Raw genomic sequence first — 288,358 nt, forward strand, 5'->3', positions numbered from 1 at the left:
TTACGAAATGGGCAAGTGCTATATCTACGAGAAGACTGACACAGTGTGGTGAAAAGTGGGACATACTTACCAGATTTCACCGTCATTTTACACTCATTATTAATGCTATTATCACTGGGTTGACAGTACATTATTAGTTAAGTAGTCTAAAAACAACACATATGTTTAATTTGTGTAATTCCTTGTTTCGTGATTTACTTTCGTGTTTAAATTTGATGTCTGTTTGTGCCACCCTTTTGTTTTTTTGTTCACTTGCACCATCAATAAACGATTCCGACGCGGTGAAACGACTGCTCTTTTGGAGTTATGACGGATGCTGCAGATGACCTGCTGCTCTACTGTAAAATGCATACAAGGCAAGCCCGTGCAGGGATGTCCAAGAAACCCCATCGACGAGACAAAACTCGAGGCGTGAACGTGGCAGCCATTTTACATCATCAAGAGTGAATGACTGAAGCCGGACCAGTGCCGGGAGTTTTACACTTTTCTCTCTTTTTCAGTATCACATTTATCTTCCTAAATAATCAGCACCATACACGTTGGTGTGCCAGCGGCAGGTAGGGCGAATGCTTGTAATTGATAACGTTATTGTTGCTTAATTGAGTGCTAAAAAAGTGTGAATCGTGCGGTGCTGTTTCAAACAATGTGGAAACTGGTGGTGGTTGGGAACGAGTTCTCCAGACCGGCTTTTTGAAAATGGACTCTTCCTATGTGGCGGCACGTTGACAGACCACGCATTTAGCAGGCTAATCCTCTAGCTTCCAAGGCCACGTTGGATCTAATTGTATTTAAAAAGCTACGCTTTGTCAATTGGCTAAGTCCTCATCGACAAATGACGTTGTAACAATGGCCTCACTGAAATTCCGTTCGAATTAGCATGCTAGCATAGGCTAACCCATTTTGACAGATCACGAAAATGACATGCTCATTGTCATTGTATGCTAACAGCACTTAGCTGGCAAAGGCCGGTTATATTGGTAAGAAGTGGCGATCATCCCTTAGTACTTTACTAACACATGTGTGTATTGCATACTTAAAGAATAACTATAGCTGTGTTCATAGTAAATGCACACAAGCGCCTCATGTTATTGTCCCGATTAATGCCCCTAGCTTGATTGCTGAAACATTAGCCATGCAAACTAGCCCGCTCGCTAGTTAGCTTCAACGTGTGCGAGTCGGTCCCTCCCCGCTAAACCTAACCCAAACCTAACATTATGGTAGAAGTTTGAGGGGAGACTGCGGGGGTAATTCATTTCCATAAAACCGATAACGTGAATAGGTTAAAAATTTAAGATCCATTTGTAAATGGGTTTCACTCGTGCATTTGGCGTAGTAGAAAGGTTTTTGCCACGGAGAAAGCACGTGCCTACCGATACGAGATTGATTAGCAGTCAGTATAGCACATCGACTGGACAATATGAGCTTCTGTTAATGTTAGGCCAAAACATAAGATTGCCGTCCACGTTTTCGCTGAGTCTGCCGTTGCCGGATAGACATTGTGACCAGTGAGCAGGTAGATTGCTGCTGTTAGTACCCCAAAATCTATCCACACAAAGGAATGAGAGGCAGTGTTTGGGTTGGTCATTAACACGATTATTGGAGTGTTTGTGTTCAGTGTAACAATAGTTGAAGGTATAAACAAAATGCTAAAGTATGCATAGTTGTTCATTGGTCAGTCACCGGAAACCGGGGTTCACTCTCTCTGATGGAACACGTGTATCAGCTATCTGTCCTGTGCTGAAGTCAGTAGTGAGAAGGTAAGCTAACATGTAATTTAGAGACCGTAGCAGGCAGGAGAAGACTGAGATTCGGGCGTTAGCGCGTAAACTTGGCTCCGTTTGCTCAACTTTTTTTTTTTTTTTTTTAGCTCAGAACAAACCAGAATGAAAATACTGCCACATGGCCACGAACCTCGTAGTTAAACCTTTTCCCCCTTCTTTTTTTTTATTATACATATGTAATATGCAGCTGAGGTGAATTCTTTGGTGAAGTCTTTGGTATGTGCTTGTCCTGAACCCAATGTATTGCACACAGTGTCACGCTGCCTATATCAGGCTTTTGAGCTTCTAGTTCAAGCTGAGTGCTAAGTCAAGATAGTGAAAAGTCTCCAGACTGGGAAGGAGCACATGACCATGATAATTGGTTCGGCACATGTCAGCATCTCCTTTGTTAAAATTGGGTTTTATTAGTATGAAAGTTGCACTCCAGCAAACATTACAATTGGTGAAGTGATTTTTCCCCCAAATGATTTTCCTGACAAGTCTGAGACTTCACACTCTTTTGAGCACATCACAATTGTTGCCCTTGACCCAGGATTAATTTGGCTCATTGCATTTACACAGATTTCTGGAGACATGGCCACAGAACATATTAATGGAAATGGTCCAGAAGAACCAATGGACACCTCTGCAGTTACCCATTCTGAGCACTTCCAGACTTTATTAGAAGCTGGTTTACCACAGAAAGTTGCTGAAAAACTAGATGAAATTTACCTAGCAGGTAAGGCACCATGAATACTCTTGCATATTCAGTATGCAAATTTTTATGTTTAGCAATTTCTTGCATGTATTGTCATTTTATCACATTTTTGAATGGGGGAATTGGGATCCCGAAGCAACTTTTTGTGGTTTCCTACCAAAATGGGTACTGCAGTGCTACAGAATTTTAAATTACACATTACCAGAGTGTGTAAATGATTGCAGCATTTGCATTCCCAACATGGTTGCATGAACACTGGTGTCAGGGCGAATGAATTCTCTCCCTCTCTCTCTCTGGGAGTCTTTTGATGAGCCTATTCAGTATTGCTATTAATTTCTGTGAGGTTTCTCTGCATCCCATAAAATTATAGCAGAGCAGTGACTAAATGGGACACTAGCTACAGCTTAAATAACTGTTGATTTTTAGTAGAAGATCAAATGGGGATGAACTGTAATGACAAATTTTTTTGGGGGGGGGGGGGGGGGGGGGTCATTTTAGGACTTGTTTGGTTGGCCACATCTAGAAAAAGTACTGGTCTGGCCTTTTCAGCCAGATGGAACTGAGGCAGAAACAATGGCAGCAGCTGTCTGGTATATGGCTGCCTGGGACAGGTGACGGCCTCTCCATAAAGGAGAATGTAGACTGGCTCATTAGAAACTCCCAGCCACAGTATAGAGGGGCATGAGCATATCGAGTTGCACTGTCACATCTGTTGTGATTAGTTCTGCAAAAATTTGCTGGTTGAGGAGTAAAGTACAGCCCGACTACTGAATACGGCTCTATTAGATTATGCTTGTCCCACTCCTCACTCCTAATTGTACAAGTCATTATTCATTCATTATATTGGTTTCACAAAATAATCCCTGTTTAAATACTTCATTTAGGTCCTTGCACTTTTGTCAATTATGTATCATTTTTGTAATTTTTTCCCCCCCTTATTAGTAGCTCACTATTTGTGTGTGTGTGTGTGTGTGTCGTTCAACCTGCAGGTTTGGTGTCACACAGTGATTTAGATGATCGAGCGATTGAGGCTCTGAAAGAATTCAACGAGGAAGGTGCTCTCCAAGTCCTTTTGCAATTCAAGGACAGCGACCTCTCACATGTTCAGGTATGCATGCGGTGCTGCTGCTGGTGCTATTTACATAATTTTGAATACCTCAATGCAAAGCCACAATCAGAGTGCTAGTGTAATGAAATAACAGTATTATGTTGAAATGTGCAACTACACTATAGGTCTTAATTGTCATTAAGCTTCCTGTTCCTTCTGCCTGCTCATATATATTGAAGGGTAAATTTCATATATTAATATTTGACAGTGAAATTGATAATTTTTTTAGTTACTGTTTGATCCCATTTAAATTGTTTGTCTTTCAGAACAAAAGTGCCTTTCTTTGTGGCGTGATGAAGACGTACAGACAGAGAGAGAAACAAGGGACCAAAGTGTCAGACACCAACAAAGGACCAGATGAAGCCAAAATCAAAGTGAGAACTGATGGTTCATTTAAAAATCACTCTAAAACTGATTTCATGCTTCGTTCGACACTATTGAATAATGAATGTTTTTTGGGCCCAAAAAATGCAATAATTCTGTCTCTGCTCCACCTCTTTTTCTTTTTTCCCTTATTTTTTTTTTAATTGTTAGGCTTTGCTGGAGAGGACTGGCTACACACTTGATGTGACAACAGGACAGAGGAAGTACGGTGGTCCCCCACCAGAGTCTGCCCATTCAGGGGCACAACCCACCATTGGTACCGAGGTATGAAACAATCACTTATCCCTTTATTTAGCCATTTAATATGCTGCACCTTTATATATTAGTGTGTTCTGAGATTAATTGTATGAGGTGCAGTAATTTATTTTATGGTGTCCAAATGATGAAACTATTCACTGCTGTAGTAACTTTGGTTACACTGATAGTTTACCGCTAAGACCTGACTGGATACCATTTACCACAATGTTAGTACCCTTTGTACCACGCATCTTAAATGAGTACTTTGATCTCACGCGCTACACCTCCTTTTCCTGTCAACCTGGCAGATTTTTGTAGGAAAAATCCCCAGAGATCTTTTTGAGGATGAACTGGTTCCACTGTTTGAGAAAGCTGGGCCCATATGGGACTTGCGCCTGATGATGGATCCCCTAAGTGGCCTGAACAGAGGCTATGCCTTTGTCACTTTCTGCACTAAAGAAGCTGCACAGCAGGCTGTCAAATTGGTAGGTCTACTGTAATACTCTAATTATGACCAGAAAATGAGTTATTCTATGGCTTTGTTTTAACAAAGGGGACTTTTCAAATGAAGAATAAAGGAATATATTTATGCAGCATGCATGTGCCTCATGTTTGTCAATGGCGACTAATTATCTTAAAGCATCACCACCAGTTGCAATAAGCTCTCCTAACTAGACTTGACTGTCTCCTATTATTTATATATTTTTTCCTCTTATACTCCTGCGTCTTTTTGCAGTGCAACAACAATGAAATTCGACCAGGAAAACACATTGGAGTGTGCATCTCTGTGGCCAATAATAGACTGTTTGTTGGCTCCATCCCCAAGAGTAAAACGAAAGAGCAGATTGTTGAAGAATTTGCGAAAGTAACAGGTGAGTCAAACTGTTTTTTAACCTTTCCCATCCATTAACCATCTTGGAAAGGGTTTCGCTTTGCTTGTATATTTGATTGGATACACCTTGCACATTTGCAGGTGTAGCTTGTCCAGTAGGTATTTTTAAAACTTTTTTTTTTTTGGTCCAAATGATGATCTTATGACTGTACTTGAGTGATTCACATTACTCTGATGGTTTACCGCTAAGATCTGACTGGACACAAACTGCAGAAAACGTCGTTTTTCAAATTTTATTTCTCTAATTTTGATCATTTCATGTTTTGAATCAAGCATTTATGGCTTTAGGTTTATGCTTTCCATAGAACATTTGACTTAACTGCTTCTTTGTCTACACTTCTCTCTCCTGTTTCTTCTCTCTACAGAGGGTCTAAATGATGTCATATTGTACCACCAGCCAGATGACAAGAAAAAGAATCGAGGTTTTTGCTTCCTTGAGTATGAAGATCACAAGACGGCAGCTCAGGCCCGGCGCCGACTAATGAGTGGCAAGGTCAAAGTTTGGGGAAATTTGGTCACAGTGGAGTGGGCTGATCCCATTGAGGACCCAGACCCAGAGGTCATGGCCAAGGTAAGGCACAGGACGAAAAGTCCTCAGCAATGTAACCTTGAGTGTATTTGCACGCACAACCTCTTTCAACTTGTGCATTTGTTTGGATTTGCACTGCATTTCTGCATGGGGAATAAACAAAACATGCTTCTCTACCCAGGTCAAGGTGCTGTTTGTGAGAAACTTGGCGAGCACTGTTACAGAGGAGATACTTGAAAAGACCTTTAGCCAACACGGCAAGCTGGAGCGAGTGAAGAAGTTGAAAGACTACGCCTTCATACACTTTGAGGAACGAGAAAGTGCTGTGAAGGTATGAGGGGAAACTGTCTCAGAATCAGACTGTTTGTACTTAACCCGTTGGGATTTTTGTGTATGAATGGTATTTCACTATTGTCTCGATTTCACGTCATAGGCTTTGACTGATCTTAATGGCAAAGACCTCGAAGGAGAGCACATTGAAATTGTCTTTGCCAAGCCACCTGACCAGAAGAGGAAAGAGCGTAAAGCCCAGAGACAAGCCGCTAAAACACAAATGTAAGCAAGAACTTTGTAATTGCAACTAGGTTTGTGTTGTGTGTAATTAATCCAACAACCTTTTTAGCCAAAACTGTCAAATTTAAAATTATGTTATATGGCATGATGGCTTCCTGATGAGAACTCTGTATCCCCTCTCAGGTATGATGATTACTATTATTACGGTCCCCCCCACATGCCACCACCAACAAGAGGCAGAGGACGAGGCGGTAGAGGAGGTTATTCTTATCCGCCTGATTATTATGGATATGAAGACTATTACGATTACTATGGATATAATTACCACAACTACCGGGGCGGCTACGATGACCCGTACTATGGCTATGAGGACTTCCAAGCATCTGGGAGAGGAAGAGGAGCAAGAGGAGTCCGTGGTGGTGCCAATCAGACCAGGGGCCGTGGTGCTATCACCCCAAGGGGTCGAGTGGGCTTCTCCCAACGAGGAGGCCTTGGAACAATCAGAGGTTAATGACTTTTTCCTGTGTGACCACCCACCCCACCTCCACATTTTTACTTTGTGCTTTTTATTTTCAAATTTAAAAATACATTTAAGCTCGGTTTGCTGTAAGCAAGTATTCTGACATTGGGTCAGAAATTAAAGCACAAAGTTAAGAGCAGTGGCGTGAATGAAACGACTGATGGATAGAAAATGAAAGCAGCTATAGTTGTGAAAAGTTAAGGGCGATTATCTTCAAATGAACTTGGCCATATTCTAAGGCTCCAGTTTTCTGGTGGGATCTTTGAGTCAGCTTGTTTGCCAGCAGAGAGGGTCATTCATAGCATTTTTAAGGCCAGCTGATGCCCACATAAGTGGCAAGACCACTGGTGTGAATGTCGGATGTCTGCTCTAATTGTCTGATTTATGGCAAATGTGTGCAACATTGGTTTCCTGTGCTAATTTCATCTTTCTTTCTTATTGGTCCAGCAGGGAAACGGGGCCGAGGGCGGTCCTGACCTGTCACAGTGGATACTGACTTGATATGTGGGGTTACACCGTAAGCTGCAATGGATGTCGAAACAACAAGCATGAGAAAAAGGTCCAATGATATTCCAGCCTTACAGAAGAAGCATCTCCCCTCCTCTATATTTTAACTCACTTTAGCCCTTTTCAGACATGGGTTAATGCATAACTATAATCTCTTTAGTGGTGTCATTCTGCCAATCAGACATGGGTCACTTTTACATTAATATTCATCATGGCATCATTCAGATATGCCTACGATAATGCATGCAAAAGAATTGTTACTTTATGGCAACAAATTCTGTCAGCATCAACTCAAAATGTAACCACGTTTTTGAACGCTTGCGCTCTCTGCGCTGTTAAGGTTTTCCATGCAGAGTAGGAGATGCATCTCTTATGGATCGTGAAGAAATGTCTTAATATTTGGAAACCAAACAGATAAGAGGGCATAGGGCAAGTTTTGCTCTTGAACACTTTCTTTTGTGAGCCGAGCAGTTTAGAGCAGGGGTGCCCAATCCCGGTCCTCGAGAGCTACCGTCATGCAGCTTTTAGATGCATCCTTGTTCCCACACACCCGAATCAAATGAATGGCTTGTTATCAGGACTTTGCCAAACACGATGGCATGCTGAAGAGGTAATCAAACCATTTGATTCAGCTGTGTTGGAGTAGGGATGCATCTAAAAGCTGCAGGATAGTAGCTCTCGAGGACTGGGATTGGGCAGCCCTGGTTTAGAGCGTCAACATGAACTGTCTATCTTGGGTGTGCCCATCCGTTAATGTTACTGTGTACAGTTCAACCTTATGCTGTGTTTAAAGACTTGTTACTAGGTCCAACCTAGTAAGCTTACCAATGCAACTTTCATGGAAAAGTGACCTGGGTGCTCATGCAAATGAAGCCACCATGTTCAGATTATTGGAGAGTAGTGCATGTCTGAAAAGGGCTCATTTTTTGTTTTTGTTTTGAAGCTGCCACCTTATAAAATGACTGGAGGAGTCTGAATACTTGCCACAGCCTCTTTGCTGAGTCCCTGTTCCTAGACGGGGACCTATGAATTGCCCTTACAATCTACCCCTTCCCTGTCCCTGAACATGCCATTTTAATTTTTTTTTTTAAATTAATGACGAAATTGCACTTTTTAAGTTCTTAGGTTTGAAGTGGCTCAAAGGAGCTTGATGCTATTGTATATTTTTGTGCTAATCGGAATTTTTATTGTCGGAATATCCATGTTAATCTTAATTGTTTGATCTGGATGTTTGAAAGAGAACATTTGCAGGGTTTTAGGGTGTACCCACCTGGCATGGATAAGTCAGGCATTCCAGGAAAGTGGTTCTTTTCAGAACTTGTCTTTAAAGGGTTGGTTGACTACCTCAGTACAGAGGACTAAACTACCCGGCCTGTACTGTAAATAGGGAAACTATATCGATGAAAGCAGGGCTTGTTTTCATACAAAATATGCACAAGAGCTGCAGCGCAAAAACGATGTACTTAATGTAATATAGTCATTTTAGCTGCAGCTCTGCAGACTGCAAACAGTCACACCGGGCATGCAAAACAATCTCATATGATGAGTCTGAACAAGCCCTGCTTTTATCTTATTTTGAACTGAATTAGCTGCCTTGCTTATTCAGAGTATGTAGTTACTGGTTGTATAGTTTTTCGGAAAATGTTACTTTTGTAAAGGCTTCAAGATCACGGGCATCCAACTGCCTTTGATTAAAAAAACAATAAAAAAAACAAAAACAAAAATAAAGCCCTGCAGTGTCCCTTTTGTGCCACTGTATTCTTCCAGTGGGTTTGTTTTTATATCAATACAACACATTTTCAGACAGCATCGGAATAATGTAAGAGCCTAATCCAATCCTTCCTCTTATAAGATCGTGTTAATCTCGAATGATCCCTCCCCAGTACAGCAACTATGTAGAAGATCTCTGGAGTTAATCTTATTGGATGACTGACTTGCCATATTGCCCAGCCAGTGAGCATGTGTGCCTAACATTAGCTGCTATGATTTGGTGAGGGATCATGGTCTCACAGTGGTAGAAGGGATACTGCAGTGAACGATTTCTACTTCCAGGTATAGCATAAAGGAAACTGCTCTTCAATCCCAGTTTTCTATACAGTTAACTCCCTCAGTAAAATCATAACAACCACCTTTTGAGAAAAAAAAATGTTAGCAGTTTTAAACTATTGTTGGTGGCCAACAACGTTTTTTGCATTCCTGCAAATAAATTGTTTTATACTGTAAAATGGAGGTGAGTGTAACTTATTTTTGTAATAAAGTTTTTGATTTTTATCTGTGTCTTACTCTTTTGATTAAAACAAAAGCCTTCATGAGGTGCAAGGACTTTATTAACTGGAGGCAGTCGATCATTTTGGATTTTGGTATTTTAAATTTCATGTAAAAAGATTTGCATTAAAGTTTCATGTTAAAATGCAAGATTTTGAATAAATATTTTCCTAAACGGGTTGACGAGCGCAGTGGGGGTGTGTAATAGACAAGATCTAATATGCTACAGTTTATGTATCTTTTTCATCTTTATATATATATATATGTATGTTTTGTGTGTGTATAATAGTGTATATGATTTATAAGGCTTATATTATTAGATTCATAGGACAGGCATACATGCACAGTATTGGTGCCTTTGAATAAATTAAACAGTATTTATTGCATTGAGTCGTCAAATGTAACAATACTGCGTTAGTATAGTTACTATTACAGTAATCTACAGCCTGATGTTAAAAGCTCTAAACGCCTTTGTGTCAGTTAACTGAAAGTAGGTCATCGCGAGTGATGGAGCTACTGTAGGAGGGCTATTTGCCGGTTAACCCAATTTAAGTCCACGTTAAAAAACGCAATTTCCCATGTTCCCTTGTGCAGTTTCTTCGATCAAAGTACGACTGTAAGCTGTTTACCACGCACACAAATCAATGGTGCTTCGCTTCGAGTCCGTTAAATGTGACAATAATATAAATAATGGCCGCTCCAGTGAGCACTACTCCGCTCCGGGACTCGTCTCCTTGATCCGGGCACCTTGGCGTGGGTTTCATTTCAAGGGGAATATGTGGGGGACACGTCCGTTACCTCAGAGCTAAACTACAGGAGCCAGTAGCAGCTACTGCTGCTGGGAGCGCAGCGGAGGTGACATCACACGTCTCCAGCGCTGACAACCGAGGCACCAACCACCGCCGCTGCTGCTGCTCCTCAATGGACAGCTATGCCCGTGACAGGACCGCGGCCATTAACCAAAACGGCAACCTATCAGAGTTTTAGGACGGTCCACGCACGAATGATGCTGTGTAACTGCCACTAATCCTGCTGTGGCTCACAGCTGTGCGCGGCTCTGCTCTCTGCGCTCATCCTGCACACAGGCAACCTGCTTATGTATTTATTTTGTTTTTGCAAATTCATTATGGTGTCGCGCCTGAACTACAGTGAAAAATGGCCCATATCGTCCGCCGTACACTTACAGTAAGTGCTTGAGTCGATATGTTAAAATCAGTGCAACCTGATACGTATGTTAAGCGGAATAGATAGATTTAAAAAAAATAAAATACTGTGACTTTGAGTAAGGAGCTCTTGCTTCCTGCTACACGCCCTTATTTATTTGTAGCCTGCAGCCACTTCGTAATGCGACCTTTATTTATTTACAGTAATATGCAGTAGGCTGGATGCTGACAGACAAAGATGGGATGCATCCGGGCTTATCTGCAGAAATTAAGACGCAGGGTAAAGGTGGACCGGCTCAGAGAGCTTGGTCGACAATATCCAGTGTTCTGCTTCCTTCTGCTGGTCCTGCTTCTCTCCACTGTGCTTTTGAACAGGTAACTAGTTCACTCTACATAGGCAAACCTGCAGCCCACTCAATTTCACTTCATAGCTTACCATGTTTTTATTCATTTATACCTCACACCTCCTTTTTACTACAGATATATTCACATTATAATGGTGTTTTGGTCGTTCCTGGCTGGAGTCGTCACTTTCTACTGCTCCCTGGGGCCTGAGTCTCTGCTGCCTAACATCTTAGTCTCCATTAAACCAAGAATCAAGGTCTGTTAGAATTTAACTGAACAAATTAGGAGGATACAGCCTCCACACTCTGAGTGCCACAACTGATAGAAATATATGTAATGTCTATCACTTGTTGGAAGCATGCCATTGCTTACTTATACATTGATGATGATGAATAAAAAGGCACAAAAGCAAGCAGCAGTTCATAATCTTTGCTGTTGACTTTATCTTGTAGTCGTACCAGCAGGAGCTGTTTCCGCTGGGCCACAGCTGTGCTGTTTGTGGAAAAATCAAGTGCAAAAGGCACAGGTGAGTGACGTGGTTATGCTGTTGTGCAACGGTCGTAGACTGGACAGAAGCTGACTTGTGTTTTATTGAAACCTTATAACTATTTCAGCAGCAGTTATATATTTAGCATAATAAATGCTTAATGCCTGATGTTGTTTACAGATTATCTGTGACCAAGTCCATATCACTGTGTTACTACGTATGCTATACATATATATATATAACCTCATTACTGGGTTGACAACAATAAGTTACCTACTTATTAGGTCATGGGAGATTTAGCAATGCCATCTAGTGGCCAGACTGGATTCTTCTGTCTTCCTCTGCTGATGATACTGAATTTTTTCTATTTCATTCCTTTTTAAAAAAAAATTTCGTTCATATTTATAGACCGACTCTGTTACTGGAAAACTATCAGCCATGGCTTGACCTGAAAATTCCTTCTAAAGTGGATGCCTCACTCTCAGAGGTAATAGACATATTTGTTACACACGTCATTATTCTTAAATAAACATTAAATTAATCTATCAAATTATGGCACAATAAAATCTATTGTTTTTATTTTAGATTCTAGAGCTTGTTCTGGAAAATTTTGTATATCCTTGGTATAGGTAAGAGTTTCTTGTATCCTTCCTCCGAAGTTCAAACTGTGTTGTGTCCTGTGAAGTGAGGGGACAGATTTCTTTTTCCTTTCAGAGACATCACAGACGACGAGGCGTTTGTCGACGAGCTGAGAGTGACCTTGCGTTTCTTTGCAGCCGTGCTGGTTCGTCGGACTCAGAAGGTGAAACTTAGACTCTATAAAGACAAAAAACTTTTTAAACTGGTCTTCATCATTTTTAAATAAACTTGTCTCTCTCTCTTAGGTGGATGTGGCATCTCTCATCACAAAAAAGCTCCTTAAAGTTTCCATGAAGCACATTGAAATTATTAGCAAAGCAAGGCAGAAGGGTATGGCAGATATAATCACACAGAGCAGTTTGTTTTTTATTTCTTTTATCATAAAAATGTTTTTTGGTTTCTTTTCAGTAAAAAACATAGAGTATCTTCAACAAGCTGCCCTGGAGGAATATGGTCCTGATCTCCACGTGGCTCTTCGCAGTCGCAGAGATGAACTTCTCTACCTCAGGAAGCTGACTGAGATACTGTTCCCTTACATCCTGCCGCCCAAGGCCACAGACTGCAGGTAACTGACTGCTCTGGAAGTAAAGCCCATGCACTGCAACCATAAATTTATCCAATTAAGTCACAACAGGAATGCACAGCATGATTCTTTATTGCTTCATTCTCTTACTTCCTGCTTCTGTATCTCGTCATTCTCTCAGATCTCTTACACTCCTGATAAGAGAGGTTTTGGCTGGTTCTGTCTTCCTTCCTTCGATGGACTACTTGGCTGATCCTGTGAGTGTAGAATAGAAATCCAAAGCTGTTTTTTCCCTTGAACGTGTCTTTGTCTTTGCCAGTCTAACAGGATATTTCTTTTATAGTCCTTTAACCAGTGCTAATGTGCAGTATTATGAGAATGCAAATAAAAGACAAATCAAAACATTACTTACAGCGCTACACTTGAGTTTGAAACTTACTGACTGCTTTTTTGTGTGGTTTTTTTTTTAATTCAGGACACAGCGAATCATTTAATTTTGATATTCATTGACAACTCACCTGTAAGTATATACTGGACTGTAACTGGCTGTCATTTACACTCACCAGTCACTCTGTTTGGTTCACCTTTCTAGTAACAAGTCAGGTCGATCTTTTGCTTTCTGAACTCAAATTTTTGTGGCATAAAGCAGGTTTGTTGGCTGGGTTATTAAAGATGGACATGGTCAGCAGCAGTACTCAGTGTGTGTCAAGAAAATATCCCCACACCATTACACCAGCACCACCTGTCTGAGTTATTGGTATAAGGCAGGATGCATCCATGCTTTCATGCTCTTTACATTAAATTCTGACCCTTCCCTTTAAGTGTCGCAGCAGAAATTCAGACTCAGACCAGATAATGTCTTTTGAATCTCCTGTTGTCCAATTTTGGTGAATCTTTGTGTGGTCCTCTGTTGCTGTAGCCCATCTGATTCAGTGTTCAACATGTTGTGCATTCAGAGATGCTGTTTTGGATACCCTGGTTATAATGAGTGGTTATTTGAGTTACTGTCGCCCTCCTATCCTGTCTGCTCAAAGCAGCCAGAAGTCTGGCCACTGTCTTCTGACCTGTGACGTCCACAAGGCATTTTCATGTAGAGAACTGCTGCTCATGGGATATTTTCTCTTTTTCAGACCATTTTCTTGAGATGGATGTGTGGAGTAAATCCCAGTAGATCAGCAGTTTCTGAAATACTCAGCCCAGCCTGTATTAGCACTAGCAACCATGCCACATAGAAATCCACTTAAATCTCCTTTCTTCTCCGTTCTGATTCTTCTTCCGAACTGGCATAGGCATACCTAACAGAATGAAGGGTGAGTGTATCTTCTGTGAATTTTAAACGTGTATTTAATTTTTCCCGACTTGTTCACTCCAGCCTGAAGAAGCCACAGAGCCCACTTCAACACTGGTTCCTTTCCTACAAAAGTACTCTGATACTCGCAGCAAAAAGCCCTCAGTAAGTGTTTGCTTTCATCTAGGAGAGTGAAGTAATTCATTAAAAACCTACAAAAATTCAACTGCAAGCCGTCTTTGAAACAAAAGCCATCTGGCATTAAGCAAAAACCTAGTGACAATGTGTAGCTGGTATATGGGACAGCGTAAGCCTAATAGAAGCAGGAGGAATATAGCAGGCAATGCTTTATAGAGTATATTAATCCATTTTTTCCTGCCTTTGTATCAGGTGCTAAAGCTGGAGTTGAAGGAAATTCGAGAACAGCAAGACCTTCTCTTTCGCTTTATGAACTTCCTAAAGCAAGAAGGCGCTGTCCATGTCCTCCAATTCTGTCTCGCAGTTGGCAAGTATTCAGTTTTTTCTCTAAATTGTTAGTAGTTGTTAATCGTTGTTGTTACCTTAATTACTCAGTTCTGTCAGTCAACAGCTTTTCATCACCCCATCTGAAATTATCAGGAAAAATTACCACTCATGGGTGGCAGAGTTAACCTATCACTGTGACGTATTGATGTCTGACTCTCTTAACTTCTCAGAGGAGTTCAACGACAGGATTCTGTGCCCTGAGCTGTTGGATTCAGAGAAGATGATGCTCCATAAGGAAGTGAAGAAGATCTACGAGACCTATTGCTTGGACGAGAGTGTTGACAAAATCCGCTTTGACCCCTTTATAGTGGAAGAAATACGCAACAGTATGTGACAGGAGTCATTATTGAAGTTAAAGTGTCTTAAACATCCTAGGTGTGCCTTAATGAGTATGCATGCTGTGTAGTATTCTAACTCGCTTGTGTGTTTTTGTTGAACGTCCTAGTTGCTGAGGGTCCTTATGGGGAGGTGGTGAAACTGCAGACCATGAGGTGCTTGTTTGAAGCCTACGAGCACGTCCTCTCTCTTCTGGAGAATGTTTTCACCCCCATGTTCTGCCACAGCGATGAGGTTAGCACCCACACCTCAATAGAAACCACTAAGCCTATTGTCACCCAGCTTGATTTCCAGATTTAAGCATTTTCCTGTCTAAATTATGGGTCTTTAAGTTGAGACTGAATGATCATTCCTTAAATTTAGTATTTTTATTGTCTCAGATGTACCAAAACTATATCTGTAAAATGCTTAAACTCAAACTCAACTGGAATTTGTTGACTCAGACCCATTTTTCCATCCCCCCAGCTACCAACCGCTATCGGCCCTGTCATCAATATCAGACGCGCAACCGGCCAATGAGCCGGCGCTGGCATTATGCCAAACTGCCAAGCTGAATTTCACCCCTCAGAAGCAATTTCATTGAATTCAGCTGGGTGGACCAGAGCTCAGCCATTGTTCAGAGCAGGCCATAGCCCTGTGTGAATAGTGTCTGGATAACAATGCGAGGTTATTTTCTACTTAGTTGCCACCCCTGTTCTTGCTCCCAAATAAACTGGGCATCAGTGGTTATTATTGTTTAGGCATTAAGAGGTCAATAGATATGGCATGTTCCTTGAGTTTAGCTTGCATACTGTACCAGATTTTCCATATGTGTTGTTTGATTCCCGTGACCTTTTTTCCACAGTACTTTCGGCAGCTTCTCAGAGGGGCCGAGTCCCCTGCCAGAAATTCCAAAATGAGCAGGTAGGTTTCACTTTATGTTTGTGTGTAACAGCATAAAAGTTTAGCATAATGATGCACAGGTGGACTTTCAGAAAATATAGAAACAGAAAACAGCGCAAACACAAATTCACTGTTAACTAAGATTTTAGACACACAGTAAATTTCTGTGTTTTCTTCCACGTCCAGTTTTCCTGGTTTCCCTATTAAACGTACATAAATCCCTGTCCCTGGATATGCTATGAGCCAGCTGCGTCACACATAAACATAACTGTAACCAAGCTGTATAGAAGCAACCCATTTTCTTGTAATGCAAGTTATATTAGACCACTGCAGTATAGCTGTAACTGAGCTGAAGCCATGGATCGACTGTCATGTTTTCTATCGCGGGGTGTGGTGTGTACGTGGCCACGCGGCCCAGCCACTAACTCCTTGTGCATATTGTTCCAGAAATAGCGTCAGTTTGGATGACATTCGGTGAGTACAAGTCATCAGTGTGCTGATCAGAACAGTGGCTGGCTGAGTAGTGCTGCACGCAAGATTCCAAAAGACACTTCATACTTAAGATTAAAGATGTGCTGCCTTTTTTTTTTAACAGAATCACTGTGCCCTGCCTGGGCCCGAGCCGTCAAGGAGGGCTTCAGTTTCATAAGCACTAGCTGATACTGCGATAATGATATATAATCTTTTAGCACTCATCTCATTTCACCCCTAAATACATGTTTTATTTGGTGAGTGTGCTGTAGCTGCAAAAAGAGAGAACACTGAGTAAACTGACCTTTATGAGCTAATCATAGCATGTGTCACCAGTAAGCCTATGAGCAGATAAAGCTAATAAAAGCATTATATCCAAAATGAGAGAATTAAAATGAAGGAAAACTCATTTTCTGTTTCATTTCCAACACCTGAAAGCAAACTTGTTATAAAGGCAGTTTCCAAAGCAGCATAAATTACGCCACTCAAAATGATAGCTGGGATAGCATATAATTGCTTTCGCAGCCCACAATCACATGTGACCAGTTTCGAGGCTAACCTTCCTCCATACCTGCGATTAAGAAACCTTCTCCACCTCTGCCCGTTTGTCTGCCCATTACGCCCATCTGTGTATTTCCACCATCGTGCCTGTGTCTGTGACCGTATGTCCACTCTGATTCTGTGACCACCATACTGCCTGCCCTGGTATGATCCACGATCCGCTCCCTCCTCTTGCCCGTGGGGATGTGACCCTGTTCTGCTTATAGCTCCTGGGACTGGAGCCCCGAGTCCCCGTCCTCACTGTTCACCGCCTCTGGCAGCTCTTCACCTGCATCTTGTAACTCCCTCCATGCCCAGTCCACGTTCACAAACTTCCCATATGGCTCGCTATCCCACCGCCACTCATCACCCAAGTAAGTCAGGGTCCATCTGTCTGTCACAGGTCGCTCAGTGTGATGTCATGCTATCCAGTTTCACACCCATGTGACCCCAGTCCCAGCCGGACGCCTGCATGGTGGGGTCTATGCACGGGATCCTGTTTTAATTTGTCGTTTTGTTTCCTCCAGTCTTGTTTTTGACACCGCAGCCACTTTTTCTGTGCTCGGCTTCTTGTGTAGTAGGCGTATCTCTGTGCGTCATGTGGTGATTTTTATTTTACGTGAGCAAACCGGCACTCACACAGAGCAACTGTGATGTTGTGTGCTTTATATCATCATCAGCATTTTTTACACCCTGAAAATATCCCCTCCAAGCTTCACATCTGTTCACCACTGCTCAGTGCTTTGTTGTGTGTGTGTGTGTGTGTGTTTTTTGTGGCTCTGCAGCGCTTTACCAATAACGCAGGCATTTTATTGTGTTGATTATTGTTGACTGTGAAGTTAAACGTTCTCATTGGTTTGGCTAGATTAGCTTTTACCTCCCATGATACAGATACAGTAAGCTGCTTCTTCTTCCCTACAGTCCCTGCTCTGTCACCTCTCTGAAGCTGCATGCGCTTTGCTGAAGCCAAGCGCATCTCCTCCTTTGCTCCGTGTTTAATAGCCTCCTTGTTTGAACTGCAGGAGTACGTCTAAGAGGGGCGAGTCCTTTGGGATTAGCCGCATTGGCAGTAAGATCAAAGGAGTGTTCAAGAGCACAACGATGGAAGGAGCCATGCTGCCATCCTATGGGCTGGTAGAGGGGGAGGATGATATGGTAAGGCACATCTAAAAGTGTCCTAAACATTCATTATAAGATGATGATAGTGTATAAAATAATGCTCACGTGGTGATAGTTGCTTTTTAGGGTTAAACTGCATGTCAAATTTAAAGCAGCGTGTCAAATTTATTAGAAGTAACTGCAAACAGAGTCTTCAAGTCATATTGAGGGTCTCCTGAAGTGATTCCCACATGGGGGCGCTGGTGAGTAAAGAAAACAAAGCCACAGAGTCTATTAATTCTACCTTATGGGCAAATCTTCAAGGTTTTCAGTGCAATTTGCAGACTCTGCCGAGTTTGACAAAGCTTGTTTTTTGCTGATCTCTTCAGGCATAATAAAATATCTGTCTATTTTTCCAATATTTAAATCCAACATTTGGGTTCTGGCGTTTTCTGAGGTGGAGTCCATGAATTTGCCTGTTTTACAGTAGATAGTGTTGATTTTAAAGAGCAAGAGTTTCCCTGTGAAACCACAAAGATGACCTGCGAAAATGACTAAATATCCACCTTAAATGAAAGAAATTTAAAAAAAAGAGTGTCAGATGAATGAAAATCCGCTAGTTTAAGAGCTTTTGTAAATTTATATTGATGTGACTTCAAACACAGTCTGTTACAGCACTTTACTGTCTTCACTCTGTTAATTCCTTGTTCGGCATTTATTGTAAAGGGATATCCTGTGTATACGTTGCACTTCCCTTACTTGTGGTCAGGTCTCAGTCACCTTTTTTTTGTTTAGTTGTCCCTGATCTTCGCATTTGCTGTTCAATTTAATAGTAATTTTGATAGGAGTAGATTATATGGTTAAGGTAAAAAAAAAACATACACAAAGTCAGGCCTCTACCTTTGTGTGTTTTGCAGCATAAAAGTGGTCGTGTTGTTCATCTATCGTGTACTCTGCAAAGCCTTGACCTCAACCACTCTCACTTCCTTCTATTCAAGGTGGAGGAAGCCATGATGGTGCTGGAAGATGACCCCCCTATGGAGGCGGCCTCCACCCCGAGCACCCCGCGAAACCTCTCAGCCTGGAACATCACAATCCCGTACATTGATTTCTACGATGACGACGTAAAGAGGGAGCGCATTCCAGTGTTTTGTATTGATGTAGAGCGCAATGACCGGAAGGCAGGTGAGGCTGTGCGGACCTTCATTAAAGCGTACTTGTAAATAATCTGTAATACTATTAGGTAACCATTAACTAGTGTGACGAGCTGTTTTGGTTTGGGGTCATTAATTAAACCTTGTTGTTTTACTCTCTGCAGTCGGACATGAGACTGAGCACTGGTCTGTGTACAGGAGATATTTGGAGTTCTATGTCCTAGAGTCAAAGCTCACCGAGTTTCATGGTAGGTTTTCTACATAATGCTAATTTAGAGCAGCTGTGCACTGCTCTGTTTTTCATTCAAGGCCATCAGGAAGGAATTTTCCCATGAAAATGACGTCGTCGACTCCACAGAAAAATCCCAGATTATTACTTCCAAGTAAACTTACATTTTAGAAGCGAAGAACATTGAATGGGCCTGTTGCCTTATTTGGGGACTTGGAAACTACACGGCTGTTATGTTCCAGTTAAAGAGAGACACATTTTTAACACTTGTCTTTGTGAAATCTTACACCATTTGCAGGCTCATTTCCAGATGCGCAGCTGCCCTCAAAGAGAATAATTGGTCCCAAGAATTACGAATTTCTGACATCGAAGAGGGAGGAATTTCAGGAATATCTTCAGGTAGATATCTGCGCTTCTCTTGGCCTTTTCTTCTGAATTGCACTAGGCACGATACTCAGTCATGTGAAAAAGAAAGTTTTCAAAGGACTCCATGAAGTGCTGTGAAACACTGAGTACAGCCTTACTGCTTCCATAGAAATTATGATGCTAATAATAGTCCAATCAAATGCACTTGATGAAAGGATCATGCAAGTGTGACCATCTCTGATGTTGAAATGCAAATGCTTTTTTAATGAGGTAGCATTTAGATAGGTGTAATATATACTGTACCTAGGCAATATAACAGGTTTTGATCAGCTACAATAATCACTTTTAAAAGTTTCATGCTTTAAGTAATTACTGTGTAGCTACACTTTTAACATTTTGCTATATAATTTCTTTATATAATCGTACTATGATGATTGTAGTGTATGTATATATTTATGTCTACATGTACCCAACCCTAATAATCATAAACATAATATACAAAAATGTGCATCCTATTGTTAATTTTAATAGCAAAACCTGACATTTAGCACTATGCATTTAGTTTATGCATTTTCTGCAAAATATATATTGGAACCTGATGACTTTCTAGTATTAATTAAAAGAATATTCTCCTAATATAAGATGTTTGGAGTAAATATAGTAAAATTGATGAATATAACCTGGGGGCATCAAGTGTAATTTTAAAACGAACCTCAAATAAATAAAAAAAAAATACAGAAAATGTTTACTTCAACTTATTGCTGCTAGAGGTGATTCTAAAAGTTGCTGAATCATGGTTTGTACTGTGAAAACGTCTTCAAATAACTAAATAATAAAAACTAAGAAAATGACTTTGAGGGGAGGCGGTTGGTGAGAAGGTTACGAACAAATTAGCTTGAAATACGTACGCACACACACACACATTGTTGAAAGGTTTTTGGGTGTAGTTTTCTGTGCGTATGCGTTTATCAAGAATACTTCAAATTAGGTTTCAGAAAAAAAGAAACATTTAAAGTCATCTTAATCAGTCTTAGTCAGTGGTTGAGTCACTTCTTGTAAAGAGAGAAAAATATCTTTGTCGTTGCTTCATTTGGTGATTCTAAGAGCAGCTTTTCAAAAACACAGAGGAAAAAACTGAATAAAACACAATTCAGTCTCTGCAGTTGCTGCCAAGGTCCTTAAACACTTCAAGGAATAAAATTTGAGTCTTAACTGTTGAACATTTATAGAGAAAAATGACAAAACTCGGCAAGGAAAGATTTTTAAATGGTCCCCACCTGGAGGACCATCAGTACAGAATCACAAGAGACAACACAAAAAGCAGTAAAAGTGTTCACTGTGATGGATTAATTACCTTGAAATAAGTTTTTTCAAGGCACACCAAGAGGCTGCTTTGAAAGCTTGGGAATTAATTTAAAAAGTTGCAATGTTCTGTGGAAAGTAGTAAGCACTAATCCAAACTTGGTTGGGAGGCTTTATAAGAAGAAAAACCCACATAAAGCTCTTGAAAATCCACAGTCTGCTTTGTTCTAAAAACGAGTAAAGCACTTGTATCTGCTTACATTTGATCATACACAATAAATCTGCAGTCCTGTGATTGATTTTCAGCTACAGAACAAATCTGTGTTTTCATTATCTGTTTACTTTGCAGAAACTCCTGCAGCACCCAGAGCTGAGCAACAGCCAGCTACTGGCCGACTTCCTGTCTCCTCATAGCATGGAGTCTCAGTTCCTGGACAAGATGTTACCTGACGTGAACCTCGGTACAGTATGAGGCACATTCTCTCTGACCTGGCTGCAGAGAATGTGACAGACGCTTTGTTTAAACAAATGTGCAAAATAGATGATGTTTAAACAGCCTGTGGAAATGTTTGATCAGGCTGACCTTGGGTTGGATGAGAAGAGATGTGTCTGGAAAAGAGGCACAACGTGACAGAAGCATACATCACTGAGATAAGGTTTTTTATTTTTCACAGGTAAAATCATTAAGTCGGTCCCCAGCAAACTGATAAAAGAGGTGAGAAATGCATTTATTCTGGGACACAATATGTAGGATGTGCTTTGTGTCTCATCTTTCACAATACAGATGTTTTTAAATGTCAGCTTTGTGTTTTTGAAACCATAACTACCCAATATACATTTTGCACGTGTGCTTTTTTTTATGGCAGAAAGGGCAGCACCTGGAACCTTTCATCCAGTCCTTCTTCAATTCCTGTGAATCTCCCAAACCCAAACCCAGCCGACCTGAGCTCACTATCCTGAGTCCCACCTCAGAGAATGACAAAAAGGTTGGCAAGTGAGGCTTTATAGCTTTTTGACTGTCTGCATTGTTTAAAAGAGTAGCCTGAGGAGAATCCTGAGTACTGGTAGAGTCCTCCCTAAGGCTCAGTTGCAATTAATTGTTCCTGTTACAACTGTCTGATCAAAAGTCCACAAGGCAGCTGAGCTTTACAGATATACAGTGGGGAAATAATTAGATTATTAGAGCCTCTGCTGAATTGGTGAGTTTGCTCACTTACAAAGAAACAAATCAGTCTCTAATTATTATGGTAATTTCTTTTTAATGGAGCGAGACAGAAAATTGATCAAAAATCCAGAAAAAAACATAGTGCATAACAGTTATGAACTGATTTGCATGTCGTTGAGTGGAGAAAGTATTTGATCCCCTACAACCTAAACAGAATTTTGCCTCCCAGAGATTGGCTGCCTGCTCTTGTGGCACACAGATTAAAATCAATTGTCGAGACTTCTGATCTCAACTTATGTATATAAAGCACAAATGCCAACCGAATGGATTTCCATCACAATGGGCAAGACATAAAAAGGCTGTCAAAGGATGTCAAGGACAAGATTGTCAACTTGCATAAGGCTGAAATGAGCTACAAGACCATCAGCAGGAAGCTTGGTGGAAGGAAGTGGCAACTGCCGGTGCGATTGTTCAGAATAAAAATAAAAAGACCATCAATCACCCTCGGTCTGGAGCTCCATGAAAGATCTTGCCTCATTATGTGAGGATCATGAGAGTGGTGGTAGATCAGTCCCAACCTACATGGGAGGAGCTTGTTAATGAAGGCAGTAGGGACCACAGTCAACAAAAACAACATTGGTAGCACACTACGCCGTAATGGATTGAAATCTTGTAGTTCTTGCAAGGTCCCCCCACTCAAGAAGTTACAAGCCTGTCTTAAGTTTCCAGTGAACATTAAAATGATTCAGAAGAGTGTTGGGAGAAAGTGCTGTTGGAAGATAAAACCAAAATCAAGCTCTTTGGCATCAACTGTGTTTGGAGGAAGAGAAATGCTGAGTATGACCTAAAGCCTCCACCATATTCCCCACAGTCAAGCATGGAGTGTAAACATTATACTTTGGGGCTGTTTTCCTGCTAAGGGTACAGGATGTCTTCACCGCACTGAGGGTCCAATGAACGTGGCCACGCTTGGACAAGAACCTGCTTCCCGCAACCTGAACACTGAAGATGGGTCGTCGTCATCTTCTAGCAACACAGTGACCCAAGACATACCAGCAAGGCGCCAAAAGAGCAGCTAAAGAAGAAGCACATTAGGGTCATGGAGTGGCTTAGCTGGTCTGTAGACTTTAGTCTTATAGAAAATCCATAGAGGGAGCTGAAGCTTTGAGTTGCCAAGCAGCAGCCAATAAAAGTGAAGGATTTAGAATTTCTGTAAAGATGAGTGGGCCAAAGTCCCTCCTGAGATGTGTGCAAACCTGGTGCCAACTACAAGCAACTTCTTATTACCCCTGTAGCAAACTTACAAATTGAGCAGGGGATTAAATAATCCCCTAAATAAAGTTTTTAAAGCAAAGACAGTGATTTTTATCGACTATTGATGGAACTGTCTATGCTGATATTTTGTTTCCTCTAGTGTTTATTAGATTCCTCTGTCTTGAATTAAAAGGAAGTTTAATGGGATTAAAATCAGCCAATGGTGATTCTAGTATTACAGACACAATAGAATAAAACATCAGCACATGCGCTATTTTTGCAACAAATTTTGTGAAGTAGCACTTCACAAAATTTAAATGAGGTCTGACATTGCCAAGAAAGGCCTCGGGCATTTAATCTGAGAACTTGCCAGTGGCTGAACTGATGAGATCATAACAGCTTTTTGCAAGTGGTGCTTAAACAAACACGTCCACTTAACTTAACATAAAATCTGAATATATTCCTAAAAGAATAGGGACGTTACATATTTACTTTGCCAGAGTTTTGTGAGTCACTCATAACTGGAAATGCTCTCAGATAGAGACAGTGGGTGTTTGAAAGAGCTTCAGTCTTAAAATCTGACGCAAGTGTCTCACCCCCAGCTCTTCAATGACCTCTTCAAAAACAATGCCAACCGATCAGAGATGACAGAGAAGAGACACAATCAGAACTACTTCATGGAAATGATCACCATTGAAGGGGTCTATGACTACTTGATGTATGTTGGTAAGTAGAGGTTTGGGGTTTTTTTTGCAGTCTGTTCTGCAGACACAATTTATGATGTTTCCTTTCCATGCTTAAACATAGGATGTGGATAGATTTGTACCGGGTTGAAATGTTATTGGAAAGTGTTTCAGAAAGGACTTGTTTTGCGAGGTAAAATACTAAAGTGAAATACTCCACATGTGCCATTTGTGGATCTGCTGTGAAACCACTTCTGGGTTGTGCCACAGCAGAGATACCCTCTCTCGGCGTCTCCCTGAAGGCACAGGGACATTTCCAAACCAGCTGAGAGACACAATATCCACCTCAACTACTTCCATTTGATGCAGAGAAGCAGCGTCTCTACTCTGACTCCCTCTTGAATGACTGAGCTCCTCTTCTTATCTCTCCTCGCTTCCTTCAGAGGAAGCCCATTTCCACCGCTTGTCTTATTCTTTCATCCGTCTTGGTCTGTGTAGCTGACAGACGCTAGAACCATGAAACATATGGCTGAAAGTGCATGCTGCTAAAAAAGAAATATTAGGTCAAATAATTGAAAAATGTCCACAGTGTTAAGTTTACACCAAATGAGAAACCATAAGGTCGGCAAATAGGGGATGAGGAAAGAGAGATTGTAAAACACACAGTTTACACTGATAGGGCATAACGATGACCACTGACAGGTGACGTCAATTACAGTGAGTGAACATTTTGTCCTGGAAGTCGATGTGTTAGAAGCAGGAAAAATGGGCAAGCGTAAGGATTTGAGAAAGTTTGACAAGGGCCAGAATGTGATGGCTAGACAGCTGGGTCGGAGCATCTCCAAAACTGCAGCTCGTGGTGTGTTCCTGGTCTGAATCGCTCAATACTTATCAAAAGCAGTGAAGGAAGGAACAGTAGTGAGTCAGCAACAGGGTCATGGCTCATTGGCTCATTGATGGGGAGCAAAGATGAACTACTGTAGCTGGAATTGCAGAAACAGTTACTGCTGGTTGTGATAGAAATGTGTAAGAACACGCAGAGTATTGCAGTTTGTTGTGTATGCATCTGCATAGCTGCAGACCAGTCAGGGAGCCCATGCTGACCCCTGTACAGTGCTGAAAGTGCCAACAATGGGCATGTGAGGATCAGAACTGGACCATGGAGTAAGAAGAAGACGGCGTGGTCTGACGAATTACATTTTCTGTCACATCACGTGCATGTGTGAAGCTTCTCTGGGGAACACCGGACACCAGGATGCACTATGGCAAGAAGGCAAGTATAAACTCGCAGAAGCAGTGTGGTGCTTTGGGCAGTGTTCTGCTGAGAGACCTTGGGTCCTGCCATTGCTGTGGATATTACTTTGACATGTGTGGAAACTGTATTCCCTGACGGCTGTGAAAAATGTATAGTATAGAAGTTTGAGGTGATGAATTGGCCTCTAAATTCCCCAGATGTAAGTCCAGTTGAGCATCTGTGGGATGTGCTCCAGTCCATGGAGGCTTCACCTCGCAGCTTATAGGACTTGTTGGTACGAGCGTCTATGCTTTGATTGTTTAAGTGCTGCGAGCAACACAATATCAGACAGATGGTCATAATGCTGTACCTGACTGGTGTATATTAAAAAGATAGGTCATGTAGGTGATCAGTGCTCTCTCTCTTCTTCTTGATTTTTAGGCAGAGTCGTCTTTCGTGTCCCTGATTGGTTGCACCACCTGCTAATGGGTGGCAGGATCCTGTTCAAGAACACACTGGAGGCCTACACAGATTATTATCTTCAGTACAAACTCAACCAAGTGGTCCAGGAGCACCGGCTAGTCTCGCTCATCACCCTGCTTAGAGGTACACGGCCAAGGAACCGAAGAGAGTCTGCGTGTTTGTGAGAATCTCGAACTTTAAACAAACAAACTAAGTGAGGTTGATAGGTTTGTAGCTTAAACCTATTCGCTGGAACGTTGAAGACAATGTAATTACACAGCAAAGCAAGACACGAGTAGGCAAAGTTCTTCATGTTTCTCGTGCACGGGAGAGAACCGGACAAACGCCGTTCCTTCGCTTGACCCCAGTTGCTCTCGTCCGCTCTCCCGTAACACTGCTCTTTTATTGAGGTTACATGAATATACATAGGTTCATTAACATATGACGTCTACATACAAAGAGTACCTTGCCTGTGCGTTGTGTGTGTGTGTGTGTGGGGGGGGGTCAGAGTGTGACCCCATAAATGACTTCCCTAAACCGGCTGGTCTGGAAGTCCAGCAGTTCATCTAAACAAAAGGCACGTAGACTAAAACAGATATAGATACGTTTATCCTGCCATAAAACAATAAGAGCAGGTATGCCCTCTCCCATGCTCCCAGAATGTGGGTGTGAATGCCAGAACACTCTGGAATGCACACAAAGCCTTTGCAGACTATTAAGGATCACACATCCTATCACTACACAATCGATTATACACCTCTAAGCATATATGGTTAAATATTTCTAAGCATAAATGACAATAAACAATACAATCTAACAGAGGTGAAATCATGCAGTGAATCTTTGCCCTCATAGACTCAGTTTTCTGTGAAAGCAGCCCGCCTCGCCCCGCCCAAGACAAGCAGAGGAGAGCAAAGAAGACGTTCGAGGAGATGATGAGCTATATTCCAGGTATTTATTTAGTTCTTCCAAGTCGCCTTTTGTAATTTATGGACCACTTGTAGTCGGCATCTAAACCTACAAGACAAGTGGTGAGTTTTAAATTGCCGCCTGGGGGCTTGTCCTTGATTTATCTTCAGACTTTCTGGGGAAATGTATCGGAGAAGAGGCCAAGTATGAAGGAGTGCGTCTCCTCTTTGATGGACTACAGCAGCCAGTGCTCAACAAACAGGTACAAGGACAGACACGCGCAAACAGCGAGGACACACTCGGTGCTTTCTCAGAATGTTTGCACTTCGCTGATAGGAAACGTGATAGGACATGAAAAAAAAGCTGTGCTAGTATATGACAGATGGGTATATGAATGAAATTGACTTGGGGTACCTCTGAATGTAACATTCGCACCTTATAATAGGTACGCAATGTAACATGCAGTTTGCTGAAACACAGTTTCCTCTGCCGTTCTGCATATTGGTTGTGTTTCCATCTTTATTTAAACACGACTGACCTTAATGCTTCTCATCTTGTTCCTACCTTTTTTGCTTTGCCTTCCTCAGCTGACATATGTGCTGCTGGACATCGTCATTCAGGAACTTTTTCCAGAGCTAAACAAGGTAAACACATATTAATTTTTGTTCACCCACCCATCTATAGGCTCTTATCCTCCGCAGAATGGAGAGTGAATATATCCTGACACCCAAAAAACCCCAAATACCAAAAGATGAACAGAAAAATGAAAAAACATGCAGTCAATAACTATCAGCAATATCATTGTTAATCGTTGCATAAGTGAATGAATGAGACTGCATGATGATGTTCAATGTTAAATGAATACAAGATTAAATAACTGCATTTTTAGTGGAGAAATACACACATATCACTCGTTAATAAGTATGCCAAAGTCCTTTACCTGGATAGTCGTACAGTAATGCTTCTGCAATTGGAGTGAAGATTCGCACCAAAATCTCAAAAATTATGAGCATAATTCTGATGTTGAATTTGTTTTACCCCTATCCCCATATCTGGATTTATTTCTGTTCTTCTGCTTTTGAATATATATATATATAAAATGGTTTAATTGGATGCATTTAGGTTAGAGCAGAGGTTAGAGGGCAACAAAAGGCTTGAAACGTAAGAGGTACTAGAAAGGAACAGCTGGAGGAAAATTTAGCAACTAATGAGGTTATTTGGCAAGACCATTGGGCATAAAAAGAGCATTTAGAAGACGGAATTTCACCAGTCTGCAAAACATTGCCCCTACAAATTGTTGAATAATATCAGAATCATGTTCCTCAATATAAAACTTTGAAGGGTTTAAATATCTCATCATCTACAGTACATAATATCATCAACAGATCAGGGAATTGGGAAAAATCTCTGTGTGCAAGGGACAATGCTGAAAATCAATATAGCATCTTTGGACCCTCAGGTGGCAATGCTTTAAAAACAGGAAAGAATCTGTCATGCAAATCACAGCATGTGCTCAGGAACACTTCCAGAAATCACATGTTATCAGGCAAAGAAGAAGCCATAATAAACACTTTATGTTTTTTAAATTGTTCTTCTATATTTAATTAGGTGTGCTTTATGTGACTGCATTCCATTTTTATTCTTCCCAGTGTCCCAACTTTATGGAAATGTGATTGTACACAATCAAAGCTTTTTCACATTTTCTTTAAATCAAACACCAAACCACAGCAACACACATCTGCTTCTGAGTTAACCCTGCATTCTTGTGTTCTCAGCAGGTGCAGAAGGAGACGTCTGTGATGGCTCCATGGATGTAAAATAAACATGAGCCAACATGCTTGGCATGCCCGAGCTCATCTGACACTAGACTAAATCCAACGCATAGACCTTCATAACTGACATGTACAGTAACTGTATCTGGATACCTGCTCCCACAACAGGAGGAAAGGCAGATGGTTTCCCCTGGTGCATCTGTCATTAATTTGTAAAATAAATACATACATGAAGTATATACTAAATAAAAAGTCAGAATTTAACTGACAATTTCTTCTTTGTATTATTATTAGCAGTAGAAGCTAACAGTAAAAGACAGTGATTTAACAGTTTTGTCAGGTGTGGTGGAGGTGGAGAGGACACAAATGACCAAGGCAGGGAAATAAACAGCAAAAGGAAAGCCTTTATTGGGCTAAGGAAAAATCCATAGTACACAAAATCCAAAACCTACACTTGAGGGAAACCAGAAGTATGAATAATGAGCAGCAGACCAACAGATAGGGGATAAGCAGGCACCAGGGTGGGTAGATAATCACAAAGGACAGACAGGAGGAATAGGGAGACAAGACTTGTGGAAAGGAATATAAGGAGGGAAGGCAAAGGCACTGTCAGCTGCATTTTCCAAGTGGTCCAAACAGTGGATTTAAATTGGCACAGTTTTTAGATGGGATACCCATCCTGATGTAACCCAACTCATTTATCTGGGCTTAAGAAGAACACTAGGAATGCACTAACCTGAGGCTGGGTTTATGTCTAATCAGTCAGTTTGAAGATGGCATTTGATTGAGAGAAATGTAAAATATTGCAAGCTTAATAGCTGACTGCTAATAAAGGAGTTATCATAGCAAGCAAATACATATCACTATACTAATATTTCATTAAAGAGCACAATCATTTGCCCACTAAAGTTAAGTTTATGTTGGAATGACTACAAGATGAACAGAATGCACAATGAATAATAGATTTTCTTTTGGTATTTTCAATGTGTAAAAATAAAAGTAGGAAAAAAATCCTTAGAATTTTAAAAGCACTTTTGTAAATATGAATTTTAGATGTACTGACAAATTCATGAACTCAGTGCAGATGAATCTTTCAGCTTTGCATATATGCAGATCAAACAGGTCCTCATGACAACAAATCACTGGCTTGTTTACAAGTCCTCACAGTTTCTACACAGTAATGCATTCATGTTTGTAACCCGATGAAAACATCATTCTTTTTAAAGATGACGTGCATTCTGCCTGACCACAGTTTTTCAGGCATTTGAATAATGGTAATTAAAGAAAATCATTTGGAATAGTTGTTGCTTTGTGTGCTTTTTACTATCCACTGTTATTTTGTAAAATAATCTCATTCAGAAAATTGACCAAGCTTCATACACTCCCTCGTCTTTCAATCAGTAAGCTCTATCATTCAATATAACTTTGCTTTTTATATTTAGGTTGTTTCTTTTGGTACATTTGTGTGTCGGTTTGAGTAAACAAGACTGTCGCTCATGCTTTTTTGGGGGGTTGCTGAATCGTTGTGGGTTATAATAAGTTTCAACCTGGATGCTGGCTACCCCGAGGCTGAACCTGTAATCCTGTTGTCTTCTAGTTAGCTTTGAGGGCAGCGAGCTGAAAAGACAGTTAACCAAGTCCTGGAGCTTTTCAATTTATCACAGTTTACCAGAGTGTAAAAAGCCAATCAAAGTGTCACAGACAGACACAGACTCAGCAGCAACAAGCCAATACTGTATGAAGCAATGACAGCAGAGTTCCTGAAAGTGATGCGGCCTTCTACTGCAGGGAACACGCGCTTCATGTCAGAGATGTACTTGGAAAAAACGGTAATGTCCAAGTCACCTGCAAGAAAAGGCAAATTTTTTTTTTAAAAAATCTCAAAGTGGCATTAAATGAATCAATATTACATCATTAAAATACATAAATAACATCTTCATGATGCTCGATTCTCGATTTCAAGAGTGATTTTTGTAAAATTTAAAGAAAACTGCAGAAACATATTTAAACGATTTAAACATCCCTGCTGGAGAGAATCCCAAGAGTAAAGATCGAGAACTAAAGAGTTTACAGGTACAGCAGGCTTTGATTTGTTGTTCATTTCTGTCTCTGAATAATGGGTGGGAAAAAAAGTTAAAAAACAAAACAAAAAAAATCCAACCTCTGTGTGAAAGTTTGCCACAGTTAATATGAGTTCTTCAACCATCCTCAAAAACAATGGATTTCTATGTCCCTCAGCAGATCATCAGCTTTTCAGGCTTAGAATCATAAGTGTTAATACAAAGCGCTACGGCAAAACTGTCCAATGGTTGTTTCAGCATTTCGATAAACTGTGCCAGAGTGCCAAAAACCCTTAAAGCAATGCTGGAAATGAAAATGTCACAAGCCACATCCTGCTATTCTTTTCTTCTTTAGTGCGGCCTTGAGGATAACAAAAACTTTTCCACTATACCACTACAGAGATATTTTACTGCAACGTGTGTTGTCAAGTTTAAAAACAACTGCAGGACTTTGAGTCACAGAATAAACTCTTGAGAGCAGATGTTATATGGCTGCGTTTCCATGTGTGGTCCATATGTTGTTTTTCCCCATTTCCATGCGTTTCACAGACAAGTGCGCCACAGTTAATTCTCAGTGTCCGCTCGTAAAATGTTTCTCACTTTAGGCATTATCAGATGAATTCATCCATTTTAACATGGACAGGATGTTAGAATTTCACTTTAGACAATCCAGTTAATTCATGAAAAGCACTGTCTAGCTCCTTCCTGTGATGTTTTATTTAAAAAAACATTAATGGTCATGACTCAGGTTGCATTCCACCAGGGAGAAAAAAAGCAAGGGACAAATGACTATGAAACATTAAAGTTTGCAAACCTTTATAACAGTCTGCCAAGTCTTGGAGTGATTGCTAAATGAGCTCTTTTGTTCTATTTATATATTTAGATTATATGTATTTCTAAAGGGAGTGTGAGTATGGAGTGGACCACAGCAGCAGAAACACCTTCAAAGAAGAAGTCTAAACTTGGATGCTTCAAACACACAAGTATTCAGTCTGGCAGCGAAGAGGATATAAAAAATCAGTACCCAAATTTAGTATCACAAGTGATAGTCTCAAAACAAATGTGATGCACAAATACCGTAATTGTCGGGCTATAAGCCGCTACTTTTTGCACAAGCTTTGAACCCTGCGGCTTTTAGTCAGGTGCGGCTTTTCTATGGATTGTCCATGAGCGGATTTGTTTTGTTTGTTCCGCTGTTGTACGGCACTACGTTGCCTGGCGGAAGGATCGGAGTTCAAGAGTGGTATGTTAGTCACATGTCCATCCGCCAGGCAACGTAGTGCCGTACGAAGTAGCGCGAAAAACAAACTTCAAAGTAGCGCTACGCGTTCAGCTGGAGGCGTGGATGATGAGCGGCGATAAACTTGCAAAAAGCAAGTTATGCCCAACTCCACCACTGGATTCTGACAGCGTGGGAAAGTGTGAAAACATCCACGATCACCAACGGATTTCGAAGGGCTGGACTGCTGCCTGATGGAGAGGAGGCTCTTCAGAAGGTGTTCGACTCTGACACTGACAATGAGGATTTCTTTGGTTTTGAAAGTGACAACGAAAGAAAGGAGCTGAGAGTGGATGATGAAGCCACCCTGAGCCTGTTCGTTTCCGACACTGGAGGAGAGGACTTTGGTGGTTTTAGTGCGCAGGAAGAAGAGAAAGATGGTGGTGAATGACTGACTTTTCTTCTTGTTAAAGCCGTGTCACTGCACCTGAGCCTAAAAGGTAGTCTGAATCTATTTTTCTGGTGTGCTGTAGGTTACTGTTATGTACTACATTTGTTACTCATTTATGAAGCACAGTACATGTTTTGTACTTGTAATTACCACTACTTGTACACATACCCTAAAAGGTTATGCAAATATGTACCCATAACTTGTTTTTCAAAATATTAATAAAAGGGGTGTGTCTCCAAACAGCCATCTCTTTCCTGACAATTCGATTTGTGCATATTCTCTTACATATGATAAGTCAACATTGAAACACCTGCGGCTTTTAGTCAGGTGCGGCTAATGTATGTACAAAACAGGATTTTCCCCTGCTTTTAGCTTGTGCGGCTAATATTCAGGTGCGCTCTGTAGTCCGGGAAATACGGTAATCATTATTCGTGCATCAGTTTTAAACTCAATTGCAATATTTGCTTCCCACAGTTACACAAAAGTGATATTTAAAATGCACGCTCCTCCAATGCAATGCAAAGAAACAACAACTATGTTAAAATAAAGATATGCAGATATCCTTTGATTGTGTTTTTTTTCCAAAATACTTTGGCTTCACGATAAGAACAAAATGTATGCAAAGAGTGCGGTTATGTCAATTGCGTGGAAATACCATTATCTGCAGTTTGATGGATGCACAAAGGCGAGGGAAAAACAACAGAACAGTTGCTAACGTGACTTTTCCAACATCGAACATTAAAGCGAGCCCATAGGGCGTGTAAGCGTATCCATCCAGCTCACAAACGTGCACTGAAACTTAACACGTTTGCATTCGATTTGCCAAAGACGTGTATCCGGTAACCAAGATGAGTAACGAAGGTTTCGTGACAAAAAGATGTAATTCATTTTCCAAAATAGAAAAACTTGTGCTTTATGCAAAACAAGGAAAGGGGAACTGTAGAGGGATCTCACAGCTGCCAGGTACTTTGCTACGAGTTGATTATGATGTTAGGGATGTTAGTGTGAGGTTGACCTTTGACCTTTTGAATTGAAAATGTCATTTTTTAATGAGGTCAGTGTGATTTTTGACTAAGAGGATGCTGGTGCTGGATGCAGTAAAGGTCCTTTTAAGTGCCTGAGGTAAACTGCTTATAAATTTAGAACAAGAGTCTGCCACCCACCTGAATTATGTTTCAGTAACTCCCTCTTAATCATTGTAAAGTTATCGCCTCCACCCACCATGTATGAAGGCATGACCACGGTGTATGTCTTCTGTGGGTCTAATGGTTCATACTTGGGCACGCGGCACTCTGTGCAGAGCAATGACAGCGATGCTACACGCTGGTTCACTGGCTTGGAGAGGTCGTACTTCACATGAATGCCTGGAAATTTAAGGGAAAAATGGCATAGTGTTTACATTTATATAAAGAGACTAGTGTGTCCTTGTGGCATGCGATGCAATGACAAACTCGACCACATTCTTCACACGTTTCACTCTCTTTTTTACCACTTGTTGTTCTCTACAACTCTCGGCTGCAGCTTTCCAGCCACACGTACAAAACAACAACAACAACAACAACGTCAGGACCCAGGGGCCCGTTCTTCGTACCTCGCTAAGTAGGTTAGCCGGATTAGATTGTTGACGATTTCGCGTGATCCTGGATCAGTCGGTTCCCCGAAGCTCATCCAGGACTTGCTGTCATAGCAACAGAGCCGTAAGCGTAAACCTGCTCGGGAGCAGGTTTACTTTATGTAAACAGGATTAGATCGCGGCCACGCAGGTATGTCCGCTTCATTTATACGAAAGCAACAGCGATATTTTTCCACTGTTTCACCATAAATAAATATTATCAATGTAACTAAAGATAATGCAGCACTTGATCCTTTTATTGATGTCACACAGATACATACAGGTCATTTCCTAAAAAAGGGAAATGTACTATTAACATTCTATTACATGTATGTGATTATTACAGATGTAATTCATATTTCAGAGTAGTAATTGTAAATTACTTCGTGTAATCAAGATGAGAGACCACGGCTATAAAAGCGAAGGTGGATTTGGGAAGCCTGTCGCAGCCATGTCCTGTCCGTATACGCGACCAACCCATTGCGGAAGGTGCAAGATTGATAAGGAGAGTTTTCAGAATTCAGCGTATATTGCGGGACAGACAGGATCCTTTAGCTCAGCGCGACAGTGTGCTCATAGAGAGATATCGATATTCCCGTGAGGGTATTATTTACTTAACCAACTTGTTGACGAGGGGGTGCAGGACCACCACCTGTCTTTTTTTCCTCTGCCCTTTTCTTGGTTGCTGTTATGAACAAACTAACAGAGTATTACAGGCCAGTATTACCTTGCCAAGAGACGCAAAGCAATCTAAGAGATAAATATTACCATTCTGTAGAATACTCCTGTATTCCACTTTTACTTGTTCCCATGTTCTTGTGGGTCCTGTTGTGGCTCTAATGTGAAAGGGGATATAATATAACATATTATAATATAATATAATGCCATATGATATTGGACAATATAGTGTCATATGATAGATCTACCCTACCGCCTACTGGTGTTGGCCAGAGGGGCCGATGGCGCGATATGGCAGCCTGGCTACAACCGTAGCTGCCTCCACCAGTGTGTGAATGTGGGAGTGAATGAATAGTGGTATCGTAAAGCGCTTTGGGTGCCTTGGAAAGCGCTATATAAACCCAATCCATTATTATTATTATTATTATTAAATTACCTACGAGTTTGATTTGTCAGCAACTTTCTGCCAGCCCTCTCTCCTTGCTTTTGCAGCCTTTGCAGTGTTCTCTTGCGTTTTAATTAAACTCTGAAACTCCTGAAATCCCTCACTCATGAGTTCTTGCTCTGCTGCCGGAAAATACCGAGCACGCCCCTTGGACATTTTCGCCGACCAATCAGCGGGTTGCCGATCAATGTTTCTACTATCGATGCGTAGCCCCTTTTACGACACCCAGTGATGTCACATTCCTGCGTCCAGCTGTAGTAATCGTCAACAGCAGGTGTGTTCGGGGAACCGGATTAGCGAGCTCACGGTTAGCGCGATGATTTGATCTTGGATGTGTCATTTGATCTTGGATGTAGTAAGCGACGTACGAAGAACGGGCCCCAGTTCATTCTTCTTTCATGCAGGGGAGGCGTGATGAGCTGACTGAGCTCAGCCTCACCCCGCAGCCGCACCACGAACCACGCCCCACCACAGTCCTGTTTACTTAGAATTAGTAAAACACAAATTAAAATACTTTTGGAAGAACATCAACAGCATTTTATGTTTAGTGTAAGGCTGGAGACAGTGGGTTGTCTACTAAGATGAGACAACAAACACTACCTCAACTACCTCATAAAGCCACTGATTATTGTTTTCACACTGCACTAAATACACATGTGCATTACGGTTACTTTAGGAACTGATTCATATAACATGCTATTTAATGTCCTGTTACAAAACTAGGCACACCTGCAGCTGAGCAATGCTTTCAGTGCAACTTTTGTAAGCACATGTTAGATATGTATTTCTAACCCTTTGTTATAAAAGATTATTAAACTATTCTGTGTTAGCAGAGGAGCACAGACCTGAGACCTGAAGAAATTCTCCAGTCTTTCTTCCACTTCCATATCTGTGAACAGAGTGTTCAAATGCCTTTTTTATTGTTGAGCCTTTTATTTGGACCAAGTCACAGGTTCCTCCAAATGGTAACACGGTGAGGATCTCCTCCATTGTTATGGAGCCTAAAAGGACAACATATAAAGGTAAATAACAGCAGATTACAAAACACTTCAAGGTGAATTAAGAACTCGGCAATTCTGCACAAAGGAAAAAAAAAATCTACCATTTCTGTAGCGTTCGTCTATCGCTGTCCGTATGCCCCCACTATTCAGCATACACAAGCTTACATGATTCCACTGCTCCCCAGTTGAATGCCTCATATTGTGATACACCTGTAAATGCAAAAGAGACGTATTATATGACAGAGAAATTCTCTTTGCTTCTGGCTGTTTGTCGTCACCTTTTATCATCATAAATATCTGTTATGATCAATCACCTTCCTTAAAAATCACGCAGTCCTTTTATAACCACTAATTCACACTTAACTCATGTTAACTAAGTGAAAAATGCCTGTAACTTTTACCATGGCATCACAGATTAGGTTTCCCAGGTTACACTCCCGAAATCGGCACTCTTCAAATGACCCGTTGAGGTAGACTAAGGTTTGGCCCACATACTTAGTCGAGTATTGAGCCAAGTCTGTTTTCCACTTATTAACATCAGCAAGGATCTCCGCATCTGAAACAAAACAAAACAAAGAAGAAGAAAAAAAACACAGATCGTGACTGTTGGAGAAAAAAAATCTAGATTATTGGATTTTGAGTAAATCCCTGAGAGCAAATAGATAATCCTGGAGCTCTAATGAAGAATTTACACAAATATGGTAACATTGCATTTGTAAAGCAAGGAACAACTCCACTTTTTCAATATGAGATTGCAAATCATAGTTACAATGTCATATTGAATGACATATTGCTGCTGTAGCCATCTGCTTCAAGGTTCAACATGTCCTGCAGATCTTGGTTGTAACAAGTGGTGATTGTTACTGTTTCTGTCTCTGTAAGCCTGGCTGTACGGGAAAGGAAGCTTAGGTGGGAAAATCCCAATACATCAGCATTTTCTATAATAGTCAGCCGAGTCCATGTGCCAACCAACCCACATTCAACGTCACTTAAATCACATTTCTTTTTCACTCTGGTGCTCACTTAGAACTTCAGCAGGTCATCTTAACCATGTCTACATGTCAAAATGCACAGATTTGCATTTCTTTTTAAGTGACCTTTCTCACTGTCTCTCTTCCCCTGTTTTTCTTCTCCTTCATCTTTCTTTCTCCCTTTCCTATCCCCTAGGTATGTCTGTCCTGTTTGTAACAGCTGAAAATAAAATAAAATAAATAATAACAACAAAAGTCGATCAAATGGACCAATACGGCAAGTCATGATCCACTTGGTAAAGTAAATCCATTGGGTATCTTTGTTGGCCTTCAGACATCAATTCTGACGGCTGAAGAACCAAACAGGACAGACAAAAAAACAAAACAAAAGCAAAACAAGTCATTGGATGATTAGATATTTGTGTTAGTGAGCAGTTGTACCCAAGAAAGTGGCTGCAACATATATTCATAGATTATATAAGATATAAGGTGCTAACTAGTTTAATTTAATGAGTATAATACACTTCATTAAACAACAAGAAGTATCTTTCAAAAAGGTAAGTAATGTTAAAGTTCTTATTTGTGTGAGCACATGTAAACTTTTACTAGAAAATGGATGTGATGGGAGAGCCTGAGTCCTGTGTTGTGTTTTTGTTATTCTTTTCATACTGAGACAAATGAGCTAAAGCAGTTTTTACCTCTATGTACCACTGGATGTTCAACTGTCAGCAAAGGAATTTAACACTGAAGATTTGTTGATATTGTGATGAGTCTTGGACAATGCAATTTTGCCCCACTTTGCTGTAAGTATGTGCAAACATTTTCTACCACTCAAGGATGGGTGTGTGCATCAAAATCCAGTAATAACAAGTTACCTGGTAATGTAAACAAATATGAGATAAGAAATGATCACTAAAGTTCATGTTCTGCGTCAGGAGCAGGAATGCTTACTAAAGAGCTTACCCAGCTTTTAAAAAAGTTTTCTCTCTCTTTCAGAGTAATTTAGTCTCATTGCCGCTTCTGATTATATCCAATTTCTTTTGTGTTCACAGAGATAAAACTTTTGCCTCATTTCCCAAATCCTTAATACACTTCCAGGAACACTGAGAAATTTTAACATGATAAAATCTTATTTGGTTCAGTGAATGGTTTCGACTTTTCAAACAGTAACATGTGTACAGTGTAATCTGATATTTTAGTCTACCTTGAGGTATGCTGCTGTCCATTAGGATGGGATTTCCAACGGCTTTGATGACATTGCCAGCATCATCAAAAGTCACTTTTAAGTGTCCAAGATATTTCCCAAAGGCGTAAGCCTGGACCACTGGCACGTCTCTTCCATGGTTGGATTTTACTATAAAAGGATATGGGCCAGCTGGCACTTCGGAAGATGGGGGCGTTCCTGCAGAGAAAGAAAATGTTGTGGTTTGTAGCCTAAGTGGTTCTTTCTTTCTGTTATAGTGAGGTTAGAAGCATGCCATTCCTTTAAATTGGTTTGTTGCATGTGTGAAATGCAGTTTTTGTGTCTGGAGACAGCTGGATAAACACTATAATAAATAACAATAGAACAGGATAGAGATACCTGTGTAGAGGAACGTGTTGGTATGCCCTCCAACAACAACATCCACCCCTCTCACGCGTCTCGCTATGTCTTGATCCACAACAAAACCAGAGTGTCCCAGGGCAATGATTTTATTATAGCCCAGACTTTCCAGCTTATTTACTTGAGCTTGAAGTGACTCCACCTCATCTTTGAACTTGAGATGTTTGCCTAACACGCACAGGAAATAGGGGACGGATGGGCGCAAGCAAGCAGTGCACATTTCAAAACACTGGTGAATAAAACGTCTAAATACTGGATAACAATTTGAAAGTTGTTATTACAAGGCAAGACATCTGGTAATGTAGCTGAAAACACCAACAATCAGCGACGCTTTATAAAGAAAGAGAGTTTTATTTGAGTGATATTATCCTGATTGTGATCCAGCTTCATCCACGAACTGGAAAAACAAAGCATGGGCATTGGGCGGGACATCATTGGAACAGATTTACCTGGCCTGGATAAGAATGGCGTCTCTGCTGAGGTATAGCCAACCACAGCTACTTTCTCTGAGCCCACACTGATAACTTTGTAGGGACTGTAGTATTTATGAAGCTCTGCCAGGGTTTGGTCGGGTTTAATATTTGCACTGACCACAGAGAAATTTATATTCTGGAGAAAGGGTTGAATGAGACCCTCCACTCCATTGTCAAACTCGTGATTTCCAAAAGCCTATGTGACAAAAAAAAGAACTTCAACTACTTTATTAACTCATTAAATATAATGATTTACTAAAATTTAAAAATGAACACATAATTGACTTTTTAAAGAAACTTATCTTCGAAAAATACAAACTTGAACCACTTTAACACACAAAAAGTTTCCAAACAACATAGAAATTAAAAGAATACTTGCCATAACATCATAACCAAGTTTGTTCATAAAGTGTGCGGCTTCAGCGCCATTATAGTTGTTGAACCAGACAGTCCCTTGGAATTGGTCTCCAGCATCCAGAAACACCACGTTCGTCTCTTTTTTTCTGATCTCGGTCACTTTTGTGAACCTCCTGGCCACACCAGCGAAGCAGGGACGCTCTGCTCGACACTTTCCCGAGTCCTTGCCGGTCTCCTCGATTCGTGCATGGTTGTCATTGGTGTGGAGTATTGTCAGCTCGAAGGTCGACGCTCCGCTCCAGCAGTTTAAAACGAGGCAGAGCGAGGTCAAGAGAGCGCGCAAACTCATGATGTCTCCGTGCGTAAAAACCGCATTTGTGACCAAGAATGTATAGCACATTGAAGGAGGCGTCGGCTTAGTACAGAGGGAGGAAAAAGTCCAGGAAATTCCGACATAGAAAATTAGTGAGAGAAAGCGTTCTGTAAGTTTTATAAACTGTCGTTTTGTCTTTTGTCGTTTTATTAGACTTGAGTACTGATTAGCAGAACACAACAGCTTAGAAAGTTTGCAGTGTGTGTGTGTCTGTCCAGGTGAAACAATGTCAAGTTATCAACTTTTAAATCTATATTATCTTGTTTTTTTAACATTATCCTTGACTGGGTCAGGCTGTCACATACAGCATCTATGCAAAGACACAAGCTGCATGCTGTCATTCCAGTACACACAAGAGTAATGTTGTACATGTACAACATTACTCTTGTGTTCTGTAGTACTGACTTCAGTATGTTTTTTATCCTGTACTTTTGTACATCACATAACACAACATGACATAACTAACCACACTCTATTGTTTAAAGTGTTTTCCAGCAGTGAATGACTTCTTACATTATGCAAACTGCAAACTGTATATTCTGACCATTGAATGTCGCTCAACATGTGTCCTATATTTAAGTTTCTCATTGTACTCCAGTCCAGCCTTCAGATCATACAAAGCAGTGAAAGAAATCAGATTTCTTACATGCCCTTCACCCACCAGCTCCCCTTAGTGGACAAATAAGGACAAAAACATTTAAAAGTGATGAGTTAGAACGAACGAGCACCGTGACTCTCTATCTATCTATCTATCTATCTATCTATCTATCTATCTATCTATCTATCTATCTATCTATCTATCGCTGATAACATTTTTTTGTAATTATCATTTATTTTTTAATGACGAGCAAACTTTCAGGATCTGGATCTCAGAGTGGGCAAATACTCTTTGATGAAAGTGAGTCTTCACTGGAAATGAGCAGAGAAGTGTTTTGTTCATGCAGTCTCATGCACATTGTTCCTGAAATGTGTAGCTCCAGTTCACATATCCTGCATTTCTAGCACGTTTCTCCAAGCCTTGATTTTTAGATACTGCTGATAAGCTGATGCAATTTTAGCCATGCTTGTTCCAAACATGAACCCTGTGTCTGTCCTGCTCAATAACCTCTCGTTTTAACACTCCCCGAGGCTTCACCCGCACCAGCACTGATGTGTGCTATTAGCACTTGTCTGCCCACAGAGGATTAGGCTGCTCACCTCTTCATGCTGTCACCCCACGTCTCTTTCACCACACAAGCCTCACACATAGAGCGTGTAAGCAAACATACACACTCAAAATCAGACAGCCTATACCTCCAGGAGGCAGTAAATCCAGTAAATCTCACCTCACATACTTACATTATAAGGTCTTATTCTTCTCCACATATCTCTGAGCGGCATGCCCTTAAAAATGTTTGCAGTCTGTCTCCCAAGCTAGCCCTCCTTTCATTTTAAAATGAGGCCATCTGTGACACTGTAGTGGCATGAAAGAGAACGATGTGCATTGTGCATACTATTCTGCATCTTACTGCAGAATCTTTACCACTTCTAAATGCATCTTACCTTTCCTGCTAAAAGTATGGACTGGTTCCAGCTTTTAAAAGGGCTGATAAAACCAGTTACTGGTCAAAGTGAATTCCCTATCTAGACATTCAGTTTTTAAATGGATTTGTCTGCTTCCACTTCAGCTAAAATGAGTCTGACCACAGTAACACCAGCCTTAGCAGTCAACAGTTATCATCACCACTTAGCTCTTTTCCTGTCATATTTTCCTCCAAGGGAATAAAAAAAGTGATTTACACAGTGTATTTAGAGCTGACGTTCTTTCCTCTTTTGCCTCAGTCGCATGCTGAAATGCTTCACTTCAGCGACCTACAGAATCTGCACAGCGAGGGTCTCCTAAAAAATGGGACACATCCCTCTAAAAAGTGGCACAATCCCCTACATGGTGGCGATCACGCCTTCATATGATCATCGGATTTGGAAAGTTTGAGCTTAGCGAACCTCCAGTTGTAAATAGTACCTCTCCCAATACATTTTTAGATGGAGACCTTCGAGAGCCGATTGGCAGAGCAGAAGGCACCATATCCCATCAGACCCGACTGGAGCACGCTGCAGTGGGACGCACTCTGCCGCTCAACATGTGTCCTATATTTGAGTTTCTCATTGTACTCCAGTCCAGCCTTCAGATCATACAAAGCAGTGAAAGAAGTCATCAGATTTCACTCTTGCACACATCATTTTATTATATTATTATTTCTGCAATATTTAATTGTTTTTTCTCTAATTTATGATGCAGACTCAATCCATAAGATCATATTGTGCTGTATATATAGATGCTTTCTTTTTCCTTTGCCATGCTCTTTGGAGTAGTAGAAACTCTAATGTGATTCCAATATAACAAATAAATCTGTTACATAATCTCTAAGAATAAGAAAAATAAGTATTTTTTGTTTGTACAAATGTATAAAAATATGCATTTTATGATGAACTATCTTATGGAAATAGATTTCAGGTTACTTCAGTATTATTCATGTAGCACTTCGGTGCATATCAGGTCTTAATACAATAGCTCTTCTTTGTATGAGCTATGTATATTTACTTCAGCAGTTGGGGATTATTTAAGGCTCCAGTTTCCAAACGTGGCTGACCTAGCTGCTCAGCTTGGTCACTTCTCTTGTGTCTCATGTCATAAACACTTGGATAAGAAGGAGCAGTTCCCCGCAGCAGTAATTTTGGGTAGGTGGAGAGGGAGGGTTGACACTCACGACAACAAGGGATCTGCCCTGGTTCGGGTTTGCCCCATTTGGCCTCGGCTGCTACAGCTGTCATTAATCACGAATAAAAAGAATTGACCACAATAACTAAACGGTTGCCTCAAAAAGTGCTCTTGATGGACTTGATGGAGAAAGTGCAACTATGTAAGAGTGAAATTAAGTGTCTTTAGCAGGTCGACAGAACAGCCTGCTCTCAATTACTTTTGCAGCATTTCAATTAAAGCACTAATCTGTGTTTTCCTAATCTGTAATCTGCACTAATCTGTGTTTTCCTCCCCAACCATTCAGAGCAGTTTAGTCTTTCACACCATTGTTTTGCATTTCTGGGTGTATGTGTTGGATCACTCATTTCTGAAAGGAAATGAGGAAGGAAGCTGTTTTCAGTGAGAACAAAACAAACCCAAAAAGTACCTACCAACTAGAAAATGTTAGTTTGATAAAGTTGGTGACTTGAGATGACTTTTTTTTTAAAATAGCTGATTCCATACTCCCATAATTTCATTGTACATGTACAATGACAATAAAAAAGGCTATTCTCTCTTAAATGTACTAGTCAGCAGGAGGTTGATTTTTAAACTGGCTAGTCAGGATGTATCACCGTTCAATCAGTTAAACTGAGGTAAACCCATGAAAAAAAAAACTTCTCTCATATATTGTTTCAAACAATTTATTATGTGAGGCCTTTAGAATACTTACGCAATGCTAAAGCAGAAAATCTGGCTTAAAAAATACCCATGTATGTGTGGATGGAGCCACAGTCACCAGCCGAAAGTCAAAAACTGTGTTGCTGGCTTTCTCTGTCTCTCTCTGTGCAAGGTCATCTTTCTAAGAGAAACGTTCAGCTGTAAAGGTGTTTGTGTGACTGCAAGTTCATTGCAAGCAGCACTTTACTGAATGAACATAATAAACTTGGGTATGACACCAGGTTTGATGAATGTAGACGATGATACAATCTACCGAGTCCCTGCACAGCTTTAATTCTTTCATTATTTGTATCCATGTTGCATCTCCTTGACACAGTCATGAAGGACATCACACAGACTACACTCCTGCTGCAATAACTCAACTAGATTTTCTTTTAAATCTCTGTTGGTATAGACATTTTGTGTCACACATTTAACCACCAGCTAATTTCATTTGGGTTTTTGTCTGTTAAGGATGGCTGAGGAATAAAAAGCTTTTAAACAGTTCAACAGTCAAACTCTCTTTTATTCCCCTTTTTCTTAACAGCTGGAGTTTTGTTCAGCATAGTTACAGTGAATATTAGTTGGTCAAACTAAAGGCAAACTCAAGCTGTCCTCTCCCCCTTCCTCTTCACCCTCTACACCACAGACTTCAGCCACTGCACAGAGACCTGCCATCTTCAGAAGTTTTCTGATGACTCTGCGGTGGTTGGATGCATCAGCAGGGATGATGAGACAGAGTACCGGGCTGTGGTCGACTCCTTTGTCACGTGGTGTGAGCAGAATCATCTGCAGCTCAACGTGGCAAAGACCAAGGAACTGATCGTGGACTTCAGGAAGACCAGGAAACACTTGACCCCTGTTTCAATCCAGGGGGTCAGTGTTGACATTGTGGAGGACTATAAATACCTTGGAGTACACATTGACAATAAACTGGACTGGGCTAAAAACACCACAGCACTTTACAGGAAGGGCCAGAGTCGTCTCTATTTTTTGAGGCGACTGAGGTCCTTCAACATCTGCCAGAAAATGCTGAGGATTTTCTATGAGTCTGTGGTGGCCAGTGCGATCCTCTATGCTGTTGCATGCTGGGGGAGCAGGCTGAGGGTCGCAGATGCCAACAGACTTAATAAACTGATCCGTAAGGCCAGCAATGTTGTGGGGATGGAGCTGGACTCCCTCAAGGTGGTGTCGGAGAGGCGGATGCTGTCCAAGATAAAGACAATGTTGGATAACACCTCCCACCCACTCCATGACATGCTGGTCAGTCACAGGAGCACGTTCAGTGAGAGACTGAGATTACCGAAAAGCACCACTGAACGACACAGGAAATCATTCCTGCTTGTGGCCATCTCCCTGTACAACGCATCCACTTAACACACTGTTTGCTGCTACAACTACACATGTTTCTTTTCCAAATATTTATTTATAAGTGACTTATGTATGTATGTATGTATATATATGTATATATTGTACTATTCTTAGTTAGCGTATTGTCTGTCTTGTCTTAATGTTGGTTTAAAATGGAGCACTGTAACAAAAAATAATTTCCCCCAGGGATCAATAAAGTATTCTGATTCTGATTCTGATTCTGAAGCTAAGGTAAAGAGTTAAACTGGAGAAAAATAACTAAATAAATAACTAGGTTTCTCCATCTTAAAGATAAACAGCCATGGAAACAATTCTGCAGCCCCGCTCCAGCAGGGCTCCTGGCATCACAGCCTCAGTGGGCTTCACCACCATGACCTAAAGGATGTAGTCAGTATCCTGGCCCACTCCAGGAAATAACAATTAAGTAAATATTTGGCTATCTGTCCAGGGAGTACTTCACCTTTTGCCCAACAACAGCTGGGATAAGCTCTAGCCCTCTGGATTGGATAAGTGGAAGAAAATGTTTCTCATTTAAAAGACAATTTCAGTCTTTTGTTGTGTCTCCCTCCCCTCACCTGCAATTGGTTGTGGCAGATGGCCCCGCCCCTTCCTGAGTCTGGTTCTGCTGGAGGTTTCTTCCTGTTAAAAGGGAGTTTTTCCTTCCTGCTCTTGCCAAGTGCCTACTTTTAGGTGATAATTTGATTGTTAGGGTTTTTCTGCATTATTGTATGATGTTTACCTCACAATATAACACACCTTAAGGCAACTACGATCTATGATGGGATCTGTCACTATATAGATAAAACTGAAGTGAAATTGAATTAAATTGCAATAGGTTAACAGTGGGGAAACAAATGTTGGTATATTAAGAGAATGTACCCACTCTCTAACTGCTTAAAATCAACACATCCTTGAAAAATCTGATAAAACTCCCCCTCCTTCATACCACAATAGGCACGTCAGTCAATATAATAGAAACAGAGCTTGGCCCTGACTTATCGGAGAAATAAGAGAGCGGAACCGGCTGTTCAAACCCCCCCTAAGCTGACCGCTGGAATTGAAGCGATGGGACGAGGCGCGGCCTCCCACACCGAACGCAGCATGGTTAACACCTTGGAGACGCTTACAGCTGCCGTGAAGACTCAAACTAACACCATTGAGCGTATGATGGGATACATCAGAGAGGGGCCTGCTCACAATAACACCCTTGAGCGAAAGTTGGATAACATCGCAGAACGGCTCACTGCAGCTGTGGGGTCTCAGAACCAAAAGAATGACAACACCACGGAACAGAAGCTTGATACCATCATGGGGAGGCTCGCAGCGCTCCAACGGGAAATCGAGGCCCCAGTGTCAGAGTGCTAAATTCGCTGCTCGCATAAAGGAGAAATCAACAATATTCTACATTTGGACACCACGGCGCCAGCTGCTCAGGCCCAAGGCTGGAGCCCACCAAAACAACTCCCTGATAACGACTGTGTGATGACTATTCTTGCCATCCCATGAAGGACACCTGGATCGGCTGGAGGACTGTTTACTTAGCCTGATACAGCGAAGGACACTGTCTCAGCTGAACTATGGACACGCACACACATACATTTACACTGATAAGCACGCACTCATCCCCCTCCCTTCCAAACGCCTTCGATGCTTGTTCCTGCGGGGGAAGGCAGCGGGTCTGCGTGCCGCGCTGAAATGGTAGCATGGTGCAGGACGACTGCTGTGTTCCTTCGAATCACCCCCCACCCCCCTATCCATCCCCTGTGGCTTGTCATGTGCTCTGATGTTGTGATGTGGACATTAATGTGCTCTCTGTGCAGAGGAGTTTTTTTTGTTTCCTGTTCTCATGCTGTCCTTGTTGGAAGTTTGTTCCAGGTTAAACTGGGTAACTTTAAGCCTATCCACAATTTTGGAGCCATTACCAAAGATATTGGCTTGGTTCTTTGATGTGTTTGTTCTCCACACTGGTCTGGACCAACCTACAATGGCACAGTGTGCACCCTGGTTTGGTTATACCTCTAAGCCTCCTAATGATTTTTGATTCTGCCCATTTCTCCTGGTTCCTGCTCATTCCATCAGGTTTGTTTCCCTGCTTTGATTGATTTCCTGCCCAGAAAACTCTACCTTTTTGAACTCTCACTCCTCTCAGTATCTCTGTCTATATATATATTTAAGAAAAGTAGAACTTACAGTATACCACATGCATGTTCTATAATGATCAGCTTTAACGCACAGTGGATACTTTATCAACTGACTAAAAATAGGACTTTCAGTTCCATTGTGAGCTTATAGGTGGCTTTCTGATGTGCTGTGCTACCATGCGTTTAGAGATGAGAGGAGATAACACAAACAGAGTCATAGAAATCCCCCCATGCTGCTACTGCTGCTGCAGTCAAAGTGGGCCACAGGGAGGCTTTTAACACAGAAAAATCAACCAGGAAACAAACAATACACCGCTTTATGATTCTGGTAACATTGTTCAAATACAAGGTTTGAGTGCACCTGCTTATTTAATAGAGCATTTCCAAGTGTCCTTACATAAATCTCACAGTCAGAGCTTGCAGTCTCACCAGAGGGTTGATCCAACCTCACCTCAGCTGGTGGTAACATAGTTCTCCACATTTTTGGGTAAAAGTGAGTATGTGAAAAACACAAAAAAGCAAAAACGAGACTGCATGTTTTGTGTAAACAGTGACAACACTGGCTGGGTTGTGTCCAGTTCCTGTGCATTAGCAGTGCCAGTCAGTCATGGTCAGTGAAGGGGTACAATCATGAACTCACAGGAGGGTCTGTTTTGGACTGAGTGCTGCCTGAGATTACTCTTTACAGAGCTCAAACACAGAGGAATGCCTGCTGCTTGTCAGTGCTTGTACTGTAGGGGAATTCAAGTGTTAGACACCAGAAATCACAACGCTGTTGCAAATTAAATAAAGGCTTTCTCTAACAGATGCAGTCAGCTCTCCCTGAATAAAAAAAAAAAGAACACTAAAAGCAATTATCAGGATCACAATAATGCAAATTGCGAATTTGGTTTGAAAAGGTGTCAGAGGTGTGTTTGCATGCCTTAGGAGTAAAAAAAAACAGCGATAGGTAATGTTCAGTCTCCCCAGAACTAAACTCACATTGCTACAAGCTCATTAAGATTTTATTACAACAACAAAAAATAAATAATTATTTTTTTTCCCCGTCATACATCAGTTGTTAAAATTCCTGTAAATTCAGACAAATACACACTTTATCTCCACCTCATGACACCGTCACGGTATATGAAACTCTAAATGTAGCTCAGGTGTCTGACACAAATGCTTTTGCTCGTTCTTGACCCTTTTTTATGACATTGAAAAGATTATTTTTTATTTACATTTTTGCACACCTTCAAGGATGGTGGAAAACTTCTTGTTTTGGTATTTTTCAGGACACTCGATGTATTTGCATTGATTACTCAAGCTTAAAAAAATTTGTGTTTACCCCTGTAGAAATAGTTTATTCTGATGGGAGGTAAATCTGCATATTTAACAAGGTTAATGGCTAGTGATTTATTGCTTGCGCCGCATTAGCATTTGCATTTACTGCTTAATGCTGTAACTAGGTAACGCAGCCACTAAGTGGAGATGCTTTTTGTTTTGTTCTCTCAGCTTGCTACACGTGTGGTGCAGTGGAACAACCTACTGACCTATGAGCGCTGGTGCAAAAATACATTTTGTGAGTTTAAATACACACACAACGGCAAAACTAGAATGTTATACAGTCATCTCATATACATGATCTGTTGTGTCTCAGCAAGAACATCTTTGATTCAAGCCCCAGGCAGAGCCAGGCTTGCACTACATGCATGTTATGACGTTGGCCAAAGACTTTAGACTTGTTTTTGCTCATGTCTTAAACGGTCAGCTCTTTCCTTCCTAACTGCTTTAATTCTTCATCAGATACATTCTTCAAGGTGTTGGAAACATTCCTAAGAGATTTTGCTCTTTTGGTTTTCTGCTGTTGTAATCCACCCACTTCAGAGACTGACATGACGAGTGTTCAGAGATGCCATTAAGCATACCTTATTGTATGGAGTGGGTATTTAAGTCACTGTTAACTTCCTATCAGCTTGAAGCAGTCTGACCAGTCTCCTCTGACCTCAGGCATTAACAAACCATTTCCTCCAGAGAACTGCAGCCCACTAGACATTTTTTCTTTTTTGGACCATTCTCTGTAAACCTTAGGGCAGACTGTGTGGGAAAATCCCAGTAGATCAGCTAGACTGGCACAAATAATCATGCCGCACCTAATCATTTAGTCGCTTAATCAGTTAACTCACTGCCCTTTCCTATTCTATTGCTCAGCTTGAACTTCAGCAGGTCGTCTCATTTCTCCATGCCTAAATGCACTGAGATGCTGCCACGTGATTGGTTAGATATTTGTGTTATCTTGCAACTGAACTTTTTATTTTATAAAGTGACTGATGAGTCACTTTCTAGGCAATCATACAATCTTAGTAAGCAGAAATGGAAATTTTAGCACATGAAATACCTCCTTATTATATTAAATAAATAAGTACTTAAATATTGTTTAGAGGTTTAATTGCTAAACTTAATTCACATAAAAATGCCACTTTAATATCTGAGACATGATCAGTTGTGTTACGTCGTCTATGAGTTTTAGGGAAAAGTAGTAAAAAGAAAATGCCACAAGCTTTATTTGCACTACAATATTGGCCCAGAACTTCTCCTAACAAAACCACCTGAGAACTGCAGACGAAGGTGGTCTAATGTGAATCGGAAACCCAGCCAGCAGAACTTAAGTCAATTTCAATTAAAAGTTTCTGATGAGGAAAATGTATAATAGTGTAGAAGGGTGAATGTGACATCAGTTTGAGATGAGAAAGGAATATATAACAGCAGAGTCATTGCTTTGAGTTATTGTAGTTTCTCAGTTTGGAAACTTAACAGTGCTCTTGTGTGTGTGTGTGCGTGTGTGTGCGTGTGTGTGTGTGTGTGTGTGTGTGTGTGTGTGTGTGTGTGTGTGTGTGTGTGCGTGCGTGCGTGCGTGTGTGTGTGTGTGTGTGTGTGTTAAAGTACAGTTTATGTATTTCCAGACCTGACTGAAAAGCTCTGATATGATGCTCTAAATGAGAGCATGAAGTTCACAGCCTCACATGCAGCAGTGACTCTGTGCCAATATCAATGACAGCTACTTTCACACATCAGAAGTGTCAAAAGAGGAAGTGCTTAATGTGTGTGAACTCTTCACCCTTCATCTTGCATCCATGAATTGAAAATTAGCATCGCCACAATGTGAAAAATCAGCGTAAATACTTGATGTCACAAGTCCTCGTAAATACTAGAAAACAGTGTGCAGATACCTTTATTTATACAGTACTTTAAAAACATGGTTTTTGAAGCTATTTGATTGAGAAGCAAAATCAGGATGCTCAGAGGCTGAATAAAATAATAATTAAAAAAATGTTCTGTGGTTGAATAATTCAGCTGGTAAAAATGGAACTTCTTGGGGGGGAAAGCTGTAACCGGACATTCAAGGTCTTGTTTGTCAGCTTGGATGAGTGCCTCATCCACATGCAGTTTAAATGGTCCATCCAAGTGGGGTGCAAACAAAACAGAAGCACAGCACAACAGTGATTTGATGCTAACAGAAGCTGGCTGTAAAGTAGACAAAGTCAATTTTGCTCTTTTTGCTGGCTTTTAGCAAATCAGTCAAAAGATGATGCCATGGTCAAAACCTTGTTGGAAAAATAATGCTAATAACAAACTACAAGCTCCTTTATAGTGGTAGAAACAGGGAACTACTTGATGGCTAACACCTTGGCATCAACAGGTCTCGCATGACTTTGGCTCACAACCTTACCAAGAGATGACATGTTATGTTATTTTGCAAGATTTAGCTATTCGTAAAAACACAAAACACAAATGTGGTAAAGATGATCTTTCTAGGCACTACTATATACCAGCACGTCATCCAAAAAATCAGCACAACGTTGCAGCTCATTAATAACCATATTTAAAAGTCACTGAAATGTAGCCAGTGCATTTGGCACCAAATCCAATGATGGTATGCTTACAGTCTATAAGGACTTAATGGGACTTGGCAGTGCTCCTTTAATAGATCAGACTTCCTCTTATACTGCGGTGCACCAGCTTGGTCAATATGGTCTCCAAGGCGAGGCCATGGGTAAGAATCGGACTTACTTTAAATCTTTGTTGAATTGGATTTTGGATCATCTACATCAATATCATGTTTGATCAAAGTTGTTTTAGAAGTTGTGTCCCTAAACAAAGATGGACAACTTCAAATGTAACCAGTGCATAAAACTCCAATATGGTTGGTTAAATGAGAGCATTTTGCACACTAACTGACTTGGCGCATTGAATTATTAACATTCAATACTAATGACTTAAGATTTATTCATACTTCTAATGGTTCATTAATTACCTATAGTTGTATGCTTTACAAAGTTGGATGTTAAAAGTTGGTGTGGTGACAACAGCACATTTTGTCTTTTGTAATCCAAGATGTTTCTTTATATATATATATATATATATATATATATATATATATATATATATATATATATGTTATGGAATGCCCTTTAGGAAAATATTATATATATATATATTCCAACCAAAGTCTGAATATATAGTATGAAACTTGAATATATAGAATGAAACTTGAATATATAGAATGAAACTTGAATATATAGAATGATCTTCTGAATATATAGAATGAAACTTGAATATATAGAATGAAACTTGAATATATAGAATGATCTTTTGAATATATAGAATGATCTTCTGAATATATAGAATGAAACTTGAATATATAGAATGATCTTCTGAATATATAGAATGAAACTTGAATATATAGAATGAAACTTGAATATATAGAATGATCTTCTGAATATATAGAATGAAACTTGAATATATAGAATGAAACTTGAATATATAGAATGATCTTTTGAATATATAGAATGAAACTTGAATATATAGAATGATCTTTTGAATATATAGAATGAAACTTGAATATATAGAATGAAACTTGAATATATAGAATGATCTTCTGAATATATAGAATGAAACTTGAATATATAGAATGAAACTTGAATATATAGAATGAAACTTGAATATATAGAATGATCTTTTGAATATATAGAATGAAACTTGAATATATAGAATGAAACTTGAACATATAGAATGATCTTCTGAATATATAGAATGAAACTTGAATATATAGAATGATCTTTTGAATATATAGAATGATCTTTTGAATATATAGAATGAAGCTTGAATATATAGAATGAAACTTGAATATATAGAATGTATGAACCTCTTTTTTAGAGATGATGTGTTTCTGAATTCTCTGCCTTTACAAAATGGCATCAGCTGAACTATTTCAGTACTTTTTAGAGCTTGACAACTGTTTTGCGACAGCTGTTCAAATTGCAAATTTCCATAGTCCACTAGTTGTATCCTGTGGTTGTACAGTGTTCCAACATTTACTGACAACATTTGAGATATGGCCATCCAACTAAACCCAAAGTCTCGCATGTCAGTCAGCTGAGTAGCTGGTATGTTGTACCTAAAAGAGTTAGAAACAAAAGAAGAAATATGTTAACTTCTTTCTTATTTCTTGCATTCATTATCTTGTTTGCCATCTCTTCACTCTTTCAAGTGCCATACACATTATGAATGAATTTCTTTCCATTTTTATCACTTACCTTGACCTTCCTCTTTGAGATGTAGAATGATATAATGAGCCCATAACATGTGCTTCAGCTTCTGCTCGAAGTGTTAGCTCAGTTGACATCTCCATCAGTGATTGATAAATTCCCTCAAGAAGTGTGCATAATCTTCTCCCAGAAACATTTTGTTGAACATTATTCATGAGCACTAGAAATGTTGCAATAATGAAAACGTGTTCTTCAAGGTGACGTAGTATAAATTCAAATTATTTCTACCATTTGCAATTTGAACAGCTGTCGCAAAACAGTTGTCAAGCTCTAAAAAGTACTGAAATAGTTCAGCTGATGCCATTTTGTAAAGGCAGAGAATTCAGAAACACATCATCTCTAAAAATGAGGTTCATACATTCTATATATTCAAGTTTCATTCTATATATTCAAGTTTCATTCTATATATTCAAAAGATCATTCTATATATTCAAGTTTCATTCTATATTTTCAAAAGATCATTCTATATATTCAAGTTTCATTCTATATTTTCAAAAGATCATTCTATATATTTAAGTTTAATTCTATATTTTCAAAAGATCATTCTATATATTCAAGTTTCATTCTATATATTCAAAAGATCATTCTATATATTCAAGTTTCATTCTATATATTCAAGTTTCATTCTATATATTCAAAAGATCATTCTATATATTCAAAAGATCATTCTATATATTCAAGTTTCATTCTATATATTCAAGTTTCATTCTATATATTCAAAAGATCATTCTATATATTCAGACTTTGGTTGGAATATATATATAATATTTTCCTAAAGGGCATTCCATAATATGTATATATATATATATATATATATATATATATATATATATATATATATATATCTGGAAGGGTATGTGGCAAATGGGAAACACTGGGCACTATGACCCAGAAGGCAGTCTACTCTTCAGAGAGAGAGAGAGAGAGAGCTGTGATCGGTGGCGCTTGTTTGATGTCAGAGTCTGTATAAAATCGAGACTCGGGGTTGGCTCAGCATTCAACCACAAGGGGCCTGCAAAGGCATAGCTCTCGAGAACCTCTGCCCTACATGTGGATTATTTGTGACATCCTCCCAGATGTTGGGTTATCAGGGCGCACTGCTCAACATTTATGCACAATACTTTTTATTTGTTGCGTGCTTCCACAGTTAGGAAGTTTTCTTTTCATGGCTAAAACCCGGAGAAGTTTTCATTTCTGCGATGAATGGATACTTGCCTCCATATTTCGACATCTGCGCATTAAAATCTGATGTAAGATGAAAAAATGAAGAAGAAAAGAGTGAGTTTTTCTGTTTCCACTGTGCCACTACTCTGAACGCATGGCACGGATGAGGCAACGCTAACGACGAGAGAAAGCTCATTCAATGCCAGACATCAGAGGGTGCAAATAAAATATGATAAAAGTGACTAAAAGTTATGGAGCTCTCGGGTCAAGTCGAGCCAACTCAGCCGGTCAACACCACAAACGACAGTTTTACTACAAATTCATCCATTGTGGATGAGAGCGCAGAGAGTCTCGCCTATCAGATCAGCTTGGCTGTGATTCTCTCGATTATCACACTCGCCACCACTTTATCCAATGCCTTTGTCATCGCAACGATTTCCCAGTCGAAGAAGCTGCAAACTCCCGCAAACTTTCTGATCGCCTCTCTGGCCGTCACTGACCTGCTGGTGTCTATCCTAGTGATGCCCATCTGCGTCCTGTACACCGTGATCCACACTTGGACGCTCGGACAAATAGTTTGCGACATCTGGCTCTCCTCGGACATAACGTGTTGCACTGCGTCCATCCTCCATCTGTGCGTAATCGCTTTGGATAGGTACTGGGCCATCACTGACGCAGTGGAGTACTCTAAAAAGCGCACAACGGGAAGAGCGGCAGGGATGGTGGCCACAGCCTGGGTCATCGCCATCTCCATCTCCCTCCCGCCTCTCTTCTGGAGACAGGTGAAAGCGGATGAATTAACAAGCTGTAGCGTCAACACAGATCACATTTTCTACACCATTTACTCCACTTTTGGGGCTTTCTACATCCCAACCTTGCTCCTCATTGTCCTCTACGGACGGATATACGTGGAGGCTCGGAAAAGGATCCTGAAGCAGTCCCCGAAGAAGGTTGGGAAGAGACTAACATCGGCTCACCTGGTCTCCAACTCCCCTGGGTCCGCGGCGTCCACTAGCTCTCTGCAGTGCGGGAGACACGACGCTCCGTCCAGCGACACCGGGTCTTCAACGAGCGAGAACCAGGTGAAAGTGACGTTGTCCGATGCGGTTTTGGAGAAAAAGAGAATTTCAGCAGCAAGAGAACGAAAAGCGACGAAGACTCTGGGGATAATCCTCGGCGCTTATATTATTTGCTGGCTTCCGTTTTTCATCTACACGTTGCTGGTGGCAACATGTGACACATGTTTTAACCCCGAGTTATTTGACTTTTTCACCTGGCTGGGATATCTCAATTCCCTCATCAACCCGATCATATACACCATGTCAAACGAGGACTTCAAAAAAGCTTTTCACAAACTCACGCGCTTCAGATGTTGCAGGCTGTGAGCTGCAGCACCTCCGGTTACTGACAACTTTTGTTTATGTGTCTATTTTCTTATATGAACTTCTGAAACAAGAATCCTTCAAATAATAAGCTCTCTGTGACTCACAGGCATTATGAGGATGTGAAAATGGGACTTTTTTCATTTGAATCGGGATGGAGATGAAAAAAAAAATGCCAGTTTTATTGAACAAAAAAAGAAAAAGTGGTGAGAAATTGTTCTACATAAAAGGCATAGTTGTAAAAAATATTTCCATTATCTAAATACATTAAAAAAAAATTCTAATTCAATGAAGCCATGATGAGGAGAAATGCCAATTTAGAAAAAAGTAAAATAAAAAAAAAGAAGCTTGTTTTTATTTACAAAAGACCTGATTTAGTATTTAATACAAAGAGAAATCATTTGTGAAGATAGGCATTTTGCACATTGAGGGTGGTGGTGGGAAACTTCTAATTTTTTTGACACTGCTTCACTTTAACCTTTCACATATCAGTTAATTGATGGATTATTCTGTGTGGATTCCTATTTGGCTGGTAAAGTATGTTAATGCAGTGCATAGCACTTACTCCCATGATGCCTGACCCATTAATGTGAATAAGCAGCAGAAATCAGGAGCAACAGACATGATTTTGAATTCATAAATACCTTTTGGATAAATGACCCTGGATAATTTTTTTTGGGATTATGTGAATACCTGAAAGCAAGGTTGCCGGTTCAGTTATATGTCTATGTATGCTGAAAATAACCATAGGTTTATATTTTGATCATAGTCTTGGGCCGCTCGATGCTGTGGTTATCTTTGTTTAGAAAGGCACACCCATGCAGTTGAAAGGAAGAGTGAGAAGTCTGCTTTCCTTCTGGGGCTTTAAGAAAAGCTTCATCTGCAGCTGATATTAATGCAGCAAAGCTGATGATCACTCATAATAAATTCAATTCTGCTGAACAAACTTAATCTTGTTTAACTGTGCATGGGTGGGCCTGTTTTCTGCCACATTCAGTCTGTTTCTTCAGTATGTCCTGTTCGTGTGTCACATGGTTTCCCCATCTTATGGCCGCATAGAGTGATCTGAATTGTAGAATCTGGCTTGCAGAGCTACATAAAAAATGCTGAAGATCTGCCAGCATAAAATGAAAACAAAGTTTGTTGCTCTAGTATTTGTTCTCATTCAGAGGCGCTGTGTAATAAAGGCTTTCAAATATTTGTCTTTGAGTAAGAGCTTTAATGCAGTTCTTAGTAAAGATGAGCCATGCTGGTCCTTTCATTTGTGTTTTGCCATGTTTATATTGTGGCAGATGACTTGCAGTTTTCTCCCTGTTGTGAGGTGTTACCTTGAAATCTAATGAGAGATTAGAGTCACGGCCAGAAAACATTATGATGACATCAAAATTGAAATCCAACAACCTCTCGAGGCACTCGGAGATGTGGGAAAGCATTAAACAGCGCGGATCAATGTGGACAAGAGGGTGTCGTTTCGCATCACTTCCTCCTCATGTTTTAAGGTTGCGCTGCAGCTCGCTGCTGTTTGATCTCCTCACCATCTCCCTGCCCTTCCTCTGCCGCCTTCCTGCAGGAGAACAAGTCTTTGCTTTCATAGTTCAATAAGTCATGACAGCGAGCGCAAGTGATGCTATTCTAGTGTACTTCACGTATGCAGAAAGGGGCACTCATGTTGTCAGGACATATGGAAGCACACGCGCTGACATCTTTTGGCTTTCCATATATGAATTTTAACATGACCCATAACACTTGACAGAGGATTGCACTTGAACAGGAAGTCATTCAGAGAATTTTATACAATTTTCTAAGGCAGACGCAGGTGCGTTCAAGACTGACACAATGTAATATCTGTAATCTATATATTTAAAGACTTTGCTTGTGGTTGTGACTTTCACATTATTTATGTTTCCTAAAGGGAATCAGAGGTCTTAACTCCATGCAGAGATTTCAGCAACACGAACTAATGTTGTAATAATAAATATTCTTTATTCAGTTCTACAATAAATGCTTTTATTGAAACTATTTGACTATAAAACACATAATAAATACAAAAAGTCTCAAAATTTTGGTCAGCTAAGGATAAGACGACGAACAAATTGAATAAAATGAACTGAGAAACACTCTTTACCAGGGCTGAGCTTTGGGTTGAGCTTTGCCACAAAAATAAGAAACATTTTCGTGCTTGTTCGGGTGCAGGACAGAGGAAAATGTTGTCCCCAAAGGGAGTTTTTTAATGTTTCAACCTACAAGATCTTCATCAGACAAACATCCATCTGAACACAAATTATGCAACATTCTAAACAAAACTGAGTGCAGTGTGGATATTATGCATGACAAAACACAAATATATGCCTTACACAGGTATTATATTATAGACAATCTGCATTTAATGAAAAAGATCTTTGCAGAAAAGGTAAGATATGCTCGACTATGCATGCTATATATCATATATGAGCTTTTCTTTGTGGCATACAGTATATTTGTACTGTGCAGAGGAATTTAATTGCACACAATGGGGGTTATGCAATCAAGTACAATGTACAAGTTGAGCTTTTGGTTTTCTTGTCTGCATGAAACAATTCTTCCAATTGTCAGACCAGTGAAAAAATTTAACAAAGCATACATGCAAAGTATAAAAATTGATGCAGCGGAGCCAGAAATATCTAGCAAAGATTTCAAAAACTTGGCACTGGCACCGAGCGTAATGAGAACTGACAGCAGACAGATAAGTTGGAGATTTCAGTGTGTTATACTAGGCCCAATTCCAGTCTCCAAAGGCCTAAGCTCTAAACCCCCAAAGACTTAACTGACTTCACCTGAAAAGCGGCTGAGTGCAAGAGACTGCAAAGGCTCAAAATGCGATTCGTGGGAATGGCACAGCGCTGTGGGACGTGTCGCGTAACTTCAAAAGGACAATTCCAAAACATTTTCGTTCTGTTTTAGGTTTGAGACTTTTACACTTTCTTACTGGCCAAGGAACTTAATGACCACCTGCCATTCAGAATGGAGAAGACATACAGTAATGGGCTAATGTTGGAGTTGGTTTACTTTTTCTATTTAAACTCTATTAGACTATGGTAATTAATTCTATTTAATTCTTATTTAATTACCATTTTTTATGATTTTTGCTTTGCTCTGCTAACTCTGTATTTGACTCCATAACTTTGTGACCTGTGGCTGTTTCCCTCAGACAAAGTTGATCTGTGTGTGTGTATGTGAATAAGGGGCTCATAATGTTTGTGAGAAGCCCTCATGTACCTGATGAACTGACAACCCAAAGCCCTCTGGGTGCCCTCTGAGTGCAGATTGGACGCTCAAATGTACTGCCATGCAGCTAGCCTCAAGTAGAGATAAACAGCAGGTTACAGAAGTCTGGTACCTACAATGCCATCATGTATGTGCGTGTATGAGTGGTTCCCCCCTAAAGTCAGGATTCCTGCAGCATTTTTCACATACACATTACCTTAAACATTTTTGCTGTGTCATTGTGCAGTGTAGCACAAAGCCACATACTGTAGTGCTGAATGGAGGGACAGAATGATGCAGAGTAGAGTGGATTCATAATGCATCGCATAAATCTATCTTGCAATTGGTTGTTGATGTTTAAAAAGCTTTTTTGCATGATACATGTACCGTAGGTACAGTTGCTAAACCAGTTGCAGAGCAGCACGCATCTGTGATTAACATGCTACGACTGCATTGTGGAAGCAAATACATTAATTACACACACCCTTTTTTTCTATTTCCATTACTAATCTGCCACATATATGCCTGTAGAGAGAAGGACACCGGTGATGTAACAGCTAGTGAGGCCGAACACATGGATGATGAACCTGTAAAATATTCCTCGACTGAATCTAGTTTTGGTTAGCAGCTTTATCGTTTCACTCTTTCTGACAAAGGTTGAACGAGGTTTGAAGCATTCATCACCTGAAAAAATGGAGGCACAAAGGGCAATCTGCTATTAATAAATTATCTCTCCAAGGTGGTAATGATTGACCTTGGCAGGAAGGAAAACGAGTCACCTGTGCAAGCCATCTATGTGGTGACATGAAAAAGAAAGGAGATTGATGGTGAATAACAATTAGACGTGGGCTCTTATATTAATGTTTAGCAATCCTGATTCTGAATCACTCAGAGATGTTACAAATGTGACACTTTGTCGTTAACATGTACTCGTAAAGGTTTGCAGGAAATCAGTGTGGTTTACCTGTGAATGTGTACTTTTTGAAACGTGTCCACTGCCGTTTTGCATATTATGTTTTCTGGTTTTATGCTTTCTGGAATATTCATGTATGGTTAACCTGCTGTACTCATGCTAATTTCACAGCCACAGTAGTTTAAAATCCATCATGTCAGATTAGTTGTGAATGAAACCACCTGACAGGGCCATAAATCTGCACTCCAACATCAGTTTCTGGAGATAACAGCGAAATATCGAGTTAAATGCCCACAAACATTAAACAGATCTCAGTTCATGCGTGCATAAAGGTGTCGCTGATGCACCCCATGTTATTGCCTATGGTTATCACGTGTGTGTCAAATCACAGTCTTCATTGATGCATGTTTGCTCCGTGCTTCGTAGCATATCTGTGGCTACAAGCAGTTTACCTGTGTTACAGCATAGTGGCTTAATTTAAAGGTCCTGCAGTATTTTGCATTAAGGAGATTGGGGCGTAGTGTATTTGTAATAATGTCATCATTCTGGTGGTGTGACTGTGTTTACACTTGTAGGACTACTATCAGAGCTTAGCATATCTGTCACACTTAATATAAGCTTTTACCTGACAAGCAATACATCATCAAATTAGCCAGATAGTGACATAACAAGTTCACATACTGCTGAAGATTGGTTGCTTTATGAACCATCCATCTACACTGTGTGTGCATCACTGGTAATGGCTGCTCCGTTATCACCTAGTAACAGCGTGATCTATATTTACTTTCTCATTCTCATTTGAAAAATCTCATAATTCAAAATATTGGGTGTGTTTAAATCCTTAATAAAGAAGTTCTGGTAACTTTCTGCACAATTTAAACTTCATTAAACTCTTCTAAACTTTTACAATTTCCTAAAAAAGCTGATAAAAAAAAGCTACAGAGCTCTGACTCTGCAGAGATGATTCTTGGTTATTTGTATCATGCAGCATCGTAAATGTTCAAACACAAATCAGCTGTATAAATTTTCAGCATTAACATATTTTTCTGCAGTGGAAAATATTCTGTTTATTGTTACCAGCTTGGCTCAGGCTGGCAAATAACAAATCCGCACAGTCCAATTTGCCAACCAGTTTATATAACTAAACATGTAGTTTCACATGACAGTGTTGGGTGTCAGCGGTATATGCTGTGAATGGATGATGCTGAACAAGGGTACAAGAGACAAAATAACCTAACAAAGCAGCATGACAAAGCATCCCAGAGAGAAGGAATTGAAGAACCAGGCTTTATACCTTCCACCTCTCAGGTTCAGGCACGTCTCTGATGACCCACCATTGCTTCTGTTGGAGGAAAACAGGGAGAAGCTGTAAAGATAACAGGTGAGCTGACACCCTTTGTATTTTCTGTAATGTATTGGTGGCCCAGTGGACAAAAGCACTGGGCCACCTACACATTAGAGCTACAGGAGATGCTTGGCCATGGAAACCCATACCATGAAGCTCCTGGGTCACAGTTTCTGTACTGATGTTAACGGCAGAGGAAGTTTTGTGCTCTGCAATTACTGAGTCAGACTTTTATGCAGTATGCAACTTGGTATGGTTCTTTAAAAACCCGATACTGTGTAATAGACATTACGGTCCACAGTGTCCATTGTACTCTTTGCCTCTCCCAAGTGTGAAAAGAGGATGGAAAAGGTGCAGTACGCTGCAGTAACAGCAGAGGGAGATATTTTATTTGAAGCCAACATGAAAACAATCATTGGAAAGCGTTTAAACAGACATCATTAACTCGTGTTAGCCACCTCGCTTAATTATTTAGACAATTAAGGACCCTGGAATGCACTTTGTATGTTTTTTGCTCACTACCAACTTCTTGGCTTTATATAAATTATCTCCCCCTGCTGGTAATGCAGCTTCTGCATGCATGCCCATTTCATGTTTTGGAGCGGCAAAGCGTGAAATGGACACAGTGGACCGGTGTGCGTATTAAACATTTTGCGTAATACTGGGTTTTCCTAAACACTTCCACTTGAACAACATGAATCGAGAACACAAATTTCCACTAAGGCAGCTCATCTTTCTCTTTCTAATTCTTTAAGGCAATACAGCATTTTGAGCTCACTTTGAAAGAAACACAGATGTGAAATATAAAAGTGAGATCAGAGGTAAAATGTGACACATTTGGATGCAAACTATTACTTGATATTTAGAACCCACAGTGTCGTTTCCCAAATTTTGCTTATGCAGACAAAGGCAGTAGAATTTAGAGACATTTTAAAGATTAAAAATTTTAAAACTTATCTGACCTTGAAGAATAAATCAGAGGTCAAAAGTAATGTGATATTTAGAAACCTCATATACCATTCCCTATATGCCTGTATTCTCAGCCCAAACAATAGCAAAAACAAAAAAACAACATAGTTTTAAACAGCTCTTTATTATTATCACTTTTACCTTTATAGCAAAGTATTGACTTTAAAGGAGAGGTCAAATGTGACATAATACTTTAAAATATTTATATGGTACGTTCTATATGTTGGTAATACACATCACACTTGTAAAAATCACAATTTTTTCACCAATAAATAATTAAGTTGACGTTGGCGACGTCAGTGGACGTCAAGTCTACATCCCTAAAAAGATTTATCAGAATTTCTGTTCTGAACTGTCGTGCTTACAGACAGAAGGACACATATGTAAGCACGCAAGCACTACCAAGAACATAACCTCTTTGGCTGTGGTAATAATACCACCATACAGCTGATATCTAGGAGGGAAGAAATTTCACAAACAGAGCTGTGGCAACAGTGTCTCTGCAGAATGACCCATTCTTTCACTAATGTTTGTAAAGGCAGACTGGATGTCTGGGTGCTTGGTTCTGTACACCAGTGCAATAGGACTGCAAACACCTCGATTCAAAGATTAAGAGGTGTGGCCCAATACCTTTGTCCATATAGTGTATATAAGGCACAAAAGACAGGAATTTAGGTAGCAAGTAGCTACACCCAGCATCTCTTGTGGGGGTAATGATGAATTCTATTCATTCACAGATGTAGATCTCAACTGCTTGAATTGTTGACGTTCTATTTATGATGCTATAACGAGTTTAACTTTACGTATTAAGTGCCTTTTGATCATTCTTAGTTTTGATTTGTAAATCTGAATATTTTCCTTTCAGGATGGGCTTGGTTCACTGACATTACTCCAGACTGTGTTCTTTGTTTACCGAGGCTTTCAGGGCACACAAAGTTAAAAGTAAGAGGGGAAAGTAAACTGTCGTGTAAGACCTAAAGAACTAGCGGGAGTTAGATGTCTTGTTCTCAGCTGATATTTGTGCTGAACTTGAAATGGCCCTGCTCAGAGGTCAAGCTCACCACACTCTATTCAGTCCTCGTTAAGAGGCAGAGAGCAGAGACTGCCACAACAACAAAGATGGCAGTTCAACTTAAAAAGGTCATTTTTTATCTCTCTTTTATCACATAGTGCAAAATCCCCATTTTATTTGCATTCGTTTGCAAGGAGAGGCTTGTATAAGACTATTAACAACGCAAGTAAGTTTTTGTCTTATACTTGTTTGGCTACACAAGTCACATATTCTCCAACACCGTGATGAATACACCCATCACCCACATATGGATTTCAGTTTCACTGAGAACTTTGAAGAATATAAATGAGGGGTTCCCCTTTTCTTCTGGAGTCATTTACATATTGTCTATTAACCTTTTGATATTAAGCATGAGAAGGTGCACTGAGATGGAAACTTGAGTAGCATATTTGTAATTTTCCCTTTTCATAAGCAATAATAACGCAAAATGTCACCGGAGCTATTAGCATGAAATTTGCCTGACATAACCTAATTCAGCTCTTTTTCTGCTCGTCTGCAAACACCCCCAAGGTTGTGACACTTGAATAAGAGCATCCTCTTTACAAAAACATTTAAGTTAAGCCTCCTGCCTGTGTTAAACTATGGTTTGGTATTTAAAAGACTGAATTAAGGACCATTTATTTTAAAGTAGCTATATTAATCTTTAGTTTGCATACACTCATCATGTGCGTATATGTCATGGTAATTTGGGGCTTTTAATGATTTATTTGAACTTTTCTCTTTCTGGGGTTGAATGACTGAACAGCACACATTTTTAATTTTAAAAAACAAGAATTGAATGCACAAGTATGAAACTAGTTTCTTTAATGTATACCAGTTCAAATATATACATGCACCCCAATTAATATTTGGTTCAATGTCCCTTAGCAAGTTGCACCTTGACCAGATGCTTTTGGTAGCCATGAACTAGCCTTATTTTGGCTGGATATCTGATCACTCTTCATAGCAAAATTGGTAGAATTCATTTAAAATGGCCAAAAAGCTGATTCTGTTCATCTGGACGTAGCGTTTTGTGGGAGAAACGTTTCGTCACTCATCCAAGTGACTTCTTCAGTCTTAGCTGACTGCAGGTTTCCCCAGTCTTATAAACAGTACATTTACACAATGTCAGTTCCTTAATCATAATTATGCAAATTCTCATGACCACTGATCAACAACCACTGACCAAAACCCACTGATCTCTAACACACAGAGAGTTGGGGAATGGCTGCAATCACAGCATTGTAAGATGGTGAAAGATGTACCCTTAGGCCCCCTCCTCGATTCAGAGATGGTCTTTCCCTTTTCACGTAAATGGCCTCCCTGTCCAGGATGTGTACATCCTCATCATTGAAAGAGTGTCCACTGGCCTGTAGGTGTAAATAGACTGCAGAGTCCTGGCCTGACGAGGTAGCTCTTCTGTGTTGTGCTATTCGCTTCGCCAGAGGTTGTTTGGTTTCCCCGATGTATAAATCCTGGCAATCCGCCTGGCACTTAACAGCGTACACTATGTTACTCTGTTTGTGTCGGGGGACCCGATCCTTGGGGTGGACCAGTTTTTGGCGCAGCGTGTTTTGGGGTTTAAAAGCCACAGAGACCCGGTGTTTAGAAAAAATGTGTCTCAACTGCTCCGATACTCCTGACACGTACGGGATCACTGCAGGTTTTCGCTCGGGCAGCGGTTGTCCTTCTCTCCTGGATCGGCTGGAGCTTTCTTTAGGTGTTTTTCCCGCTTTGACAAAAGTCCAGCTGGGATAACCACATTTACTCAGGGCCTTCTTGATGTGCTGTTCTTCTGCTTCCCTGGCCGCTGTGTCTGTGGGGATGGTGTTCGCTCTGTGTTGTAGCGTCCTGATGACACCCAGTTTGTGCTCCAGTGGATGATGAGAGTCAAACCTTAGATACTGATCCGTATGTGTAGGTTTACGGTACACGTCAGCTTTTATATGTCCCCCATTCCTGATGGAAATCTCACAGTCTAAGAAGGCTAACCTGCCACTTTTCATATCCTCCCTGGTGAATTTGATGTGTCGGTCCACCGAGTTAATGTGATCCATGAACTGTGGTACGTCCTGAGATTTGATTTTCACCCAGGTGTCATCCACATATCTGAACCAATGGCTTGGTGGTGTCCCAGGGTAGGATAGCAAAGCCCTCTTTTCCACTTCTTCCATGTACAAATTGGCCACGATGGGTGAAACTGGGGAGCCCACGGCACACCCATGTTTCTGCCTGTAGAACTGACCCTTGTGTGTGAAGCAGGTGGAATGAAGACACAGTTCCAAAAGCAAACACACTTGGTCAATGCTGAGAGTGGTCCTGATGCTGAGGTTAGTGTCATCCTGTATCTCTTACGGACTACCTCCAACGCTTCTGTGACTGGGATGCAAGTGAAGAGAGATGTAACATCTCTCACCTTCTCAACAAAATCCAGGGTGTTCTGGATGTGGTGTTCAGAGCTGCCCACCAGCGGGTTGAGGATCAAAGCCAGAAACTTGGAGATGTTATAGGAGACAGAGTTGATCATGCAGACAATCGGTCTTAAAGGTGCATCCTGTTTATGTATTTCTGGTAAACCATACAGACTTGGTGTAGACTCCCCTGGGTATAGCCTGTGGTATGAGGTTCGGTCAATAGCCTCGTCTTGTTCTAACTGCTTCAGACAGTCTATCACCCTCTTCCTGTAGCCACTTCCTGGGTCTCGTTTCAGGGGCTCATAAGTATTTTCATCACTGAGTAGTGACAAAATTTTCTCATGATAGTCTTTCTGGTTTAGCAATACTGTGCACCTACCCTTGTCTGCCGGAAGGATGATAATGTTGTTGTCATCACTAAGTGATGTGAGTGCCTTCCTCTCCTCCATGGTGATGTTGGATGCTGGGGGCTTTGCATTGCTGAGACAGGCCAAAACTTTCGTCCGTAGTTGCTCTGCTTCCACTTTTTTTCTAAACACCAGGTCTCAGTGGCTTTTAAACCCCAAAACACGCTGCGCCACGCTGCGTTCATTTAAAATGGTTACTTTCCCGGCATAGGCCTGGCTTTGAATCATAATCCATAAATTTTCAATAAGGTTGAGGTTGGGGTGTTGGGAAGGCTGTTTTGGAAGTTCGATGTCAGCCTTCTTTAACAAAACCAGTTTTAATGTTCGATCCGTGTCCTCTTGGAACACTCGTATCCAAGTTTCAACTGTCTTGCAGTTTAGTTGAAGGATTTTGAGGTAGTTCTGCTTCTCCATTATTCCATCCACTTTCTGCAGGGTACCAGATCCACTGGCAGCAAACCGGCCAAAGAGCATGATGCTGCTAACACCATGCATGCGGTTGCTATAGCGTTCTTAGCTCTGAAAAGCTCATCTTTACAGCTCCAAACATACAGTCCATGGCAATTTCTTTTTTTTTTTTTCTTTTTTTTGTGTCCCTGTCCATGGCGATTTCAAATTGGCTCCACTATGGCATTCCAGCAGTTTCCATTTTCTGGTAGGATTGAGTCTTGGTGGTTCCTGGGTTGATTTTGAACATCCTAAACAATTACCTCTCATCTGAGGGTCACAGGTTGGGTCTTCTTCTAGACCTCGGCTAAGTGTGACACATCTGAATAACTTACATACAATTTTTTGAACTGGTGATCTTGGAATCTTTAGTTGTTTAGAAAGGCTCCAAGATATTTTCTCAACTTAAAATCTACAATTTTTCTGCTTATATCTCCAGGTTCAAGGTTCGATCCCTCCACATTTATTAATCAACCTTATATGTACAACCGATGCTTCTGCCTGACCCAGCTTTCCACCAGCTTCAGACCAAATAAGAGTATTCAGCCGAAGCATCCGCATGTCCAAGCTCACAGCAGCACGGGTCAACGTGGTGTTCTACTCCATCATCCCAAGGCCTCTGATGTAAAATGACCAGATCTATGGTGTGTCCTATCATAAGCATTAATTCATTTCCTCCTCGAAATGAGCCAACAGCTCATTTCAAGGAGGAAGACACAAATCCCTTGAGGATTGTGTGAGAAAATCTAACATACCAGTGTTGTGACTTCTTATGTATAAGGTGGCAGTCAAAAGTACTTTTTAATCATCGTTGGAGTGGTAGACTTAGAAATGCATCACTTCTCAATTATTTTACCGATTACTTCTAAAGTGTTGTGGTTATCATATTATCTCAACAAATTAATCATGTTCTCCAATTTGAGATATTCGAAGCAAAAAGATAAAATAGAAGGAATGATCTTGTTTTTATTCAGGAGCTACATTTTTTGTAGAGTTTTAGTAGGTTCCAGTTTTTTTTATTTCTGCTAACTGATGAATTTTGTCTATCAGGTTTAAATGAAGTCAAAACTGTGGAGACTGACCCACACCCACTTGAAACATGTGTAACATAAAGTACTACACCTTGAAATGTTATAGCTGTAAATCATGCTCCAGTGTAGGATGTGGGTGCAGTGTGTTTCCATTCATAGTTGCTTTTTTCCAGGTCAGCCTTATCTCAGAGGTCCACAAAAAACCTCTGAGGTCCACAAATTCATCTTAACTACACATTTTGAAGCTGCAGGTCCTTCCTGATTTGACGATGGCCTTCCACCGTGGAGGGAAAAAAAGATTTCACCCTAATTTCAAGTGGTTTGTGTCCAGAGGGGCAGGAAGTGGCAACATTTCCATTAGAAATTCTGATTGGAACCCCGCTGCTTCTGCTTAACATATCTCATGACTGTGATGGGTGAGTAGATAATCGATTTGAAATGTCTCAAAGAGGAGAAAGATGTGGGCCAATGGAAAAATCAAATCAAATGAAAGTAATGCTGTATTTCTTTGAAGAGCCTGAGGTTATATCTAGTACTCCCTCTTCGCTTCCTTACTGAATAATTCAGGTTATTATTCAAATCTCAGGTTGTGACATAGATTAACCAGTAAAGTCACAGCTTTGACAACCAAAAAGACACATGGCTGTGATCTAAAGATCAATGTCATCAAAGGGTTATTTTAAAAAGGTCTTTTTTTGTTACAGCACGTTGAAATAAAAACCCCTCACATGCTATGATAAACTGTTCATGCTCAGTTAGCAGTTAACATTTTGGTCAGCCCTATTTTAAGTGTGTATTCTTACTTATGTTAAAGAGATCGTGTTTCGCTACTAAGATTTCAAAGGCACTGAGAAAGATGCAGAGGATCTCCAGACAAAGCAAGAGCTCTCTAGTAAAGCTCCCCTGACAAGATTAAAAATGTCTGATCCACTTAATCTCGGAGGAGACGCGAAAACATACATAAATGAGCAGATGCGCACGGGAACAAGAGCGCGCATCACCTGTGCGGCAGTCTCGGGTTTGCTGCGTACTTCTGCACATGTCTGCTTCGATGGCCGTGAAATTCATCAGTCGCATCGGTCGCTGTATTTGATTCATGTTTTCGTCACTTTTCATGCTTAACTCTGCTGTAATCAATCCTGTCATAACAGCGCTACAGATATATGTTTTGGCCTGTGGCTGATGCAGCTTTATATTGCACGTTTATATTCTGAGGTTGATTTAGTCATGGTTTCCGTGCTGCCCGTGTCATCCTGCTGTGGGACAGAGATTTACCCTGATGGGCTGTTACTTGACCTGACCTCCTCCTTTTTTATTTTCTCTTTGGCCTTTATTGTTCTTTTGAACTCTTCCATGTAAATCTTTTTTCCCCTTCTCAATATTTTCTGCTCACTGGGAACACAGTAGACCGGATACCAGGAGCCACAGTTCCATCCTGCTTCTCAGAACACGGGGGTGTAGGCTTTCCACTTCTCTCCAACTAAGAGAGCATGAGGAAAACCTCACGGGAATCTAAACTGGCACCTCTTATGAGAAAAAAGACATGAAGAATTAATTTCTAGACTTCCACCTGTCAACAAACTCCCCCAAGAAGCCACAAGCCTTTTTAAGCTCCAATTACACGGGATATTGAAAGGGTCATTGATGATGTTCATTTTGTCACATATCACAGATAACTTAATGATTGCTAATTTGAGAGAGTGCTCCCTGGTGTATGAGCTGATTTTGTCATTGTCTCCAGTGATGGAAGTAATCAGTGTTTGAAATCATTGTCTTCTCGAATAAATTATCCTTCTGCATCATTATCATATTCTGATTGATTGGATTTGAGTTGCATTGTGATTGGATTAGCATTAGGTGAGACAAACCCAACCCAATGTAAAATCTATTCAATAAAAACTGCATCTGACCCAGCTCGTACAATGAAACTCATTTGATTTATTCATTAGTTTTCCTCATCCAAACTTTTTATTCTCCATCATTTCGATTTTGTCCATCCATCCATCCATCCATCCATCTTCATCCGCTTTATCCGGGGCCGGGTCGCGGGGGCAGCAGCATAAGCAGAGAAGCCCAGACCTCCCTCTCCCCAGCCACCTCCTCCAGCTTATCCGGGGGAATACCAAGGCATTCCCAGGCCAGCCGAGAGATATAATCTCTCCAGCGTGTCCTGGGTCTGCCCCGGGGCCTCCTCCCGGTGGGACATGCCCGGAACACCTCACCCAGGAGGTGCCCAGGAGGCATCCTTGTCAGATGCCCGAACCACCTCAGCTGGCTCCTTTCGATGTGGAGGAGCAGCAGCTCTACTCTGAGCCCCTCCCGGATGGCCGGATTTCTCACCCTATCTCTAAGGGAGAGGCCAGCCACCCTTCGGAGGAAGCTCATTTCTGCCACTTGTATCCGCGATCTCGTTCTTTCGGTCACTACCCACAGCTCGTGGCCATAGGTGAGGGTAGGGACGTAGATCGACCGGTAAATTGAGAGCTTCGCTTTTACACTCAGCTCCCTCTTCACCACGACGGACCGGTGCAGCGTCCGCATCACTGCAGCTGCCGCACCAATCCGTCTGTCGATCTCTGGCTCCCTTCTCCCATCACTCGCAAACAAGACCCCGAGATACTTGAACTCCTCCACTTGGGGCAGGAACTCATCCCCGACCCGGAGTGGGCACTTCACCCTTTTCCGGCTGAGAACCATGGCCTCAGATTTGGAGGTGCTGATCCTCATTCCCGCTGCTTCACACTCGGCTGCGAACTGTTCCAGTGCGAGCTGGAGGCCCTCACCTGATGAAGCCAACAGAACCACATCATCCGCGAAAAGCAGAGATGAGATTCTGAGGCCACCAAAGTGAAAGCCCTCCGCCACTTGGCTGTGCCTAGAAATCTTGTCCATAAAAATTATGAACAGAATCAGTGACAAAGGGCAGCCCTGGCGGAGCCCATCACCCACCGGGAACGAGTCCGACATATTGCCGGCAATGCGAACCAAGCTCTTGCAACAGTTGTATAGGAATCGAATGGCCCCCATTTCGATTTTGTTTTTAGTGTTATTGAGCAGTAAGCATACAGCGCAGCACGTCATGATGCTAAGAAGAACATAAACTAAACGTGTGTTTTCCATTTCATGGCATTAGCTGTTTTGATGTTTTAAATGTGAACCATAAATATCATTTAGGATCATGAATTCCTTCTTATTTCAGAGCAGCTGGCATAAGTGATGGATGGAGGGAATTTTACTATACTGCTACTATCTTAAATCTTAAATAAAGCAGGAGGAAGGTTTCCCAGGATCACTCTCCAGTATTCTCCTCATGTATTCTTTGTTTTTCCAGTTATTCACTGTGTATTATTTTTTTCTTGTCCAATTCTTTTTTTTTTTTTTTTTTTTTACCTGAATCGTGCTGGATTTCTTTTCCTTTCCCCTTTTGCCTCTCTGTGTGTGACCTGTGTCTGTCTGGATTAAGTATTTGGAGTTTTGACTGCCTAATGGTGCAATGCATTTTGGCCCTCCTAGGAACTGTTGCTAACATGATCAGACTGAATAAGTAAATTCCTTTGAGCCCATGAGGCCGTCAGAACAGAAGCATATTTGGTAGTCCTGGCAACCTTGCAGCTTTAACCCTGTAACACTAAGTGTGCCATATTTGATACATGAGGGGTTTTTTGAGTCTTTGTGACTTCTACATCATCATTGTGATACCTTTCCCTTCAAAAACCCAAATAAATTGCACAATACATTTATTTAAAAAAAATGTAGTAAATATTATACAAATTAAAAATCCTGTATGCAAATTAATCTCTGATTTTATCTGTATTTTGTCAGGAGGTCAGAAGGTTGCTAGAAATGTTAATGTTTTAGCAATTATTTCATTAATAATTTAGGCTTTACAGGGTTAAGGGACTTTCCATGTCCCAGCCACATGTTTACAACCTCTCGCCTCATATTCTGTTATCTTGCAATTGCATATATTGCATACGTGCATGCATGCAAAGGGGTATCTTGCAAACTGTCTGTATACCTGTATACTGTAGAAAGAAATGCTTAAATGCATTGCTGCAGGTTCCTAATCATTTTAGTATCTTCTTTCAGCATGTTTGTCCAATCTTCAAATAATACTTCTTTCTTTCTTTCTTTCTTTCTTTCTTTCTTTCTTTCTTTCTTTCTTTCTTTCTTTCTTTCTTTCTTTCTTTCTTTCTTTCTTTCTTTCTTTCTTTCTTTCTTTCTTTCTTTGGGAGTATATGTCTGTGATTTTTCCACATTGTTTTCTAAAATATTTCCTACTTTAAGTGCTTATAAAGTGGGTCATGCGTTTTTTGGTAAAAGTAGCTTGGACAATAAGAGGTTTATTTCTGAATGAATTATTTTTGTATCTGCAGAGCCTGAACACTTTTTCTTTTCATTGGCTTTAAATAGTTCAGGTTTTGAATCCTGACTGGATTGCTTAGCATAACGCCCTCTGTTGGCGGTTCAGCAATTTTGGCCACGATGGTGCACAATAACAGGAAGGGAAGAAAACTGTAGGGTACAGATTGCTTCTTTTAGTAGATATTACTGCAGACATGTATCAAAGCCCCAAAACCACAAAATATTTATTATATTAATAGATACAAGTTTATTTATATTCGTCTTTTTCTATTCTCATTTTTATACTTGACATAATTATCTATCTATCTATCTATCTATCTATCTATCTATCTATCTATCTATCTATCTATCTATCTATCTATCTATCTATCTATAATTAAATAAATAAAACATGCACTACATAGTAAATTTGACTGCTAGATCAGTTGTCTGAGTATTAATTTGTCTTACTTATTTAACTAATTAGTGTATAATTTAGTTTGTGTAATTAATAAGTTCCCTCAAGGCTGGCAAAGCCCCCACAATTCTCAGAGAAGGCAGGATTGCCTCCACATGAGGAATTAAGTACACGATTAATGTGTCAAAAAACACTTTCATATTAAAGTGTCCATTAAAGTTTCCTCTGCTTAATCTCGACCTTAGAGAGCAGAGTACAACTTTGTAGACAAACATTACTTTAATTCCCATAATTCTACTGTAAAATGCAATATAGTAAAAAGTGTCTCAAATATGTAACAACCTGTGCTGCTACTGAATACTGTGGTGGTTATCCATGAACACAACCTGACCTTTACCATTCACAGTTCTTAATATGTGTCTACATGTGTTAACAGCCTCGAAAGAAATTCACAAGTTCAGTAGAAACTACACTTACAAACCTATCTTCATAAAAGATTATTAAAGAACGTCCTCGCTTATGAACTCCAGTAGCGATTCACAGAGCTGATGATGGCACTAGCTACGATGGCACGTTCACCGCTGCCGGTCTACTAGAGTGGATCACACTGATAATCAGCCCAGAGTGGATTTTCTCAAAGAGGAATGTTACGACAAACATGACTCTAATATTAGACTGCCAGCCCCGGGGCACTCATCTTCTCTGCTCTCCAAGGGAAGGTTAAAAGCTGGAACCTCAGTTGAAGCCGATCACACAAGTTTTTAGATGATGTGTTGTAATCTTTTGGTTACTCTTGTGCAGAGAATCGTAACTGCAAACAGTTAAATCGGATAAAAATCTCTTAGATGTTTTTTCGTTTTATGTCTGTTTAGGGTCATTACTGGCAGTGAATGCAAGACCTAAATGTATAAAAGTACTGCATTAGGGAATTGTACTTTACTGAGGGGGAAATTTTCATTTTCAAAAATGAAAAAGGACACAAATTAATTACAGTACAGAATAGGTTAGATATTTGTAGCTCCATACTGTTGAGGTTAACATCTTGTGTCAGGAGAGCAGCCGAAGGTACTTTTTATTTCGTTTAGAGATTTAAAAACAGTAAAGTGTCTTTACTTTCATAGCCTTCCCCTGCCATCCAAGATTTTATGTAATACATGGAGCATCTTGGAGTTGCAACAGATTTGTCAGCTGCACATCCATGATGTAAATCTTGGGAATATTATTGGGATCTGTTGACCATGGAGGTCATCTGACTTCAGTAATTTGCTATTATGTTCAAGAAATCACTACCATCACCAGTCTGAACTGTTGTTACAAGCAGAACAGATCCTTGGTTTCATGTTGATTATGTCAAATTCCAACAGGGTTGACTGAATCTAACGAAAAAAAATAGCCTTTATTATAGCCAATGAAACATATTTAAATAAATGATAACATAAAGTGAACAAGAACTAACAAAACCAAAACTGGGAAAAACCAAAACATGAAACCTGAAAATCCTGACGCCATGAACCATGGAGACGTGAGGAGGTAAACAGAAAGCTCGACAATGGCTAATAATGGAAGTGAAAACACAGCTGACACGATACCAGAGGGGAAGCAAAACTAAACACACTAAACACGGAACACAAGACTGTCAAAATAAAACAGGAATCATACTGAGACGTAGACTGTGAAAACACACGCTTGACAATAGGACATGGAACACATGACAGATTAGGGAGCTGGAATAGAACACAAGGAGGGGAACACGGGGACAGGTAAGGGGGACGAGGCACGGGCATACACAGAGGACAAGACAGACTTACACAGGAAACAGAAAAAGACACATAAACAAGGAAGCATGGATGATAGCATTAATTAGACTGAAACCTAGCTAAACTATACTAACAGTAAGCACTAGAACTAAAAATGTCCCCAATACATCAAAAGAAATCAGAAATACAAAATAAACTCAAAATGCTAGGTCACTGACCCAGCACCCTGACAGCTGTAGCCCATCTGCTTCAATGTTTGATGTGTTATCCATTTAGAGATACTCTTCTGCATTCATTTTTGGATAATTTGAGTTGCTCTTGTCTTCTTATGATCTTGAAACAGTTTGTCCATTGTCTTCACCACTGAGATCAAGAAGGTACTCAGGCCTAGAAAAAGGATAAACCCTAGTAAACCCTGGAGATGATTGTGCAAGAAAATCCCAGCAAATCAGCAGTATCTATGTCTAATTTTATGTTGTAATGGCTAATTTATCATCAAGATTTATTTGTGAAATACCTCTTTGGCTGTTTATCCAATCAGTGTGTGGAGGATATCAACAGCAAAAGCAAAAGTAGTGTCGATGTAGTGCCATTGTAGCAAAGCATGTGCACAGAGTCTAAGACACATAGTTGATTTAAGGTGTAAGGAGCACTTCTGCCATTTACAATAATCATGGAACAGCTACAAACACATGCAAACAGCCCCTCCATTGCAGATTTTCTGGCATTTTGTTTCTCGACAGAGAACAAACTCTATATCTTAGCCAGTGTTTTAAAGTATAGACTAATCATTTTGTGTCTCCAACACTGTGAGTTTTTCAGTGTGCACCCATAGCCTAAGCACACTTTCAAGCTCGGTACTCCGGCTGCTAGGCAGTCTGGGTATCCACATCAGTGCAGTTGTCTAGTACCCATTAACAAATACTGACCAAGGATGAAGTCAAATTCTCAGCCTGAAATCTTCTTTCAGTCTCCCTCTGGACAAATGATGAATTTAACGGCAGGTGTCTTTCCTGCTGTGCCAGACTGTGGCAGTCAGCAATACCCAGGCTCTGTCCCTAATGAAATAACCCCTTCTGACAGATGGCAAGTACCACTTTCCCTCTGCTGCATAATTTAAACTGACCTCTCTAATTGGACAAGTCATCAGCCAGTGGGAGAAGGTCAAGCCTGTCTGAATCAAATCTTAGTTGAGATGGACAAAGCTTTGTTTATCTTGGGAACAATATCAAAGTAACTCATGAAAACAGAGCTGAAATACATTATTAATGTGCAAGTCTCAGCTCCAAGATTAGCTGCTTTTATGCATAAACAATGCTTCAGTTTGACAGTGTTTTGCTTTATTTTCAGTTTATTCTAATCTCATCTCAGATGTTAAAAACAATTCTTCTTAATCGTCACCTTGAACCTTGAATCTCTGACTTTACCTTTTGTGTTATCATGAAGGATTCAGGTCAGCGTCACAAACTGGAGAGACATCCTGGAACAGTCAGATTTAACAACACAATTTCTCTTTTATTTACCTTTTTGAAATAGTCTTACAGAGAAAGAAGATCAAGACATTTGATCTTCTACCTTCTATTGCATGCACATTGATGCCCTGCCTGTTAGTAGCTCTGCAAAGCCCGTGACTGCTCTCTCACCAAGCTGTTGTTGGTGGTTGGTTGGACCGTAATCATTTCACAGATAGCCATGTGTAGTGACAGTAGCTGGGAAAAAATGATGGGGAAGAAGTCGGGCTACAAACTGGATTCTTGTTCGACAGGTTTTTGGAAACATCTCTATCACGTCTGATGGATGTGAAATTGTTTTTGGACACAAGGGTCTAGGTTCTATTTTTGCCTAGAACAAGCAAAAATAAATGATTACTTTTGTTTTGAACGGTTCAGAAAAAGTCATTGTTCAGATTAGTATGTATAAAAAAGTGCCTGGATGGATTATGAATATAATGAACAGGCTTATTTATTGCAAAAGAAAGAAGGAAAGAAAAAAAATTCTAACAGCCAACAACAGCAGTTAATCCTATTCACTAAAATATGTGGGTGGGGGTGGAGACTAACAACACAGAGCCTTTCCACCCTGGCACACCAAACCAGGAAAGCCTACTCACTTCAGTGCAGTCATCACATGTCAAGGATGCTGCTTATTTCATAGCTGTTAGTGTCGCAGCATCATGGGATTGGACGCAAGAAGAACTAGTCACAGATAGCAACCAAAGAACAAAAGCACACCATAGGAAAGTGCTCTCAAGTAAATTACCGAACTGGTAATGTTCTTCTTCAGGACCTAGAGGAAAGAGTCTTAGAGGCTCAACATGCCTGTGCAGCGAGAACAACAACAAAGCACATTGTTTGTCTGGTAGCTTGGTGTGTAGGACAGAAACAAACTGCTGACCTCTCTTGACATCTATAGGACGAAGAAGAGTTGGGCAGCTTTACAGTTGCACATAGAGGCAGACAAAAACACAAAGAGGCTGGTCGTGAGTGATCAAGCCCTAGCAATTGCGGGCAGTAGTTATCTGGTCTCAGCTGGTTGGCAGATCCCCACTTTTGTTCAGCTGACAGACGAGGGTCCAGAAGGTGACTAACAGGATGAGGCCAGGGAGCCACGTGGCCCCCTCGAGGATTACAAGCAGCAAGAAGAAGGTAAAGAGATTACGCTCAAAGCAGAGCCTGCTTTTTTAACCTTGTAACTGTTGTTACACTGACAGCATGGAAGGAAACTCCTGAGCCAAAATATCATCTATTCCCAGATTCTCTTCCTTTGCCTCTCCTTCCTCCCTTGCTCCCACTGCTCGTCCATTCATGCAATCACCTCTGCAGTGTACTGGGATCCCACAGCATCCAGAAACTAACGATTGCAGAAGCTGAGTTTTGGTGCCTGCCAAGAACTCCTATGCACCGATGAGGAGACTTTTATACATTCTGCTAAAGGACTCGAGATAAGGAGATTCTGGATTTTATTGCTTTTTGCCACAGTCACTTTACAAATGATAACTTTACACTTTAGCCCATCATGCTTTTGAAGTCGGGACTATGCTTAACTTTGTGTCTGTTTACCCTCCAAGCAAGTCAAATCAAAGGTAAGAATCATCTTGTAGAATGAAGAAACTTTCTTTAAGATGCATCTGATTGATAGCTTACTAAAATTTAGAAAATAAAAGTGACTGTTCGCATTCCTTTAAGTTTGGCCAGTGACAAATTATCCTTTAATGCAAAGATCTACCTGCAAGTTTGTTTGTTTTTTTTTAGCAAATTTAGTGGTGAAATTTAGAGGAACAACAGGGTATTTCTGTTTTATGTGCATGAGACTCTGTTACCTAAATTACTCTCCCGGCAGGCTACAAAATGCCAGTTCACCCTCGGAAAGATCTTTGATTTTTAGATGTCAAGCAAATGTCAAGCAGATAGCGAACCACTCTTAAGGTCATGAATATTCAGTGTGAATTAAACTGGTCGTGACATCTAATAGGTGTTCACTGAGAAAGATAGCGAAATTTCAACAGGGATAACATTTTCATCGGCACTGGTTGTCTTGTTCAGTGTGATGTGCCCGGGTGAGCTCATTATCCTGAAGGAAACAAAAGCCATTCTGTTCCCAGTGTCGCAGGACACTAATCTTTTCTGGCTTGTAATTCTGCTGTGGGGCCTTTTTGCGGATGCACTGGGCATTAAGGCCCGTGCCAACACTCCCTCCTTTTGCCTAGGCCCTCGTGTCTGTGCATGTGCAAATGAGGCTTCAAGCAAAACCAATTCAAATGTTATGCTATGAATCTTAGGAAAAAAATGATTTGGCAGCTTAACTTGCTGAAATGTTTGGAAACTATTTTGTTCAATCAGTCTGCCTGACAGTCTCTAAACTGGAGGCTACGTTCCTCATAAAGCTACAGGTTACAATGCTAAGCATTCATTGTATTTTCTTGGTCTTATGCTACATTTGGATTAAAGAGTACTGCTTATTTCAAAGGGTTTTATTTATGTAGTGGAGTTACACATGCAACATATTGACAAATGCAAAGTAATGAACATCTGTCTAAATAAGGCTTCTTTATAACTTCCAAGTTTTTACATAGAAATAACATCAAGCATAATGAGGTTTCTCATGTGATGTCATGTGGTCGGTTTTCAGCATTAGTTTGTTATCATTTTTATCATTAACTCGGTTTTCCTGGGTCTTTTCATGTGTGTTATGAATAAATCTTCTTTTTTTCGGTACCGGTACTAGTTTTATTTTGTTGTATTTATCCGCGACACCTAAAGTGAAAATATTGTCGGGCATAAACCGGTCTGTGGCGCAAAAAAGGTTGGGGACCGATGGGCTATAGCACTAAGCCACAACTTTTACTTTGAAGGCTAGTTGTTAGCAAGAATTTGCAGACGAAGATACAGTCATTTGTGGCAATATACAAGAAACCAAAGCATCACCTTTTCTGGTTTGTGTTGCACTTCTCACTGCAGCCCAAAGACCACCCAGACAGTGTTTGCAATGTCTGTCGCTTACACTCAAACTGCGACCGCAGCAATAAGCTAGTAACCAGTCACAAGGAGGTTTATATCAGCTGGTTTGGGGAATTTTTCCCTAGTGACAGATTGTTGCCAGGCAGTCACCGATTGGTCTCTACATCTGTGTGACTGGAACAGTGACCGTCCAGCAACCAGTCAGTGATTAATCATTTTCCCCTCATGACTGATGGTTGTGGACTGGTCCCTAGGTCACTCGATCCTACAGTGATTGTCACGTGTCCCAAACGGCGGTCAAGTTAATGCCACCTGATTAGCGGTCACATGTGTGCAAAACCTAAATAGGAGACCCTATGGAAACAATCGCCACCAACATACTGTATGACTTCCAAAAAGATTATGAGACTGAAACTAGGACTCAGTCTGGGACTATGTTATAAAAGATGGACACAGCCACAGTGATGTCACCTGGATTTCCACCTTCAACTGAAGCATTGGCCTGTCACTGTCTGAGTTATTTCAAAGAAGACATGATAAGTGAGGAATTGATGAGACAGTAGAAATGTATTTTTATAAGGTGGCAGAACTAAGATGCAGATAGTGACACTGCATCCATCTTTTATGTACAGTCTAAGGTATTAATTAAATGAAGTTAACATAAATTAACACGGTGGACAAAGATAGAGTGTACACAAGCATTGCCAGCTGCTTGATTGCAACACATATTCTATCAATGTAACAGCTTTGCAATAAAAATCATTTATAATATTGCACAATAACAGTAATTCAAGTACACTGTCCACTCACTGCAAATGTTTAAACTCACTTCTTGAAACTGTCACGTATGACAATGTTTGTGATTCACAATGCACTGGTGCAACATGCAAAACAGCTCCGTGTGCTTTTATAGATATGCAAAATTTAAGTACTGAGATAGCCCACTCTCTGTATCTCCCCAGAAATATACCAGCTTCAGCTAAAAGCTCTGAGTCGAATACAATTGCAACAGTAATTACACACTCCCTATTTCTATTTGTCCGTATTCTTCATTCTCTATCCTAATCCTGAAAAGGCACAGTTTTCTGTTTGGGCTCAATGACCTCCAGACTCTGTTTTGGGGCTCATAAATCCCAGCTTATTCTCTTAAGAAGTCCTCAAAGGTTTGCCACCTGGCACGACAATGATTGCTTTCTTCTAAAATAGCTTTATTCAATGGGGTAACTGTGTTGGAGAGACTGACTGGCACACTAGCTTTTGTAATGGTGCACAATTACCTTCCTGTAATTCACCAGTGTCACTGAAGCTCGTAAAGATTATTTAATTAAACTGATCAGAAAATTAGAGCAGCTCTCATCCTCTGTGCAGCATCTCAGCGGTATAATTCATGGAAACAGGGGAATCTGTGTCATTTCTTCAATGCCTTCATTTGCAGAATTGTTCTTTTCTAACCACTGTAGCTAAATTCAATCTCTTTAAGGTTTGCTATAGATGCACACCCTTATTCGACAGTAATCCACACGCACGCATTTCTGCTCATTCATACTTGGACGTGGCCCAGCACGATCTCATCGCTTACTCTTTTAGCCACTCACCAGTCTCAGTGACGTAACGTGGGTTAAGCTGCACAAGGTCACTTCAACTTAGAAAGTCTTTCTCCATATGTCTCTGCATTTTTCCAGTCACAAACAAGCACCTCTAAGATTTAGTCTCTGGATGTCTTCATATTGAAGTAAACTTACAAGCTTGAATCAGTGTCTGCGCCTTTAAAAAATAATTAAATCACACACAGAGGCTGTCTTTGGATTAGACAGTCCTAAAATACATGTACTCTATGTGTGATTTCCTTTTCACTACAAATGCTCTTTAAAAGCAGCGGTAAAGCAAGCAGCAGTTAACATACCGTAGCACAACTAAACAGATGGCACCTTGCTGGATAAAATACCTGTCAAATTAAATTCTCTCTGGTGATAGTAAGTGCTGGCTGCCCATTTTCTGATATGACAAGATTAATAAGGGTTATTTGAAAGGGCATGACAGCATTTTAGGATTGCGTTTCCTTAAATCTGGATGGATTTTTTTGTGAGCCACCTTTTAAAATGTGGAATTCTTCATGTGAAATATATTTTGGTTGTCTCGGTCTTATTTGTAATTTTTTTAAACCCGGATGAGGCGATATTTGGGTGAGATGATATAAAGCTGGAGCATTATCAACATAGACGGTATAAAAAAATCCCATGAAGTCACATCATGAAGCCTCAGCGTTTTTGCCATTGCTGCTGCGACTGTGAAGCTGCATACTCATTGGCTACTGACATGTGATGGACAAGCTGTTAGTCACTAAACATATCCTGAATAATCCACTTATCTGACTCTTGATCACATGATGATGATAATTGAATAAAACTGATAATTGATAAATGATCATAATTTACAAGATGAGCCTAATGTTCAATTCAATATGACCTGAGCACTGAGGTCATGACTTCTATGGAACCAGAAGTCTTTTGAAGGCATTTGTGCTTTGACTTCACTTTTTAGAAGCAGAAAATATTTAAATTTTATCCTGTAACACTAGTGAAGACTGACAAACCTGTTTAGCAAGGTCTGTAATTCATTGTGATATTAAACAGGAAATTGATGGCTAATTCAAAAAACAATAATACGCTTATGCCAGATTAGTTGGATTCCCATCAGCAAGAAATAATGAACCTGTTAAAAATGCAAATAACAAAGAAACACGTTGCTGTTTAATGCAAACCATTCAGCCCAATTTATGCACAATATGTGACTCACTTTGGAGCATTTAGTACATGGAGTGCAATTTTACCTTTGTTTTGTCACCCATCAGTTGTTAATTATCCCAGCCATCCACACAAACACTTGTACTGCTGCGGGAGAAATCTCACACCAACCTGACAGTCAACAGAATTACATCCACTTATCATGAAGTGTTTGATTATTCATGTTGCGAGTAAAAACATTCTGCCTGACTTAATAACTTCTTCTTTGTGACTCTTGCAGACCTTCACGACCACAGTTTTTCTGGACTCAGGGATGTAAAGTACCGACACTTTCTGGAAGCTTCCAGGCCAATCCCACATGCAACCAATGTCAGAGCAGAGCAGGGTGGACATCGGGGAAAGAGGTCAACGAGCTTCACTACGGGTGTCAAAGTGTGTCCCCAGGAGAGTGTGAAAGCAGTCATCGGCAGCCACCGGGCCTATTACAAACTCAGAGGTGAGATGAAATGAGCAGTGTTAGACTTTAGTGTAAGCTTATACTGTACATGGAGTCTTTAAACATTTACTTTGTGCCTAATCACAGCAGAGTGTATTAGTATAACAAGCCTGTCCTGAAATATTTAGTCTATTAGAATAAGGGGCAAACAGAGATGTCCTAGCAGTTGAATGAACAGCTACCAAATTGGATGTTTTATCCAATCAAAACATTTTGTAAAGACAAGGTTTAGTCAGCTAGGTCCATAGGATTTTAAACCAGTGGATTTTAGAGCAATCGATATGTGACTGACATGTAATTCAGGAGTTTTAACAAAAGCAAATTACCTCAATTTTTAAACATAGTCCCACACATTCACCTGATACTTCTACAAGGATTCACATCATAAATAAATGTTAGTGACCTGGTTCCACTGGAAGCTGTAGATGCCTGTGCCACCATCTCTGATGGATAGTCGATGAAGTATATTTATATTTAGTCTGTCTAAAGAGTTTTTTTTCCAGGACTATGAAAGGCTAATCTGGCTTTCCTGTTCTTAAGTGTAACCAGTGGTTTGTATGTTGTTATAAATCCTCTGTATTCATGAAGGAGTCTCTTGACTGTTGATTTTGACAGTCTTGTTGAGAGTTTCTTGACTTAGTTAGATTTTGTGAAATAGTTTTTCTTAACCAAGAGAAGACTTTGGGGATCATCTACTTTAGCTATCTTCTGTGTCCAGAGCAGGCCAGCGAATTCAGTCTTTTTAAGAATATAGCAGATTTTTTTAGCCATCAGAATTGTTGTCTGAAGGCCAAGAAAGATGCCAAGCAGATTGACTTTACCAAGTGGATCATCATGGCCTTGCCATATTGGTCCATTTGATTGACCTTTATTATAATTATGTATTTATTTGATTTGATTTTCGGTTGTTACAGACAGGACAGACATGACTGGGGGATAGGACAGGGAGAAAGAATGAAAGAAAGAGAGGAAGAGAAAGAAAAATAGATGGGAGAAGAGATGGTGAGACAGGGGGAAGACAAAAAAAGAAAAACAAAAATGTAACAGATTGTTGATTGAACCACTGGTAAAGTTTTTGCAATCTCTCTGAAGAGTTTATTTTGTTTTCTCGTTGTAATGAGGGCCCCTTCACTTGCATCAACACTCTTTGGACCTCATATTTAGAGTTCCAGTGAACATTTAACAAATACAAGTTCAATACTTGAAATAAACTAATGATTTTTCAGTGTCTATTTGTTATAGAACAACAAGAAGACAGGCCGTATCAGGCCAATTTACCTTGGAGCCTCTCCCCTTATTTTAAAGCTGAAAGTCTGCACTTCAATCACATCAAATTGTTTTTTTTATTTGCAAAAGAGTTTGTTCTAAGTTCCGTCATTGCTTTGGTCGCAGACCACATTGCCACAATAGATTTAATGGTGCTATGTCTCTAAATCTTAATGAATCTCACTGAATACTCCCTCATCCATGGTATGATTTTGATATTTAAAAAAAAATCTTTAGAGTCTAGCTACACTGCAAAAATCCCTCGTCTAAGAAAGATGGGTTATCAGTGATTTAATAAGCTAAAATTGCCACCTTTGTCATTGCAATCGGTTATTTAAGTGTCCCAAAACAGCTGCAGTGGCGTATGATTTTAAAATGAGGCAGATTAATTTGTTGTATGGGAGATGCTCAAATCATTACAGAAATGATTTTATAAGAGAACAAATTTCCCATGGGCATCAAGTTATTGAACAATATGGTGCTTGTTTCAGCCGCAGATGCGGATAAAAAATAATGTTGCTTCGGGACAGCTTTCTGTTTATAATTTTAATTTTTGCAGAAATGTCACAGGCACAGAATGACTTTTGAATATACACTTTGACATTTATGAAACAACAGCTATAATACTGTTTGTTGCGGTCTCTGTTATTTCACATTAAATCTGTTTTGTGATTGAATACATCTATAAGGTACTGTTGTATGTGTGCTCATATGTAAAGCTCCATTGAAATTCCTCCCCAAAGGTCATAATAAGCCAACTGTAACCTGTAAATCATGACTAGCTCTGTATACTAACCGATGGCAGGATTAATATCAACAACCCTCTTTAGCCTGAGTTATGTAATTGTTTTCTAGCAGGAATTCACCTCCTGTCTATTTATTTTTTCTGTCCTTTTGATTTAAATCAGATCAGATGGTGTCTTTTTTGGTAGTACTTTAAAAAATTGTGATTTATCTTCAGTTTGTCAGGAAGCAATTTGGGAAGCTTTTCGGATCTTCTTGGACAGAGTGCCAAACTCAGAAGAGTACAGGGCCTGGGTTTACACCTGCCAGCATGAAAACCTCTGCATGGACGACTTGGCTCACAATTTCAGCAGCTCTCAGGAGCACCTGGACATGGTCGCCAGAGTGAGTGTGGAAGTCCACTTTCCATAACAGTACATTTGTACTCTGTGCTTGCTTGGTGTAATAGTAATGTAATAGCTGATATCATTTCGTGTGTGTGTTTGTTTTTAATTTCCAGAGAGTAGCTGAGGAAAATGAAGGGTAGGTAAACTTCCCTCTGAAATGTGAAAGTGTTTTCTGTGCGTGGAGTCATTTTTTTTAAGAATCAGCTACACTCCAGAAAGGAGAGGCTTTTCTTTTCTTTTCTTTTCTTTACTTTTCTGTAACTGTGTAAAGTGCCTAGTAATTGCCAAAAGACTGACAGTTTTTTAATATATGTTGTTTTTGCAACAGCAAATATTTTTACACTCAATTACAAACAGAAGAATGTTGCAGATTTTTTTTTAAAAATGGTGAAGGTGAAGATCCCTGAAGTTTTTTAAATAGTATTTTTCTTCCATTTTCAGAATTGAATCTGGGACTGCAGAGCCAGGAAGTGAATGTGAGTTTGACAGATAAACACCATTAAGGTTGAACCAAAACAGACTTGACTTAAGCCACAACCACACGCCGAGAGATTGGTTGGCAATCCATTGGCAACCAACAGTCGCTAGGGAAAATATGCATTTCCCGACTGGTTGGCGAGTAGTTGTGTTGTTTTGGGCGTCATAAAACATTCATAAAGATATCATGATTTAACTTATATGTTGCTTTATTGTGTCAGGCACCTGGACTCCACCTGTGATTCTCCTTCCAACTGAGGCTGATGTGGTAGGTCAACTATAACAGTTAGAACATTAACTCATTGTCAAGTTTCAGATTTTTAATTAGTAGTAAAAAAATGCCATGTGGATTTTGGTTTGCTAGGTAAAAGAGATAAACCCCAGCATGATGAAAGAAAACTATGAAGAGTATATTGTTGAGTTCAGGATCACCATCGTGGATCCGACATACAGTGAACTGCTCAGTAACCCCGAGACTGCACAGTACAATGACATCGCCCGAGACCTCAAACAAAGGGTGAGTTTAAGCATCAAGTCCCCCTCTGTATCTTACTCCTGTGATCGTCTTATTCTGTCATTAAAAACAAAAGCCCTTCTTAATGGCGGTGTTATGTAACAAGGTATTCGTGATTGCCAGCTTGTATTACATTGCAGCGTTAGGTCTAACACACACCCTGATTGATTTAACAGCTTTAAGGGTAACTGCAGGACTTAAGACTTCTAAATGAGCGTGAGCCTGGAATAGTAAGTTCTAATTATCTCTGACTAAGAAGGCCGGGATAGATTCTCACCACAGTTCAAACAGCCACTAACGCAGAATTTCGTTAAAGAAATAGGTGTAAGAGTCAGCGAAAAAATAACGTTTTATTTGGGCAGGTCTGTGAAAAACTAAAGACACTCTTACGGCTTCTACAGGAATTACGAGTGCAAGTAGAAGCTAACAGATTGCACATCTGAAACATTCAGGTGTGTGTTAGCACTGTACAATATTTTTTTGCTCGTGGAAATTGCAAAAAACAAAGCAAAAAAACACCAAAAGCTTCATCTCCATGAGATATGTGGAGATATATTTATCGCAATCTGCAGCATCACGTTCGATGAGAAACAAACACAGCATATTCTAATGTTAAATGTGAGCTTATCTCTCCAAAAGCTAAAGCTAGGCTAAAACTGGGTCATGCAACAGGAGAGTGATTCTAAGCACAGCAGTAAAACATCAACAGAATGACTGAAAAAGAAAAGAATCAAGGTGTTGTAATGGCCTCATCGAAGTTCAGATCTCAATACAATTTAAGAGAGCTGAGGATCTACGAATGCCCACAAACTTACTTAAAGTCATTACTGCTAAAGGTGGTTATTGCAGCTATTGAGTCATGAGGTAATTCAGTAGCTTGCATGAGGTACTTAGTTTTTTACAGGACTCCACAGAGTCCTAAGCTATCCTGTCAGTACCATACATGCTCTTTATCAGCTTTTTCCAACAGGTTGAAGCTGTATGAGTGTATGAAAGTCCCATTCCATTAAATAAAAATGCTGCAGATGTGTTTTGCATCATTCTAAATATGCATTTTTCTGCATGGGGCTGCAAAGAGTGTGGACAGATTTTCGAGTAAGTGTAGTGTCAGGGAGCTGTTTACCTAGTTCATGTAGCTTTCAGGGCCTAAGATCTTGGAATAATGTTAAATCTGGTGAATTGAGAAAATTGCATTAATGCTGACTTTAGTTCACTGTGGGCATTACAAAACTTCCATATATGCCTCATGATTGCAATAGTTATGCACTCCATAATGTCCAAGCTGGATTCAAAAACTCCAAGTTAAAAATTGCTCTAATTTTTTTTTAACAGTAACAACAGAAAATTCTAGGATTTCTTTCACATTTATTTTAATTATTTTAATGCTCTTTTCATTTTTTCTGCAGATGCTTCATGTGTTTGAAAAAGTTCCAGGATTCAAAGAGATACGTGTTCTGGGATTTCGGTGAGTTAAAAGAGGATTAATTAGTGTTGGAGCTATTTGTTCTTTATTTTTTATTTTTGTTCTTATTTTTGAAATTAGTTAAAGTTTGTTCGTTTACTTATATTTTGGGGTTTATTTGTCGGTTAATATTTTGTTTTAAATGATTTGTTTGTTTGTTGTTATTTTGTTAAATTAGTTAGTAAGAGCTGTAGGGCCATTTTTTCTATAAATAAAGAGACTGGTTTAGGACCAGCATGCATTGGGGTGGGCCTATGGTTTTTTACCAGAGCAGGAGAAGCAGCAGGAAGGATCTTGTTATTGCTTGCCAAGATGGATAAATAAACCAAAACTCTCAACAAAAATGTTTGGACAATGGACTTCTTTTGCCTGCGTACGAAATATTACCTCAATGCAGCAGTGGCTTGTGGACTTTAAGTTGTGGGATGTTTGATCTTTCAAAAGTAAAGGAATTGCCACTACAATTAGGTTTATCGTAAAAAAAGAAAAGAAAAAAAAAGAACATAGAAATGGAAACATTGATTACGGTAAAAACACATCCTTCTTTAGTTTTCCCTTAAAATAGATTTTATTGAAACATTTCATTGCTTATGTCTCGAGAGAAGCTATCCCTTCTCTGTTTCATCTTATCTTTTGGCTTATGCCTGAGTGAACAACTATTACCACTGTCAAAGGAGCTTGCAAAGAAAAGCGTCTGGACTTCTTTAAGTTGCTTGAAGACGTTTCACCTCTCATCCGAGAAGCTTCTTCAGTTCAGTTTCAGAACTGAAGAAGCTTCTCGGATTACCACTATTACCACTGGAGTCTGTGTGTTGTGAGGCTTTCTGACATGATTTATCTTGTTGCCCAGACTGGAGGATGTGTCTGTACGGTATGCTGTGGTCTTTAATGGAGAAACAGAGCTGAATGAGGAACCTGAGGGTTATGTCACAAACACAGGGGAAGACGTAAATGCTCCTAAACTAAAGCACATCATTGTAAAAGCGTTAAAGCAGGAGACATCACTACCACTGGACATACAGACACTAAGCTTTGAGGCTGGTAAGCAAAATATCACACATTTACCTGAATTAGATATTAAGTTTGTGTTCAACATTGAAGTATTTTAACACTTCCTTCTCAGTAACCACAGTTTATCCAGTTGCTGAGCTCAACTTGAATCCTGTTGAGACTGTAATATCCGAGGACGACACCACAGAGGCACCAACAGAGGACAACGCTCTCACCCAAAGTTTCTTCCCCACCTTGGGAGTGATTGAAACCGCATTCGAAGCTTCTACTGTCAAACCAGAAACACACACGTTTGTGCCTTTCATCCCCAACATCCTCCCAGAAGTCACTTCTGCCTTCACAGTGGAGAATCCTTTATCGGCAGCTGTAGAAGAGGAGTCCACAAACGATGCTGCAGAGGAGGCCGTTACACAAGGAGCAAAAGTGGAGACTCTCACAGAGCAGGTGGAGGAAGCGGAGACAGAGGTGGAGGAAATACCATCAGCTGAACATGAAGAAGGAGGTGAGGGTGAATCAGAGGAGGAGGTAACAAAAGGTAAGGCTTCCTCAGGTTAAATGTTTATAAAGCGGGATGTTTCAAGAAGTGAAAGCTCTATTGATTAACCCACCAGTCTGCGTAGTGGGGATTCCATTAAGAGGTATTGACAGATAACAGGAAGAACTCAACAACGTGGCCATCATTATTGGTTTTCTATATCTTGTTTCTCTTAATGGTGGTAAAGCTGTTGAAGGATGACCTGCTGTTAAGGGCTGGGCAGCTCAGATACATAAACAACATTAGTGAGGATCGAAAAACAAAAGACACCCAGGCAAGAAAAGTAGGGAAAAGGAGCTTACAGTAAATTTTCAAAATTAACAGAAAAAGGCAGGGAAACAAGAATACAGATAGTAATATATGACAAAGTTGTTCCCGGTTGTTTGTACAGAACATTCATACTTCAGAGGAAATAGGAATGTCAGTACAATTAGATGTGGTGGTTCAGTTGTGCAGATGGAGATTTTTCATGCTGAGAGGATACATTATATTAGAACCCATTACTAAGTAACAACCTGCCAGTGGTCAAGTCATTACATTCTCATGCTGTGCAGGCCAACTTAAACCAGCAACAACTTGATTTTTAAATTCCAGACGAGTTTCCAAAGAGACTCAATATATCATGTCCTCGGGCATTGAGAGAAATGTGTATATAAAATGATGCACGACACATGTGCTGTATTATTATTTAGAGGAATGAGTAGGAAAACTTACAATGCCACTTAAGTTCACTGATGTTTAAAACCCTGCCACAGCAATACAGTCAGGTTAAGTTGTGGACCTTGAGCCACTGTAAAATTTGTATTCTTTTCATTGAAGACATTGTGTTGTAGATTTGCTGCAGTGCTTCAGAACATTTTCCTGTTGCATGACACAGTTTCAGCCAAACTTTGGATGTCAGACAGATGGCCTCAGATTTGATTCCAGATTATTTTGGTAAATAAAATCCTAGTTGATATTATTTCACAATAATGTGATTTGTTCACATGCATCTTTCCAAAGCTCTTCATAACCCTTCCTAAGGATCCGTATCTGTTCAGTCTTTTTCTAATTGCGCTTTCATGTATTTTAACATTTAACATGCTAATTGAGGGCTGTGGGGTCTGAAAGACAGTTTTTAGGGGTTGTTTTTAATTTCACTGAGCATTGCATGCTCTGACTTTGGGATTAATTTGCCAGCAGCTCTTTTGAATATTTTCTACTCGGGAATAATCTTTTTCGCTTTAGAATAGTGAATTTCAAATTGTTTGAAGATTACCTTACGACACTTCCCTTATTAATGGGCAGCAACTTTTGCTTCTCTAAGATCATTGTTAATGTCTTTCCTCCTTGGCATTATCTGAAAACACACCTGAATGCACCAGACCAGCAAACATCTGGTCTACAGAGGTTGTGAAAGTTGCTGATGAACAACTAACAAAGTGCATTTGATTATCAGCACCTGGCTGCTACTTACAGCCTAATTCCTATGGAAGATGTAAGAGTGTAAGAGTGATGTGCAAACTTTCTTTTTCACATGAGTGGAGAAATTTGGTGAGATTTTGGCATTATAGTTTGTCTTTTTAGTCTCTCTACTTACAGTTAGGCTAAGCAAGGATAACAGTTTCTTTACTCTTGTTCTAAAAGATGAAATAAATATAATAATTATACGAAGAAACAACAATAAAAGAAAAGAGAGAGCTGTAAGTAACTATGGTTTAATGAAATGGAACATGGAGTGAATATTAAAATGACTGAAGTGACTTGGCTAACAGCAACAGCAGCAGATCAGGGTATTAAATAAATGTGACTGGCATGGCCTCAGACATACAGTCAAATGATCAAAGCAGGGAGATAACAAGATCTGGCTCAAACAGCATCCTATGATTCATAAGTCGCCTGCAAGTGGTGCAGCTAGACAGCTAGTTATTTTTGTCTTCTGTGCAACAAATTTATGTGGAAGTACACCACAAAAAATTATACATAATATGCTTTTTGGGGTAAACTTCAGATACTCAAAATAAAAAAAAAAATATAAGCACTGTTGCTAAAGTGTTTTTTGCATAAGATATTTAAGATGATAAGATATCCACATGGGAATAACTGCTGTAGATGAATGGTTCCACATAAAAGCTCTCCTAGAAAATTATAGTTACTAATGTAACTCAAATTCTATGATTGCTCATGCTGATCACTCCTTGTATCATCCTGGCTCTGCCTGTATTGCAGTTATGGTCATACATAACAATAAGTGTACAAGTACATTTAAATGCAAAATATCTTCTTCCTTTTCCTGCTGTATTTTACGTTCAAGAACCCAGACAAGCTGATGGGGGGAATGAGCATCCAGATCAAAAGGATGAGGACCTTTCTGTAACAACTCCAAATCTCCAGCCTAAGGAAGTTATGACTGATGCTGAGGTTTTGACTGACCTATCACTGCCTACTTACCCTATCCCAATTTTGGAGATGTCTATCACAGAAACAGCAGCACCAGTTTCCACACCATCACCACTTGAGGGCAAAGTCCAAGGCATTGAACCAGAAACAGATGTGAAGTCTTCGCCATCCCCTGAGGATGCCAATGAGTCAAGTGGAGGGCACAGTGGAGTAGCCCCGGTCTCAGTGGACCTTATTGCTGAGAGTTCAAACAGTCAAAAGAAAGGAGGACAGAGTCAGAATGGTACAGAGTTGGTGTCCAAGCCCCATGAAGTGGAAAGTGGTAGTGGAGTCGCCTCAGAGTCTGAAGAACGCCCATATGAGTCCACTGCTGCCCCAATCATTAGACAAGCCAGCACACCTCTGATGACAGCAGTGGATAAGAGCAAAGAGTTAGTGGTTTTCTTTAGCTTGAGGGTCACTAACATGATGTTTTCTGATGACCTGTTCAACAAGAGCTCTCCTGAGTATAAGACACTGGAGAATACGTTTCTTGAACTGGTAGGTACACAAGCATTTGTGCTTGATATTGTGCTTCTCCATGTTTCATTCTCATACTTGCTTTTGTAGCCCAGAGATGAAAACTCTCAGTTTCAGAAAGTGCAACCATCTTTCCAAAAAAACTGAAAGTCACTTTGTGTTAATAAAAGCACAACTGAATAATTTGCCAATCGATTAAACCCTACACGAAGAGAAATATCCAATGTTTAAATCAGGATTTGTTTTTAAAAAATGTGTTTACTTTTTATATAAAACACCTTAAAAGGGTTATTGTTCCAACTTTTTGGGAATGGGGCTTGGGAATTTCTTATTCTCTGTTTTGTTGTTCTATATTAGTGAGGAAGCACAGTGCAATAAGCCTTATCCTCACACCAGCTTTTAATCCCAAGAAGTTATTGTAATGAATTATAAAAAGTTATATTTTTCATTATTAAATGTTGTTTTCATTATTTTTGTAAAGTGAGGTAAAGCTTTAAACAATCGTCAAGGTGGTAAAATGATTCTGTTTCACTCAGACACAACACTCTGGGTCCAGAAATTCGCCAAACCCTGGAGCTTCCAGTAAATCTGGGCCTAGGAGACAGACGACTTTAGCCTCCATACCGGTATTTTTTTCCATATTGGAACTGCAATATAATTCTAATGCCTCAGAGAAAGTTAACTAACCTTTTCCAAATGCAGTAACTAAAAAATCACGACATCTCTTAACATTTCTGACAGTTCTCAATTATTCAGCTTTAAACTTAAGCTTTACTTTCAACCTTGTAGTAAATTATAGACTCTCCTGCTAGCCTGCTACAATGCATAGTTTTTATCTGTAAGTCTGATTCTGTTTAGGGGGTTTGACTTTGTGTGTTTCGCCTTAATGTTTGACTGCAGTTTTGCTTTTACTGCAAGATGTACTATGACGCAAAGTTGTTTTGCTAGTGCTTTGCTTAATGAATCATCAAATCCCAAATTTTAAATGTAGAATATGTAAAATTCAAAACCAGGCATGAGAAATTTTGTGCCGCCATGCAGACGGCTCAACAGGTTTTCTCTAAGTTGAGAATTGATACCAGTCACGGGGCATATCATGTTAAAAAGAAATAACCTTCTCATGTCTAGGTTATGTGTTCAGCATAGTTGACCATGGTGATGTTGCCAAGCTAAAAGAGAGTCACCATTGTGACACAAAAAACTCCTGTTGCATGGCCTCAGCTTACTTATCTTACCTATTAATCTTGCTTCCTGGTACAACTCTGAAGTCTAGACTCTCTTTGACTCATTGTCAGCATACTCCTGGTTTCTGCAAACAGAGGGGTGGCCATGGGTTTCTCAAAAGTTTCTCTATAAAAAACAGTAATGATTTTCTTTATTGCTCAATCTGTGTCAGGTTAGCTTAGCACAACATATCCCATTTGCCACTTGAGGTCACTGACCCCAACCAAGTAACAGAGCATCACATCACCGCTCATAAAATCAGTCTAGCTAGCTGTTTCCCCACATTTCAGCTCTTAAAGGTTGCCTGCAAACTTTAAGGATCCTACATTTTTGTGCTAAGTTAGCTAAATCAGAGAGAGTCATATAAATCTGTGCACCTATTTCTTTAAAGTACAACACTGAAAGCAAAACATCTATGTAGTTATCCGTGCTTACAAGCTTTGTGGGAAGTACTGCAAATGTGCTACTAGCTGACATTGCTTTGTTATTATTTGTGAGCCTGTGAGTTTAAATTTACGTGTAAAGTGTATACTTCTTCAGGTTTTATCTTTTAAACTGGGAAATGCAGTATGCAGTGAAAGTGTCCTGCAGTTAGCTATTCACCGCAGTCTCTGACATTTATTTTTGCATTGTCATTTATTTATTGGTATGTGTGATTTTTGCTTGTTTGGGGCCTTAAAGATTAACCCAGAGAGTGGCGGAGTAAATAGTAAATAAGTGGGCCAAGAAAATATAGTACAGATGTCACATAGCTTTGTGAATTTTGTATATGTTAGAAAGCAACCTAGCTCAGGGCAGTGTGAGTCATGGGACCTTGGTCTGCCTTAGTCATTGGTTGTGACCCGAGGTAAGAAGCTTTAATTCTAGTCAGTTCCAGCACCACACACATTATGCTATTAGTGGTTTCCATCTGCTTAGTGTGATGGCAGTAAAGTTTATATGGACATCTGCATGCATTTTGCATCATTTATTCTGAATGGGTACCTGTCCAAATATGCACACTGTATATATGTACTACTATTGGCCAAGAGAAAATGAAATAAAGCCAATCACAAGCTGGACAATGTTATGTTATTTTATTTGGATATTTGAGTGTATGACCTGCATATATTTTATTTTCCCCCCAAAAAAGAAGTGTACATTAGCTGCTGGCATGTATGTACATGAGGACGATGTCTCTTTAAACCTGCATTTGCTACAAGCATCAAAGAAAGAGGCATCACTTGACATCTCTGTTTAGTTTTGATGCTTGCCCCTAGGTATTTTTAGGCTCACTCAGAAGAGCCCTGCGTTCTGTGTTATGTAAAGACCTTCAAATCAAGAAGAAGCAGCAATACAAACTGGATTGTATGCATGCAGTCATGCCAGTGGGCATAGGGAACATGTGTATTTAAAAAATATATAAATATATATATTAAAAAAATATGCATAAAAATCCTGAAAGAATAACACAAACAACACTCCATCTCCAATCTTTAATGGTTGCCCAAACCCCAGTTTCTGCAATTCTCCTTGTTAATTAATGTATTTAGCCGTTTTCAGATGAGTGCACTGGTAAGTATTTACTATACTTAATATATTATTTTGTCAGCACCCATTAGGATTTTTCAGTCTTCCTTTAAATGGGCTTTTTAAATAAAGACAAGGCCCCAGTGTATCCAGGCGGGGTTATAAATCACTAAAACAATAACGAAGAAATGTCAAATAATGCATATGATGCAGCCCATTTAAATGGATGCAGTGTTTTCTTTGTTTTGTTCAAATATACATGAACAATTAGCCTTCATACCTTTTACCACACTCCCCCATTACTCCTGTACCTACTGGTTTGTGAAGCAACCAATAAAACTGGATATGGAGGTTGGAGGGACTTAGTTTGATACAGCAAATCAAAAAAATTAAAAACTTATGGAAGCAAAATACTTCTTGGGACTTTTGACACAGATGCAGGGATATTTCATTTGGGTTTTCCAAAGCAAGAACCAGTAGATACATGTGTAACCTCAGAGAAGCAAATGTGATTGTGTCAGACTGATGAAATCATAGTTTGTGCCATGCATCCTGCAAAGGTTTAGTGTATATATATATATATATATATAACATGGCAATTTAAAGTATCTTTAGCGTCTCAGTACAGACTCTAGTGAGAATTCTTGTAAAGAAACAAGCTTTGACCTTGCATGAAAGTCAATATAGCTGGATTGGTCATCTAAAGTGGGCGATTATAACTCAACGATTTTCTGCATTGAGACAAATGGATGACCAAACAACAGTGTGAATGTGTATTTATATTGCAAGCTGTGGCCCATTTGTTCTGGATGGTGGACCTTCCAGTAGCTACACCTTCCTTAGCTAAGACTGTTAGCTATAGGGAGCTAGCTGAGAGTAAACTGCTTGTCAATGATAAGTGAAATAACCAGATCAGAGCAGAGCTCCTTAAGGCCTCTTATCTCCCTCTCAACAGCCAGGCCTGCTAAAGCATCGTAATCTCTCTCCCGCACACTGTGGTGGTTTGATGTTTGCCTCATCTGTAGTGAACATGGAGTGGCTTGAAGGAGAGTGGTTCAGATCGATGGACATTGATGTAGGCCCATTACTTGAGCTGGTTGACTTCCTTCCTGCCTAAACAGCTCTGCAATCATTGGTTCGAAGTCCCAAAAGATTGGCTTCTCACTTATCTGGACTGCAAAGTCTGACAATGCGGGGATATTTTAAACATGTCTGCATGGGAAGTTAACTTTAACTTAAAGCTAAGACATGGCTGTGTAAATATAGAGTTCCAGACAGGTGCTGTGTTGTGTACTGCCTTTTAAAAGAAGAAGGCAGCACAGACGCAGTGAAGCCAATGTGTTTGTGCTTGTTGAGTTTTGTTGGCTATTTGGACCAATGAGTTACCTTATTGCATTTAATTGTAAATTAACACTTTTACCATCAACTTAACAAGTTTAACTGATATAAATCCCCCTAGTGTCAGGTGGCAAAGGAATAGCAGTTATCTGTGCTCCCAGAATCCTCTGTTCTCAGGGTGTGTATGTTCAATATTCTGGTGTTTGGGTCAGCATTATCATTTTACATGTGCTATACACTATAAGCAACTATAGATTATGCTTTTATGGTTCTCATGCGTTGTCCAAATACTGACATATAGCAAGATCCTTGGAACACTGGACCCTTTCCCATTACATGCCATACAATATAAGCCCGGGGACCACGGGACCCCGTGGAGCATATGCGGGTGGCTGTAGCTCAAGACTTCTAATTAAAGTGTAAAGCACTTTGAGTTGTTGATAATACCAAAATTGAAGTAAATAAACTCATCACATTTATGTAGAACTCGAGAGATCGTGACCCTTTTTTATATTTCTCATACTTCTTTGTCATGTTTCCATTATGTATCATGTAAATGTGGAGAACAACCTAACAACATAGCGTTGTTCCTGCATCACTATAATGTTTTTCTGAGACAATCAATCCAGCTGTTGACATTTTAGAGCTTTTTAATTAGAGAAAATATTACTCAGTGTAGAAGTTTGTCATCGGGTTTTTCTGCCTGGCTTTTTGTCGCATGGTTACCATTGTGAAATATTCTATTTGAACCCAAACATTATTTTCCCCCTTAACCTTAAAGTAACCACTGTAATGAAACCATGAAGGAGAAAACCAAACAGAAATAAAATCAACAAATTAACAAAGTAAAATCTAATCAGTGTTGATGACAACTGTAGACCTACATGGACTTTATTTTTTTGATAGGATTTCTAAATGAGTTGGTGCTTGGGTTCCTCACCTCTTTTTCCTTAATTACCTTAATTAATGACAGCTCAACAACATGGTTGGTCAGTTAGGTAATGTAACATCTTAGGAAGAGAACCAGCATAGGAATGACCCTGCAGTTACTGCTAAATATGCTAAGCAGGCCTACTGTATGTAGTTTTTTCTTTCCTTTTTGTGTCACTGTAATTCGTTTCTAATTAGATGCTATGGCATTAAAAAAAAAAAGCTAAAAGGAAAAAGTTGTAAAAAACAAGTAGGAACAGCAGCAAGGCCTCTTCCCAGCTAGCATGAAACAGATTATTAAAAAAATGGATATGATACGTCTCAAATCAGTCTTGACTATGCTTCTCCTGTGCTTTATGTTTGTGGGGCAGTGTTACCACAGTAAGGCTGTAGTGATGCACAGATACTGGATCCAATAAACATTTACTGTCTGCCTTTGTGTTACTTTAAGGCACTTTAGATAAAAGCTTTCACTAAACAGTACAGTATATATTATAGATAGACTTGAGTTAGCTTTGTTGTAAGTGTATCATTTTTTGTCCCTGTGTTTTCTGACTGTTTTGCGACTAGAGTTAGCATGATTTGTGTTCTTATACTAATGCCTATGAACATAACCCTAATTTTATTCTGGATCTAATTACACAGCCTGAGCAGTGATGCCAGGATTTCATGCTTGCATCAAAATTTAATTATGAACTATTCATAGCATTAACACTGCAAAAAGTGACCTGAATAGCAAATTAAAAAAGAAGAAGAAGAAAAAGCTGTTGTATCATAGTGGCAGAATTAAATACTTCTCCTCCCCCGGGACTTAATCTCAGGAGGGAACAGCTCTTTTTTGACATAGGGTGGCACGTGTCTGGCATAATTTAATTACACCCAAAAATCAAAGTGAAGAAGTCCCTTTCTCTTCTTGGATCAAGAAATACATTTGTGGGATTTTTTTTCCCCCCCACAGATTACTAACTTTACTAATGCCTTTTAAATAAACATTGAAAGAGAACTGCTAAATCAAATACTGAAATAGGAGCTTCTCAGAAATGAATATGCTTTTCCTCTCATTCTCCACAGCTTTTGCCATATTTGCAGTCCAACTTGACGGGATTTAAGCAGCTGGAAATTCTTAACTTCAGGAATGGAAGTGTTGTGGTAAACAGCAGGATGAAACTGGACAAGCCCGTACCTTATAATGTCACAGAAGCAGTGCACTGCGTGCTTGAAGACTTCTGTAATGCAGCTTCCAAAAGGCTTGATATTGAAATTGACAGTCGCTCCTTGGAAATAGAACCAGGTGAGATGTTCTTGCTTGTCCACTGCTCTGATTTGGTTCTTCTTTGTATTTAATAGAAAATAAATAATAAGTATACACTGATTAGTGTGTAATTATGTGTTCTGACAAACTGATGTATTCCCATGACCTTGACCATGACAGAGGTCAAATTATATATGACCATTTAACATCTGTACATGTGTATTTCCATCCTCTTTCTCATTATGTGTTACTCCTCCAACTCTTTTCTCATTTCCACACCGTCCCCTTCCCATCCTCAAGTCTCACCTCCTGAACTTAAGTCAGAACTAAAACACATGAAAAATGCATAAACTTGTTTATTTATCTCTGACATTCTTGCTATTACCTTTTGTAATACAACCTTCCTGTCTCCAGACATCTGACATAAAGCTAGCTAAACAACAAGAGCTGGTTCTAAGCTAACGTTACGCTAGCTAATGTTAGGCTCAACTGTCCTAAAAATCACACTTTCCCAGTTTGATTACCTCTCATATCATATGAGAGGTTATTCACTAAATGTTTGAGTCCAACAATGTGACAACTGAGGTAAACAGCTAACTGACAGTCCAGAGTTGTTTGTCCTAGAGGGCCACCATAGATAGTATTATGCACTTGAATTGGAAGGCGTAAGAAAACAGAATTCAGCTGATTTCAATGTGAAATCTAATGATATCTAGTGGCAAGATTTTACACACTACTTTTAATTTTGTGTGTCTCCAAGCAAAAGCGAGATCACAGTTCATTCCCATGTTGTGTGAATAAAATATGCAGGCAAGGCATAGGGAACAAAAATCCTTAATCTGCACATGCAGTGAATTATGCTTGTCAATATCATAAGGTTCGTGTTTATCTGCTGTCTGTTCACAGACTGTAACAAAGGTGTTGTGTATTGTGAGTTCATGATCGCATGGAGCCATATTAAAAGCACACGAAACAGAAAGCAGACACCTCTTGTCAAATCAGTCAGCATGCCTTCTTATTTCCCCTCTGAATCTGCAAACATGGAACGACTGCATTAATGCTAGTGAACACTCAGCCCTCTGTCTATATTTCTTTCACCTCTCTCTCCTGTTTCCGTTGGTTTTAGCTGACCAGGCAGACCCCTGCAAGTTCCTGGCCTGCAATGAGTTTTCACGCTGTGTGATAAACAGTTGGACCAACGAGGCAGAGTGTCTGTGTGATCCGGGCTACAGCACAGTGGACGGGTTGCCTTGTCAGAGCACTTGCACCCTGCAGCCAAACTACTGCCTGAATGGAGGCCTGTGTGAAATAATCCCAGGCCATGGAGCAACCTGCAGGTACACACAAGCTGATAAATGAAAGGAAGCACAAACAAAATGACCTTAAAGTTTATACTAGGTCCTTATTTTTTATTTATTTTTTTTAGCTGTGTTTGGATTTGATCCCTGATGTCACTTTCAGAGCCTTGAAGTTGGAAATCCACCATGTTTGTTTTTATTTTTCATTTGTTTTTCTTTTCTTTTTATCTTTATCCTGAATTGTAAGGCTGATGTAAACGTGTTGCTTTGTGGTGTACTCAAGGACATCCATCTCCTGAGAGCTGCTTGCTGAAAAATGTTGAATTCTACAACTGCCTTTAACAAAATTTAAAGAGATGCATCTGGAGGCAGTGCAGTAAGGATGAAAATGTGTATTTATTAATAACAATTATTATTATAGTTAGGCATCCAACTCGTAAAGGCTTTTTTAATTGTTCACAAATTTATCTTCAAGGATCATTCAGTCATTTATCAAGAACGCTACATATCTTTTTAATAGAAAGAATTTTTAATGTTTATGCAAATTTATACATATGCCATGAGGTATGTATTGAGACACAGGAACCTGAAAGCAATAGTGAGCTCTTTTGAACACGTCTCAGGAAAAAGAAAGCAAATTTTTCATTTTCTACTATGAAAAATGTCATTACCTTCAAAGGGTGCTTCTTTCTAACTTCCAGTTAGGTCTGCAAATCTGGACAGCGACACAATTTTCATAATATGAGCTCTGTATTTCACAGTAATAGATTTGTAATTAAATGGCACATTTAAGTACAGAATTTCTTTGACCCCAGGGTTTGAAAAAATATACCGTTTTAAAGTTTTTGCAACTTTATAGACTGTATTGCAGACAATTACTGTCAGAATTCACAGTGCACTCGCACACACGCACGCACGCACGCACGCACGCACGCACGCACGCACGCACACACACGCACACACACACACGCACACAGTGTGTTTTAGGTCACTGTAATGTCAAGTTCCATGCAGTTCCACACAGTTATCTTGCATGGCCTTCCAGGCCTTTTTAATTGGCCAAGCTCAACAGTGTGCTCTTTTTGTTCTCAGAACGTACCAAAGCATTGATTTGGACATTTTTATATTCCTGCCCACTCTCTTGTTTCTTGTACTTGTTTTGTTTTTTTGCAACCTATGCAAGGCATGTATCACTTGAATTGAAAGCTCTTTTAATCCCAATTTTGGGTTCGCAGTAACAGCTTCCAAGTGAATCGTCACAGATTTTTTTTTGCTCAACTGATGATGAAATAAGAAAGGCCATATTTGGCCATAACTGTACCCAGTTATTATATATTAAGATTTTATTAAAATATTGTGCATAACTGCATGCATTTTTCTCATCTCTTTTAGATGCCCCGTGGGTAAATATTGGCACTACCATGGGGAACGCTGCAATGAGCTGGTGTCAGTGCCGGTAGACCCGTCACTAATTGTAACCTGCCTTGTGGGAAGTCTCTGCCTTGTTTGCGCCGTCCTTGGCATTATAATATTCATCAACAAGAAATGCATAAAAACCAGAAAGGCTGTAACTTTGGTGTAAGTATGAGCCCTATTTTGTGTAGTTTGTTTTTGTATACGTGACTATTTAGTCATTTTGTGTGGTATAGCCTACTGTTTCAAAAGCATTCATAATCTCCTTTACATTGTAGGCAGACTCTTGCCCCTTATGCCTTTGAGAATACTTTGAGGGAGAACCCAGTATTTGAGAATGACGATGGTGTCTTAACTCACGTGTCCACATTACCATGCCCGTCAACTTCTGCTTCCTCCCAGTCCCAACACTCTGAGCAAGAACATTTTGCCTCCATTGAAAATATACATCTGAGTATCGAGGTACACTGTGCTGCGTCGCACAGAAGACTAAACCAACTAAACTACTAACCTCAGCTCTTTGGCTACTAATAACTAAAATACTCCAACCAATTCTGTTCTAACAAATACGTTAGTATTATTTAACTTAGAGCAAACTTTGGGTTGATCTCCATCCTTCCATGCATTTAATCTAGGCTGACTTTTCATTTGTATTTAAAATTGCTCTGATGTATCTTCAAAATATCTGCCATAGACTGACAATCTGCTCAGGGTGCAGCCACCATGTCAATCCAAGACAGCTGGGATAGGCTCAGTGACCCTCAATTGGATGAGCAAAAGAAAATGGATTGATTGGTGGACGAATTACATTACAATGTGAAAAATATACTGCAGATTAAATCATTCACTGGGACTGAACATCCTCTGGTATATTCAGTAGACACTCAGAGGCTTTTATCGATAAAATGAAAGAGTTAACCGCATGATCCATAACAAAAACCCAACCGCTGTGTGTAGTTTTAACAGTGAACTGTGTGCTGATTGCTGTAGGTAGAGTCTCCTGGAGTAGACCCTTGAATAGTTAAGTGTTTGCTTTCATTTGCCTTTTATATGTTTATCCTGTTCAAATGCCTTTGTTTTAATAATACATTATTGAAGCGCACTGTAAATATGAAGCTTTTCTACTGCCTGCCTTCACAGATCCCCAGACAACTCTACACAACAAGATCAGAAAGATTAGTCTCAGAAATGGTGGATTTTCATCACTGTATACCACACAATGAGGTAAGGAATATAAATGCACAATGTAAAATTGAGCTGTTATAAGATGTAGAATACATTTAAAGTTATATGCACTGATATTACAATTTAGGTGTTCAATAAGATTTAAAAAATAAGAAAATGTAATAACTTTAAACTGTAAATATTTTACAGCTATATGATGTTTGCAAAAGGTAAACCATCCGAGCAAGCAACTGTTTGAATGATTTTTCTTTTTACTCACAAACCAAATCACTGTTGACATTTGTGCAATTATCGCATTAACGCCTTCAAAATAAATTCTAGACCTCTAATGAGTAGTTTCAAAATAAAATTGTGCCCATCAGCACTTCAGCAGCGTGCCTTTTATCATGTACCTTATGATTTAAGCAGTGCAAGCAAGTTGTAGATGCAGTTTCATTTTGTCATGTATAATTCCACCTGAAATGAGTCCGTTTTTATTCTTGCTCTTGTCTGTTCCAGACGTGGCGACTGTCAAATGAATACAGAACGTGTCATGTTTTAAGGGCATCGGATAATGAATGTTTCGAAGTTTCAGTTCTCTGATGACTCCTTGTTCGTTTGAAGATCCGTCAACGCACTAACACGGTGCGAAACAGGAGGGAGGAAAAAAGAACTAATGTTGCTGTCTAACTGTATATGGGTGCAGATACCGTAAAGCAGTGATCAAGTTTAATTGTTCATAGTGATGAAAGTCTCTTGTTAGACAGAGAGCTATGGATACTGCTGTGCACTTAGGTTGTGTTCAAGTGGAAGCTAATATTTATTTTATATAATGAATGGTAGGAACATTTCCTGTATACCCTTGACAAAGGTTTTTCTTTCCTCACAATGAGGTATTTATTATTTACATAAATACAAGGTGTTTACCACCACCTTGCTTACAAAAGGTGGTATCTTTTGTTTAGACTTTATGATATTGTTTACGGCAATGCCATCTTTAACATTACTGTGTTCCAAAAAGAGACTGAATGCATAAAGTATTTGGTCATACTGCATTATTCCTAAAAATACTGGCGTCTGTACCACTAATCATGTGTCCATTAATACCAGGACATTTGTTTTTGCACATTCTATTTAAAACAAAAGAATAAAAAGTTTTTGAATTAACAAAAACATTTTTCTTTGTTTTGGCAGCTCAGAGTGTGTTAGGTCTGTGTAATTTGATCATATGTAAAGAACGAATAAAGAATGAGTTTAAAGCCTGACGTCAACGAACTTGGTTTTTGAAATAAAATCAAGATTATTGTGTTTATGAGTCCTAAAGCACCGTACAGTATACTCCTCTTACAGTCAATTCACATGTACTACTAAGTCTTTACGCAGTCTTGTAATTCTTCTTTTTTAGTAGTTTTCAGCAATTGTTCTCCAGCCTCTTTGTGCGTTGGCTGAACCCCTGTTGTGTCTACACATAACAGAAAACGTTTTTAAACCATTAAAAAAAAAAAAAAAAAAAGACACATTGCTAATAGCAACCTGTTGCAAAAACACAATTTTTTCCAGTTTCTGTAGTTGAAGCTATGAAAATGCCAAAGTAACGGCAGTAAGTGGTAAGAGGAGTTTTGGAGCGATGATTCCTAGTTTGGAATTTGCACTTTTTAAAATTGTAGTCAAAATGTACTGAGGAGGTCAGGAGCGAGGTGCCAAAGTGCGTTTCTACAGCCATCTGTAAAAGACGCTGGAGCCTCTGTCATGGTTAGGGGGAACAAAAGCCTGCTAGCATCCAAAGCAGAGCTTTAAACATCCTTCAAGAAACCTGGAGAACCATTCCTAAAGACTACTTAAAGAAGTTATGAGAAAGCTCCCTAAGAGATTTCTGGCTGTGTTAAAGAATAAAGGTAGTCATACCTAATATTCACTTTCAAGCTCATTAGAATTGTAAAAATGTTGCTTTTGCCTTGTAAACTGTATTTCTATATATGTTTGCACATGCTTTAATAAATCAGTGCACCTATTTCATATTTTTATAGCAAAATACAAAGAAATAAGGGGTGAGCCAAGGCTTCTGCAAAGTCTGTACATTGAAACAGCCTAAGATCCTTGAGTTTTAATCCTGTTGATCACGTAATTGGACTCACGAGCATCAGCTCGGTGACATCTGCAGTGTGTTAGCGTTTGTTGTTTAATTAACCTACATGCTAATCCTATTATCAGGAATTATCATCAGAATGTCAGATCCATTTACTGAGCACTGACCATTAACAGCTTGTTTGTGAATATTTGTGAATTAATTCGTGATTTTTCAGCTGTGTAAAATAACTTCAAAAGAAAAAGCAAATCCAGGAATATATTTATTTTCTACAATCTTCCAGTTTCAAGGCCAACATACAAGAGAAAACCAAAGAAAAAACACATAAGAGTGATTCAATAGTTACATTACTCTTGACTACTACATTTTAAACAAAGATTGACCCTTGAATAAGATGACTGAAACATTCCTGGCATAACCAACTGAGGAGTCAAGTAATCAACTTAAGAAAATACTACATAAACACAGCACACACGCACGCACACAAATGACTGGCTGTAAAACAACCCCAAACCCAGAAAACTGCAAACATGAAAACAATTCCCTCTCAGATAACAAATGAGCAACAGTACAAAAGAAGTTTTTTCATGAAATTCCGTTGAGTTGTCAGAGCTCGTTAATGAATAATTAAATCAACTTATTATTATTCTGCCAGAAAAATGTATCCTACTTCATTAGGCTGTGTTGTGAGCAGTTGTGAGTATGACTTATAACATTACAGTCTTCTATATTTCACCTGTGATATTTCACATTATTACATTAGATGCACATAATCTATACAAAGTGAATTTAATTTGACTCTTGGTTGTATGGCCTTGTATTCATGATTGTCACCTTTAAGTACTTTAATCTGACAAATAAATGTGGTGTTTTTCATTACTGTCATCTCATACGAGCAGCTAGTGCATGGGCAATTATTCATAGCCACATCGCAGCTATTTATAGACACTAAATGGCAATTATGGTTGTAATATTCAGAAAACTCATAAAGAATTAGAAGACAGTTATAACCCTTAAAAGTACGTCTGCTGAGGTTTTCATGATTTTGTCTAATATATTGTTGCTTTTGCAAACCATTAAGGTTTCGGGTTTATAGCTAAAAAGGCTATGCACCACTTAAGGCTTCTGTGATGTAATGTTATTGCAATATAAGGTCTCACGGTCGGATATTCTACAAACATCGATTGAGAAAACCCCCCACAAGTCGTTATGCTACATCACTGAGATGTTCTACTGCAAGCTGTAAAGAAATGTTGAAAATCTAAAAATAATAAAAATAAAGTAAATCATAAATTGTCTACAGAAAGAGTGTGTTTAGGGCACCTTTGTCTGTGATTACTGTGGGTGCAGTGTTCTGCAACCTGACTGTGCATCTTTTATATTTGTCTGTGTATAGTGTTGTGTTGTGTCTCAGGACGTAGACCAAGCTTTTGACTTTTCCCTTATCTTGTGTGTTCACTTGAGGAGGTTCTGAAGCATGGCGGTAGCGTATGTTGGGCGGGCCTGCTTGTTCTCAATGGCTTTCTTCAAGTACTGAATTCCATCACAGCGTTCCCAGATTTCTTCAAACTGCCTGGGCAGGATCTCTGCCCCTCTCTTCCGGGTCAAACCGGTCTCCTCCAGGCTCAGCTCACACATCTCCATGTCGTCTTTGCCTGAGCAGCCAAAGGGGAAGGATAAAGATTTACTAGCAGTGCATTCACTTGGACACTTGACATCACACAGTTTTAGCCAGAGTTATCTATTTATTAGACTACCACATGCCCATGCTTGGCGTGCTTGCGCTGCTGGCAGTAAACTGAAAATGATACAGTGCTTTTATAAGGTGCTAAAGGTGCATAAAGCAAAAGAATGGGCCATTTTAGCTCATTGTTAGGTGGTTGATTGTCAACGTGATGACGTTATATCATATCATGTATAATTTAACTTTTGTGGAGATAAATGAGATGCTACTGTCGTAAAATAAAAGAATAGGATGCTTTCATATGGGGTTATAGGTGCATAAAGGCAAAAACAAGTAAATATAGCCTGATGGTAGATGGTTGCCATGCGAGCTAGCTTACAGTGTTATAATATATTATGTGTAACTGCTGTTCTTTGGCTATAAATTTGATGACACTGTGGTGACATAAAACAGATATGATGCTTTCATAAGGCGCCGTAGGTTCATAAATGCAAAAAACAGCCGGCTGCAAATCATTTCGTAGGCAAGATGACAATGTCTGACAGATAATGTAATAATATGTGATTATCAGGGACCTAACCAAATTTGGTTGCTAAACTCCTAATCATACATTAGTTGGCAGCCAAAGAAACAAACAAATAAAAACACAAACAGAGAGTTCATGACTTCCAGGAAGATCATGTAGAGCTAAAATAGTGATCTATATCTCATATATATATCTATATATATATATATATATATCTATATATATATATATATATATATATATATCTATATATCTATATATATCTATATATATATATCTATATATCTATATATATATATATATATATATCTATATATCTATATATATATATATCTATCTATATATCTATATATAGATAGATATATATATATCTATCTATATATAGATATATATATATATATCTATATATCTATATATATCTATATATATATATCTATATATCTATATATATATATATCTATATATCTATATATATATATATATATATATATATGAGATATATATAGATATATATAGATATATATATAGATATCTATCTATCTATCTCTATATCTATCTATCTATCTATATATATATATATATATACACATATACACATATATATATATATATATATATATATATTAGGGGTGCAACGATACACAAAATTCACGGTTCGGTTCGGTTCGATACTTTGGTGTCACGGTTCGATATTTTTTCGATACAAAAAAAAATGTTCATGCCTTTTTAATTTGTCATTTATTAAAATTATAAATATATATTTTAACACAAAAGTACAGTTTTTAAATTTAACCCTAACCCTTGTGCGTGTTGTTTTTTAGCTCGTCATATTGCAGCCACAGAAATTCTTTTGTCCATGAAACCATAAAGCTGCACTTTCTTTTTGCCTTATAGTCTGATTTGTCATAACTTCTCCGTTTTGTGGTAAGCTTTTCTTTGGCTGTCACTTCTTCACCCTGACCTGTCTTATTTGGCTCAGCAGAACTAAAATATATATCTGTCTGTGAAGGTTCTCAATCATCCAGGTCATCGTAGTGAAATATATATCCTGCCGCACTCACATAAGCTCAGCGATTCTCTGCGCGATCAACCTCTCACATGTTTAAGCTGCGGAGATTTCACTTGTCATGTTTGCATAGTAAGCTAACAATTAATAAGACGATGTCAGAGGAATTGGTGCACAAATTATCATCACTCACAGATCAGTGCTGTCGCTCTCTATACACAGTTCGCGCGATTGCAAAGTGAAAGCAAAAAAACAAGCGCAAATTCAAACACGTCGGGCTAGCGATATTGCGAACCCTGTATCTGATTGAGGAATCACTCATCTTTGGAAAAGAGAGTTTATTACAGAGAAATGTCTCTTTCCAAAATAAAAGCTATACTATCCGCTTCTTCTGGGCTATATTCTCAGCAGCATATTAAACATATCAGGTCTCCATAAGGAGAATCCTGTGCTAACAGCTGTCTAAATGACTCGGCTAAAGTTTGTAGCATGCATGCTTGTTGTTTTTGTCTTTGCACTAGGATGATGTCGGTGTAAATATGCAGTCATATTCGTTGTGTTCCCACTAGTGCTTTCAGGTTAATCTCGTTGAAATAACCTTAACGCCACAACATGGCAAATCTCCGTTAACGAGCTACCCTATACAGAGGGGCTAGACGGCCAACACGTTAACGAGCTAACTGCGCTAACACACTAGCTCCCACCCATGTAATTGAGTATTGCATGGCACATCCAACATACTGTTTTACTTTAGTCCATGACTCGCTTACCTTCAGGGTCATACGTCACATGAAAACCAAAATAATTCCAAACGCCAGATCTGAATGAGGGTGGGGAGGTCCACTTCTGTCTCGCTAGCTTGCCCTGCGCTCTTCCTTCTGACCATCCTGTCTGTGTTGAGTGCCCTAGGCTGCACTCTCGAGCCTAGGCGGAGTAGTCAAATGCAGATTCACTGAGCGCTCAACACAGACAGCATCGTCAGAAGGAAAGTTGATAAAATAAATTACAAATTTTGTATTGTTCTTTTTTTTTCTCCCCTTTGGTTTTCTTTCTTTCTCTCCCCCTCTTTCTTTCATTCTTTACCACTATCCTATCCCACAGTCATGTCTGTCCCATTTGCAACTGAAAATAAAATAAATTCATAATTATAATAAAGGTCAATCAAATGGACCAATATGATGATCCACTTAAAATAAATCCTCTTGGCATCTTTCTTGGCCTCAAGACAACAATTCTGATGGCTATAGATCCAAACGGGACACAAAAAAAATTGAAAAAAAAAAAATTGAAAAAAAAAAAATTGAAAAAAAATTGTATTGTTCGATACATATGCGTACCGAACCGAAAGCACTGTATCGAACGGTTCAATATCGATACGAATATCGTTGCACCCCTAATTTATTTATTTATTTATATATATATATATATATATATATATATATATATATATATATATATATATATATAATAAAAATAAATAAAACTGTTGACTCACCTGCGACCAGCACGATGGGTTGTTTGTCTGGATGAAGCTCCATTTGTCTGGCTATCCAGGGCCCATCAAAGTGGGCATACCACCAGCCCTTCTTTTTATTCTGGGGATCCTTGTACTGGTCAGCGGGTCGGATAAAAGGAATGCGGAAATAACGCTGCTGCCGGTTCATGGCTACCTCTTGATGCTGGGTCGTCATCAGAGGAGCTGGGTTCTGTTCAGCTGTAGTGACACAGTGCAATCATTAGAAAAATTAGTAGTAGTAGAGGAGATGGTTTTGTACTTTCACGGCAACAGCTTTAAGTATTCACAACAAAGAACCTGTTATTTTGGCTTATATTAATGTAGCTTTGTACTAGCTTTGGTAAAAGACGAGAACATGCTGAGTGGGACAGGAAACAAAGAATACAGCTTTTAAAACATACAAGATCAAAAAGGAACAGGGATGCCCCATGTAAACACTACAGGGAAAGGCTGGGAAAGCAGCTTTTAGCCTTTTATGAAGTGGTCTCAAATACGACCCCTGCTACATCAGTACAGGCCAAAATCAGGATCCAAATATAAGGAAACAAAGTAAAGCTTTTAAGAGCCATCATATCAAAAGAGAAAGGCAAGAAAATATAGTAAAATTAGAAACAACATCTAATGTTCCCATTGTCCACAATCGAATATTTGTTTTTGAAATGAACAGGAAGACAAATGTAGTACGAGTGTGAGCTTTCAAGGAGCAGAGTAACACTTGTTTGTGTTTTGTGGCACAGAGTATGCTCGGTTGAATTGAGAAGGAAAGCAAGCTGTCATACTAGCAACATGGCTGGCAATTATTTGCTAATTAGAACACCCATTTTTGACAGAGTCGGACAGAAGGTGGCTGAATGTTTAGGCCTTGGCATTTCATCTGTTAACTGAGTGTTGGAAAACATAGGCAGGTTATCTGTGTGCAGGTCACACAGGCGGGTCTCTGCCAATAAAAGTGAAGGGCTGAGGTGGAGAAAATAACCTGCAGTAAGATTTGCATTAGTGACTGTTTATTACAGTACTCATATACAGCGTATGGGAGGGTGCAAATTTATGCTCATGTTTAAAGCAACTTTCAGCTGCTCCCTTATTGTCGAGGGGTCGCCACAACAGGTAGATCTGCATATTTGATTTGGAAGATTTTTATGCTAGATGTCCTTCTTGATGCACTCCAAACAGATTTGTGTCTCCTCTTGGGAACAAAATGGGAACCTTGTTACTCAAATGTGTAAACCACTACAGCACACTTAGTGGAATTATGAAGCAACAGAACACAATATCCTTTACTAACCATAGTCAGTGACACATTTAGGAGCCCTCAGATCGCTCCCGTCATCATTTTGTTTCTTGTTCTTGGATTTCCATGCATGATAGACCTTCAGACGACGGTGAAACTCCTCTCTGCAGGCTGCCAGCAGGTCAATGTCTGTCCCCACAACATAGCATCAGTAAGCATGCATGAAATCAAAACAATCACAAATTGGCAGAAGAATGAAAGAGAGAAGAATGAGCACCTATTTTTATTTCAACATAAAATCCAAATCTGGAACAGATAAGTCGCAAATTACCATTTTATATAGTTTAAGAACCAGTAATGACATCCAGCAACTAGTTGGCTGCCAACAGTTTCATAATGCCAGGACTGAAAAATTGAACTGCTATTTCCAGAAAACATTGTGTGTGCATGTCTGTGTTTTAGGGTGCAGCATGCCATCTCAGTGAAGAAAACATTCAAAACCGACAGCGCCTTTAGTGAGCATCGGGCTATAATCAGTCAGTTTTAAAGCAGAGTTTTTTGTTGGTAACACCACCGATCCAATCAAAGCAAATGGGTTCCACAAATTAGCCAGATGTCCTTGGAATCCCATCGGGGATATCAGAGTGCCTAACACTGATCAGAGTACTGTATACAGTGACAGTTATAAAGACGTTGGCATAAAGGCATCTGCTTTTCATGCTGACTGAGAAGAAGGTTGGCTGGGAATGACTAGAAAGAGTAAAAGTCAGCCATCCTCCATAATGATGATAATTTCCTCTCTCTCTAACAGTAAAAAACAAGTCGATGAGCCATAGCAGCTGTGGGAACATCCTCACATTGGGTTTTTTTACGTTGCAGGGAAGACATCTTGTGTTCTCACTCTCTACAGCTGCAGTTTTAGCTTTTTAACAGCCACTTTGGCAACTCGAGGAATGACTGAGAGTGCAGATGAAAAGCGTGTGCAGAGAGAGATGGTACCCCATGGTTTTGTGTACCAGAATGGCCAAAACATGAGCTGATGCAGAATTATTTAATGTGGGGGCTGAAAACTGTAAATAATTTTGTGATGAAGCCTCCACTGAAAAAAGCGACCTTCAATCAGGGCTTTAATAACTAAATGTGCATTTGACGGTCGAGTCAATGTGCAGACACTGTTTTTTGAGTGAGGTGAAACTGGGTAGGTTGAGGATTTCTCACCACAGGATGTGTTGATGACATCTCGCAACTCAGCATACTTCCACTTGCTAAGGTCGTACTTTTTCACACCAGCAGCAGCTTTGGTTGCCTGCACCTGAGGACCCCTATGGCAAGGAGCAGATGAGCGGGGGCGAGAGGGAGCAAAAAAGAAAAAGAAGGTGAGTGTGAAGACAGGTAAGTGTGACAAGGTGGGACTATCAAGGGATTGGGAGTTGTTACTTTCAAATATGATTCAGGTTTAACATTTTAGGGCTGTGTCAAAACAGAAAAAGCTACTTTTAACAATAAATCAGAAAATAATGAAAAAAAATTACATATGTACTTTAAAAAATATATAAAAAATTACTAAGATCTAATGTTTAAATTGCAGAAAGAATGGGTGAACATTTGCAACCAGCAGATTTATTAAGGATACCAACCTTAGTGAAAAAATGAAACAATCACTTCACTTCTTATAAACCTTCCTCATTGTCTCAGCTGTTAAAATTCACATTAGGAGCCAGACAGCAGGGGAGCTAAAGAGCACAGTTTGTCCACATCTCTGTGGCCTGTTTTTAAATTCCACGGAATTCCACTCCGTTGTGGAAGAGCTTTTGTACCAAATATTTCTTGTGGAACTTTGAGTGTATTTAAATTTATGTAAAAAAAAGAGAGATGAATGAAAAACAAAGTGTAACTGTGCACTGCTTTAATAAACAACTACTAAGTCAACTAATGGCAATTGATGGTGTTTTAGCTACTTAACAGACTATTGCAGAGCTCTTATCTCATGTCTCCAGCTTCCCTGCTGAGTATAGGCAGCTAATTCAATAATACAAAGGATTTGTCTCCTCTATTTACAGTTGGCACAACTGTTACTGTCTCTGGGTAGAGGATTGCTGATCTATGAATCATTTACTAAATTACCATTACCATTTAAGATTCACACAGACTGCAAAGATTAAACTGATTTGGGATGATGACCAGTGCTGGCTGAGGCGCGTGCCAGTGTGTAATGGTGATAAACCAGAGGAAAAAAGGTTTTACTTCTGTTGCGGAGAGAAAAAAAAGCTGTGGAAAGGATGTGATGCCCGGGGTTTTGCTTCTGGCAGAACGTAAATGTGAAATGAATCCCATTCCCCATTCAGGAAAAGGAAGACAGAAGGAGGCTGTGATCTTTCCAATATTCTTTAGCTACTAAGTCGGCCATGCCAGCCAATGTGCTTACCTCTACTGCACAAAATCGGCCTAATCTCTGTGCTAGGCACATGCAAAACATGTGTCTCTCTTCCTCTAGTTGGTTGCCAGAGGTCACCTGACTTACAGGAATACTTAGAGTCTACAACATGGGCTCTGGAGCCAGCGCTGACATAAGAAGCTTTTCGATCCAATGTAATTTGTGCTCACTGAAAACTACAGGTAAAAGCGTGCATAGGCTATTGAATGCTTTCTCCTAACATTAAACACAATGTAGCTGCAGAAATACAGTGATGCATATTGTATCTGAAACACCCGAGCTTTATTTAGGACAAGGTTTAGAGGTATAAGGAGAGCAGAGATAGAACTGTTAAACTTTCAGCAGTTTATGTAAATGGATCTGTTTTTCACTTCCCTTTTTTACATGGGATGTGCAGTTGTTCCCGCAAATAACCTCAAAATGCAGTTTCCTGCATAGCTACACAAAGATACTAAGTGTCCTCATATAGAAAGAGTGAAAAGTGAATGAGAGCGTGATTTTGAATACAGCTTGTTTGAGTACTAAACATTTTATATTAGTATTAAACATTTTGGGAAGGATATATCATATTTTGGTTAAACTTCTCTAACTGAAAACACTCTCAAAACTAGAGAATTAATACAGTCCAATTTTTTTTACCATTGAAAACTTTGTTTGTTAAGAGCCGCTGACACCACCAGTTAGAATACAGAGCGACAGTGGAGTAAGTCATACTGCCACAAAATTATAAACTACTGTATGCATGCAAATCCGAACCCATCGCTGAGGACAGTATGTTCAGTCTGTGTGGTACACCAGCACTATGAAGGCTGCAGTCATGGTTTAACCCCTGCAGAAACAAAAAGATCCGATACTGCGCTCATCTGACACTGATGATTTAGTGTGCCATATTAATTTATGGGTAATTATGATTACATATAATGAATTATCTTCTGATTCGTGTTAAAATTTGCTTTTGTAAAAGAAAAAGCAATCATGCAGATCATCAAAAAATTAGACTGGAGCGTTTTTTTCAGAATAAGGATTACAGATTTGTGTGTTGTTTTTGCATCATTGCTATAATCTTGCAGATATTTTAAGCGACTTAGCGATTCAGGACTACGACAGCAATTAAGCGAGTAAGGGAGTTAGTGAGTGAATCACTACTGCTGGTGTTAGGTACACTTGGACACTGGCAGTTACGGAAAGCTGCGCTGATATCTTACATGGCTCTGGCTGAGGATGAAGAGATAGGAAGATCTGAAAAAAACTCATCACTGGGAGAAAACACAGCAACAGGAGAAAAGGCAGATACACAAGCAAACTGACGTCAATAGTGCTTATTTACTGTGTACAGAATACATCTGTATGCAAATGTGGGCACTGTGCTTTACATATACATTACCTGCGCAGAGCTGCATCCATCTGGCTTTCATCAGTTATGAGCTCGGCCTCATTCTGAGCGATTCTCATGGCTAACTCCCTGTCTCTTCTCTCCTGCTCGAGTACGGCAGCACGTTGGGCCTGCTCCTCACGTTCCTGAGCCAATTGGATTTCAAGCTCGGCCTGTAAACGGACACATAAACACAAAAGTATCGTAACACAGTACTTAATTCATCTGCCTAATGTGTCGATAAACCTAGCTCCAGTCAAAATACTATAATACTAATTATATTATAATACTATTATATACCAGACAGCACAGAGATGTGTTTGCCCAATGTGCCCAAGCCTGATTAGACTTATTTATCCCCCTTTTGGGCTGCTAATAAAGCTTTAGTGGTTATTTGTCTAGACAGAACTGTCATGGTCCGGGTGAGCACGGGGTTTTTCCACTCCGCTGGGTTCTACCTTCAGGCAGAGACTCCAATCAGCTTCCACACCTGGTTCCAATCAAGTCACCTGCATATAAGACCAGCATTCACAACAGACCTCTGCCAGATCTTCTGCTAACCCATGTCAGTGCTAGGCTGCGAACCCCTTGTGAGAACCCTCAACTACTGCTTTTCCCTCACCGTGTTTTTCTTTGTCATAGGACCCACCTGGCAGTCACGTTTCCCGAACTACTCTCATCTCCGCCTGGACGCTGGTTCTGTCATCTGGTTTCTTCCTCTCCACCATCGGACTACACCTGCCTGCCTCCCTGCCAAGTCCCTCACTCCACGCATATTCTGGATCCTCTCTGGACACTCCTCACCCGGAACCCCCTGGACACCCCTTCCTCGCATGACACTTTAAACCTGCAACGCGTAAGCCCTAACCTCCATAGCCTAACCCTGCAGCTGTGATTCACTGGACTGCCACTGACTACTTGTCTCTTCTCATTATAGTGACTGCGTACCTCCATCCAAGCCGCTGCCCCTTTTTTCCATCCGTGAAATCCAGCACCTAGCCATAGCACTCAGTTTCATGTTCACAGTTTGGCCTCACAGTTCACAGTTCATAGCATTTCATAATTCATAGCATTCATAGTCTCCTGTTGTGTAATTTCACTAGACACTTGTAAATAAAGCACTGTGTTCACGCCCGTTTGCCTCCCTCTGTGTCTGCATTTGAGTCCACACCCACAGCCGGGCCTTCTCGGCCGTAACAAGAACAAAGCAAACAACTGAGAAACATTCAAAAGTTGGGAGATTTTTATAGACTTGACCCAAATTCAAAGTCCAGGTTTTTATGTGTTCATTTTTTCATTTTAACTAGCTAAGAGAAAGCTGTAACATAAATCAACAAATCAATAAATGTTCATGTATATAGGCTGCATAGTGTGCATTCTTCTCCTGTGTCTTATTATAGAAAGCCTCTAATGAAGTCCTCATTGCATACTTTTCTCTGAGGAGCTTTAAATATGAATACCTCTCCAGGTGAGAATATACTGCATTATTCATATTGTAGGGTGGCAGCTGTGTTACATGACCAGAGTGAAGCACGAGGGCTGAAACTCGACTGGAGAACACCCGAAACAATACATACTCTTTGGCACTGTCCTCGGGATTTTGACAATGTTTCCTGAATATACCAAATTGAATGTATTGTTTGTAAAATGAGGCACTGACTGACACCCTCATTTATTTCACAAGAAACACCAAGTTAAAAAAAAGAAAGACAGAAAAAGGAAAAGGAAATGGCTGCAGAAATTACCAACGTTATTTGTGTTGAAAAATATTCATTATACAACAGCGAACTACAGGAACACCACATGGGAAGTTTTTGTCTGAGCGGTGTTCCTTCAAGAAAATAAGCTCTGCAGAACTGAAGTGAAGGATATTGTGCTAGGGTAAGCTTTGTCATGGCTGAAAATAGCAGAGAACATAAAGCCAAATTCTATGAAAGTCACAGCAGACACCCATGGAAAGTTTACTGTTGAAGTCTGAGCTGTGGATCAAACCAGTTTTCCAAACAGTGTTCTTGGACATGTGGCTTATGACAGCCTGGTCTCACTTCTAGGGAAAAAAAGTGCATACAGATGTCCAACTGGACTGGGGTGAATAAAAATGGGAGGATGGGTCAGGGCGGCTTTAGACATGAAAAGTAAGGAAAGGTGAGATATAAAAATAGAACTGAAAAAGAAAAAAAAAATGGTGTAGCATCAAGGTCAGAGGAGAGAACGGATAAACAGTACTGAAACAAAAATCAGCAAACACATAGAGCTGGAAAAGGTGGCAAAGTGGAGATGAGATTAAGGGGCATGATAATAAAACACTGGACAGAACAAGGTGGGATTAACTAGTTTAGTTAACAGAAACCAGGCAGAAGTGGAGTCATCAGTCAAGACCCTGTGGGTAATCCACTGGGAGTCCAACCAATGTCATGACCCAGCTGTTGCTGTAGGACACCAAACAGCAAATAAATGTTACAGCTGTAGGCAGCATTTGCCAGCAAGGGGAAACATTAGAGCCATTTCAATGGCTTTGGAGCTACATTATTTGGAGGTACACCGCTTTAGGTGTGTAATTTGTCAATTTTAACACCTTTGCTCGAAATCAAATATTAAAAATAGGCTTTTAAGGTGAAGCCGATATATTGCTCTGTTTATTACACAGTTGTGTGAAAAAGAAGTTTTCACTCAGTGAAAAACTAAGTAACCATTACAGCTTCTATAGGAATTAAGAGCATAAGTAGCAGCCATGTGATACTAATCAAATGCATCTCATTAACTGATCATTAGGAATTGTGAGCACTTCTATGAAAGCAGCGATTTTAGCATTTTGCTTTGTCTTTGTCTGGAGCATTCAGGTGTGTGTTAACACAACAGCACAAACCTTCCAGGAGTGGACCTCCCACCAAATTTTATTTTGGAATAATTAAGTTTGAGCCAAATAATCTTATGTTTGCACATAATGAACAGCTCCATATTTGGCACAAAAACCCAGACATAGCATATCAGCATAAATACCTCATACCAACTCTCAAGCACATTGGTGGAGAGGAGACAATTAGGCTACGTACACACTGCAGGTCTTAATGCTCAATTTCGATTTTTTGATCAAATCCGACTTTTTTGTCTGCTTGTTCACACTACAAATAAAATGTGACAGCAAACGCGCTCTAGTGTGAACCCTCAAAGCGGCCCGCATGTGCAAAAGAAGACGTCACACACAATGCGCTCTGTTCAGACCCAGACCAAACAGTATTGTTTGACTGATGGCCCTTAAAATGAAGACTTGTTTCGGACTTTACGTTTCCCAATTTTACTTAAAGTTATAAGGTTATTTTGTTATTTACATATGGCCTAATAATGATCCTTATTGCTGTTTTAGAGAGGAGCGGTGCTTCAAAGGATAGCTGCAGATTTCTGTCAGAATCTGCAGATTATACAGTACAAATAAAATGTTCACGTTTCTCCAACGTTGTCTTCCTAACAGTTTCACTGACATCTACACTAAATGGCCAGAAAGCATTCATGATGTCTTCTCTGGCGCTGATAATCGGCATCTGTCTTGTTTCAGTGACGTAAAAGACGGATTTAATGCGACATGACCATTCAAACAGCAGTCGCTTTCTAAAACATCAGATATGTATCGGATTCAGTACCACATAGGAAAGTGACCCAGATCGGATTTGAAAATATCGGATTTGTGCCGTTCACACTGTCATACAATGATCGGCTATGGGTCGCATAGGGTCAAAAAAATCGGATTTGATGCGCTTTCGCCTGCAGTGTGAACGTAGCCTTAGAGCTTCTTTCATATCCACACCTTGCAGTCATTGAGTTGATCATGAAGTCCTTTCTATTTCAAAGTATTCTAGGGTAAAATCTGAAACCATCTACCTTACAGCTAAAGCATGGCCCAAACTAGATCATACACCAGGGATATAATTCTAAGCACAGCTGCAAATTTACAACAAAATGAAAAAGAAAAGAATCAAAGTGTTGCAATGGCCCAGAGCTCAATCTGATTGAAATGCCATGGCGGGACATTAAGTGATTTGTGCAAAAATGAATGCCTGTAAACTTCAATGAACTGAAGCAATGCTGTATAGATGAGTGGGCCAAAATTCCTCTACGGCGATGTGAGAGACAGACAAAAACATACTGAAAAGGGTTACTTCAAATTATTACACAAGCAACTGAATCACAGGCAGGACTTAATTTTTCATAGGACTGTGAAAATTGTCTTTTCACACGATTCTATGAGTGCAACCAGTAAAGCACTATTTTTTATTTTAATCCAAGGACTGAAATTGTCTGCCACTGCAGTGGAGTGCAGGTCATTTATAAGAAGCTTAAATAAAACTGCAAGGTTTTCATTAAATTCATTCAGTGGAGTTAAAGTAGAATTTTGAAGAAGTTAGTAGTTGTTAGTTTTCCAATTTTTACGTTTTTACTTTTCAACAGAAGAGCACAGAAGTATTCAATGGGGAAATTTTCCAAACCTGCATGGCCTTGTCCTCTTCCTCTCTCTTTTTTCTGTCCTCCTCATCTTGCTTTCTTTTCAGCTCCATCTCTGCTTTCCTAAAATGTTGAGACAAAAAGGAAAATCAGAATATTTACTAAAAACAACATTTCTGAAAGTGTCAAAAAATGTTTCCTCCCCAGGCTGATTGCTCTAGAGGCCAGTGTGCCACATCAGTGAAGCACAGACCCCACTTTTGTCTTTTATTGTCTTTTGAGTCACAGTTGTTTTACACTAAAACTGTGTTTAATAATCACATTTTGGTTGCTAAACGATTGAGTGGAGTTGAACATATTTATTTTACATCTAACCTTGCAGCGTTTTATCTGTGCTTCTCAGGAGAGCTGTTAGAGTTCTGTGCAGGACTAGCTTCCCTGCAGCTTTTATTGCACTTATGCTTTTTTTGGCCAATTGAAACATTGTCTGCACTTTACCCAACTGTTCTTCTTTGTACTCCACTCTGTATGAAATGAGTGGACGTAAATTAGACTGTTAGTTTTTCTTCTTCTGGTTTCTTGGTGTGGAGTAGGGGATAAAAGTTTGTTTCTCCCAAGGCAATACTAGGAGAATCACTGTACATTATACACAAACACATACTAGTAATTTTGCACTTAGCACTTACAGTCGTCTCTCTTCTTCCTCCTGTTTGCGTCGCTGCTCTTCCTGCTCCCTGCTCTTTCTCTCTTTCTCCATCTCGTCCTCGATGCATTTCAGCCTCTCGCTCTCTTCTTCCTCCTGCTTCTTCTTTTGCATGGAAGCAAGCAGCTGCTCTGAACGTTTCACCAGTCCTTGATACTCCGTGTCAATCTCCTTCCTGGTCATCAGTGTGGTCTAGTTGTTCAACAAAACAGCAAAGGATGATTGGAAAGGATAAAGTAGAAATACATGTCTTTATTCTGCTGTTCAACCATCAGATTTTGGGCCTCAGGTCTGAGTGGAGTTCAAACATGGCTCTCACAATGTATTTATCAGTATTAAAAACTGATCAAATGCCGATAGGATGTTAGCAGGCTAGCATGAGTGTGCTAGAATGAAAATATGCCCTGTGCTGATTTGAATTTGAATCATAAAGAAGAGTCACAAATGCCCAAACTTGCCACACTTTTCTGATTCCATAGCACAACCATCCCATGTGGCTACAAGTTAGACACTGACTGACATTGTGTGTACGTGTCACTTGAGTGCCACAGCCACAATGCTCACTTCTCCACGCACTTGTCAGACAATCAGCAGGGGGAGAAGAGGTCACCATATTGTGCACATTCATAAGAATGAGCCACTAACAGCATCACAGGGAGGGAAGATGACAAGGTCTTGTCCCTATTGTACAATGGTCTGATTGACAGGCACTGGCATCTCATGCATTATTCACAACGAGATGTCGTGCCATAAACAACTTCTACATACTTAGAACACCGTAAGTGTCAATAGCAGGGGTGTTAATAGGCTAACAAATCAACATTAGGAGGGCGGAGTGGCTTATTTGGATAGAGGGGGGAGAAAGAGCTAGGAGTCAATGGTTCTTTAGTGTGAGTCAGGATACTTCAAGGAACCTATGAGCTCTCTAACTTGTTAATTAGATACAGGCCACTACCAAAGAGAAAATCAAAACTACTGGAGAATACAGTGCCCAGATATCTGGATGATTTGCTGTACCTAGAGGGTCCAATAAGGTGGGTGTTTATTGCACAGGGAGGGCTGGGATTTCAATAGCCAAGTCCAATCATTTAGAAAAACAACCCCGCTAAATTAAATTATTGGAGAGAAGAAGAATCTTGCTCTACAAGCTCTTCTTTTTATCCTCAGGTGAGTGAAAATATTGATTCTGGAGGATAAAATGAGAATGGCCACTGCAAGACAGACTATAGTGTATAACTCCAGGATGAGGTCTTTGTCTAAAAGAAGACTGTCAGTGCCACAGAGCTAAAAGTCTGCATGCAGGTAGCAATATACAATAAATATGAGGCAGTAAGGCTTCAAACAATCTATCTGATCTGAAAAATCTTCCCTTAAAATACATAGTTCAAAAGAACAAAATATCCCACATACAGTACATACAGAGAAAACTCAGAGTGTATTATGCTTTGAACCAAAAATTAAAAGTCCTCACCTTTATCTTCGCTAACAGAGCATCTATGGCGGCAGCCAGCTCCTGAACTTGCTTGGCCATCTCCTGTTTTCCCTCCTTCAGCCCATTCACCACCTCATTGAACCTTTCCATGTGTTTCTTCAGGTTTCGAACCTTCACCATACCATCGATTCTGTGGGCCGTGATAAAAATGCAGACTTACAAATGAGTATATTACTAAGAAATGAAAGCATAAGAGTTTTATTCTAATGACCGCTAATAAAATAACCCTGTTAAAGACCTCATTTAGTCCAACTGAGGAAAATGCATTTTAGTTTTCATTGCATTCTCTCTTTTATTACATCCCTCATTTATGTGAAAAGAAAGTGATGCCTTTGCATTTTAGCACTTGAAAGGAATTAAAAGATCAATGAATGTTTCCTCATCTTTGGATTCATTTTATTTGCATATTAAACATGAACTCAATTCTCAGTTCTTTTGTGGAACTGATGATATAAATGTGTGAATGCCAGCATAAACGTTTCCTGTGCACAAACTGCCACTCACCCACTCTCAATCAAAATCTCATTGCAAGGAACTATCTGAAAACGCATGTACAGTGAGACACTTCCCATATAGTGACACTCCATTTCTCCACAGTCCACTGATGACTTTTTAGATTGATTTAAACTTGTACATGCTTGATACAGGAAAGCCATCAAAACCTACCAAGTGTGAACCAGTTTCAAGAAAAAGCAAACTGAGAGTGCCAAGTGAAAAAAAGACAGCAAATGGCACAGAAAAGCAGAAATGATGCTGCATGTGTTTGTGGGCTTGTATAAGTTCTGGGTCCCAGGAACAGGAGGAGACTCACCGTGGCTTATGCTTCTTCTTAGACAACCACATGCGGACAGTCTTTTGCATCTTGATGCAGGCCACAGCTCTGTAACTCATCTTGTTCTTAACTAAAAAGAAAGAAAATACTTTTTCACAAAGCATAGAATCAAACCTACTTTCAATGACTGCATACCTTAAATCCTATATAATTTTTATACATCTTTGTACTTGGTGGCATAACAATCCTGCTCTAGTAATAGGTTATGCAAGGACAAGGTTTTGAAGAATCAAATAAAATATGAAATGCAGTAGTAAAAACAATACTTTAAAAGATAAACACCAGAAAACCTTGAGAGTGAGCACTCGTAATAACATAAACACTAAATCCTCCTTCTCTTGTGCTGTTTTGTAGCAGTGTATACACCTGAGACTGCCACCTGTCTGTCTGTCCTGCACTCTCTCTCTCTGGTTGTGCAATAAAAGTATGAACATGTATTTATAAGTTACACTTGTGCTTGAATCCTGCACACATTTGATTTCCATGTGTGACAACTGCAATTGTCCAGAGTGAGGACAGACTGAGGGACCCACTGCATTACATCATCTGTGAGGCTTTGCACCCCTGATGATCCACCAGGACAATCTCAGCAGTGTGTGAGGAAGAGGAGGAGGAAGAGCCAGCAGCAGCTGACAGATGGAGAGAATAGACAGACTGTTCCCTGTTTGTGAAGGACTGCTGGAAAAGTTTAACATAACTAATTGTCTGTCCTGAATCAGTCTTATTAGGTAATGTTCAAATAATGTTATCATCCCAGTGTTTTCAGTGTGGGAGAAAGTACTCAGGGCCTTCAAGTTACACACTACGAAAGGCAGCAACAAGTTTAATGTTCAGAAACCTAAAGTATGTATCAGCAGCAGAATGGAGCTAAAAACAAATGTTTGATTCAGTTCTATGAAGCTTTGAGTATTTTGGATTAGTAGCACTGCTGTGTTTGTTGCATCATATTGCTGTAATTGTTTATATGCTTTATATATTCTGAGGTAAGTTGATCTATAGTGTTACATCATATTCTATAAGGATGTTATGTGTTTGTATACTTTCTGGCCAGTTTGACCCATTTAGCAGAAGTCAGCCTGTTTAAGGCTCTGATATCTATTCTGTATGACTTAAAGCAGTTATGACATGGTCTGATTTTCTCACCCAATAAAGGAATATTTCATATATCAGTCTACTCTTCATTTTATCAGAAACAGTTATCACAGCTCGTACATTTTCTTTTTACACATATATGTAAGCATTGAGCCAAATGTAATAATGCCAACAAATTAAACGAACAATATTTGTCTCTTATATATAATACATCTATAGATACACTGTCAAAGATACTTGTCTTTGAGTGAAGATTTAGGGTGATAGGAAATATAAATAACTGCAACTTGAATCTTTACTGAAGCTCAGTATTTGACACGGAGTTCAAACTCACTGCTGTAATAACTAATAATGATTAATATAATAACTATAATAGTGGCCATATTATATTTACATTACCAAAGTGAGATGACTTTAGTCTCATGAACAACATCAGCTAATTGTTATTTACTAGCTAATCTTAAAATGACTGTTCAGCACAGAAATGAAGCCCAAAAATCATGTTTTACTGTCCTGTGGTCTCAGCCTCAGATACTTATCAAATCACACAAAGCTCATGTAGAAAGAAATGAACAAAGCTGTATGAAACGTTTCCAGCTGTTAATATCATGGTTGCTAGGCAACCTGGGCAGTTCGACGGAGGCTAGAGCATCCCATTTCACAAGCCTACAAGCCTCGCAGTTCCGGTCTCAGCGGTCTTTGAGTACGCGGCCCTTGAGGACCGTTAAGGCTGCGTACTTTAAGGCTGCAGACCCTGAATTGGGATACAGCCATACATACATGTTTTGGTTTGTGCAACTGGTCCGTCAGGTTATTGTCTCCCCAGAAACATTTCCGTTGTGTTTTGTGTAATTTTGCAGCGTTTTTCTTTTTGCAGCATTTTTCTTTTTGCAAGTGTTTTCTGAAGTTGCAGTCCGTTTGGCCTCTCAGAGCCACCGTAGCACAAACTACTATAATAGCTATTATTAACCAGCAGCAGTACACTATAAAAGGCTTTCTTTCACCTGCTCACCAACACAAACAAAGCAGCGATAATAAGATGAAGCACTGAAATCACAGGAAGGAAATAATGTCCAGGACCAGGGGTATAAATTTACTCAGGCCACTTATCCACAGAGTATGCGGTCAAGCAGAGGCAGCGTTCTGTTATAGCTGCAATGTAATTTCATTTTATGCTTTTGCACATACACACAGAAGCCAGCCTGCACTTTGTTAAATTGTGGAAATCAATAGCTTGGCACTGACTGTAATGGTACAAGGAACTGCTTTTAGAATACTATTCAATCTTGCTGGAGGCTGCTTCATTTGATGTTCTGAAAGAAAAATCAGTGTAAAAGCACAAACCCAGGTGACGAAGTGTACGGCAGCAAAAAGGGACTCTCTATTTAAGCTACAAAGAGGCTGCTAATGTTCGACAGTAATTTCATGTTTGTTCATTCTCCTTAAAAGATGGTAAATGATTTCAAATAAACCACAGCGAAAACAGAGGAATGACATAACACAAAGAAAACTGAAATTATTTGACTACATTACAAATATTATTGCTTGCATATCTAAAGCTGGGTGGCTACTTATTTTAAATTCTTCACGAAATGAACCTACGTTTGATGACAGACAAGCAGCACCACTGGACCTTCTTCCAGAGGCTGCACACCAGCCACTTGTTGACTTTCTTCAGCAGCTCTGCGAGGTGGTCTGGATCAGACTTCATGATCTGGTCGAACTCGGCAAACTGGCGCACACACACAGCCAAATGTCAAGTTATAATTCAGTCAAATTTAGTATTAATGAAGATATTATGGCTAACAGATTCGTATGTAATGATCTACAACATTAATATTTTACCTTTCCGGGGCGGAAGAACACCCTTGTCAGTCCAAACTTGAAGTCCTTATCATTCAATCCTAGAGCTTTGAACAAAGCCTAATAGAAGAACAACATTCAATCACTCAACAATATCGTATAAGTGCAGGGTTTCAGGCTACTAAACTGTTTATATTTGTTAATCATTTCCCAAGTGGGTCAGTGTGGCTTTTTTTTGCAATGCAAATTACACAACTAATTAGGGTTTACTTTAAACAGATTAGCTTGTTGTTTAAACTCGACTGTAGACGCTGGATTTCTTCAGTGAAACAGAAAACTATTCAACTTAAGCCCACCTTGCAGAAAAGCCGAGGATTCAGCCGTGTAAGCTTATCCGGCATATACTGCTTATACATGTTGTAAAGCTCATGGAAAGGAGCCCTGGAGGGGAAGCCCCCCTGCATCAGGTCCAACACCGACACCATTCCTAATCATGAGAAACACACAAAGAGAGAAAGTAATCAGAAAAACACATCATCCATGCATGTATGTGAGAAAACCTCCATGCCTATCCAAGAGGGGCACAATAGCACAATCTACTTTAATGTGTTCTCATTCATAAAGGCTGTTGCAGGATTATATTGACATTAATTATTGAAAACACCAGCACCCTTTACCCAAATATTTTTTCTATCCCTCCTCTGTACATGTCCAAACCATCTTGAGTCTGTAACTTGGGCACTTCCAGCTAGGTCTCCTGCCTTTTCTTTAGTACCATCTCCAAACACCATAGCACATCTCACTACCATCCAGAAAACCTTTCACTCTTGCTGCTGTCCTTCTGTCATCCAATCCGCCCTTCCTGCACTCTCTTCTTCCCCTCTCTTGAGTACTAACATCCCAGATATTTAAACTACAACTACAACACCACCTTTCTTACGTCTATCTTCACCATTCCACCTGTCTCCCTCTCATCTGTCTTTCTTCTAGTGACGTTCATTCTTCTCGTCTCCAAGAAGAATTAAACATTTCACAATATCATCTGCAAATATCACAATACATGTAGACTCCCACTTGACTTCAAGTGTTATTGTGCCCATTACCACCGCAAATAAAAAAAGGCTCAGAGCCAATCACTGACATAATCCCACTTCCACCTTGAAACCATCTGAAGTGCTTCAAAGAGCAAGTCAGACTAACCTGTTGAAACTCTTCCATTAACAGTGGAGCTAAACTGGAAGTATTTTAATTCTCTTAAAGATTATAAATTATAACTATTTAATCAAAACACTGTTTTGGTTTTACCTGAGCATTGCAGCTGGGAGAGAATAAGAGCTCCTTCAAACTGGTGGTTGACCATCTTCAGATTGGGTTTTACACAGCGGATGAAACTTGAACCCTGTTAAAACAAAGACTAATTAGGAAATATTGGTCAAACATACACAAAATGCATTTTATAACATCCATTTTGTGTGCACAGTAAACACAAAGGCTGTAATAATGTTTTTAGACTCTGAGAAAAAGGATAGAAAATAGACGGCGAAACAGAGATGTAAATTTTACTTACAGTGCTACGAAGCTTCTCCAGCAGCAGATTCAGTTGGGTCTGTGTGTTAAAACAGACAAAAGGAAATGCTTATTTTTTATTTTGGGTATTTGTGGTGAAGGTCGCCAAGACACACATGCTGGAGAATACGTACAGGGTGGGGAGCAGTTATATATAGTCAAGCAAGACCCAAAGCACAGTAAATATCGTGCATCTCTTTTATGCAAAGAGACTGATCATTACAACAAAGGATATTTATCTTTCTAATTTTCTCTCCCCATAACACAATCTAGCTATTTATCTCTTTGTAAAATAGTGTGTAAGATGCACACAGTCCTTGTGCTTGAGTCCACATCTGGTGAATAAGTGATGATGACAAAGAAGCTACGTTAGTAATACAGAAACTCAGAGACTTTGAAAAGATGGTGCGATGATGTAAAGGTTTGAAATGGTGCACAAACACTTTTTATTCATCGAAAAAGACAGCCCAACACATGGAGCTGGGAGATAAGTCATGAGCAGCCTTGTATTACTTTGGTCTCTGTGATACGTAAGAAATGCACTTGAAAGTTGTGTACTTTCGCTTTTGTGTGAAACCCCGAGTGTCTCATCTCTTCTCTCTTTTATTTCTTTCCACTAGCCCTGCTTTCTAACTCCTCTCTAGTATACCTCAAGCTGACTTTATCCAGCTTTATCCACCAAGGAAGAATTTCTCAGAGGAAAGAATTGGAAGACTGGAGGATATCTAAGAGGGGGACCTTGAATAAAGGAAGGGAAACAGGGATGAGAAGGAGAGTGGAAAGGAGAAAAGTCACAGGAAAGGTCTGGATGTTAGAGTTGGTTTACTTTTTTTAAATCACAAATCTGAAACCTAATAAGGATAGTGATAATTGTGTTTTTACTTTTAAAGTCTAAAACAACAAATTTCTTAAATCAAGAAAATAAAATTCAAAATGTAAACCTACATAATGAAACAGTGGAAAAATTCCAGGATGCACAAAAGTCAAAATTAAAGCATTTCATCTTTAATTTGGACGACATGTGATACAATAATATGAAATATTATAGCGTCTTAGTGTTTGGTATGAAAAAGTGCAATATTTAAATTTTTTGGTAAAGTTAAGGGGTTTTGTTCACGTGTAGTTATGATATGTTTATGTTCAAGGACTTTTTCTAACAGTCAAGAAACTACCTTTAACCGTCACTCTGACCTTGAACTTATTCCCAACGCTGATGAAGCTGAGCTTCCCCGCCTTCTGTTTGGAGTCCTTGGAGGTGTTGGAGTTCTCAAACAGCTCTCGAACAAATTTGTCTTTTGATTCACAAACTAAGCTTTCCAAGGACATGTGGAGGGCATCATTATTCTTCTCCACAAACCGAATCTGAGAGTGCACACAGACAAATCCATACATGTACAATCACGAAAGACCTTTATACATATTAATAGAGGTCAAACCCAATGCAGGATGTGTCAGTCAGTAAAACGTATGGAACATGTTGTACCAGGACAACACGTGTGTTTTTAATTCACTGTGATAATAATGTTTTTAACTATCTATCATATGCATTAAAAAATTTATAATTGTGAAAAAACCAATAACTCAATAACAAAAATAAATAAAAAATAACAAGCCGCGTGCTTAATATGTCATCTATTTTGCTTCAATGCCTGTTGATTGGCAACTTTCTAAGAGACATTATAGTCAGGTTTCTAACAATTATGGACAATGACACAGTATTTGTAGTTTTGCCTCTCTACACCACCACAGTGGGCTTTAAATAAAACAGTAAGGGTGTGATGAAAGAGCAGACGTTCAGCTTTATTTAAGGGGTGTAACAAAAGCATTGAATAAACTGTTGAGGTCATTTTTATTCAAAGGCCCAAATAGTATATTAATATAATGAATGTTTTAAATCCTTTAGGTATAGAACCCATGAACATCACCAAATACTGTGTTTCCTCCCTTCAGTTGTTCAGACAGGACGTTGCTCTTTACTGCAGCCTCCTTCAGCTGCTTCTTGTTTGTGCATGTTGGTTTGGGGTCAAGCGACTGACTTGGTTACTGAAGAATATCCAATTTCTTTACCTTGAGAAACTATCAGGTTGCTTTTGCAATGATTTGGATCATTATCCATTTGGATTGTGAAGCTCTGGCTGATCTGTTTTATAGCATTTGGCTGAATCTGAGCAGAGAGATTCTTCTATCAACAGTCACATCATTGATAAACAGTAGTAACCTGGTTCCACTGACAGGGTTTAATGCCCATGCCATAACATTGGCTCCAACAAGTATGAAAAATAATGTGCTATGCTTCATATCATTAACCCCTTCATTGCTTATCCATGTTTCTTTTACCATTATTACAAGTTCATCTTGGTCTCATCTGTCCAGAGAGTTTTTACAAAACTGTGCAGGCTTTTTAGGTGTTTTCTGGGAAAGTCTAATCTAGCTTTCCTGTTCCTGGTTGTAACTAGTGGTTTGCTCCTTGTTCTAAGCCCCTGTCTTTCCATTCATGACATTCATGAATAGATGTGTCTTGATTCTAGACCTTAGTTCCACCGAGCAGCTAACGGAACAAAAGTTCAATACTTGGAATTGTCTCCAGAACTTTTATCTTCACATTTTGCCGTGGAATAACAAGGGAACAGGGCTCCTCTGGCCATAGAAGTGCTTTCCACTGTGGTGGTGTACTGGGGGCAAAATACCAAAAAAATACTTATGAACTTTGTGTAAAAATAGAGGTGAAACATATTTTCATATTGGATCTTGTCAGTACAACTCAGTCCCAATAGCCATACGTGATAATGAGTGTTAAGGATTACTGTTTCATAGCAGACTGCTCCAGCAAAGTGTCTGATGATGAAGCCTTCATCATCCCGGAGAGTCCTGTGAATGGTCAGCTTTGACTTTCTGGGAACCTAAGACAGAGACGATCAAAGTAAATCATATCATGCTAAAACACATATATTGATTTCATATTAAACCCATCCATCATCGTGTCTACAGCAGACTTTTGTTTGTCCACATGACGACTGAGTGCTCAGGGCTTCTTTATCTTCATCATTAGCTATTTAACAGGTGTAACCTGGATCAGATGATTTCACTTTAAATGTGAAATGTCTTTGCAAGTCAAGTTTTTTACAGAGTTTACAGGGCATTAGCTTAGTAAATGAACATCATTAAGAGCCTATGTACACTGCATAGCAGAGTTTAGCTCTTGGATTAAATTCTTCTCTCTATTAATATCTATATCTATATGTCTGAGTAGCAACTCTCCCTAATGTAGTGTGGCTGCAAGCAGCCTCCTCTTATCTTAAGCCTGAACTAGTGTCAAGGCAACATATTTAAAAAGATTTCATGCATGCAGAAATACAGGCGAAGTGACAAACAATAGCAGCAAAGGCAGCGACAGATGGAGGGAGTAAGATTGTGCGTCATTCACATAAGTGTTGTAACAAACAGGAAGAGTAAAAATGATTACAATGACAGTCCTGTCTTTAGTCTAACAAAGAATGAATAATAGGAGAACAAAGGAGAAAAAGCAAAAAAAGAGGGGAAAAGTGAATAACAAAGAGAGAAAGGATAAGGATGAAGTCTGACCGTGAGTCTGAAGTGGTCTTTATGCTTGCTGTGAACAGCCTGTGCAAAGTGTTGGTCACTGGCTTGTGGGAGACGGTTCTCTTCATCCAAAATGTCCAGGATTCCCGTCAGCTTTGCTTCCACTAGATCTGGAAACGTCAAATATTTGTCCATCAGCCACAGCATTGTGACATTAAGTCCAGACAGAATTTTTGTGAATAACAATCCTTTCATTCCTATTGTTCTAAATATTAGCTGACTAAATCTGAAAAATAATTTATGTTAACATCTCAAAGCAAGTGATATCCATTCATCCTTAAAATTTGAAATATTTAAAAACATTTTTAGAAACAACAAAGAGCATTCACGTAGAATAATGTGGAAATCACAAAAGCAATAATGAAACAAGTTGGAAAGAAATCACAAAACATTCTGTTCCTCGATATAGATTTATTGGAAATTTCCACTGCTTATCATATCTGGAATATGAATATTCAGAGCACAAAATGTTCGTCAGGATGCTCATTTAGCCAAATAACTGAATTATTCATCTGACATCCTGCGCTTGGAAAATAATCTAATGGCCAAGGACCTCCGGAAAAAAAAAATTTGCATGAACAAGCACCTGTGCATAAATCCTGAAGATTGATGAGTGAATTAATGGCCAACCCAAACGGTCATTTGCAAGTCATAAATGTTATTCATGGCTGTCAGTTAACCTCACACCTGAATAATCACAGCCTTTGAAATATAAATCAAACTGCTTCACCTTGATACACTGACTACTTCATCCCATTAATTCGAGGATTCATTCGAGGACATAGGCAACGACAACAAGGTGGTGGTGGGGGGGTATCATTTCGCTGTATTCTCATAGCACAATAGGGCCGTGAAACCCACAAATACTCATTGCGCTTGCTCCCTTCAGACACAGGGATGTGCCAGCTCCGAGGATAATGAGAAGTCGGTATTTTTGTCCCCCTGACAGGTGTATTTTCACTGCTGTGACGCGAAGCCTAGAGGAATGGCCCAAATTAATGTCATGTGGGTGAGCTGATGTTACACTTGAACTAACCTCGGTACATTTGTGGTGTGTGAGCTCTACAGAGAGTCACAACAATCTCTGTACATTTGCTATTTTGCAGTGCAAGCTCTCAAAGGCGACACTTCATGGTTATGATTAGGGCTGGGTATCGTCACTGATTTCTAGAATCGATTCAATTCCGATTCACAAGGTCCCAAATCGATTCGATCCACGATTCGATTTAATTCGATTCGATTCGATTTAAATCTGGGAAATTTTGACAGTCAGAAGTATAATTCAGATCAGAACATTTACATATTTTTGTATCTATAAAAAGGAAGCTGACACTTGCAAGTCTTTATCCAAGGTGTGAGCATCACAGCAGATGCCTTTGTGTCAAAGTAGCTGAGGATAAAACACAGAAAAACATGAAGGTTTTCCTGGCCTGGGATTTTATAAAAATATTCTGCAGTACATCAAAAACGAAAGAAAACCATTAATTAATGAACATTACCTCTGACGTTACAGCGGTTTTATTAGACACACGGCTAAGCATTTTGCATTTTGAATAATATTAAAAAGTTTAAATTTGTTCAGTATTTTCGGAAGAATGTAAAAGGGAAAAAAACAGCGGCCGACAGCGCTGTAAACAACAGTAGACTTGTGCGTAACAAGCAAGCGAATAATGAAGGAAGCGAAACTGTTCGAGAGGGGGAGGGAGAGAGGGAGAGAGAGAGAGCTGCGCATCGCAATGGAAGCAAAACAGAGTGAATTCATGACGATGTTTATGTGAAGCGTTTGGATCTTCTTTTGCTGCTGGTTCGGTCAATATTGTTTGGAGAGAGATCAAACTAACAGCTTTAGAATCAGCGCATAAAGGGCGTGAACACAAAGCGCGGACCCGGATCAGCGAGCTGTCGGCTTTCAGCCCCGACTGTGAGAAAGGCGACATCTAACTGATTCAATAAAGTATTCTGATTCTGATTCTGATTCTGATTCTGATTCTGATTCTGATCCGCGGGTCGCGCTGTGTGTTTAAGTCTATGTGCAGAATCCCTGTACCTGCTCTCATTTACTGTTTGGTGGTTCTTGAAATTTTGTGAGATGTCACCAGAGATTCTGGCATTTCGGACAAAATAAATTTATATTAAAAAATCGATTCAGGATTTTAATGAATCGATTTTACGTTATCCAAGCCAGAATCGATTTTAATCGATGAATCGATTATAAAAACCCACCCCTAGTTATGATGCCCCAGAGTGTCAGTCTATCGACCTGTTTTCACTTACAAGAACCATCCAAGGTACGGACAGATACCAGGTAACAAATTAAAGAAAAAAAGCAAAGCAACATAAAGTCTCTGGAGGGATTAAACACCATTCTTCCAAAAGATATTAGCACATTTTGGGTGGTGCTTTTACAAATGCTTCATCACAGGACAAAGTTCCCGTTTGGTCATTTGGAAAAAGCTGAAATCATCCATTTTATCAGCTTCAGGAGGAGATGTGGTCAAAGCAAAGAAGCTGGCACAGACTCACCTATGCAGTCCTGGTTGTCAACATAATGCACCTCATTCACACCCAGCCCTTCCTTTTGATAGAGCTCTTGCTCCTGTAAAAACATGATCAAATATCAAAAATCAACACTGAAAACAAGACTTACTCTAAAAGTTTGTAAAAGTTAATTCAGATTATTCTGAGTGGCCTTACAATATCCAATATCCATAACAATATCCATCTCCAAAAAAGAAACAAAAACCAAAAACCAAATAGAAACATCAAACCAACAATATGTGATTCAGATAACGAGAAAGAGGCTAAAGCCAGAATTGTGGCACACTAATTGGAGACCTTGGAAGAGAATAACGTTAAGAGATCACAGGAGAGAAACATGCGTTATCGTGTCCCTTGAGAAATTAGTATTCTAATGAATATGAGAGAGATGGGGGTGAAGATAAAAGTGAGAAAACAGAGAAAGAAACAAAAGAAAAGCTTAGCATGCCAACAACTTCCACCTGCCTCATGAAAGAGTCAGTAAGTTTGGCTTTTCAGTGACATGATGTGGCAGGTTTCCCAGGATAAAGAAGTAAACTGCCCCAAAATCAACTCAATTCACCCAGGGCTCACCTCCTTGAGAATACGTTCGTTGAAGAACTGTTGCAGTTTCTCATTGCAGTAATTGATACAGAACTGCTCAAAGCTGTTATGCTCAAAATACTCTAAGAAGAAATAAACAGAAAACACACATTTCAATTATTTAAGAAAATGAAATGTTTTTATGTTAGTGGATGAAATGTTAAAGCCAGTAGAAAAAAGAAATCATACAGTAAATTTAGATCTTTTTCTGTATATTATTACCAAACCCAGCAATGTCCAACACTCCAATAAAGTTGGAGGAGGTCTCGAAGGGGAAGCACTGGTTCACTCGCTTGACCACGTGATCGAAGAGGCGGCTGTACACAGCCTTGGCCAGGGCATCGCGGGCATTGTTTGCTTGCTCCACCTTTAGAGGCACCCTGGAGAGAGACACAAAGTGGGGCATTGACACAGTCCAAAACTGGGACATGCCTGTGTCTTATTAAACCTCCCTCTTTTACTTTTTATAATTAAACCAAAAGTTTTGTTGCGTCGATGTGACACTTTTTGCTACCCAGTATCTTTCCACCTTTTGTTCCAGGTTATTCTTAAAAATGTGGAATTCTGTGCCAAAGACAAGATATTCAAATTAAAATCTGAACCTTGAACTTAAACTTTATTTTTAAATATTTAAAGAGGGGACTGATGACAAAGTGCAGCTCCACAGTGGCTAAGAGTTCAACTCGGCAGTCCCAGCTGGAAAGCAGATGAATTTCAAATAAAAAGGTTTCGCTCTTGCCATATCTTTACCTCTATTTTCTTTTGATATTCAACACACCCAACCCAATCCAAAAAGCCCTTATCCATTACAAACAGTAACAGCAGTAATAGACTGCAGGGAAAACACATGAGATCTTTACAGTTTATCTCAGTGACAGGTGTTTTTATCTGTTGCAGTGTTTCATGCACACCCCAATGCATTCAACGCCCCCTCTGTTATCCTCAGCCTTACAGGGCCAGGGTGGATTTGTCTGAGGCTTAATGACAAAACCAAACCCCCCCTCTTATCTCCACCTGCTCCCTTGACACCCGGGCTTGTACTGTACTGCAGCCATGCTCCCCTCCCTGCCTCCTCAGATACAGGCTGCATTATTTATGTGGAGAAAATACTTCCAGGCCAGGCCAGCATCTGGCCCTCCTGAAATATTAATTTAGCAAACCTGGCCCCATCACTCCAACACCACATCATCACAAAAATGACACAAGAGCACTGCCAATGCCATATTCTAGTCTGAACATGCTCTATTTAACCCAACAAAAAAAAAAAAATCACAATAACAAAGCTTGACTAGTTAAAATACTACTATACAAAAAGTATTAATATATATTTGTGCGACTGGTGTACTCAAATAGACAAGGCTGCAACTGACTTAGTTATATTAATTCGATTTTGTTCACTGTCAGGATAAGTAGAGCAAAGCCCATCTTACCACTGCCCGGGTCTTATTTGAATTTTTCCCTGACTACAGATATTTTATCTGTAGTATATTTCTTCAGTCAGTTCAGTGACTTCAGACTGTTTGAAACGACTGTGGCTTCCTAATAAAATGAACTTTGTCTCTAAACAAAACCACTCAAAAAAAGACGATCAAAACTGTGCCGTTCCTCTTACTTGATAACTGTTCCTTTGGCGCCCCCTGCTGTAGTGAGCATCACCCTTGTTGTGAGGCTGACGCGTAGGTCATCCTGATCCAGGCCCAACAAATCAGCACAGTACTGAAGAGAGTCGTTGGACTGATTCTTCAGGACACAGCCACCTAAGACAAATAGCAACACACATAAGCATTAAAAAGGACTTTTTATAGCAAATTGTCGTTCTGTATGTGCAAGACTCTTTTTCTCTACGTCGTTATAATCTGCTAACTGGAATAGTAAGACTCATTTTTCTGAGTTTTCTTTTGGCAACCAAACTCAACCAAATCATACTATAAGAAAGGTGTAAGTAAAATCTAATTTTACAAAATTGTGATGCTGTTCAAAGTGTAAGTAAAAACAAAATGCATCTTACAAGCAAATCTCATAAGACCTTATTTTACTGACAACGGAACATAACAAATGTTTGAATTGAGAAAATCTAGCATTTTAAGAAAAATATTTGCTCATTTTGATATCGATGCCAGCAAAACATCTCAAAAAAGTTGGGACAAGATAACAAAAGGGTTTAAAAAGACAGCTTTCTAAAAGGGAAAAAAAGTTAGAGGTTCATCAATACATGAAAAAACTGCCTACAAATTATGGCACATTTTTGGAATACTTTTCCCACACATAAAATTTCAAAGACTTTAAATATCTCATTATCTGTATCATGAAAAGATTCCGAGAATCTGGAGAAAGCTCTGTGTGTAAGAGACACGGCTGAAAGTCAACATTGGATGCCTATGATCTTTGAGCCTTCTTGCAGCACTGTATTAAAAAAAAAAAAACAGGATTCTGTTGTGGAAATCACAGGCTCAGGAACACCATAATTAACTGTCTGTAAATACAGTTCACTGAAAGTGCAGGTTAAAGCTCTATCATGCAAAGAAGAAGGCATATTTGAACACGATCCAGAGACGCTGCCATTTTCTCTGCGTCAAAACTCATGTACAATGAACTGAGGCAAAGTGGAAAACTGTTCTGTGCTCAGACGAATTGAAATGTGAAATTCTTTTTGGAAAATACAGACTCCGCATCTTCAAGTGGACGAGGATTATCCAGCTTGTTATCAAGTTTTAAAGCCTGCATCTTTGATGGAATTAGCAGTCTGCAAACCTGGCAAGATACCATCAATGCTGAAAGGTATATAAAGTTTTAGAGCAACATATGCTCCCATCAAGACATGTTTTTCAGAGGCCTTGCATATTTCAGCAAGACAATGCGAAACCACATAGCAATTCTATTACATCAGCAAGGCTTCATAGTAGAAGAGTCTGGATGCTGAACTGACCCACCTGTAGTCTAGACCTTTCACCAACTAAAAACATTTGATGCATCATTAAATGGAAGAAATAACAGTGAAAACTCTGTTAAACAGCTAGTACCCAATATCAGACAACCAACATCATTCCTATCTCAGCAATATTGCTCCTCTGTTTTCAGACATTTACAGACTGTTGCTAAAAGAAGAGGGGATGCTACACAGTGGTAAACATGGAGCTATACCAACTTTTCTGATATTTGTTGCTTCTATCAAATTCATGTTTTAATGATACAGTAAATAGCAATAAATTAGCAAATCATTCTGTTCTCATTTATATTTTACAGTGTCCTAACTTTTTGGGGAATTTGATTTATAGCAGCACCAAGCATGAATAAGTGTTCTAACAAGGTGTTTGTGTGAGCAAGAACTGTACTGAAGTGAGAGAGAAACTGGGCACCCAGAGGAGTTTGAAAGTACACTCACAGAGATTTTGATTATAGACACAGAATGAGAAAGAACGAGGAAGAAAAATAAATGGAACAAGAGCTCATGTTTACTCGGGTAACAGATGCTCTTTTTCATCACAACTCCAGATTTATCTGTGGTGACACTTTTCTTAAAACTCCATATTGGATTCCATGTGCTAAGATTCAATAAAAAAGTAAATAGATATTGATTTGTTTTGCTCATTACTATGGGCAGCTTATTGAGTTTAATGGCATATTTTGAAATGTAAAAAAATCCTGTGAAGTAGAGAAAACAGAAAAGCAAGGTAAAAATGGACGATGCTGGTCTCAGAAATGACTAACTGCTTCTGAGAAGATAAGCATTAAAAAAAAAAAAAAAAAGCTACAGCAAAAGAAAATCCCTACCCCACACAGAAAGTCAAAGTTCTTGAAAATGACTTCATATTATTCTAAATGTTTTGCAAGGTATTGCACAGATAATGTTTATCTAACCCGAAGAGCTGCCTGTTTCCTCAAAATCAATGTTGCCCAGATGCAGGACACCGGCGACAACCCTGAACAGGTCCAGCTTCTCTGTGTCGTTCAGACCAATCTTTTTCATGGCCTCACACATCCTGTTAAAGTCACCGTGGTCATCCAGAAGAGGGTCCTTTAGTGCGCCCGTCTTTACGTGCTGCAAAAGACACGAAAGTTAGAAACCACAAAGTGACAGGAAGTGTTTAAAAAGTCAGCTCAAATCAAGATTTACTCAAGCATCATGATATAATCATTTGTAAATGGTATCTATGTTCTAGAAAATTCATTAACTTGATGTTGTATAATGAGTAAATCTGATTTAGAACTGAACTGGACCCAACAGCTCCCACTAAATAGAAAAGCCACACGTATGAGGTAAAACTGAACAAACGAAAACATTTTACAGCAGCAGGTTAAAAGAACCTTCACCAGCAGCACACAGCAAGCAGGAAATCCTTAAAACTAGGGCTGCTCAGCTGTCGTAACAGCTGAATAAAGCAGAAAGGCCAGGAATACAGTGAAATAATCTAATCAGTGAAATAGAACCTATTAGAAATCATCAGGAAACTAAATTGGAGATTAATTATATAGTAATAGTTACTATAACAAGGCGTGTAGAGTTATGCCTAAATATTGAGTCCTGATTATACTTTAATATAAGAAGCACAGGTTGAGTGATGGGAACTGAATCCTTTAATTTTTCATGTTTTATTAAGGTTAATTTTCAAAAAATGAGAACATTCAAAATTAAATCTTAATTGTACTTCTTTGGGTAAAACAAATACTCTAATTATGCTCCACTGCACTGTATAACTGGCAGAAGTTGATTCTTTTTATATTTCTATTTAAACACCATCTGCACCAAAGCAAATCCAAACCAGGCATGCACACGCAAAGAAGAGGAAGCAAGCGCTCATGTTTCCTGTTTGAACTACAAACAGCAGCATGTAAAACCAGAGAGTGTCAGTCTTCAGTTTAGGAAACTCATAGGAAAAGAGCAGGAAGCACAGAAAGTAACACACAGAAAGAAACATCACCTTATTGTCCTATATATAACAAAAATGTGGTGGGAACAAACAAATACACAATTATTTAATTAGCAGCACACATTTACTAGTGATGCACACTTTTCCTTACATCCACAGAGCTCACTTGCCTTTCATCATTAAATAAGTAAAAATTTAGTGAGAAAAAAACATCTGCAAGCATATAAACAAACACACCTATGACATTTAGTGCTAGTTTGACTTATGAATCATTCAAGCATTAAAATCATTCAACATTAGTTCAAACCCAAGGGATGAACTAATGTTGCGACTACATATAAGGTGCAAAGAACCTATTTTAAATCATAAATTTAAATAATTTGTTACTAGTAGGCTGTTGCAAGAACATAGTTTGCTAACATCAAGTAACTATCATTTAAAACCAAAGCATACATGTTCTCATTAAGCTTTTCTTCATGACTCTTTCATTTTGAATGAAATTTTCGTAGAAGATATTTATAAAAAAAACAAGAAGTAAAATGAACATAATAATTAGTCCCTAAGGGACCAACTTCTAATTGTTCCATATTAATTAGACGTCTTCTGAACAATGCATTATTTTTTTGTGTTATTTATAATTTGCTAAATTCACATATCTTGGCATAAAATATTGGTATCAACCAGTTCCTGCATATCAACTCAGTTTGGCAATATACTTTCTTAGCTACAATCTGGGATTTGTTTTGAACTTTCCTCACTGTTGGGAACGTAAAAATATCTATTTTTCATTCTGCATAAGAAAGAACTCTAAAGTGTTCTTTGTTTCTTCTTACAAAGGTAATTTAAGTGTTAAAACAGAATTCAGATTAATACCCAACGTTTAATTATTATTTCATAATTTGGGCCAGAAGGATTAAGTCAGGACACGACATTACCTCAGGACTCTTACGATTCTGCATGATTTGTTTGTCGGAGTCCTTACTGGCAAAATATCTGGTGCATCCTCGGTTCAGGTACTGCAACAGAGAAAAAAAAAAAACACTTAGAAACATTTTAATATGTTTAGTATTTTAATAAATTCAATTTATTCATGGTGGCAAATCTACTGAAGATGTTTATATTGATTTTCATCACTGAAAAAATCTACTCTGCTGTCTCCAAATATTGCTCCACAGCTGACTAGTAGTGGATTGCATGAAGTAATTGCCTCTGTTGATGTGGGTGTCGCCTCAGGGACTTGATACGATGATAAACATCTGAGGGAACAGCTTGAAATGCTTGTTGTTCTGTTAACCATTGTTTTGTAGAGTATTTAGAGGAAAGTAAAAGCCATGGTAAACACTTTAATACTCTCTCTCTCCCCTACTGAGCTGATAATTGCATCCTAAAGAGCCAAAATTCAATTGTGAACTATTATGTTACTGAAGGGCTTTTGATCACACTTGGGAGGATGTCTTGGATTTAAGACATTGCTAAAAAAAACCTCATGTGACATCTAGTGGGCCTCCACAGAAATGCTAACCAATAGAAAAATACCAAAAAAGATGTTTGTAGTGTCAATATAGCTAATTAATAATAATAAAAAAAACTTCTTTCAGTTGGCAGTTGGCAAATTAATAAAAACCTCTGCACCCACTGACCCTGAAACTATCTGGAGAGTCAAGGTGTAATTTCTTCTTTAGGTCTTCAGATGCTCCCGCACAAAGTCTGTAGAAGATGTGGTAGTTCCTCTCTTCATTACTTTGCATGCAAATCCTTGACTTCTCCAACAAGTAATGTGAGACGAATCCACCCACAACTGCATTCTGGTAGCACAAGGGAAAAAATCAAGTCTTCAGTGCAAATTTTAAAACTGATGAAACACAAACAAACAGAACAAACTAGAGCTTAATCTGTTTACATTGCTTACCTTGCTGTTGAAGTGGATTTCTACAAACTTCCCAAAGCGACTGCTGTTATTGTTTCGGACTGTTTTTGCATTTCCAAAGGCCTCAAGAAGGGGATTTGCTGACATTTGCAAAAAAAATACACTCAAGATCACCTTCTCTATTAAAACTTTAATACATTACGAATAAGTGTTGAATTCTTTTAATATAGTACCTTCAACAATTCTCTCATCAATGTCTTGACCGCTTCCATATGATGTGGTCAGATATCTGAAAAGTTTAAAATCCATTAAAAATAAAAGTCAGATTAAGATTTAAAGCAGCAGCTCTCCCTTTAAAACTGCTGGTAAAACGTTCTAGAATCCATCAACATTAAATGGGAACTTGATAGTTAATTAAACTTTAGATAGTTCTATGTTAAATAGTGAAATTATAATTTATTAATACAATAGGCTTTTTAACATTATCTGCATGGTTTTTGATTTCGAAGATATTACCAATGGCTCTCTTTGAATTCAATACAGGAGCAATTGGGAGTGTGAACAGGTTTGAACTAAAGTCATTCTTCATATTCGCATGAATTAGAAAGGAAAAGATCAAATGTGAAGGAAAAACAGGGGCTAGAATGTAAAATAATTCATACGGACTCTTACCTGAGAACAAATTTGGTGTTTTCAGTCTTTCCTGCACCAGATTCACCTGAAACTATGATGGACTGGCTCATCTTCAAAACCTTCATGTCCCTGTAGGCTTTGTCCGCTAAAATAAAACATAACACCAAACACACAAAAATAAAATAAGTAGTAATGTAATGGCAAAATCAGGGCATGATGACGGACAATCTTTTAAAGTGCAGCTTTTAAGCTTAAAAGAATCATGTAACAAAAGTTACTTCCAAAAGACGGCAAGTTTGAATACACTTCATGATTATAATACATTATACATGTGCATTTCAGTTACTTATATATTGAACCCCCCTTTTTAACACTGAGCATGTGTGAGCTCTCACCTATAGCATAGACATGAGGTGGCAGGGTGCCCAGTGACTTCCCTTGGTATGACTTGATGGCATCTGGGCTGTACAGTTTTGGAATGTCAAAGTATGGATTAACAGCTATCAAGATATTTGCCACATACGTCTGTGGAAGAAATAAATAAAAGCATGATTAGGGTCTCTGCATTTGAGTGAATTGCTAGATATTACAAATAAATATGTTTTAATAATCAATTAAAGGAAGAAGAAGTGAAAAACACCCCACTGAAGGCTGCTGAGATAATCCATTCTAATTTTCTCATCTACCAGCTGTCCCTTATTATCTAAGTGAGTGACTGAAGTCAGAACTGGGATTGCCAGTCTGACCATGACTACTAGCTTCCCTTCACTCTTTACAAGCTGGTACTTTTCCCCACTGGGAAACAAGAAAATTGATCCTTTGTTTTTTTACACTCAACCCTGTTACTCTATCTCCTCATGATGAAGCATATGCCGCATAAAGGACAGGCGTATTATTACTTGTGCTAAGGCAGCTTAGTGTGGATGGTAATAACAACATACATAGATGTGGTCTTTACTGTACCGCACTCTAACATTGTTGAGGAGAGTGGCTTCATTCAAGTACATTAAGGAACCTGCAAACAGACGGGTTACACATAATTAACATTTTATCGTTAACAATATGTTGAACAAATATTGTTTGTGTGAAGACTCACAGTTGTCATCTACATGCTTGTTGACATCATCCTCAGCAGGGAAGACTTGGTTCATCGGAGCGAGAAAAGTCTAAAACGTGAACAGTTTCACTTTTACATTTACATAATATCATTTCCAGGATAGACAGGTGTGCTACATGTGGCGCTGTCTTTGCTTTTTCCGACCAACATTATACACTAGATTAATTGTTGCTTACTCCTTGCAGTTTACAGAGCTTATGACACAAAACAAATGTTTATTAGCATTCTCAAGCATCATAAACAGTTAAGCAAGAGTGAATAAACATGAAAAGTTTACCATGCTTAAAGATCACAGTAACGATGTTCAGTGTGACATGTTCCCAGGCTAAATTAGTTACTAATATTCTCACTCTATTGTTTATGAGTCTGAGTTCATGGAAATAAACTCAATGGAACAAGTCGGCTGTGAGAGAAACAAGGAGAGACATGGCAGGATAATGAATAATTTGGTGGGAGAGAACAGGATCTGAACACCTGACTGAGTAAGTGGGTGGGTTACAGCTGGTAGGGATGGTGGTAAGGTTATTTGCTGATCTTGCAGTAACCAGACAACTTGGCACCATCATTCAGTGATGCAAGAACGACACTGACATCAACAGTGAGTTGCTATATACAGTATATATTAAAAGTATCTGTTTCTTTTATATATATTTAATGTTTGCTACACACTGACTATAAACAACTGCTTATCTGTGTGAGACTGATCCATCTTGTGCTTTGACGCATGGTTTCTTGCCAAAAACTGACTGGAAGCGTAATGAGAATAGGCTTTGTGTGCCCGCTAACAGGTCTTGGCACAAACTGGTCGTCCACAATAACAATCATGCGAGAAATGTCCAACTAGTAAACTGACAGAGGAAAGCAGGCAGCCAGACCGAGAGTCTTGCAGAAAGCTGAGGCACTAATGAGTTCAACAGAGCACTGAAAAAAACACTCAACTGCCCTTTCATTTGAATGGGAGTTTAAGCTTTGTATTATCATACAAAGTTTTGACCATCTAGTCAACAATATTTTTTAGCTAATGTTATTGCCTCCAATGGCAATATAATCAGTGCAGGACATGGACATAATCTGATGCAACTGCAATATCCAGAGCCTCAGGACACTTCTAATGCAATCGGGGCCTTGTAATCGGAAGGTTGCCGGTTCGAGCCCCGGCTTGGACAGTCTCGGTCGTTGTGTCCTTGGGCAAGACACTTCAACCGTTGCCTACTGGTGGTGGTCAGAGGGCCCGGTGGCGCCAGTGTCCGGCAGCCTCGCCTCTGTCAGTGCGCCCCAGGGTGGCTGTGGCTACAATGTAGCTTGCCATCACCAGTGTGTGAATGGGTGGATGCCATTTACCATTTTAAACATTTTTTGTATCTTTAGCATGTGAAATTAACATATTTTATCTCAAGAAAATAAAAATACAAATAAATTCTCAATGTAGATTCTTATATGCCATAGATGCACACCAATGCATATAATGTTTTCCCTGTACAACCACCATGCATAATAGCTGATATTACATGAACTCTAACATTGATGATCACTACATTTCATAGTAAAGTTATAAAGGAATGATGGTTGAATTTAGCTAATTTTGGGTCTTGGGGTTATGTATGATGACAGTCAGACTGTCACGGCGTGAGCATAGGACACAGAACAGAGCTAACATTATAGTTCATAATAACGCTTTTATTTTTGCAAATATGCAAATTATCTTGAGGGCGCTTGTTGACTAACTTGTTACCTTGCCACGATATCTGCGGTTTGACAGACATTTGCCTGCCACAACAAACTATGTTTTATAGCATGACTTCGCTATCCAGTACCTGAAAACAAAGGCAAAAGCAGCTGCTACTGCACAGGTCTGTTGTAAGCAGTAGAGGCCTGCTTGCTGGGGATACATGATGGCTCAGGTGTAACAGGTGGCCTTTACCTCCTAATGAGCAGCTCTCCCTCCTGGCAACACTATCAGCACACCTGCTGCTGCCCTTTATTTATTCATGTCTCTGTACATGTGGTCTCTCATGTTTCTCACATTGTACACATTGTTGTGCTAACGCCTTTCTACCTGAAATCACGCTTAATAAAATTATTGAACGTTTTATTCAACACACTACTTTCAAATTCCTAATAAAAATAGTCATTTGGAATAATTTTTTATATTAAAAGTAATGTTGTGTGCGCGTGTGTGTGTACACGTGTGTTTTACTTTACTTGTGTGATAACCCACCTTGCCCTTTTGGTTCAGCGGTTCTATGGTGAGTGTGTCGGCTCCTATGTCAGTGATCGTGCCCAGCTGGAACCCGTCAGTGGGGTGGGGCGCCCACACTGGCTTCCCATCCTCCATGATTTACCTCCAGTCAGCACAGGCACACAACTCTGCAAAAGGGAGAGACAAAAAGAGGAACACAGACGTAAATTAAAATAAATATGTAAAGCACTGTTTTGCATTTTACTTTAAGCAAACAGAGTCTGCTTCTAGGTTTATGGCCACTTACTATGTATTACACCTAGTCTCCACAACTGCAAAACGGAAGTTGATATCACTATCGTAAATTTGACGTCAGAACTTCAATCGCCTGTGAGGGCAGCTTCTCAGAACCGCCACCACATTTTTGTTTACCATCTATTCTGTATTTGCATGGTATTTGCCAAAGTCTTCATTACACCCTGCAGCTTGTAAAAAGCCTTGGGAACTATAACATTTTGCTATTACTTCACACTTGAAGACAATATTAAAGTAGCTAGCAACTAGGCCTACCAACTATGGTGAAATCTCACCTAAATAGAAATAAATAAATACAAGAATTCATGATCAAACTGATCTGCTATATCTGATCTCTACCTATTTGCATTGCATGACTGGGATCTGACAATTTGATGGTGCTTGCTGGTCCTTTGAGAGAGGATTTCTAAGGAGTTGTCTGCTGCAATCTTAGTGAAGACAACACTCCCCCGAATGACCCCACAAATCTGACAAGAGAAACAATCCACTTTGCAAGTGTGCTGCTAGGGTTCAGTGGTACGCCAAGTTAAGAAGCTAAATATGGTACGCTACAACCACTGGTTAATGGTTTGTGAGGTATAAAATACAGTATTTAATTTTTCTATTTATTGGTTATTTTAAACACTGTTAGTTTTACCAAATGCACAGCTTTATGAGTGAGGCTGAGTAAGGTAATTTTGTAATTCTTTAAAGATTCATATGATCACTGAGTGGATAACATGTGTCTGAATCTGTCAAGTAAAGTTTCTTTTTAGTTGTAGGATTAACTAACCTGAGTTAATCCTACAACTGAAGAGCTCCTCAAAGCAAAAGTGCTGATGTTATGCTTGAGTATCCAATAAGCTTCAGGGATTGAGGTCAAATGTCAAAGTAGACATCTAACAGAAACTGCTGATAAAGCTTCAACGACAACTAAAAGTTCAGCAGGTGAATGCACTCAGCATTAGGACTGATCCAACTTAGGTATCTCTTTTTCTTTTTCTGTTTAGACTTACAATAAGAAAAATGAGCACACTTCATATATTATTAAATCCTTTTCATGAGATAATGTTAACATTTCAGACACTTTCATTGCTTCTATGTCCCAGATAACAACTACTGAAACAAGTGATTTCTTTATGTCGGTTTAGTTACCACTTCTTACATGACAATAGCAATGAAGGACCAAAGATCACAGTTTTACTCCTTTATTACCAAACGCATTTCCCTTCAGGTCAGTACGTTTATGTCTGGGAAGTGCATGAGGTTGATTTCTAAACACAACTACACTGGTTGAGGAAACACACATGGCTAAACTGCTAAGGCCATTAAAATACACATACATCCACTGTCTGGCTATGTATAATAAAGTGCATATTCTACATTTTTAAACAATCTGCTGCCACAGATAATGAAAGGCATTGAAGAAAAAGACATGCTGTTATCTCAGTTTATTGTTATGTGGCCTATCTATTTATATTTATAGAGGAATACTAAACTTTCAACAGTAGATGTCTTTGTCCAAAGTAGGCGCTCAGACCAGCAAAGGAAAGAGTTCATATATCAAAGGATAAATGTTCCATCAAACTCCTAAATGTAACCATCGGAATTCATAACAGCAAAGACTCTGCACCATTAAAGTCAGGTAGCAGGTCAGGTACTAGGATGGGTAGATAGATCTATCTTAGTGTCCTAGTTGTATCTTAAATATCTATCTCAATAGATAAATTGATAGATAGATAGAAAATCACATTCTAACATAAGCAGAAGAAAAACGCACAATGACATTCCCGGTCTATTATCTCTAACCTTCAAGTGTGAGATCAAGGCTAGAGGGAATCCTAAAGATTGTTTTTGTTAGATAACTGATAACCACATAACTATCCCACAGTTCCTTTCAAGTTAATTTACAGTTTGTTCACACATAAATTCACAGTTTGTTCACAAATGAAATTCAGTCACTTGAATGGTTCATGAACACGGAAAGCTTAAATGGCTACACGCATTTTGCTATAGCGGAAAGACTTTGCATACTGGAAAACCACAATAAAATGAACCGTACTTTGCCAGAACATTCTATAAGCCAAGTTCCATTCATTATAAAGGGCGTTATATTGGGCTCTTTTAGAAGAGCCCTCCAAACTGTCTGCATCCTTGGCTGCATACAACAAAACTGAGACCAGCCCCTCATGAGTAACTTTGACTCTGCAGCCTCAAATCCTCTTAGTATCTGACCCTAATCCAGACAGAGAGGTGAGACGCCTGAAGTGAGATGTAAACCTCACAAATAAAAGTCAGTGAGCAGGTTTGAGACAATGCAAATCAGAAGGGTGTCACATATCCAGTGAAACAGAGAGCCAGAAAGTACGGAGAGGAGGAAATATGAAAACACACACACAAATATATATACACTCCCACACAAATGAACACTGCTTGAGAGTCAAAGCAGTACGCGGTGAAACACCCCTCGTGTTTCCTGCCTCCTGTTTCCGGTTCTCTCTCAGGGAAGGGAGGCATGGAAAAAGCATTGGACGATGGCTACAGAGCAACAGGATGAAAGATGCACACACAACACAGGGTACACTTTCAGAAGTGCATGCCAAGAAAGCATTTAGTTTAAGTGGTGTGCCTACATTTGAATGAAAAGTGACATGTCAGAGAAAGAAATTGTAAAATAAAATAAATAAATACATAAGAATAAAGAATCCTGGTTTACGTTTGTTAATCCCGTGAGGACACTTTAAACGCATCACGGCTAAATTATGTACAGGAGAAATATCTAGGACAGAATTTCCTGATAGCAATCAAGCAGAAACGAGATGTGGGCTAAACTGTCGGCTGTTGTGATTACTGGAGACAACCTTAAAATGAGGTTTTCATAATTACGATTAACCCCAAATAACTTTTTCAAAGAAACTTATGGAACTAAGCACGACTACTGCACCAAGACACCAAACAGTACACCAGTGGAAGTAAGTCAAAAGTACAGGTTTAAACAGAAGCCCACAGAAAACTCAGTTCCCAAATTGCTCTTAAATCAGACAAAGTACTTCAAAATACTTGTAACGTTAGCTATTTGGAATAAAATTTTAAAAAGCTTAACAGGTAGACAAAAAAACAACCACACACTTACAAGTGAAATCCTTCAAGCAGTTGAATTTACGTTCACGGTGACAGTAAGACGTTTTATGCTCCTCATTCGGTTGTATGTGTGCAGCACTGGTCCAGCTTTCCAGCTTTGTCGGTGTTTCTTCCTGCAGCAGGACGGATGAGGTAGCAGCGGGCTGTCTGGGTGACAGGCTACGCTCGAGCGCCGGTGAACACCGGTGACGTCACCCTCACCGCGAAAGGTGCGTTAAAGTGTCCCTCGTAAGATCCTGTGACGTTTTTATTTTTGGCTTATGGTTTATACTGATAACTAAACATTAAAAAGCCACTCATATTGTAAAAATCTAAACAAAAACAGCTCAGGTCGGCGATCGTGAGTGTGAATAATTTCAGTTATATCACTTAATACTTTTTATATTCGAATTGTTTTCCATCAATGTATTAATGCATGTGAATCTCATTAAAAAATTGTTCCGTATAAACAATCACAAGAATCACAAGAATTTTAAATATGCAATGTTTGAGTGTCTGAATGTAGGTATTTTATTTCACTAATTGATGGGCTATTTGTTTGGTCTGTCATCCTTATAAAAATAACAGAGGATTAGCAGAGAGCACGTGGCTGCGAAGAAAAGACTGCAAATGTTGCCTCGAGCTTCATGAATATTTGAGTGGCAGGTAATCTGAAACTTTTGGGGGGATTTTTGAAGGAGACATCCAATCCACAACTGAAACACAGGCTGCCACTCGGTTTGTAAATCTAATTAGGACACCTGATACGCCAGTACTGGATCATATCTGATTACGGACAGTAGTTGACAGCAAGCACTAAAATGTAGCTTTTATTTTTAAAGCCCCCAGATCAACACCAATCTACAAAACTCTTACCTTTTTTTTGTATCCAACCACTTTGGAGTTAAGACAGTTAATGAATTTGATCTTGTGTGATTTAACGCAATGTTATATTGACTGATGAATAGCAGACTAAAAAAGTAAATGGTCTGGTTAGCTTTTATATTAAAGATCAAAGCTTTACTGCTTTGCCTGATGGACAATGTCTCCCCCATGTGCTCATATGGCATATAAGCAACCATATCCCATGTAATTACAGTTCACATGGAAGGGATGCACTAGAAGGTTCATGATGGCGAGAATCCCAGTGCACACTGGAGGAAATGAGAGCAATAGAGACACCAAGGAGCACAGAGTTAAGCAAAACACAAATAAACAATAATTTCAAACCCACATGCTTGTAGGAAATGTGTAGTGAATGGAACTTGGTATACTTATAGAAAGAATGCATGGCATAAAGTGAAATCCTCCACTGAAGCTAAAGGAAGGTTTTTTGTAGAAGGTGAGGACTCAACGTTTTCTGTGTTAAAAAAAATAGTGTTTTTATTTTGATACTTTCTCGTTGTTATTTTATGAAATTATTTGTTAAGTTATTTAAACAATTTAATTTAGGGAGGTCAAACTCATTTTGCATCATGGGCCACATACATTAAACAGTTAACGGCTGTCTCAATTTTGCTACAGGATAAAGAGATATTGCTGTAGTAAATGAAAGAAAGCTGTCCACACAAATAAAGACATGTGTAATGTTACAGAAAAAATTATGGTAGTAATTACAATAATAGAAGAGTAATTCACAGAAATTCACAAAATAGTTTTTCCTCTGTGGACTCACTGCAAAACATAGAAATTTACAGCAGCTAGTGAAAAATCAGGCACGCTTCTGTGTTTTAACTGTTATTTTTTTTAATCAATTATTTAATTACTCTGGTATAGTATGGTTAGCGATGGGAGAGCTCTTTATCAGTAGGAAAAACTGTAAAAGCAATGACAAAACAGTAAAAACGTAGAAATCGATGCCCTCTCTCACATTTTCCAAAGCTCTCTAGCAGGCCAGATTGGAGTCTTTCCTGGGCCAAATGTGCCCCCCGAGCCTTATGTTTTACACCTTTGATTTAAATCCTTAATGTTAAATAAATAACATCATATGATAGACATAACATAAAAAAACAACTCTCCTTGTAACCATTTCATATGGACCACAGCATATGTAATGATAATCACCACTACTGGTTTGTATACAAACCAAAATACTACAGCGACTTGCTAAAATAATAGATGCTACCTTGTTACTAAATCAATGTGCATGCTAGCTCTGTAAAATGCATTATATATTTAACTCTCCCAATTATCTGATAGCATTAAAAAGTTGAGTCAGTATATTTATCAGGCCTCTTTGCTGTCAATCTCTTGATCGCTTTCCCAGCTAATTATCTGTGGGGAGCCCAAATGCTTTGGAGTTTATCTGTGAACTGTTTACAAAAGTCCTATCACACACATTCTGTGGTGCCTGTGTAGAGGAACATGAAATGCTCTTGTAGGACCACCAGCACTCAAAGCTCCTGCAAATCTTTGGACATCGGCATTACTTTTTTACTTCTGTCTGGAAAATACTTCTAAAGGTAGGCGTTTCCGATTTTGAAATACTGTATAGTTTTCAAGTAAAAACGCTTTCTTAGAGTTACTAAAAAGCTGTGTGTGTGTACTTGGTTTATGCAAATGTAGTTCTAAATGCAGCTTTGCAGTCTCTTTTTTATTTATTTTCAGTGGAAGGAAATTCTCACTTCTAATTCCACTATTTTAATTCTGAAATATACAGATACATATAAACCAAGCCTTGCTTTTTATGAATGATTTTTTTATATTAGCATTTCCTTAAATTGTTTTGTTTCTCCAGCATAGCCCCCTAATCATCCCATGTAGAAGAATGACCGGTGAGAAACTGTTACTGCCAATGATACTAATGTCTGTAGTGATGAGTTTATTACCAATGCAGACATCATATGGACAACACTTGCCAGAGGAGTCTTGCACTGTTCAGATCCTTGTCCCTGGACTCAAAGGCATGTAGCTCTTTGTTCTTTCTTACAAAATGCATACCAGACACCTTAAAAACCAAGAATAGACTCTATCTGATATAATAATTGTTTTTCTTCTGCTCTAAAAGGAGAACCCGGAGAAAAAGGACAAAAGGGAGCACCTGGGAGACCAGGAAGAGTTGGTCCGCCAGGGGAGACTGGTATATTTTATGCAGTTGCACCAAAAAAATATATTATAGAATGTGTTTGTTTGTTTTGTGAGTAAAAGTGCATTCCCCTAAAATGCAAATCTTTAAAGAGAGAATATTTTCCACATGCCCACATTTATAGATCTCCTCATTTTCTCATTACTACCACTAATACAAGAAAAACTGGGGTAAAGATCACATTTCTCGGGCTGATAATGTGCCGTTACATCACTACCAGGCCATCCAGAAATGGTCAAGTGTTTATATTAGGGTAAGAGGTCAAATGAGAAATGGTTTGTGGAATCCAGAGCTGTGGACAAGTGTTTATGGAAGACCTTAATGAGGAGTGAAGGGTGTTCTCTGAAGCATATTCATCATTTTAATTAATTAACCTTTAGTGAAAGTAAAGATTTATTGTTTAATATATATAATTTTGCTTTCATTTGTGCTGTTTTAAGTTTGTCTTGACTATAAGATATACAGTATGTCTCTATCTTCATATGAACAATTTACTCATGTTGCATTCTTTTTAGGTCCACCTGGGGTCAAAGGACACAAAGGCATTATGGGACGTTATGGAAAAGTTGGCCCAAGTGGAATGAAAGGTGCTATAAGAAGCAGAGATGTACTGTCTGCACACTTTTTCAGGAATGCATCAATTATTTGTTTAGTGTGTTTTTATGATTGATAAATATTTACATCTCTGACGCAGGATCCAAGGGAGATCCAGGTGACCCTGGTACAAGGGGCCCAGACGGAGAGCCAGGTGGGTTCTAAAACCATCTTATTTTGTTTGTCAAACAGATGGCAGCAGGATTAGACAGACACATCTGTAAATGAATAAAGTCAACTTTGTGATAGTCCCACACATTTTTGTCTTATCAGGGGTTCCCTGTGAGTGTGCGCCAATTAGAAGGATGATTGGAGAAATGGACATTCTTGTGGCTCAGCTTTCCTCAGAACTAAAATTCATTAAAAATGGTAAAAGATTTGCAGTCTTTAAAAATGCTTTTGTATTTTAAAAAAAATATTTATCAGTTTTGGTATTTTGCTGATTTCCTGTCCTATAGAATTGAAAATGCGGGCATGTCAATGTGAAATTTATAGAAATACAAGTGCTCATTTTTCAGCACTGCCCTCCCCTGCAGCTGTTGCTGGCATTAAGGAAACAGACAGTAAAGTCTATCTGTTGGTGAAGGAAGCGAAGCGCTACACCGAGGCTGAGGGCTACTGCCAGACGAGGGGAGGGCACCTGGTCATGCCGAAGGATGAGGGAGCAAACGCAGCCATCGCAGGGTATATAACCGACGCTGGCCTGAGCAGAGTTTACATTGGCATTCATGACCTCGAGCGCGAAGGTGTTTTCACCTACGTAGATCACTCTCCCATGACCACTTTCAGCAAATGGAGAAAAGGAGAACCCAACAATGCCTATGATGATGAGGACTGTGCTGAGATGGTGACCTCTGGGGAGTGGACTGATGTGGCGTGCCACCCGACAATGTATTTTGTTTGTGAATTTGACAAGGACAACATCTGAGGCCAGTATATGTTAAACAGACTGCAGACTGGACAAATGTAATGGAGCAAAAACTGTAATCTTATTATTTTGCTGTATCCTCTATCTGTAAATATGAATACGAAATGATACGCAAGTTGTGCAAAGTAGTATACTTTCAACTTCCTTTTTGCTTATGAGCTAATAAGCTATTTATTTTCTGAACATACAAAATATCCAAATGTTTGTAAATTTTTTTTTTACGTCCTTGATACATACTGAAATAAATTAGTGTTTCCAAAAGCATGCCAGGAACTGAGTTTTTATTTAATTCAGAAAATCCACTGAGCAATATTTGTAGCAGTACGATAGACAAACAGTGTAAATAAGCAAATATAGAGAGCTGTGGATTGTGTAGAAAAAAAAATACAATTAAAAGACATTCCAGTTGAGTGAATTTAATCAGATGAACAGAATACAGCATGCATTCCACATTCATGTGCTGTGCAATAAACATTTATACATAGTTTAAAAATAATTTTTTTGCACATTAGTTTTTGCTCTTGAACTAGTTGCGCTTATTTACTGCAGCAGTTAAAGCAAACTTATGGAAGAAATATACGATAAATGATGCAACACAAAGCTGCAGGAGTTAACACTACTACCTCACAGAAACAAGGTTCTCGGTTTGAATCCACTGGCTGGCTTCTGTGTGCAGAAGTTGGGCTCTTGGTGTCCAGGCTTCCTCCCACAGTCCAACGACGTGCATGCTAGTTTAACTGCTGGTTCTGAATTGGTCAGATGTGAGTGTGAACAGCTATTTGTCTCTGTGAGTTAGCCCTGCAATAGACTGGCGAACATGAACATGTATACATGCATGTCGCAAAATACTTATATGGCTTACATTATGTTTTAATCATTAAAGTGACCCATTTAATATTATTGTAAAATAACAAAATAATTACTTTTCTGTTGTAATTTCCACATGGACCATCGCCACCCAGTGGGCGAAAGCTCATCTTACAGCAAAAATCCCTTACAGGGGACTGAAGTCAGTGGCTGCTCCACATTTTATCTGTTATGTTAAGGAAAGCACAGGTGTTACAAAAAAACAATAACTGTCATGCTAAAAGTGCAGAAACCAGGAAATTCATTAATTTTAATGTTTACAGTTGTTCTTCTATTAGGTTGATTTTAGGCTGTTCTGTAGCACTGCATAAATACCAAGCAGTAATTGGTATATGTGCTAAATATGTTAAACATGAATCATATCAAAGTCAAATCATTGCGACAATGTCCTTCTGAAGTATGCAAACATCCTAACGAGTGAACACGGTAAGGTTCTCATGTATTATCCAGCGAGCAATGCAATTACACCGGAGTCACCTTACATCTTTATAACATTCACTCTGCACCTTAGTGTGCTGTAATAAATGGGAGTTTTAAAATGGATGGCACTGACCTTTAAGAGCGCCAAAGGAAACTCACCCACTGCTTCCCCTTGATTCCTGACATGACATATCACACTTTGGCTAAGCACAATTTGAATCACAGTTACCCTACGACATGTATCCTGGCTAAGAACTGATAAGAACTAATTGCTGGAGACTTTTATGACTTTGCATAAAATTCTGAAAACCATTTGATGCAGTGTCTAAAACCTGATCACATACTAAGCACATTGACATATTCTCGATTTGTAGTGTTAAATTAATGCTGTCAGTTTTTTTTAATATAAAAATAATTTGCCACCTAAAGTTTAAAATAAAAATAACAGATTACACATGACAATAATATGACAGCCTATTGTTTGCTGAATGACAGAAACAAGATATAACATACCTTAGATTAGTTTGACATTTTCATCTTTGAAAATCCTCCAACGGTTTGGTTGTGTGACTAATAGGAGATGTCTTGCGGCCCTGGCAGCTATTGTTTTAGGATGGGTGTCCCAGCTGAGATGATATCCTATTGCATCCCTCTAAGAAGAGGAATTTGAATATGCATGATGCATTTCTCCTAATAAAGCAGAACACCAGTCCCTTAAGAAATGAATAATTAATGCTGAGATGAATTATGTATTTAATTGACCAGGAGTTGTCCGCCATAAACCAATTAAGTGCCATTGTTGCAGCAATCTCTGGTTACCTTTGTAGTAAACAGTTTGGACAGCTCTGTCTAAAAGTGAAGGGGCTGCAGCCACTCTGCTACAGTTGTAATATACAATAGGAGTCTGTCAAAAATTTGAATGGGATACATGTTTTCTTCAAAAAAAGAATACACTTCTTTGGCTTTCTATTATATTTATTATCACCGTTATACACTTACAATAGATTTTGGAGGAGGGCATAAATGGTAAACCATATGGCATGGATCATGAGGAAAGATCTATAGTAGCCTTGTGTTAAACTTAAGTTGGCTTTGTCAGACAGAATATGTGTAGATTTCATTATTTTCAACATTTACATATGTTATGAGTGTATATAAATAAACACTGAGAGAAGATTGGAGTCAAACAGTAAATGTGTTTTATATTAGCGGATTAAACCTGGGAAAAAACTGCATCCCAAAAGGATGTACAGTGCTTAAAAAAGTTATTATGCATGCGAAAGTATCCTTGGGCAAGATTCCGAACCCGCAGTTACTCCCATTTATAATATGCCATAAACGTAAGAAAAAAAGGGGGAAAATAGAAATGTGTTGAAAACACGTTTAAAGCTAAAAAGTACTGAATTGAATTCACCATAACATTTCTGTCTGTTCAGGAATGAAAGTAAATAACAGCAATTTGGGATCTAAAAAATGAAGATAATAACAATAATAAAAAATAAACGACATATGCTTTGTTACAGCGTACTTTACATTGGGTAGTGGCCTAATAAATTTATTAAGCAATGAAATTCACCGCTGTGTTCTGTCAATTAGTTTCTCGTTAAATACCATGAGATTGAATCAGCCAGCTGGTAATGAAAATTAAAAATGAGTTTGTTTGTTTTTTAATACAGACCTATGAGCGGTTTAGCTAAATATGTAAAACCCACTGGGGTCACCCCACTGGTTGCCTTGGTAGCACCAGAGGTTTGGTATCGAACACTAAATTAACCTTAGCTACACAATAGAAGACACGACGAAGACGTGGATACGTATCTTAATACTACACCTCTCATGTGGAAGAACTGAGAAGCTGTCTCCAGTTACGTCTCCGGAGGCCAACAGAGCTGACACATTAACTTCTGACACCAAGGGCCACCGCTGTTTGTTGTTTGAAATCGTTCCCATTAGCTAACACAAGTATGCCCAGCACAACAGGGAGAAGTGACTTGCCACCCACAAAAATAATCGTCGTCTACAGGAACGGAGATGCCTATTTTCCCGGCAGGAAAGTAGTTGTGAATCCGCGGTACGTGCCATACTTTGACAACTTTTTGACATCTCTGACCAAAGGGATTGAAGCACCTTTTGGCGCTGTGAGGAGGCTCTACACCGCCACACAAGGCCACCAAGTTCACCATCTGGATGACCTTCAGCACGGGAGTGAGTATGTCGCGGCCGGAAATGAGGCGTTCAAGAAACTGAAGTAAGTGTCATGTTTTAGGGGTGTCCTGTCTGAGTTTACTTGTATATACTGGAATCTACAGGTTTTTTCTTTAGCTTCATTTGTTGGCAAGGGGATTTGACTAGGCTGGTACTTAATATTCATTAAAACGCTCTGAATATGTCAGCTTATCTTAAATAAAGTCTAATCTGTCTTTAAATGTGATCTTTTGGACCCAGTATTTTAGTCTAGTCAGCAGAGCACTGATCTTGAGCATACTTTTACATATATAACTATTTGATTTCAATTAGTTTTATCAGATCTAAAGATGCCTTACTCCCACATCCTTGCATAAGTTTCCTTGTACCTAAAGGTAATTTGATTTTTTTATTGCCTTCAAGTTATTGTGAAATAGCAGCCAAGAAGCCACAGAATAAGAAAAAAGAACAGGTAGGAGCAATGTTTTGTGTGTGTGGTCAGTTATAGTGAAACTTTTTTCATGTGTCCTTGTTTTAAGTTTAACCATTCTGCCTGAATGCTGATGCCATCCTTAAAATCTAAGTTGCTCATGAAGGTCCTGTCGAGACACATAAGATTAGATTTTGAGTGACGTGCTGAAAAAAAAACCCCCACTCAGTTCCTCCTTTATGAAATTTTCAGATCCAACCTGTTGTTCACAGCAGGATAGTAGTTTCTGCCCGCTGGAAGAGAACTGCTGATGAGTCTTGCACAATAAAGTGAGTATTGATTTTAAACTGCATACATATTTTTCCACGGTGTTAAAAGAATAATGTTCTCTGCCGTGCTGTGCAATGCAAGAAACAATTCCATTTATTTATTCATGGATCTTTGTGTGTCGTGTTTTGTTTCATAGTGTCTTCACCAACAGAGAAGTGCTGGTTCCTCCGGCTCAAATACGGATCCCAAAGTATACCCTTAGAAGCTGGGAAAACGTTTTAGCTATGGTGACAGAGAAAGTGCGTCTTCGCACGGGTGCTGTTTTCAGGTAATGTCAGGACATTTAGTCATACATCATTTTTAAACTAGTTAACTGGAGTATCAGTGAAGGTTGTTTTCCTCTTGCCTTCTAATTTAGAACGTAATGTGATTAGTGGACACTTTACAGTCAATTTAAATGCAGAAAAATGATACTTGGGAAGGAGAGTAGAGGGACTTTTGCAATTAATTAGAGATCGAGACCATGTGTGGTTGTGATGTATTCAATAGATTTCATTCAGGCAAAGACGTAGCTGAAACTATCACTAAACATTACTGCAGTGAGTTGTTTTTCTTTATTTGAGCTTTCAGGCTTTGCACATTAAATGGACACCCTGTCTCCGGTCCCACTGAACTGGAGAACAACCACTACTATGTTGCAGTCGGTTCAGAAAAGTTTAAGGCGCTCCCATATTACCAGTGTGTCCCCAGGAGGGATTTGCTTAGGGAAAATAACATGACTGAAGGGTACGAGATGTGATCTTTCATGGCTTTTTCTATATGTCCAGAATAAACACTGGATTTGATTTTATTTCGATAAAGAAAGCAAAAATGTGTTTGTCAGTATTGTTTTTCCTTTTCTTCCCTGCAGCCAAGGCATCCTGCCCAGTACCAAAATCAAAAGATGTGCAAAGAATGTGGTGAGTGTTGATGCACTTTGCCATCTGGTCCTTCACGTTCTCCTAACGTGCTAAATTGGTACCCTTTTCCCCCTGAACTCCCTCCGGGTCATTGTTGTAACACTTTGTTAGACTCACAGTTGAAAAGCGTATCTTTGCACACACAGCATTTCAATTAACATTTCCCACGTGTGAGACTTGTTGTGGGGGCGCAATTCGTTATGAAACACCACTATCATCAATCACTGTCTGCAGGAGGCATTGAGTTACCGTTGCTTTCCAGTTTGATGGGTAATTCCCACAGAGACAGGCTGGCCCACTTGATCAAGTGCAGTGAGCCTCATAGACAGATCATATGCACAAGGGGGACTTCGTTTACAGCAAACTAAAAGAAAAAGAAATCTCTTATTCAAACAAGAGCTGGGACTATTTGTATTGTGATTAAGTTGACAGTGAAATGCTGCGAACCCATACGGGGATTGCGCTGCTGTGGGCCCGAGATGAACACCAAATCACGTGATGAAGATGAGAACATGCCCACTCAGCAGGTCTAGGTAGAGATGGGCCCCACTGTGACAAATGTGCCTGACATGTGATTTTTATAACCATGAAAGATGACAGTGCTCTGGCAGATGTCAATTTTTGTTAGATATAGAAAAATGTCCCTTGCTTTATCTCCAGCTTTATCTGCATTGGATTGCCTTTGAATTTAGAAATAATTTGAATATTTATTAGTTATATATAAAAGATCTCTTCATTATATTAACAGCTATGCAGCCATAAAGCAGTAGATGAAAATTACATTGTTACGCAACTTTGCTTATCTGATACATTAGCTAATAAGACACAACAACCACAACTTTTGCCATTTCACTTAGTACCATGAGGTGGAGACAGAGACAGAGCTATGCCTGTGTTTTGCATCCTTCGTTTCAGTGTAGTGTTAGTCATTCACTAGACATGAGGCTGCCACATTTTACTTTCCTCGCCTCTGTGTCTGATCCCTCATGAATTTGTAAACATGATCTGACCAGTTAATAAGGGCCTTTCAGAGGGGGAGATATGCAAGTGACAAAAAATTACCCAATCTGTCTTGATCTGTCAGCTGTTTAGCTTACTGATTACACATACATTTATAGGGTCGTGTCCATCATTAATTTCAGTTTGACCTCACAAAACAACAGCAGTCTGATTTGAAACGCCCGTAAAAAAAGACCCTTTAAACATGCCCACTGAGGTTGTGTAAAATGTAACCTTGCTCTGCACGGGAGCCGTGTCTGTCCTGTCCGCACCGGCGGCGGACCCGTTTCTGCACTGCTGGACGGGACATCTGGTGTGGAGCAACCACCGACTAAACTGACAGCTCTGCAGAGTGTAATAATGAAACTCTCCAGCACATCGTGTTCCCATTGGAAGCAAGCATGCTGTATATGCTGAGTTAAGTGTTTTACAGACATGATGAGGTAGAAACTTTTGAGGTAGACATAGCATAAAGAGAAGATTAATAGGGGAGAGAGGAATACAAAGAGACAAAGCGAAAAAGAGAACAACGGCGTGCATCGTGCAGTACACTTAGTTATTATGGCAATCGTTATTATGGCAGTTAAGCAGTGCTTTATATGTGCTCCACATAAAGAGCCCTGTGTAAAAAAAAAAAAAAAAAAAGCCCAGAAAGGCTGACTAAACCTTTAATATCTGTGCTTTCTGACATCATTGATGATTTGCTGCTTCTCCTCGTTTCCTCTGTTTCCCATGTATGAGCTCATTGGTTAGGGGAAATAGCAATGCCCCGAGGAAGACTTTACCCCCTCGCTGCTGCCAGTGTGTCTACTCACTGAGGACTCGGCCCTGGGAGTGGCTCAGACTGATATCACAGTCAGTATGGCTGGAGGCTGGTCAGTCCAATTGTTTAGGACCCCCTTTTTTCCCCTGGCTATCATATCACCGTGTCCTCTTGTTGACTCCAGTTTTTGGCCACACGAGAGAGCCACAGATTACTTGCTGTCCAGCCCTCCTGAGCCCCCTTCACACTAACTCTAGCACTCTCTTTGTCTTTCTCTCTCTCTGTCTCTGGAGCCTGATGACACACACAGTTGTCTGCTCCCGCAGGACCTGGTACTGTAGATATGTAATGCAGACCGAGAGGCTATACTGTATGACCTCAGCTTTTCCACTGCCATGTCTCTACTTCTGCTGCTGCTTGTTTTTGCAATCTTCCGGCTCCTTCAGCACCCCTCGTCCTCTGCTTTCTCCTCCCCTGTGCCCTGCTTGCCACTCTCCCTGAGCGAGACAGCTTTGGATTGAGCTCGGTTTATTTAAATACCATCTATTTACATCTCACCGCAAGCAAGAAAACAAGCTGCTCAATATTTGATGGGCCAGATAGAGTTTGATTTAAAACTTTATCGCAAAGTTGTTTCACATCACTCGCAGATGAACCGAGGTTACAGGAGCTGAATTAGCAGCTTATCACCGCGACGGTGCCACTGCTCCTTTGTCTTTGATCCCATGCGGCCGCGGACACCGCCGCGCTAGAACATGAACTCTCTTTCAACTCTCCTCCTCTGAATATAGCAGACAAACTTCACACTTCTTTTGTTCTTTTACTTTTTTTTTCTCCCTCAGCCCACTAACGGCTGTATAAATTCAAAAGAATATCAACAGACTTTGCCTCTGCATTAAAGTAAGCAAACAAGTGCAGAAACAACGCCGCTATTCCCCGGACTCCATGTTAGTGAGCTTGCAAACACCACTGCCAGAAGTGTATTCTGGTGGAAGCCCGAGATCACTACACTATCCCCCGAGCCAGCCCAGGGATCCTGCAGTAAAGAGCACTGTAGCTGAAAAGTCACATTAAGTCAGCTCTCTCTCTCGATCTCTATGTCTGTGTCTCTCATTCTCTGTAAGGGAGACATACCTCACCTTGCTACCTGCGGAGGGGATGAGGAGCCTGCGAGGAGAAAATTGCCTTTTGTGGAAGCATTAATTCAGATGTGTACCCTGCTGTCTGAACATCACTGAACTCTCCCCACTGCTCTCTCTCTCTCTTCTCTTCCTCTCTCACTCCTTTGCTCTCCCACCATGCAACTGAGTCCCAAACCCTTTTTTTCCTCCCCTCCCCATCAATAACCTTCTGCTGTCTGCTGCTGAAGAATAAGTTATTCCCTACAACTCCCTCCCTTTCCCTATAAGCTTGTTTGGATTTTCATTGTTTGATCTGGGTTGATAAATAAGACAAATGCAGTTAGAAATTCATGGCTGCCCTATTTCATCAATAAATGATTAGTTTGCCACGCTCCCTAGTGATTGATAGGTTGTGCACGGGATGTATTGGAACCAGATGAATTCAATACAGTAGGAGTCAGCGGGGAGTTACAAAACATATCAGCTCATGAAAAATTGAGGTCAATGGAAAATGTAAAAAAGCTGCTGAAAAAAGAGGAGAAACAAGCCTTCCTGTCTTGTTTTCTTGTTTTACTTCTTCCTCTTTACAAAATGAGCGATAAGTCAATGATGAATCACAGACCGAATGTGAGGACATATACCTTAATCCGGGCCTCTCTGCTCTCCTCTCTTTTGTACCTCCATGTGGTTTGCTCAGACAAGCTCTGGAGAAGACCTTGAGCACACAGCCAGGGGCCAGACAAAGAAACTCACAGCCAAGGCAGAGAGAACCAAACAACAAGGGCAGGTGTCCAAGAACCCAGTTCTCTTCCCCCCAGTGGGTAAGCAGAGCACTATAGAAATATTGTCTTTACTGCCTCGCTCTCTAGCCCCTCTGTCCGCAGAGTTTTTGTTTTCTTTCTTTTTTGTTGTTGTTGTTGTTCTTCAACACTTTCTTCTTCGCTATGATGACAGAAAGAAACCTGTTGGATTTTGAAGACCATCTATGCGCTTTGTGTAAAGCATGTTTGTGTTTGCAACTGTACATTTGTAAGTCTTCTGTGTGTGTAAGTAAAGAGATGTAACTCCTAGTCTGTGCTGGTAATGCAGAAAATCTGCCATTTGGCAGGTGAAGGAGATTTCTTTGGAATCTCAGCCTGTTCTTTTTAAGTCCAAACAGAACAGAGCTGTGCGCCGTTTCAAAGGAACACTGCTCTTTTCTGTGAATATTAATAAAGAAAAAGACTTCAAACACTATCAAGGGGGCTTAAATCATAGATGAATTCAATCAGGCCATTTTGTTGAATACGTATCCTGAAAGCCTGGTTAACTATCTAGGGGGAAACAAAAATGCTCTTATTTTCTCTTGATGCAGGAATCAAGATGGTAATGAGTTATTAATCTTAAGCAACACTGACAGAAGTAAAGACAAATATTCTTTGTGTGCTTTAAATGTGATACTCAGTATATCAATAATAATAACACTGTCTGTATCTACTCATGCAGTTGTTGTTGTGCCATCTGTGCGCAGTAGTACGATTGCTTCACTTGAAAAACACATACTGGTATGGTAGCATTCGCAGGCTAATTGCTACTGTTTGAATCCTGCCATGATTTCATATGTTGTGACTGAGATACTCAGTTCTCAGGACACATTTCTGCTTACTACTGTATCTGTAACCACATTAGCAAAGTCCCTAAAGTTAAAAAGCAAAGTTTTATGTCTTCTTTATAATTATATCAGCTCTTAAAACCCTTCATACAGACAATAGCTCTGTGCAGTGTTCACAAGATTAATCTGGAATGAGGTCAGAGATTTAAGACTTTTTATAGATTTCTAGACAAAAAAGTAATTCTAAGCTTTTTTGTGGTTGTGTAAATGTCTCTTTTCACTTAACACATGAAGCAGAGGCATTTTTTGTTTACATTGTCTTTTAGTGTTTTCGATGATAAATCTTGCATGTGTGGTTATTTATTATTTAAATTAAATTACTTAGGGCAATTGAAGTAGATTTAAGTTCAAGAGCATGTTTCATTATTCACATTCTACGCCGTATCAGATCTAGCAGACGAAAAGGAATTTGTTTACAAGGGTGACGTTGCTGTATGAGGCACGTCCCCACATGCATCAAGAGCAGCCTGTCACTGTCAGGATGTAACCCTGGACCAAAAGTTCACGCCGGCTGGCCATATTTGTGGCAGGGCAGCTGTGGCTTTCTGTGGCCCTTAAGTCTGGGGGACCACTATAAATAAATAAATGGCTTGACAGCAACATTGATCTCTTGTGAAGTTGAACAGGAGTAGAGAGGAGAGAGAAAGCGAGTGTGTAGAAGAATGAGACGGCGACTGCCAGCAGATGAGGTAATTGTGATTAATCACTTTTCTCAGAGGGCAGCGTGTTCAATGCACAAAACAAAAGGAGTGAGATGGCAGGAGCAGCAGAGGTGCAGGAAGACCGCCAGTTGAAGGTGGATCTGCCAATTGATCAGGTAAAACATAATCCCATACTGTAGCGCTACAGTCTGATGAGGTCCTTAAAGCTCGCAGTTATTTAACAGCTTGGCCTGATATCAGACAGGAAATAAGAAGTGATTTGAGTGTGAAAACACAGCACTGCCAGAGAAAAACATAACCCACGTGAACATGGAGAAACATGTAAAGCTCCTTGGCTCCTTGCGGATTTTATTACGCTTTATATGTCAGTTATTATAATTTTTACAGCTCGTCATTGGAGACACACTAAAGTATACAAGTTGATCATCACAACAAGCTGTTTGCATTTGATGTAAAATGAAAGGGTTAGATGAAAGACGTGCCTGCAGCTTTAGTAACCTCTCTCCCCCCCATCGGTGTTCTTCCTATTAAGCTTTACCTTTCTGTATGTTTCCCAACATCAAACGGAATTGCGAATATACTTCTAGTACAGTATAATACTATTTTCTGCTCAGAATAAGGGCTCATGAATGCTCAGCAGAACAAGCTACATAAATATATAAATATTGTAAAATCAATACAGCACTACAGTACAGTGTAAGCCAAAGGGGATCTTGTGTGTTTTTTCCCCCTCCCTGCAGGTTGAGGCCAAGATAGTTGAAGAGGAGTATGAAGATGGGAATCGTTGTGCGAGTTCCTGCAAGGCCTCCCTCCGTGATTCAGATGACTCGAGTACGCAAAGGTCTTCCACCACAGATTCCGGGAAAAATGTAAGTACACTTATTATTAGTTTAATGCAGTTAGTATTTCACATTCAGTTCATTTTTACTTTATTATTATGTCCAATTTTCTCATTTCCTTTTGGATTAGGTCACATAAAAAATGGTCTAACCAGCAATTATGGTAATGATCATTTCCATAATTGTAATAGGGTCACATAGACCTGCTTTCAGCAACTATACTTTCACTTAATGCACGTGTAACATTTTTTTCTGTCTCCATGGTTATTTTGGTGTATTTGCTATTTACTAACACAATCTTTCTAAGGGGCAGAAGGGAACATTAAAAGGTACAGAACACATTACTAGTACTACAAAGGATTTAAATTACCTGTGTCTCAGTTACGTTTTTGTAGGACGCGTTTAGAGCCAAGCTGTCGCCCCAGATACTGCAAATCATGGAGTTTTCATGGTTGAAAAAGAGGCCCATAATAATAATATGCAGTTGTATTTGATGTCTGTCCTTTACTCTGGTTATTGTGCGCATTAACATTGATGAAGTGGCGAGTGAGCTGTGTATACAGATGTTGTTGCACGGATCTGTGGTCCCCCCGAAATTACGCTCATTTAAATAAACTTATTTTGCTCTAATAATCCTCGAGGGACAGCGATATGAAGCCGTGTAACTGTGATAAATGCACACAATAGTTGGGTGATATTACTATTCCATGCAATTTCATTCGGCTTTGAAATGAGAAGATATTGAGTCTTATTTAAGCAATCAATAACCTAGAACATTTCGTTTTAATGAAAACTATAATTTTAAGCAGTGGCAATTACACCGTAGGGGAATGTTTTGGTGTGGTGATGATTTTGCTGCCGTATGCACTTTTGCAATAAAGATATTCTTCGTGGGATAATTATTGACTTCTGGGGGTCGGTTATGACCCTGGCTAAAGACCTCATCAATAGCTTAATTCATTACTTATCACTTTTAGTCATACATGAATATTGCTGATTCAGATTTACTATGGATTGGGGTGGAGTGACCATTAGATAATGGGAAATAATAATAATGATAATCCCTGTATGGACTCAGCTATGTTTGCAATAATCATCTTGCCAAGTAGCTTTTGATCTGTCAGCGAATGGAGAGTGGCATAAGATGGAATTTTAGCTGAAAGAACAAATCCTAAGCAAAAATAACTCTAGTTTGCAGTAAAAGTGTGTCAGCACTTTTAATCAGACCGGCTGCCTTACCAAACTTTGATTTGTTTATGTTCATTAATGTTTTATCAGCACTGTACTTACATTATAGTTAAATGCCTTTGTCAAGCCAGAAATAATAGCTCTGCAGGTAAGACTTACCTTACCTAACGTCTAATCATCCTTCATGCATACTCATACTTGTTTTTTCCCACTGAGGCCAAACAAGCTGTCGCTGTCTCGTTGTCAGCAACCTCATCATTTAGAGGGCTGTGAATAATAATGAGGGATAACTGCACTGCTATGACTCATACTTTCAGCTGAGTCCAGACAGATTTCCTCCCACTCCGGTGCTCGTGAAATGCCCCGTGTACTCTGTATACGTGCATGTATATGGTAGATATTGATGACCAAATTCAATTACATGATTACATTTTCAGTTGAAGCTTTAAATGATTTATTGCAGTGCATTTAAATAGTGAATACATTTGCAGACAGTACAGCGGTGAGGCGGTGCTGTGCATGTGGTATTGACCTGTGTGGTCCAGGCCAAGGAAAGAATAACGAGATTCAGCGTCTCTGCCAAGTGGAGATGTCCGCTGAGAGTGAACACAGGCTATCTTGGTGTTAGGAAGCAAAGGATGGCGGGCTGGAGCTTGATGCACATTTATCAAAGCTGCTCTTACACTCACTCCACTGACTTTTGTTGGGCTCTCTGCAGGTTGGCTTTTCCTTTAGAGTGCACTCTGTTAAGGATCTGATTGATTTCAGGACGGCCTACTCTGTCTGTATTGTAGATGTCATACACTTTGAGGAAATGTGGACAAGGGTAGATTTGTACTCACCAGTGTAATATTGTGTTCACAATTATCATTTGTTTTGATTTAACAGTATCGGCTGATTTATCAGCCAGTCGGCTAAGCATTTTTTCTTAATTAATATTGTTGGAAATGCCAATGAAACTAGGTATGCTTGATCAATTGCCTTCCTCTCCTTAAGAATTTTGTGATAAAAAAAATCAAATCAATATTGACCACACCATTGATCCATTCCTCTTCTTTCTCCGTTGCATTTGTCTTTCATCTGTTTTCCTGCTGCTCTTCCATGAAGCTTAGGTTAGCCATTTCATAGACCTTAGTCTCCACATGCAAGGTCAACTATAATCAACTCTAGACAATGTCACCGCCTTGCTTTTCCAGAGAGCTAAGCGGAGGAAGACGACTCCTCTGGGCTTTTAAGGACCTGCAGTATTATACCATTCAATTACTGTTCATTAGACAGTGTACAGCCATTAATCAGACTGAGATGTTCTGCTAGTCCTCAGCGGGGACAATGAACTGGGGAAATTTATTCTGGCTTCCTGTCTAGGCCACTGTTTAGTGGTAGGGAGAGAGATGACACATGGGAGCGCGCTGAAGCTTTCAGTGCTCCACTCTCCCTCTGTTTTCAAGTGAACTTCTTCACTTCACGCAGCCCCGTCGCTGAATTTCAAAAACACGGGCTTTGTCAGAGATTTACTGCATATGTGGGAGAGTATTACAAATCTGATATATCACCGAAAGGGGAGAAAGCTGACAGATTAACTGATTAGCGCTTCATATGCATTGAATATGACTAGATGATGATATGAAAAGTGGATTTATGTTTTCCAGGAGGCTAAAGAGAGGGAGGCGTCTTCCAAGCTCGGCAGAACACGGTCGCAGATGTCCCTGTTTTTCAAGGGTATGTTCATCAAAGCATAAAGCCTGGTAGGAGATCAGTGGCAGCCCCCATGTTCCTCTCCACAGCACCTAATGCACCCATAAAGAGACCGCTAATACACTCGGCATTACCAGTTCCTCCCTGACATTGCATGTCGCTGGAACCGCAACCACCTCTCAACATCTGGGAGAGCTTTATAGCGTGCTTTATGGAGAGCATGTGGTTGAGTTTTTTTTCTTTTTGACTCCCTAATCTAAGATGACTTATTCTAGTATTAAAGGCACCTGCACATCAAGGTGTGCCATGCTCAGGGCTGGCATTGTTCACCACTCTTTATATTTCCCATGTTGTTTGCAATCTTGAACCATTCAGACAGAATAAGAATTATACATACTTATGTTACCATTAGGAAAAAAAATTTTTTAATTGGCTTTACATGAGCTGGCCTTTATATAATTATTTAAAAAAGAACATATCTGAATGAATTATGAAAAAAATGTACCATGAACTTTTTTTCCCCTTTTTATGGAGGTGAGAGTAACCTAGCTGAACCTCAACCAAAACAATGACATTCTCCTTTCTTGGGGAATGTGCCTTGCAGTTGGTTCAAGCAATTTCGTTATAATTGCCTACAGAACATTGGCTTTGATTTTTAGGACCATTCACTGGTTTCACAATATCGTCTTCTGTCCCTGGAGGAAATTCCGAAGGTGACTAAATAAAGCAGGATGCGAATCCCTGCAGGTGGTTATCTCTGTCTGCCCTTCAGTTTGAGGTTCGCTCTGTCGGTGTCCAGGAAATCACTGCATCCAGCGCTAACAGCGGGCCTCCTACCTCCCTCATCTGCCATCCATATACACTCACATATGCACAGAGTTATCTAACAGACAGGAGGTTAGATTAAATGTTTCTCTTATACAGCTGCACATGATTTTTGTGTACATACATGCATTCTCTTTCAATTATCTTCATATTGATAGTAGCAGAGGATGCAAGGCAGCCCCGTACACTCCAGTGAGTGATTTCCCTGCAGAATATCAGTGGGCACTACAGGGGGCATTCGAAATAAATCACAGCACATTATTGCTTGCCGACTTGAGACCCACATCCACATTTTTCTGTCTCTATCACATTGCGTTGTTGTTGCTGTTTATGAATTGTTCTGCATCATTCATACCTCATATTCTCCAGCTGTCACAGTGGATCTGCAGATGACACAGATGCACAGCATAACTGGAGAGTCAGCGGAGGGAATAGGGATGTGATAGGAAATGCAAGTTATCTCTAACAGAATCATACCTGCCTGCCACCTGCTTTGCATCAAAATGTCAATATGTGAACGAGTTTTTATTCTAGAAGGTTTTTTTGGCACAGTTTTCTAAGAGCAAATCAACCATCAAAGCATTTGGCCTGCTTTTTTCCACATTTTTTTTTTTAACTCAGGAGAATTGCGTCTTGATGTCCACATATAATAGGAAGAGAAACTGGCTTCAGTTTGGTGGAGATTCTCCTTCAAAAGTTATTGGCACCATGTACAATGGCTTTATAATTTATGAGAACTGTTAGGCCCTCTGACAGAAGTTGTAAAGCATCTTGACTGATTGGGTAGATATAGGATGTGTGCAGTCATGGCATATTGTTGCCTGCATGTGCGTGCGGCATGCACAGTTCCACGGCTTGCTCTGTCACAGATAAATTACTCCACACAGTCAAATTAAGTTGTTGTAAATCACCTCGTGGACCCGAGACTAGTCCTGAGTGACGACCTTTACGCCTATTTGACTTTAACTCTTATTTATGTTAATCACATCTGTATTATGCCCACAGTAAAACTGTGTCATATTTGAAAAGGTCATTGTTTTCTGGAAAAGAATAGAACTGTGACACACACACACACACACACACACACACACACACACACACACACACACACACACACACACACACACACACACACACACACACACACACAAACACAAGCTTTGTTTATTAGCACGTGAAGTAAGACTTCAAAATTTTGCATGGTTACCAGTTTTTGTGTTTTTCTTTTTCAAACTCTTTTTACAGGAAGAAAATTGAAACTTCAACATTAGTTGTTTAGATCTGCATGAGATTCACTCCAGAGGTATGCTCTATAAAAACACTATAAATGATTTCATCGATTGAACTTTTAGCTCAAATGCACAAAATATATTGTTGTGTAGTCGAGCTGCATATAAAGCACAGCAGTGTTCATTAATCATACAGCATGTACAAATTATAACAATTTGTGCACGTTACGATTACCTGGTGGGAAATGATTATGAAATCCCCGTACGAAGAGTCTGATTATAGCTTTGGCAGTAAATAATCTCATGTTCAATGGCTGTTAATCCCGTTTACTACAGAATATATAGCATATTCTTCATTTGCTTTTTATTATCTTTCAGTTTTTATTAAATCAAATATCAGACTGTCTCCACTTCCAATGACAAAAAGCAGCCTTTCTTCAAAGTTGGAAGAAAACATATGCTTTTCTTCTTATTCAGCATATACATGTCGTGAGTGGCCTTCAAGAAGCTGTGCGTCTCAATAGCAGTATGTTTTTTTTCTCTATAATTTACCATGGTGAAGAATAAGAAGGACCAAAGGCTGTGTGTTAGAAATCAGCCATTGTGATGTGAAAGAGGCATCTGTGTGTGATCTTCGCAACACTTGAGACGACAGGCTCTGTGAAGTGCACCACTGCCCAGTTACACATAAGCTTTGATTGCTAGTTTGTTCTGTGCGTAGCCCCATAGCTTTGAACTGTGTCTCAAGATGAAAGCCAACCTTGTCCACAGTATGTCTACTGCAGACCGCTGCTGTTGCTTATTTGCTTCAGGCATGATCAAGAGCTTTGGGACTATTCTTTTTTTACAGTTTTTTACCATACTGCATTATGTATAATTTATCATACAGTGGATCCTGAGACAGCACCCTGTCTCCACTCCATTTTAATTTAAAGCCTCTTCTCTCTTTCCGTATCTTGCATTGACTGTGGTCAGTGTATGATACCACTCAGGTATGTCTTTGTTGTGTCCAGTTAACAGACTTTGATATTTGTGGCATTGGAGCATGCGCACAAAAAAAAGAAGAAAAACTCAGTTCCTTTTCTCTCTCTCTCTCTCTTGTCCTCTCTTTGCAACCCTCTCTCTGTTTCTCAGAATCATAGAATATAGTGTCACACTGCTAAGGACCAGACGTCCTCATTCTCTTCTGTCTCAAGAAGCCAGCTGCTCATGTATAAGATGAAACAGTGTTATAAACCAAATAAAAATGTCTTTTCTCCTGACAGCCCCGGCGTGAATATATGGCCTCTTATTCCAGTGAATATATTGCATAATTATGTATGGTTATGAATATTACATGGAGCCTCACACTGGGTGCATGGTAAGACGCCTAATTGCAGAGTTTAATTATTAAGAAGCAAAGGTCCTGAGCGGGCTTTGCGAGAAGCACTTTTGATAAATTATTTTTTGCAGTTTTCTGATGAATTATTTTGGGGGCTTGTGTCTAATCAGCGGGCATAGTGGACGGCGTAACTGCTCTTGAGAGGGACTTATCTTCCCATGGAGAGGAATTACTATGCTGATTAAATCCACTGAAATCAACTAATAACTTAATGATATTGGAGTGGCCCAAAAAAAAAAAAAAAAAAAAGAATCATTGCCTCTCATAGTGCTGGCCATGAATAACACAAGGGCACAGTGATGGGTAGAATGAGGGCTATTGCTGTTGACCTTGGGGCACAGCTTTAATATTTCTCTGTAACACGAGGGAGGGAAAGTGTGTGATGGTATGTACTAAAGCAAACCTCATTTTAAATAGTGTCATAGTGCTTTACTTTATACTTCATATAAAGCACTTCAAGGAAAAAGTCCAGAGAGGCTGACTAAACAAGGAATAATAAACTAGATCACCCTCAAGTACTGCCAAATCCACAAAGCACAGTTGCTTGTGTAACTACAGCACTTTGCTACAGCCACATCTTCCTCTCCAGCATGTACTATAGCTTAGACACCCACACAGTGTTGCTCAAGTGTTATATATTCACTTCAAATGCTCACTGCATTGAGAAAAGTTTAAGGGTTGACCTCAGTTTTATGTCAAAAGACATTTCAAAAATGGATAAAGCAGACTTCTCCGCATGTTACCTCAAATACAGAACTATTGCACTTGATGTATTCTTCCATAAAAGCTAATGGCTGTAATGCTGACAGTAAGAGTCACTGACCCACTTAATCACAGTTCTATATCACGCTGTGATGTTGCGAAATTTAGTTCACTATAAATGTGGGATAAAATGCGAGGGAATAGCGGTGCTCCTTCCTTTCACCTCCTACAAAATGAATACTGGTCTAGCACATATGAAAGGGAGTGCAGCTGCTTTTCTTCAGATAGCACAAATATGTGAATAATTGATCGATATTGATGTGAAAATCACCTAAGTGTAACCAGGAGCTGTTTGTTTGGAAGCCTCCCATGGAGGGCAGGAGTCTAGCCATCTGCCAATAACACGTCAGTCATCGTGCGCGGCGGGCACTCTGACTGATTCACAGAGCTGAACAATTGTTCTCAGTGTGATGTTTCTGTAAATCACACATTCTGCTTTTAACCAATGCTTGACGCTTGCTTTGAATGTTTCAGGTTGGTTTCAGTCAGGGGTCCGCAATGCTGTCTGGAAGTAATGGGTATATACCGATTCGGTTTTCTAGTTGTTATATAATTGCAGTGATTATAAATTATAGATTTGTGTTTGCATTTAATCTATAGAACTCAGCGAAACAGATGATGCATCTACATACACAATGTAATACTCTGCAAAATTCTTGAGCCATGCCTCACTACACGGAAAGTCAGTATATAAGGAAAGGAAGAGTTTGTACAATCTAATGAGCTTGAAAGTCAGTATTGGGTGTTCTTTATCTCAACTCCCTTAGGCAGCTTTTGTGTAATTTCTTTGAGTAGTCTTCAGGAATAGTTTTCCAGGCCTTTTGTTCTGTTCTCTGTCAAGATAATCCCAAACTGCTTCAATAATGTTGAAGTCTGAGTTCTGGGGAGGCAAGTCCATGACTGATTGAGTTTCATTGTGTGTTTTTCAAACCTAATATACTTACTGTACTGACAGTGTGTTTGAAATCGGTGTCATGCTTAAATCAGACACGTTCCAGATGATGTTGCAGGGTGGATAAAAATCTGATGGTACTTTTCTGTCTTCATAATTCCAATCCAGTCTTGACAACCCTCCCCCAACACTGGCCTCCTTAATGACCAAAAATTTCTCATTTGGATTCATCACTACATGATACCTTTGCCACTGATTTTTCACTCCAGTTTTTCTGTAATTTGGTTTACCTTAGCCTTTTCTCCCTGTTTTTTTCTACCTTCAGAGGGCTTCTATGTAGGCCTTTGCAAACAGTAGATGCAAAAATTTTCATTTGTCCTCCACTCGTCCAATTTCCTCAAACCTTGTTAAGAACACATTGCACACCATGCTGAGATATGCCACGTTGTTGGCTAATTATTATATGCTTTTGCTTTAGGTTCATCTCTTGAGTTAGATGTCTTTTTATGCTTGACTCATATAGGTCAGTGCTAAAGTATGTGACATAAAAAACACAAAAACATTTCTTTAAAAATGGTCAGGTACAAGGACTGAACTGAAAATGAGTGAAAAAGCAGCCATATCATGTCCACAGAAAGGCTTTTAAAGACTTTGAAAAAGCTTTAATACTCATCATTACTTTTTACAAGAATTACAAGAAAGTCTGGCTCCTTGGATATAAAATATAAAGAAGTGAGGGATGGTTCAAGACGTTTAGACAATACTGCACGTGTTGCTTTTTAATCTTTACCCAGCTAAATTAACGTATTTGGAAACAGTGTAAATGTAGCATATGGTAGTTGTGCTACTTGTACAACAGCCTTGTATGATAAGGTGTGGGGCAGCTTTGTGCAGGTAAAAAGTTACTTTAGTGCCTTTTTCCTAGTTACACGAAAGCTATTAGCATTTGTATCAGAAACGTATTTGAAAATTGCTGAAGGTCATTTTATACAGAGGCACCATGTGCCTTGAAACCTGCACAGATAGTTGGTGTTACAAAAAGGCCTTTTTACAGCTGACATCACCCAGAGCCACCAGGAGGCCACTTTTCCCTCACTCTGTTCTGTAGCTACCCACTGTCTAAAGCTAATGGCTGGTAACACAACTGAAAGCTCTCAGTCTGATAAGATAATATAGAGTCAGAGAGAAAGCAAGCGAGTTTAAGAGCGCTATATAAGTGGGATATATATTCAGACTATACAACGATGAGGAAATGCTCTAAAAATAAAAAATAAAAAAACAAATGGAAAATGCTGCGATGATATCACTGAGCCCGGAATGCTGACGGCAGTGTTTTGAGTCACATCCAGATGGCTATGAAGCAGGGATGACAGTGGGAGCTGGGACTTACTGCTGTCCTCTCACCTGATGTCATGCTTAATAAAATAAATGAGGATGACATTATGCTTTGCAAACAGATTCATGAATTATAGAGCTTCGTTAAAAAAAATTACCTGTATTTTTATGATCATGACGTTCAGTGTTTACAGCTATTGTGAGTCACTGTCAAAGCAAGTTAGGTTGGCAAGATGCATTCATAGACTGTATGGGTGCATCTTACAGACGCAGATACCTGCTAACAAATAAATAAAAGAAAATTCACTGGAGAGTCTCCAACGCAAGTCCTGTTATTTGTTATGTAACTGAATTAAAAATGTTCCAAGAGACAGCAACATCATAGAAAAACAATCCTGTTCAGTGACTTGAATTGCTATTCCTGGCACACTAAAACAGTCCACCTAGCAGCCTGTTCCACTTTACATAAAAAAGGCCACATCCCTGATAAAGATTATTGTTTTTTGTGTGTGCTAGGATATAAATATGTTTATTTCTGGTCTAAAATTGGCTTAATTTTTCTCATCCTTTCACTTACTAACTTGGTCCCTCCATCAGCTCTGGCATGCCCCACTACCAGACATACTTTCATACCATATGCTCTCATCTGTTACTTTGTTGCAGGCATATACATTCAGCACAAGGTTTAGTTTATATGCCACTGGCTTTTACCGTCTATAGTGAACGAGGGAAGCGGCTTTCAGCAGCTGTGCAATCAGGCAAGCTGAAAAACGAAAAGATCTAATCTGTGCAGAAAGGCGAAAACAAGTGTATAGTTCCCGGGACTCTTTCACACCAGTAGTCTGCTCATTCACCTTTTTGCAGCTCCCTGCCACCACCAGCAGCGTGCCCATACATATGTTTACAAATTTGTTTTTACATTTCTATTTTTTTCTAGTTTCCCTACTGCTTCTTTTTCATTGCTTCTCTCTCTCCTTTCTCTTCCCCCCTTTGTCTTTTCCTTCACTGGCTGTCTTTAGTAAGATGGATGTGTGCATTCCCAGGGCAGATGGCTTTGTTGTTACTCCGTGTACCCGGCTAGCACTTTAACACCCGGCCTCCTTGTCTGGCCTGACGGGCCATTGCCTGGGGAAAGAACTCTACCAATACACTGTGCAGAAAACGTGTGTCGTGCAGCTAACTGCATGGGTGCTCACACCTTTTTTGTTACTGGTAGACCCTCACAGTCTGTGCACCAGATACACACATAGATTTGTTTTAGCACGGTTGTTGGTATATAAAAACTTCAGTATATAGTACACATGCACTATGCAGTAGCTTGTAAAATAACTTTTAATAGAAATAACTTGAAGTAAACATTTTCTGTATGACTATCAGTTTCCCACGTGCTTGTGGGGGAATTTTAGCTTACTATTCTTTATAACGTAGCCTTAGTTCATTGATGTTTGTGGACATCTGTTTATGCCAAGATCAGTTGAGGTCAGTTTGAGGTCTGAACTTTGACTGGGCCATTGCAACAACTTTATTATTTACTTTTTTGGCCATTCTCCACCACCCTGCTTGATGTGTTAGACTCAGTGACCACCTCTCCACCACCTTGCTTGACAGTTGGTATGAGGTGTTTAAGCCGATTTGATGCATCTGTTTTTCTCCAAATGTGGTGCTATACATTATCTCCACGTTGGTGTCATCTGTCCAAAGGACATTTCGTGGGTTTATTCAGATGCAACATTACAAACCTAACATGAGCCATGCTTGTTTTAGAAAGAAAAGGCTTTCTCATGGCGAAGCTTCCAGACAAGTTTCTCTTGTTCAGTCTTTTTCTAATTGTGCTGTCATGAACTTTAACATTTAACATGCCATCTGAGGCCATTAGTGACTGAGAGGCACCTCTTGGCTTTTCTTTTTCTTTGCACACTCTGACCTTGGAGTGAATTTGCTGGGACATTGACTCCTGGGAAGAGTGTGGCTTTGTGTTAACACTTATCTGAATGCTCCAGAGCAGTAAAAATGCCAGAACATCTGCCTTTATGGAGGTGGTCACACTTGCCGATGATCATTTAATCAACTGGATGTGATTAGCAGCACATGTCTGCTGTTACCCTATTAATTCCCATGGAAGCAGTAAGGGTGTACTTAGTTTTTCACAGGCCCGAATAGAGTCCTGTGAAAAACTAGGTGCACTCTTACCTATACACACACACACACTTGTGTATGGGAATCCATATGATCTGTCTTTAAGCTTATATATAATGTCATACCCACTTGCCTTGTACTGGTCAGTGGTTTGCATATTGACAAACTGTGTCTTGTTGATTTTTTTTTCAATTTCCATGATAAACTTTAAGAACAGCTATCCTTTAAAAGGCAACATGTGTGGATCTCTTTAGGTCACCTGCTTGATTTCCATGCTGTGATCTAAGGATGATAAATTGCTGGGTACACATAAATTATATCAGTGAAATCACATTCAGTGCAGGCCTTTTGTGTGCACATATGTAAATTCAGCTGAGTGAAATTGCAGTCTTTGTCTACCCTCTAACCATACAATTTCTTTCATTTCAATCTAAGCACACATTCGGAATATTGTCCCTTAGCTGCTCCTATCATATGTAATGAATGTGCTGCCCCAAAGGTGAGAGCCATAATTGATTAAAACCATGTTTTTTTCATGGCTCAGTGTAGTCAGCGATAAGAATATCTGTGATGTGAGTGCGTGCATGTAAGTGTCATTTATGCGCGTGTGTCAGCATGTCTACTGGTCTGTGTGAGGAGGACGGGACATCAAAGTCGTCTATGAACTGGCTCTGTTTCATCCCAGCTAATGAAGAAGCTGTGAGTATGCTTCTGGGTCACAGTGGGAACATGCACAGTGAGGTCACTTCAAAGGCGGGATAATGACGGATTAAGTCTAAATCACCGCCGCGCTTTAGTCGCTGTCTCACATCTAGCCTGTCGTTTTGCATTTTATTAACAAATCATGGCAATATGATCTGGTAAAATGTGCCTGCCTTAATTTCCCTTGTCCATCTTACTCTGTGCAAATCCTCTACATCCAGATTATTGGATCGTGGTGGGCAGAGTGGTGGGCCTTTTTATAAACCCCTGATGGTGATGAAATATTCTTTCATCAGTGTCCATATATGTCCCCATGTATTCACGTTTTAATGAACTGCTCTCTCTGCAGTTTCTTATTGCCTTGTGTTGTGTCCATGACAGTGATACAGCTTTTCATTTATATGAGCCCTACAGCTTGCAAGCAAGATATTTCATCCTTGGCTGGTTTGGGTTGGCATTCAAAATTAACCAACACACCCACAGACCTCTCAGTTGATGAGCACAGGTAAAGCTGGGATTTCTGTATCATAAGCCAAAGTGTTATAATGTTCCAGCCTTTCACATCATATGGGAAATGGAATTGGTTTGAAAGGGGGCTATATGCCAAGATTATTGAGCTCTAGGTACTCTTATGTACAGGAGGATGCCACGAAGATTTACTGTTTTACCGCAATTCATCTTGTTCAGTGTGTAGCCCTTACATTCTCTGACCCTAAGCCTGCTGCGCTTGTAGAAATACAGGTATGTTGGAAGCACTCAGGGAAGCGTAAGTGCTGCTGGAGTGATTTATCCTCTCTAGACCCTCCAAGGGCTCTCGAATACTCAGATGCTTTGGTCAACAACGCACCCCAGCAATTATAATTAAGGGGTACTATGGTCTATGTCTCCAAAATGCTTTCATGTGATAAAGAGGTGTAATGTCAGGACATATTTAATAAATTCTAGCATTAATTGGGGGTGAATGAGGTTTGGTGTTGTTCAAAGTTCGAGTAACAGACTGCCTGAAACTCCTTCTGAACTTTGGGGTGCTTTTAGATTTGTGTGGAAACAACTAAATCATTTAAACTTAGCCTAGATCACTTTTTGAGAAGTATTTGGTTTATCTTGAAAACTCTTTTAAACCAAGGTTTCGAATCTTATGTTGTCCTCAGTCAATTATGTATGTGTAACCTTAGCATGAATCTAAGTGTTTAGGTTTTTTATTTTTTATCAGACTGTGTAACATATATTGTACTAACACAGACAGGAATTATCAAAACAGCATGGTATATGTATGTGTGTGTGTGTATATATATATATATATATATATATATATATATATATATATATATATATATATATATATATATATATATATATATATATATATATATATATATATATATATATATATATATATATATATATATATATATATACATATGTACGGGGGTGCACATAAGTGGTCCGCAGGTGCGCATTCGCTGTCAAAATAAAAGACGCCACCAGATAAGAATGTGCAACGCTCTTTGCGTACATAAGATTTTCTGGAGGAGGACAGACATTTGTTTAGAACTCTTAAAGATGTTGAAGAAGCTCCTTTAAGCAATTACTTTGGTGTTCCTCCACCTCCAAAGAAATGTCAGAAGGAGTCCGAACTGCATAAGAGGCGCGTATTCTCGGAAAAGTGGTTGCAGGAGGCGAGCTGGCTTCAAACAAATGACAAACGCACAGAGATTTGGTGCAGAATATGCTGTGAAAATCCCACTCTAGCGGACAAAAACATGTACGCAAACGCACGCTGCAACTTCTTATCTGGTGCGCATCTTTTATTTTGACAGCGAATGCGCGCCTGCGGACCAATCATATATATTCAAATTCAAATTCAAATTTTATTTGTCACACACACACAACCATACACAGTATGACATGGGGGTGAAATGCTTGTAGCTGTACAATGCCCGACCATTAAATGACAGAAGAAAAGTTTTACAATATTTACAATTTACTACAAAAATTTACAAATTAACTTAGGAATTTACAGTAAAGAATGTGCAAATAGCAGAAGAGATTATAAAGATAAGGATTATAAATTATAGGAATTATAGGATTATAGGAAATGTGTGGTGGTGCGTGTGGTGACGTGTGTGAGAGTCCAGTCTTATAGTGACGTGTGTGGGAGAGTCCAGTCCTACACCTGGTTCAGGCCCCGAATAGCCTGGGGGAAGAAGCTCCTCTTCATTCTCTCTGTTTTGGCCTTAAGGGAGCGGAAGCGCTTCCCAGACCTCAACAGTGAGAAGAGTCAATTGTTGGGATGGGAGAGGTCCATCATAATCTTCCTAGCTTTGGACCTGCACCGCTTGGTGTAGATGGACAGCAGGTCAGGGAGCTCTGATTGAATGATGCGTTCTGCTGAGCGCACCACCCTTTGCAGATCTCGTCTGTCCTGCTTGGTGCTGTTCCCAAACCAGGTGCAGATGTTTGACGTCAGGACGCTCTCGATGGTGCAGGAGTAGAAGTTCTTGAGCACCTTCAGTGGCAGATGGAAGTCTCTAAGTCTTCTGAGGAAGAAGAGACGCTGACGGGCTTTCTTAACCAGGGTGTTGATGTGACAGGACCATGACAGGTCCTGAGTGATGTGGACACCCAGGTATCGGAAACTGTCCACTCTCTCCACTGACGTGCCACTGATGATGAGGGGTTTGTAATTCCTCGCCTGCTTTGTAGTGAAGTCCACGATCAGCTCCTTAGTCTTGCTGATGTTTAGGAGGAGGTTATTCTCCTGGCACCAGGTCTCCAGGTTCCTAATCTCCTCCAGGTAGGCCGTCTCGATGTTGTCGGAGGTCAGGCCCACAACAGCAGTGTCGTCAGCAAACTTGACAATGGAGGTGGTGTCGGATGTGGCTACACAGTCATAAGTGTACAGTGAGTACAGCAGGGGGCTTAAAACACAGCCCTGAGGCACTCCAGTGCTGAGTGAGATGGAGGGGGAGACTTGTTTTCCCACCCTCACTGATTGGGGTCTGTCTGTGAGGAAGTTGAGGATCCACTGACACAGTGATGAGCTGAGTCCTAGATCCGTCAACTTGGTGAAAAGCTTCGAGGGAATTATTGTGTTGAATGCTGAACTGTAGTCCACGAACAGCATCCTAACATAATTCCCTCTGCCAGTGTCCAGGTGACTCAGGGATGTGTGGAACAGGTGAGATATGGCATCGTCTGTGGAACGATTAGTCCGGTAAGCAAACTGAAGTGAGTCGATGGTGGGAGGAAGTGAAGAAGTGATGTGATCTCTCATCAGTCTTTCAAAACACTTCATTACAATTGAAGTCAGTGCTACTGGACGGTAGTCATTGTGGCAAGCGGGCTGTTGTTTCTTTGGAACAGGGACAATAATGGACCGTTTGAAGCACGTGGGAACCACAGCTTGGGCCAGGGAGAGGTTGAAGATCTCCGTGAACACCGGTGCTAGTTGATCAGCGCAGGCTCTAAGGACCCGGCCAGGGATTGCATCTGGTCCTGCTGCCTTCCTGGTGTTCACCCTCCTGAAGGTGCTCCTCACGGCATGCTCTGTGATGACGAATGCATTTTCTTCACTGGTGCACTCCGAGCGCGCGCAGCCGTTTGTTGTTTTAATTGCTGCGGCGTCGAAGCGAGCATAAAATGTGTTCAGCTCATCAGCCAGTGAAGCATCTGCATTCATCATTGAAGAAGCTGGTCGTTTATAGTCCGTTATAGTCCGCAGTCCTTTCCACAGGCTCCTAGAGTCGCACTGTCGTAGCTGTGACTCTAGTTTTTCCCCGTAGCTCCGCTTTGACTTTCGGACCGCGCTGCGCACGTTGTAGGACGCAGCCTTGTATAGGTCCATATTACCGGAGACAAGCCCTTCATTGTAGGCAGCAGTGCGTGATCTCAGAGCGTCGCGGATGTTTTTATCCACCCACGGCTTCTGGTTGGGAAACGTTCGGATGATAGTTCTTTCTGCTGTGTCTTTCTGCTGTGTCGTATATATATATATGTATATATATATATATATATATATATATATGTGTGTGTGTGTGTGTGTGTGTGTGTGTGTGTGTGTGTGTGTGTGTGTGTGTGTGTGTGTGTGTGTGTTTTCTTATAGGCTATTATAAATTTAGAGAGTTTTGAATGAAAAGCAATGAAAATATACACCTGTCAAAAAAAAAAGATATCAATATGAACAAAGTAAAGAGATGACAACGTTTTTCTTTTTCCTGGTCTGTAAGATGTATATGCCTGTGCATCAATAGGATAAAGCCTATAAATGTTGCTGAATTTTATAGAAGATTATTGGAGCTGAAAATGGGTTGTCCAGCATCGGTCCAGAGAGGGAATTGGCTGAGCTGCAGAGCCTCATTTAGTGGAGGCTCAGTGGCAGCTCCCATTTCACCTGGGTTCTCCGATGTTTAATTGGCCTCATTATGTGATTAACTTAGCAAATTTACCCCTTACCCTCAAGGCAAAGCTTTGAACACTGGCAGACCGCAAACCCTCTCAAAGTCACTCCATCACTGAAACCACAATGTCAGCATTTAGGCTGGCCATCACATTCCACTGGGAAGTTTTCATTTTCCTGCAGAGATGCCTGTTTGCCTATATTAACCTCCCCACCTTTGACTCAACATGCTGCTTAAGAATGCAGTAATTCATTCTAGGATAACTAGCAATATATCATTGTTTCCTTAGAAATGCTCAGTATGCATATTACGTTGCTTATCACACTTTATATGCTGAGCATGATTTTTTCAAGCTCTGTAAATTATAGGTTATTGTGCAGACATGTGTTGAATCATTTGATGTTTGCATTCAGAGCCTAGCCCTACACTTTCAAAATGTATGGAATTTTATATGCAAAATCTATTTTATTTCAGGGTATACAAGAGTGCATGTTGCCATGTAGGCCGAGCTGTTCATTTCCTGTTTATTAGGTGGATTAGGGTGTTTCTTTTCTCTCTCAAGTCAACACCGACCATGAAGCGAGTGGAAAGAAACAGTTGATTGTCCAATCCAGCAAACAAAATCTAATATTTGGAAAGCTCTGGTTATTTGTTTGTGGTTTCATAGATATTGGTTTCATTTTGCTGATCTCCTCAGAGAATAGTATAGGAAATGAAAGGAAGATGAAAAAACAAAGTCTGTGATGTTAATCTATCCTGTCATCACTGAAATCTCACAGGTCCTTTTTGGGCTCCCTGACAGTCGGATGAAATGGTCGCTAAAGTGCCAATTTTACCCAACCGCTTGCTATTTGCCAGCAAAGTCACAGGTTGGCTTCCTTGTTCAATAACCAGTCTTGGAGAATAGGGTTGACGGTGGAGCGAGGAATCGTATGTGTTGCGGATGTGTCCGTGTTCGAGGGTAGAGGGGGAGAGGATGGGCAGGAGGGAAGAGAAGAGAGAAGTTTACAAATGGGATCCATCATTTTTCATGCACGAGGGTGACATCCCTCCGTCAGCCAATTTCGCTCCGATAGCACAGTCCCTTGGTTCATTGATATCTGCATTAGGGACCTTTGTCAAAGGTCTCATCTAAATGCATTGAAAAACGCTTTGCTCCCTCTGTGTACGTCCCGCTTTTAGAAGTGTGTGCATGCATGCTGTGCAAAGATTTGCCGACTTGGCTTTGTCTACATTAAGGTTGGTCTTTGTGGCAAAGCAATGCGGTGTCACTGAACCTGGAAAGGGGAAAAAACAACTTGTGAGAAACGCATCAACAAAGCCGCCGCCAGCTGCTCAGTGCTGTGAGAGCTGCGGCTACGAGTGTTTTCTCACTCTGTTGTTACTGAGTAACTCTTTTAGTCTGCAGCGTAATGAATTTAATAAATATACTCAAATTAATGGCAACGACTGAAATGACCTATGAACGTGTTTCAAGAAAGGGGCCATGAAACATTGTGAAGGAGCTAATTTCAAATTGATATAAAGATGGCAGGGTCTTCTGTATGAAGTTGGTTGGAGTAGGCTTATTAACCAAAACACTTCAGAGCCACTTCATTTATCCCACTAAACACACCACCCCTCATCTCCACACATGTACAGTCCTACAGTTCAGTCTAACCTGACTGTACATCCTTTGCTACTATTAAGAAGATTTAATTTGCTATTCCTGTCCATCTATTTTACGTGACTATAGCACGCTACGGCAGGGGCGCCGCGGGGCTAATGTCGCTGTCAATCCAGTGTCCCCTTAGCTACAATCTCACGGCTTAATTTCCACACAGATCCAAGCACCCTTGAGCTCTAAGAGGTCTCATTCGCACACTTGAATCAAAATTGCCCCAAACTCTCTTGTCCTGCAATTTTGCAACACTTGGGTTGTAAGCAATGTTACGTTTTGAGCAATTTTACCAGGTCCCTGAACTGTCAAGTAAAAGGCGAGCTAAACACCAGCCAATCTAGCGTTTCATTAATATGTTTAATATAAATTTATGTCGACCATTTCAGTTAAAGCCTTTAGGTGGTTAGGCTATATCTCCTGGCACTCTCATAAGATATATTAAGAATAGTAATTAATAAATCTGATAATCTGAAATTGACTAATAATTTGGTGCTTGAGGACATCCCTTCCGTGTGTTCCCATAGGGATTCCATTAAAAGTCCTACTGACTATAATCTATAGTTGTGCAATTGTTCTATAGAATTCAGCAATGCTGCCCTTTTAACATTGTTCAAATCCACTTTCAAATGACTTTGAAATGAATAATTTATGTTAAGTTTAATAGACCTTGAGGTGCGTCACAGTAACTGAATGATATATTGTGTCCCAGAATGTTTACAGAGAATTGCAATGGGAGCATCTGTCACTGCCTGTCACTAGTTTAAATAGAAAATCTAAGTGTTTGACACATGCTATTACTGTTTGTTATTGTCCCCGTTTTCAGGTATGGGCAGATGAAGAGAGTTCTGTGTGAATATTCTTCAGTCAGAGCTGTTTAGCTTTCTGAAGACGACTTTAAGTCCGATTAAGAGTACTGAGGCCTTGAATACTTGAATAATGCTCAGTGAATCAGAGGGAGTGGTACACGTAATGCTTCTGTGGCGATGTGCTGTCTTTTAAGGGGAAAGAATCAACTATTGCTGCCCTGCTTCCCTCTTTTATCTTGTGAGTCGGAAATGTCAGTGCCAGCTCAAACAGGACCAGCCAAACCTCCTGAACATGGCGAGATTGGATGCGAAATCAGTGCAAGGGTCACTGACAAAAGAAATTGGGTTTTATGCAGAGCGTGCCTCAATACACAACACTCCCAAACCAAAAGGTAGAAGCAAAGCCCTTACCAGCTATTTTCAACCCATCATTATTTCTCATAAATCCCAAACTAGCCAAGACCAGTGCCTTTGACAGCATGACTGATGAGTTTGCCATCGTGAATGTCAAAAGAAATGGTCTCCTGCACCTTATCTCCCCTATTTCTCATTGTGAGTGAGACTTGGGGGTTTTTATGGAGAAAAGCCACGGCCGTTGTGATGAGCATTACCCAGTGATAATGAAGGGCACGCTGCGGTACCGTCAGCCACTACAGACAGACAGGCAGGGGAAGCGGGCAGGCTGGGAGGTGCTGTGTGCTGAGAGTTGCCCATTCATGAGTTTATGTGACCTTATGTCTTTATCTAGAGACCAGACAAATGAGCATATTTTTATATTTACACTGTGTAGGTGCCATGATTGCCTTATCTACTGCCGCCTTCATTCACAGAGGGAAATGTCAAGAGGTAATCAAGTCAAATGTGTCATTTGTCAATGGATTTAAAACTGTATATAAGGAAATACTGTATGTAGGTAACATTTCTGTGAATTCTATATGATATACTTAATTTAACTGGAGATGTTGATTTAAGCACACCTCGCATGTCATGCGTAGATTTCCCCCCCCCTCTAAATTATGGAAAAACATCCTTTGATTTGATGAGTTTGTTTTCAAGTCTCATAAGTAAACCACATATTCCGCTGAGGCTTAAGTGAAAGGGGTTTTAGTTATCCTGCCTGTAAGTTGGCATGCAAACCAGCCGGCACAGACGAAGGATAATGAGGTTGGACGCAGGTCTGAGTAGTGACTGTTAAGCAGGAAGCTGCATTTATGATGGCTTTAAGAGGCATTTATTGCCTCGTTTCCATCAGAGCATTGTCTGCAGAGACCCAACAGCTTTCCATAGAGATTAATCTCAGATACCCCCCTCTTAGGTGGTGGCAGTCTTGGTGAAGTTGCTCACCATGGCGGCTCTCTCTCACTTTCTCTATTTTAGTTAGGCTTTAGTGTCTGTTTTTCTTCTTTTGCTTTGCTCTTCCCAGTACTCACTTCCCTGCCTTTCTCCTTCTATTTTCTACTCCCTCTACTCTCAGAGGGTTTCCACACTTGGTGTCACTGCATGTCCTCTGGTTACACTTACACAAATCAGGGTTAAACCATTTGTTTACAGTGAAGAAGGGAAGAGCGAGAGAAACAGCGCTGTGCTAAATGTCAAGGATGATGAGGTGGGTCAGGCTGGCAGTGCTGTTGTGATTACGGCTGTCTTCGCGCTACATCATCAAAAAACTCTGAAAAGGGCTAAGTCCTCCAGTTCGACTGTTTCGCCAAGAAATTAGATTCACATGTAATCTTTGAGAATATCCTTCCTGCTTTCCCTCCAATAACAGTGCCAAAGTAAAGGAATGTGTGGTGTGGAGCTGCACTTTTCAAGTCACTATCAGTGGATTCTGACATAAGGATTTAAAAAATGTTTTTGTGGGCAAAACCACATCCACAACAGTGCCCCAATCTACCTGCTGTGTCTTTGTTGAATAGTTAACGAGATATATAGGTACTAGTAGGATTTCAACTACACGAGAAAAGTTTGATATCAATTTTTAATGACTTTTTAATCAGAGAAAACCAGGCAGGTTCTCTACAATTTAGCCTGAATGTGCACACACCTACATGCCACGCCTGTATGTTTGCCGAGCACCTTGTGTATGATTCTTTCATGAGCTGTGTGGTGGCTGGCCTTTCATAGGCGTGCTCTCATTGAGCACTTAATCAATACCTGTCATCTTGATCTCATCCTCTAAAGTGGGCCCCTGTTCTTTGTCTTCCCCTTAATCCATCTCCATACCGCTATTTGAATTTGTATTAGAGACCTAAGGACCTTCTTCACTATCAGAAGATTTAACAGATTGTTTAAGGACCCTTAGTACTATTTTCATAAGCACAAGACCAGGTTTATAAAAATCTATACAAGGGCCTGGAGACTTGGGGCAGTGTGGCAGGAAGGGTAAGCCGTGAACGTGTGGAGAATTTCAGATTTGGAGGAAGGCAATTTCAGCATCTTGCCTTTTTCTGATTGTTTTGTTAAAGCTGGTTTTATTGCTGTTGCTCGGCTCTTCTGTCGTTCTATTTGCTTTGGGTTTTAAGGAGTCGCCAAAGGTAATTTATAGTATTTCCCCCCTTAGGAGAGTATTTGATGGGGCACTCCTAAAGCTGCCTGACTACAGGCTCGAGAAAGGGAAACTCACTTTTGATTCTGCATGAGTACAGTTTCTAAATCACTACCAGCTTCTTGTGATTGTACTTTTGTGAATCTATCTGCAGTAAAAACTGATAGCGGGCGCAATGGTAGAGTGATTGCAGTTTGTGAGTTCAAACATTGATAGCATTGGAAGCACAAAGAGACTATACATTCAAGTGTCTCTTTTTTACCCCCCCTCCAACTTCTCTGTATTTCAGTCCTGCTGCTCAGTCTTCTCAGAAACAAATGTGCAGTGATCCATGCTCTTAACACAGTTAAGAAAATAGTTTTCGAAAATTGGACCTTGAAGAATTCAGAGTGGGTGAGTAATTGGAGGTCAATAGAAAGCAATGCTCCACGACAGAGCTGAACCCGCAGAGAGAGCAAGAGAGAGCGCGACTGAGAGACGGCGAGAGAGAGGAACCAGCAGAGTGTCAATCAGCCAGCGTTTTGCCCGCATTGCCCCTTAATTTAATCACTGTTTAATTACTGCTGTCCCCAGAGGGACGCTCTGCTAGGTTCAGTTACTGAGCTTTTTCCCTTCCTCTGACTCCGTCTCTTGGTGCGTATTTAGCCCACGGACAGCCTCTCTAAAGCAGGCCACTCTCCTCAGAAGCCTCAGCAGTATTTCAACCTTACCTCAGGGCCCTTTGCACAAATCTGCTGATGATAATGTCAAGGGCAGGCACATATGCATATGCGTGATGAAAGGTGCCTGCGGGAAGAGAGACACCACAAATATACAAGTTTATCCAGCAAAGCAAAGGCAAGGAAAATGGTGAATATGTTTAAGTACCCACTACTTGTCCACTCCCCTCCCATTCCCTTTAGGACCACCGCCACCCCGCTGAGAGTCGGTGTATTCAGATTTGGATGTAGTTGATATGGATGTGGATAAAATCCAAGAGCTGTGCAATCATCAATAAAAATCACTGCTGCAAGACATGGCCAGCTTCCCATAAATGTTCCCTGCCATAGTATAATGTGTGCTGCCATATCTGTGGCCAAACATGGTGCACGTGTCATGGTTTCTCTGGATTACCAACAGCCCCTCACCGCAGACTCCACACAGGGACTGCATCAGGGGAATAAGTCACAGTTTAGCTCTCAAGCTACAGCAATCAATATAAATTTGGCATGGTAATGATCAGGTGCAGTGGGTGTAGGTCTCTTGTATCTATCTTCTTCCCTTTTCCCAGCATATGCTGCGGTGCTCTATCTCCCAGAGGCCTGCGGGTAACACAGCTAAGGCTGTGCGCTGCACGTCAGACCTCTGAGGAGTAAGGGGAAACAAACAAGCAGGGCTGTCTCAGAACCTCAGCAGCAGGCACAGGCAGTAGCCCATGCTTGCAATGAAGCCCCTGATGCCACACACATAAGCACAGGCACACACAGACTTTACCGGCCCTTGCCTCTCAACCATTCCCTTATTGGAGAAGCAGAGGTATTTTACACTGTGTTAAGGATATAATGGGACAAATAGAGATGGTGTGATGAGGAGCTGTGTGTTTGTGTGTGTGAGACTGACTGATAGATGAGATGCTGTCTCTCAAGAGGGTCCGTGATCATGATGATTGCCAGCGGAGGAGAGTTGAGATAGTTGTGACTCCTGGGTATTCAAATTGGAGTGTTGACAGGTTTATTATTGAAGTTTGTCCTCCCCCTCTCTCTGTTTTTCCCCTGAACCAGATAAGTGAGGGTGCGATAGTCACCATTTTCTGCAGCTTCATTCTTCACATGCAACAAGGCTACTGTTTCGAAACCAGCGAAGACATCAAGAGGGGACTCGTAACAAGAACGCAGTTTGATTAAAATGGCACTAAATTATTTATTTATTTATTTTTCACACAAACTTAATTTCGCTCGGAGAGATGCAGTGTTAATACCAAACCTAAATTAAAACTGGCTCAAGTGGATGGTGCCAAATGTAATCCCTCTGCCTCATTTATGTCAAGCTGGAGCCAGAGCGCCGCGGCCTGCGCTGCAATTGAAGACCCGCAGCCTGTGACATTAATAAAGACGGAACATGTACAGGAAATTAAACTTTCACATTTCTGTTGTAATGAGATCTTATCCATCATGTTACTGTTTGCCTCACAATCAAATCAAATGCTAAAATGGAAGCTCAATCAGGTCCTCCCGCAACGGCATCGCTGTAACCTCCTGGCATCGTTCTTCTAAATGGATGGCAAAGTGAATGGGATTTGAATAAAAACTCTATATGTTAATGGGCAGGTTTCACCCCTGAGATCCACTTTGTATAGAGATACAAGAGGAGAGGAGGGGGGGAGGGAGGAGAGGGGCATGCTACCAGCACTAAAGAGGAATATCTGTAGGGTGTTGTTGCATTGTATGCATTTCTGATCTGCATGTTGCTTTAAAAAAATGCAAGTAGGAGGAAAATGAGCACCTTGACCTTAGTAAGCGCATCTCTGTGTCCTGGTTGGCCACAAGAGGGTAGCAGCTAGTTGCAGAGATGGGAGCCAGGCCACAGGTTCATATTCACACTGGAGAGATTTGAAATATATTAACTAAAAGATATTATCTTCAGCCTTACATTTATAGATCACACTAGGATTTTTTTTTTCCTTTACACGAGCCTATGATCTTTGGAAGAAGAGAGGAAAGCTCTACGGACAAGGAGATGAGGCAGTGCTAAATTTAATGGTATTGGCTTTTATAGGTAATAAGGGGGCACTGATCAAAGGTGCACAATACTCAAAAGCAGCGAGGTTGCACTCAGGAGGGGAACCAAGTGCTCTCCAGCCAGGCTGAGCAAATTGCCAGATCAGCTAATCAGGATTCAACTGGAAGATGTAAGTTAGTGGAGAGTAATTGAACACAGATTTAAGGGGCATCCATCTGGATATTGCAGCACTCCTCTCTTGCTCTCCTTAGTAAATTCTGGTGAATATTAATAATGTTTTTTATATAATAGTGTGCAGGCGAGGAGTAGGGATGGGGGTGGGTTTGGGGTTCTTTTAACAGGGCCTCTGAAAAGCTTCAAACATACAGGGAGAAATTACTCAAAGAAAATGTAAAGCAGAATATCCATTTACTTACCCTCTCCACTCTTCCCTTCCATGTGTGCCCTCTTCTCTCGGGCACACATGGAAGGCAAAGATGGAGGAGCCACCCACTTGTGGAAAATAGTGCATGTGGGATGTTATCAGCACCTGCTCAACATCAGTATATAGGCCAATTAAATGTGTATGGGTGCATGTTGTCCTCTTGGACATGATTAGAATCACAATTCGTGGCTTTGTAGTCCTGCCTGACCTGACTCACATTACGACTGAATATTCTCTGGAAAAAGGTTCGGTTAATGAACAGTCGAATATACAAGGATGGATGCAACTGCAGATTAATGAAGCCTCAGAGGTAGGAGCGGATTGAATTTGCTTAAGACATTCGAAAAGAGTCAATAATATATACAGTATGAAATATTGGCAGTTTAAATAAATCTGAATAAATTACCCAGAACTGTATACAGTCCACAGTCTGCACAGCTACCTCAGTGTGCATTAAATGATTGAGTTAGGATGCACTTATTGTTTTCAGAGCACTCATATATTTTTAAAACCACAAAGCTATTTTTCTTTCACAGGGTTTGTGATCTTTTTTTTTTTTTTTTTTTAAATTCTGTGACCTTCTAACACGATTCTCTCCTTGTGCTTTCCAGCAGATCCTGATCTGACAGTGAAAACACCTGGGCGAAGAACATTGTCAATATGTGGTTCGCAACTGCTGTTATTTCCCCCAGGACCTGAAATCACACATTTGAAGCATTCCTCTGGGGGTATATTTAGAAAATGGGCCGATCAAAACTGCTTGTAACTCAAATCTCACGTCACACAGCTGCTTTTAACAGACTGTAAAATAGGGGGAAAAAGGGAAGGATAATGAGAGGAGAATGGGTAGATAAATGCAGACACCCTAACTGCCACAGTATGTGACTTTTTATGTGCACAGAAAACATGAAAAAGAAAAAGAAGTTTCTCTCTTTTCTCTCTTGAAGAATGTTTCATTTGAGAGTTTGCTTTTCCTGCCACTGAAGAATGCTTACTTCTTTGACTATTTCGCCGAATGATCCCCAGCACCTGATAGAAAATGAAAGTAGTATAACAGTGTTTAGTGAAAATGATAAATCCAAAAAGCTGACACCATTGCAGTGATTTCATTTAAGGTATGATTACTGTTCCAGATGTCAGTGATGATGGAGGCATCGAGGACTGTTACATTAGTCCCTGAAGCCTGACAACCATAATACATTTCCTTTTTTTTTTCTTCTTCTTCTTTTTTTTTTTACAATGTAAATTCCTCTTACTCCACAAGGAGACTTTTTCGCTCTTCTTCTTTGATATGCCTGGCTGCTTGGTAGCTGTCGAAGGGGGAAAAAATGGCAACAAAAACCCACCCTCGTGTCCCACTGTCAGGTGTCTGATACCTATTCCCATGGCAAACACACACCACAGCTAGATGCAAATTGCCTGTGGAGATTCACCGTTTGTGGAAGAATAATAGGGTGCCTGGAAATGCTGGCCCTGGGACGGTCTGCGGGCCCTCAGATGTGATGTGTGTTTGAGAAAAAATAATACAACAGTGAGAGTGATTGCTGTAATGATAGATCCCTAACCAGACATTTTCCAGAAATGGAAACTGGAATGCGGGCCTGAAAAGAGTTGACTATGGGTATGGCGATGTGTGGAACAATTTAGAGAAGATGTTTTGGACTAAATTGCTGCATCATGGATGCTTTAGGGTAATAAAGCTGAAATAGAATCACACGCTGAAGTTTAGAAAAGACTGTTGACAGACAAGAAAAAGTTTGAGCAAGTTCGTATCAGTCTTGTCTTACTTTGCCTTTTCTTTTATTGATGGCTTTACATTCAGGCACAATGCTCCGCTATGGCACGAAAAAAAATGGAGCACCTTTTCCACATATCAAGGCTCTCCTTCAATGCCATTTTCTTCTAGTATGCAAAATGGAAGTTCTAACCTGAGGGTATGATAATATGATTAGAATGGGAAGTCATTCCCCCTCCACCTTCATGGCCACAGTGATAAAAAATAAGAAAGTGATTAGGGGGGTAGAAAAAGCTTTAGTTCATTTATATTTCATACCATATGAAAAAGTAATCTGACCTATAGACACAGCGGCTCGTGCTGGATGTGGAAGTAGGAGAACCTTCTTCTGCTTAGTTTCAACAGAATTACTACATTATTTACGTCATTAAAAACCAGACTGACTATTGAAAAAAACATATTCAGAGGACAAATGCACCAATACAAGGTTGGAGAGGAAAATAAGGTGACAGTGGAGGCACTTTCCAGAGAGTCATCTTAAATCAATCTGATCATTCTAGCATAATGTGATTACACGAGGCTGTACATATAAATATCTCAGGGAATATGCAATGCAGTTAGTGTGGATTAAATACAGCATTACAGTAAATGCAGCCTGAGAGTTTGACATCAGGGAAACATTGGTTGGACTCTGTGCGTTTGCTAGTGATGAAATGTGTTTTTATGAGTTTGTGCTATAATACTCAATAAATGAAAATTAACCATATTATATTTTTTTATTTTGCCTCTCAACAATAACTCAATGAGCCTTAATCCTGCATTACTTTTTTCCCATGAAAAAACAATGCCAAAGGTGCACTTGAAACAGCAAACTAAATCTGGTGACTGACAGAGAGCATATTGGGAAAACAGTACAACTTTGTTATGTTGTACTGTACTGGATAAAGGGTGAGTCGATGCTATAAATAGACACTCAAGGTAGTCAGAGATATTGGAAACACCAGGGTAACAAAACTCAGCTTAATCTAATCTAAAAAGATGAGACGAGGGAAACGAAACTGGAAACATAGCACACAAAACAGGAAGTAACAAAACAAGATGTAACACAGAAATGGAGACTTTACAGGGGGAACACAGGAGGGCAGGAAAACTGAAACTCAGGGATTAACTCTAAATAATTAGCTCTAAAAATCAATTACAAAAGGCTAAAACTGAGAATAAACTTGTTACGATAAAAAGCAAAAAACAAACTGGGTAGAAAACATACAATAATAAACAGAAATGAAATATTAAACTCAGCGTAGAAGTCCCAAGACATTGACAATTAAATTAATATTAAAGCTTATTTCAATATGAGAAATTCTTTAGCAAATTGTTTGCACATCTAACAGCTGTAGAGCAATATTAGCATTCATCTGGAGCTCTGTTTCTGACCACCTGGTGAGCGCAAGTCTGACACTGTCTGCGTAGAAGGTGTAGTGTTTGCAGAGCAGCAGCAGCTGCCCTGGTGCTTTGTTTGTGTCCTCACAGGCAGAGGCATTCAGGCACAATATTGAGTTGTTAGTCTTAATATTCTCCTTTTAGTTCTGTTTTTGGCTTCAGCCAACTCCCAATTATTCGATAAATACATTATGTATCAGCGAGACGTAGCCAAAAGTAATGGTGAGGTAATCAGTGAGAGTAACTAAAATGGTTCAGTTATACACTGTTGCTCTGAAAAGCAAAATGGTGCCTATGAAGCCATAAAGTCTTATAACACATCTAAAATAATTCAGTTTATATATTTTTTTTTTTTGCAAATGAGTCTAAAATGTCTTTCTAATCATGGAAACCTGTTTAAGGTACAGCACGGTGTTTTTTATGCAGCGTGGCTTGTTCACATTCTGTTCTGCATCACCAAACCAAGGTGGAGACATGCATTAACTTTGACCCTGCCCAAACATTTACATACACAGACCAACTCAACTGATGCTCCCCACCATACACATGACACATGCGTGACGTGCCTGTCATACATGAGCCATGTCACTGTGACCGTGTGACACCGTGACAGAGCTTGTATGCCTATGTGCAGTCTTGTGTACGGGTGACATGGGAGTCTGGAGGCGTGGGGGGAAGGGCTGTTTGCCTTTGTGCGATTTAGATGAGTGTGATTGTGCGGGTGCATTTATGCTGCCTCACTTTGACAGCGCTGGTCTCGCCCTATCCCGCAGGTCAGCTGGGGTTTAATTGTCAGCCTTTAATATTCATGGGCACATTGAGTAGATAAATGAAGGTATAAGCACACTGTAAAATTTTCAATAGGTCAGATGTCACTGAATCCACCGGATACAATTTACTGTATGATCTGACATTCGCTGTAACGCCGATTAATATGTTAAGAGCATGAAAAGTAACCCAAATGGCATTTTTCCATTTATGCTTTATGAAGTAGTCCACACTAAGATAGATGCTGTTAAGTCGAAAGGTGCACTGCAGTAAAAAGGTGTGCTTTATGAGGGTGTTTTATATAGATATGAATCTATATAATTCTAACATAGTCCCCCACCTTCCTGTCACTTTTTACCTGAATACATGGTCCTCCTTGATCACCTGAGCATAGTGGTCAAAATAGTTCACAGTATGTCACGGCACTGGACAAAGGCATCTGTGCTGTACCTGAAATTGGTTACAACAGGAGGTTCAGTCACAGTTACAAGGTAATTGTTACGAATTAGATACATGCACAAGATTAAAGTAAAACTGCACCGCACTAGTTTTTACAAAAACATTAGTTGTAGTTACAGTTACACCGTAAATTTTACATTTATCTATTTAATGTCACTGTAATTTATTCTAGTAAATGGCCAAACTAATGCTTTCTGGTAGACTATATAGTAGTAAACTTTTTTAATGGTATGTTCTAAACAGTGAAGCCCAATTTAGAAACTCACTGGCCTGAAATTGGCTTGTCGCCTCTAAGAACTTGGCACTGCTACAAAAGTAGTCTTTCCAGAAATTAGTTACCTTAGCAACACAATCAAAAGCCAACTTAACCTAACTCCGCAACCCAGCTGTCCCCCTCTTGCCAAGGTTAGCATCCCCTCATACTTTGTGCTTCCATCCTTCTCTTTAATGGCTTATTTGATGATAATTAACCCTGAATCCTACAGAGACATGCGTGCTAGAGATTGATGGCCTCATCGGCCTGCAACACCTGTTCTGCTACAAGGCTCACAGTTACCAAACCATGGCCAAATATGACTGCCCTGGAGCCGTGCATGTTAATGTCAAAGACAAACACAGGTCCTCCCCAGTGGCCTGGGTGTGCTGTATGGGGCAACACTGTGACCACAACCTCTGATTAGACTCATTATTCCACTCAAGCCTGGCTGCTCTAGGGGCCATCCTGTGGTCCCTTTTGTCCCAATTAGCTACAGTGTCCCTTAAAATGTCCATTCATCTCCACAAGTCTTCTTGCATACAGATGCTCTGGCTTACTGGAAAGCATATTTCATCGGGCCAGCCCTATTATCTGAGTATCCATTTAGGGAAAGAAACGAGTGCACATTTGGGATTTTTTTCAGTGTACGAGTATTTAATTGACAGTTGGAGGGGAACTTTTTGTTTTAACATTGGTTTGCTGTTGTGCAGAACACTCCGTGTATTTGCATGGAGTTAACATTATAATTTCCTGCCATTTTACTCTATTAGTTTCAGTATACTAATATGAATAGCACGTTGTACAGCACATGCAATTTTGGTGTCAGTGTTTATCAAACTGCTATTTTGATATAGCACATTGCTGCTGTGAATGCAGATAATCATACCAGTGATGAGTGGCATTTCCAGACTCCACACGTGCTTACCATTACCATGAACAGATGTTAATTTTTTCCACTTTACTTGAGATGTTCGTCCCTCCTGTAGGTGGAAGCCCTGGTCGTCTTCTTAACATGTTGGGGTGAAGCATGGGCCTCTGTCATGCAGCAGTGGGGCTCTTGGGAGTGGGGAAATAATCGAATGCAGAAAAAGTGTTTAATTTTTCATAAACAGAGGAACCACCGAATGCACACAACTAACAATGTACCCCAAAGCAGATGTAGGGCGTTTTTAATTTATGGAGAACTGAGCGAAATGGGCAGATGGAGCAAGAGGAGGTGGAGGCATGCTGAGGGACTCCACTTTTCTCTCTTCTCACCTCACAAACAAGAGAAGGCTGTGAGCGTGTGCCACAACACACACACACAAACACACTCCCACACACACACACCGCTCAAAGACGCAAGCACACGCACAAATGCAGACATGTTCAACCCCCACCGTTCACATGCACGCTTCACACCGCCGCCATCATTTCCACGACAGATGCGTGAAAACACGCACACGCTTATATACCCCCCTGTTTTTTTCAAACACATTCCCACTCTCCCCTGCAACCCACAGCAAAACTCACATGGATCCATCCTCCACCCACACAAGCTCAAATTCAACTAACTAAAAATTATTCCACCACCAACAGTCCCTTCACACACTTCTCCACACACACACACACACACACACACACACACACACACACACACACACACACACACACACACACACACACACACACACACACACACACACACACAGAAAAGGAAATCATCAGGGTTTAACTGGACCCAATTGAGAACTCCCAGTAATGAAGTTCCTCATGTGCTTTATAGTCTGCAGCAAGTAGACAGACTTCATTCCGATGGGCCATATGTAGGTATGAATATGCATGGGAATCTGTCATACAGGCAACAAGGACCACATATATATGATGCCAAAGGCCACCAGTGTGAGGAGTGAAATTGACTCTCTGTTGGACATTTGGAGATGTAAAACTATGTTTGGAAGGCGTGGGTAGACTGTGAATCATGCTAATGTGCGAGTTTAGTCCTTGGCTCAATTTTAGAGGACAACATTGATTGAGAATTTTGGCTACTTAATATTATCTGTATTCATTGAGAGGTAGAGGATAGTGAAGTCAGCGATACAACAGAGGGATTTCATTTTGGAAAGTCAGGAAAGCCGTGTTTAATTTGAGGTTTATGATTCCTTACAAATAAGAATGATTCCCATCCTCTTCCTCACAGTGGGGAATACAAATAATTCATTTAACTCTGGCAGTGGATCGGTACTGCATCATGTTGGAAATGGAAAAAGATAGATTGTGTGCCTCTTGAAAACCCAAGAAGATACTTAGGTAAACTCAGGTTTGCTTTAAAGACAAGGATATATAAAAGTATGCCCATTTTTGCCCAAGAATTCAATACACAGTGTTTGGTCAGGGATCAAAGTCCTATGTTTGTCATTAACCACATTGTAATAAGACTTTCTATGTCTACTAACATTACAGTATAGCATAGCATGATATTGTTTAGCATAGTAGTGTCAGTGTAATATGTAGTGTAGTGTTGTAATGTTTTTTTGCTGCAAACTCATTCAAATTTCAATGCAATACTAGACATTTAAGGGAATCTATATTATTGTGGTTTACTATAGATTATTTGCCAATCCGGTGAAAGACCCCTGGTTCAGTTCTGGGAGGACACCCAGATCCCTCGGGGACTGCATCAGGAAGGGCATTTGGCAAAAGAATCTGCTAAATCAAACCTGTAAAGCTTCTTTCTGCAGCAACCCCTTGTGAATAAGGAAGCAGCTGAAAGTAGCATTGATTGATGTCCATTGTTAACTACTTGACTATTCTCAGAAGACTCCCTCCATCCCACCCACTCTCAAATGACTGTGTAAAGTTGTGTTAGAAATGTGATATGCTAGCTTTATGTAGCACTAGTAGTTTGCACTGGAGTTCATTGCCATTTATTTATTTTTTTGGCAGACCACACACTATACAACACTATATGGGCAAAAATATTCACTCGTCTAGCTTCACATGCATATGAACTTGAGTGACATCCCATTCTTAATCCTTAGGGTGTAATATGATATCAGCCCACCCCTTGCAGCTAGAACAGATTCAAGTCTTCTGGATGAGAAGACCTGGCTCGCAGCGTCCAGTGTCCAAAGGTGTTGGGATGAATTAGCAACATCTTTATGGACCTTGCTTTGTGCACTGGTGTTCAGTCATGGTGGAAGAGGCCATCCCCAAACTGCTCCCAAAGTCGGGAGCAAATTGTGCAAAATGCCTTGGTGTGCTGAAGCATTAGGAGTTCCTTTCTCTGGAACTGAGCTGAGCCCAACTCCTGAAAAACAACCTCCGCAACATAATCTGCCATCTACCAAATCTTACATTTTGCAGTCAGACAAGTACTGTTCTCCTGGCAAAGGCTAAACCCAGACTCGGATTGCAAAGTGGAGAATCACGATTCATCACTCCAGACTTTGCAAGAAGTTGGCAACCTCTGTGCACCATGGACCTCAGCATCTGCTGAACCTGCTCTGTGGATGAGTTGCTATCCTTCCCACTTGTTAGCTGCCCACTGCGGTAATTATCAGTGTTATCATATTGTTTCGGTGTAGATGCTGTTAAGGTAGTAGTGGCATATTACATACTACTAGGTGCTGGTAATAAAGAGAGAAAATATATAAAACATATAGTTTGCTTTCACAAACTTTAAAAAAATAATAATTTGAAAATTCTGGCCATGCCTATGAAATGCTTTAAAAATATTCATTTTCTCTTTTGATTTTGATGCTACAGAGAAAAACTGCTAACAATCTTTAAGATATAAAAAATAGCTTTTATTTGTACAAGGCCATCGCATGAAAACAAACACAGAAAACAAATATTGAAACTATTTCACATATTTTTTTGGAACAGCAGGCCTGGTTATAATAAAAGGTGGGCAAGAGCTGTGGAAATTAAATGAAATGTGTTAACACTACATTATGAGACTGAGTTTTCATTAGCCTCCCTGCTTGGTTTAAACTACATGAGTAAATATAGACCACCCACTGTGTGCTTTTCACACCGAGCGAAAATACCAAAAATCCCCTGTTGTTTTTGTCCCGTGACAAAAAGTCAGTAAAGTTTTATTTTTTCACACAAGATAAGGAGGCTAGATGGTGATGCTGAAGATGGTCACGGTCGCTCTTTCTCTGCTCGGCAGGAATCAGGAACTCAGTGTAGTGACACATGAGGCACGAGTGGTGGGACTAGTGAATTGATCACGTTAGATAAAAAATGAATAAAAACTGCAAGAAAATGATAGCCTATTAACTTTATCTGTTATACGTATCTGGTGATACTTATACTTTTAAGTTTTAAAGTTTTATATTCTTTTCAATGTTTTTCCTTCTGAAGCTGTTATATTAAACACTGAATACAAAATCTGCGCAATATTGGGATGTTGGCAGTTGCACTGCAGTAGCCTCAGTACTTTTGCTTTATGTCAGCATCTTTTTAAGCTTGATATTATTGGAATTTGATTGCAAGCAGTCCATCCTATATGCTTTGAACTAGGCACGGCTTTGTAAGAGTAACATTCAGCCCTGCAGTAGATGTTTTTCATTTCTCCCAACTGACTTGTCACTTTATTTCCAAACCCAAATTCTTCTGGTGAAAAATAAGGAAGGAAGATGTGTTTGCGAGCCAGGCTGCAGTTCAAACACACGCAAGTATCTCTGGCTTGTTAACTATTTATTTGCGGTGACATTAGACCAGCATAATGCTTCACCAAAACACATGTGTCCCCAGGCATGGCCCAGACGGCCTCACTGTCCCGCAGCCTTTCGGCTGTAAATTCCCCACTTAAAATTTCATGATCTCCGCTCTGCAGGATACCACTTCCATCATGAAAGAGTTCTCAAACCTAATAACCGTTACTACTCTAGCGGAGCCATCAAAAACCTATTTGTTTCAACAAAAGCCCTCTCCCCCATGCACTGCTGCTGGGTAATAATGCTAGATAGGTTTTAAGGGCAATGAATTGTGGAATTGACATTTTCTCTTTTCTCTCTCTTTCTTTCTGTTTTACTCTCGCGCTTTCTCTCTCTCAAGATCATTATATTAAACACTTAATTATTCATTGGTAATGCCTGTCATAGTGAAATATTGTCCTCTGCCAATCTGAATGCATCATACTGCCTAGGACTGCCTCTTTTCCTGAGGTTAATGGCACAGCCTTCACTTGCATTAGCTTGGCTAAATGCAGTGCACCTCATAAGTCAAAGTTCCTTAAGTGAGTGGAGAAGTCATCACCTCGAGCGCTCTCTTCTTCTTTCTCCTTCAGCTTGTGGGTCAGTGAGATCATCCTCACACACGCACACATATTCACATCATATCTTTGTTGTCACTGAAGAATGGCGTGTGCTTGATAGAGGGGCTGCATGTGGATGGTGCTTGCCATCAGAGCTCTTAAAGGTGAGGGGTGAATGGATCACTATTCATGCAGTTTGCTCATGAAGTGAGCATCCAGTGAAGGCCCTTATAGTGTACAGGCTGTTATGACTAAATTATGACCCGAGCATTAGTCATTCCACACCACACCTTCAATTCCAATGGACATAAACAGTATTAAAACAGATTACAGGAGATAGTGGTGACAAGGATCTCTCAGGTTGGACTCAAAGACAAGGCAGCCTCCTTGTGTTAATACACTCTGGCTCAGCAAATATGCAGTGCTAACAAAAATTATAGTTTTGTGCACTTAAGCAGATTGCATGTTGATTATATCTGCCTGGTATTGCTAAAATTTATTTTACCATTGACTAACAGGGTATTATATATAATAAGAAATCCTTCTGGGGTAGGAAAAAAAAGCTAACATTTAGTAGGGAGTCAATAACAGGAAATGCTGACAAACGGGTAAGAAATTCTACTAGCAATGCATCTTTTACCTGCGGCAAATAAAACGAATGGAAAAAAACAATTAATTTTATTTGAAGGGAGGTCAATCTGTTTTAACCCTTGCTTAACAAAGTCACAGAGAAAAAGGGCAAAAGTAGACTGGAGATTAATACTTGTCTCAACAGCAAATATGGATCATTATTTTGCAGCCTTCTGTTACCTGGTTAAAGATGTATGACTTTATGTCAGCACATTATTAAAGGTGCCAGCAAAAAGGCTCGTTTTCTGCTTTGATGCTTACCTCACCACTGAGGCATCTGGTAAAGATCACACAGAGAAAAGTTATTGGACAAGGTTGAGGTCTTTCTCAGCAGATTATGTACCCTCTCAAAGGACTATAATGAATACAATGTGCTTATGTGTGTGATTTGATCTCAATCTGCAGAAAACATAAATTACTGTGCAACTGCGCAAACTGCGTTTTTTTTTTCTTTACACGTATGGTTTCCTATAGAAAATTATTTGGGAAGAAAAATCAAGCTGTCTTTGTTTCCCAGATCGTTTCCATTCACAAAGTGGAGAGAGAAATTCTTGAGGGACCGATGGAAACACCATAGCCAGTTCTTTTAAATCATTTGTTTGTTATTAGTTAATGACTCCTGAAGTCCAACAGCACATTTGAGTGATGACATTTCTGACCTTCACTTCACAGTTGACTCTCCTCACTGTAGAGCTCATTAGTGAGCCATCTAATCTCATTAGACGATGCTGGGCTAAGATGGCACAGCGACAAAGTAACCAGCCCCTCTTTCTTTCCCTCTCCCTCTCTTCGCTTTTGGACCGGGAGCAGAAACAGGTGCGGGAGCAGGCGTGAGTCTGGGACAGGCGGAGTCCTCACTAACCCTTCTCTTCTAATTGCTGCGGATGCCAGTATGCTCGCTATCCTCTGCCTTTCATAACAGTTGGTGTTTGGCAGGAAGCTTTTATGTTGATTTTAGCTGATGCTTTGCTACTTAGTTTGTCTTTGTCAAAGGAATGCTTTAGCATCCTCACTTGAATTGAAATGTGTGCGTCCCTCATGGATGTTGATGCCAGCTGCCCCAACCTGCTTCACAGTGAAACTTCCAGCAACAGTCTGATGTGTTCATATTTTTCTGTAACTGTTTAAAGCAAACTTCTGCACATGGAGACGGAGACTGTGGCACAGCTGTGGAGATCAAGCAGTGTTTGAGGAGCCTTAGTGGTTTCACCAGTGCCTTAGGCCTTAGCCATATAGGACTAGTCATTTCCATGTTGACAACAAAGACAATCAATTTTTTGCTCGCTTTAACACATGAAAGTCTTAAATCATTCATCACTAGTTTCCTGCCACACTGTACTTGAGCTTTGTTTTGGAGTCTAATCCTAGTGTAACAATGAGGTTTTATTTTGTTCTCTGCTTGATATACCTGATTGATATTTTCTACCCTCAGACTCTGATTACCTCAGCTCCACACTTAGATTTCACTTTCCTGTCGGCACATTCTCTCTGTGAGGCTCCATCTCCAGCTCATGTAGAGTCGTATTTATTGTCGCAGCTTATTTAAATAATCACCAGCATGTCAACGCACATTATGGCCCTCTGTCAAGGTAATAACAGATTGTCATTGCTGTTGGGAAGCAAATATTAAACCATAGATCAACATTTAACAATGCATAATGGACTGAATCTGCATGTTCCTGTTTCCATTTCAGTTGGCCTTGGGCTATATTAAAATAATTTAATGCTCCAAATAATATGGAAAAAAAAACTGCTATTATTGCTTCTTTTGATAAATAGTTAAAGGAATCTGAGTTGCATTATAGGAAATGAGGTTGTTTGCATGTGACAGTTATTTGACTATGATGTTGGTCTTTTCCATCATAGAAAGAGCAGCGTAACAAAATGTGCAAAGCAAAAGCAAAGAGCCACTGTGATTAATATACATATCTCTGTGCAGTGCTGCATATTCATAATGAAACGATAAACTGTTTGCAGTTTTAATTGTGTGTCCTGTATAGAGAGCTACATATTTTTGTATGACGTGCAAACCCTTATGTTTTTAGTCATTTCACTTGGTCAGCATTACCACTAATCAAGTCTGAAAAACCTTTTAGCAAGTTTTCTAGACCTAAAACAACATATCTCATGTTATACGTATAATATTCATGTTATACATAGTATTCATATGAAATCTGGGTATCTTGCAAATATATGTTAAATAATCACTGTCCCTTTGACTTTGTTCTTGCCTCTGTCATCAAAACAAAATAGTTTTTAGTGTTTTGGCATCCAATACACCAATAAACCTATATTCTGAATATTTTGTTATTTCAGTTTCATATCTATATATACATATGAGACTCATATATATATATATGTATATATATATATATATGTATATATGTGTGTGTGTGTGTGTGTGTGTGTGTGTGTGTGTGTGTGTGTGTGTTCTGCTTTTTAATGCTGAGCAATAAGGTTGGGGCAAAATAGGGATACAACAGTATATTGTATTACATGCTCTTGCAATACACTTTTGATAAGATCAACATTTTTATGAAAACATGCAGCCACTCTAAACGGATTCCCATCATTTCAGTGGCACTTGTCAAATGAATGAGAGTAGAGTGAAAGTTACTAGCTTGTGGTGAAGCAGAAGAAATTCCCATGAGGAAAATGGCAAGCAGTGGGGTTAAGTCAGTGACAGAGCTAATTAATTGAATTGACATGCCATGAAAACTGAATAACGATCATAAAACATAAATACATAATTCCTGCTTTTTGCGTTTTTTAAGTTTTTAGTGATGTAGGCTATCCTATGAACATCTTGCAATACCTTTCTACATGGCTGTAACATACTTACCCTGTCATTGCCATCCTTATGTGGTAGGTGGAATTTAACACAACACTGGAGCAATTTGAGTAAAGTGAAACAGTAAAGTTCCCAACCAGAAAACCAAAACACTGACACAAAAACAGTGTCTGTTTGGATTTCAAACAATGCCATGTGATCAACTGTTAATTTTAAGATATTAAAAATAGACTCAAAAAACATGGAAATAGTCACTCACTTGGTTAATCAGTTTTTTTCTTAGCATGCTTGTACTTGTTCATTCAATTCAATATTTAGTGATTCAAAAATTTGAAATGTCCATTGATAGTTTTTGTCCTTTCAGACACAAAAATAAACACATTTCCCTGATGTTTGTTATGTGCACACGCAGTTTTATGATAGTCTGGTTTATAACAAGCAGCGGATTACTTGTTTAAGCTCTTACTCACAATCAGCTAAGAGACCAGCTGATTGCTGTGTTAATGGCTCTCCAAACACTTGTTACCAACAGGGAGGTTACAGAGTTCCCTCTGGTGGACAAACTCTGCAACATCAACAGTAATAACAATTGAAGGGTGTTTCTCCCATTACTTGTTTAATGTATTATTATTATTATTGCTGGTAGTAGGAAGACCTCCTGCAGAACCTATTGGAAGAATGAAGACAGACTCAGTTTGAAGCCAGTCATTTCCTTCCAGAAGCTGCTATATGGGAAAAAATAGGTTTTCATTCAAATTATTTTAGTCAGTATATTATTCATACATACAAACTCTTGACATTATGTATTTAGATTAATTTCTGTGTGGCCCAGAGGGATGTAGCAGACTCTATGTCTCTATGTATTCTGTTTGACATCTAGCAGGGTCTCATAATGACAAGTGTAGTGCATTAAAAAAACAAAACGTAGAGACTCTGGGTGCATATGCAAACCCATACAGCATGCACCCGCACTCCCTGCTTTTGATGCAAGTTAGTTTTGAGTCTTCTCAAGGTTTATTGTGTTCAGTCAGTCAGAAAAATCTCCCTAACTGATTTTGAGTCAGTGTGCGTAGGGTGCCAGAGAATCCTTTTAGGATCAGCTGTTGCTAGCTGAGCCAGCAGCTAACAGAACCCTGGGGAGCTCCAGGTGGGTCTGATTAGTTCTCTACGGAAGGGAAGGGTCAAGAAAAGACAGCTCAGGTTACCTTTAAGGAGGAAAGGAAAGGAAAAAGGGGAGGGGAAAGGGGAAAGCAGTGTGTGATTGAGAAGCAAATGAGTGGTTGTGGGACAGTGAATGGGGAATTAGACACATCGCGGCTGACGTCTCAATTTTCCCGCAATCAGCACGACACCTGGCCTCGTCTTAATTGGTCAGGATGCTTCACCTTATCCATGGCCTCTTGTTCTCAGTGTCTGGAGCCCTCTAAGCTCCATTCGACACTGAGGTGAATGCACAAAAGCAGAGGATGAAAAAGGGGCCTCTCTTTGAGGCCTAATCCAATTAGATAACTGTTAGAAAACCTTGAGTAGAGTTTCACGTCCCTTAAAAGTAGACACGAACTCTGGCAACCTCTGCGACCTTGGAGAATGCCATCTTGTTAAGAGTCGCAGAAGGGACCCCTATACCCCTCTTGATCTTTCTGGCCTGTGTGTGTGTGTGTGTGTGTGTGTGTGTAAGGGAGGGATGTGTGTGCTTGAAAAGTAGTCTTGATAGATAGAGCAGCTAGTCTGCATCTCATCCAACTTCCAAAACATATCAGTATCTGAAGGATCTCTCCTGATAGTTGGGTAATGGTTCCTGTTTGTTTATAGTTTAAACTTAATTAACTCTTTAATATTCTTATGTAAACACCGCCAACCAAAGTAAAACAAAGCAACACCAGAGTCAGCCTAGCATATGAAAGTAAAGAAACAACACTACAGGGGCCTATCTGATTTATTCATATTTACAGAATCATGATTGCCTTAGGTGATATCTTTGCTTGTAAATACATGAATATGTATTATTGCTTTTTCAGACATGCTGTGACTTACATATTTCCACCGCACCTCCTGCTTTTATTCATGCAGAAATGTCTGAGGCACTGCATTAAAATACTGTGTTTTCCATTTTAGAAACATATCTAAGTATTGTAATCTCATGATGTGCCCTGCTCAAGTCATGCAGCCTTGCACACTGGCCCTAAATGTTTGCTAAAGGGGGCACTGGCTAGTCCTTGTAATACCCCTTAATGTCCTTGCATAGTGATCAAACAATGAAATTTAATCAGTGGCCTCCAGTCTACTTCCCATAAAAATGTGTTCGCTAATATAAAGTTCATTTCTATGAATATTAAAGCAGCATATCATCTGTTGAATGTTTCATTTGATCTGCACCTTTAATAATGCAAGATGCGGAAAAGAACAAGGCCCATTTTCCTATAGATGGTCGCGTGTCCACTAATGTATATATCACTATCGGGGTGTAGTACCTGTGGTGTAGGTGGAGTTAATAATGGCACCTGCTTTAGTGGACATTATGTCACACCTTCGAGCAAACTGGTTGCAGTTGTAATGCAGTAAATCAGAAAGATGAAGGTTTAAGTAGTACAGTGAAGCATTGTTTGACACTTAACTCTGAATTATTTTTATAGTTGACTTTGAATTAGCTCGAATGCTGGGTGCAGGAAGACAAACTCCAAAGCAGCAGTTATTTTGCAGATATTAAACATACTGTTGGAAATAAAAAATATTAAAACAGTTATGTAAGGGCTCCACAAGCTTTTTGAACAGCTCTGGAAGCTTATTAAGCATAATTGTGACATTATAAGGATGCAAATGAAGTGTGTAGACATGGCAACCCTGCTGGAAAAACGCCTTGAGGCTGTCTCCCCTTTGTTTCTTTCCCCCCTCAGCCATGTTCTAATTGTATTATCTTCGTCATTTTAGTTATTTGCCTCTCGCTCGTTTTCCGTCTCTCCTCTGAATGTCTTTGTATGGCACAGTCATCAAGGTGATAATTGCATTGCCAGTCCCCAGTAAGAGACATTCTTAATTATTTCAGCATTAGGCGGTAGTTATACAGGCAATTAATGCTTGACTTCACAATTATATACTTTGTTTGATTGCCTTTTATCAGCGGGATACAATGGGCTTATTTGCAGCTGACAAGAGGAACGCCACAGTTTTATACAAAAGATAAGTGATGTGACAGATCCTGTATGGCTCCTATTCACATGCAAACATTGCATGTTGCGTTGAAGTGCTTTTAATCTCACAAATGCACCGCACATGGGAATAGTTGCATGGAAATGTGTGGACACTGAGTGAGCTGTCAAGCCATGAAAAGCAGTTTGGGTCAGTTTGAGCTTTTGAAGACTTGACGACTTGACGCCTGCTTCACAAGTCTCCTCCTTTTGAAAGTCATTATCTAGTTGATACTGGTCTGAAGTGTTGACGACTTCCATAGAACACTTGTTTCTTACGCACATGGATCACTCAAGTGCCATGCATTTAATGAGCAGACAATTTGTTTGGTCCTTCGTACTTTATTGTTAGCTGATATGGTTTCTCTCACTCCTTTCTTGAGCATCTGCTAGCTTAGTAACACTAACATATTTCAAATATGTTGCTGATCAGTAACATCATATTTTATATGCTGCTTTATAATTTGACTCAGGTCTAATTATACTGTACACCTGGCACTAGCCCCCACTTCCACATTCCTCTGTCTTTAAAGTCTTGGCCCGGGCATCAAAGCTGCCTGGTTTTGATGATATTTTGGCTCTGGTCTGTGTTGGCTGCAACTTAAACGGGATTAGAATGTTGCATGTTTTTTTTAAAGGCCTCTGGTCTTTATCTCATCATAACCGGATATTATGAGTATTTTTTAGTGTCAAAAGAAAAATGTTAGCATCTTAAAGAAAACTGCACAACACAAAATCTCCACAAGCCAAGTTTACTTTAGATTTACAGTCATGGGCAAAAGTCTTGAGCCACCCCTCATTTTTTCTTCCCAGGATCCATACTTTCTTGGTCATGAGTAATAGTCCCAGGCTTTCTGTAGGACACTGGCTGCTTTTTCACTAATTTCTAATCCATCCTTGCACCTGGCCATTTCCAGAGTAAAACTGCCATTTAAAACTGACCTATGAGTCACTCAAGCATGAAAAAGGCACCTAACTCAATGGACGAATCAGTGTTTGTCTACACATAACAGACAGCTTAGCTGTAAAAACCAAATTTAAATAGCATCTTTAGGCACTTTGTTACTATTAGACTGTCATAAAAGAAAAAACAAAAACCCCAAAACCCGACACACAGTATTTTTACAACAACAAGGTGATACCCAATGACCAGTTTACTTCAAATAGGGCATATCTTAAAGTGGTGTGCAGTGTGCCCTTAAAAAAAATCTGAGGAAGCTGGAAAAGTGGAGAACAAAAGAAGAAGTGGCAGTGGCATCTTTAGATGGCAGATGAAGAGTGTCTGAAAATCTTAAGAAATGAGAAAAAAACATAGCAAAGACCAGACAAAGGACCTGAAAGATGCATATGGCCTTTAAGTTGATCCATTTACTGCCTCATTAGAAAGCCTCATTAGAAATGGGTTGCTGTCAGGAAGCCATTCTTAAGGAAGAGAAACAGAGAAAAGGCTGCTCTATGCCAAATTACACAAGAACTAGACTGAAAATCAGTGGTAACAGGTCAGCCAACATCCTAAGAGCTTTGCGATGTTCTCGAAGAAGCTCTGCCTTTGCATTATATACTGCATTTCAATGTATGTTTGCAAATGTTTCAATACATTGCTATACTTCCCATTTTCATAGTAAAATAGAAATAAATGAGGGGTAGCTCAAGACTTTTGCACAATACTAAAGATCATCACTTTATTTTCAGAATTTCTAAACCACCAACTATTATTATAATGACTTCCTGCAAGGTGGATTTAGCGCACGCTGTGTAACAGGCCAATCCACCAACAGTTTGGCGAAACGCACTTCTTTGGACAAAACCTGAACTGAATGTTGTTTGCTTGCCAACATTATTACAACCTAAATTGGGTTCAGATATTGCTAGTCACCACACCAGATGTCGAATTCGATAAAAAAAAAAACACTTTTGATAACACCTGACGGTATGGCACAACTAAAAAGGAAAGCCAATATTCAAATGAAAGTGAACTCACTACACACTGTTCACAGATGTGCATTTACATTGTTTGGTAACTGCCAATTCATTGCTTATTCAGTTTTTAATTGTTGTCTCCAACTGCCAAGCTGTGCTGGATTTTGACTGTTATATTTATCCTTCACAAGGCTGAAAGAGAACTGGAAGAGAGCTATTCTGAATAGATTGTTGACAAAAAGTCATTTTGAGTGTGATTTTTATTTTAAAAAATGAACCAACTGTGGCCTACCACAGGTCTAATCTGGCCCACTGGACAGCTTTGCAAAGTGTGTAGAAGTTTTACATTTTGCATACATATATGCATACTGGTGTAACACTGGCTCATCAATCTGGCATGGATTCATATTTATGCAATTTCAGATTAAATTATTGCTACTTTTCCAACATGGACAATTCGAGCTACTATACCGACAAACAGATATTTGAAGCTTTTATAGTTTCTGACAATTAGAGTGCAGAGTGAAGAAACACAACATAATAAGGAAATTAAAAATCCAGCATGCCATTAAAGTTGCAACCATTTAGACATTTTGAGCATTCTCTTTCAGTTGTGAATTGGATCCACAGAAAGTAGCTTAAGGTGCTACATACTGTATGATTCTCTTTTACTATATGCCTGCAGTGTTTTTATCAGTCATACCCATAACAGAAACCTTTTCACCTTAGGGCTACACAGGAAAATGACATGTTTTTGGAGCATCAGTAACAAATCATAGAGAAACAAATGCTTACATCAAAATTCACTTTCACACGTTATTAGGAAAAAAAACATTTCCAGTGTGTGTTTCTTATTTAATAAAAAATGCTACATTTTTAATTTTACAATTATAAGCAAGTCAGTCAATAAAATGACTTCTTCCCCTGAGCTGCGGTGAATCTTCATTGATTAAAGTCAGCAATAAGAAATCCTGATTAAAAGACAGACTCGATAAAAGTCTTTCTGGTTTAATTATTATGGAAAGCAAAATGGTTCTGCTGATCTTTAAATGTGTCACTGTGAGCTCATTAATTGCCGTTTGTACTCTACACTTTCTTGTTCTTTTGTACATGTCAGGCATCCGTAAAATGATTTTTTTTCTCCTTCCTACAGATATCGTTTAATTGGGGGACTAATCTGATAATCTAAAACTGAACTTCAAAACAAGACCTTTCTGTAAAGAATCACAGCAGCTTTCAAACGCAGCATCTGTTCATGTTCAGGTAGCAAAGCCCTCAAGTGGTTATAGGAATGATGATGGAAGCAAAGTTGAAAATCAGCATACGGGTTTCACCAGAATACTTGCTTCACTGTCTCCACTTTTCTCAACTGTTCAATTCAAGGGACTTGCTTAATAATATTTTTCCAGATTAAGAATATGAATAATTGCTGGGGCTGTTTTACATGCTATCAGACTGTAAATATTCAGTCTTGAGCCACAATAGTCAGTATAATCATAACCTACATACCTGTTGGCATCCACCCACACACATGCAGCTGTAACAGACACATGCACAGCAGTCATGGGCCATGCACTAGGACATACATCATGCCCACCGCGTGGACTTGAAAGATCAAATTACAGCCCCTAGTATGAGATGCATTGATAACCTAAACTTCAGTAGGAATCCAATCAAAATCTAAATTGTGCCCCACTAAAACGCCCCCCCCCCCTGATTAGTTCTCCAATAAAATCCATTTCCTGCTCTTGTGCCTATTTTAGACAGTTTATTTCCCCTGTGGTATCAGCCAATAGGCCCTACCAGTACTTCCATGTCAGAGTGCCTGGTGCGATGTCAGTCTCCAGTGTTTTACAGAAGCTTGATGCTTATGTCCACCTTCCCACCATTTCCTATGATTATACAAGCCATACAACTGTTAGCTTTGCCAATACCCACTGCTGGCTTTCAGAAAATTGTGGCACTTTTGTTTTATTTCTGTCTTTATTTTTCTCACAGTTGCAGCACAATTTTGAAGGGAGGTGGAGAGAAATGGGACGGATGTAATACAGATCAATCCAGCTCCTGGATGACAAAAACAATGCCATGAATCACTCACTGACAAAAAAATCCAAGTGGCTTTCTAATTTTTATGTATAAAATAGTAAACAGAAGTTATTTCCTGTTCTTTATGGTGATTATTGTATTTTTGTTGTGTAATTTCATGTAGATTTTTGATGTAAATTATTTTCAGTGTTTCTTGCTCTTCACCTCTTTGTACGTATGTGCCTACATTATGCTGTGTGCTCCCCGGAGTGTGTGTTTGCTATTGTTGTTTCTCTTTGTTCCCAAGCACAAATGATGACTTTTCAATGACCTTACAGCACATGACTGATGTTTCAATCATTTACTTTCTAAGACTAAGAGGCCTTCCCTGCACTTTCGCAGCACAGCGAAACAAAACACAACAAACTGACTGCAGTTAAGTACAATACTGCCTGCTCTTCACTCTATAGCACATTAACGGGAGTTATAATAACTATTAGACTGTTTTTGTTTGATTTACGTGGCCTTGTGGATTGGAACATAAGCTGCTACAACCATGAAAAGTGTTGTATAACTGCCTCTGAGACCTTAGTGAGAGAAGCACACAGCTTAAGCACAGACTTAAAATATTAAACAAAAACGATGGCCTGGAGATGTTAATTTAAATGGGCACTTTAGGCTAATTCATGCTTGCTGCATTCATGTGTTGGAGATGAAAGTCAAGTTATCCATTCAGGTGTGCAAAGGTCTGTATAAAAACCCTTTCTGCACACTTTGAGACTGTGTGGAATGTCACGCGAAACTGGACTGTGAATGTGCTTGAAAAGTTAACTATACTTTTGATTTTTAAACTCTAAGCTCTGCAAAGTGCCTTCACCTTCACCTACAATAGTATACATTGTGAAGCTGAAAATCCCATTAGAAACAAAGGAACTCACACTCATTTCACTGTAACTTGTTTTGTACTTGATATGTGTGGAATACGCTTGTGACCTTTGAACCCCAGCACAACTTTATTCATGTCTGCAGCTCTTGTTTCTTTTAAACTGCTATGTAGCAAGAATATGGGAGTATACATTATATCCAGCTACCTATTTCAACCCAATTGAAACCCAGTTTGGGTTAATAAAGTAAACCTGCTTCATAATGTTTTGTTGGTATTTTTTTCATCATTTGTGGTTCTTTTTTTATATGTGCAGTTAAGAAAGGTTTCAGCTTCATTGCTTCCACAGCAGTTAAGAGCAGTCAAGTGTATTTTATTAGTCAAGTGTATTAATCAAATACACTTGATTAATTGATCACTGGCAAGTGTGAGCAGCACTATAAAAGCAGAAGTTTTGCTAGTCAGGAGCATTTGGGTGTGTGTTAACACGATGCCACAATCTTTCCAAGTGTGGCCATCCCAGCCACCTAAAGGTCAGATGGAAGGTTTGCCCGGAGAAGGCTCTTCTCTCTAAAAGAACATTGCAGCACATCATATCAAATGTTATGCACAGTGATGGAGGAGTGATGATCAGGGATTGTTTTGCAATCATTTCAATAACAGAGGTTTACTGACTAATTAATCATAACGGAAATGTTAAACGTACAACAAGTTTTAAACATATACACAATTTTTTATTAAACAAATAAATTATTAGAGTTAAGAGCTTTATGACATACTTAAACATACTGGGTTCATTTATTATTGATGTAAATGCCACATGCATATTTAAAATGCAGTCTTTCTCAAATAAAGAACAAAATCATGAATAGTAGAAAATGTGAAAAGTCAGCCACAGGAGGATAAATATAGAATGTCTGGTAGCCTCCAATTGTCACTCTGTTCTTGATTTTTGTGTTTCCTTCACATAAATAAAAGCACTTTTTCAATAAATTAGTCCAGAAATGGCACAAATGGGTGAAGAAAAATGCACCAGAGTGCAGGAAATAAAGTGCCTTATGGTTAAAATTCCCAGGAAGAGGACACTTCAGATGGTGCATCGTGTGTTTCTTGGATGTGCAAAAGGAATTTGCACCCATTCCTTCCATTTGTGTTTTGTTTGTATGTTTACAGGCTTCCAATAATCAAGTGTGCCCAGCTAACAGTATAACAACATGACTTTGAACTATTTGAACCGATTTCTGTTGAAGGTCTTTGAGACATCAGCTATAAATTCTGCATAAGTACACTTCATTTGCTTTCAACTCCAGCTGACCCTAGTCTGTCTAAAGGGTTAAATGCCACTAATCCTCTGTTTTCTATAGGGGAGTGATATATCATTGGACTTGACAAAAGGCGATTTGTTTATTTATAGATCGGTCCCTTTAGATATACATCCTTCTGCATGGTCCAGATTCAATCTCTCTCTGTCTTCTGGAAGTGTGTTACAACTTGACATGTTGACGTGTGGACGTAATTGCATGTCACACATATAAAGTTCTCTAAAATGGAAATTGACCATCCTGGGATGTTTTACAGCAGAATTACCTAATTTACTGTATTGACATTATTGACCCCTTTGCAGGCTGCAGAAGGGCTTCTGGTGACCTCAGCCAGTAAACACTTTGGGCCGGATCAATATGACAAAGTCAGAGTTCACTTGGCTTCCCCAGCCAGGTTGATTGCAAAATGAACTCCATTAAAAGTTTCCAAGCCCTAAAAGTCAAACATCGTTTGGCTCGGATGTCGGCAGGCATCTGCAGGAAAACCCAAAGACACGCTGGTGGTAATAGAGTTTGTTTTGGTGGCTTTAATTGCAGGTAGACCCGTGCCAATATCTTAAAGAGGTCCCTCGGGGGAGAATTTGTTAAAGGGAGCAACTCTGTTTGAGATTAAAGTCAAAAGACGAGACTTCACTATGCCCTGTCCAAATAACGGATTCCTGGCCCGGTGACATCTGCTTCTCCATTGACAGCTGTCCTTTTACATCTTTGGCTGTGTTGCTGTAGCTGTGTACAGATCACTAAACTAGTTACTTCTTTGCGACTCCGTGTTTTGCTTGTCATAGTCATCACTCTTGCAAAGAAGTTTTTCGGTGACACCTCTTTATGTGAGGACACCTGCCATCGTCATTACTCTAATTGTCCGTTTTGTCTCCTGAATGGACGGCATACAGAATGAAATTAGGCACTTGAGTTGCCACCACTGTGCTGATTCAATTCGGTAGTGGGACTTGGGAGGTCTACAGTAATTGCATTCACAAATCGGGCACCCCCACCCCACATTCGCCATCCTACTGCCTCTTAATGAAGGCAACATTTCTGGAGCTATTGCCCTCTCCTGCCACTCTGTGTATCCTTTGCCTTTTACTTCACCAGCCACAGTTCCTCACTCTCCTCATCAGTCAGCGTACCCACTTCTATCTTTTCCCCTCTTTTTCTTCTCCAGCTCCCCTGTCTTTCCTTCATCCCTGCTTCTGCAGCCAATGCTCACTTTTCCCTCTATTTACCAAGATAAAGCCACAATAGCTCTCTTTGTGCCACTGATGGCCACTCAGTCGTGGCAGCCCAGTCAACAGATAAGTATTTCTTTTCTCCATTTTCCTTTATCACTTGCTGGGTTCAATTAGCGCAAGTTACAATTGTTTAATGGATGGCCTCTGTGACCTTTGCTCTGCTTGCCTGGTTTCAGGCGTTCGACTAACTTTGTCTGAAAGGTTTGCTTTACACTGTGTGTCTGTGTGTGTGGCGTGAGCTGGTGGGACTGAGGATGAGGGGTGTGACATGTTTTGTTTGCTGACTGATAAATGGCTGTATAATGCTAGTAGATAAAGGTTTACAAAGGGGATGGAACTGGAGCTGGAATGGGAAGAGGCAAGGACTACATCAGCCCCCCCCCCCCCCCCCCCCCCCCCATGAGCTGTCCAAATCTGTGACATGTGGGCCGACACTCAGTCCCTCTCTTCATTTCTCTCTCTGTCTCCTCTCTCCCTGCTTTCCTCCCCCTCCTTCTATAGATGGATATTTTTATTCCTTGGCATCTCAGTGTAGATAGGCCATTGGGCTCCTGTCTGCTGGGGCAGCTTGCTGGGGGTTGGAAAGGGATGAAGGATAACTAGATTCAATCGGGCGTTGCAAATCAACTTTTCCACCAGCATCCTGGGAGGACCTGATAATACAGGTTTCTAATATCTGACCTGTCTGGCAGAAAAAGAGTGAGTGAGAGGAGGGGAGAGGGAGGAAAGGATGGGAGGAGAAAAAAGATGAGAGGAATGGAGGCAAGAGAGAGCAATGAACACATTGATTTGATACGGCTAATAGTTCTGCAGTTGATAAGCACACAGGCGCCAGTCAAGAAAATGAAAGGCTAGCAATTGAGGGAAATAAATTGGGTCTAGCTTTTTGTCTCCGTTAAGACAAAAAGAGTTCAGACACGTATCAGAGGGATTCATTAGACAAGACATCAGTGAGGTTTCCTGTTGGTGTCTCTCCACCTGTCAGGCTTCATCCACTTTTGTTTTTAATCATATTCAAACTGAAAACACATTCAGGACTCCTAATGCAAGTTGGAGTTGCTGTAGACAGTGTGCAGCACTTTAAGTGTGTGAGGGACACAATTGATCAAATAGGACTTAATGGTACGGCAGTATGAAGTAAGCTGAGCCCAGTCTTAGTCCCAGTTTATTACGAGAGGGTGCTAGTTTAATACTTACTGGTTATTTTGGTTTGATCATTTTACCAGTATGCAGCATATTTGTATGCTGTACAAAAGAATTGTACAGCATACATCTTTAAAGCATAAAGTCAAAAGCCAGAAGTGTACATACATACTCAAATATATGCATAGACTCACTTACATCTTTTTTTAAGTGATGCTGATGGTTCTGCAATGTCTTTTAACCTGAAAAGGACAACACAAAAATGAGGCTTTCATACCTAAGAACACTTTAACAGCTGTCAAGCATGGTGGTGGATGTACCCTGCTCTGGCATTGTTTTGCTAGTGCATTGTACAATGTAGATGGAATAATAAAGAAGGAGGGCTTCCTCTCAATTATGCAACTTCACCTCAAATCAAAAGCTTTATGGCTGAAACCTTTGGATGTTTCAACAAGAGAACTATCCTAAACACCCATAGAAACTGGTTGTGGAATGGATAAAGCAGGCTAACATTAAGCTTCTGGAATGGCCTTCTTATTCTATTGAAAATTGAGAAAGTTGTGCCATGCTAAGAAACCAAAAAATGTAAATGAACTCTACAATTTCTGTTAAGAACAGTGATCAACTAGCCATCTAGAATTATGCTAGAACCTTAATGATGGCAAAGGTTTCTGATCAAGGTGCAACTCAGAAAGGGAGGTTAGTGGGGGTGTATGTATACCCTTTACCCTGTGAATAAATCTTAAATGAATTCAAACTTGATGACCCAATTCTTGGATTCTTGGTTGTTAAAGTCATAAGACATACGTTGTACGTAAGACAATCATGCACATAATGAGTACAATAACAATTCCAATTCACATTAGACATATTCAAAGTTTGTTTGACCCTTGTTTGTGCCCACACATTTTTAAAGTTACAGTTTTTTGCCATATCGTTTACAACCAGTTGTAACCAACAGATTCAATCCTCTTTAAATTGTCTGTAGGAAAAAACAAAAACAAAAAAAGAATGGACCCCTCCCAGCCGCCCCAGGATCTGGCAGGCACTCAGGGCAGAGCCCCTTTTGTCTTTCCAGTCTGCACTTAGTGTGACACCGCAGACACCGCCACTCTGACCTTTCCCGATGCTACCAACTAAGACAGAGCCAATGCAAGCCCTAACGAGACGCCGACATAGCTTGACAGTCAGGTGTGGCACGCAATTATTCTGGCGAAGTAAGCTGCTTGCCGGTGTGTGTCGGTAAGTGTATGTGTGTTTGTGAAGCAATGGACAAAAGCTCACAGAGTGATTGCTTACATCACTGTCATTATATCTCCTGCATCTCCTTCCTAAAATCAAACAAACAAACAAAACAAAACATGAAAAACTGTATTCTTCTCAAATTGTCTAAATTTTGATAAAGTAATTTTGTCAACTTTAAACACTGGTATGTTTCATTAATATTAAGCAAATCAGTGAAAATGTGTTGTGTTTCTTCCATGGTTCTCATCTCAGAAGAGTCTGGTCTTGGCCACCACCAAGTTTGCATGATGTGGCCTGTTGGCTGACTTAAATTTATGGTCAGAAACAATATTAGAAACATGGACATAGCTAGCATGACTCACCCAGTGGTTTTGAGGTTCTGATGTTAGCATTTTTGCTGCTGCCATGTTAGTTTGTAAAACCCAAAGTTCTCTTATATATATGAAAGGATGGAGCACTAAGTTATCCGTTAACAGGAACATGCTTGGTTAATAAGCTGCATTCATTAACATTATAAAATATAACTGCCCCCAAAATATATTATATTACTAGGGCAGCTATCTGTTTGAAAACGCGTTGTTTATTTCAGATGTCAAAGGATAGGAAGGCAACCGTAACTCAAATAATTACTCCAGATGAGCATCTTTGAATACACAACACATCCAACCTTGGTGCCTATGGGCCACAGCAGCAGAAAACCAGGACCTGGTGCCACTCCTGTCAGCTGACAGTTCTCTCGTATGATATGTCTTTAATTCTTCTGTGACATTTGGATGGTAGGGTCAAAATCTGGTGTAAACAATGTGAAAGAATAGATAGAATTTTATTTTGAACATGCAAATATAACAAGAGAGAAAAGATAAACAAAAAACCCCTTAAAAATCATCAGGTTTTCATGTATATATCTATGTGTACAGAATGTGTGTGCTCGAAAGGATGGACCCTGTCTGCCTTGTATCAACAGTTTAGGCTGCTGTTGATGGTTCAAAGCTGTGAGCGATAATTTCTTGCCACACTTTGGGCTCCTTAGTACCGACTGAGTGTCATATAAACACCAAAGCCTACCTGTTGATGAACATGTCCATCCCTTTATGACCGTAGTGTACCCAATGTCCGATGACTGCTTCCAGCAGGATAACAAAACTCGAATCAATTCAAATTCATTTCTTGAATATGACATTGAGTTCACTGTACTCAAATGGCCTCTACAGTCATCAGCTTCCAATCCCATACAGCACCTTTGGGATGTGGTGGAACAAGGGATTTGCTTGGTGGATGTGCAGCTGACACATCTGGAGACACTGTATCAATATGAACTAAAATCTCTAAGTAATGTTTTCAGCACCTTGTTAAATCTTTACGACAAACAGGTGTATCTAATAAAGTGTCAGATGAGTTCATATATATGTGTAAATATACATATATATACGTTCAACAGGATGATAAACTAAGGGCTGGTTTGAATTGTCATAGTAGCATGACGTCACTAATTGTTTAGTCTTTTGAAATTGTGTTCGTTGTACTTTGCTTTTTGTAAGTAATTATCTCACAGTTAGATAATTTGATTTGCCTTCATCTAATTAACATTTATTAATTAGCAGGACGAGGTACTCACTCATGGCAGTAATGTTGTTCTACTGGAAAATTTTCAATAAGATAACTTCAACAAATTCATTAAAACCGTCCACTTGAGCAGATAATGCAAGTGTATTGTGCATTGCTAAGTGGGTCCTCAAAATATTTAAGCCAATTGCAATAAATCTGAACTAAATGCTGCAAATTGCAAAGTTAAGTATTAGTATAGTATTTAAGTTACGCCTTAAATTTAAGGGGAAAGAAAGGGAAAAAATAACCTAGCAACAACAAAAAGACAGGAAACATAAATACACTAGGCACATGCTGTGTCTTGTCTATCAGGTCATTGCACCATCAAATTCAGCTCTGACTGTAAGTTGCACATAGTTATTACATCAAAGCAAATGCATCGAGTATTACAATAATCCACGAAGAGGGAGACGGGAATCAAACATGGAGGAAACACCAATAGGGAAGTGGGGTCGAGACCTTACTCTGTTGCCTGGATAATAAAAAAAAGGATTTGTGCTCAGAACAAAGGAGGAGAGGTGGAGGACTTCAGAGAGACAACATCTGAACAACATACAACAGTCAGTCAGCTTTAGAGGAATAAAGCACAGAGGAACAATAAATGATTTTAAGACAGTAAAATAACACAGTGTTGATTCACTGCGGAGCCCTATAAACATGCTTGACGTCCATCACTATTGAATAAGCATTGAAGTGAGTTTTATCACTTTGAAGGAATTAATATCAAATGCAAAATAATCATTCTCTTAAGCCTGTCTCATATGCTTTGATCTCTAACTCTTTGTGAATTAAGGACAATTTTGCTTAACATCAGATACTTCAATCAAATAGTTAGACTTTGGTGGGAATGTGTACCAACTTCCAAGGGCATAAATCAAAGGAATAAGAGGGAGTTGCTATTCCTTTGTTGCAAAGGCCACTTGGCTCAGATACATCAGTGGCTGAGCTCACTGCAATGCTTTAGAGGTCTCAGTGCTAGGCGTTGTTATTGATCTGTCTGAGTAAAGTTTCTGCAGAGTGATTCCACGTATAAACCAGCTATGCATTTTTAAAGGCAAGATGACTGGGCATGTAACATTTACCTATCCCCAAACCCTGATTATAGCAATTCCACACCTGACAAATTGTGGTTTTGTTGAGATCATCTGGCGTTTTAATTTTGTCACGTGTCCAGCTCTTGATCCTCTTAATGTTGTAGTCCCGCTTTGTGATTGATGGAAATTTTAGATTGCGAAATGGGAACCTAGCGCGGGACTGATGGGAAGCATAGGTCACTCAGTGAATTGTTATTTCAAATAAAGCCAAGCAAGCTCTTAACATTCCTCCCTATCCTCTCTCTATAAGTGCCGTATACTCTTAACAGTGATCCATTGTGGTGGCTATGACAAGAAAATAATGTATTTCTACCAGAGTCTATCAGAGAAATGACTTTGGTGGTAGAGGGAAGAGGCTCTAGATCAATATGTTGCAAGCAGCTGTGAGTGTTTTTGAAACTGAATTTCCACCTTCCTTTGAGTTGTTTTGACCTTGATCTCCACGAAGATAGGTCTCTGCTGCTCCCCGGTTTTCACCACTCAGTGATTATCCTGTACAGCATGAAAGATAACCTGCGTGGTGAGCTCCACTTTTCCCGGCCCCCCTCCTGGCAGCCCTCGCTATTATCTTGCCAATCCAAAAAAACAGAACAAAAGATGTCACCATGCGACTATTGCACACCTTCATCCTCTGCACACCCCTCATTATGATTATTTCCGTGATGTCTAACTGTTCTCGGTAATAATTGAATTTAAATGAAGAAAAGGCAAAGGAGGATGTTCTCTTTGTGCTACGTTAACATGCTGTCATTAAAAGTGTTGGTTGTTTTAATAGGCCAGGTCTTAAACCATCAAGACTACAGGACGGGGTAGCAAATACCTAAGACAATGAGAGAAAGCTAACAAAATTGGATCATAATTAGTTTGCTGCAAATTGCTTTGGGTTTTTTGAGCGCCCGAAAGACGATGGGGGTCTTTGAGTCTTTCGCATGGCGTAGGCCTGTAGTACATGCATATTGTATTTTTAGTTAGTTTACAATGACATGCAGGGCCACCGCTCGGACCAAAGGAAATGAACATGAATGCATAATGGGATTTCTGCCAAAACAAACATCCAGCATTGTCCCCAGGTGATTGCTCAAAGAGAGGTGCTTGGTGAGGCATCAACAGACAGAAACACATGTTGTGACAGTTCACACGGAGCGGTTCGATGCATGCAAAAATCAAATGATATGCCACAGCCAGGGAGCCCTCCAATGAAAACAAAATCAGGGCATTAGCATGTTTCAGCTGTGCCTCAATCAGTGTTTTCTTTGGTCTTTGGTTTTTCATGTCCCTCAGAGAGATAGGAGACAGACAGAGCACAAAAAAAAGAAAGAAAGAAAAAGCTACATCCCTGTGGATATGAGATTTTGAAGGAATTTTCTCCTCACACTACTCACTTCTTTTAATCTGACTGGTTAGTCAAGCAAACGGAAATGTGTGCAGTTCCATATGGTCACGCTGTGCCAAGATATAGGAAAGTACATTAGTCTGATGCGTTTTGATAGGTGCCTGCCTTACGACTGATGGACATTCAGGTTTTACACCTATTTGGTGTAAAAACCCCTCAAGCTTCAGTAACAGTCACCATTTTGAAATCAAAATAGGTCGCTCACAAGAGTTGTGCAGATTTGAAAAGACTTTTCGCTCCTAATTTGCCCCTGATTGGCTTTCCTCCACAATATTCTTAGCTTGACCATCTTATTACTGATGAAGACATTGTAGGTAGGTAACTACCACAGAATCTCCACATTGTTAATGTAAAATACTTAATAATTCCTGTTACCAGGAAGAGACCTCTGACCAAGAAAAGAGTTCTGCCTTCCTACCATCGAGTTCTTGCTCCCAGGGGATTGTGTGATTCTTGTGGTTTTCTCTCTATTATTTTGGGGACTGTACCTTACAATATAAGGGGCACTGAGTGGACTGTTGTTGTGAATTGCTGCAATAGAAATAAAATTGAATTGAAAAATTGAATATAAAATGTATATATAAGCAGTGTACTCACAAACAGAGGCGGCCGGAGAGTAAGTTCGCTCATACCAAATACTGAAATTTGTCTTTTGTATGTGCATAATTTCTAGAAAAAACATCGGGCAAGTTATTTGAGTAATATCTGCAGTATCTGTTCTGTCAATACTGCAGCGGTGATGGTGGCTGGAAACCAAAATGCATTACATTTTCATTATGACTAGAGCAATGTGGCACATAGTAAGGTGCACTCTTGGTGCACCCCATTTATTCTGAATGAAGAGGTGGCTGCTGCAGTTCAATGACCTCTTATCTAATGGTGTGCTGCTGTCATTGGAGCCATCAGAGTGAAAGGATTAAGCCTGGCTTATATCGATATAAGTTCTGAATGGACAAAACAGACACACACACACGCACACACGCACAAAACAGCGTGTCCTTCTGAAAAACATTAGAGAGGAATATTAGGTCAGAGCTTCTGGGTAGGAAGATATGTTTTCATCTTGTGAGCAGATGAGTAAAAAAGTAAAGTCAATAGAATTCTCTTAAGTCAATATTAAACAAATCAGCCTCCGCCGCTGGTCTGTTGGGTGTCAATAGTACAATCACATCATATTAAATGTGTACCACTGAGCATTTACATCATATGTTGGGTAATAAATGAAATAGTGCTCACTTTGCTGTACTGCCGGAGATGTCAGATATCACATTCATTATGCAAGGTTGCGAGTAACTGCTACCCTTCTGCAACTGGAGACGTGCATATGAATTCCACTGACAGAAGTGTTAATGCATACATATCCTCACAGATGTTTAAGGCAGAAAGTGACTCGTTTGTCAATATACGTGTTGCCATGTGTAAATTCTTTTGACTTTTCCTCAGAGTTTCTGACCCAAATGCCCTCTTTGCTTTATTTTCAGTAAACATGGAAACATGCTCCGCAATATCCTCATATCTGGCTTCTTTTGAGCCCTGGGGGGATTTGTTGTGGCAACTCGGTCCATCTGACAATTAGATCTGATGACCTTCAGAAAGCACATGTGCATCACTCCGGCAGCATATCAAACATTTATGTGCCCTGAAATCCTGAATCGCTTTGAAAGCAGGTACTCCAGCGATGAAAAAACATTAAAGCTCCTTTAATGTTTCACTACTGTCATGGTGTAATTTCACAAATAGTCTAATACGCACTGCATAATGGCATCTGAAGAAGCATGCCTCCTTGTTGATCTTTGCTTCAGTGTGAGTGGTCATACTCGAGACCACTCATACTAATCAGACCAGCCTTTTGACCCTGCCTTCTTTAATGTTTGCTGATGCAGAATTTCATCAGATAGCATCAAATTACTTCTGCAACATGCATAATGTATTGTAATGTCTTTACACATTTAGTTCAAGATCAAGCAAATGCATATAAGAAAAATAAAAGGCTCTTCCTGCTAATTTCATCCTCATCCATCAGCAATAAAACCCGAGGTGTTATTTGAGGGTCAGAAATAGTGGAATTTGTGTAACGTTGTGCATAATAACTCGGTATAGCTGCTTTATAATGCTTTTATTTCGTTTGCTTTTTTCACAGAAATGTGTCCAAAAAAAAGATTTCCCATTTACCGCATCCCCCCAAAAATGTAGGGATGAAGTTGTTTTTTATTTTAGTTAATCAGGTAATAGGCAGGTCTTCAAGTGTACTAGTTAATACTTCAAAATTTTAATGGAATTTTATAAATAGTGCAAAAGTATACACTATGTGAGTAGTGACCTAGAACAAAAATTAATATTTAGGTGCTTAAATTGATACCTTAGGCTAACAGCATTTTTTTAACGGTAAAATATATTGAACACCTTTTTTCTTTCTCCTCTCAGCAGAGATTACCTGGCTTTGAGCTGTAAAAAGCTTCATATTTGTTCTTACAGATGTGTGGCAAAGACAGTACTGTATCACTCCATTAGAGCACTTTGCTCTCACACTGCAGGCTTACTTGTTATTCTTAGGGTATTTATAAAAAGAATGGGAGGCAGAGCCTTCAGCTTTCAGGCCCCTCTTCTGTGGAACCAGCTGCCAGTTTGGATTCTGGAGACACACATTCTCTCTACTTTTAAGATTCAGTTTAAAACTTTGATTTTTGATAAAGTTTATAGTTAAGGCTGGGTCAGATGGCCCTAAATCGTCCTTTAATTACGCTGCAGTAGGTCCAAGCTGCTGAGGGCTTCCCATGAGTGTTTCTTTTTCACTCACTCTTTTGAGTCTCTATGTGTTTATACAGAACTCTGCAATTAATCATTAGTTATTATTAATCACTGGCTTTCTTCAACAGCATGTTTTTTGTTCCGTCTTCCTCCCTTCACCCCCCCACTGGTTGCAGCAGATGGCCGCCCCTCCCTGAGCCTGGTTTTGCTGGAGGTTTCTTCCTGTTAAAAGGGAGTTTTTCCTTCCCACGGTCACCAAGGTGCTTGCTCAAATAAGGTCATATGACTGTTGGGGGTTTTTTTTGTTGTTGCTTTTTTTGTATTGTTGTATGGTCTTTACCTTACATTATAAAGTGCCTGGAGGAAACTGTTCTTTTGATTTGGTGCTATATAAATAAAATTGAATTGAGAGTAACTGGCCACCGACTGTCCAGGAAAAGTAAAGCAGAATAGGATGTGGTTACAATCAGCTGCAGATACAGTTTTTATTGCCTGTCTTCTTTTTTTTTGTAAGTAGGCCCTCCTGGATGTTTAAAATGCTGATTGAAAATTTGGGATTCTGTTTTCATAGTATCGCCTTCACACTATGGGTCATGTTGTCTGTACACAAGTTACATTCCTCACATCAGAATTGCGTACGTACTTGCCTGTTCATCACTCCCCCCTGTTTAAATTTTACCCAACTCAAATAGAGACATATTGACTAAGGCAGAGCCTTATGGTGCCTTATGGTGTCATAACTGATAACTCACTCTTGATTTACCATCTATAATTCACCCCAGCAAGGCACTTACTGTCTTAGAATAAATTGGAATATTTAAGCAAACAGATATATGCCTTGTGGCATTTAAATAAGTAATACATCTCCCTCCCAAGTGTTCTCAATTCTGAAAAAGAGTGCAATCCGCTATACAAGTTTGATGCAACGCTCACCAGAACGAGTGTTTTATTTTTCATGCTTTTGCCATCCATTAGCTGTGTTTTTGAACCAGGTTGACACACTTTGAAATGCAGTTATTCCAAATGTTAAGTCAAATTGAACGTTCATTTGCCATGCTGAGATATTGTATGCAACGATGCATATGGATGCAGTGCATCACAGGCTTTGCGTTTCTCTCTGAAGAGCGAATTCTTTCATGGTTAGATGCTGAAAGTATGCAGTTGTGACAGCTAAGCATATGATAGTGTCATGTAAGTCTGAAAAGCCCCTCTGAATATAGTACACTTTCTGAGAATGCAATTTCTTTATCATATTTAAACAGCACCAGTTATGTCAGCTGAAATTGTAGGAATTGCTTAATTCAATTTCTCAGTTCAGTTCTTTCATTATTTTCAGCCTGACTTTTGCATAATCAGCCGTAATTTTAAGCAGCATTAATGTAGGTGACTCCACAACATGTTCCATTCAACAGAAATCTGTCTCAGACTGGGCGCGGGGGTTAGGGGGAGGGTGGGGGCTTCCACTTCTTCCTACCTCTTAAGTCACTCTCCTGCTTCAACCCGTGAGTTACTCACTGAGTAAGCTCCTGCCTCGTGTTTTCAAATGCTAATGAAAAGCAGTGCTGAAAGCCTCAAATTGGACCATGCAATTCAGCCTGTGGTGTTTGGTGAGGCCCTGCTTGTGTTGGAGACCATAGTCTTTTCCCCTGCATCCCCCCACACACAAGGCCCCGCCACCCCGCCCCCACCCCTCGTCTTTTGTGTGCTTCAGTAATAGGCACAGATGTTCCTCATGCCTCACACAGGGCCACTTTCACCCTAATCGCCACCTTGTATGTGGACGGTTTGCACCTGCCTCAGCAGCCCTCTTCTTTTTCCTCTTTCTCTCTCTCTCTCTTCAATTCTCTTCCTCTAAACCCCCCTTTCTCACTCTCTTTCTGTGTCTCATTTTTTTTTCTGTCCATCACTCTCCCAACCACAGCGACATGGCCTTCTCTGATGCCCCTGAAATTTTTGACGCTCCTTCTAGGGTGCCGATTGTTTAAACACTGAATTATGGAGATGGAGAAAGAGAAGACAGGACCTGGATGAATGGCGAGTGTAAAAAAAGCCATTACTTTTTTTTTTTTGGGAGGATTGGGAATGGGTTAAAAAAAGGAGATGGGCGAGCCTCCCTTCACTCCAGCTGGAGAGAATTTGGAACATAATACCCTTGTAGCAGCTCAGCCAAACCTCAATGCTGATGGTGCATTTAGGCTGCCTCCCTCCATTGGACTAGTGGATTGGGGTGCACAGGGAGGGGAGAGGGGGGGGGGGTAGCCAGGCTTAAAAATTGGACCAGTGCAGTTTGCTTCGTTGCTCCTGTGGTGGAGTGTGATTTACCGTCATCTTCAAATAGTACTTTCAAACCGAGTGTGGAAATGTGTCAAAATCTTGTCTCCGTAGGGACCTCGGTGGGGTGAAAAGAAAAAATTCACATTCTTCTTACTGATGTTTTTTTTTCCTGCAAAATAAATTTGATAAGTATCTTAATCACCTTGAAATGAGACCACGGCAGGTGCCAGTGAAGTCTAATGGCACATTTACTACGAGTAATGTTAGAATTTCGAGTGTGGAAAAGACCTTTTGTGGTAACATTTAATGAATAGCAGCGAGAAACACCTTATTACTTCAGAAGATCACATTACAGCACATTTCCTTACATTTTCCTCTCGCTCTCTGTCTGTCTTATTCTCACTCTTTGTGACGGGCATCACAGTACATTTTGATATACTTTTCCAAAGCTTCACTTTTCAAAAGCGTGGGCTTATTTTCACAGTAGATGTGGTACAGTATGTGTGCAGCACACTGAAAAAGAAATGTTATCCTACAGAAAGAATCTGACTTTCTCCAGCTTGGTAGATTAGAGCAATATTGCAGAGAAAAAGAAGAGCTGCAGTAAACAACCAGGGATTAAATGAGTGTATTGTCTATGTTGGATGTGTGGGGCAAGTAAAGGCTTGTATAATGTGACGCTCTCAGGGAAAGTGAGCCTTTTAGTCAGAGACCAAACAACTGATCATTATTGTGCATGGCACTGTAGTAGAACCAGTATTAAACATATATTCATCTTTTGCAATATTCAGCCTGTTCGGAGCTGAGGCCATGATTGCTTATAAAGAAGACTGGAGAAATAGTGAGTGAGATTTTTTTTCTTCTTTCTTTTGCATTAGACATTTTTGGTGACGTATTTTGACAGTTTTATGGCTTCGCACAGACCTCTTTATTGCTTATCTTCGCTGAGTGCATCATACCGTAATCATTACTTAACCATGACCTTGGCCTAGCTTGGGCTGGAAAAAGGAGGCTGTAACACTGCTTATGATGCAACACGAGGCGAGATAAGAGCTCACGGAGGTCAATGATTTTTTTTCTTTCTCACTTAACCCCCCAAATAAATACAAACAAAAATGAACATTAACTTAACTCAGTGTTTATGACCATATTTGTTATATATAAATGAGACGGATGCTGCAGTGTTAAATTCGTAAGGTTCTGATGAACGCTGACAAATAATGCGAGCTGTTCAGTATACACAAAAAGACACACATGCTATGCCCAGCATGTTCAGTGCAGTGTGATTATTCAGCCTTTCGTCAGTAGTTTGATTGCTTCTCTCAAAGGGCAAAGCCCTGCAGTAGCGTGCATGCAGGATAATTAGTGTTGTGATTGTACTCAATAACCATGGGCCTGTCTGCAAGAGCCCATAGGCCACTTTGGTCAGTTTGACTTAAAGCACACCAAAAGAACTTGCACTCAGTGAGCCAATCAAGCGAATTATTGCAGGTTACAAGGTTTTTTGATGATATATTTATGCAGCATATGTATGACAAGAATGCTGATTCTGTTACAGCAACAACAGCCGCACCTTCCATCTGCTGAATAGCCAGATTCATATTCTGTGGAGGGCTGAAACTTCCAAGGTTGAAATACAGAACATTGACATCCGATCACTTTTCGTTCACTCGGTTAATTAGACTAGTGTTTTAATTGCTGCTCATTATTATTGTTATTATTATTTTTTTTGTTTTCTGAACTGTATTCTTCGAGAATGAATGATACGTTTACCGAGCTCGCAAGGAATCTGTTTCTGTCAGGAGCTGCTTTTAATACTTGCTGACAAAAAAGCTTTGCTACACTTCGTATGTCATCATTTGACCATGTTCATCCATTGTGGGCTAGCTGATATATTTTATTATTACTGCAGTTTGTTTAATTCTTTTAGTGCATGGTCAATAACAAAGCAGGGCCATTTTTCTCATTCAGTGTATGTTTAATGTCAATAATATGTGCATTATTTATTGTACTTAGTGTAAGAACATGGGAATACATTACAGCTCTGCTACAATCCAAAATCTGCTTAAAGCTGATATATTTTCCTCTCTGGGAAGAAAGAGGAGGGGAGGTAAAGGGTACTTTCAGGTTAAATATGCCGGTGTGTTTTGGGCACTTTGGTTCACAGGGACAAATTTGCATTGCGTGATTAGGTGATCGACATTTTTCTGTGACATCCTTGTGTCAGACAGTACATTTACAAAGTCTTTGCAGGCCTTAATGAATATTGAGTGTTCTATCTCTTTCCCCTTCCAATTAATGAATAGATGTTGGTAATTATTTGACCAATGCCTCTCTCTCATGACATGTCCCATATCCATCACTAAGTTAAAAATAAATTAAAATCAATACAGCTGGCAGACTCTTAGGACAGTGTCAGTGCTTCCTATGGAGGGACCCATGCAGGTCTGAATAACAACTATTGATCCTCCTTGAGGTATACTCTCTTTTATCACCTCCTCCTTCTCCACATGCACATGCATGCACACGAGCACATACAGAAGATAAGTGTTTCCTTTCCCTCTTTTCTCCCCACATGCACTTGTTACATACATTGGCAGCTGATGACAAAACTTCTCACTTCTTATCGCCTTATCCCACACTAAGGAATGGAAAAAGATTGGAAAGAAGGAAAGAAAAAAAAAAGTGGAGTTGGTGCCGATAACAACGGGTACCGTTGTGATTTATATTTCAAATGACTCCCTCTCCTGTCCCATTCCCACTGTCCCCTGTGTGGTAGGTGGCCATTGTGTAAACAGCTCCTTGAAAAACAAATGATTCCCTAAATCGTTGTAAAGAGCCGTGGCAGCTCGATCCAACCAGAGGCCCAGGGAGAGGGGACAGGAGATAACGTGTGTCGGCAAACATTGACTGGGCTTTATCACAATGAGGTTCCTGTGTTGGAGGAGCGAAGAGGCCGGCCAGCTAATCGTGCTCCACGGAGTGCATGCATTCCTACAGGTCGGGGCTCAGGGTTATGCGTGTGTTTGTTTGTATATGTGCACATAATCATTTAAAGCATGATTATGCTCAAGCTGATTTGACAGCCTAGAGAAAAAGTTGCCGTTTTGTCCATCCCCCCCCTCCTGTTTCACTCCCCCCTCCTATCTGGTAACTTTGTAATCTGTGACCTGTGATAAGCCCACCAGAGGAGCAGTGTTTGCAATTATAACTATGGTAACTATTTGTTTACCCTTATCCAAACCGTGTGATAAATCACAGATGAAAAGTAACATCTGGTGTGGCAAGAAAGAAGAGGAAGGCTTTTATTTTATTTTATTTTTTAAAGAGAAGGGTCACTCCCAGCTGTCAGGGAGAGGGTGAGAGTTTAGCGCTCAAGGACAGGGCAGGGAATTAAGTTTCACACAAGCATGAAGGGGTTTAGTCTCTTAACAAATGACATCTGAGGAGAAAGGCACACTAAAAGCACTCAGGGTGATTCCGCTTCAGCTGTGAGGTTAGCCTGGAGGCATCTTTTCATCTTGGTTCATGACGTGGGAGTTTGGCCCTATGTGTCTCTTTTAAGTGTTTTCTGCTCTATTCTTCTAGGGCACCGAATCTGTTTCATACCTCAGTGCAATAACACTGTATCCATCTCCCCGCTGGTCAGCCGAGAGCCTCTTAAATGCAGTTGCAAATCCCCGCCAACAGATGTCAGCCTTTCCAGTTGATTCCCCACAAATGTTGGTGTGAAAAAAGCAGCGCTGTCAATGTGCTCTAATTCAATGCATCAGACACAGCACTGACACAGAATCAGCAGAGGATATGATAGTCCAAGAACCGCTTTGAAATACATCCTATATGTTAATATACTACTTCATTAATCGCCAATGGGAAAAGTCAACGTTTAAGGTGAGATACATTGGGAGCTAGTGAGGGGGGCAGGTGCTCGGTTGTCCAGAAGTGGGGGCTTTTACCCAGCAGGTGATCCGAAATAGCCACTTTGTGGTTTATGCAAACGTAGTTACACATGGAAATGAAGACTAGACCAGTCAAGAGAAGTGAATAGTGTGCTGCATCCCTAAATATTCCTGTTCACTCTCTACATTGCATAATGCAGAGCATTTAATCCTGTTTAGCCGTCAGGCCAGCGATAACTCCTCGGGAATCGCTATCGTTATCGTATTTATCCAGTGATGGCAGATTAGTGGGCATTAAGTGCACTTTTCATACAGTCGACATTGCCCGCAATTGGTACAGCATGTTTCAGGGAGCGAGGCTTCAGACACAGAGTATCTTTTTTGTTGTCACAAAAAGATGAATGAAAATCCACTCATTGAGTTCACTGCATACTGGAACGGTTATATTTCACCGCTGCAGGACTTTCTGTGTGAATACTCTAATAATTTAGCAGCAGTGCACACACGCAGATAGATATACTGTACTCTATAACTGCTGCTAGTGAAACAAACAATCAAACAAAGACAAGATACATATATAACAGTTTGCAGTATCACAATTTTTTTCATGATGTGCTGTCACGTATTTACCATTGCGCATATTTCAGAGGTTTGCATGGCAGCTGTTGGTGTAGCATGCTGTGAGGATTTAAAAGGTTCCAGCATGAAGTTGTGGGCTTTTGCGGTTCAATTATATGAAAAAGCTGTTGGGATAATGCTCCTACGCACACACATGCACAGAGACTAAGTAGCTGAGATTGCGGGCTGAGTCTGTTCCTTCCAGGCAAGGGCTTGTTGGAGAATCTAAGAGACAGGCAGGGAAGGCAAAAGGTGGAGACCTCTTCAGATCTGACTGCTATTAACAGTCTTGTGATCTGCTCATGTTTACCTACTCTCACTACACTGGTACTTGTGGCTGTGTGGAGCATGGGACATGGGCCCCAGCCTCTTTGAAGTGAAGTTGATCCCTCAGACTACACTCTTGGTAATTGCACCTTCTCTCTCCTCTTGCTCTCTCTCTCTCTTTCCTAACTCTCTCTTCTTTAACCCCCTTGCATTCTCTCTTTCCCTTCCCCCACCTCTTTTTCACCAGATGAGATTTTGAGGATTCAAACGGAGAGTTTGTTATGTGACCATATCTTTTATTTGCATGTTTTCATTTTCGTTGCAATAAAAGTTTATGTACGTATCAATAAAACATTTTTCCTCCTCTGTTATTCTCACTTTACCAACCTTAGATGATCGAAATTGTCAAAAAGTAGAAGCAGAGCTATGTGAACAGACACTGTATAAAATGTCCATGTTAAGCACCAAATAAAAGAAAACGCCATTTGATTGTCCACTTACTGCCTGTTGATAAGGTAGCTGTAATGACACTTGATTTGAATTAGTTTAGCGGTTCCTCTTTTTTTTCTCGTGATGTTTACTTCATCCACTGCCACTGACTTGTGCTGTGTTCAGTGGCGTGCGGCGTGGAACACCTGTGTGTCGTTGTAATTACTTTGATTATACCTACTATGGGGTATTACAGCAGTCTAGAGAGAGAGGGTCCAATTTAACGTGCGACGAATTTCAATTCTAACCGAAAACAAGGGGAGAAAAAAAAAAAAAGCTTTCTGGTATATGTGATGAACACACAGATATTCATATGGTTGCATGCTGTGATTTTGTGTGTGAATATAATAGGCAACAGGGATGCATATTCGACTGGGAAGTTCAAGGATCGTACTTTCCTTTGCTTTTGATCAGCTTAGCGTGATGGGTATTGGTCTGCATCCAGACATATGACAGTCCAGGGGGCCTCATTGGTGAAGTCTGCTCTCCCAAAAGATGCCAGGTGCCTGATTCGGAACAAATGCTCACAAACAGAAACACAAACACACCAGAGGGACCCGGTGTGTGTGTGTGTATGTGTCTGTGTATTTTTCTCTTTGACTACGAGAAGGGTAAGTATGGCAGGTATTGAACTGCGCTGAAGTAGAAAGTGCAGCCATGGGCATCTCCAAGTTCATGACGCTAGTCAGAAAACTGACAAGCCAAAGCTGCTTTTTATTCTGCAGCTACAATGTAAATGGAGCTCCCTCCTGTCCCTCAAGCAATCACCCCAAACCCACTAACTGTACAGGCAGTGGTTTGGATTCCCACTCCTCCTCCCTTACACTCACTTTTCCTGTCTATCTCGGCTATCCTTTATATATGTTCATCTTTCCTTCTTTTTCTTTCTCTTTCTTTCTTTCTCTCTCTCTCTCTGTCCTATACTGCTCCCGCTTGTCTAGTTAGAGGGCAGATGTACCTTTCTTGCCAGAGAGGGGAGACCTATATTTGATCACTACACATGTGGGGAAAAGGTACTTTCTCCCAAAGGAAAAACTGTAATACAATTATAAGGTTCTAGCCTTCCCCAAACATTCTTCACAAAATATATAGCATCCTGTTTTTGACTTACACAAGTTTATGCTCTTTTACATGGCAGTGTTGCTTGTCTAGCGCAAATCTCTTTATGGCCGATTTTCAAAGCAGTACAAATATATAAATTAACCTATTAACCTTTTTTTTCTCCTTACAATTATTGTGAAAAGTTTGTCATATTTAAACCAAAAGCAGCGTTTCATAATGGAAAAGATGGATTAAAACAGATTTGGTAATCTAAGCACCTCCTTAGTTTTGTGTGTGTTTTGTCCTCATAAATAGTCTTGCAGAGATGCAAACACACCTGCGATTAGTTGAGGAAAATTGCAGACAAATAAATTGAACAAGTAAATGCACAAAATTACAGATGACAGCACTTTGAGAAGTCTGGAAGCAGTTCTAAATCCTGCACCAGTGCTGTGGTGCGCCTGTCATACTAGCCAGCTCTCTACCATCGGTGTGGTAAAATGGGACAGATGTTGGGGGTTAGAGAGGCCCCTGTGGGATATTGAGAATGATGGTTTGGCAGGGAGTCCAGGACAATAAAAGGAGGAGAGGAGGAAGCCTGTGGTCTCTTTTCGCAACACCTGACCTGATCTTGCCCTGAAACCTGTTCGGCTTCATCTGAAATGAAAGGAAGGTGTCCTTTGTCGTGTCCAGCACAAACTTACAATCACAATACATTTAAAACAAGGGTTCCCACTAAGCCTTGTGTGAATGCGCACAGACAAGGCTTCCAAATGCTGGTAAAGTCAAGGAGGAGTGTAGTTTTCAAACATTAAAAAGACTCTTGTGTAGAATCACATCCCCTAGAAACATGGGAGTGGAGAGCTTCAAAGTGAGAAGACATAAAAGTGCATTCTGAAGTGTCCGGTTATCAATTCCCGATTCATCGAGGAATTGGATCAATAACTGTCCTCCTGAATTTCAGGACATGTCTTTGAAGTAAGCAGTGGGATTACAGTAGGTGTATAATATTTTGTTTTCCTGGAAATGATGCCCCACAGACTCTATAACATTCAAACTTCACTGGGTTTTTATATTCCCCACAGCCCTCCAAACACATCTAATAAATGCAGCATCAGCTACTTCAGCAGGGATGCTTTGAACTGGAGTTTCAAATTTCAATAAATTCATAGTAGCAGAATAGAATTTGGTGCCTGGTTTTAGTGAGCGATGTGTAACTTTTCTTGTTTGGAAGAAAAGAGGAAAAGGCACTGTTTTGTCAGATTGGTATTCACGTTATCACTGGATGCTGCATAATTGTAGGCTGCAGCTGCCAGAGCATGACAGACCTTCCATTGGTTTTACATTTCACGAGAGTTTACATACGCTATGTTTCTTCAAGTGGAAAATTGTTTTCTGCATGATTCCAACAGGTGGACTCATTAGAGAGTCACCATAATTATGACAATCATTCCTCTCTGCAATTAGAAATATCGATCATTATCCCAAACCCCAATAGAGTTTATTGTTTTTAATGTTTCCAAAGCCAAGCATCTGTAATAAACAGCAGTCAGGACTGGTGTTACAGACAAGCAATGTGCATAGCCCTAGAATACTAATCTATACAAGTCCTAAACTGGAGAGTGTTACTTACTTTACGTTTCTTACTTTTGCTTACTGCAAATATTCAGGACTTTGTGTCAGGATGAGATTTAAAGTGTTATGTTACAGTTTCCAATGGAGTAAGGACCTTCGACCTTTCCAAAAATAAAAAAGGGTGAATTGAATCCCTCTTCTTTGGGGGCTGGATTGCTTTTCATTTCTCAATTATAATGTTTTACATCTGCTTTCTTTTCCAGTAACAAGAAAATGCCAAGTATGCAAATGTAAATAATTGTAGTACTTAATGCCCTTATTTTTGATAAGCTTAGCAACAGTACAAAACTACTGTTATTATACAAGGTCTTTGGTGCTGGATTTGGATTTGGCTTTGTTTGTGGTACTTTGTGAAATCATCAGCACATGACAGGAAATTCTCTTGGTATGTGTTATTTTAGATTTGATGAGAAATATTCCGTTTTTACATTGATTAAGTCCTTCAAAGAGTCCTGGAGCCAGAACTCCAAGACCCATATCTGGTAAAACTTCAACCTGTAATTAAATAAATAACAAATAAAGTTATTAATACATAAAAATGTTACTTGATGCTGATCTAGGAGGAGAAAATATAAATTTAGTTTTGATATCCACAGTTGTGGTTTAATCTTAGACTCGTCTGTTGAGCGCTATAATGGTCTGGACAGCCTAGGGTCAAGTTAACAGGTCTATTTCCGCTGTTTTTTTCCCCCTGCTACCTCAACTACTTGCAGATGCTGACCAAGGCTAAAGGTTGGCTTGGAGCATTTTAGTTCGCTGCACTTTGTTGTCTACCTCTCACTTTGTGAACCAAACCGCTCTGTCCTGGCCTCCCAGGTCAACCACAACACTGCTCCGCTCCCAGCTTGTCAACGTGTCAGGATGCATGCAGGCGTGCTGGGGAGGATTAAAGGGCTGAGGTGAGGAGAGAAATGGACACATGAAAGGCTCCCGTGTTGTGAAGATGGCGGCTGAAGATGGCCCTCAAAAACATTGGTTATATTATGCTCTGCCTAGAGAAAGAGAAGTCAGTCCAGTGGAAATGAAGTGACCCCTCCGGACCTGCTGTCATGTGACATCTTTGTTGTTCAAGCTTTCTACTAAACAAGAATGTACCTTAAACCTATTCCAGCAGTATGACTCAGACTTCTTATTAACCTTTTATCCCCCTTTTTTTTCTTTTTTTTTGACTGTCAGGTGTCCTGACAGCTTTCATACAATCATTAATATTTTCACAGAATATCAATGTAACTTAAAAGTGACTTTATTCAGGTAGAAGTATGCAGCCATTTCTTGAGCTGCATCTGCACATGATAGCACAGAAAGAATACATTCCTGTAAATACAAATGCTCTTGGAGACCATCCCCAGCAGAAAGATAAAATGTATATAATATCATGTTGCCTGTGGCAAATAGTCACAGACATCTTAAAGCTACTCTGTAAAAGAAGTTATAAACCTACACAGACTGAGGAAGCTAATAGACGTAGCATTTAGGGACATGCTGATCTACACAAGGAACTCAGGCTAGTGATGGCAGTGATAACTTTTTAATTTGACTTTATCATTTTAGCTAACTTGCCTGTGGGATCTCTACATGCAAATCCAACCTTCCCACTGCCATTAACTCTAGGTTGCAAGCTTCTGAAAGTCTGGCATTCACTGGTATAAAGAAAATAAAATCCTTGATCAACTGAGCGTCCTTCAGTTTTAAACTTAAGAACCTACCAAAGTCAACAATGAAATCAAACAGGCCCCAGCCACACAAGCCTAGAAGCTGGTGTGCAACTATCTGGCAAAAAAAAAAAAAAAGGTTGACGCCAGTCAGTAGGTGAAACTGGCAAAAAAAGAGGGCGATTGTGACTATTTTCATTGCTAGGAGATTGGTTGCCCATAGTTTGCATGGAAGATACTACGTGCTGAGCAGTGATAACATTTGAAAACGTGTGATCCAAACTGGAAACCGACAACATTAAAAGAGAACTGCTCATTTAGTCAATTACTTTGAAGGCTTTTCTGGTTTTTATTGCATTTTTACAATATTCAGAACCACTTATTAACTAATAATTAGTACCTATCAAGTGTTTACAGTCAATATCTTCCATACACACTTCAGATGACCTCAGCAATCTGCTAGCAACCACAGCAATATCAAGGAAGTTTTGAGTGCAGTACTGTACACTTTTTCATGATGTTGTTGCATTTAACTGGTCCAGCTTCCTCTAGAAAACCATGCTATGTAGATTTCAACCTGACAATTATGAGATCAGGGACTCTACATGAAAATATAATGCATAAACATTAATAAACTAATTGATGGCAGAACACAGACATTATAGTGGCTTGTTATGGTATTGTTCAGAATATGTAGGCAGATATTGTATCAAAGTCACACTTTTGATGAACCACGTAAACCATGCATGTTTTCTGCAACCGTTACTACATATTTTGTCAGAAACATTAAAAACTATTCTCCCAAGAAGTCCTGTCAGTTTGCTTCAACTGAAAACATTTTTAGCGTCACTTCACATTAGATCAGTGGGCAAAACAGACTTTGTCACTTTAAAAACGTTCCCTTTTGGCACTTCTCTTTTTGTGGGCTTAAGCAGGGATTTGAATCATATAAAAATTAAAAAGGGGATTTTTACAGACATATCTTAAAACTTGTGCTATAATTAGCTCTGCTCATTTACATGCAGCAGATGTTTTCCTGGCCAGTAGGGACAGATGTACCGATGGACATAGTCAGTGTGTCCCTGCTTTCCATACAGTTTAAGTCACTGTCCAAACAGGATTAGTGCCAGCTTCGAAGTGTCAGAGCAATTACAACAATGACATCAGTGTGGTTTGGGGGTTATGGCTGATGGAGTGTAAATGTCTGCAGAGATGAACGCCTACTAGCTCTCAGTTGTCACCACCCACTTACCGGTTCCATCTGTTCCTCTTTCTGATGCATCAGCATAGACATTTTTTGTCAAAGGATGAATCAGTCTGTCAGAGTCATGACAGTTTGATCTGCTGGTTGGCCGTTGGTCATCAGCAAACCATATTAAGAGCTTTATTTCCAGGCTTGCTATTGAATTCTTATTGTAAGGAGATAAATGTTTGGCTGCAAGTACTCTTTAATGAATAGTATTATAATGGTAAAATACTACGAATGAATGAGAAATAGCTGTCCTGCTTTTAATTTCAAGTTTTGAAAAGTGAAACTATTAAAATTTGAAACATTTAGTGCAGATTTTTATGATCATCAGTCCTTGTACATATTCATAGTAGCCCACAGATGCTGTTAGAGGCTGCTGAAAAAATGTTATGTATATATAATCATTTATTTTCTACTGTGCTGATCTAATGTACTTAAACGAAAGCATTAAAGCAAAGAATTAAAGCATTCATTGATATATCCTGTTGGGGAAGTGAGTTCATCAGTTGATGAAAAATGAATTGATGAAAAAATGTACCTTGAGTGTCCAGGATAAATACATCCATAAGCCACTTATGCAGATAAGCTAAGTGGCAAAGCTTACTTGCTCCTTTTAATATGCCTCACTAGTGCTCAGAGAAAGCGGGAAAGCAGCGCAGATATGACGTACCCTTTTACTCCCCCTCATTAATCTTAATAAAACAATTGACCCCTGAATAGCTTATTTCTGCCCTGGACCATTAGGCTGTATGACCAAGGCTTTAAATATTAAGCAGGCTCTGTAAAATTTGATAAAATGTTTAGTAAATGGCATAAAGTGTGTTACACTCGCAGCCTTTTTCTCTTAACCTGGTGTTGCAAGTATTTTTTACAAGGCAAAATGCTTCTTTAATCAGAGTGGTTGTATTAATATTTGCTTGCATGATTTAAGATGGCAGATATCTGCAAGCTCATTTAACTTTTACATTCCCTACTTTTCACAACTGCAGCTGCAAGAAATTGTTTTTAAGCCCTTTGGAACTACCAGGATTTCTTTATTGAATATGATAAAGCTGTCATCATTTTTGATAATCATCATCAGAGTTTGCAGCTATAGAAAGATTCAGTCTGTCTAATCCAACACACAATCAGTTCTTCCTTTCACATCTCCCAGTGCAGACTAGGATAAAGTAGGTAAACTAGGAATTCGCTGAAACGCCTCAGACATTTACAGTGAGGGAAAAAATTTAATCCTCTGCTTTTTTTGTAAGTTTGCTAACTTCAAAAGAAATGAACAGTTTCTAATGTTTATGGCAGTTTCATGTTAATGGAGAGAGACAGAATATCAACCAAAAATCCAGAAAAAGCACATTACATAAACGGTATAAATTGATTTGCATATCATTGAGTGAAATAACTACTTGATCATTCTTGACTCCAAGCAAAACATAGCTCAGTAATTGGTGGAGAAATCCTTGTTGGCAAGCACAGCACTAAGACATTTCTTATAGTTGGCACCGGGTTTGCACCCATCTCAGGAGGTTTTCAGATTCTGGCCCACTGCACTCTACAAAAACTCTGTAAATCCTTTAGGTTCATTGGCTGCTGCTTGGGAGGACCCAATCTTCAGCAACTCAAAGCTTCAGCTCCCTCCACAAATTTTCTATTGGATTTTGGTCTGGTTCATTGGCAGACTTAAGAATGGTCTGTACGTGCGGCTTCTTGAGCACGGGGACTTTGCGGGTGCTGTGGGATTTCAGTCCATTAAGGTGTAGTGTGTCGCCAGTGGTGTTCTTGATGACTGTGGTCTCAGCTGCTTTCACATCATTAACAAGCTCCTCCTGTGTAGCTTTGGGCTGATCCACCACCTTTCTCCTGATCATCGTCACACCATGAGGTGAGAGCTCCAGATGAGTATGCAGCTCCAGATTGAGGGAAACTGATGGTCATTTTATATTTCTTTCATTTCCAAATAGTTACACCAGCTTCTCATCAAGCATCTTGCTGATGGCCCTGTAGCCCATTCCAGCCTTGTGCATCTCTACAGTCTTGTCCATGACATATCTTGACATATGTTTGGTCTTACCTATAGTGGTGGAAAGGATGGAAGAAATAGATTCTGTGGACAGATGAGCTTTATACACAGAGAAACTTGAGATCATGAGTATCTGTAAATGTTCGATTGATTGTAATATATGTGCCACATGGACACACAGCCAATCTGCAGAGCAAACATTCTGGCTGAGTTGTAGGAGATGAAATATTTCTTTCTTTCAAGTCAATTTATAAATTCTATGTCATGTTTTTTTTTATTTGGTTATCATAAACTGCCATGAAAATTAGAGGCTGTTCATTTCTTTATAAATAAATAAATAAACTTACAAATTCATCAGGGATTCAAATAATTATTCCTCCCCATGTATTAAAGTAGCTTTACAAAAGAATGAGGAGTAAATAACCCTAACCCTCCTGATGGGCTTGTTGCCAGCTTGGGATGTTCTACAACATATTCTTTCAAAGAGCAGTGGTTTCCTTTGTGCTAGTCTTCCACTGACCAAATGTTATACCAAACTGTGTAAACTTCTGGTCATTTTTTGCTTTTTTCCTACTTTTTTGGGCCCATTGGGTTTTTACAGCTCTTTTAAAACTACAAAAGTCTCCAAGTCTTTACAACTATGTTTAGTTGACTCTGTTGACTCTAAAAGTAACAACAGTCTTGAATTTCTCTCAATTTATTTGAATGATTGGGCGTCGGTAAACAGCCAGTAAACTTATTTTTGATCAACTCATAGCTCATACAAGGTTACAGATACCATGTAATGAGTAATCCAGACTCTGCGTAATGCTTTTAATAAAGCTGGCATAAACATACAGTGGATTTTCATGGCTTAAAACATGACTATGCAGGCTTTAGCCAGTACCTCAGTCCATTTCCCACCTCTGCATTGCTACACTATTTTCACCCCCTTGCCCCTTCAAACTATGGCAGTTGAGCACTGTACACCACACAATATACAGTAATTTGTCTCTGATTAAAATTTCTGCTGAGCTTTGAAGCTGGTGTTCTGTGCTGAAGTGGTCCTCCTTGGTAAAAATTGAAAGCCTTTTCATCTCAGGGGGCTTAAAGGGTCAAAGGAACACCAAATAACCCTTGCAGTTGTGTCTCTCTTTTTTTCCCCCTTAGAAACTCGTAACAAACTGCACCTTTGTTGGACGCGGCCTCTGTCAGGCCGGAGCTCTGAGGGCTGCCCCCAGGTTCAGGCTTTGGAGACCCTGTCAGCTTCAAAATGGGGGTCTGCTTTATTTCACCCCCTGACCCTAGGCCCAAAAAGAGCCACGCAGGAAAAACAGAGAGATATATGATACATCGAGGCCCAGTGAAACTCGGGAAATGAGGTGACTGAAAACAGCAGAGTGAGCAGAAAAAGAAGGAGCTTATTGTAAGGGGATTTTTTTTTAACACCACAGTTTCTATTTGGGGTGAAGGTTGCTACATTGTGAGATAGAAGCAAAGACGTTCATCCATTTGATTTATTATTGTAAGAGTATAATTTATTTTTATTTTATCGCCACTCAATGTAAAGGAGCGCATTCTCTGTCACAAGCTTTGCATTTAATTTGCACCTTCCCTGCTGTCAGTTATTTACAAATAAATAAACAGATCACATTGAAACAGAAATAGGGTATGATGATTAAACAATCTGGGGAACTGAGTAGGATTCAATTTTCTTTATGAGTAAATTTTAAGATAATAAACTGCAACATCAGAATAAGAGCTAGAAAAAACGGCAATATTTGCTTGTGTCTGAATTGAGATTGATATAACAATTACATATAAAAAAATAAAATAAAATCCATGGATACATTTTCTGGTTTGGTGCATTTGCATAAAATGAATTAAATTAATTGACTTGGGGGTATTGCTGCATAGCCAATCAATCTAAACCAGGACAACCCACAGGGCATCTACGGGGAGGCGGAGAGGAAGGGCCTCCTATTGTTTTGGGGCCCTATGTCAGCCAGTCCTTGACCTTGGGGTGGAGGTCCAGGCCTGAGTGAGAACTGTGAGACAAGGGCTTGGTTGCTCAATATGGGAGAGCCAAGCTTTCAAGCTCAGGGTCACAGGGTCACCATCGATGCTGAGGAGTATTAATGAGTGACCTTCGGAAAATGGTGGAGGAGCGCTAAAGGATGGAGGGAGGAGGTGAAAAATACGAAAGGAGCGGGTGGGGTGAGTGGCAGAGAGAAAACTGTAAAGCCCTGAGAGAATGGAGGCTGAGACCTGTTTCTTCAAGATAACAGAGATTGGCCTATGAAAATGCATCCATCACAAGGCCACTAAGCCGCCGCCGCTGCTGCTTTTCTGTGTCCGTGTCTGCTGAGAGCTTGCTAGGGCTGAGAGGAGGAGGAGGAGGGGGAGGGCTGGGGCGGGAGCGTGGGTGGGAGGGCAATCTGTGGAGATGGAAACGGAGGTTAGGGGAAGAGGTGACAGAAGGGGGAAAAGGGTAAGGGTGGGATAGGTGGCTGAGGCCAGCCTGGCGTGGACAAGTGAAGTGGGGATGCATCATTGCTTATTCAACAGGGAAGCAGATCTCTAAGAAGATAGAGGCCCACCAATCTTTTGAATGGTGGGTGGTGGTAGGGGTGTGGTGGGGGTATTTGGACGAGGAGCAGCCAGCGTGCAGGTTATTTCTAATTTTGTGCATGAGATCAGGGCTCAGGGTGTCTTGGACAAGGCAGTCGCGATATACAGAGGATGAAGCAAGTTAGAAAAGATGAGCTACTGCTATAATGCTCTTAGAGGTTAAAGGCTTAGGTACTTCAGAAGAGTCTGTTCAGTGACAGGTTGCTTCTCCCAAAGACAAGAACTAACAGACTTAAAAACTCCTTTGTCCCACACGCCATCAGACTGTTTAACTCCTCTCTGGAGGGGAGAGGGAGGGGAAACAGGAGGACAAAGGAGGGAACAACTAAGCTGTAGTGCCTCTTCACCTCACTGTGCAATACCTTTTGTGCAATACTTTTGTAAATAGTCAACAGTGCAATAGACTCAATACTTGAAATGTGCAATTCACTTGTATTTTTATTTTTATTCCTATTTATTCTATTTATCCCCTTCGTATATTTTATTTATATTGTCTCTGTATTTATATATATGTGTGTGTGTATAACTCTGTAACTTCTGTCGGTGCTGTGCTTTTTTGGAAATCGAATTTCCCAGAGGAACCCACCCGAGGGATTAATAAAGTTCTATCTTATCTTATCTTATCTCTTCACATTCTGTAAGGATTTCACAGGGGAAATAATTGCTTGAAGTGCATGTAACAGTTAACTGTCATTTTATCCTTATATATATATATATCTGCTTCTTAGAAACTGGTTTGGAATTCTTTGAAATAATAATCCATTTCTCCGCAGCTTCAGTAAACTTTGAAGTTTATACTTTCCACCGCACCTATATGTTTTTCTCTTTAAAGTGCTTTGTTTGAGTCCTTCTTAATACTTTTCTTCTTTACACTGGCGAGCTTTTCATTCAGAGTACAGTGCATATCCATCTCCTTTTACATCACAGATCAATGCTATCTGCAGGAGTGCAGGCACAGGATTGTCTGCTTTATACTGACTTGTGTTTTCCTCCCATCACCTGCTGTGCTCTCCAGAATTTCCAAGAAAGCGTTCTCCCTCCCCTCCATGCCACTGCGTGTTCAGCCCTTGATGTGAAGAGCAGGTTGACACAGATGAGCAACAGACGAGAGATAGATTGAGGAAGTGGGGGTTGGGTGGCGAACTGTGTGCTTGTCCTGATGACTTCTATTCTGCACGGGAAGTGGCACGCTGGCGCATTCGCATCAATGCGACTGCTTTCAACTTTTTTTTACCCGCCTTTTTTCTATCTCTTCTCTCTTCTTTACCCTGCTTTGCCCTCAGGCTTTTTAATTTTCACCAGTCTTTCCTGTGGTTTCCATCCACGCCGAAGACAGATGCACCATAGGCGCTTTAAAGCTCTATAATGTATACATTATTCATATCACTCCACAAAAGGTGCTCATTAAACTTTACATGGCCAATGGAGGAGGCAGCCATAGATTGAAAGTGTTGCCCATATCACAAATGCCACAGTGGATTGACGGAGAGCATTGGTGGGGGGTTTGATTTGAAGATGGCTTTGATTTAACTCCAGAGCTATTTGCATCTGTCTTCTCCCATCCCTTCCCAGCTCCCTGTCTGTTTTCTCTAGGGCTTGTGCCCTGTGTTTTTGAGTACTACAAAGAAGTTAAAGATACTAGGATGTACATGCATAAAAAATATCTGCAGATATACGTTTACTCACAACTATTAAATATGAATTTATTCTGAATGCGGATCATAAGATCCACACAGGATATACATGTATTTATGCATAAACCTGTAATTCAAGATGCATCTTTAAATCCGCCTAAACCCTTGCAGACTTTTTCACAAAGCATACAAGCTGCCATAGAGGGCCCTCTGGGCAAGACCTGTACGCTTTCCTTTTCCTTCGAGCATTTATCCCTCAATAATACAACACTTAACCCTCCTGCATTGTCCATGAAAGGCTTGGCTGGCAGGTACAGTAAGCTGGTGGGACTAACAAAAGCTTGGCGCTGAGCTAAGAAAAACATCCACACAGGGAAATGAGCTGTCATTACAGTAGCAAGACAGCATTCAGACACTTCTGTGTATGTGCTCATCTCCGCTTGCTCGCTCTACCCCCAAGGTCCTCTTCCACTCATAAATACATAATTATGCCCACCGCCGCCATGATGATTACTGTTTTCATCAGCTGTCAGAAATGACCTGAATTACCCATCACTGTTTGACCCAAATGCAGCCGTCAGATATGTTAATCACAGCTTACATAACCACTCAGCCCTCTTTCCAATGTCTTAAACTGTGTGTACTTGTGTGCCTGAAACCCTGGTAAATAGCCCCTGCCTCCCATACAACAAATTAAAGAGAGAAAAAAAGGGAATAAAAGAAATGCCAAACTCTGGGTGAAGTATTTGCATCCATAAATTAACCTTGGCTTTGACATATCTCTGCAGGTGGTGTGCTGAGCTGTACCCTTCTAATATTTAACATGACAGAAAAACGAGAAAGGCTGATGTCCCTGAAAGTTATGACCTCAAGCTTTCTGATAAGCAGAGTGGAGAGAAAAACAAGATAATGTTGAATTGAAAACTCTTTTTTTTACTGTTCTTTCTTACTAAAAAAAATGTTGACAAGTATAAATATGTATTTATGTAGAAACTGCATTTTTAAGAATGTAAACAATTCCTCCTTTCATACTTTGACAATGACTTGTTTTTTATTCATTTCAGTGAAATCATTGCAAAGTTTGTGCATGTCTGTGTCTGCCTTTGGAGCATGCAGTGAACTGGGAAGACCCATCTGGACATCTTAAGTCTTGCAGCCATAATCTCCTGATGTTTCATGTTGTGTCTCCCGCTCTACTACAACCCTCGTCGAGGGTTTCAACTTCAAGTATGTTTGACATTTTGCAGCTTGAAACCACGTAGCTGGGTACAAGACAGCTGTCTCAGTGGGATTTGTAGGTACAATCCCTCAGACTCACGGCATTAATATTTCTTTGTAGCCCATTAAAAGAACAACTCTTAACTCTAGCCACGAGAATTTACATCAATTTGCTACTACAATATTATGTGCCTTTTTATGTCCACATAAATTCATAGCTAGCAGTTATTTAAATTATGGGTACGATGTTTGCATAGTGTGACTAACTGATCATTTTGTAGAAATACCAGCTTTTTAAGCACATTACATTATCTCACTTGTATATCTGATGTATGTGGTTGTAATTAGACACAGGATTTTATCAGCTCATCAAGAGTAATATTAGAGTAAGACTTCTCGCTGTCAGTGCAAAGCGTCATAGCAACAAGTTGCAGTAAAAGGCTTTTGCAATGTTATCTCATTAGTGGTAATTATAACAGATATGAGCCTGTATTATTGTGTGAGCCCGAAGCGAAAGTCCTTCCCCCAGCACAGTGTCTGTTTCCACATAACAGTGGGTAGATTTTGCTCTGCCATCTTTTCTTTGCATAAACAGTGCCTGCAGTCAGAGTCTGCTCTGATCAAAGGGACAAATCTATCCAGGAGCAATCAGGTTGCTGCGCTGGCCCAGGCTGCTGACAACTCCAGGCTCTTTGATCAGAAATACATCATCTTCAGTAGGCTGCCTGCCTGGATGCCTTTGTCTGAGGCCAGGAAATAGGGGATGTGATAGCTCCCTTTTGGTGCTCTTCTTCACTGCTACGCCTTTTGGCAGGCAAGATGAAAGCTACCCTAGTTATAAGGGAAAATACCCCCCAATGAACTGAGCTGATCTTCTTAGGTGAAGCTGGAGCCACCACCCTCTATAACATCACTAAATCTCTACAAACTGCCTGTGCATAATGATACAGAAGATATTGTCAATTTCTCTTTACTCTTCCCCTGTCTTTCTTGGTGAAATGAGACTTTGGTTCAGATAGTATGCCAGTGCAATTGAGGTCACACCCAAAAGCATCAGTCTCCCTCCTCCCAATTCAGCAGCCGCAGTTCTAATAACATGGTCTTGTCGGCAAGGAAAAGAAAAGTGAATGTCTGGGCCTCTAAGCACACCTCCGTCGCTCCCCTCCCCTGCTTTCAACCCCTTGACTGTGAGCTAAAGTGATTTTTTTCCTTTTTTTTCACCCAGCTTGAAGAGGTGGAACAGGAGATGTTGAATGATGGACAGGTGTGCAGGCATTGTGCTGTTCTGCTCTGCACTGAAGGAGATCATTGATTTGCATTATAGTCCCACACATAAAACACAACCCTCCCCGCACACCTTCGCACCCCCCCCTCCCCATCCACATCTTACTGTTCCACCCCTATGACTGCGCCGCCTCCCACATGGCAGCCCACACCCCAGCTCCTAATCAAGGAGTGAATGTTTATCTCTCTTCCTGTCTTTTATAGGGGTAGAGTGTTATCTCCGATTTCTGGTAACACCTCACCTGAATTGACCCGAGAGGGGAAGCTATCTCGCTTCTGCACGGGCCTTCCAAGTCTGCTCAAATGATTTCAAAACAACATGTTACCTCGCAGCAAATGCACACTGGCGTTTATTAAACGTTGGTTATTGTATGGGACTTGACTTTACCCGCTAACACACTTAGCTCATATCTAAGCTCAAATCAATCCAACCGGTTTCACTTAAAACTTGTTGCTCGTAGATGTTTTTTTCCTTTCTCTCGGGAGAAACTGAACAAAGCAACAACAACCGGGGAAGCTGATGCTGCTTAAAGGTGTAATCCCCTGCGTCAACAGCCTCAGAAGCATATCAGGTGTCTTTAAGCTCATCCACCTGTCAGTGAGCTTTTCTAGCAATTACACATCTGTCAAGTGTCACCTATCTCGGCTCTCACTGACAAGGGTTATGTCAAGCAGTCAGCCATTACGGCAGCCCAAATGGAGTCTGCATTGTTTTGAGCCAGCAGGAAGTCGCTGTGGCATGGAAGAGTGAGCAGGGTGTCCACAGTGTGACTGGGAAGCCAAGCTAACGGTTAGTTTCAGAGAAGAGGTGGAGGGGGGGGTGGACGGGATCTGTCCAGACCTCTTTTCTTGCTTCGCCTCATATTTCTCAGAGCAAGAATAGCATCCAGGGGGTTTCTTGTTTGCTACACCGAGCCTAGAGACTCATCCGGGCTGGTTTAAATCTTTGCCCAGGGCAACAGCTTTTATATGCATGCATGACCTGTCTTCAGACTGTGAAGATGGTTGTGCATAAGAGAAAATGTGGCAGAATGCTAAATATGATAGTGGGTTTAGAATTTCCAGGGAGTTTAATTTGATCTCCTGTCTGTTTGAAACTCAATTGCGTGGGTTTTTTGCAGAGATGAGTCATAAAGCACATAAACTGAGAAATGCTAGAAACTTTCCTGTCATTAGATGATGTTTTTTGAGGAAGACACAATTGCACTGATTTCTTCTTCTTAGTAATGAGTTTAGCGAACCAACTACGCTGGACATTTTGCAAAATTCAATCTATTTATTTAATAATAAACCAATAAAAAAAACAGGTACTGATTGTGGGGTCAGTTTCAACCTAAACGAACGTCGGCTATGAAACTAATAAACAGGATAAATCATTATTAATGTGCTGAAGGTTATCATAAGGTGAACAACTTTCTTTGAACGCGCCTCAGTCCCCGTGAATATTTTAGTGCATATTATAGTTTGAGAGCCTCATCAGATTCCATGTTGTCTGTGTGGCCTATTGTAATAGCTGTTAACATCCATCTTTGTGGCTCAGCTGAATTTTGTATCACAGGTGCTATGCTGAGTGTTAAAAGCTTGCAAGTAAAGAAAGAAAGGCAGAATCTGGGTCACTTTAATGCTCTCGTCCGTCACACCGCTACATCTCCTCAGGCCTGAGATGCAAGGCACATTGTCAAGTATTAATGAAGAAGATGTCCCCGTGGGGTTGGTGTTTGTCAAACCAAATTACATACGTTCAGTTGAAAAGGTGGGGATTATTTTTCGAATACCTTCTGAATGTGTAGGATGCAACATACAGTGGCACATTTAAAAAAAAAACACACAGCTCAGCCATCTCTGAGCAGAAGCATTGTGATGTTGTGGTATACATACTGACATACTGCAAACAAGTGGATTTGCTCTCAACAATACGCACCATAGCTTCAAAAGCTAGTAAATATGCACACATGTAAACAAATAAGTGGGGCAGAATATATTGTAGCAGCGTGCCAATGACTGTTTGGTGTTTTTTATTATTGTGTTTCTATTTATGGCTTTTCATTGAGTGAATAACTGTGACTGGCGAAAAACAAGAACAGATAAGCAATGATGAGCTTGTGCGTGACTTTAAAATAATAAGACAAAAATAAAGAACCTGCATGACAATGGTAGTGCTTACGTGGCCATAAAACGACAATCTTTTGCAGGGCCTTAAAACACATCCAGTTGTTTATTTTATATTATAAAAACACACACGACCAAATCTACTTGTGTAAAAAAAATCCTGAAAAATAATCTAAATGTCTTCTTGGCAAAAATGCCTTTTTTCACAAACTGCTTGTTGTAGCGATGTTTGAAACTTTTGTCCCACGCGGTGATTTTATTTGGGTGCCGAGAACAAAAATCATTCTCAGGCAATTAAGTGGCATTGATAATACAGAGATGGCTTGCTGTGAGAACTCCGAAGCTATCTGCATCCTTGCTCATTTATGGTTGGGATTTGGCCTACCATGGGAAAGAAGCAGAGGAGGTGGATCTGCAGAATTTTCCCCCTCCATCACTTCTGCTTGTGTCTTGCTGAGATTTTAAATAAGCCTAAAGATTACTTGAGGGCCTTTAAATGCAAATTTTGGTGAGTGTGCAAAGCCCCTCCTGTAAACCTCAGCCTTATCATTTGCCTCTCAGATTAGTGCCTGTCTGAGATGGGAAACTGGCTCCAGGCCCCCCAATAAGCTGCGGGCCAGGGGCCACTCCAGCGAAATAGAGAGAGAGAGCGATGGATTGAGCAGGAAGGAGCTTGCTACGGATATTTGTGCCAAGGTCAGTGGTGGCTGCTCTCACAGTAATCAGCAAGTATCAGGAGACTTACATCTGGTGGTTTGCTTATCTCACTGGATGTTTGTTTGTGTGTTTCTGGTTGTGTTTGAACTAGCTTAAAACTCACAGTGCACAGCACTCTCAGTCGCGGGGCTCTGAGCCAGGATCCCTGACAGATTAGGCGATAATCAATTAACAAATTAAGAAAAAGTAAGCATAAATGCTCTGTGTCCCAGGCATTCCTAAACACCATGTGCAGCTACAGCATTTGGACCAGTGTCCTACATTTTGTAGGTGGATAACAGATGTTTGAAATAGCTTTGATAGGTATACTGGGTCAAAGGAAAATTCAATAGTATTTATAGCTTAAAAGATGAAAGGATCCTGGCTTGTGGGTGCATTTATATTTGAATGGCACTCATTCCATTACTTAATGATTTGAAAAAGCTGTTAGGAAGCTGAGGCTAAGCCAACTAACACATGACCCTGATGAGTCAATGTGCTAAACAGACAAGGCTCTGCCTTAGGCACTTTAAGAAAATATGACATATGGAATAGAGGAGGATACATTAGCAAATATCATACAATGCCAGTGTTTGCAGATTAGAAAAATGCTTAATCTTTAGTCTTCATTCTTTCTTACTATATTTTTTTAAATATTATAAATGCATTATAGTATCATATTGGGATGGGTATCGTTTAGGTTTTATCCGATACCGGTGCCAAACCGGTACTTTTGAAACGGTGCCGGTGCTTAAACGGTGCTCAAACCGGTGCTTAAAGAATGGAGAACACAAAATTGGTCCAAAAACCTCTCATGTTCAGCTGTTTTTTTTGTAAAAAGACAACAATGTTAGCCTTTTCTGCAGCTATAGGGGATTTATGGCGTCACTCTTGGCTGGAAGCAGTGCTTAAACAATGGAAAAAACACAAACTTTGTCCAAAAACCTCTCATGTTCAGCTGTTTTCAACTTTTTCTTTGGTCATTTTAGCCTTTCTGGCCAGGGTGAAGGGAGCATCTGCCATCAAACAAGAAGACAGCCGCATGTAGCTATGATGATGTTTGCTAGTTCACCTTACATGCATTAATGTAATAACGTGGTTAGCCTACTCAACGTAAATCACACACAAACAACATGAAGCTACTCACGCAGAGAAGAACGGCTGCTGCTGCCATCATCATCCTCATCATTTCTGCTACACTGGCAGGGCTAGGGGCCAGGACTCTCCTCTTCGGGTTTTTGGGGGATGTTGCTGACTCCGGGTCCGATAACAGGCACCACACCCGCAGTAGATGTGCCCGGTGTGAGGTCTCGCAGCAAGCTATCAAATACGGCGCATTTCTCTGCTTTTAAAAACACGCTATGCGTCACCAGGTGTTTCATCGGATTTGAGGTGTTACCTCCTTTGACAGTATCACAGTATCAGCTTAAAGCACTTGTTGCAGGCTGCTGAGTTTGCATCTTTTGCTGTGAAGTACAGCCAGACTTTTGACCGCTTCGCCTTGGGTGTTTTTAATCTGTAGCTCTGCTCTAAAAGAACGTACGTACCTGGGCCCGCCTGCTATCCTCGGAAACGTAAAATGATTGGCTAGAATCTAAAGTGTATCAAAGCTCAGGGAAAAAAAGCACCGAAATGTGCGCTGCTTTTCGGTCTGGTTACTACCGTTTATGTCAGGACCGGTGCCATCATGGCACCGGATACCGGTACCCATCCCTAGTATCATAACTATAATACAGGGTTAAATCCCTCACCTGAAATTCAGGTTTAGTGCTATCAAGTACATCTTAAGGAGATAGTTTTACTTTTTTTCACGTTTGTCACTATGATCATGTGTGGGCTGCTGTGCTGAAGAATAGCCATTGAGAGTTGCTTGTGTGCATCAACAAACTAATTTGGCTCTGGTCTTTTTTGGTGACACAAAAATAGTTACTACTGTGAAAAACTGAGCCACAGAGGATAAAATGTGAAAAGGCTGACAAAAATAACTCTGTCGATGCTCAGAGATGACTGTAATCATCAACACTGCCCCCAGAATACATTCTGTGAATATAAAATGGCTTTTCAGACCATAGGTTTGAGACTGCAATGTACTTTTTATTTCTCCAGTTCATCTGTAGTGGAGCCTGCATCTACTAGCTATTACTAGAACTGCAGCTTAAGGCTATTCTGCATTGGCTTAAGTGGCAAGCCATGATGGTACTGTAACTGCTTTCTGCTAAGTATGACTCAAGGAGCTGGGCCGCTCAAGGGTAAAACTAGTGTTGTTGTTTGGAAGTGTGTGTTTATGTTCCCAGCGCTGATGTCTCTGGCTTGTCTTTTCATGCTACACTTCTCCAACTAGTCGGCAGAGCTTTTTCCTTTTTACTACATGGTATCTAACTATCTCAAGCACTGAGATCACTGAACTGCTTTTCAATGTTCAAGTGCCCTATGCAGCATAATGCTGCAGCACCTTTTGATTTCCCAAAGCTCACTCTGTGCGTCTGACCCATTGTGCAGAAACAGCTGGAGTCAACGAGACCCTGTGTTGTCATAAAGCATCAAACTCAGGTCAAGGTCATGCAGGGAAAAAGTTATTGATGGAGGGAAGAGACGTGGTGGCAGTTTCAAATGTTGCTTTGGTTGACTGGTCTTTTGGTATGACCCCACCCACCTCGCCATTACTAAGGCACACTTATACACAACTGCCCTTTCATCCCCTTTTCCTCCACTACTTCCCCTTGTCATACAGCCTCCCCTTCCTCCCAGGTGCTGTGAAATGCTGTGGATGAGGTCGAGGACATGAGGAGCCCACCAGAGAGAGAACAGATGTCACTTGCCTCTTGCAGCACGCTCAGGGATGTTTGTGTGCATATGTGTGTGTGTGTGTGTGACAGGTAGCATGTTGTGGTTGAAAGGTAAAGCGGGGGCTCTACTCCTAGAAGGACATGGAATGAAATGGGGGCTAATAAGGGGGAAGAGGCACCACGATAAAAAGGAAATATATGAAAACAGATCTTGGATGTAGATATCTTATTTTCTGTTGTTGCTTTTGGGTACCATGACAACAGAGTAATGCCTAATTTTATCAATTGTGGATGACATTATTGTGTATTAGTAATGAGATTTGACAGCTACAGTACATTAATGTGCACATACATGAGCCTGCAAACATTTACTTTCACATAAAACATAAATAAATAAATGGATGGATGTACAAGCCCTGCACTTGCCAGGTGAGTGTAATTGGAAGTATCATTGCTGGTTTATTCAACAGTGCTGTATGCTCCCAGTCACTGTGGTCATAATTATACACACATGCATCACTTGCTTAATGTACACTCACCTGTAAATTGACTCATTACATATCATACTGATAACAGGCAAGCCATATGCACTTAAAGCATGGAAAGTGATCGGCTGTGTCCCCTCTGTGATCCCTGCCTCTGTGATTAATGTATGTATTCATTATTCAGCTTGGCGTGCAAGATTAGCAGAATATTTGGCAGATTAGCCACAGAACTATCTTGCGATCTTTATCTTTTATTCAGTAACTCGAGTGCCCCTACTAATCATAATGGTAGCTATCCCGAGTTGCGTGTAGTGAAAAAGGAAAGAGATATTTTTTCCTCAAAGGTTTGGATGGACTGTGCCATTGCTAAATGTCTGCATTGGATGTTGATCTTAACTACACTCGGATATATATTTACATGCTTTGCCGGCTACGAAGGAAAGGAATGTATCCTAACGTTTGAGTATCTGTGAGCCAGCATCTCCTTTTACCTTCCACTTTCTGAAGCCTATGTATTTCCTGTAGAGCTTAAGTGTTCAAAGCTTCCTTTATGCTGCAGCCGGTGAGTCCTGCGTGATAAGCAGGCGTATTTTTCCTTCGGCATGGCTCCCGGATGATGAAAACATCAGAACCGAATGATGACTTCTGAGTGTAGGGGCACTTTTCAAAAAAACTGCACACCACTGGAGTAAATGCATGCATGTGTGCAAATGTGTTTACACAAGTGTTTGTGTGTGCACGCTAACCAAGCTGTTTAATCTGAGCCAGTCACTGACGGTAGAATGGTTGTGGCATCTTATCGTCTGTCGTTTGAAGGTGACATCACTCTGAGGATTCTCTGCGAGTGTGTGACTGCATCCATTGTGTTAGTGAAGCATAGCTTGTGTGCCTGTTACACATATGTTGGCAATTATGCCTCAGAGAAACCAGTGGGCAGGATGTAAAGTATACTTGAACCTATATTGCATAAGTCTACAATCAGTGGCTATGGTAGTGATTCAAACTATGGTAAACACGCTGGCATGTACTAATCAGGCAATCTTTCATCTTCTCGTGTTGCAGGCAGTTGATTCATCTTTTTGGCATGGTACTGTATACTCTCATGTTAAAGTCCTGAGAGGTTGTGTTGAGGTATATAGCACTGTCTACATGCAAATGCATGATGGAGAAATAGCACAAGAGTTTAAAGGTGCACTGTTCCCATAAATAAACACTGCATTCTGCATCATTTCTAGGAAAGAAATGAGGCAAGAGCCTTATGAACTGGTATACCCCAGCAAACTCTAAGCTTAAAATCATTAATTGGTGGAGTGGATTTCATTGGACAGCCCTTTATTTATGTTTTACAAGAAGATTGCCTCATCCTCCAATTACTATCCAGGCTGAAAGTATCGCTGATTTAGCTATTAGTAACACTCTTCTCAGTTGGCTTTGTTGGGCTCCCTGAGTGTTTACAGTTTCCTTCTGTTGTCTGAGAGCAGTGACAGTTCCCTGCAGTTGACTTCTGTTAACTATCAGATGCCAAGTTCCTGCTCTCTATATAGGGGATACGCGGCTAAAAAAGCACCGGAGGGGCATCATAAAAGAGCCTCACAGGATATTGAAATAATGACCGTTGTTTGCAACAACAGGATAGCCCATTCAAATGATTTCCTTATGTATTTGTCCAGAATAATCATAAAGTCTTCCGAGAACACTCAAACTTGTCTGCGGTCTGCTAATCCAATATAGAATGAGGCACATGGAAAAGAAACATTACCTCTAACTACCTAGTTATCTGGCTGGGTCTGCCACGCAAGCTGAATCTGCTCTGATTTTAGGGCTATCAGTCTGGAGAGTGAGGGCACAGGCAGTGAATTAATGGTCAGGAGATTTATTTGTTTGGTGTAATAAGGACTGTAAAACAGTAAGAGCTCTGTGCAGCCTTACAGGCCCCATGCCCCTGGGTACAATCAAATGTTGCCAGTAAATCAATAGAGCTGGAAGAGGTTTTTATAACCCGAGTTTAACACCAGGCTCTAAGTGCTCCAGGTGACAGGTCATTTGTTCATTATCCCAACTTATCACAATAAACAATGGTAACTCTGATTGGACTACTCTGCTACCACGAGGGGAAAAATTGGAGAGGAAGAAGACAAAAATCTCAAGTGGGCAAGGAGGTGCTAATAAGGAAGGCAGTGAGTGGGCAGGAGACAGGGGAGAACCAGAAGATTAACCACCATAATTATGTACAGGAGCGCAGAGGAGGACTGGGACAGTACAAGTAACAGATAGCAGGAAAGCTCTACAAGGCTCCACTGATGACTCTTCTGATGCAAGGGTTATAATCGTACCTCCCCTTTTGGTGCCACCAGCCGCTCTGGTCTTTTAATATTGTATATACAAACAGTGTGCCTGGTTCTTCTCCTGGGAGCAGTCTTGCAAATGTACATCGCACTGTGAAGAAAAAAAAAAAGGGATTGAGGATTGGGTTGTGTCTCGAAACCACAGTAATTCCTTTAATAATTTGGTGGCGTCTGTCAGTCCTTCCAATTTCTCAACCACTTCAGTTGGGCTGAAACCTACGGCCGCTTTGGGGTGAAAATTGACACTTTTTTTGCCCTATATTTATTCAGACATATTGCAAAAGTACAGTCTCTGAGAGGTTGAATGCACAACAGCTTAAGAAAACAGAAGGAAACAGAAAAATGCTGCAAAAGCTCACAAAACACAATGAAAACTGAAAACAACACAACAGAAATAGAAAAAGAAAAACACAACAGAAGTTGAAAAAAAAGTGCTGAATTAAACACACACACAAAATGGAAGTAGAAAAAATAAAACATAACGGATGCATTTTTGGGGACCTGATGAACAGTTGCCAAAGTCACAGAAACCAAAATATGTGAAGGACTGCATTGAGACACACTAGAACCATTTCGGCATTTTAAAATGTGTAACTTGGTTAATTTAAAACCCTGACTTTTACTAAAATTGGATTATTCATCAAATACTGAATTTTGGGGTGTGTGGGATCCATAACAAAAAAAACCCCACTTTTACCTTCGAATCACGAGGACGTCATTTTGACCCCATAGAAATGAATGTAAAACCACTACTGCAGCACCATGGGTTACCTAGCAACATAATAATTTACAAACATTTTGACAAGGCTGGGTATACCCCAGACAGGTCGCCAGTCTATTGCATACAGAGAACCAATCCCATTCACATTCACACCTATGAGAAATTTAGCAATTAAAAATTAACTACATATCTGTGGACTGCCGAGGAAGCAGCAGTACCCGGAGAGAACCTGCGAAAGGCCCAGCCTGTTGGGGGATTTCAATGCAGGACTTCTTGCTATGAAGCAACAGTGCTAACCACGGCACCACCAGAGTGTGGAGAACTAACCCGAGCAAATCCAGAGTGGAATCCAGAGCACACGTTATCCAAAAATAATTTTTTACTTCCATGATGTTCTTGCTTTTCCTCCTCAGATTTACAGTCTGTAGTAAAATGACAAAAACAAATTTTGTCCAAATGTATAAATAAATGAAATGAAAATTTACAACTTAAAATATTCCAGAAATTACGTCTGTTGTTGAACGATAGGGTCAAAATGGTTCTATCTGGCGGTTTTAATGAGTTTGGAATGTTACTGTCTCCCCAAAAACACTTCCACTGTGTTTTATGCACTTTTGCAGCTTTTTGCTGTTGTTTTCTTAAGTTGCAGAACGTTTCACCTCTCAGGGCCACCATGGAAAACCGAATAAGAGGGATCTAATGGTAAGATATGACAACTAATCAATAAAAACATGTAGTGTTTGTGTACAAATACAGCCACTGTCTGAACTTGCTGGAGATTTTAAAGACAAAGCCCCTGCAGTCGGTGAAGCAGTAAACTGGGCCTCCATGCTGTTTTTAGATTGCTTTGCCCAGAGAAACCTTACAGCAGTGCGCGTGCATATTTGTGACCCCACTGGGAATTGAACTCCTAACCCATGATAACCACATGCTCCATCAACCAACCTCGACGCGGTTCTGCACCTTGTAAAGGTGAGTAAAAGACACTGCTACATATAGAAAACACATGGGATATGTTGCTTGTAAGGTACAGTGCAAAAACTGCTGCACAGTTATTCAAATTTTGTGTGCTTAATTTATGACTCCTGTACAGGAGCGTGGCAGCTGGAGTTTGTAATTATACAACACACTCCACTCTTTCTACTCTGCTGGCGACACGCTACTGCATAATTTACAAGTCTATTATCTCATCAATTACAGTGTAATTACTTAGACGTACAACTAGTTTCTTACGATATTATAAAGCAAGCCATCAAATGAATAAGTGAGCAAACAAACAAGTAAACAAAGAGAAAAAGGTGGCGCAAACAAATAGATTAAAAGGGTAGGTTTTTAGTGTGAGACGTAAAGTCACGCCGGTGTCTCCAACCTTTTCTTTTTTTCCTTCTTCTTGCAATTAGTCTGCGAGGGAGGCCTTATCCTCGGCTTATCATCTGCATTTGTTTACCCCTGTTTCCACTGTTCTGCAAACCATCTCATGATTCATTACTGTGATTAATAAGCCTATCATGTGAAACCAAAATACTGTAGCTATGCATCTGAAGACTTATTGTCTCTCCTCAAGGATGCATAATTAAGCCGCACGAATCTGTTCCTTCTTTTCTTTTCGTCTCTTTCCCTGTTGCTTTCTCTCACCCGCTCCGTCTTTCACTTTTTTTGATGAATTAATGACAGAGTGAGTTAAGCGATGCATTATGCATGATAAAAATTGCTCTGTAATGGAAACAAACACACAGCGTTGTAGGTCGGGATGGCAAATCTATTGACCATCAGCTGCACCTCATCCAGTATGCATTAACAGCGGAGGAGAGATTTGTTTTTATGGCCTGAATGCTAAAAACTAAGCTGACAGAAAACACTAAAAACGCTGATGAGCTCTTTGCAATGTTGGAACATGGTCTGAATTCTTGTCATTTTAATAATACGCACTGATGTGCAAACTCTGTGAAACTTCAAACTGAATTGGGGAATGTTTGGGGTTATGTTCGGTGCACATTTTCTTTCCATTTGTGACTGGTGTGAGTTTCAAACAATGTGGCTCTTAAATGGAGATGGAAATAGCCGTGGATGAAGTTAAAAGAAATAAATGGCAATGATCCCATCACCCACTCTCTACGAGCTTCAATCAAAGACATCTTTACTGCAGCTCCTCCATGTTGCATCCCCCCCCCCCCTTTTTTTTTCTTCAAACATCTGCGCTCTACAGACGCAAAAAATGTCTAGACATTTCACAGAGGGTATCTTTGAAATATTTTTCGATAAACAAAGGTCTCATTTCTTTCACGAATCGGGCTTGTACTGGGCTTTAGCATACTCAGAACAGCCCATTGAATACTCAGTGCATTCATGCTGCTGGTGTTTTGGCTGCTGCAGGTCATAGTGGTAATAAATCTGGGGAAGCTGGCCTTGGTAATGGACTCCAGAAGGGGCTCGGGAGTTAAACAGTGATGAGCAATGGAAACTGTGGTCAGCAAGAGAGCAGCTGTAACCCTTAAACAGGCGTGGACAAGATGAGAGGAAGGAAGCAGCCAAACGTTTGGAGGCCCAGAAATGGGTCTATTTTAAGAGAGAGCTGGAGGGAAAGGAGCAGGAACCCGACTGAGCAGCAGTTGAGCAGCACATGTTGGTATGCTGTAGGCTGCCTGTTCGGGAAGCAGCGAGGGCTCAGCAGGAGAACAAGAAAGCTGGAGATGAATTGCTTGTAGGGAAGCACGGTTAACTACAAAAACTAGTTTTTAATGTTAGGTGTGCCTTGAGAGGTTTGTGTAACAAGTAAGTGGAGCTACACAAGTATAGTCCTGGAATAACATATGTGGTAAGCCACCGTTGCATAATCCTCTAGAGACTTGGTTAGAAACTAGCAAAAAACAAAAAATAAGGCTATAAAGATACAGCGAGGAAAGGTGGGAAGAAGGAAAGATGGAGAGAGAGAAATGTAGCCAACAGTTTATTTCTTTTAGATCATTAAAGTCTGTCTGGTCACTTACTGCCCTCATCTTTTCACCCTTTACCTCAGGATGATCTTCGATTAATGACAGATGCTTTGTGAACAAGCAAGAGAAACAGCTCCTGTATTGATATGTATATTAGCCTCCACAGGCTTGGTCTCCCCTGCCGGACAATACTTATTGACAAGCATTTGCTGCCACCAAAAGTTATTGTCTAAATAATTGATCTGATTGATCGGGCTCAGTGGAAATCAACAAAACGACTGCTTTAATAGGTGAAGATGTTTCTCGTGAATCAATACGGATTATTACTCAGCCATACATTGGATGGCCTCAGCTGTTTATATTTTAATCTGGCTGTTATTTGGGTTTTGACTTTTAAAGGGTTTTTTTGCCCTGAGACTGAAATTTGCCCATCTGGCTTATGTCTTGACAAAGTAAATAAATGAGTCGGTACCCTTGTAAGTCAGGCTAGAATGGGTCAAAGGTCAGGGGGTCAAAGCTACAAGCAGCTAAATCAGATTTTAGGCCACCGAACATTCAGTTCCCTTCTATTTGATTACTGCTTGTCCGTGTGCTCGAGAACACAGACAAACAACTGAAACAAAGCTCACTGGTGACTTTAATGCTTAAATTTCCAAGGTGAACACCCAGCAATTCTGTCACCTTCAGCATCTTACCCTGTACTTTTCAGACATCCAGTCCTGCTTGGATATATTCCTCCTGTGGATGACAGAAGGAAAGCAGGAAAAGGAATATTTAAAAGATGATCTACTCCGGCGTACTTGGCAGTGTGCTGCCTCTCAGTGGGAAGAAAAGCACACTAGGTGGCTGTTTTTGTTGAAAAGTTAGGACTTCCAATGCGCTTAAAGTAAACAAATTAGACTTGGTTTAAATGGCACAAATGACAATAGGTTTGAAAAGATAAAGAAAGTCTTTGATATGTTGGTGGCTTCAGCATGTCTAGAAAGCAGTATGAAGGGAAGCCTGCGGTTTCACTTCACAGTCTCAGTCTCATTATAAATCTTCACAGCAAAACATTTTATAATGCTGTATTTGACTGAATAAACAGTTATGATTTGGCACAGAACAGACTCTGTGGATGCCTGACTTCAACAAGCTGCCAGCTTCTCTGTGTACACGATGGAAAGCAGGGAGCCAAGGATTCTCTCTTGTGGAAATTATGAATATAAAGTCATGCATTATAGATTCACAGGTGAATTTATTTATTCTCCTGCAAAACTCAGAAATGTAAGCCAACAAAATCAATGCAGGAGAGTTCATCTCTGTGCACCTAATCATTTGCTAATGGCCACTATCAATTATCTGCCCACGGCTTCAGCATCCAACACTCCTGCAATTAAAGTCAACAAGCAAATACTGTACTGTCGAGCAAAGGTGCTTTACCATGGCTTTCCAGGTTAATGTATTGATTATCTTCTGCATGGTAAATTGGATTTATTCCACATCATCAGCCTTGTTTAATTATTTATAGCCACACTGTAATTTATCAAAAATGATCTTGCTGATGGCTGAAAGTGTTAGCTGTCAAAGCAGTTGCATGATTTCTTTTGCTTTTTGCACCAAGTGCTGCAAAACCATGAAATAAACCCAAACAGAGTCCTGGAATTTAAAAGGAAGCGATAAATCACAGACCTTGTGCTGACCGTGTGCAGTGCTGAGTATCTTCTATGTGTTATATGACTTGTATGTCACACAGACTTAACAACAGCTTGCTTTTTGAACACGCTACTTATTTATTTGCTTACTAGCTAGCCCTGCACCCACATCCTTGTGCTTCTGCCAGCATTGACAAATACAACCCAATACAAAGGAATACTTGCTTTTGGATGTTATTATTTATTCATCATGCCCTACAGTCTTCCTGTCCATTCCAGACATTATTTTAACATTTCTGTTCAGTGTTGGTCTCACTGTTTTTATGGTTTTTTTGCATAAATTCAGTGACACTGGACACACTAAGATGTGTGTATGCATGCAGACTCGAGTGTCATTCTCTGATCCTCTGACATATGCAGTAATGTCCATGTGTGGGCTTTTATTTTGGGAATTGATTCCTCCAGATAAAATGAAAATAATACACCCAAAGCAAAGCGACAAAACACAACAAGAAAACTGCGAGCAGCCTTTGTGCATTCATTATCCAGGTCAAGCTTAAAAATGACATATTAAGTGTTAGATAAACAGCTAGTTTAAAAAAAATATATATATCATGAATCTTCATGTTTTATTAATATAATGTGTTTTCTGTTGCTGGTAGTGATCCCAGTCTTTTTTGTCACTTTGCTATGTGTATAACACACTGTGTAAATCTACACTGTAAGCTCTCCTGTCATTGATGTGCGCTAATATACTCCACTTCCCCCTTCGGTGAGCCTGCCTGGACCATCTCATCTGAATCCCGTACATCCATCTGTACATCCTTTCTTGTGCAGCACCATCATCACTGTCCATAATAAAATGGTCTTAGCTGAGAGAGGCTGTTTGATTGCTGCTGCCCAGCACTGTGTCTCTTCACTATAATATATCATTCACCGTCCCAGTAGTCTACACCTGTCTCAGACTGACAAGCATACATTACCCTGTGGGGTCAGCGGGGTCCCCCATCACTGTCCAACCACCTAGTTTGGCTGACGCAAATCCTATAGAATTGCCTGTTTTGAACTTGAGCACAGGTCCCCTCTTGACACTTCCAGCATGTCTGCAGATCTCTAGTAACAATATCACCTATGGAATCAATCTCTGTGCTCAGTTTGTGGCCTATGGAAGGCATTGATGTCATGGCCTTTCATAAATTGCGACCTTTTTAGTATTGGCATGCCTCGTCACTCCTAGAGACGGCCGATTCTCTCCAGTGGGCAGAGTTAGAGCGTGGGAGTCTGTAGCAAAGCAGCACGGTGTCACAGGTGTCAATACATCTACTCCTTATTGACAATAAGACTCCTCTGGAACCCCTGAAATGAAATCGAAGATGACAGGACCCTGACTTTGATGCTGACCTTACATCCTTGAAATACAATACGTAATTGTGGGCTCTCCTGGGATACACAATTTTTTGTAAAGAAATAAAAATAGGCAGTTCTTTTTTTAAGGGATGGTTATGAAAATTTAGTGCTGTAGTGTCACGGTAGTTGTTAGCTCCATATATTTAAAAAAGACAACCAACAAGCAGCATTGGGTGATTCATGTGCTTGTAGGTCTTTCCAGTGAAATCTCGTGCTATTATTTCTTCTTCGATGCTCTAAGCAGTACGGTCTTTCAGAAGAAGGCAGCAGACAGAAGTGCTTTAGCTTGTTAAAACTGACCATAAACAGCTCATTGTTTTAAGAGGGCCAGGCTCGGTCATTTGATACCAGCACTATACTGGCTTCTCGCCCCTTAGCTATTCTGTTATTTCACTCTAGTAGTACACATGGGGTTCCACAGATGAAATATTGCTGGTATAAGACAAGCACATGCTGCTTGGAAAGGATTTGTATAGAACCTTTTTTTTACACTAGGGGAAATGTCAAGAGTTCATCCTGAAAACTCATGGAGGATATTAATGTTGCAGTGCATCAAAGCAGCTTTATTTTTGCTTTTATTATTAAAATCTCAGCTCTGTCAAACATAACTCTGTACAGAACATTTATTTCAGTGATTCTGGTAAACAGCTGAAGTTTAAAGCAGTTATATATATATATATATACACACACAGCCTTTCACTTTTCACTGTGCACTGCCCCCACCTCCACCTTTCTGTTATGATGCCCATCACTGGTTTGCCTGACGGCAGTCTGAGGCACTCTCAGCGTGTTCCTTTACAAGCACATGTTGGCGCAGTTGAATGAGTCACCTGAACTAACAGCAGATGGTGCTCTTTGGGTATGAGAGGCCTGATCCATCCACTCAGTCTACTCTCCATGCAATCTATCATCATTCCTCCTTCACTGTCTTCTCCCCCAAGACCATCGAGAGTATTCTGGACCACCATCCTCTGTGCCATCATTACGTTTGTGCAGGAGAATGTCAGCTTGCTCAGCCTTGGGCTTTTTATCCAGGGAGCTAGTGGTAGTGAGGCGACGTGCAGTTTAGACAGGGATCCATGGGGCACCTCTTAATGATGTGGTTCAGTGATAAACCTGGGAAGACTGACTGAAAATTGTCTCGGCGTGGTAGGAGAAGCAAAAACGAGAGTGCATTGTTTGAGCTACTGCTGGAGGAAAGCATAGAGAGAGGGAAACTGAAGTTCAAGGCTTTAAACTTTCAAACTTGTCTCAATCGCCAGTTCTTTGTATGTGGTTAAAATGATCTTCCAGGCACAGGGATATAGTTTGAACCATGTGTGAAGAGAATAAGTACAAGAAAGCTGTAAAATAAGAAACGCCTATTGAAAATTATACATTAAATGGTCATGGTGTCTATAATGTCACATAAAAGTCCTAACTAATCAATTTGTGAACCTCAGATACTGTATTACGTGTAGCATTTAGCTGTTCACAAGCTTTCTGGCCCATCTCTCCAATGCAAATGTTTTAATATGCCAGAGTGTTGCTAGCAGCAAGTCGGGCATATTGCAGTAATTAGATTAAAATCCGATTTTTCTGTCAACTCAGCAAAGCCGTATTGGTAGTCAATTAAGATCTGTCATAATGTGATGGAGGACAGTTTGAAATCATCCCCTGCTCTGCTAAATGTATGACAGGCTACTACTAAAAGGGTCACTACTGTGACCTTGATTCACCAGAGGCTTGCTGGTTTCAGCATATGCAATATTTCTCGCAGTCTCCAAGTGAAACATCAATGAACCCGGTCTGCAGGCGCCTGTGCAGACATTTCTTAACACATTTCCCATTTTCCCAAACAATAGAAATCAATGCAAAAGTAATTCATATATTCATTAAGAAAATATGTCCACAGCTCTAAACCTGTTTGTAAATTAGCTGACAGATTATTCCCTTTTACATTAGTGCTTTGAATAAGGGAATGTCAGTGGAATCCAGACTTGAACCTTTTTTTTTACTTGCCTAATAGTCTTACTTAATACCCATCAATCATAACAGTCAAAAATATTGATTGCTAGCTAGATTAAATCAGAGTTATTCCACTGAAATAGCTATTACAAAGTGAAGCTATTATAGCAAAACTGTTCTTGATTTACTATGCAAGAAGATTTGCTGTCTTGCTGTTGCTGTCTTGTGCATTGTACTGACTTGTGTGTGTGTGTTAGGGTGGATCTGTGCCGTTTCTGAATAGGTGTAGTTCAGTTCAGCTGATTCAATCATCACACAGTGCTTATAATTTTGTATTTTTTTCTTTTCTTCACAGCATGTAGAGCTTTTACAAAATAAACATGCATAACAAGTTGACCTGCTGTGCTTTTTGTTTGCTGACGTTTGCCGAGAGACCGCATGAGGTGGATGTTGCACTTAATGACTACACCTTATATAATGGAGATGACCCATAACTGAGTGTGTCACAAATGATGTCATCAGAAATATTGGTCACATTACAGAGTCCTTAACACCTGTGTCACTGAACTTCAGTTACACACAGATAAACAAGCTGGGGCATCTAATGATAGGATTACACCAGCTGTGACCTATGTTAACTTGCTGATTTGCAACTAAAACAGTAATTTAGCTGAAAGTAGATCCTGATTGTTTTTGCTATTCATTTCCTCTGGGCCTTTGGCATTTGAACACATGCTTTTATTTAAAGATATAACGATATCTGTTATTAGGGTCAGTATTCTGTTGTATTGATGCACAAGTAACTTGTGTAACCATTGGTCAGCTTTCTTTTCTGTCTCAACTGCACACCTGTAAGATGCTCTTGACACACATACAATCAACTGAAAAGCAGTTATGCTGTTGCAGCTCGTAATAATGGAGACTTTGTGCTAAAATGAATGATATTCTTCTTATCTTGTTGTCAGCAGTGCTGGTAATACGAAACCACATTCTGATGGAGATGTACTGATTGCCCCATTTGAACTCTGCTGGCTCCACACTGGAGAGTTACAAAAGCCCAGTGAGGAGCAGCCCCATTCTGTGCTGCAGTTGTGTGTGAGCTAAAACTGCCTCAGACAGGTGCTGCTGCCTGTGCTTCAGTGCACCAAAACAGCTGGGGCCAGTCATCAATGCTCACTGGAGATGACATCACCTGACAAGTGTTCATCTGACTCATCTCCTGTTCTCTGGCTTCATCTCGGGCTCCTGACACATGCTTCACCTCCGAGGCGCTCACTCAGGACAAGGGCTTGGCTGTGGCTTCAGGCACTAAATTCACTAATATTGCAAGCCCACGCCAAAAAACCATGTGAAACGGAGATGAGGTAAGAGGGTAGATGCAGGTGATGCAGTCTCACTCATCATCAGGGTTTGAAAGGTGGTTTGCTTCAGTGCATCAAAAGCCCTTTAACATCTCGAAGAAGAACGCTCTACCCAATGTATCATGTATTGAGCACTTAGAAAAATAAACTAGACACAAAGGGCAATTAATCCAAAGAAGCCAATAGTAAGAACATGGCTATTTTCATTTTAGTGTGTTGGGTTGTGAATCAGAGAAGGTCCGTCCCTGCTTAGGACATAAAACAGTGATCCCTTTAATTATCTAGCATAAAATCTACACTATAATATTCTCACCCCAGTATTATGCAGGACTTGAGTCATATGATTCTCTGGAGGTGACTGTCTTGTACTGTGGCAAGGGGAAAGATGACGGTAATGTAGATGTATGGGTTCCTTTGTAGGTTGCTGGGTGGGGGTGGGGGGTGGGCATCAATTAATTTGGTAATTTTTATATTTCAGTAGAAGGTGAACTGGATGGAATATATGATTTGCCATAAAGCTGTCCAACACATCCTTCTTAATTACACATGGCTTTGCATCCGCTGAAAGAGGTGAGTTTTCAGAACCATACTATAGTGTGCCTCTTTGTGATTTATCAAGTGAGGATGTTACATAAAGTCTCTCTGGTATTTAAACATGTCCTTAAACACATCCTGTGGAACTGGAACGACCAAATTAGCTGCCATTAGCTAAGACATGATCTATAGTAAACATGTATGGTGCGTGTATGTATTTGCACAATACAAAAAAGAAGTGATGACTTTTGCCATAATTATTCTTTTTATAAAGATGATGAAGCCTCACCAAATCATAGTTCAGTTATTATTATTACATTGGTTGGTTCCCCAGCCTTTCTGATCCATAGAGCATCTGATCAGTGCGCACTGCCGCTGCGGAAACAGCATTACATCATCCTGCTCCTTCCCGGCAAAGTGAGCCGCGGCGCGATGAGATCAGAGCCCTACTTGTTATCCCAGTAGCAGAGCAGACTGCTGCAGGACCTAAAGCATCCTCTACCACCGTCAGGGAAATATGTAAGATGCTGTCTCACCCACACAACCTGAAAAAAAAGAAAAGAAAACAGAGCTTAGCTCAGGTTCATCCACAGGTGAAGTCTCTATTTCAGGTGCATAGCATAGAAAAAAAAAGTAGACGCTTTTAAACATGCACGCTCGCACACAAACAGACACAAATATACACAGACACTTGGAAACTTGCAAATCCCCAAACACCCCATGGTGTTTGCTGTGTGATCACAGAGCATACAAATCATTTTCTAGATCAAAGACTCCTTGTAGCTTAGAGAGCTTATTCGACTTTAATCTTTTTATATCTTTCAGAATTACTCCTACGTTTATAGCAAACACAAATCGACAGAACAGTTTCATTTACTAGTTAGGTTCACACTGTTGTATAACAGAAACAGATCCTCATAGCTGGTTCTCAGTGAATACATCTGCTATGTAACAGATGCTTGGGTATTTCCCCTTTGGGTTACCAGGCCCTCAAGTGCCTGGTAACCCAAAGGGTTACCAGGCATATGCCTGTGTCCCACAGGCATATGAAGATGAATGGATAGATGAGCTGGTTCTTGTGGACCTCGGTGACTCCTGACATAGGTATGGTTACACAGTTTCAACCCTGTGACTGTCTTCCCCACTAACCCACCCCTCTTCTGGTTATCTTGTCTGTGACATCGTAATGATGACAAAGCCTAACCAGTAAACAGCAGCATCTACCACCATAGACGGCGCCTTTATGTGACAATGAAAGTGAGGGATGAAGCATAGTTGTCATCCCGTGTAGAGCCAGCAAATCACCGCACAACATCAAATAGTCGGGCAGTGTGGAGTGGAGATGGCCGCGGTAACGATGGCATTGAGTTCAGCTGTTTGTCAGCTATCTGTCAGCGTAATGCATCACGGCAAATCAGCTCTGCCACCACTCTCTGCCTACGGCCGAGCGCCAGAAGAAAAAGGACTGTGTTACGGCTGCTGCAAGGTGTAAAGAAATAAAAATCCTTCTCTTGCTAATCAGGCACTTATCCTAAATTTGAGTGGTGTCAGATTTATAGTCTTAAGCAGTTTTATACTTGAAAATTCCACATTAAAACCTTATTAAGTAAAATGAGTAAATTAGTTTTCTTGAACATTTTGGCCCTTAAAATCCTAAAAAAAAGAAGTGGATACATTTAAAGCCTGACGAAACTGAATATGTTCAGCCGCTTTCTCTGTCCCCCGCCCCCCATCACAGAATCTAGTTTCACATGCCTTCATGCCTACTTTTTGTTGCCCATCCCATGCCAAGTTGGGCAGCTGTGACAACACAGGGACTAGAGGCTTTAAGAGATATATTGTTATTAAACGCAAGCCTATCATGCATGCAGCCATTCAGTCCCTGCTTCACACTAGATTAACACATTACCAGTACTTTGACAAGTATATATATTTTCTGGTAAGTACAAAGGAAGAAGCAAATGGCATAATGACCTCCTGCAGACTGGCATGTCCACCCTCCTCTTTATAATATGCAGGCACGTACATGTACACACATGCTTTTTTTCTTCCTGGGCATGAAATCAGTGGCCAGACGTTGCGGCCACGCTTGCAGTTGTCCTCTTTCAGTGCTTTTACCATTGTTGAATGAGGCACCATTGTGCAACCAAAGAGGATTATGAAGCAGAGAATAAAGAGCAAGCTTCACACATTTTCAAACTTCTTTAAGAGGCTGCCCACAGTGACACAATATGCTTCTCCGAGTACTCTGGTGTGTATGCGTGTGAGGGGGTGTAATCCCTCAGGTCACCAGTTACACATAGTAAGATACTGTAAAACACACACACCGTTTATATTTTGAAGTGAGGATAGGTGTGATTAAATCTGCATTGTCAAGTGGGCGGCACGTGGTTATCAATATTAATCATCAGTAGAGCGCATGGTCCTCAATCACTGCTTGATTAATCAATAGATTGACATTATTATACCTGCGTAAGATAAATCACCCATGAACATGATCTTGTTGTGCAGTTCATTCAATATACATGAGAGAATCATTCAAGACGTAGCATCCCTGTGTAGTACAGCTGAGGATGGCCCGAAGGGGATTCAGCATGTGGGGTGTGTGTTTGTGTGTTAATTTCATCCCCACCTGAAACACACACACACAAATGCGGTAAAGGAGACAGTGCGTGGAAATGCATGTTACACTCTTATGACATCACCGTCTTGGCTAGCTAGCTGGGCCATTTTCCATAGGCTGTCCTCTGTTGCTGTGGAGAGGCCTCCACCAATCCCCTCCCCTTCCTCCCTAATGTATACAACACTGACTCAATGAATGATCAGTGACATTGCTTCTTTGGGCTGATCCAAAGACAACATTATGTGACCACTCCCCCACCCTCCGAGTTTCCCCACAAACCCCCTTTCAGCTTTCGGATCGCCTGGTGTAGAGTGTTTACGGCTATTTGTCGCATACTGTGTGAGCAGAAAACTGAGCGGGCCTCACGAGAGCCTGATATTTGACATCCCATCATCGCAGGGCATTTATGTTAAGTAAGCATTTCCATTTAACTCAATCTCTTGCTCTTGGCTTGTACACATAGTAAAGGTGTTCTGCACATCAATTTGATTTGGGATCTTAAGCGTGATACAGTAAACACTGAAAGCAACGGTCCGGAAAAGAATTGACCAGCTTTGCATGGAGTACGTGATTTAACACTGAACAGAGCTCATAGGGAAAGCCAGGCAGAGAACTGCTGACAACACTGTCTATTTTTCTGGGCTCTCTGCAGTCCATGCACAATACATGAAGCGTACATGCTATAAATCTTTGGCTGTTTTGCACGATACCCATACCTGACACCAGCTGTAGATCTATACCTGTCTTGAAATGTCTCTCTACCCCCTCTCGTCTCAATAGCCATCTCCCTTGGTAGACATTTAGAGAGGCATGGGCAGCTAAACCATTCTTTCTCTAGGGCTTTCAGAGAAGAAAGAGTTCAAGAGGTCAGAGATATGTGTTATTTTCCCACCGGTGCAACATTCAGGATCTGTCAGAGCCATGTGTCAGGGAATGACAGCGAAAGGAAAGACGGCAAGAGAGGTAGATCTGGCAGACAAAGGCCAGACTTCACAGCAAAACCTTGAGATCAATGGATCGGCAGACTCTGCACCCCGCACGCACAAACAAGTGCACATACCCACGTACACACTCTAACAAACACCGAACGCTGCGTTTTGATGCCAAGATTGACCTATCTGGAGCCCGTCAAAAAGCCTTGAGAAAGACATACAAGCACATTAAAAGACAGACGGAAACACACAAATGAAACACTTCCACCTATATACCTCACTGCAGTACATTCAGGGTGCACCTCAACAACCCCTCCCTCCCCAGGCTTGTCATCTTGACGAATGGATGCGGGTAACTGTCAATTAAAATGAAATTCCATCTGGGGAGTCAAATGAGGAGGATACATTCAATGAAGCGCGCGCACACAAACACATTGCAAGCTTCTGGTTGGTCCTCAAGCTGGGTTTCATATGTGCAATACATCAACCAGACAATATTATCACTGACTGCACCTCTGAAAACTTGAACATGATTAATTATAATTAATTAGCGAAATGCTGTGTGTTGGATAATTTATCATATTTGCATTACTCAAAATTCATCACTAAAGTGAAGCCAGTAACAGACCAATTTTACAAAAAAGCGCAAAATCAAGAAGAAGCCATTTTTGCATTTTCACATGCTGCTTAGATATAACCCGTTGTGTAAAGGCAACAAAATGACTTGCATTAAGTTAAGCCGTTTCAACGATTTTGTGGATGCTAATGAATTTTAAAACACATTTGTCTGTTTTATTGATCTCTGATTGACACTTCGTAACCTTGCTGAATAAGGTGCATGTGTGTCAGCCTGTGCTAAAGCTTTTACATACCGGTACATGAGCCAAGGCCAAGAAAAAAAGATGAGCCACCAAAGTTAAACTTTTTTAATTCTTTTCATTAACTAAGTTTGCAAAAAGCTGGTGGACTGCAATGTAAAGTGGAGCTAAATGGCAAGCATACATTACTTATGCCCTCAGCGAGGACTCCAGCCCATTCTCTTAATGCAACATCATCACTATATGATTGAGACAAAAAATGATGGTGAGAGGCAGTATGTAAGCTTCATTACCTCAATTAATGGCACTTCTCATTGCATAAGCAAAACTCATCTGAGGATAGAAGTCAATACCTTTGTCATGCTTATGATAATAGCTTTAAATGCTCATCAGTAGTGATACGCACAGAAAGAACTTGACACTGAAGCTTGACACTGAAGGACATCAATGCTGCAATAGGTAATTAAAATGAGTGCTTCTCAGCCATTGCAATTAAACAGGCAAAAGTGTGTCAGGGACTGTGTATGATTTGTGTCATTAATTTTCATTACCAACTGTTTATTAACTTTTTATCTTGTGTAGTCCTGATGATACCCCAATCTGCGTATGTCAGGACTTGGTTGTGTATGTTTATGCGTTTTTCTTTTCTTTTTTTTTGCCTCCCACAGAATGCCACTATCTTGGGAAATTTCATCTGCAGTCCGGGGAACTGTAAATGTTCGTAGTTTTAATACACAGTACATTCATCAGAGGCTGAAAACTGCACACTAATAGCAGGCGGTCCAATGAAGGAAATGTTATGGCTCATAATTAAATTTGAAATTAAGTGATATTTCATCTCTTCTCATTAATTGGAAAAGAGGTCTTCTGTGATATAATTATTTATTGTTAGCAAAAGGATAGGACAATCAAAAACCACTATGTGATTTTAGATTTAGTTAGGTTAGGTGTCGGTAAGGATACATTTTAGGTGCGGTGCTGTATATGCCCTTGCCACTGGCATATTTAGGTGCGATAACTGGAATTTTAAGAATTTCTACACATGTATACAGTATATAACACAACTAAAAGGAGGTGGCAAGCTGCAATACTCATTAATCAGCTTGTAATGACATTAGGCTTCCCCTTTCCTGTGCTTTCGGGGGTGGGGCGTTGCGCAGTGGTGATCACTATCACAGCCCAACGCTGCAATCCCTGTTAAAGATGCACAGAGGTATGGATAATGACTGGTAAAGGATTAGGAACGCAATCTCTCATTCTGGCCCCATACGTTCTTGGTAATGTCAAGAGGGGATCTAGAGAATAAATACCTTTGCCCAGATACATGGATACCAATGCCACCCCAGTCACCTGGTCTTAACTTTGATCAGTAATTTTCTAGTAACGAGATTTCTCTGATTTCATTAAATAGTCATTTCGCACCTGGAAGCCCAAGGCTTTGCCGAGAGATCAATGATCTAATCACGTTACCGTTAAGCCAATTGGCTTGAAAGTCCTTTGTGATATCCCTTTACTGTTTTAATGACTTAGTTCAGATTAAACTGGTTTTAGGAGCCAGGGATTAAGGGACACATTCACTGAGGTGGAAAAAGCTTTTTCTGATGCATAATTTATTGCACAGAAAAGGAAAGGATTAACAAGGGCCATGTGCCAACCACTCAGCCTCCGCTGGTCAGTGATTAGAACAGAGACCCTTAGGACATGGGGGACATCAGTGGACTTGAAAGATTTAATTTCTCAGTTTTTTATTGTGAAAAACAAGGAATACCTTTCATATCATTACTGAAAGCGTCTCCGAGCTGTTGGTGCATGACTTAATGAAGCTTTCTCTTCATTAAGCTAGCGTTGCGTTCAAACCTTGCAATGAATCAACACTGTTAACCGACCCATCCTGACAAAGATTTACTAACTACACAGAAAAGTAGGCAATGATTTCCTGACTTGCTGAGAGACACACAATTGTCTAATTTGCGCAATTTGCGTTTTAATAGTCACATGCCTACTCACCTGGTGGCTGCCTTAGGTGTTACGACTAAAATTAGAAGGGACTGCCTAATAACATTCCCACATGCTGAGGAAATGATTTTAAAGTAAGGTGCAGGAGAAAGACAAAGATAAAAATGAAGAAAGTAATATGTTTTTAATGTCCAGGCAAGCTGTAACCCATTTACCAATCATTAAGTCATAGTGCTCTCCTATCTGTGACTGTTGTATCTTTCCTGCAGACAAAGTGTGCGCTTGTCGATCCGCTGGCAACACGTGCTTCCTCAGACTACCTCATGCACGGCTGGCACTGAGAAAACATGTAAATAAACATAATGAAACACCACAGAGTCACATCTGCCAGTGAAAAGGAATAATTCTGCTGGCACGAGCCTCCGGCCCGAAGCTTTGTGAAGGCTCTAAAAAGTTAATTATGAATTGGAGGCGTGTGGTTGAACACTTTCCAAGCATATTCGTCTTCCTCTTTTCTCTCTCTATCCGTAATTTTTCTGGCTGTTTTCTTCAAGCTCTGTTTTATTTCTTTGCTGCGATACTCTTCCTCTGGCTCCTCAATTATGTGTTCATGGGCAGCAGAAGCCATTTGCTCCTGCTTGAATACCATGAATAGCAATAACGGCACTTGAAAAACACATTACCAAACACAATTAGAGCAGACATAGCTTCTGTAACATGCAAGGCCACTTACTCACAGCTATATAAACACATATTTACTTTTATATTAAGTTTTATTCTCCAGCTCTATTGGTCTTCTTTTCTCTTTCTGTCGTGAAATACACATGTTTTCATCGTAAGTTATTTTTATGTATGCAGCTGACTGCAGTGGAAGCGGAAGGTTTATGAACTAAGATTAAAAACAGGAAGAAAAAAAACAAACCGGAGGTGGTTTTCCACTTGCTGATTGTAGATGAATTGACATTCTGCTGGCCTGAGGACACCAAAGTAGTGTTTTTTTTCTCCTTTTATTAACACAGCGATGAAGCGATAGGCTCTTACTGTGTCAGTGACAAATGCCGGATTCACCAAGCAATGACTAATCCAATGCAAGTGAGAGGGAGAAAGAAGGCATAAGACTTCATTTTTCCTCAGACACATTTCTCTAGTAAAACACTCAGTACACAGCCCCTGGCTGTGCAAAAAGGGATGTTTATAAGTACACAGTACACTCTAATGGCCTCACTTTGTCTGACCTTGTGGAAGAGCTGATGTATGAAGTGAAAGTAAAGCAAGATTACAAAACGAGCAGTAGAATAATTCCATGTTATATGTGAAGCTTTTCTTATTTTGACACGACATATCGGGGTTACATTTCATGTCTTAAACTTAATGAAGAAGAAATAATCATAGCAAAAAGATCACAGCTTATTAAGATCTTCTTAATGCTACAAATTTACACCAATCCAGTATTTTTAGCTTGTTTTCCTCTCAGAATGTTAAATTTTGCTTTTCTAAAGATGATGCTGGTGTTTCAGATATTCCTGTCAGGGGCGTAATTTCCATGAGGGTTAGGGGGGTTATGACCTCCCCCCCCCCCAATAATCAGACCCAACCAATATAACCCCCCCAATAAAATGATGAATTATCTTGCATAAATACCTCATTTCAGGTATTTCCAGCAAAATAGTTGCATGTTTAATCATCCGGGAATTTACCCAGCTTTATATATTTATTTAGACAGAGCTCTTGACCCCCCCAATGTTCAACACAAAGTTATGCAGATGATTCCTGAAGGGACACTTTCACCCGATATCTGTGAAAAAAAAAGAATCCTAAACAAACAGGTTCTTTATTATAACTGTTAAAAGGTTTGCATGGCGTGCAGTGTGTCCTTCAAAAACTAAAGATACTGGATAAGTGATTGAGGAAAGATCATCAGAAATCATCACTGTCTTTGCAGTGCAGTGCATTTTGACTCACACTGTGAAGTTATTAATCTGTTCTCCCCAACTCATCCCATTGTCCGCTGTATAATGACAATCTGTGTTAATTGTGACTGTTTATAAAATGGAGCTCAACTTTGGAGCCAAGCTGTGCTAATCTCATCATCCTCGTTTTCTTTCTCTGCACCACTAGGTTTGAAAATCAACTATTGATGTTCCTTATTACATTAGGTGAGCTGCTTGATGGCAACACACAGCTGCAGGCCGTTTGTATGGATATCCTATTGATCTGATTTACATATATAGAGAGTTTGTTGTTTGTTGCTGAGCAGACATTGTGTATCTCGAAGTGAACTATGGAAAATGTGACATTCTCTGTCACTCTGAAGAGCTCTGTGGTTTTTTTCCCTTCATATAACAGCATCCGTGACTAAAGATTTATTACCATTGTGTCGTTCTAGCCTATAGTATGTCCAGATATAACAGTTTTTGCCACATTTTATATGATATTTGGTGTCTGCTGTACTAGGATTGTGATCTAAATAACTACATTCTGTAATAGCACTATTAGTGGAGAATACTTTTAAAAATGACTACAACTAACTCAACAACAGAAATATGTTGCAATGTCTTTGGAAATGATTTATGCTTCAGTGGCTTTCTATAAAACAGATGGCAATAGAGTGATAGGATGAAGAAATACTGGAATGAGTCAAAAGCTGAGTTGAACGTCCCCCAAAACACCAAAAACTACAATTTAAATGATTAATTACAGATTACACATCAACACAAAGTTATGCCGATGATTCCTGTATTAGCCATAAGCTAACACTGTTTGCTGTGTTTGCTAGCTAGAAAAGACAAATCATGATTTTTGCTTCCGTTTTTAAAAAAAGGACAGAGTAACAAAGGCAGAGGTGGTGATGGCATATTTCCCTCATCATACAGTCAACTACATTCCCCATCCTACTTATTTTGATATTATTTCAACTCTTGAGTTTCTGTTTTTTTTTATTTAAAAGGGCCACACAGTTCAGATCACAAATGATGTGCAGTACATAGAGTGTATAGCTTTTGCTCGTTTCCAACCATTTTCTGTTGTTCCACAGACAAGATTTACAACATTCAACTGCATAAAACCACAGTAAACTATAAATATAAAACAACCACAAAGACAGACATTAGACAAATATAGCGTAAGAAAGGTACAGAAATTAAAATTATTTCCAAAAGTATGAATTTAAATAGAAATTGTGATAATAATACCACCAAACTGAACCGGTTTACTTTTTATTCTCTGCTTTGGTTAGATTTATGAACCAAAACTACCCGATTAAGTTTTGAAAAAGACGATTTGAATTCAAATAGAAGCTCACTTTATAATGTTGCCTGGAAACAAATCCCCTCAGAGAAATCTTGAAAACATCGGAATGAACCAGTCCAGTACTTTAATTGGATGGAGGTCCGGTCCTCACTGAGGATGCTACCGAGTATCTGTATTGGATGCTGTTAAACATCAATCCAATTTGGATGGATTTTTTTTTCTGTTGCACAACATTAAATCCCTTTCCAGATGTTGCAACAGTGATGAGAACTGATGCCTAAATACTGTTGTAAGAGAGGTATCAGATGCCCAAGCTGAAATACAGAGCAGACAAACCAAGTGCCAGTATGAATTACCAGTGCAACTAAATAACTATGGTTATACATTCATCTTGGTGTTTAGTTTTTCATCAGCTTGTGTCTTCTTTTGTCCTAAAAACCACTTTAAGACACTTGAACAACCTGTTTTTGTACTGTAACTCTAATTTTCTGATATAGTTCGGCTATATAAATACAGGTTATTTAACCATGATACTGTTGCTTTCTGCAGCTGTGTCCTTTTTCACTAGATCACTAAATAGGCACTTCAGCAAGGTTTGTGATTCACACTGTAAGTGCGCTATACTTTGAGTGTAAAATATGGCACAGAATATTGTATAGACACTTCTGCAGGCATATTTAAAGTTGCATTAGTTTGCTGCTTTGATATGTTGCAGTTGAAAACATTGCTGCCCTAATTTCATGTCATTCCAGGGCGAGCAAAGGAATCCTGCCTCATTTGTCTCTAATTTGTTCCCAGAGCACATATGAGAGGGGTTATAAATACATTAGTCCTCTCTGTAGCACACCACACTAGGGGGGCTGCTGGGCAATCGAGCAGCTTGCTGTTTGTATATTGCTACTTTTTACCCACTCCAGCAGTGGCGGTGGGGAGATGGGACAGCATATACCACCTACTTTATGCGGTGACTATGAGCAGGTTGTGCTGTCCCAGAGGTGGACCGCCTGTGCCGTGCATTAAAGCCTTGAGCACTGGACAGATTGGAAGCAAACCAATGCAAAAAAGGAAATGGTGAGCCACGCAGATACAAAAGTACTCATATCTTTTATGCCCTGATGTAATCCACCGGTGGTTTCAGTCAGTAGAGCGGAAACATCAATTAAAACATGACGATTATCACTAAATTTGTTATTAGCCCCGCGGAGGAAGCAACCACAGCTAGAATTTGTCTCTTTCTTCTCACTGACGCACACATGCAGACTACTGCCTGCGGGACTTTACAGACCCAGAGATAGGCCTGAACTTGTTCTCCACTTGGGAGAATATCAAATCCTGGTGCATTTTCATCAGCTGTCAGTGTCAGATAGATATTTCTGCCGAGCTGGGCAGGAAATTAGGCTATTAAATTACAGCTTTTCACAAGGCACTTGTCATTTTCTCCTGCTATCCTACAGATGTTCTATCAAAGTAAGTCATTGTAACCATCTATCTTTCCCTTGGCTAAATACTTTCACTACAACCCAAATGCTGGCCTGTTTTTTCCTTTTTTGCTCTTATCTCTCTGTCATTCTCTAGCTCCTCTTCTGTTTTCTGTTGATATGTTTGATTAATTTGCACCTGCTTTTGGTTCAAGCGCAAAATTAATTCCAAGGAGGTCAGCAAGGGTCAGCGGTCAGGCCATAGTGGATTACTGATTATCAGGCAGGCGATTTGACTTCCATATTGGCTCATCCATGACTTGGATTGCACATCTGAGAACCAGTCACAAGATCTGAAATGTGGAAAAGCATTGAGACCCGCTGCAGTACAGAAATCCAAAACACATTTATTCACATGATTCAAACCTTATTTTGAGATATGTAGTTTTGAGTCTTTTTTTTGTATTCGAACAAAAAAAGAAGGAAGAGGAAAATGTGTGAAGTTTTAGTGATGATTTCAAAAAAAGCATGCAGATGCCTTTTCACCCCAATTCTCAGTGTTTAAACAAAAATCTGGCATATGGATATTGATCATCAGTTATGTCAATGATGCGCACAAGCAATGTTTTTTTAATCTGTGCAGTATTTCTGTATAGTATTCATTTTGTGTTATACCGCTTTGCTATGAACAGATGTTTACTTGTTAATATTTTGATTCCTGCCATGTAGCACGAGAAGATTATTACTCCTTTCACATTTGCACCAGGCTATTTGTCACAGTTCACTGAGAGGACTCAAACGCAAGACATGCTGAGAAGTTTCACAAGGTTTGACGAACAAACTCTAATTTTACAACAACAGAAGTAAATCAAAGACTTTCTGTGTTCAACACAGGTCAGTACTTGTTACAAAAAGTCATCTCAAGTTTTCTCTACTGAACTCAGGTAAGTAATGTTATTATTCGATTAACTAAGTCCTCTGAAGTTTCATCTAAGGCAGAATGTCCAAACCTGTTAATGTTGTTACATTACATTAGACTTTCCTTCCAAACACAGGTTTTCATCCTCCTGCCTTGATGTAGCTTCAGCTGTTAATTACCAAATCTCTGAAGCCAGTTTGTTTATAGAAAGTGTGTGGGAAAGTATGTCAGGTAGGAACACAGGAGGGTATTCTAACAGACACACCAGACAGGATTCTCTAGGAGGAGGAGATGAGCAGGTAAATACAAATCTATCATTACAAGACTTGCAGGTAAGTACAATATAAAGCTAACTGGCAGTCAGCCTGAGTAATCACATGTAGTAGGTTAACAATCTGGCAGCAAGTGAAGATGAGTGCTGGGTTTAAATACTGCCAGTAGTCGGAGACGGAAAGCACATGCTCATGTCTGGTTCCTCTCTGGACCACACCCGCTCCTGGAAGACACTGGTTAGTTACTCTCACTTAAACCCTGCACACAGATGGGGGAGAGAAAGAGAGCACAAAAGAGGAAGAGACAGATGGAAGCTAAGTTCCGGAAGACACAGGCGACTGTACCAGTATAACGCAAAAAACAGTCTTTGTTTAGACTATTAATGGAAATGCATGTAGTCAGACCCATTTTCACACAAAATAGTGCATATGAAATTATTTTTTCTCAGTTATACTTTCTCACATGCATCGTGCAGGTGGAAATAACTGGTTTCAGATACGTTTGCGCTACTGGAAAGATCTACGTTTTAGTGTAAAGGAACGGCTTGGATCGAAGATGCAGGAGGCAGCAAACATGCAAACGCAAGTAGTAACTACTGTATTAGCTGCGGTGTTTAAGCGCAATTCCAACTGACACAAACTCACAGCCAGCAAGTTAAAGGCCAGATATCGCACAGTCTGACCGTGTTGGACAATTGCATCCTCACATGTATCCAGTAGGATCTCAAGCCTAGTTGTAGAAAGATTCATGGCAGCAGTGCAAGCACAGAGTATGTCCCACAATGCGTACCTGTAACTGGTTTAATGACAACAAATGTTAAAGGCCTTATTAAAAGACTTGTTGTTGTTTTTAACAAAATAAGAATCATGAAATATGAGGAAAAATCCATTTTTAGTCAGATAAGTCTCCTTCATGCACTCATGTAATCAGATAATGCAGAGGTTTCATTAGAAGATAGTGTTTGACATTGAGAAACCTAAGCATCACAGTAGGCATGTTTGTATATGTAAATCCTGACATTTTATTTGGTGAGTTTTGACTTTCTGAGGGGACAAAGCACATATGATGAAATGACATTTGAAAGATTACGCAAATACTCATGTTCATCATCCCTACTACTCCTCAGAAGCCCTGACACGCTCACTTTATTGCTGTGTTTCTCGAGCTCCACGTGCTCTCGTACAGTTTGTTTTATAGGCCACAAACCGGATAATTGATTTGCCTTGTCTTTTATTTTTAGATTTGAATGACATTCCAGGGAATTTTTTCAATTGTCATGATCTCATTTGGACTTCCTCCTTTGTTGTTGATATCAATAGGGGATCTAGATATAGTACATCATTTCAAAAGCAGGGCGCATTACGCAACACTTTTATCCAAGTTTGATGGAACAGCTGCTGTTCCTTGGTTTCTTTTTTCGCTCTATCTCCCTCTCTTGTCAGAAAACCCTCTCAACTAATCTATCATCCTCTCTCTCTACTTAAACTTGGCTTTACTATTGGAAGGCAAGGGTAGAATGAAAGGGAAATGGGATCTCATTATTTCAGACTCACTGCTCACTCCGCTTATGCATGATCATTATCGCAAAAAAAAGGGGGAAAGAAAAACATTCGGAAGCAAGTGATTTTTGCTTTAGAAGAGAAAGGATGCATAGGTCTATTATAAAAATGATATTCAAAGTCCTCACAGAATAAAGGAAAGTCTCTTTGCAGGTGGTGTGGAAATGATCACCCTTTCACTATGCACATAAAACATGCTTTTGAATAAGTCTCGTTATTGTTTTTATGAATGTTAAAAAAGGTAGCTCTGTTGGAGCTTTAGGTGTGTCAGAGGGTTTGTTATATGTGTATCCTTTATAGCATTTAGCTACTCAATCTACAAGCCTCATCTTGCTTCAATTTGCTTTCAGAATAAAATGGAAAATTTGATTAGACTGAAAATGATTTGACAGGAAGGCCTGCTGTTATTAATTCAGAATTGTTCATTTATTTATTTATATATGGTACTGTATTACTGATACACTAAACAGCATGCAAGCATTCCAAGAAATCCTATCTATGTCGGGCACTTCTTCACCTGATTTGATCCCAATGGCAGTATGATAGTGGATGCAAACATAGAATATGGCACTGGATTGGTGAGAATTTGCTCAGTTATAGCCATAGCTCAAAACTAGTTGCTTAAAATAGCTATGCTTGTTGTTTAAAATTGACTAGACAGTAGACTGATCAAATGAAACAGTTATTTTATTGGTCATTAAACAGTGACTGAAAAAAACAAAACAAAATTAAATAATAATTGTTTAGCACAACTGTGTCACAGCAAGAAGGCCCAAAGAGATGCATGTTAGGTTAACTGGTGATTCTAAATTGGCTGTAGGTGTGAATACAATAATTAATGGTTGTCTGTCTCTCTGTGTTAGCCCTGTGACAGATTGGCAATATGTCCAGGGTGTATTCTGCCTCTCGTCCTATCAGCTGGCATAGGCTCCAGCCACACCATGACCCAGAATTGGATAAGCGGATGAAAATGGATACACTGATAAATAATAATGGAAGAGACATTACAGGGGACATGAACTCCAGAATCCTTATTGCCTGTGCAGAGCTTCTGAAAGCAAACTGTAGGAATAATTTTCCATTCTTATTGGAAATGGAAGTTTCTTAAACACCACCAGCCATGTTTATGCCAGAATCCAATCTGAATCCAACAGCACTGACAACTGCAGCAACAAGACATTTATGTCTACAAATTATTGGGTTCATGAAATGCTCATCATGTGACATCTGTCTATAATGTCTATTCTCATTTTTAGTCCTAATATGCTATATTCGTATGCCCAATCTAGCTTGGGGGTCACTGCTCTGTTACCACAAGGAACAATGTTGCCTTCACCTTCCACACTTTCTTTAGTTCCTTCTCTTGGTATTGCTAAAGCTTCTTCCTGATGTTGCTATCACTTGGCATGGCTGCATCTATCACTATGGCCTCATTTTTCTGCTTCTTCACCACTACCATGTCCAGTTGGTTAGCTATCACCAGTTTGTTCATCTGTATCTGGAAGCCCCACAGGATCTTAGCTCGGTCAGTCTCCACCACCCCGGGAATCGTCTCCCATTTTGACCTCGGGCCTTCCAGGCCACACTGGGCACAGATATACCAGCCACTTGGCTTTGGTGTTCCAACCAAGTGTTCCCTGCCTGTTAGCATCTTGCACCCTGCTGTTATGTGCTGGATAGTCTCTGGGGCACCTCTGCACAGTCAGCACCTGGAATCTCATCTGGTGTAGTAGACTCATGCCTCTTAAGCTTAGGGCTTGTCCTATGCTGCTGTGATTAGTGCCTCTGTGCTGTCTTTCACTCCCACTTACTTGATATCAGCCACCTTTTCTATCTGCTGGCGGCGCATGCTGTGCAGGGGCCTGTCTTTCCATGCTGGTTTCACTTCTTGCTCCTTATCTTTCTTGGGTTTCTGCTGCCTGAGGTATTCACTAAGCATATGATCATCTTTCTGATGTACTTATGGATCTTTGTTGTTCATCCTCAGTAGTGTTTCTGACACTCAGTAGAACTCGGCCTCCATCCTTCCACTCAATGTTCAACCTCAGGGTGCTAGATCTGGAGTGGAACTCGGTAAGGAGCTTTGTGTTCTTGATGCCGCTTCCGTTGGCCAGCTTGTTGGGTGTCCAGAGATGGAAAGGTAACATGCCTGCTCTGCCAACAATAAGTAATTGTAATCAGCAATAAATTATTATATTTATGCATGTTTTTGTGTGTTAGTGCTCTGATTTCAGTACAGGAGATGAGGCTTGAGGTGAGGAGGAAGAAGATGACATTTTGTTAAGACTTCTGGTGGGGTTGTCTCTGTTCCTCGCAATTTCGTCTCTCTGGTGACGGGGATTCCTTTTCTGACAGTGAAATATGGGAGTGATGCTTCATATCTTGAACCTGAAGGTGCTGTCATGACTTGAAATGTCCCTCCACAGCGCATTAACGACTTCACTTCTCCTCCACCTTTGGTCTTTCATGCACGTGGCTGGTCTCTAGCCACATATATAAAAAAAATTAGTGAGAAAATATTTAAATATGATGGGATAAAATTGCATTTTAAGAAATAAATTATATGTTTATGAGAATGCATCATTGTTGTAAGACATAATTACACACTAATCTATATTTATTTATAAATACAATATTCTTTTTTCTTTTTTACTACACCTTTAAATGTTACGCAGCATGTGTGAGAGAGTTTCTATAATTTCGTTATGCTTGCATAATGACAATAAAGAGTCTTGAATATTAAACCTTAATTTAGTCTTTTAGTTACAAACCATATCCCGTATCCATATTTCATGCTCCTTTAATAAGTGGATGTTTGTGTATGCATATGCTTGTACTTTTCAGAACACCATCACCATCGCGACCTCTGTTTCTGCTTTAAATTGGGTACAGTTAGCACATCTTTCGTCTGGAACTACAATTCCAAACTGTTTAAAGCATCAAAGTAGGGAAGACACTGCTGACAACAACAGAGTAAAGGCCATGTGAAAGAGCAATTTTATAAGCTATTCCATGCACTCAACCTGTCAGACAAGGTTGTGGGGTCTTGCCCTGTCTGCCAGTAGCTATGAAACCCGGGAGTGCATCTTCTGGGAGCAGTCTCAAACTAAAGTTGGAAAGTCTGTCATCATTTTTTCCCCCACTTTTTATGTTGTAGTTGCGAGTCAACAACAAACAATAAGCAGATTAGATGGTAGCTATTTCTTAATATTAACTGCAACAGAAGTGTAACATCACAAAGTAATATGATTACACAGTAGTTTGGGAACTTTAATTGCTTAAGTCCCAGGTTCTATAAGGATCACTGCCAACAGCAACTGCTAGCTACAGCTTGCACGTATATATCACCCAAAGTGGATGAGTGAAACTATTAAATGATCCATGGAAATGGAGCTCATGAAATCCCGAACATAAGTAGCCTCTGGCAGGCCACACACGTGCTGACCTCACAACCCACACTGCACCCCAGACACCACAAATGTATGCTCATTCATGTAAGACGTGTGCCATTGCTACAGCTTAATTTGAGTTCCCTCAGACTGAGCACAGTGGCAGCAGAGTGCACCTGGGATGGAGTTACGCACCCAGGTGACTCTTTTCCAGTTTGGAATAAGTTCATTCCAGTTGGGAATGGCATTTATAAGCACTCAGCATATCTTTATTCCACAAGCCAGAATTTACAAATAGATTTCAAATTAGAGCTTCTGCTTTAATTTTCTAGTGCAGTGACCCATTGTGCAGCAGTGTAATAGTGGGTCCCAGTGTGACAATTAAAATAAATCATGTCTGAACAAAATTCACCATATGTATTCATGCCTCATCAGTAACTGAATTGATGTAAATGATTTATCCAAGGGCACTTAAATACCATTGCCCATATCACATAGGGCTACCACCCTGCAAATGCTTGAGCTCTACATGCTTTTCAGCAGAATAAAGAAATTGACATGTCTATGACAAATGAATAGAAGTGAGAATACAGACAGCGTTTGTTCTGAACAAAGCAAGGCAAGGCAAGTTTATTTGTATAGCACAATTCAACAACAAGGTGATTCAAAGTGCTTTACAGAGACATTAGAAACAAAAACAAATAAAAAGCATGATTTAAAATTGATTAAAACAAGCAAGCAAGCAAGCAAGCAAGCAAGCAAACAAACAAACAAACAAACAAACAAACAAACAAACAAACAAACAAACAAACAGGATATAAAATCAAAACAGATAAAATCAGAACAATAGATAAAATCAGTAGTTAAAATGTTAGTTTTGAAATTTAAGCTTAAAAGTGTGGATTTGGTGCTTTATTCAAATGCAGCTGAGAACAGGTGAGTCTTCAACCTGGATTTAAATAAACTGAGTGTTTCAGCTGATCTGAGGCTTTCTGGGAGTTTGTTCCAGATATAAGGAGCATAAAAGCTGAATGCAGCTTCTCCGTGTCTGGTTCTGACTCTGGGAACTGATAAAAGACCGGATCCAGATGACCTGAGGGATCTGGAAGGTTCATACTGGATCAGGAGGTCACTGATGTATTTTGGTCCTAAACCATTCAGAGCTTTATAGACCAGCATCAGAACTTTAAAGTCTATCCTCTGACGGACAGGCAGCCAGTGTAAAGACCTCAGAGCTGGACTGATGTGGTCCACTTTTTTGGTCTTAGTGAGGACTCGAGCAGCAGAGTTCTGAATGAGCTGTAGTTGTCTGACTGATTTTTTAGGTAGACCTGTAAAGATGCTGTTACAGTAATCAAGCCTACTAAAGATGAATGCATGGACTAGTTTTTCCAGGTCCTGTTGAGACATCAGATCTTTTATCCTTGAAATATTCTTGAGGTGATAGTAAGCTGATTTTGTTATTGTCTTAATGTGTTTTTCTAAGTTTAGGTCTGCATCCATCACTACACTCAAATTTCTCGCCTGGTTTGTGGTTTTTAGATGTATAGATTGAAGTTCTCTGGTGACCTGTAATCGTTTTTCTTTGGCGCCAAAGACTATTACTTCAGTTTTGTTTTTGTTTAGCTGGAGAAAATTGTGGCACAACCAGTCATTGATTTCCTCAATGCATTTACCGAGAGCCTGTACAGGGCCTCGGTCTCCTGGTGACATTGTGATATATATTTGTGTGTCATCTGCATAGCTGTGGTAGTTTATTTTATTGCTCTTTATAATCTGTGCTTTTGATTAACATATCTGTCATCTGTTGGTTGATCAGACTGCGTCAACAATTGCATGGACCATTACTGAGGGTCATATAAAAAGTCAAAGAAGTTCTCAAAGGCTGCAGATTATTCTTCAGCTCCATCACCAATCACGCTTATCATCAGCAGCTTATGGTAAGCTCATTCCAGCTAGTATATGTGCCTCTCTTATATGAAAACCTATTTACAGTATGTTGTTATTTTGTTGCTCTTTATAATCTGTGCCAGTGGGAGCATGTAAATGTTAAACAGAAGGGGTCCCAAGATGGAACCTTGGGGAACTCCACATGTGATACTTGTCTGCTCAGATGTGAAGTTACCTATTGATACAAAGTATTTCCTGTTTTGAACCAGTTTAGTACAGTTCCTGAAAGACCTGCCCAGTTCTCCAGTCGTTTGAGTAATATGTTGTGGTCAACTGTATCAAATGCTGCACTGAGATCTAGTAAAACTAAGACTGACATTTTTCCACTGTCTGTTTTCAGACATATGTCATTAAACACTTTTGTCAGAGCGGTTTCAGTGCTGTGGTTCTGTCTAAAACCTGACTGGAAGGCATCGTAGCAGTTATTCTGTTTTAAGAAGTAATTGAGCTGTTGAGAAACTGCTTTTTCAATGATCTTACTTAAAAATGGGAGATTTGAGATCGGCCTGTAGTTGTTCATTTGTGTCTTGTCAAGATTGTCCTTTTTCAGTATAGGTTTTATTACAGCATTTTTAAGTGGTTCCGGAAACATACCTGACATTAAAGAAAAGTTGACAATCTGTAACAGGTCTGACTCTAAAGTCTTTGAGACCTTTTTGAAAAAACTTGTTGGCGGGACATCTAAACAGCAGGAGGAGGAGTCCAGTTGACCTAAGATGTCCCCCAGGTCTTTGCTGTGAACAGCCCAGGCCTTAGCGCGATTAAAGTGAAATACTTGCAAATGCACCTTTTTGTCATATCGGTGCATTTTTTTTAATGTATTTATAAAGCGAGTCTAACAGTTTGATTTGCCTGAGCTTTTCTTTCTATTTAAAAAGAAAACATGTTTCTTTTTCAAGCTGTAGCTCAGACTGGAACCTAAGCAACCGCTTGTCTCGCTTGTCTGACAAAGTGCTCCTTTTTTCCTCTGCCTTAAAAAAAAAGAAATAAAAAGATGAAACTATGAGTAGAATAGCCAATTGCCAATTAAGGAGCATGATAATGAATAGCCCATATTCTAAACTTACTAGTGCATGAGAAAAAAAAGGTGCGATTCTATGGGCTGTCTTCACTTTTTATTAAAAATGACAGCGACAGCATGCTGAAACGTCTTTTGATTAAAATGGGGAAGCATACTTTGAGCTCTAAATATCATTAGGCTTTTGTGTGAAGCTACTTATACAGTTTTAGTCACAGACCCCCAGCAGCCATTAAAACATTATGAATGTGTTGCCCACTGTGTGTAACCAGTCACCTTCCTCATGATTTTGACTTCCTCATCCTCGCGCACCGCTTCAGCCTCATCAGCTTTACTTTCTCCGCTTTTGATTAATCCTGTCTCATTTGAGATTTTGAAACTATCAATGGGAATTATTCAAATCCCCAAGGTATGAAATAGCTATGAGGAGGCTGTGGAAGACACTCATTAACCCCAAATGGAGGGGAGCCCACAGTAAATCTCGAAGATTTCTCTCCGTTGTTGAAATCTGATTAGTTATGGTTGCTGTACTTAATCCCAGTTGAAGGTAGAAGTTAATTTTGTCCGGTGTGTATGCAATAACTCAAGATTTGAAAAAAAAAAAGCATTATATCTTCAGCAACAGCTTTTAAAGTATATATTACTATGTTACTAGGAGCTGCACAAAAACAAATCATATCTTTGTGGAAATTCTGCTGTGTATATTTTTAAAAACAAGAACATCTGATCCTCTGTAAAATACACTTTACTGTAAAAAGGGGAAAAAACCCAGCAAAAAATATTAAGACATCGGCCAACTTTGTGACTTTACCAATAACATTCTACACTTGCATGGATTTAATCACTGGGTTGTGTTGGCTAGTAAGTCTTTGTAGATTGCTTTGTTGTATTGATCATTCCATTGTAGTTAGTTCTGGATTTCTGTCCGCAGAGGCTTGTCTTTATCCTCTTTAAAATAATGGAGGATTTTTTTTCATAGAGTCATGAAATGCACCCTGAATGGCAGCTGAAGAGATCCAAATCTTGCCATATAGACCCAAAGTAGACATTCTTCCCTGGGGGGACTTGTTTTAGCTGTAGCACCACATCCAAATTGGATCAACAGCTGCTGTATATGATTCCACAATTTGAAGCATAATATGTTCCATTAATGCCGGAGCACTCACAGGCATTAGACAGACATTTGATGCAAACCTCTCAGGATGTGCTCTGCTTATTCTCCGCCTTATTTCCCAGAAACATGGCACAGACTGGTGCTGCTGCCATTCTGTTACATGCAGATGTCAATTATAGTGGTGGCAGAGAATGGTGAGCGGGCACATCTGCCAGTGGATGATGTCTCCCCGAGCACTGCGCAAGTCAATGAAGCATAAATCTCAACCATCAGTTGGCACCTTAACAATAATATCTGCAAGATGCTGCCTGAACAAAAAGACTGTCTGATACCTGCTTATTTTCAAATATAGAGCAAAAAAGAACATATAATATGTTTATTATAATGTTTTGTTCTTCTCAATGATGTTTTCTTTCTTTCTGTCTGACATTTTTTCTGTATTTCTTTCTGTCTTTTTTATTTGCTCTTCATGGGTCACAGGGCCTGAAGGGCATGTCAGGGATGTCTGCATGCATTCTTCTGTGTTTCTTACTGGTGGTGGTGGTGGGGATCTTCCTCATCACACCCAGACCTCTGCAGCCTGCTGTGTTATTAAGCAAATACAGCACATTAGGGACAGAGCAGCTCCACCACCGTTGTCATCGAGAACATCTAGTTATCACATCTTGCGCTCAACCACCTGCTGAGTTCACAGAGCTATCAGCATCCCCCATGACCCGCTTGTGTCTCTGTGTGTCTCTGCTGGAGACCTTGGATATGTTAAACACCCCCATACGGCCGAGACCAAGTTTGCTACATGCAACATCTCCCTCAGAAATTAGTTTGCTGCGAATGTGCATTTGCTCCTTGCACATCCACACAAAAACAAACACATATTGCAAACATTTTTTTTTTGTGAATGTAGAGCATCTCCACTGCATGTATTGACTCGTTTCAGAGCGACTTTGTTTGTGTTATACTGTAGAAGGAGCTGTTTGTCATCAACAACACAGCTTTTTCCAAAAGCATCTGGCTCTAAGTGTGTGGATTACAGCAGTATACATTTGTATAATGCCTGTGATAATGGGATAAAGCAGCTTCAGTGGGAGAAATCTGTATGGAGAATGGATTATTTCAAAGCTCTGCCTATGGGACATTGAACCCAGGAGTTATCACAAGCAGTCAGCATCTCAAGTGGGTGCACTGCCTCGCAAAAGTGCTCCGATGCCACATTTAGTGTCCACATTTCCCTCACTGGAGAGAAAACATGGGATGGGGAGGCCACAGTTGTGTATGTTTTGCCTTTTTGCCTTTAGTAGCACTCAAGGATGAGATATAGTAGTTCCATTTCAAATTTTCATTTGCTTTAGATTGGGACTTGTGCACATGTTCTGCATTTATTTATTGTTCTCTCGTTCGTGATATAGGAACCCAGTAAACTAGTTTGCATGTTTCTCTTGATAGCCATTATAGAGGAAAATTAGCATTTCCATGCATACAAAAGCAATTACAGCCAATTTATACACATTTGGTCGAAACATGTCCCCAATTAGAGGGCCATTTCAGGGGCCTGATAAGACGAGCGGCTCTCACATTGAACATCTGAGGCCTGGACAGACGTAGCATTCGTTCCTTTCTTACTGATTCCTATCTCTGTCCACAGCTCTAGCACTATGAGGAGTTCAGCTTGCAGCTCTCACTTACTTTAAAGACAGTTAATTTCACCCTTAATAAGGGCGCAGTTGTGAAAAACAAATGTTCCTGTGCTGATAGTGTTGCTTTGATATTAGTAACAGCAACCGGATAGTCGTGCAAGCTGGAGCTCTTTATTACATCAAAGACTGTTAGCTGTCTTTATTGTATGCCTCTTATGTTTGTAATAAAGTTGCTAGAGGACTGTAACAAGATTTAACATTATATGAGCTGTAAAAATGGCATATTCTCTAATTCCTTTATTGACTAACGGTTTTATGCTGATGCGTTCGAGTGCCCTTCCTCAGCATGTCCTGCTGCCATTTGCATGAGTGCGAGAAATCTCGGATGACATCTCAAAATCTGCCAATTCATTAGCTCAAACAGGTTTATCTGCTTAAAGTCTTTGGCTAAGACCCTATCCTCACTGAGGAATGACTCACCTCCATATTGCCTTGTTATTCACTAACAGCAACAGTTACGTCACCCATTACGGGCTGTTGGAGATTATAGAGTTATTTGTGCAAATCCTCTTTTTACATGATATCAAATGCTCTGCCAGAGGTCTGGCAAGAAGGATACAATCAGCCTGCTGAGGCACTTGAGGGACCTGAGTGTTTCAAGGAGTTCACTGATTGGTAACATGACAGAGAGAAGGTGGTGGAAGGAGGAGATGATGAGATTGATTACAAGGATGCTGACATCACTGACATCAGTGTTTATTGCTTGTGCTTAAAGGATTCAAAGGATAAACAAGGACAAACTGTTGAAAGGTAAAAGTTGATGTTCATTTAAGAAAGGAGCTGTCTGAGCTATTCAGTCACAGTAAAAAGAAAGTACACTCTTTCACTCTCATGCTTTGGTTTTGTGCATCAGGATATAATGTAAACCAGCAGGTCATTAAATTAAGTAAAGGCACCTTCAGATCAACTAAAAACCCAGAGAAACTAAAATCCAGACATATTGCACTGTTCCCTTATTCATTTAACAAAAGCTAAGCCAAGTTTCACATAATGCTTTTGCAGTATGTGAAATAATACTGTTCATAAGTTCTCTTAATGGTTTAGATTTTGTTAAGTACATAATAATAATGTTGTAATACAACATGTGTCTTTCATCTGAGGTTGTATTTGCTTAATTTTAAGACCTGGTAATGACTAAATATATATTTTTACACTTTGTCTTGCTGAGAGCTTGATATCACTTTGGGCATCTGTCCATTACTGGCTCAAGATGATGTAACTAAAAGCATAGGGGCATGGCTGACTAAGAAATCCACCTAATAGCTAGCATGATTTGTCTTTTAGTTTATCACTGGTACTGTTTATAAGCTGTAATGATCAAACCCATGTAGATCTTCTCAGATCTGGACTCTATTCTATGGTTATTTATTTATTTATGATTTCTGTTTTTAACATGACACTTTCTTTTGCCTTTTTAATGTTTAAAATTTAATGTTAAAAATACATGTGCCATACTTGGACTCTTAAAAATCACGAGAAACAACAACAAGAACAAAAATCTCTCTTACAGTATAACTCTGAAATCCCATTCGAATTACAGTAAAGGAGAAGGAGGAGCCTGTTACAGTAAAATGATTGCAAATGCCAAAAATCCAAATTCTTGATTTCCTTTTTAGAGGCCTCTATTAGGCCGTTTTTGCTATATCTATACTACCAGTGAAATATGATTTTCTTTTAACACTTTAGCTGGAGTTCTCAGACCCCTCAAAAATTGAATTTAGTGATCTTGCAGATCAAAGAGAACTTTCACACCACTTTGTGCTTGGGCTCTAACAGCAGAAGGTCTCTTTCAAAATTAAATCCAGCTTGAGGGTGGAGAAGAAACATAGACCTTACTGTTGATAAAATCAGCCTTACCCAGTTACGATGCATTCATAATTATGCATAACTATAAGCAGACAACACAGAATAAAATATACTTTAAACGATATTACTACAGATAATCTCATCAATGCAGTGGGTATATGACTCCTACAGCTACTGTATTGCAGTTTCCATTTATTTCTTTGGGAGCCATATATACTTGGGTGGAAAGGCGTACGATTGTGAACTCAATCACAGCGCAAGAGGATGTCAGGGCACAGGGTGCTCCCCGTGAATCACACACCGAAAGGCTATCACCCAAACCTCCAAGGTCCACTGCCAACTCATCAGTCATCGTGGACCATACCAAGCTGCAGCCTGATCAACCGTTGACATCCTCTGGTCACTGGGGATTTTCACAAGCTCAGCCGCTCCTTCCATCTCCCATACATCCATACCAATAACCATACTCTCTGTTGAAACCATAGCATAACATATTCCAAGGACTGAGTGTGACTTTGCCTCTTAAAATTCTGTCACTCTGACTAGATTTTATATGAAACCGAAGGCCACAGAGGCTTGTTTTGTCACACTGGCTGATCTTTGATGATAGTTTCTTTTATGCTTTCACTTTTAGGTTATTGTTAGAAAACGGTCACAGTATATCGGTGTCTCGATTCTTTTTATATCCTGTTGTAAAAACAGAAAAAAAAGACATTGTAAATTTTTGAACAGCATTTGTCTAACATGATGTGGCCAATGAAGTATGGAGAAAACATGCATAAATGAGTGACAAGAGGTGTGCGGGACATGAAAGATAATGCACATTTGCATGATTACATGGACAGATGAGTGATTTACCTTCGCTTATGTCTGACAGCCATTTTTGATAAAGGACAAGATGTGAGTGGCATCTGATCCTGTATTCTTCAACTGTAGCCCCCAACGAAGCTTGCATCACGTCACGTAATTGATTTATGACACGAGGAGGTACGACTTCCAGGGAATGATGTTTATCCAGCAAATTCCACCACTGGGACACAGATGCTTTATGGCATGCCCGGTGTGGTTGATACAGAGGCTGTCACAAAAATTCAAAACACTGCCCGTTGGTTTTCAAGTATGGGCTCAAAATGTGGTCATAAATATTTTGTACTTGTAAAAAAGATTTGTATGTGTAAAAAAGATTTGTGTGTGCGTAAAAAAGATTTGTATGTGTAAAAAGAATTTGTGTGTGCGTAAAAAAGATTTGTATGTGTAAAAAAGATTTGTGTGTGCGTAAAAAAGATTTGTATGTGTAAAAAAGATTTGTGTGTGGACTTAGAAAAAAAACCCTGCAAGTTACAAGTACGGATTTTTGACCCTATTTTTCTTCCCTTCATCTGATTGGTCAATGTCATGTCAATCACAAATGTAACAATCCAATCAGAGAACAGATGGGTTTGGCTGTCGGAGGGGCGCTGTTTTGAACTGCAGGTCCTTGAAGGGTGATACCGTTTGAAGCTGGAGGATCGCTATATAAATATCCGATAGCAGCTAGGTCCCCTAACTTTCAGTAGCTGTTGAAAGGATAAAGTTGTGGTATATCAGTGGTTAGAAATAACATTATTACTTTAGAATTAGTTTAACACAAAGTCAGGGCTGACCCAGGACCATTGCTGTGAGTCACAGTGCGCAGCATAAAAGTCCTTTCACATCGGATGCAGGATACGCTGCTAATGCTAACTGCTAACTAAAAGCAAAGGATCCAGAATTTGTTACGCTGGCTGCTGGGCTCTGTGGGTTTTTGCAGCAGCTCTACCTGTACTAGATGCACCTGCTCCTTGTCTTTTCTATCTCTGACTTTATGTCCTCTAGAAGAGTTTGTTTTTTTTGCTAGTTCTTCAAATGTTCAATAAAAACATGTATGCTAATTCATAACGAAGAAAGCTTTGTAATGAAGACTGTCATTTCCAAAACACTGCCCACCCCCACCCCGCGGTCCGCAGCGCTGTTGAAAAGGCTGTGGAAGTCCCTGTATTAAACACGTAGACCTGTGACACAAAAATCACCAAACTCGGACGACCACAGACTGTTTTCCTTCGTGGTGATGAAGGAAAACGCTGGGTTGGCATGTAAAAGGGCATTTACTCCCTTCAAAGACCTGCAGTTCAAAAAAAGCTCCCCTCGACAGCCAAACCCATCTGTTCTCTGATTGGATTGTTACATTTGTGATTGACATGACATTGACCAATCAGATGAAGGGAAGAAAAATAGGGTCAAAAATCCGTACTTGTAACTTGCAGGGGTTTTTTTTCTAAGTCCACACACAAATCTTTTTTACGCACACACAAATCTTTTTTACACATACAAATCTTTTTTACGCACACACAAATTCTTTTTACACATACAAATCTTTTTTACACACACAAATCTTTTTTACGCACACACAAAATCTTTTTACACATACAAATCTTCTTTACACATACAAATCTTTTTTACAAGTACAAAATATTTATGACCACATTTTGAGCCCATATTCAAGTCAGGATTACCGAATTATACGCACATATGCATACAGTAGATCGTATTTTCTGTGAAATTAAACTTCTAAGATGCAGAGAGAAAAAGGTCTATTCCCTCTGTATGTCATTGAGAACATTGTAAAACTTACTGTCTGCGGTGAAAGTCAACCAACATTCTCTGACCCACTGCTTGCCCTCACTTCTCTGTGCTTTTTCAAGTTTTCCAATTACAGTTTTCAAAGTTTAAACGTATTATCTACCTACTTCGCTTACTTTCTGGCTTATTCAAGCCCACTGGTCCTGCGCACACCATACAGGGCTTTCTCCGCCATGCACATCTCTCACATTTGGCACACTCATGCCCAGCCTAAGCCACATTAGAAAATGGATGATATGACAATTTCACACATAGCGTTATCCTCTGCCTCACTCCAGTTCACCTGTGGCCAAGCAGCCTTCCTCAAGTAAGCAAAATAATAAATAATTGCCATAATGTTTGAATAAAAAAGGGAAAAAAACCCAACTTTGAATGCTTTGAATGGAATAGGAGAGCCGATGGAGGGGTGGGTTGGGTGCGGTGAGAGGGTGGGTGGGGGGGATACAGGGGAGGAGAAATATTTGATTAATCTTCTTAACACGTTTCATGTGCAGATTCTTTGAGTTAATTTCAAGGACCATGCCTAAAGGAGATTACCTCCCCATGCTCCTGCACATTTGCTCATGAGTGATTTTGTTTATTCATGTTTTATATTATAATGCTCCTCCTGCCTTCTGCAGCCACAGAACCACCGGCAAAAATGCAATTTATTTCCCGCTCTGCACACGATGGAGACAGCTGATAATGTCACCAGGAAATATGAAGACTGCTGGGACGGGACCAAACAGCCTACTATTTATGTATGGAATATAAACAAAATATTTTGTGTGGGTTTTGGTAACACGTGCACGCACATTAAAAACACACCCCTCCAAAAAAGTTGCTCTGGCCAGGATTTTTCAGCTTCTTTGTGTGTGTGTGTGTGTGTGTGTGTATTACTGTAGCTTTTGATTAACATATCTGTCATCTGTTGGTTGATCAGACTGCGTCAACAATTGCATGGACCATTACTGAGGGTCATATAAAAAGTCAAAGAAGTTCTCAAAGGCTGCAGATTATGCTTCAGCTCCATCACCAATCACGCTTATCATCAGCAGCTTATGGTAAGCTCATTCCAGCTAGTATATGTGCCTCTCTTATATGAAAACCTATTTACAGTATGTTGTCATGGCATATATGACACAACACACTCATAATTCATTGACACGGCTCCGTCATGAACGTGCATCAAAGTGTCTTTCATCACTCCTGCTAATAGGAATTTATCTGTTCCTCTGGCAGTGATGGGACGACTGACGTAACTGTTTACAGTGACTCCTTTGCTCTCTCCAGATGACGAGGACGATGATGACAACCGACGCTCTCTGCCCAGCCGACGGCCTAGATGGCAGGATTTATGGCCTGCGGTGCCCATCCTCTGCACAAAACACATTGTCTCTGGGCGGATCGTTCTGCCTGTCCTTGCTTTATTGATCTCACTCCTCACAAGTTCCCAACTTCCGTGTTCCCGGTGCTTCACTTGACAGGAGAGAGATTTAGTGAAGGGATGAGGTCAGATAGAGGAAGAGAGATGGAGGGAAAGGGGAAAGGAGGAGGGCGGGCGGGACATTGGGGTGGGACGAGAAGGAGAATGGAAATGAGAAAGTGGAGGAGGAGGAGGCGAAGGTGGTAAGAGAGAAGGCTAGAAGAAGGAGAGGGTGTGAGACAGAAAGAGAGGGAGGAAGAAGGAGAGAGTTTCTCCTATGGGAGGATGCAGCTCTAGGCCAGGTCAGCGAAGATTGATACTTGTGAGAGTGTAAAGGCCTACAGAATTAGCCCCTGGTACAGTGGAAATCCACTGGTAAACACATCCAGCATTTCTCAAAGGTGTTCACATCAATCTCAGAACTCCCGTTTTGCAGTACACAGTGTATATACACACATGCACTTTTATCTCGAGTGTTTGGCTCACTGAAGTGGTCATTGGACAACTGTACTACAGCACAGTA

General features: G+C 40.0%; 8 protein-coding genes and 1 long non-coding RNA gene across 27 annotated transcripts; 7 read left to right on the forward strand and 2 right to left on the reverse strand.

The window, feature by feature from the left end:
• Positions 1-398: 398 nt before the first annotated feature.
• On the forward strand, positions 399-9,439 carry LOC147307214 (heterogeneous nuclear ribonucleoprotein Q). 3 transcript variants are annotated; one of them, XM_086275142.1, is made up of 12 exons: positions 399-557; positions 2,343-2,499; positions 3,468-3,586; positions 3,853-3,960; positions 4,121-4,234; positions 4,516-4,692; positions 4,944-5,079; positions 5,465-5,670; positions 5,810-5,959; positions 6,062-6,183; positions 6,325-6,647; positions 7,109-9,439. In XM_086275142.1, the coding sequence occupies exons 2-12, from the start codon at positions 2,355-2,357 to the stop codon at positions 7,135-7,137; spliced, it is 1,629 nt and encodes a 542-aa protein (XP_086131268.1). In that variant the 5' UTR covers positions 399-557; positions 2,343-2,354; the 3' UTR covers positions 7,138-9,439. The 3 variants fall into 3 exon arrangements, with proteins under 3 accessions (XP_086131268.1, XP_086131269.1, XP_086131270.1); XM_086275143.1 differs by having other exon boundaries at positions 7,112-9,439; XM_086275144.1 differs by lacking the exon at positions 2,343-2,499 and having other exon boundaries at positions 421-557.
• A 619-nt stretch (positions 9,440-10,058) lies between these two features.
• On the forward strand, positions 10,059-28,531 carry LOC147307215 (sorting nexin-14-like). 5 transcript variants are annotated; one of them, XM_086275137.1, is made up of 31 exons: positions 10,059-10,618; positions 10,801-10,971; positions 11,077-11,197; positions 11,394-11,467; positions 11,837-11,915; positions 12,014-12,057; positions 12,143-12,230; positions 12,313-12,397; positions 12,476-12,632; positions 12,772-12,847; positions 13,066-13,110; positions 13,963-14,043; positions 14,269-14,383; positions 14,574-14,729; positions 14,849-14,973; positions 15,584-15,642; positions 16,069-16,095; positions 16,860-17,006; positions 17,655-17,787; positions 18,729-18,915; positions 19,049-19,132; positions 19,412-19,512; positions 21,131-21,242; positions 21,456-21,496; positions 21,648-21,767; positions 23,803-23,926; positions 25,559-25,723; positions 26,435-26,530; positions 26,659-26,750; positions 27,076-27,132; positions 28,267-28,531. In XM_086275137.1, exons 2-31 carry the CDS (start codon positions 10,835-10,837, stop codon positions 28,303-28,305), a joined length of 2,967 nt encoding a protein of 988 aa, XP_086131263.1. In that variant the 5' UTR covers positions 10,059-10,618; positions 10,801-10,834; the 3' UTR covers positions 28,306-28,531. The 5 variants fall into 5 exon arrangements, with proteins under 5 accessions (XP_086131263.1, XP_086131262.1, XP_086131264.1 ...); XM_086275136.1 differs by having other exon boundaries at positions 10,060-10,618; positions 28,264-28,531; XM_086275138.1 differs by lacking the exon at positions 16,069-16,095 and having other exon boundaries at positions 10,060-10,618; positions 28,264-28,531.
• A 113-nt stretch (positions 28,532-28,644) lies between these two features.
• LOC147307216 (snake venom 5'-nucleotidase-like) lies at positions 28,645-39,544 on the reverse strand. Its single transcript, XM_086275141.1, has 9 exons — positions 39,153-39,544; positions 38,750-38,969; positions 38,280-38,468; positions 37,902-38,099; positions 36,128-36,282; positions 35,828-35,936; positions 35,571-35,726; positions 33,154-33,354; positions 28,645-30,105 (listed from the first exon to the last, which is right to left on the reverse strand). The coding sequence occupies exons 1-9, from the start codon at positions 39,528-39,530 to the stop codon at positions 29,948-29,950; spliced, it is 1,764 nt and encodes a 587-aa protein (XP_086131267.1). The 5' UTR covers positions 39,531-39,544; the 3' UTR covers positions 28,645-29,947.
• A 13,508-nt stretch (positions 39,545-53,052) lies between these two features.
• htr1b (5-hydroxytryptamine (serotonin) receptor 1B) lies at positions 53,053-55,771 on the forward strand. Its single transcript, XM_086274371.1, has one exon. The coding sequence runs from the start codon at positions 53,458-53,460 to the stop codon at positions 54,589-54,591; it is 1,134 nt and encodes a 377-aa protein (XP_086130497.1). The 5' UTR covers positions 53,053-53,457; the 3' UTR covers positions 54,592-55,771.
• Positions 55,772-75,259: 19,488 nt separating this feature from the next.
• Positions 75,260-102,162, forward strand: impg1b (interphotoreceptor matrix proteoglycan 1b). Of its 5 annotated transcripts, XM_086274987.1 has the most exons (19): positions 75,260-76,009; positions 80,409-80,624; positions 82,852-83,018; positions 83,134-83,156; positions 83,462-83,496; positions 83,719-83,765; positions 83,862-84,014; positions 85,418-85,476; positions 86,324-86,514; positions 86,597-87,019; positions 89,313-89,938; positions 90,454-90,543; positions 95,990-96,209; positions 97,297-97,507; positions 98,861-99,046; positions 99,160-99,343; positions 100,022-100,105; positions 100,256-100,275; positions 100,565-102,162. In XM_086274987.1, the coding sequence occupies exons 1-19, from the start codon at positions 75,943-75,945 to the stop codon at positions 100,605-100,607; spliced, it is 3,045 nt and encodes a 1,014-aa protein (XP_086131113.1). In that variant the 5' UTR covers positions 75,260-75,942; the 3' UTR covers positions 100,608-102,162. The 5 variants fall into 5 exon arrangements, 4 of the variants coding, with proteins under 4 accessions (XP_086131113.1, XP_086131112.1, XP_086131115.1 ...); XR_015126403.1 differs by lacking the exon at positions 99,160-99,343; XM_086274986.1 differs by lacking the exon at positions 100,256-100,275.
• Positions 102,163-102,367: 205 nt separating this feature from the next.
• On the reverse strand, positions 102,368-144,809 carry myo6b (myosin VIb). 2 transcript variants are annotated; one of them, XM_086274019.1, is made up of 33 exons: positions 144,637-144,809; positions 141,249-141,397; positions 139,010-139,079; positions 138,855-138,928; positions 138,309-138,438; positions 137,953-138,058; positions 137,514-137,569; positions 137,323-137,420; positions 137,054-137,218; positions 136,349-136,429; positions 134,404-134,584; positions 132,158-132,302; positions 130,768-130,925; positions 130,537-130,628; positions 129,949-130,021; positions 127,408-127,535; positions 126,630-126,725; positions 125,017-125,187; positions 123,827-123,865; positions 123,565-123,658; positions 122,616-122,746; positions 122,302-122,379; positions 122,059-122,188; positions 119,344-119,434; positions 118,512-118,662; positions 117,024-117,232; positions 116,382-116,460; positions 111,913-112,073; positions 111,734-111,784; positions 109,313-109,416; positions 108,149-108,283; positions 106,843-107,061; positions 102,368-103,786 (listed from the first exon to the last, which is right to left on the reverse strand). In XM_086274019.1, exons 2-33 carry the CDS (start codon positions 141,363-141,365, stop codon positions 103,587-103,589), a joined length of 3,813 nt encoding a protein of 1,270 aa, XP_086130145.1. In that variant the 5' UTR covers positions 141,366-141,397; positions 144,637-144,809; the 3' UTR covers positions 102,368-103,586. The 2 variants fall into 2 exon arrangements, with proteins under 2 accessions (XP_086130145.1, XP_086130146.1); XM_086274020.1 differs by lacking the exon at positions 111,734-111,784.
• On the forward strand, positions 112,094-113,028 carry LOC147307220 (uncharacterized). The gene is made up of 3 exons (XR_015126330.1): positions 112,094-112,465; positions 112,543-112,756; positions 112,838-113,028. It is a non-coding gene; the product is annotated as an uncharacterized LOC147307220 (long non-coding RNA).
• Positions 144,810-146,916: 2,107 nt separating the features above from the next.
• Positions 146,917-149,481, forward strand: colec11 (collectin sub-family member 11). Of its 2 annotated transcripts, none has more exons than XM_086274698.1 (7): positions 146,917-147,085; positions 147,361-147,526; positions 147,631-147,702; positions 148,224-148,295; positions 148,403-148,456; positions 148,576-148,671; positions 148,821-149,481. In XM_086274698.1, the coding sequence occupies exons 2-7, from the start codon at positions 147,391-147,393 to the stop codon at positions 149,228-149,230; spliced, it is 840 nt and encodes a 279-aa protein (XP_086130824.1). In that variant the 5' UTR covers positions 146,917-147,085; positions 147,361-147,390; the 3' UTR covers positions 149,231-149,481. The 2 variants fall into 2 exon arrangements, with proteins under 2 accessions (XP_086130824.1, XP_086130825.1); XM_086274699.1 differs by having other exon boundaries at positions 148,839-149,481.
• Positions 149,482-152,267: 2,786 nt separating this feature from the next.
• Positions 152,268-186,646, forward strand: dcdc2c (doublecortin domain containing 2C). Of its 7 annotated transcripts, none has more exons than XM_086274590.1 (12): positions 152,268-152,765; positions 153,125-153,173; positions 153,384-153,460; positions 153,598-153,729; positions 154,032-154,187; positions 154,312-154,360; positions 157,941-158,064; positions 159,611-159,711; positions 160,297-160,425; positions 163,215-163,302; positions 165,349-165,406; positions 185,705-186,646. In XM_086274590.1, exons 1-11 carry the CDS (start codon positions 152,482-152,484, stop codon positions 165,372-165,374), a joined length of 1,215 nt encoding a protein of 404 aa, XP_086130716.1. In that variant the 5' UTR covers positions 152,268-152,481; the 3' UTR covers positions 165,375-165,406; positions 185,705-186,646. The 7 variants fall into 7 exon arrangements, with proteins under 7 accessions (XP_086130716.1, XP_086130717.1, XP_086130719.1 ...); XM_086274591.1 differs by having other exon boundaries at positions 185,708-186,646; XM_086274593.1 differs by having other exon boundaries at positions 163,233-163,302; positions 185,705-186,622.
• The last annotated feature ends 101,712 nt before the right edge of the window (positions 186,647-288,358 follow it).

The sequence above is a fragment of the Aulonocara sp. 'chitande type north' Nkhata Bay genome, linkage group LG19, assembly GCF_057382095.1.
Source record: "Aulonocara sp. 'chitande type north' Nkhata Bay isolate Kocher_YH1m ecotype deep benthic linkage group LG19, A_spYH_male_GT1.1, whole genome shotgun sequence".
Lineage (NCBI taxonomy): Eukaryota > Metazoa > Chordata > Actinopteri > Cichliformes > Cichlidae > Aulonocara > Aulonocara sp. 'chitande type north' Nkhata Bay.

Bases quoted from the DNA above. Each gene is read 5' to 3' on its own strand.
- impg1b (XM_086274986.1), top strand. From the start codon at position 75,943: ATGCTTTTGAAGTCGGGACTATGCTTAACTTTGTGTCTGTTTACCCTC. The intron at 96,210-97,296 runs GTGAGATGTTCT...CGTTGGTTTTAG, and splicing joins CTCCTTGGAAATAGAACCAG to CTGACCAGGCAGACCCCTGC. The intron at 99,047-99,159 runs GTAAGTATGAGC...TTTACATTGTAG, and splicing joins AGAAAGGCTGTAACTTTGGT to GCAGACTCTTGCCCCTTATG.
- LOC147307215 (XM_086275136.1), top strand. From the start codon at position 10,835: ATGGGATGCATCCGGGCTTATCTGCAGAAATTAAGACGCAGGGTAAAG. The intron at 13,111-13,962 runs GTAAGTATATAC...TGTTCACTCCAG, and splicing joins TATTCATTGACAACTCACCT to CCTGAAGAAGCCACAGAGCC. The intron at 19,513-21,130 runs GTAGATATCTGC...TTTACTTTGCAG, and splicing joins AATTTCAGGAATATCTTCAG to AAACTCCTGCAGCACCCAGA.
- colec11 (XM_086274698.1), top strand. From the start codon at position 147,391: ATGACCGGTGAGAAACTGTTACTGCCAATGATACTAATGTCTGTAGTG. The intron at 147,527-147,630 runs GCATGTAGCTCT...CTGCTCTAAAAG, and splicing joins CCTTGTCCCTGGACTCAAAG to GAGAACCCGGAGAAAAAGGA. The intron at 147,703-148,223 runs GTATATTTTATG...CATTCTTTTTAG, and splicing joins TGGTCCGCCAGGGGAGACTG to GTCCACCTGGGGTCAAAGGA.
- myo6b (XM_086274019.1), bottom strand. From the start codon at position 141,365: ATGGAGGATGGGAAGCCAGTGTGGGCGCCCCACCCCACTGACGGGTTC. The intron at 130,629-130,767 runs GTAATAATATAC...ATTTCTTCTTAG, and splicing joins GTTGGACATTGCTGGGTTTG to AGTATTTTGAGCATAACAGC. The intron at 122,380-122,615 runs GTGGGCTTAAGT...TTCTTCTATTAG, and splicing joins ATCCTCGGCTTTTCTGCAAG to GCTTTGTTCAAAGCTCTAGG.
- dcdc2c (XM_086274590.1), top strand. From the start codon at position 152,482: ATGCCCAGCACAACAGGGAGAAGTGACTTGCCACCCACAAAAATAATC. The intron at 159,712-160,296 runs GTAAAACATAAT...CCCTCCCTGCAG, and splicing joins TGGATCTGCCAATTGATCAG to GTTGAGGCCAAGATAGTTGA. The intron at 160,426-163,214 runs GTAAGTACACTT...TGATATGAAAAG, and splicing joins CCACAGATTCCGGGAAAAAT to TGGATTTATGTTTTCCAGGA.
- LOC147307214 (XM_086275142.1), top strand. From the start codon at position 2,355: ATGGCCACAGAACATATTAATGGAAATGGTCCAGAAGAACCAATGGAC. The intron at 4,693-4,943 runs GTAGGTCTACTG...GTCTTTTTGCAG, and splicing joins CACAGCAGGCTGTCAAATTG to TGCAACAACAATGAAATTCG. The intron at 6,648-7,108 runs GTTAATGACTTT...TTATTGGTCCAG, and splicing joins AGGCCTTGGAACAATCAGAG to CAGGGAAACGGGGCCGAGGG.
- htr1b (XM_086274371.1), top strand. From the start codon at position 53,458: ATGGAGCTCTCGGGTCAAGTCGAGCCAACTCAGCCGGTCAACACCACA.
- LOC147307216 (XM_086275141.1), bottom strand. From the start codon at position 39,530: ATGTGCTATACATTCTTGGTCACAAATGCGGTTTTTACGCACGGAGAC. The intron at 38,970-39,152 runs GCAAGTATTCTT...TTTGTCACATAG, and splicing joins AACTTGGTTATGATGTTATG to GCTTTTGGAAATCACGAGTT. The intron at 30,106-33,153 runs GTGGGTGGCAGA...CTTTTCTTGCAG, and splicing joins GTTACTGAAACATAATTCAG to GTGACTTGGACATTACCGTT.